The 288,358-nt window shown below is 43.4% G+C and overlaps 1 pseudogene across 1 annotated transcript; it reads left to right on the top strand.

Moving 5' to 3' along the window:
• Nucleotides 1–104,146: 104,146 nt before the first annotated feature.
• Nucleotides 104,147–277,999, top strand: LOC311129317 (inactive dipeptidyl peptidase 10-like; annotated as a pseudogene). Its single transcript has 8 exons — nucleotides 104,147–104,184; nucleotides 196,623–196,704; nucleotides 244,681–244,790; nucleotides 270,750–270,987; nucleotides 271,357–271,456; nucleotides 276,107–276,165; nucleotides 277,406–277,478; nucleotides 277,845–277,999. The product of its transcript is annotated as an inactive dipeptidyl peptidase 10-like (transcript).
• Nucleotides 278,000–288,358: the final 10,359 nt, after the last annotated feature.

Below are 288,358 nucleotides of genomic sequence, written 5' to 3'. Positions count from 1 at the left end.
CATACACTATTTGTCACGCCCTGGCTCGGGGGACTCTCATATGTTGAGCCAGGGTGTTAGTTTCTATGTTTTTGTTGTGGGTTCTAGGTTATTGTATTTCTTTGTTTGAGTGACTCCCAATCAGAGGTAACGAGTGTCAGCTGTTGGCTCGTTGTCTCTGATTGGGAGCCATATTTAACTATCTGTCTTTCACGTTGTGTTTGTGGTTTCTTGTTCATTTCGGTTGGTGTGAAACCGTAGACGTCACGTTTTCGTTTGTGTTTTTGATCGTGTGATCATTGATAGTAATAAAATATGTTCACCTTCAACGCTGCGCATTGGTCTCCCTCCTTAAGCGATCGTGACAGAAGAAACCACCAAGATGGGACCAAGCAGCGTGTGCAGGAGCCATCGCCGGGGAGATCCTTCACAGATCTCCTTCGCCTCCTGGACTGGGTCAAGCCGAGGGAGGAAGACAAGGGCTTGACATTATGGCAGAAGGGCGAGAAGCTGGCGAGGGATATGGAGACGTGGTCCACGGGTAGGGGAGACGCCCCGAAAATTTTTAGGGGGGGGCTCACGATGGCGGACCAGCAGGAGGCCGCGATGGAGCGGTCCAGTGGGTTGCCGGAGAAGGCCGCCGGGTTACGGGGGCCACTGGTAGAAGAAGGGATGGAAGGTGTGGAGGCACGGCGAGAGGTACTGGCGTGTGTTGCCAGTCCGGTCCGGCCCGTTCCAGATCCCGGTGTAGAGCCAGTGGTGTGTGTCCCCAGTACGGTCCGGTCTATTCCTGCTCCCCGCACCGAACCTGCGGTGCGCGTCGCCAGCCCAGTCCGGCCCATTCCTGCTCCCCGCATCAAGCCTGTGGTGCGTCTCGTCAGCCCGGCTCTGCCCGTTCCTGCTCTCCGCACCAGGTCTGTGGTGCGCGTCGCCAGCCCAGTCCGGCCCAGTCCTGCTCCCCGCATCAAGTCGGTGGTGCGTCTCGTCAGCCCGGCTCTGCCCGTTCCTGCTCTCCGCACCAGGTCTGTGGTGCGCGTCGCCAGCCCAGTCCGGCCCACTCCTGCTCCCAGCACCAAGTCTGTGGGGCGTTTCGTCAGCCCTGTCAGGCCCGTGCCTGTTCCCCACACCAAGCCAGTGGTGTGCGTCGTCGGTTCGGCACGGCACGTGCCTGTTCCACTGGAGCCGGATCCGCCGCCTAGGCGGAGTGCCCACCCGGTCCCTCCCCTGTTGTGTTTCGTTGGCGCGGTCGGAGTCCGCGCCTTTAGGGGGGGGTACTGTCACGCCCTGGCTCGGGGGACTCTCATATGTTGAGCCAGGGTGTTAGTTTCTATGTTTTTGTTGTGGGTTCTAGGTTATTGTATTTCTTTGTTTGAGTGACTCCCAATCAGAGGTAACGAGTGTCAGCTGTTGGCTCGTTGTCTCTGATTGGGAGCCATATTTAACTATCTGTCTTTCACGTTGTGTTTGTGGTTTCTTGTTCATTTCGGTTGGTGTGAAACCGTAGACGTCACGTTTTCGTTTGTGTTTTTGATCGTGTGATCATTGATAGTAATAAAATATGTTCACCTTCAACGCTGCGCATTGGTCTCCCTCCTTAAGCGATCGTGACACTATTGTTAACATTCATGTGGTCTATACAATGTACACTATGTTGGGTAATTGCAACCAACATCAGCACCAAGGTGGTGATTTCTATGTTAAATAGATGTTCCATTGAAATAGTTTTACAACTTACCTTCACTGCATTTAATGTGTCTGCATTTGAATTTGAACACCTCAGCTATGGCAACGATGGAGTCACACAGCCGGTCAGTCCCCTCAGCCTGGAGGAGAACAGAGATAGGACAGACAAACTATAACAGCAGTATTCATTACAATACACATCAATAACAGTATCAGTGGAAATAGCAGTGAAAAGGTGGCTTACTTACATCAGAAATCATAAGCTATTGGCTGAAACTGACTGAATAGTTAGATCAAGACGTGTGTATTTTCTGATGAAGATCTCCTTGGGGGAAAAAAACACTTACGGTGTGCTCCAAAAGTATTGGGACAGTGACACATGTTTTGTTGTATTCCAGCACTTTTGATTTGAAATAATACAATGTCGATGAGGTTAACGTGCAGACTGTCAGCTTTAATTTGAGGGTATTTCCATCCATATTGAGTGAACCGTTTAGAAATTACAGCACTTTTTTTTTACATAGTCCCCCCATTTTAGGGGACCAAATGTATTGGGACAAATTTACTTATGTGTATTAAAGTAGTAAAAAGTTACGTATTTGGTCCCATATTCATAGCACGCAATGACTACATCAAGCTTGTGACTCTACAAATTTGTTGGATGCATTTTCTGTTTGTTTTGGTTGTGTTTCAGATTATTTTGTACCCAATAGAAATTAATGGTAAATAATGTATTGTGTCATTTTGGAGTCACTTTTATTGTAAATAACAATAGAATATGTTTCTAAACACTTCTACATTAATGTGGATGCGAACATAGTTAGTTTACAACCTAAGATGATAGAAAGGTATGATTGGTGTCCAGATATCACTGTGGCTACATGAGTCACAGAGGGCAGTACAGACTTCCTTTTGTAAGTACTAATTGAGGACCCAGGTGAGGAGGGACACAACCTTGTTGGTCATCAGGCCCTCTGCAGCCAGTTCTTGCACCCTCATGAACACAGTGATGTGGTAGAGCTGGGAGAACCTGTCAAGGTGTTGTAATGTGTTGGGAAGCAATGCACCAGCCTCACTGCTCACTGTGGCCTTCAGCCTTGCCCATGGCATGCTGCAGCACTATCCACAGTTGCTTGGCCTGGTCTTCCGACAGGCCCTGCACCTTGACAAAGTAGTTTCGAATGAGGTTCATGTTGTGCGTGTTCTTGCTGCCCATGTGGTAGTGATCGTACATGAGGTCATTCGATGAGCACTCCAGGTTCATCAGCTTGTGGTGATCCTCCAGCAGCTCGGCTTGCTCTATCATTAACGGAGTGTCTGCCACCTCAAACACTGCACAGGGGACAGGATAAATATTAATAAACAAATACATTGTAACAGTACAGTGTCACATCAAATGCAATGCAAGCCAACAATAATAGTTCCCAATCAAGTGGCATGTAATGGTGCAGCTGAACATACCTGAAAAAATATTATTCAGGTTCGCCACGGATGAAGCAAGCTGACTCTGTTGCATCCCCAGCATATTTTACATCCTTCAGGCTCTCAATGGTGTTGATGCTTTGCCTCAAGTCATTGCTAAATTCTGCCAAGGAGTTCTGGATGTCCTTCACGTCCCCCAGGGCATTGTGGAGCTGACAGAGGCCTGAAAAGACCCTGTCTAACTGGGAGTGTATTGCAGCCTGTAAATGGTTTATATTAATTAAAGGGCAGTACAGATTTGCAGCCAACGTCAAAGCTAAACAAATTATTTTCTACCTTCAGGCGTGCTTCTACTAAAACTCCAGATCTAACTGGGTGATCAATAAATCATGGGATTTAGGTCAGTTACTAGGTCTTAGCAAATAAATTATTCCTGTTCTAAAGATCATGCTAGCTAGCTAGCTAGCTAGCTATAGCACCATATAGAATCAAGCTAGCTTCCAAAAACATATTACAATGAAGAAAGAAATGTAAACTTACCTGCCATAAGAGCTAACAGATGGGCTTCTTCCACATTTGTCCAAACAGAGCTACATTTAAATCATTTAGCAGACGCTCTTATCCAGAGCGACTTACAGGAGCAATTAGGGTTAAGTGCCTTGCTCATGGGCACAGACAAAAAATGTTCACCTAGTCGGCTCAGGGATTAGAACCAGCGACCTTTCGGTTACTGGCACAACGCTCTTAACCACTAAGCTACCTGCCGCGCATGTGTGTAGTATATAGCATTCTACAGTATACTACAATTTACTATAATTATATAGCAAGTACTGTAGTATTCTATAGTAAACTGTAGTATTATTTAATGTGGGATAGCCCGAAAATATTTTTGCTATCTCAAATTGTTCTGTCAATTCTCACATAGAAACTACAGCACACGATGTCACAGGAAGGCCAAAAAGATAATCAAGGACAACTACCACCCAAGCCACTGCTTGTTCATCCCGCTATCATCCAGAAGGCGAGGTCAATACAGGTGCATCAAAGCTGGGACCAAGAAACTGAAAAACAGCTTCTATCTCAAGGTCATCAGACTGTTAAACAGCCATCACTAGCACAGAAAGGCTGCTGCCTACATATAGACTTGAAAATCACTGGCCACTTAAATAAATGGAACACTAGTCACTTTCATAATGCCACTTTAATAACATTTACATATCTTGCATTACCCATCTCATATGTATATACAGTGTGGAGAACAATTATTTGATACACTGCCGATTTTGCAGGTTTCCCTACTTACAAAGCATGTAGAGGTCTGTAATTTTTATCATAGGTACACTTCAACTGTGAGAGACGGAATCTAAAACAAAAATCCAGAAAAACACATTGTATGATTTTTAAGTAATTCATTTGCATTTTATTGCATGACATAAGTATTTGATCACCTACCAACAAGTAAGAATTCCGGCTCTCACAGACCTGTTAGTTTTTCTTTAAGAAGCCCTCCTGTTCTCCACTCATTACCTGTATTAACTGCACCTGTTTGAACTCGTTACCTGTATAAAAGACACCTGTCCACACACTCAATCAAACAGACTCCAACCTCTCCACAATGGCCAACACCAAAGAGCTGTGTAAGGACATCAGGGATAAAATTGTAGACCTGCACAAGGCTGGGATGGGCTACAGGACAATAGGCAAGCAGCTTGGTGAGAAGGCAACAACTGTTGGCGCAATTATTAGAAAATGGAAGAAGTTCAAGATGACGGTCAATCACCCTCGGTCTGGGGCTCCATGCAAGATCTCACCTCGTGGGGCATCAATGATCATGAGGAAGGTGAGGGATCAGCCCAGAACTACAAGGCAGGACCTGGTCAATGACCTGAAGAGAGCTGGGACCACAGTCTCAAAGAAAACCATTAGTAACACACTACGCCGTCATGGATTAAAATCCTGCAGCGCACGCAAGGTCCCCCTGCTCAAGCCAGCGCATGTCCAGGCCCGTCTGAAGTTTGCCAATGACCATATGGATGATCCAGAGGAGGAATGGGAGAAGGTAATGTGGTCTGATGAGACAGAAACAGAGCTTTTTGGTCTAAACTCCACTCGCCGTGTTTGGAGGAAGAAGAAGGATGAGTACAACCCCAAGAACACCATCCCAACCGTGAAGCATGGAGGTGGAAACATCATTCTTTGGGGATGCTTTTCTGCAAAGGGGACAGGACGACTGCACCGTATTGAGGGGAGGATGGATGGGGCCATGTATCGCGAGATCTTGGCCAACAACCTCCTTCCCTCAGTAAGCATTGAAGATGGGTCGTGGCTGGGTCTTCCAGCATGACAACGACCCGAAACACACAGCCAGGCCAACTAAGGAGTGGCTCTGTAAGAAGCATCTCAAGGTCCTGGAGTGGCCTAGCCAGTCTCCAGACCTGAACCCAATAGAAAATCTTCGGAGGGAGCTGAAAGTCTGTATTGCCCAGCGACAGCCCCAAAACCTGAAGGATCTGGAGAAGGTCTGTATGGAGGAGTGGGCCAAAATCCCTATTGCAGTGTGTGCAAACCTGGTCAAGACCTACAGGAAACGTATGATGTCTGTAATTGCAAACAAAAGTTTCTGTACCAAATATTAAGTTCTGCTTTTCTGATGTATCAAATAATTATGTCATGCAATAAAATGCAAATTCATTACTTAAAAATCATACAATGTGATTTTCTGGATTTTTGTTTTAGATTCCGTCTCTCACAGTTGAAGTGTACCTATGAAAAAAAATTACAGACCTCTACATGCTTTGTAAGTAGGAAAACCTGCAAAATCGGCAATCTATCAAATACTTGTTCTCCCCACTGTACTGTATTCTATACTATCTATTGCATCTTAGCCTATGCCTCTATGACAATGAGTATTTAGTCAGCCACCAATTGTGCAAGTTCTCCCACTTAAAAAGATGAGAGAGGCCTGTAATTTTCATCATAGGTACACGTCAACTATTACAGACAAATTGAGAAAAAAAATCCAGAAAATCACATTGTTGGATTTTTAATGAATTTATTTGCAAATTATGGTGGAAAATAAGTATTTGGTCACCTACAAACAAGCAAGATTTCTGGCTCTCACAGACCTGTAACTTCTTCTTTAAGAGGCTCCTCTGTCCTCCACTCGTTACCTGTATTAATGGCACCTGTTTGAACTTGTTATCAGTATAAAAGACACCTGTCCACAACCTCAAACAGTCACACTCCAAACTCCACTATGGCCAAGACCAAAGAGCTGTCAAAGGACACTAGAAACACAATTGTAGACCTGCACCAGGCTGGGAAGACTGAATCTGCAATAGGTAAGCAGCTTGGTTTGAAAAAATCAACTGTGGGAGCAATTATTAGGAAATGGAAGACATACAAGACCACTGATAATCTCCCTCGATCTGGGGCTCCACGCAAGATCTCCCCCCGTGGGGTCAAAATGATCACAAGAACGGTGAGGAAAAATCCCAGAACCACACGGGGGGACCTAGTGAATGACCTGCAGAGAGCTGGGACCAAAGTAACAAAGCCTACCATCAGTAACACAGTACACCGCCAGGGACTCAAATCCTGCAGTGCAAGACGTGTCCCCCTGCTTAAGCCAGTACATGTCCAGGCCCTTCTGAAGTTTGCTAGAGTGCATTTGGATGATACAGAAGAGGATTGGGAGAATGTCATACGGTCAGATGAAACCAAAATATAACTTTTTGGTATAAACTCAACTCGTCGTGTTCGGAGGACAAAGAATGCTGAGTTGCATCCAAAGAACACCATACCTACTGTGAAGCCAGCCCGGCCCGGCCTGTTCCTGCCCCTCGCACCAAGCCAGTGGTGCGCGTCGCCAGCCCGGCCCGGCCTGTTCCTGTCTCTCGCACCAAACCAGTGGTGCGCGTCGCCAGCCCGGCCCGGCCTGTTCCTGTCCCTCGCACCAAGCCAGTGGTGCGCGTCGCCAGCCCGGCCCGGCCTGTTCCTGTCCCTCGCACCAAGCCAGTGGTGCGCTTCGCCAGCCCGGCCCGGCCTGTTCCTGCCCCTCGCACCAAGCCAGTGGTGCGAGTCGCCAGCCCGGCCCGGCCTGTTCCTGCTCCCCGCACCAGGCCAGTGGTGCGCGTCGCCAGTCCGGTACGGCCCGTTCCTGCTCCCCGCACCAAGTCAGTGGTGCGTGTCATCAGCCCGGTCCGGCCCGTTCCTGCTCCCTGCACCAAGCCAGTGGTGCGTGTGTCCAGCCCGGCCCGGCCTGTTCCTGCCCCTCGCACCAAGCCAGTGGTGCGCGTCGCCAGCCCGGCCCGGCCTGTTCCTGTCCCTCGCACCAAGCCAGTGATGCGCGTCGCCAGCCCGGCCCGGCCTGTTCCTGTCCCTCGCACCAAGTCAGTGGTGCGTGTCGTCAGCCCGGTCCGGCCCGTTCCTGCTCCCTGCAACAAGCCAGTGGTGCGTGTGTCCAGTCCGGCACGGCCCGTGCCTGTTCCGGTCAGCTGCTCCACTCCGGAGCCAGAGCAATCCGCTCCACCGGGGTCCGGTCCAACTCCGGTCAGCGGATCCACTCCGGAGCCAGAGCAATCCGCTCCACCGGGGCCCAGTCCAGCTCCGGTCAGCCGCTCCACTCCGGAGCCAGAGCAGTCCGCTCCACCGGTGCCTGATCCAGCTCCGGTCAGCGGTTCCACTCCGGAGCCAGAGCAGTTCGATCCACCGTCGTCGGGTCCAGCTCCAGTCAGCGGTTCCAGTCCAGACCCAGACGTCAGCCCCTCTCCAGGTTCGGGGTCTCCCACACCAGGGTCCAGACAGGGCTTGGTATGTCGTGGGAGGAAGGAGAGGGGAAGCAGCGCGCCGAGGTCCAGACCAGACCAGGGGCGCAACAGGGAGGTGGAGAGTAAGTGGTGGTCACGCCCGGAACCGGATCCGCCTCCGAGGCGGAATGCCCACCCGGCTCCTACCCTGTTATGTTTATGTGGCGCGGTCGGAGTCCGCACCTTTGGGGGGGGGGGGGGTACTGTCACGCCCTGACTCTGAGGACTTGTATTTGTTGAGTCAGGGTGTGTATTTTCTGTGTTGTGTTTGCTATGTCGATGTTCTATGTTTAAGATCTAGAATGTGTAGATCTATGTTGGCCTGTGTGGTTCCCAATCAGAGGCAGCTGTTGCTCGTTGTCTCTGATTGGGGACCATACTTAGGCAGCCTTTTGGCACCTGTTAGTTGTGGGATCTTGTTCCGTGTGAGGTATGTTATTTGTCTACCTTGGACTTCACGTTTCGTTTGTTGTTTTGTCGTGGTGTTTAAGTTTAAATAAACATGTATGCTTATCACGCTGCGCCTTGGTCCTTCTCGTTCGTAAACGATTGTGACAGAATGGGCCAAAATACCAGCAACAGTGTGTGAAAACCTTGTGAAGACTTACAGAAAACGTTTGACCTGTGTCATTGCCAACAAAGGGTATATAACAAAGTATTGAGAAACTTTTGTTATTGACCAAATACTTATTTTCCACCATAATTTGCAAATAAATTAATAAAAAATCCTACAATGTGATTTTCTGGAATTTTTTTTCTCATTTTGTCTGTCATAGTTGATTTGTACCTATGATGAAAATTACAGGCCTCTCATCTTTTTAAGTGGGAGAACTTGCACAATTGGTGGCTGACTAAATACTTTTTTCCCCCACTGTATTTATATATTCTTATTCCATTCCTTTACTTAGATTTGTGTGTATTAGGTATTTGTTGTGGAACTGTTAGATATTACTTGCTAGATATTGCTGCACTGTCGGAACTACAAGCACAAGCATTTCGCTACACTCGCAATAACATCTGCTAAAAATGTGTATGTGACCAATCAATTTGATTTGATTTGATGTGTGGAGAAACAGTGCAGAGAAACACCAGAAACGACCCGGTGTTATCTGAAGTGATTGACATCATCATCAAAAGTAGAGCCTCAGGCAATGCTCCAGAACTGAAACACCTTGCTAGAAGAACAGTCCAGTCTGGTTGCCTGCTGTGGGGAGGAGAGTAATCATTCCACAGTGGCCTCCATCATTCTTAAATGGAAGAAGTTTAGAACCACAAAGATACTTCCTAGAGCTGGCCGCCAGGCCAATCTGAGCAATCGGGGGAGAAGGGCCTTGGTCAGGGAGGTGACCAAGAACCCGATGATCACTCTGACAGAGCTCCAGAGTTCCTCTGTGGAGACGGGATAACCTTCCAGAAGGACAACCATCTCTGCAGCACTTGACCAATCAGGCCTTTATGGTAGAGTGGCCAGACGGAGCCACTCCTCAGGAAAAGGCACATGACAGCCCGCTTGGAGTTTGCCAAAAGGCACCTAAAGGACTCTCAGACCATGAGACACAAGATTCTCTGGTCTGATGAAACCAAGATTGAACTCTTTGGCCTGAATGCCAAGCGTCACGTCTGGAAGAAACCAGGCACCATCCCTACGGTGAAGCATGGTGGTGGCAACATCATGCTGTGGGGATGTTTTTCAGCGGCAGGGACTGGGAGACTAGTCAGGATCGAGGGAAAGATTAACAGAGAAAAGTACAGAGTGATCCTTGATTAAAACCTGCTCCAGAGTGCTCAGGACCTCAGACTGGGTCGAAGGTTCACCTTCCAACAGGACAATGACCCTAAGCACACAGCCAAGACAACACCGGTATTGTGTGTAGATGGGTGAGAAAAAAACAAACATTTAATACATTTTGAATTCAGGCTGTAACGCAACAAAAGTTTGAATATATCAAGGGGTATGAATACTTTCTGAAGGCACTGTACTGTAGAGTTAACAGCACTGACCGATTTAATCAGCTCTCTGGACATTACTCTTTCATGAAAGCCACATAATTCCGACTCACAAAGCTATCGTCTCATGTATGTTTGGGTGGTTCTAAATCATCCCAGGTACTGTATACACTTCTTCATACCCTGCAGGGTGCTGTACACTAAAGCTTCTCTCCTTCCTCCATCCTTCCCTCCATCTCTCTGAGCGTGGTTTTCTCTTTTATAAAGGTAGAAGAAAATCCCTAGGGTCTCCTTTCACCTTGGCCCCGTAACATCAACCATGTCCCTAACGACACTCTTTAGAGGCACATTCTTTCATTTATAATTAATGGACAACATATGAAAAGGAAAAAAAGGCCCTGGAGAACACGCTTGAGAGCATGAAATAGGAAAGAAGAAGGTAGACTGAGAGGAAGAGGTAAAGGAAAGGAAGAGAGTGAAAGTGCTAGCTTAGCCGTGTAGCACTGCATGCTACATGCTCAGGGGGCTGATTAGGTGTGCCCTGGCCTTAATAGGAACATGAGTGGTAATCACAGCTAGCGGCTAGAAGATCAACCTGCCTACTTCACCTTTCCTCTGCTATGTGTGGATTGTGAGGGTGGATGCTAAACTACTTTCCCTCCAGTTTCCAAGATGAAAAAACAGAAGTAGTCCACTAAGAAGAATAACCTCTCTCTGGTTGTGACATGGCAAGTGGAAATGCAATTAAACCATTATTTTTTAATGATTGGGCTTGCTTGGATCAGAACAATTGGGTGATACAGCTCCCGGATATAATTTAATCAAAATTCTCTGTTTGATTTACTTTCTGGGTTGCGTTTGCGAGGCCAAGGGAGTGTTATTTGCTGTGTGGAACAGAAATGTCCAGCAGACTTAATTTGATTACAATGATGAGGATGAAATTAGCCAATAACTTTGTGCGAGTGAAAGTTATGATTTCCTAATATTTTTTATAATTAAGGCATAAACCTACGTAAATCCAGCTAAGAGTTTAATTAAATAAAGCACCGTAAAGAGAATACATTCTTAACGTTGGTGATTACTATTTCCATATTACTGTTATTAATGCATAGTCTTATCATGGGAGAACACACATGACTTAAAGGGATGGGGTTTGGCTACAAAGTGGGCTTGGATAAAGTTTTTTTTTTGTATGAGGACGATATTTGTGGTAAAATTTTTCCATTATGGGAATATATCATTTTTCCATTACAATAAATAAATGAAAGCCAGCAGATTAACTTCCGACAGCGGAGCTCTGGGAACACCGACAAGTCTGGGATCCATCAAAGGAAGAAAACGACTTCCTCTTCTCCTCATCCATCTGAACAATTATATCCCAATATTCTAATTCCCTGTTCCACAGGTGTAGGAGAGAAAAAGTGCATTGGCAGTGGTCATTTTTAATGAAAGGATTGAAGATAACACTGTCTAGTGCAGAGGAAAAACTAAGCAGAGAGTGACAGATTTGAGTTCATGAAAGAGAGCTCCTGTCCTATGCTGTTGCGAAGAAACATCAGAAGAGCATAGAAATAGCAATCTTCCAACCAGGGATTGAAATGTTAAAAGTGAAAAGGAGCACTAGACAGGAAGGGGACTGTTAAACCACACAAACACAATATCTTTCTCTCTGGAGAGAGAGGAGGGAGAGAGGGAGGGAAAGTGATTACCAGTCTAGGAGTGATGTAGTGTAGCTGCCTCAGCTGTAGGTAGGCACAGGAGACGACACTATGGTAGAGTGGGCACTGGGAAATCAAGCTGATTGGTTGATTGATAACTGATTGATTGATTGACGAATTCATACATTAGGGGAAGGGAAACAAACGTCTTTGGTGCTTTAACGGTCCCAATGATGTTGAGCTAAGACAGATGCCAATTAACTCAAGAACCAAGAAGAGAAGGCATGACACTGTCTCTCTCGCCCTTCTATTCTTAGTCTTTTTCCATCTCTCTTATACCCTCTCATGATCATCCTCATTTCAACATTTCAGGAATTATTCATTCTTGCATAAATATTAAAGAAGATTGATGAGAGTGAATAACGTACAAATGAATACATATGGGTGAATGTGAACAGAAGAGAGCTAGGGCTATAGATAAGACAGACGTGGTCCTCTGTAGCTCAGCTGGTAGAGCACGGCGCTTGTAACGCCAAGGTAGTGGGTTCGATCCCCGGGACCACCCATACACAAAAATGTATGCACGCATGACTGTAAGTCGCTTTGGATAAAAGCGTCTGCTAAATGGCATATTATTATTATATTATTACAGATTAAAGAGAATGTTTGAGTGGATAAAGTCTGTATTGTGCTGTGCTGTCATCATCAGGCTGAAACATAATGATTACTGTCACCTGGAGTTGTTTACGGAATATGATAGAGAATTAGTTAACACTTAACATTAAGTTGCCCCTATTACTATTTAACTTCACAGTAATAACTATAGTAACAACATAGTAGTTACATAGGTGTTACTATGTTATTACATGGTAATGAGGTTATAGCGCTGTCAGTTATTACACAATTGGAACAAGGAATGTGTAATTACACATCCACTTGCTGAAGGCTATTCCACATGTGTAATTACTGATGCTATTACAAATGTTCTTGTTCCACTATGTAACTAATGTTTTGTAATTACACATTTTAAAGTCACCTGTGAATTACCATGTTAATAATGCTAAACAAAATCTGACCTTGTTACATGTAACTACAAGGTGCCACTACCATCGAATTCACATGTAATACCAGAGTTGATATATAGGCTAGGACCTGGTAACAGCAATTGTAACAAGGCACACCCTGTCATTAACTCCCGGTCATTAGTTTATTTCTATATTATGACCTGGCTCAAAGGCTATACCGAATAAAGTGTAATGTAAGAACAATATTGTTACATAGGATATACTTATACTTAGGTTAAATTAGTGAATAATGGGGAAATGCTAGCTAGCTAAGCTAGCTTTACCACCCTGTGTTAGGAAGTTTTACTAAAATAGCTATTGCTTTGAGTCTGAAATGGGGAATTGAATTTGAACGATTTGAATATGAATCTTTGTCAAAATGTTCTCCTGTCTCCTTATTTCTCCTGGTTAGCCTATTTTCTGTAAATGTTGTTACATTGTAACTACAAAGTAATACAAAATTACATTGGAAACTGCCCAGAGTTGGGTTGACGGATGCATCAGAAAGTCATATAAAATCAGATAAAGTATCAGTTCTCCATTTTACTAAAGGTAAGATACACAGGGGTCACAATGTGAAGAAAGACATACGCGTGCGCGCGCACACACACACACACACACACACACACACACTAGCCACTGACAGGAAGACACTTTGTGACATATATGCAAGGACAGTCTTTGGGATGAGAAGCCCAGTCTAAAGAATCCTGCACCGGGCTTCATTTCAGAGCCCATCCCCATCCGACACTCTACAGTTACCCGTGACATTTTGGATGCCGATCGATGGACATTGACCCCTCACTTTCCCACCTCAACCTTTACATGCTCAAAAGGCAGCACCTCCCTCTGTCGAAAACGTCTTTCAAGTTGGGGGAAGCAATCCTCCGAGCTCTTCAGAGAGCTCTGTGAAAACCAAACAGATGAGACACTCTTCACTTATTGATGCTGAGGTTCAGGAGCGAGGCGAGGGTGTTGCGCGGTGGGCAAACTCTGGCTCGCTCGCGATGAAAACACCAACACAGGTATAGAGTAGATGGCTTTTACAGCAATACCCAAACTAAAAGACACATTTCTTGTATTTTGCTCCAGGCACTACCCTCTGTAGTGCCTTGCGGTCGGAGGCCGAGCAGTTGCCATACCAGGCGGTGATGCAACCAGTCAGTCAATGGTGCAGCTGTATAACTTTTTGAGGATCTGAGGACCCATGCCAAATGTTTTCAGTCTCCTGAGGGGGAATAGGCTTTGTCGTGCCCTCTTCACGACTGTCTTGGTGTGTTTGGACCATGATAGTTCGTTGGTGATGTGGACACCAAGGAACTTGAAGCTCTCAACCTGTTCCACTACAGCCCTGTTGATGAGAATGGGGGCATGCTCAGTCCTCCTTTTTTTCCTGTAGTCCACAATCATCTTCTTTGTTTTGATCACGTTGAGGGAGAGGTTGTTATCCTGGCACCACACGGCCAGGTCTCTGACCTCCTCCCTATAGGCTGTCTCATCGTTGTCGGTGATCAGGCCAACTACTGTTGTGTCGTCGGCAAACTTAATGAAGGTGTTGGAGTCGTGCCTGGCCATGCAGCCATGGGTGAACAGGGAGTACAGGAGGGGACTGAGCACGCAGCCCTGAGGGGCCCCCGTGTTGAGGATCAGTGTGGCAGATGTGTTGTTACCTACCCTTTCCAATTAGGGGCGGCCCGTCAGGAAGTCTAGGATCCAGTTGTAGAGGGAGGTGTTTAGTCCCAGGATCCTTAGCATTGTGATGAGCTTTGAGGGCACTATGGTGTTGAACGCTGAGCTGTAGTCAATGAATAGCATTCTCATGTAGGTGTTCCTCTTGTCCAGGTGGGAAAGGGCAGTGTGGAGTGCAATAGAGATTGCATCATCTGTGGATCTGTTGGGGCGGTATGCAAATTGGAGTGGGTCTAGGGTTTCTGCGATAATGGTGTTGATCTGAGCCATGACCAGCCTTTCAAAGCACTTCATGGCTAAAGACGTGAGTGCTACGGGTCGATAGTCATTTAGGCAGGTTATCTTAGTGTCCTTGGGCACAGGGACTATGGTGGTCTGCTTGAAACATGTTGGTATTACAGACTCAGTCAGGGACATGTTGAAAATGTCAGTGAAAACACTTGCCAGTTGGTCAGCACATGCTCGGAGTACATGTCCTGGTAATCCGTCTGTAGCCCATGGCGATGGTCTTGTAGCCCATTCCAGCCTTGTGTAGGTCTACAATCTTGTCCCTGACATCATTGGAGAGCTCTTTGGTCTTGGACATGGTGGAGAGTTTGGAATCTGATTGATTGATTGCTTCTGTGGACAGGTGTCTTTTATACAGGTAACAAACTGAGATTAGGAGCACTCCCTTTAAGAGTGTGCTCCTAATCTCAGCTCGTTACCTGTATAAAAGACACCTGGGAGCCAGACATCTTTCTGATTGAGAGGGGGTCATATACTTATTTCCCTCATTAAAATGCAAATCAATTTATAACATTTTTGACATGCGTTTTTCTGGATTTTTTTTGTAGTTATTCTGTCTCTCACTGTTCAAATAAACCTACCGTTAAAATTATAGACTGATAGTTTATTTGTCAGTGGGCAAACGTACAAAATCAGCAGGGGATCAAATACTTTTTTCCCTCACTGTATGTACGGCAGGACCAAATCGGAGAGACAGGTAGGAGGAAGCCCATGTAATGCTTTGTAGGTTAGCAGTAAAACCTTTAAATCAGCCCTAGCATTAACAGGAAGCCAGAGGCTAGCACTGGAGTAATATGATCAAATTTGTTGGTTCTAGTCAAGGTTCTAGCAGCCGTGTTTAGCACTTACTAAAGTTTTATCTATTGTTTTATCCGGGTAGCCGGAGAGTAATGCATTGCAGTAGTCTAATCTAGAAGTGACAAAAGCATGGATTAGCTTTTCTGCATCTTTTTATGACAAAAGGTTTCAGATTTTTGCAATGTTACGAAGATGGAAAAAAGCTGTCCTTGAAATATTCTTGATATGTTCGTCAAAAGAGAGATCAGGGTCCAGAGTAATGCAGAGGTCCTTCACAGTTTTTCTTTAGACAACTGTACAACCATCAAGATTAATTGTCAGATTCAACAGAAGATCTCTTTGTTTCTTGGGACCTAGAACTAGCATCTCTGTTTTGTCCGAGTTTAAAAGTAAAACATTTGCCGCCATCCACTTCCGTATGTCTGAAACACATGCTTCCAGGGTAGGCAATTTTGGTGCTTCACCATGTTTCATCGAATGTAGAGCTGTGTGTCGTCCGCATAGTAATGAAAGTTAACATTGTGTTTCCGAATGACATCACCAACAGTTAAAATATATAGTGAAAACAATAGTGGTCCTAAAACGGAACCTTGAGGAACACCGAAACGTACAATTGATTTGTCAGAGGACAAATCATCCACAGAGACGACCTGATATCATTCCGACAGATAAGATTTAAACCAGGCAAGAACTTGTCTGTGTAGACCAATTAAGGTTTCCAATCTCTCCAAAAGAATGTGGTGATCGATGGTGTCAAAAGCAGCACTAAGGTCTAGGAGCATGAGGACAGATGCAGAGCCTTGGTCTGACGCCATTAAAAGGTTATTTACCACCTTCACGAGTGCGGTCTTAGTGCTATGATTGGGTCTAAAAGCAGACTGAAACATTTCATATACATTTTGTGTCTTCAGGAAGGCAGTGAGTTGCTGCACAACAGCTTTTTCAATTTTTTTTTAGAGGAATGGGAGATTCGATATACTGTAGGGCAAAAGTTTTTTACATTTTCTGGGTCAAGGTTTGGCTTTTTCAAGAGGGGCTTTATTACTGCCACTTTTAGTGAGTTTGGTAAACATCCAATGGATAGGGAGCCATTTATTATGTTCAACATAAGAGGACCAAGCACACGAAGTAGCTCTTTCAGTAGTTTAGTTGGAATAGGGTCCAGTATGCAGCTTGAAGGTTTAGAGGCCATGGCTATTTTCATGAATGTGTCAAGAGATATAGGATTAAAAGACTAGAGTGTCTCCATTGATCCTAGGTCCTGGCAGTTTTGTGCACACTCAGGACAGCTGAGCTTTGGAGAAATACGCAGATTCAAAGAGGAGTCCATCATTTGCTTTCTAATGATCATTATCTTTTTGTCGAAGAAGTTCATAAATCATCACTGCAGAAGGGAAAGGCATCCTCTCTTGGGGAATGCTGCTTTTTAGTTAGGTTTGCGACAGTGTCAAATAGAAATGTTGGATTGTTCTTATTCTCCTCAATTAGGTTGGAAAAATAGGATGATTGAGCAGCAATGAGGGCTCTTCGATATTGCACTGTACTTTCTTTCCAAGCTAGTAGGAAGACTGATTTTTGTACTCCGACGTCTTTGAGTAGGTGGAGGGAGTCTGGAAGGGCCTCTAGGAATCTTTGGGTTGTCCGAGAATTTATAGCACGTCTTTTGATGGTCCTTGGTTGGGGTTTGAGCAGATTATTTGTTGCGATTGCAAACGTAATAAGATGGTGGTCCGATAGTCCAGGGTTATGAGGAAAAACATTTAGATCCACAATATTTATTCCACATGACAAAACTAGATCCAGGGTATGACTGTGGCAATGAGTAGGTCCGGAGACATGTTGGACAAAACCCACTGAGTTGAGGACGGCTCCGAAAGCCTCTTGGAGTGGGTCTGTGGACTTTTCCATGTGAATATTAAAGTCACCAAAAATTACAAAAACTACAAGGTCTGATAGGAATTCAGGGAACTCAGTGAGGAACTCTCTATACGGCCCAGGAGGCCTGTAAACAGTAGCTATAAAAAGTGATTGAGTAGGCTGCAGATTTCATGACCAGAAGTTCAAAAGACAAAAAACACATTCATTTTTTGGGGGGTAAATTGACATTTGCTATCGTAAATGTTAGCAACACCTCCGCCTTTACGGGATGCGCGGGGGATATGGTCACTAGTGTAACCAGGAAGAGAGGCCTCATTTAACACAGTAATTTCATCAGGCTTCAGCCATGTTTCAGTCAGGCCAATCACATCAAGATTATGATCAGTGATTAGTTAATTGACCATAACTGCTTTGGAAGTGAGGAATCTAACATTAAGTAGCCCTATTTTGAGATGTGAGATATCACAATCTCTTTCAATAATGACAGGAATGGAGGAGGTCTTTATTCCAGTGAGATTGCTAAGGCGAACACCGCCATGTTTAGTTTTGCTCAACCTAGATCGAGGCACAGTCTCAATGGGGATAGCTGAGCTGACTACACTGACTGTGCTAGTGGCAGACTCCACTAAGCTGGCAGGCTGGCTAACAGCCTGCTGCCTGGCCTGCACCCTATCTCATTGTGGAGCTAGAGGAGTTAGTGCCCTGTCTGTGTTGGTAAATAAGATGAGAGCACCCCTCCAGCTAAGATGGAGTCTGTCACTCCTCAGCAGGCCAGGCTTGGTCCTGTTTGTTGGTGAGTCCCAGAAAGAGGGCTATTTATCTACAAATTCTATATTTTGGGAGGGGCAGAAAACTGTTTTCAACCATTGATTGAGTTGTGAGACTCTGCTGTAGAGCTCATCACTCGCCCTAACTGGGAGGGGGCCAGAGACAATTACTCGATGCCGACACATCTTTCTAGGTAATTTACACGCTGAAGCTATGTTGCTCTTGGTGACCTCTGACTGTTTCATCCTAACATCGTTGGTGCCGAAGTGGATAACAATATCCCTATACTCTCTACACTCGCCTGTAAGGGTTGGTGTGAGGTGTGACCCAGGTGCGGTGCAGGTTAGACAGTAGGCAGAGATGGTGAAACAAGGAACTTTACTGATGGTCCCGAAGCCAGGATACAAAATAACGGACTTTACACGAAAAAGAAAGTCGGAGCAAATAAGACAAAAAAAAAAAACAGGCAGACAGCCAAAAATACGAAATACTAACTATGACTGAAAGAATAAATAAACAGGGAGAACACTTCTCACGTGCCTGTCCATACATCCCGCGATCAGACACTGATTAGTCCTGCTTGGCATAGTGAAACTAGCAGAGTAAACTGAGCGTGGGAACACAGGAAAGTGAGGGCATAAATACACACGTATTTGTATTTGTATTTATTAAGGATTCCCATTACTCTTACTGGGGTCTTGCAACATTAAGGCAGTTATATACAATTTAAAATATTACATGACATTATATTTCATAACACTTTACCCAATACATTTAGTGTGTTCCCTCAGGCCACTACTCCACCATCACATATTTACAATACAACATCCATGTGTACGTGTGTGTAGAGTGAGTGTCTATATGTATGTGTATGTGCCTGTGTGTGTGTCTCTTCACAGTCACCGCTGTTCCACAAGGTGTATTTCTACCTGTTTATCTCATTCTACTGCTTGCATCAGTTACCTGATGTGGAATAGAGTTCCATGTAGTCATGGCTCTATGTAGTACTGTGCGCCTCTGGTGGCATGTCTTGTGGGGTATGCATGGGTGTCCGAGCTGTGTGCCAGTATTCCAAACAGACAGCTCGGTACATTCAGCTCGTCGACACCTATCACAAAAACAAGCAGTGATGAAGTCAAACTCTCTTCCACTCTGAGCCAGGAGAGACTGACATGCATGTCATCAATGTTAGCTCTCCGTGCACATTTAAGGGCCAGCCGTGCTGCCCTGTTCTGAGCCAACTGCAATTTTCCCAAGTCCCTCTTTGTGGCACCTGACCACACTACTGAACAGTAGTCTAGGTGCGAAAAAACTAGGGCCTGTAGGACCTGCCTTGTTGATTGTCTTGTTAAGAAGGCAGAGCAGTGCTTAATTCTGGACATACTTCTCCTCATCTTAGCTACTGTTGTATAAATATGCTTTGACCATGACAACCTACAATCCAGGGTTACTCCAAGCAGTTTAGTCACCTCAACTTGCTCAATTTCCACATTATTTATTACGAGATTTAGTGTTTAGTGAATGATTTGACCCAAATACAATGCTTTTAGTTTTGGAAATATTCAGGACTAACTTATTCCTTGCCACCCATTCCGAGACTAACTGCAACTCTTTGTTAAGTGTTGCAGTTATTTCAGTTGCTGTAGTAGCTGACGTGTATAGTGTTGAGTCATCCGCATACATAGACACATTGGCTTTACTCAAAGCCAGTGGCATGTCATTAGTAAAGATGGAAAAAAGCAAGGGGCCTAGACAGCTGCCCTGGGGAATTCCTGATTCTACCTGGAATATGTTTGAGAGGCTTCCATTAAAGAACACCCTCTGTGTTCTGTTAGACAAGTAGCTCTTTCTCCACATTATAGCAGCTTGTGTAAAGCCATAACACATACGTTTTTCCAGCAGCAGACTATGATCGATAATGTCAAAAGCTGCACTGAAGTCTAACAAAACAGCCCCCACAATCTTTTTATCGTCAATTTCTCTCAGCCAAACATCAGTCATTTGTGTAGGTGCTGTGCTTGTTGAATGTCCTTTTCTATAAGCATGCTGAAAGTTTGTTGTCAATTTGTTTACAGTAAAATAGCATTGTATCTGGTCAAACACAGTTTTTTCCAATAGTTTACTAAGGGTTGGTAACAGGCTAATTGGTCGGCTGTTTGAGCCAGTAAAGGGGGCTTTACTATTCTTAGGTAGCGGAATGACTTTTGCTTCCCTCCAAGCCTGGGGGCACACACATTCTAGTAGGCTTAAATTGAAAATATGCCAAATAAGATTGGCAATATTGTCCGCTATAATCCTCAGCAATTTTCCATCCAAGTTGTCAGACCCCGGTTGGCTTGTCATTGTTAATAGACAACAATAATTTGTTCACCTCTTCCACACTCACTTTACGGAATTCAAAATTACAATTCTTCATAATTTGGTCAGATATATTTGGATGTGTAGTGTCAGCAATTGTTGCTGTCATGCCTAAATTTGCTAATCTTGCCAATGAAAAAAGTATTAAAGTAGTTGGCAGTATCAGTGGGTTTTGTGATGAATGAGCCATCTGATTCAATGAATGGTGGAGCTGAGTTTGCCTTTTTTCCCAACATTTCATTTAAGGTGCTCCAAAGCTTTTTACTAGCATTCGTTATGTCATTTATCCTTGTTTCATAATGTTGTTCCTTCTTCCTTTTTATTCAGTTTAATCACATGATTTCTCAATTTGCAATACGTTTGCCAATTGGTTGTGCAGCCAGACTTATTTGCCATTCCTTTTGCCTCATCCCTCTCAACCATACAACTTTTCAATTCCTCATCAATCCACGGGGATTCAACAGTCATTTTCTTAATGGGTGCAGGCTTATTAGTAACTGGAATAGGCAATTTCATAAATGTGTCAAGTGCAGTGTCTGCTCCTCATTACACATCACGGACCAACATATATTCTTTAAATCAACAACATAGGAATCACCACAACACTTATTGTATGACCTCTTATACACAATATTAGGCCCAGCCTTTGGAACTTTGGTTTTCCTAGTGTGATGTCACGAGAGGCTGTGTCCTGGAGGGACGTTACATCCCCCTGAGGTGGCTGCAAACCCAGACAGCTATGGCTCCATCTGCTGGTATGGTCGGGAACTCCACCCCTCTATGGCCAATCTTCCCACGCAGCTGAAACAAATCAGGAGCTGATGAGCTGAAGGTTTGGGAAGGGAAGAGACACACTGAGGGAGTGTGTGGGGGGTGAAGAAACACAGTCTCCAACCTGGGCTCTCTGGAGGACAAGAGTGCTGCACGTCCACTTCCAGGAGGAATATAAGGATTTGGAGACACTTACCTTTGGGAAATACTCACCTGTGGATATATGCACCTGTGGAAATACGTGAGAGACATTTGGAAGGACTTTTTGCTGGGTTGGCCACTAGCTGCAACGTGGACTACAGTAAGGCTGGGGAAAAGTTATCTGAGCGAGGGAGAATTAAGATTTTGGATGTGGAAGAGACATCCCTGAACTGTTAACCCTTAAAGAGCCACAAGAGAACAGACTTTTGTTATATTTTCGTTAATTTCCCAAGACCTATAATAAAATCCTTGTTTTGTTTGAACCTTGTCTCCTTGCACTACTTGAGCAACCCCGCTGAAAGCTGTGTAGCCTCTCGTGACGTCACAGATGGTGGAGAATACGGGCACGCTCAAGCGTTAATAGTGCATGTCAGAGGAGGATACCGAAGGTTTGATCACCCAGTTTTCCAAGTTGGCCGTAGGCTCCCCGCCGACTGAAATGGAGGACATATTGAAAGCCCTTGTTGCTGGCCAGCACGCCCAGATGCAAGCAAACGTGGCTCTCTTGGAGGAGCAAAAGAAAGCCAACCTTCTGAAGGCAGAGGAATTGCAGTTGCAGAGACAGAGGGTTGTCCAAAATACCCGCCCAATAAAGGCAAGTGACTTTATATCTAAGATGGGAGCTACCGATGACATTGAGGCATACCTGCATGCATTTGAGGCCACGGCCACTAGGGAAGCCTGGCCCAAGCAACAGTGGGTTGGTCTGTTAGCCCCCTTTCTAACCGGGGAATCGCTGAATGCTGTCCGGGACCTGGGCCCTGACCAGGTTACTGACTATGATGCCCTGAAGTCTGAGATCCTCAGCAGATATGGACTCACAAAGTTTGGTATGGCCCAGCGCTTTCACAGCTGGACCTTCCAACCAGACCAACCTCCTCGGGCGCAGATGCATGAACTTGTCCGAATCGCAAGGAAATGGCTGGATCCGCAGAGGAATACAGCAGCGGCGGTGGTGGAGGCCGTTGTGGTGGATCGTTACCTACGCGCCCTGCCTTATGAGGCAAAACGGTTCATCAGTCAACAGGCCTTGACCACGGCTGATCTGACCGTGGAAGCTGTGGAAAAGTACCAGGCCACAGCGGAGATGCTGAATGCTTCCCGAAAAGACCCCAGGAGTGCGCCCCCACCACAAATGGGAAGAACCCGTCCAAAGGACCCCAAGGTCTCGAACCCAGCCACGTCAGGACTTATCCCGGCTCCAGGGGGAGCCAGAAACCAGGCGGTTCCAAGAAGAGTACACCAGGAGGGGGAAACTCGACAGTGTTACCGGTGTGGGGAGAGGGGACATATCTCCTGGCAGTGTGGGAAACCAGCCGATGAACCTATGCCCACTGCGGAGTCCTCCAGCTCAGCACCCACACACCGTTTTGCCTCGCTCTTGGGAGTCGTAGATGGCGGCCCAGATCGACCCCCCACCTGTCCGGTAACTGTGAATCACCATGATGTGGAGGCCTTACTAGATTCTGGTAGCCGGGCCACCCTGGTGCGTAAGGATTTGGTGGGCCCAACGTGTCTGACCCCGGGGAAAGTCCTCCCAGTTTCCTGTGTCCATGGAGACACCAGAGAATACCCCATTACTGAACTTACAATGACCAGCACACGGGGAACCATACACACGACGGCGGGGGTGGTTGATTCCCTCCCCGTCCCTGTCCTAATTGGACGAGACTGCCCAGCCTTTTACCCACTCTGGAGAGAGTCTCAGGAGAGGATAACCCGAGTACCTCGGAAACGGAGAGGCTCTGATAGGGATGGCAGGTGCCCAGACCGACACAGAGACTGGTCCGGATACGGGAGAAGAGAACGCAGCCCAGGAAAGTGCTCCGTTCTCCAGGGAAGAAGACGTCCCAGGCACCCAAGAGCTTCCCCCTCTCACAGGCCAGTATGGGCTGGCAAGCACCACGGCAATGCGGACGCCCTCTCCCGGCGTGATGCCTTCTTCGCTGCCTTTACCCCGACGAGGACGTCGGTCCCGAGGAGGGGGATGTGTGATGTCACGAGAGGCTGTGTCCTGGAGGGACGTTACATCCCCCTGAGGTGGCTGCAAACCCAGACAGCTATGGCTCCATCTGCTGGTATGGTCGGGAACTCCACCCCTCTATGGCCAATCTTCCCACGCAGCTGAAACAAATCAGGAGCTGATGAGCTGAAGGTTTGGGAAGGGAAGAGACACACTGAGGGAGTGTGTGGGGGGTGAAGAAACACAGTCTCCAACCTGGGCTCTCTGGAGGACAAGAGTGCTGCACGTCCACTTCCAGGAGGAATATAAGGATTTGGAGACACTTACCTTTGGGAAATACTCACCTGTGGATATATGCACCTGTGGAAATACGTGAGAGACATTTGGAAGGACTTTTTGCTGGGTTGGCCACTAGCTGCAACGTGGACTACAGTAAGGCTGGGGAAAAGTTATCTGAGCGAGGGAGAATTAAGATTTTGGATGTGGAAGAGACATCCCTGAACTGTTAACCCTTAAAGAGCCACAAGAGAACAGACTTTTGTTATATTTTCGTTAATTTCCCAAGACCTATAATAAAATCCTTGTTTTGTTTGAACCTTGTCTCCTTGCACTACTTGAGCAACCCCGCTGAAAGCTGTGTAGCCTCTCGTGACGTCACACTAGATATGGCTACTATTTTCTGATCACTACATCCAATGGATTTGGATACTGCTTTCAAACAAATGTCTGCAGCATTAGTAAAGATATGATCAATACATGTTGATGATTTAATTCCTGTACTGTTTGTAACCACCCTGGTAGGTTGACTGATAACCTGAACCAGGTTGCAGGCACTGGTTACAGTTTGAAGCTTTCTCTTGAGTGGGCAGCCTGATGAAAGCCAGTCAATATTTAAATCATCCAGAAAGTATACCTCTCTATTGATATCACATATATTATCAAGCATTTCACACATGTTATCCAGATACTGACTGTTAGCACTTGGTGGTCTATAGCAGCTTCCCATCAGAATTGGCTTTAGGTGAGGCAGATTAACCTGTAGCCATATTACTTCAACAGTATTTAACATGAGATCCTCTCTAATCTTCACAGGAATGTGGTTCTGAATATAAACATAAACACCTCCACCATTGGCATTTCTATATTTTCTGTAAATGTTATAACCTTGTATTGCTAACACTGTATCATCAAATGTATTATCTATGTGAGTTTCAGAGATAGTCAGAATATGAATGCCATCTGTTACTATCAAATTATTAATTTAATGATCCTTGTTTCTTAAGCTACGTATGTTAACTTGGGCTATTTTGAGCACTTTTCTTCTGGGATGCTTACATGTTTTTATTGCTTTACTGGGAAGCTTAGCAGCAGTAGATGTGCTCATGTTCCTTATATTAGTAAACGGTGAGCTGCACACAGTGGACTGCCTCCTCGGGTACACCGGCTCAGTGCTAACAGTATAAATCTGGTTCTTAGGCACATGATTACTGCACACAATAGCTGTGGGATTAGCAGTGGCATTCAGGGCAGTTAGAGGGGCATAAATTAGGTTATTTATATTATGACTACTGACGCCCCTGATGTAATGTACATTTGCTGAAGCATTTTGACAACTCTGCGTCACAATGGTAGGGATTAGCTGAGCTGGGCTTGGGTCATTGCTAAGTCATTGTCTCAACGCAGCCTTATAATACTGTGAAAGGATCCAGGAACCCAAATGATTTGGGTGGATCCCATCCTCCTTATAAAACATGTTTCGTTTCCAAAAGGTATCGAAATTGTCAACAAAAGTTACACCCATTGAGCTGCAATAATCACGTAGCCAGTTGTGAAGAGCAAGAATCCTGTTAAAGTGTTCAATGCCACGATTCAGAGAGGGCACAGGGCCAGATATGATGGGTTTTTTGTTAGTGTCTAGCAGTCAATCAGCGCTTTAAAATCCAGTTTCAACTGTTCAGAGCTGCCCTTCATAATGTCATTAAAACCCACATGGACTACGATAGAATCGATTTCCATGTCCTGACATAGTACTTTCGGGAGCAGCTTAGTAATGTAATTTACTCGAGCTCTGGGATAGGACATTGTTTTTGCACCAGGAACGGTCACATTTCTTACCATGGAGCTGCCCAAAATCAAGGCTGGCGAGAATGACGAGGAAATTCGCCCACTCCCACGCTTCACAGGATGCAGGCCTCCGACAGATGGAGAAGCCCCACTCGATCCAGAGCAGGGACGGAAGGTTGCCGACGTGGACTTCGAAATCGTAGTAGCAGGCACTACGGCCGCAGACACAGGCACCCCCAGCAATGAATGTACAGGAAGATCAGGCTCCAGTACGGCGAAACTATTGCTTGTTTGTATCCGCTCCAGGCCTCTCGTTGGGAGTGTAGACTGCTTTGCGGGAGGTCGCTGTCTCTGGCTTCCACGGCTCGTGACATGCGACCATCGTTCATTGCCTTTCTCCTCATGCTGTACTCCTTCGACGGCGCTATCAGATGGTGTAGCTACGGGCAACACCGGACAGTCGGATAACGACAAACGACAAGGCGGAGATGTATCCAACAAGCATGAACGCATTCCACTCTACGTTTTCCCCAGTTTCTTACGTAGGCTGGTGACCTGCATGATCAAGGAAGCCACCTCAAGCCTATAATCCTTGGCAAGTAAACAATTGCTGCATTGGAACTCTGAGTGATCCGGTTTGTCCCGAAACAAAGAGTAATAGATACAGCTCCTACAGCGCTGGAACCGTTCATTTAGTTCTCCAGACAAAAGAGGGTTCCATTGCAAAACTCATCAGGTACCAACTTTGTTAGCTTGATGGCTAGCAGCTTAGCGTCTATGTTAAGCAGTCTTCAACCTGTCTCTTGATGGCTAGCAGCTTAGACACAGGTGACACCAATAGGAAGATGATTAGTCCCGACTGTAAGTGAGGAGGTGCCTAAGGTTGTCGGAGGATGACACCTAGTGGGTCGCTCTGGAACTGCGACTCCCTCCTGTAACACTCGCCAGTTTTTGCCTTAGCCAGCAACATCTTCAGATTAGCCTTTAAGTCGGTAGCCCTGCCCCCTGGTAAACAGTGTATGATTGCTGGATGATTATTTTTAAGTCTAATATTGCGGGTAATGGAGTCGTAACGGGTGGAGGAGAGACCTGAGAAGGCTTGGCCTCTGACTCCGACTTGTTGCTTAATGAGGAGAACCGGTTGAAAGTTTCTGTCGGCTGAATGAGCAACACCGGTTGAGCATGCCGACAGCATTTCTTTCCAGAAGCCTTGAGAAAATTGTCCGGATGCGGGGACTGTGTGAGGGGATTTATACTACTATCTGTACTTACTGGTGGCATCCTTTCCTACACATCCTTTCCTACACTTACATTACCCTTGCCTAGCGATTGCATCTGAAGCTGGGCTTGCAGCACAGCTATCGTCACCATATGGCGATAGTTTTCCTGTATATTATGAGTACAGTGACTGCAATTAGATGGCATAGTGTTAATGTTACTACTTAGCTTCGGCTGGTGGAGGTCGTGTAGAACCATGTCCAGATAAAGCATCCGGGGAGAAAAAGTTGAATTTAAAAAGTTGAGCGAGGGAAAAAAGTATGTATAAAAATAACTAAGACGTTGGTAAAATGTGTTAAATGAATATTGATTAAACGGTTTTAAAAAAAGTAAAAACCGTCAAGTTTGGCAGGTAGCCAAGCAGCAAAAAACAGTGTAGCACGGAGACAAGTGGTGCGCTCAGAAAGCATTATCATTACACAGGTGCAACTTCTGCTGGGGACAATAAAAGGCCACTCTAAATTGTGCAGTTTTGTCACACAACACAATGCAACAGATGTCTCAAGTTTTAAGGGAGTGTGCAATTGGCATGCTGACTGCAGGAATGTCTCCCAGAGCTGATGCCAGAGAATTGAATGTTCATTTCTCTACCATAAGCTGCCTCCAATGTCTTTTTAGAGAATTTGGCAGTACGTCCAACCGGCCTGGCAAACGCAGACCACGTGTAACCACGCCAGCCCAAGACCTCTACATCCGGCTTCTTCACCTGCGGGATTGTCTGAGACCAGTCACCCGTACAGCTGATGAAACTGAGGAGAATTTCTGTCTGTAATAAAGCCATTTTGTGAGGGAAAACTAATTTTGATTGGCTGGGCCTGGCTCCCCAGTGGGTGAGCCTGGCTCCCAAGTGGGTGGGCCTCCCAGGTTGCGCCCCTACCCAGTCATGTGAAATCCATAGATTAGGGCCTAATGAATATATTTAAATTGACTGATTTCCTTACATGAACTGTAACTCAGTAAAATCTTTGAAATTATTGTATGTTGAGTTTATTATTTTGTTCATATATATATATATATATATATATATATATATATATATATATATATATATATATATATATATATACACACTACATTACCAAATGTACAGTACGTGGACACCTGCTCGCGAACATCTCATTCCAAAACCATGGGCTTTAATATGGAGCTGGTCCCCCCTTTGCTGCTATAACAGCCTCCACTTTTCTGGGAAGGCTATTCATTATATGTTGGAACATTGCTGCGTGGACTTGCTTCCATTCAGCCACAAGTGCATTAGTGAGGTCGGACACTGATGTTGGGCGATTAGGCCTGGCTTGCAGTCGGCGTTCCAATTCATCCCAAAGGTGTTTGATGGAGTTGAGGTCAGGGCTCTGTGCAAGCCAGTCAAGTTCTTCCACACCAATCTCGACAAACCATTTCTGTATATACAGTGGGGGAAAAAAGTATTTAGTCAGCCACCAATTGTGCAAGTTCTCCCACTTAAAAAGATGAGAGAGGCCTGTAATTTTCATCATAGGTACACGTCAACTATGACAGACAAATTGAGGAAAAAAATTCCAGAAAATCACATTGTAGGATTTTTAATTAATTTATTTGCAAATTATGGTTGCTGGCATTTTGGCCCATTCCTCCATGCAGATCTCCTCTAGAGCAGTGATGTTTTTGGGCTGTCGCTGGGCAACACGGACTTTCAACTCCCTCCAAATATTTTCTATGGGGTTGAGATCTGGAGACTGGCTAGGCCACTCCAGGACCTTGAAATGCTTCTTACGAAGCCACTCCTTCGTTGCCCAGGCGGTGTGTTTGGGATCATTGTCATGCTGAAAGACCCAGCCACGTTTCATCTTCAATGCCCTTGCTGATGGAAGGAGGTTTTCACTCAAAATCTCACGATACATGGCCCCATTCATTCTTTCCTTTACACAGATCAGTCGTCCTGGTGCCTTTGCAGAAAAACAGCCCCAAAGCATGATGTTTCCACCCCCATGCTTCACAGTAGGTATGGTGTTCTTTGGATGCAACTCAGCATTCTTTGTCCTCCAAACACGACGAGTTGAGTTTTTACCAAAAAGTTATATTTTGGTTTCATCTGACCATATGACATTCTCCCAATCGTCTGGCACTGCAGGATTTGAGTCCCTGGCGGCGTAGTGTGTTACTGATGGTAGGCTTTGTTACTTTGGTCCCAGCTCTCTGCAGGTCATTCACTAGGTCCCCCCGTGTGGTTCTGGGATTTTTGCTCACCGTTCTTGTGATCATTTTGACCCCACGGGGTGAGATCTTGCGTGGAGCCCCAGATCGAGGGAGATTATCAGTGGTCTTGTATGTCTTCCATTTCCTAATAATTGCTCCCGCAGTTGATTTCTTCAAACCAAGCTGCTTACCTATTGCAGATTCAGTCTTCCCAGCCTGGTGCAGGTCTACAATTTTGTTTCTGGTGTCCTTTGACAGCTCTTTGGTCTTGGCCATAGTGGAGTTTGGAGTGTGACTGTGTGAGGTTGTGGACAGGTGTCTTTTATACTGATAACAAGTTCAAACAGGTGCCATTAATACAGGTAACGAGTGGAGGACAGAGGAGCCTCTTAAAGAAGAAGTTACAGGTCTGTGAGAGCCAGAAATCTTGCTTGTTTGTAGGTGACCAAATACATATTTTCCACAATAATTTGCAAATAAATTCATTAAAAATCCTACAATGTGATTTTCTGGAAAAAAAATTCTCAATTTGTCTGTCATAGTTGACGTGTACCTATGATGAAAATTACAGGCCTCTCTCATCTTTTTAAGTGGGAGAACTTGCACAATTGGTGGCTGACTAAATACTTTTTTCCCCACTGTACTTGGGTACTTCCTGTTTGGTTCTGAAGTTCTGCATCACTTTCAATTAGGCTACTGCAGAAATATCGGTATGTGTGTGTTTGTTTGTTCTTGTGTGTGCATGTATGTATGTGTGAATGAGAGAGAGAGAGAGTGTGTGTTCCCACGGGGACCAGTACAAAAAAAGTATGAAAATGTATGCACTCACTACTGTAAGTCGCTCTGGATAAGAGCATCTGCTAAATGACTCAAATGCACACAAACAAAAGTGTTTGTAAATGTGTATGTGTGTGTGCCTGTGTGTTTGTATGGGTATGGGTGAAGGGGGATTACTGATGTTGAGGGGGCTCTGGTGGGAGGGGGATCTGCATTTGAAGTGTGATACCCTACAGCCTGTGTTTTTGGCTGTAGTGTACATACAGAGTTATGGGCTTGGAAATAAAAGACCCCAAGAATAGAGACTCAGATCTCAATGAAGTGGCACATATGAGAACCTGACTCTATCGTTTAGCCTACCTTTGCATTAATGCATTTGTCTTTGTGTCTGTGGGCTATTCCTATTCAAAATGTAACAAAGATAAATGATGTGTGTATGTGTTATAAAAGACGAGCCTGGGAAAATGAAAACAATTAGGGCATGGACTCCCTGGAGTTTAAACAGAGAAATGAAAGTGCATATCTCACCCAGGGCTATTGAATTGCGCATTTGCTTTCTGTCTTATTAATGACAATATTTTTCTGTGGATTTCCATGAAGGAAAGTTGCACATTTCAAAGTAAGGCCCATCGCATCTACTGCAGTGAAACACTTGGAACAATACCATGGATGCTGACACAACAGTTAACCCCCCCCCAAAAAAATCTTGAACACTTACATAATGAATGTCAGGTGCTTACAGTAACTGGGGGAAAAAACTGACAAGACCAGCAGTTTATACCCAAAGGTTTTTCTGATGGTAAGTTGGATGACCCCCAAAACCTCACTTGCCCTGGCCTATCTCAACACATTATTGACTTGACAATATTCATGTACATATAAATCATTGTAACTCAGAGGTTCTGCCACCACAGAGCCACATCCCATGTCTTTCCAGCATCAGTGACCCCCTATTGCCACTGCACTGATGATTGACTTAGTGTATAATCACGTGATTACCGGTTCACTGGGAATTCAGTTCCCACTTGGACCATACTGTTTGTTGAATTCATGTAATGCCTGTAAGTTGTTTTGGTTAGCAGTGTCTGCCGAATGACTTTTTGTATCACTATATATAACATGACACAAAACCTTATATCATTATAACATTATACTGTACATAATACTGAGGTCCATGCTACCTGGTAAGGCTAACCTTACAGGGCAAAATATTACCTTGAGACAGTCTTGTGATTTGAGTTTTTTGTGCAAATCTACTTTTATTAGCAGGGTTGGGGTCAATTCTATTTGAAGGCTGTCAATTCAGGAAGTAAACTCAAATTCCAATTCAATCATTGAAAAAATGACATATTTTTAATGACTTCTCAATAAGCTGATATTAAGCAATTAATAGCAATATTAAGCCAGTTGCGTATCTCATGTTTGACCATCAGTGTTCATCTTGGGAAAAATGGCAGTGTATACCAAGATCTCAAACAGAGAAAACTCTTGAGATATCTAGTGTCTGGTATGCAGTACAATGCTCTTTGAGTCTGGCACCATGAAGATGCACTCAGTCTAGGGAGTCGTAGATGGCCATTGTATCAGTATGTTTAGATGTCCCGGTGGGCATGTTGTTATATAAAGCAAATGTGGCGAAAAATAGAAGTGCTTAAAGTTGGCTAGAGAAGGACTGCATGGGTTGTTGTTGCAAGGAGAAAGGAGAAAAGTGTGCAATCTAAACTCTCAACTCCCATGATGCTTAACTCTGCCCTGGGAGACAAGGAGCTACTAGGTCAACAGTTTTTGTGTTGTTGACGTTGTTGTTGACACAAGAGTGAGCCTAGCAGAAGTGCTGTTCAAAGTAGACCCTCGTCAAAACAACACTCGTCTGCGTTTGCCAATAATGACGTTTGCCAATAATGCGTTTGCCAAGTGATCGACCTAAATGTGCATAGGGGTCCAGACAGATATCTAAAAGCTACACTATGGATTCATAATGATATATCTATGTTTGAATTACAGAAGCATTCTTACTCTTATTATGCCACTGGATCAATTTGTAAATCCTTGAGATTGGGTTCGACATTAGGTTACCTAACCTGTGCCGGATGTATGACCGTGCTATTATGTACAAGCCTCTTAAAAACCCAATTGGGATCATGACAAAAAAAATAAAAAATTGAAACAATACCTAGAATGAGACTCACACAAGCTCTTTTTTAATAAAGGAGGTCTTGGGCTCTTAGCCCTCAGTAGACTTTCAGGTCCTGCAGTTTCTCCCAATCTCTGACTCAGCATCATGATATAATGACACCATCTTGGTAGATATCCAGAGAGAACACGCAACACACATCTTGGTACATCACGACATGACATATGATGATTGCTCTTTAGAAAGACCCAGGTCAAAGCAATTGTTTCACGTTCAGTTGTCTTGAGAAGAAAAAAGCTTTTATTGTCAAAACAGGCAGGGGTGTTTCAAGCACAGTGTAATGCATTTCAGGGTAAAACACTGGCCCCATTTTTAAACAGTATTTTCTCTGGTTGCTATCCAGTATTTTGTTAGCTGTGCCTTTCGTTGTCAGCGCTACACGAGGGCAGCATAAGTAGTGAAACAGCTGGGGAGACCCAATCCAAGCCCTACTCTGAAAGGAGATGATTACGATTGCAGTTTCCCAGCAGCGTTTCTCTGTTTGTCTCAGCGGCGCGAATGGAGATCAGAATTCAGACAGGGAGAGCAGAGAGGGCAATTCGTGCAATTCAGACATATCGTGTGATTCATCAGAGCACAGGTGTCTAAAATGTTTTCTACATGGGTGGGTGATGGTAAAAACATGGAACCTAACAGATTTGCAAAAAAGTGGCCTCTGGGAGCTCTTCGTGTTCTGGATCATGCAATTGTGTCCTGGGGCCATATGTGTCAAGTGTTTAAGATTATGAGTACTGATTTAGGGTCCGTTTAGCCTTTTAGATGACAATTAATAAGATTACATGGACAGGGGTGACCTGATCCTAAACCTGCTATTTTGTGATAATTGATATGTACGGCTCTAGATAAACAGATCCATTGAGCGTCCCTGTTTTGTTCCCACACTCTTAGAAAAAAGGGTTCTTCGGCAACCCTTTTTGGTTCCAGGTAGAACCCTTTTGGGTTCCATGTAGAACCCTCTGTGGAATGGGTTCTACATGGAACCCAAAGGGGTTCTACCTGGAACCAAAAGGGTTCTACCTGCAACCAAAAAGGGTCTTCAAAGGGTTCTCCTATGGTGACAGTCGAAGAACCCTTTAAGGTTCTAGATAGTACCTTTTTTTCTAAGAGTGCATCTCATCATGTCATCTTCATCACAGTACCAATACCCCTGAAATTGGATACATACAGTATTTGCATCAAGTGCTTTCACAGTTTTACAGTTGGTCTTCTGAAACATCATCAATAGTAAGTATTTTCAGACTATTATCTCCTTTTTTAGAATGTCCGTGGGGATTCAATATTAACTCGCAGCTGCATTCAGGAATCTGCCCTCATATTTATTTAATCTCAGATTTGGATTAATTGTTTCTTTAATGCAATATGTGGTCAGTTTATTTGTTGTGCATGTGTGAACCTTCACTCAGGAAACTCGCTATGAAACATTCAGGAGAGAATGTTTACAACTGCAAAACTTGCCAGCTTCCACCACAGACCTCGGTATGAATACCACAAACCTGCTGACCTTACCAACTGAAATGATTTAAACATGCACAATTGCATGTCATAACAATTTTGTCCCATACTGGTCAATCCTCTGTAGCTCAGCTGGTAGAGCACGGCGTTTGTAACACCAAGGTAGTGGGTTCGATCCCCGGGACCACCCATACACAAAAATGTATGCACGCATGACTGTAAGTCGCTTTGGATAAAAGCGTCTGCTAAATGGCATATTATTATTATTATAAGCATGAGTGCCTTATGTGCTAGTTTGATTTGATCAAACTTGGCAGCTGTTACTTAAAATCCATGGAATAGTCAGGGGTGGGTTTCCCAAAGCTTTCGTAGCTAAAGTAGCATGTTATTTATCTTGCCGACCTAGAATCACGCCTCTTGTAGAAAATAAAAAGTGCTTTTACAAATGTTGTTTGCTCACACATAGAAGATTGACCGTCAAACAAAGGTTATATGTTTCTCTCTTGTGGCTCTGAGGCTGGGTTGTTAAGACAAATAACGTGCAATGTAACTACGAGGCAAACTCACCCCCAAGTAGTTGAGTCAAAAACATCCAGAGAGAGGAATTTAGAAAAATAACAATTCATACCAATAGTTGAATCAACAGATTAAAAAAGGAAAGTTGGACTACTTGGTAAGGGCACACTTCAACAGGGGTCATTTTGCTTGCATGGGATTGAGGCTTGTACGCTCTCAAGACTTGACAAGACTTTCAAGCACAAGTCTGAAGGTGAGATCAGAATAATACAACTTCAGATACGTCTTTCATTTGGACATTGAAGCTCTCTTGAAACTGTGTGAATGTGTCACTCCATTTCTAGTTATTTTAGAATGAATCTCTTTATTTTTTGTCTGTCTTCCTCTTCTCCTCATCCCCTTCACAAATCTTCCCGCTATAGATAGTCGAAAAGCTCTGAAAGCAGGAAAATTGAGATCATTATCATCACTTAAAAGGTAGCAAAAACCTAACAGGATATTGGACTCTTTGAAAATGAGGGATGGCAGAGAAAAAGCTTGATGAAAGATTAAAAAGTGGGCTTGTCAAGTTGAGAAATGGACCACTTTGATGTGGCTGCCTTAAAATATAACAAAGCTCTCTGTCTGTGAGGCAATAAAAATGGCCCTAACTGATAGAGATGCACAGGGCCATCTATGCTGCTATAGCTCTCTAGCTATGGAAGGCAGAGATTCAGCAGACAGCTTGGGAAGATACACTTGGCCCTAGGGACAGGATCAGTAATCTGGGGCAGTGGTTCCCAACCTGGGGTCCGCACCTCCCTTAGGGGGGCGCCAGAGGTCACAGGGGGGGCGCGTTATCTCATTTGCTTTGAGGTCAAACATGCATAAAATGTAACACTATAATATCAATCAAAAAAATTATAATAATGGCAGAGAAACGTAAAAGTGGTAATTCCCCTGAACATTTTTTGTGCATGGCAATGACCCGCGCTCAATCAGTTTCAGCTAGCAGCTTGTTTTTCCTGCAGTCAGAGCATCACTATTTTATGAATAAAACAACATGTCTAAGAAACGTAAAAGTGCTGATGACTCATCATCAAAAAAGAAAGTACGGCTATATCTCAAGAGTTATCTCAATGTGTCATTTGTGGCGAGAAGCTAGCTAATGACAGCATGAAGCCAAGCAAAATGCAACGGCACCAGGAAACAAAATACCAGAAGACTATTGGTGAAGGTCAGGATTTTGTTGAGAGGAAGAAGCAGTTGGCACTATAAAAAAGATCCACAGACATCAGAAAAGCATTTGAAAGAGCAGGCAGTGATTTACACAGAGCCACGGAGGCGTCAATTGAGTGTTCGCTATTAATTGCCAAGGCTAAAAAGCCAAACAATATTGGAAAGCAGCTAATCAAACCCGCCTGCCTGAAAATTGTAGAGAGGCTGTGTGGCCCACAGGTTGTGGATAAAGTGAGAACCGTCCCACTCTCTGACAACACTGTCAAAGACAGAATTTATCAAATGGCTGGAGATTGTCAAAACCAGCTGCACGGGAAGCTTAGGAATGTTGCCTTTGCCATTCAGTTGAATGAAACAACAACAGTGTCAGACGAATCCGTGCTCATCGTTTATGTGCAATATATTGACGATGATGACTTGAAACAAGACATTCTTATGTCTACCTATCTAGCCACAACAACAACAGGCCAAGATATTTTTATAGCTATGGACTCATATCTCTCGTCCAACAATATGCCCTACGAGAATATTGTTGCATGCTGCACTGATGGGGCTGCAGCGTTGATGGGCAAAAACAAGGGATTTAACAGCCGATTGAAGGAAAAATCCCTGGGGTGCGCAATTTTCCACTGCATGCTACATCGCCAAGCATTGGCCAGTAAAAAACTTTCGGAAGACATTAGTAACACCCTGGCAACTGTTGTTAAAGTTGTAAACTTCATTAAGGCTCGCCCTACTAACAAGAGACTGTTTGCCCAGCTATGTGAGGATGAAGCGCATCAAACACTGCTGTTACACACAGAGGTACGCTGGTTGTCATGTGGACAAGTGCTTGTGCGTTTTATGGAACTGCATGAAAGAATAAAGGAATTCTTGCAAGATCACAATCGACCACTGTGCGAACAGCTGACTGATGCGTTTTGGATCAGAACGGCATACCTAGTGGATACATTCACTCTCTACAATGAGACAAACGAGCGGATGCAGAGTCCTGAATCAAACGTCATGTAGCGCAAAGATGCTCTCAACGCTTTTGTGCGGAAACTGGAGTACAGAGTTGGAAAAATGTCAAAAGGGGAGCTACAACAATTTCCACTGCTGATGAAACAGTCTGGTGGCGCTGTGCCTGCCTCTTTACGCACTGAGTTTACCCGGCACATGCTTCGGGAGGAAATTAAATGCTGTTTTGCCGATGTTGACGAATACTTATCAAAGGAATCGTGGGTGATGGACCCTTACATTTGCAGTCTCGAGGATGTGGAATACCTCGGCTGTGAAGATGAGCTTGCTGACCTTCAAGCCGATTCTGTGTCAAATAAGTAGATACAAAAGGTTTTGGATAGTTAAAGGACACGCTGTTGCACTCAGACTGGCCAAACACGCAGCTACAAGGGTTATTCTACCATTCAGCACTATGTACCTGTCTGAGACGGCCTTCAGCGCGCCTGTTCCTCGCACCAGACCAGTGATGCCAGAGCAGTCCGCTCCACCGGTGCCCAGTCTAGCTCCGGTCAGCTGCTCCACTCCAGTGCCAGAGCAGTCCTCTCCACCGGTGCCCAGTCCAGCTCCGGTCAGCTGCTCCACTCCAGTGCCAGAGAAGTCCGCTCCACCGGTGCCCAGTCCAGCTCTGGTCAGCTGCTCCAGTCCAGAGCCACAGCAGTCCGCTCCACCGGGGTCCAGTTCATCTCCGGTCAGCGGCACTACTCCAGAACCAGAAGTCATCCCCTCTCCAGGGTCGGGGCCTCCCACACCAGGGTCCAGACAGGGCTTGGTGCATCGCGGGGGGATTGCTGGTCCAGGCCCAGACGTCAGCCCCTCTCCAGGGTCGGGGCCTCCCACACCAGGGTCCAGACAGGGCTTGGTGCATCGTGGGAGGACTGAGAGGGGAAGCATCGCGTTGAGGTCCAGACCGGACCAGGGGTGCAACGGGGAGGTAGTAAGGGAAAGGACGTCACGCCCGGAGCCGGAGCCGCCACCGAGGCTAGATGCCCACCAGGACCCTCCCCTGTTAAGTTAGGTTTTGCGGCCGGAGTCCGCACCTTTGGGGGGGTGGGGGGGTACTGTCACGCCCTGACCTTGAAAGCCTGTTTTCTTTAGTTGGTTTGGTCAGGGTGTGAATTTCATTGTGTATATCTATGTTGTGTATTTCTATGTTGGCCGGGTATGGTTCCCAATCAGAGGCAGCTGTCGATCGTTGTCTCTGATTGGGGATCATACTTAGGTAGCCATTTTGCCTACCTATGTTGTGGGATCTTGTCTCTTGTTTGGTTTGTTTGTGTGTAGCCATTGTGAGCTTCACGTTACGTTGCATTTGTTGTTTTGTCGTGTGTTAACTTAGTGAATAAACATGTATGCATTCCACGCTGCACCTTGGTCCGATCCTGTACTCAACGAACGTGACAGACTCGAGCTGCTGTCTGTGTGTGATGAGCTCCAAAATACCTAAATAAAATAAATGTCTGTTTTTGCACTTGAATTTTATTTCATTTTACCTTTATTTAACTAGGTAAGCCAGTTGAGAACAAGTTCTCATTTACAACTGCGACCTGGCCAAGACAAAGCAAAGCAGTGAGATAAAAAAAAAACAACAACACAGAGTTACATATGAAATAAACAAAACATACAGTCAATATCACAATAGAAAATCTATATAAAGTGTGTGTAAATGTAGTAAGTTATGGAGGTAAGGCAATAAATAGGCCATAGTGCAAAATAATTACAATTTAGTATTAACACTGGAGTGATAGATGTGCAGAAGATGATGTGCAAATAGAGATACTGGGGTGCATATGAGCAAAATAAATAACAATGTAAATAACAATATGGGGATGAGGTAGTTGGGTGGGCTAATTACAGATGGGCTGTGTACAGGTGCAGTGATCGGTAAGCTGCTCTGACAACTGATGCTTAAAGTTAGTTTGGGAGATAAGTGTCTCCAGCTTCTGAGATTTTTGCAGTTCGTTCCAGTCATTTGCAGCAGAGAACTGGAAGGAATGGCGGCCAAAGGAGGTGTTGGCTTTGGGGATGACCAGTGAGATATACCTTCTGGAACGCATACTATGGGTGGGTGTTCCTATGGTGACCAATGATCTAAGATAAGGCGGGGATTTGCCTAGAAGTGATTTATAGATGACATGGAGCCAGTGGGTTTGGCGACGAATATGTAGAGGGCCAGCCAACGAGAGCGTACAGGTCACAATGGTGGGTAGTATATGGGGCTTTGGTGACAAAACGGATGGCACTGCGATAGACTACATCCAATTTGCTGAGTAGAGTGTTGGAAGCTATTTTGTAAATGACATTGCCGAAGTCAAGGATCGGTAGGATAGTCAGTTTTACGAGGGCATATTTAGCAGCATGAGTGACGGAGGCTTTGTTGCGAAATAGGAAGCAGATTCTAGATTTAACTTTGGATTGGAGATGCTTAATGTGAGTCTGGAAGGAGAGTTTACGGTCTAACCAGACACCTAGGTATTTGTAGTTGTCCACATATTCTAAGTCAGACCCGCCGAGAGTAGTGATTCTAGTGGGGCGGGCGGGTGCAAGCAGTGTTCGATTGAAGAGCATGCATTTAGTTTTACTAGCGTTTAAGAGCAGTTGGAGGCCACGGAAGGAGTGTTGTATGGCATTGAAGCTTGTTTGGAGGTTTGTTAACACAGTGTCCAATGAAGGGCCAGATGTATACAAAATGGTGTCGTCTGCGTAGAGGTGGATCTGAGAGTCACCAGCAGCAAGAGCGACATCATTGATATACATAAATATGCAGCATACAATAGTAATTGGTTTAAATGTATGAAGAGGTAACTCCGTTGACCAATTTATTGAAAGCTAGCTAATGTTACAGTTTGACTAGCCTAGCCAGCTACTGTAAATGCCAATTTTCCTGCTCAGGTGGCTAGTGTTTCATTAGCTATCTCTCTGTCAGTGAATTACATTTTTTAATCATGTTTTGGCATGATTATATGTCTCATTTCAAGTAACTAGCTGCAGGCTTAAAGGAACATTTAATCATATACTTTACATAGAATCCAAATAAAAGAATGTAGATAGAAATATGTGTGTCAGGTATGCTAGAATGGAGGTTTAAAAAATACAGTTGCACACACATATACAGTGCATTCGGAAAGTATTCAGACCCATTTACTTTTTCCACATTTTGTTTACAGCCTTATTCTAAAATGGATTAAATTAAAACAAATCCTCATCAATCTACACGTAATACCCCATAATGACAAAACAAAAACAGGTTTATAGAATTTTTTGCGAATTTATTAAACATAAAAAACAGAAATACAACATTTACATAAGTATTCAGACCCTTTGCTATGAGACTCGAAATTTAGCTCAGGTGCTTCCTGTTTCCATTGATCATCCTTGAAAGGTTTCTACATCTTGATTGGAGTCCACCTGTGGTAAATTCAATTGATTGGAAATGATTTTCGCTAAACCCTAAACCTCAACTAAATCTTGTAATGAATAATGTGGAAATTGAGCAAATTGAGGAGACTAAACTGCTTCGAGTAACCCTGGATTGTAAACTGTCATGGTCAAAACATATTGATGCAAAAGTAGCTAAGATGGGGAGAGGTCTGTCCATAATAAAATACTGCTCTGCCTCCTTAACAGCGCTATCAACAAGGCAGGTCCTACAGGCCCTAGTTTTGTCACACCTGGACTACTGTCCAGTCATTACATTTACATTTTACATTTTAGTCATTTAGCAGACGCTCTTATCCAGAGCGACTTACAGGAGCAATTAGGGTTAAGTGCCTTGCTCAAGGGCACATTTACGTCATTTAGCAGACGCTCTTATCCAGAGCGACTTACAAATTGGTGCATTCACCCTATAGCCAGTGGGATAACCACTTTACAATTATTAAATTATTATTTTTTTGGGGGGGGGGGTAGAAGGATTACTTTATCCTATCCCAGGTGTTCCTTAAAGAGGTGGGGTTTCAAATGTCTCCGGAAGGTGGTGAGTGACTCCGCTGTCCTGGCGTCGTGAGGGAGCTTGTTCCACCATTGGGGTGCCAGAGCAGCGAACAGTTTTGACTGGGCTGAGCGGGAACTATGCTTCCGCATGTGGTCAGGTGCCACAAAGAGGGATTTTGGAAAATTACAATTGGCCCAGAACAGGGCATCACGACTGGTCCTTAAATGTACACGGCTCAAAGTAGAGGAGAGATTGACTTCATCACTACTTGTATTTGTGAGAAGTATTGACATGTTAAATGCACTGAGCTGTCTGTTTAAACTACTAGCACACAGCTCAGACACCCATGCATCCCCACAAGACATGCCACCAAATGTCTCTTCACAGTCCCCAGGTCCAGAACAGACTATGGGAGGCACACAGTACAACATAGAGCCATGACTACATGGAACTCTATTCCACATCAAGTAACTCATGCAAGCAGTAAAATCTGATTTAAAAAACAGATAAACACACACATGGAACAGCGGGGACTGTGAAGAGACACACACACAGGCACAGACACATGCATACACATGATAACCTACACACTATACCCACGTTTTGTGTTGTAGATATGTGTCACGGTTCAGACAGACGACCAGAGGACCACAATTGCGTCACACCAGAAAGTTTATTAAAACTTAAGGGAAAAGGGAAGTAGGGAGTGAATGAAGGCTCCAGGGGTAACAGGGATCCCGTCCAATGTGCTGGGTCTGTGCCCCCCCCAGTGGCAGCGATGCGTCCTATGAAGCCGGTGGTGGGTGGTCCAGAAGTCCTGGGGGGGGGAGACACAGACACAACAGGGCGGAATGAAACAAGGCAGCAGTACAGTTCAAGGGAAATCCAAAATACGTAGTAGCAAGGCAGAAGGCTGGTCAGAGTTACCGGGATTGAAGAGTAGTCAGGAGTCGTTATGGCAGAAGCAGGTCTGGATCTCCTGGGGCAGAAGAGTATCCAAAAATCAGGCAGGTCCGGGGTCACAAAACCAGGGTAAGCCAGAAGCGCGAGCAAACAGGTTCCGGGTGTGAGCTTTGCAGACGATCTGACACCGGAGAGCTGAAAGACAGGGCCTTAAATACTGGGAGAGGTAGTGGGTAATGCAGCGCAGCTGGCAGAGTAATTAGAGCAGAGCAGAGCAGGGACAGGTGGAGCTAGTTAGGCTGAGTAGAGAGAGTGGTGAGCAGAGTGGAAGAAAATTAAGGTGGTAACCCGGTGGAGTGAGAGGCTCATGACAGAACCCCCCCCCCAAGGGACGGCCCCAGAAGTCCCAAGAGCAACACCACGCCGGGCGGGAGGAGGGGAGCCGGAGGAGGGCTAGAACTCCTCCGAACGGTCCGAGTGAACGTCCTCATCCTCGGAGGAAGCCGGAGGACCGTGGTCGAGAGATGGGACAGGTCCCGAGACAGGATCAGGCACAGGACAGGAAGCCGAGCGGGCAGGACGGTTAGGGACCCCTCTGGGGCGGCCCCTACGGATTGCAGGTTGATCAGGATGCCGTTGGTGGAAAGCGGTGATGAGAGTCCTATCCACAATCCGACTAGCTGGCACCCAGGTCCTTTCCTCAGGTCCATAGCCCTCCCAGTCAATGAGGTACTGGAGACCCCTACCCCTCCGTCTGGACCGAAGCAGGCGGCGGACGGTGTAAACCAGACCACCATCGACGAGCCGTGGAGGAGGAGGACAAGGCGCAGCAGGGACCAGCGGACTCTCATGGATGGGCTTAATCTTAGACACATGGAAAGTGGGGTGCACCCTCAGGGAATTAGGCAGTTGGAGCCGGACAGCAGTTGGGCTAATCACTCTTATGATAGGGAATGGGCCAATGAACCGAGGTGCCAGCTTCTGCGACTCCACCCTGAGTGGCAGGTTCTTCGATGACAACCACACCCTTTGACCAACATGGTAGGTGGGAGCAGGAATTCTCCGACGGTTGGCCCCGGTAGTGTAGCTGGCAACGGATCTGAGGAGTGTGGCTCGGGCTTGTGACCAGGTGCGGCGACATCGACGGGCAAAAGCAAGTGCAGATGGGCAAGTAACCTCCTCTTCCTGGCTGGCAAATAGAGGAGGCTGGTATCCATAAACACATTGGAAAGGGGACATACCGATGGCGGAGCAGGTCAGAGAATTGTGTGCGTACTCCACCCATGTCAATTGCTGCGACCAGGAGTGGGGGTTGCGTGAAGTCATGCATCGCAGTGCCTTCTCGAGCTCCTGATTAGCCCGCTCTGACTGCCCATTGGATTGGGGATGGAATCCGGAAGTCAGACTGACTGTGGCTCCCAGCAGGTGACAGAACTCCTTCCAAAAAGCGGAGGAGAATTGTGGACCACGGTCAGAAACTACATCCTTTGGCAGTCCGTGGATCCGGAAGACGTGTTCCAGGACCACCTGGGCGGTCTCCTTGGCGGTTGGGAGCTTGGGGAGGGGAATGAAGTGTGCCATCTTGCTGAAACGGTCAACTATGGTGAGAATGACGGTCATGCCACTTGAAGGGGGCAGCCCCGTGACAAAGTCAAGGGCGATGTGAGACCAGGGACGTCTGGGCACAGGCAGGGGCTGCAGCAATCCGGCTGGGGGCTGGCAGGACGACTTGTGTTGGTTGCAGATGGGGCAGGCTTGGACGAATTCCCGTACATCCTTTCTCAGAGAGGGCCACCAGAACCTCTGGGCGAGCAGGTTGTAAGTGCGGGTGGAGCCAGGGTGACAAGCTAGGCGGGAGTCATGTCCCCACTGAACGACCTGGGACCTCAGGTCTTCGGGGACAAAAAGGCGGTCAGCTGGGCAAGTGCTGGGACCTGGCTGGTTACGGAGAGCCTCCAGCACCTGTTCCTCAACAGCCCAGGTCAGAGCTGCAACGATGCAGGGACTTGGCAGAATCGACACAGGGTCCTTGGAGGGGGTGTCATCCTTCTGGAATTGACGGGAGAGGGCGTCTGGCTTGGTGTTGCGTGATCCAGGCCGGTATGACAGAGTGAAATTAAACCTGGTGAAGAACAGGGCCCAGCGGGACTGCCTGGAGTTCAACCGTTTGGCCGTGCGGATGTACTCCAAGTTCTTATGATCGGTCCAAACGAGAAATGGAATGGTGGACCCCTCCAGCCAGTGACGCCACTCCTCCAAGGCAAGCTTCACAGCCAGCAGCTCACGGTTCCCTATGTCGTAATTGCACTCAGAGGGGGACAACCGACGTGAGAAAAAGGCACAGGGATGGAGCTTCCTATCCTCCGCAGCCCACTGAGAAATCACAGCACCAACTCCCACATCCGAGGCGTCCACCTCCACAATGAATTGCCGGTCCACATCAGGCATCTGGAGGATGGGAGCGGAGGTGAACCTCACCTTGAGGGTACTGAAGGCTTTGTCGGCTGCTGGGGTCCAGGTGAAGGGTTGCTTGGTGCTGGTTAGAGCAGTGAGAGGGGCAGCAACGGTACTGTAGTTCCGGATAAACTTTCTATAGAAGTTAGCAAACCCCAGAAACTGTTGCAGCTTCTTTCTGTTCTCCGGAACTGGCCATGAAGTGACTGCTGATACTTTGGCAGGATCCATTTGGATACTTCCCTCTGCCACTATGTACCCCAGGAAGGCCACTGTCTTGACGTGAAACTCACATTTCTCTGCCTTGGCGTAGAGGGAATTCTCCAGAAGGCGATGAAGGACTTGCTGGACATGGCGGGTGTGTTCAGACAGGTTTCTGGAGTAGATTAAGATGTCATCCAGGTAAACGAAGACAAACTTGTTTAACATGTCCCGCAGTACATCATTCACTAGAGCCTGGAACACAGCAGGAGCATTGGTGAGGCCAAAAGGCATAACCAGATACTCGTAGTGGCCTGTTGGTGTATTGAATGCGGTTTTCCATTCATCTCCCTCCCGGATCCGCACTAGGTGGTAAGCGTTTCTGAGATCCAACTTGGTAAAAACAGTGGCTCCCTGGAGCAACTCAAAAGCAGAGGTGAGCAGAGGCAGAGGGTAACGGTTTTTCACTGTGATGTCGTTGAGTCCCCTGTAGTCGATGCAGGGGCGAAGAGATCCGTCCTTCTTCCCCACAAAGAAGAAGCCAGCACCAGCAGGAGATGAAGATGAACGGATTAATCCTGCGGACAGAGAGCCATTGATGTAGTCCTCCATGGACTTTCTTTCAGGAGCAGACAACGAATAAAGACGACCCTTTGGAGGGGCTGTTCCAGGGAGGAGGTCGATGGCACAGTCGTACGGTCGGTGAGGGGGCAGAGATGTGGCTCTTGCTTTGTTAAACACCTCTCTGAGACCATGGTAGCATTCTGGGACATTGGAGAGGTCAGGAGCGGAGTTAGTAGGTACTGGCCGAGGGGGTAGTGCGGCAGCAAGCAGGCAGGTTCGGTGGCAGTCCTCTCCCCACTCCCTGATCACCCCGGTCACCCAGTCGAGCTGAGGGTTGTGCCGGCGGAGCCATGGGTAACCCAGGATGAGGGGTTGGCCTGGAGAGGGGAGCAGGTGAAACTGGATAGTTTCTTGATGGTTTCCGGACAGACCCATCGAGACCGGGGCCGTGACATGAGTGACCGATCCGAGTAAGTGTCCGTCCAGTGCCCGGGCAGGAATAGGAGGTGTCAAACGGAGGTTCTCCAGTCCCAGTTGGCGTGCCAGCTTGATGTCCATTATGTTGGCTTCGGCGCCAGAATCCACCAGAGCAGCCAGGGTGTGAGTTGAGTCAGAGAGGCGGAGGTGAACTTGCAGCAGGGGTTTGCGGTCGGAGGACTGGATGGTCATTGAACTCAACCGGACTCCCCCTATGCCCGGTGAGCTTCGGCCCTTTAAAGGGCAGGTTACCACACGATGTCCATCACCTCCACAATAGAGGCAGAGGTTTGAGGTGAAGCGGCGCTGGCGCTCTGCAGGAGTGAGAGAGGCTCGCCCAATCTCCATAGGCTCAGACTGATCAAGCTGACCTGGGTGAGTGGCAGTAGATGACAGGAGCCCAGTCGGATCTCTCCGAATGCCGGTAGTAGGTGGACCTTGGCGCCCCCTCTCACGACGACGGGTCTGTATCCTTCTGTCGATCCTGACAGTCAGTGCGATGGCTTCATCAAGAGTGGAAGGCAGTTCATGGGAGACCAACTCGTCCTTGATATAGTCAGCCAAACTATGGAAGAACGCGTCCACCAACGATGGTGTGTTCCAAGAACTTCGTCTAGCCAGGGTTCGGAAGTCGATGGAATGGTCTGCGACTGTACGTCTGCCTTGTCGAATACTGAACAGTTCACGAGACGCCTCTGCGGTTGGTGAATCCAGGTCAAACACCTTCAGCATCTCCTCAGCAAACAGGTCGAAGGTTGCACATGCGGGGGTTTGATGTTCGAACTCTGCTGTTCCCCAGAGTCGAGCTCGGCCCGTCAGGTGAGTGATGGCATACCCAACTTTAGCCCCCTCCGTGGCGAAGGTCCTTGGCTGCAAGGAGAACTGAAGTCGGCAGCTAGTCAGGAATGGCCGGACCTGGGTTGAATCGCCGTTGAACCGCTCGGGGTTTCCAATCTTGGGTTCCGGAGCAGCGGCTGCAATGACCGGGGCAGGTAACTCGGGGGCAGGGCTGGTGGGCAGACTGGCTGGGGTAAGGTTGGTGAGGAGTTGAATGATCATGGCGAGTTGTTGTTGCTGCTGCTGGAACTGCTGCTCATGCTCATCGGTTTCCATGTCGGGGAAAGTGTGCGCTGAGTCCATAATGGTCAGATCGTACTGTCACGGTTCAGACAGACGACCAGAGGACCACAATTGCGTCACACCAGAAAGTTTATTAAAACTTAAGGGAAAAGGGAAGTAGGGAGTGAATGAAGGCTCCAGGGGTAACAGGGATCCCGTCCAATGTGCTGGGTCTGTGCCCCCCCCAGTGGCAGCGATGCGTCCTATGAAGCCGGTGGTGGGTGGTCCAGAAGTCCTGGGGGGGGGAGACACAGACACAACAGGGCGGAATGAAACAAGGCAGCAGTACAGTTCAAGGGAAATCCAAAATACGTAGTAGCAAGGCAGAAGGCTGGTCAGAGTTACCGGGATTGAAGAGTAGTCAGGAGTCGTTATGGCAGAAGCAGGTCTGGATCTCCTGGGGCAGAAGAGTATCCAAAAATCAGGCAGGTCCGGGGTCACAAAACCAGGGTAAGCCAGAAGCGCGAGCAAACAGGTTCCGGGTGTGAGCTTTGCAGACGATCTGACACCGGAGAGCTGAAAGACAGGGCCTTAAATACTGGGAGAGGTAGTGGGTAATGCAGCGCAGCTGGCAGAGTAATTAGAGCAGAGCAGAGCAGGGACAGGTGGAGCTAGTTAGGCTGAGTAGAGAGAGTGGTGAGCAGAGTGGAAGAAAATTAAGGTGGTAACCCGGTGGAGTGAGAGGCTCATGACAATATGTGGTATTAGAGTAGTGGCCTGAGGGCACACACTTAATGTGTTGTGAAATTTGTTGTGAAATGTAATGTAATGTTGTTGTTTTTTATTGTATATAACTGCGTTAATTTTGCTGGACCCCAGGAAGAGTAGCTGCTGCCTTGGCAGCAGCTAATGGGGATCCATAATAAATACAAATACAGGAAGGGCAGGCTGAGCCTGGGGAATCCTTATACAGTACACTGGACCAACTTGTTCCGTAGGGCCATGAACCCTGGCAGAGTTTTTACTTGCCACGTGCCTAAGGGCCATCCTTAACGTTAAACCCCGGCTAGGTTACATTAATTTAACTAGGCCTACATATTTTTTCACACATGGCTGGATAACGTGTAGCTAGCTAGCTAAACGTGGCTGACTGAGCAGAGATAGCTAGCTAGTTAGCTAGCCTTAGCAATTCAAAAGACAGAGTTAGCTAGCTAGTGCTATTAAAGTAATATATTGATGGAAACTATTTGTAATGCAGACTCAAAGTGTTGTAATGGTAATGTGCTCACCCAATGCTGAAAGTTATGCTTAGATGACCACCCACTCTGACCAGTGGATAACCTCACATTTCAAATTTGAAGCCCACATACGAGTAGTTTTTATCATCCACTTGTGAGACATTCAGAGATTGAATTATAGTTGAATCAACATGTATTGTTTAATTCACTGAAAAACATTACTCATGGAGTCAACTTCTCAAAATGGTCTGACAACTTGATTCCATGAAAACAACAATTTCAGTTGAATTGACCATTTTTCAGTTGAATTGACTTTGGAACATTAGCTGAAACAACTAAAAGGCTAAATTACTTTTTACAGTACGTGTAAGTGTGTTTGCGTATGCTGGATGGGTGTGTAAAAGCAATGAGCTAAGATGCATCTTGAGTGTGTGTGTTTACATTAAGTTAATTTTCCTATGTGTGTATGCTTGGATGGGTATGTTTCAGTAGAATATGAAGGTGGTATTGTCGATGGAGATTGGAGTTTTGCTGCTTGTATCCTATCCGAAATGCAGGTTCATGTAGGCAGCATAAACCCAAGTGAAATACAGCCCAAGATAATACGCTTTGCCTTATGTCTCAACCCCATGGACTCAGGTAACCCTGTTCTACTGTACGCTATGGAACTGGTTCCCTTTAAATTAAAACCACTATCTGGGTTGCGGGGATAAGGCAAAGCAATGGTTGCGTCCCAAATGACACCCTATTCCCTATATAGTGCACTATGATCCTTAGTCAAAAGTAGCGCACTTAGGGTTGCAAAGCTACCGGTAAATTACCAAAGTTTCCGGAACATTCAGTAATTTTGGTAATTAACATTTACTCTATGGCAATCTATTGTAACTTTGGTAATTTATACTTGAATAACTAAATAAATATGTATTAATATATAGTATCAATTTATTTATATCTGTGTCCATATTGTCCATTAATTTCTAGTAAATATACCATACAGTTCAAGAGGCAATAGTCTAATTAATGAAAAAGCATCTAATCAATAATGGCATTATATTCAACTCTGCAACCAGTTTGGCACTGTGTGTAAAAAAATATAAAGGATATTTTATGCTGAAACCAAACCCTTATATTAAAGTCCAATGGTATTTACTAAGTTGATGGTTGATATTTAGGATCATGTTTTATAGCTTTGTCTTATATATTTGTGACCGACTGCCTCGATTCGGAGTAGCAAAATTTGAAATGTTATATATATTTTTTTTACATTGGATAAAAGTAGAGACTCAGAGCTAGAAAATGCTATATCATACACTGCAGTTGAGGAACAATGGGGAAGTAATTCTGCTTTGAAAGTTGATAAACCTGTAACCCCACTTTTGAGAAAATGGCCCTTGAATGTTTTGGTACACCTACTGGAGAGCTCTTCTTTATCTACATCTATTCAGCATCGTTCACACCCTCTTAAGCCTTAGCCCCACCCATCTCTTTAAGGATTCACATGTGAGGCCATGTGCTAAACAGAGTGAGTAAGGTAGTATAGTAAACAACCAAAGATTTCAAAACTAAAAGTGGTAAAAATAGTAGCCTACAATAAGGAAAAACTCAGCCCATCCATTATCTCAGCCAATCATGGCTAGCGGGAAGGTTCCTGTCTTTTTCCGTGGCTAAACCAACTAAACTCGTAATTTAACAATTGTATTCGTATTTACAGATGGCATACAAGTGTGTTATTAAGGCACATGAAAGTGCACTCTCCTGTGAAGTAGTGACTTGTGATATATGCCTAGATTCTTGAAACGTGTCACATTTTACATGTGATAAGGCCACACAGAGGGCCAAAGATAATTACAGACACCAGTGATAATCTGAAGTACCCGAAAAGGCCACTAGTTCTCTTATGATGAATTCCCCCCAAAACTTGAAAGTTACCAAAATTCTGGTAGTTTACTAGTAAACTTCAAAAGTTACCAGTAATATACCCTCCCTTTGCAATCCTACGTGGATTAAAAAGGTAACAAGGAGCCATTTGGGATGGAGACCATGTGTCAAGTTCTCCTTCCTGTCTCCTAACTCTGCCTCTTCGACCCTACTCTCCTCCCTATCTGACCAAGGACCTATGTTTTCAAAAACATGTGTCCTCATGGATAACCGTCCTAACCATCCTAAAGTAGAAAGACAAAGTAACTCAATACAAGCCATACATATCCATCAATTCACCAGTGATAGGTGAAAGTATGGGTGCACATTCAAACAAACTTTTCCCTCTGATAGAAATACTGTGCTGGCAGTATTTTCAACTCCACCTAAGCCATGTCGGATAGATGGATTTCAATATCATTAATCCTTTCATATCAGGGACTGATGCCCCTATTTACAAAATAACACTCCCAAAACTGATCCCAAAGTCTCAGTCACACCCAAAGCATTTGAGCTTGATTAATGCATTCATTAGCTGGAATGCATTGCTATGTAGAGTGGAGTAGTAATAGGGAGCTTTAGTGTAGTTAAGTTTAGTGTTTTCACCAACTGGCATTTCATAACACATAATCTGCTCTTACAGTATGTTATGTATCCCCATTCTACACACACACACACACACACACACACACACACACACACACAAGCACAAACACACTAATACAAACAAAAACACACAAACAGACGCGCGTGCGCGCACACACACACACACAACAGGACTGGCAACATGGGCTGCGTTTAGAAAGGCAGCCCAATTCTGATAGTTTTTCACTAATTGGTATCTGAAAAAGATCTGATGTGATTGATTCAAATACCAATTAGTGGAAAAAATATCAGAATTGGGCTGCCTGTCTAAACGCAGTCATGGAGACCTCTCAGCAACCAGTAATCGCTAAGGTATTACTTTAATCTGGATTACATCAAATCTGCATAATTGACACCTAGATAGCACTAATTAGAAAATCCAGCTTGATGTTAATCCATAGGGGCTGTGGTTTAACTGTGGATGTACTGTATTACAATGAAATTGGTAGGGTCAGCCTTTTGGGAACATTTAACTCAAGTTTAGTAAAATCCATTTAAAAGGGGTATGCCTATAGGACTGGGGCGCCGTGATAGTTACTTAAGAAACTCTTTTGGAAGATAGGCAGGGACTATGCTGTCCTGACTTTAAGGGGACGCTTGTTCCACCATTGGGGTGCCAGGACAGAGAAGAGCTTTGCCTGGGCTGAGCGGGAGCTGCCCTCCCGTAGGGGTGAGAGGGTCAAGAGACCAGAGGTGGCGGAATGGAGTGCTTGGGTTGGGATGTAGGGTTTGAGCATAACATGAAGGTAAGGAGGGGCAGTTCCCATTGTTGCTCCGTAGGCAAGCCCCAGGGTCTTGAAGATGATGCAAGCTTTAACTGGAAGCCAGTGGAGTGTGCGGAGCAGTGGGGTAACATGGGAGAACTTAGGAAGGTTGAACAGCAGGCAGGCTGCAGCATTCTAGATAAGTTGTAGGGGTTTGATTGTACAAGCGGGGAGCCCAGCCAACAGAGAGTTGTAATAGTCTAGAAGGGAGATGACAAGTGCCTGGATTCATGCCAAGGTTCTTTGCACACTGGGAGGGGTGCACTGTGGAGTTGTCAACCATGATGAAGAGGTCTTGGAGCGGGAAGGCCTTCTTCGGGAGGAAGAGCAGCTCTGTTTTGTCAAGGTTGAGCTTGAGTTGGTGGGTGGACATCCAAGCTGAGACATCAAGGTTCATGTGCAGAGCCTGAGACGACTAACCATGAGAGGGTGGAGAGGACGATCTGATGGTTCACAGTGTCGAAGGCAGCGGGTAGATCTAGGAGGATGAGAACAGAGGAGAGAGAGTCTGCTTTGGCAGAGCGGAGATCCTCTGTGACACAGAGGGGAGTGGTCTCAGTTGAGTGAGCCACCTTGAAGCCTGACTGGTTAGGGTCAAGAAGATCGTTCTGAGAGAGATGGAGAGAGTTGATCAGAGACACACGCTCAATGGTTTTGGAAAGAAAAGAAAGGGGGGATCAGTGGGCTCAGTAGGCTGAGTGAATGAGGAGCAGATGTCGCCAAACTTTTCTTCAAAGTGGTTGACAAAGTCTTCAGCAGAACAGGAGGAAGGAAGGGGAGTAGGTGGGGGATTAAGGAGGGAGGAGAAAGTGGAGAAGAGTTTCCCAGGGTTGGAGACAGAAGCTTGAAATTTAGAGTGTAGAGAGGAGGGAGTGGAAGGATGATAGGTCCTCCAGAAGTTTAGTTTTCCTCCATTTCTGCTCAGCTGCCCGCAACCCTGTTCTGTTAGCACGCAGTGAGTCACTCAGCATTGGAGCAGGAGGGGAAGGTCGCGCCAACCGGGAGGAAAGGGAACAGTGAGAGTCAAAGGATGCGGAAAGGGAGGAGAGTAGGGTCGAAGAGGAGACAGGAGGGAGAAGGATTTAGCAGAAGGGAGAGAGGATAGGATAGAAGAGGAGAGAGTAGTGGGAGAGATAGAGCTAAGATTGCGGCGGCACACATTCTTAGAAAAAAGGTGCTATCTAGAACCTTAAAGGGTTCTTCGGCTGTCCCCATAGGAGAACCCATTGAAAAACACTTTTTGGTTGCAAGTTGAACCCTTTTGGGTTCAATGTAGAACCCTTTCTACAGAGGGTTCTACATGGAATCCAAAAGGGTTCTACCTGGAAACAAAAGGCGTTCTACATGAAACCAAAAAGGTTCTCATATGGGGACAGCTGAAGAACCCTGTTGGGTACCTTTTTTCTAAGAGTGCATGACCATCTGGGTAGGGGCTGAGTGGGTAGGGTTGTAGGAGAGATGGAGAGAAAATGATACAAAGTAGTGATCAGAGACATGGAGGGGAGTTGCAGTGAGATTAGTAGGCAAACAGCCTCTAGTGAAGATGAGGTCAACCGTATTGCCTGCCTTGTGACTGGGAAAGAGTGAGGTCAAAGGAGGAAAGGAGTGGAAAGAGAGGTGGAAATAAATTAATTGAAGTCAGGTGTCGAGAGGTTAAAGTCGCCCAGTATGATGAGTGGTGAGCCATCATCGGGAAATTAGCTTATCAAGGTGTCAAGCTCATTGAGGAACATTTCAAGGGCACCTAGTGGGCGATAGATGACAACAATGTTAAGCTTGAGTGGACAAGTGACAGTGAATGTATGGAATTGAAATGAGGAGATAGACAGGTGAGAGAGCGTGAAAGAGAAAAATCACTTCAAAAATAGGCTACCTGCGATTGTTCGTTCACTCCAAAATAATTCCAGCATCCAACAGTGAACTGTGCATTCGTGCCATTTGATGAATGGAAAGAGACAACTGTTACAAAACACCAAAAAGTGTAATGACATTCGACGATTGTCATTGGGTCTACACTCTTGTAGCCTTAATTAATTGATGTGTCTTGCTGACAAAATGACATTTTTTGGGACACCTGAAAGTCGGGACACCTGAATAGGGGCTGAGATATGGGACTGTCCCGGGATGACAAGTGCAGCCACATAAAAAATAGAAGGTTTAAACCATGACACGTGGGGAAGTTCATTTAATTTGTAATAAACTTTTATTCAAATTCCATTTTAAACATATAGGAGAATGGATAAATTACCATTATTTAGAGACACCTGTCACGACTTCCGCCGAGGCTGCCTCCCCTCCTTGTTCGGGGCAGGCTTCGGCGTTCGTCGTCACCGGCTTACTAGCCACTGCCGCTCCATTATTCATCATTCCATTTGTCTTTTCTTGTCAATCACACACACCTGGTTCTTATCCCCTCATTAGACTGTGTATAAGTGTTCCCTCTGCCCCCCTTGTCCTTGTGGGTGATTGTGGTTTAATTGTGAGGGTAGTGTAGCTCGGTGGAGCTACTCGTACCTTGTTATTGTCGGGGTAGATATTTCCCCTGTGCCTGTTATTGTTGGAGCTACTGTTACCTTGTATTGCCAGGGTAGATTTTCCCCTGTGCCTGTTTCGTTTGTCGCTATCCAGTGCTATTTGTGTACGACAGAATAACCTCTGCATTCGGTGATTATCCTCCTGCACCTGACTCCTTACATTTACATTTACATTTTAGATTTTAGTCATTTAGCAGACGCTCTTATCCAGAGCGACTTACAGTTTGTGAGTGCATACATTTTCATACTGGCCCCCCGTGGGAAACGAACCTACAACTCTGGCGTTGCAAGCGCCATGCTCTACCAACAGAGCTACAGTGGACTTTATCTGAATGAATGGTGAATAAAGTTAATGAATATTTTCCAACGTCTTCATATCGCTCCAACAACATGAATCCTATAACAGTACTAAACTACGTTAGCTAGTTAGAATAAGGTATTTTCACAGTTTCTGAGTACATAACTACTGACTGTAACGTTACTATATTTTGTATCTTCCTATGCTGCTAGCTAGCTGTCTGCTAACTGGCCAAATGGATATCATCAGCTGTTAACGTTATCTAGCTAGTTAGCAAGCATAGCCAGCAGCAACAGAAATTATTGCCCCTTTCACACAGCGAACAGATTCTTACGTGGTTTGTTTTTCCCCTTGAAGCAATGATTTTAGTGTCTCGAAACGCCTTAACGCACATACTCCTTCGCCGCTCCGTACAGACGGAGAAACGCAGACGATATCACACTCATCTCACTCACTCACTCCTTCTATCACACTCATCACAACACCCACCTGGCCCCACCCATAATTCGCACTCTGATGTTCATTCATCTACACTACCATTCAAAGGTTTGGACACACCTACTCATTCAGGTGTTGTTCTTTATTTTTACTATTTTTACATTGTAGAATAATAGGGAAGACATCAAAACTATGAAATAACACATATGGAATGATGTAGTAAACGAAAAAGTGTTATACACTTTTCTTCAAATAGCCACCCTTTGCCTTGATGACAGCTTTGCACACTCTTGGCATTCTCACAACCAGCTTCAACTGGAATGCTTTTCCAACAGTCTTGAAGGAGTTCCCACATATGCTGAGCACTTGATGGCTGCTTTTCCTTCACTCTGCCGTCCGACTCATCCCAAACCATCTCAACTGGGTTGAGGTCGGGTGACTGTGGAGGCCAGGTCATCTGATGCAGCACTCCATCACTCTCCTTCTTGGTAAAATAACCCTTACACAGCCTGTAGGTGTGTTGGGTCATTGTCCTGTTGAAAAACAAATGATAGTCCCACTAAGCCCAAACCAGATGGGATGGCGTATCGCTGTAGAATGCTGTGGTAGCCATGCTGGTTAAGTGTGCCTTGAATTCTAAATAAATCACAGACAGTGTCACCAGCAAAGCACCCCCACACCATAACACCACCTCCTCTATGCTTCACTGTGGGAAATACTCATGCGGAGATCATCCGTTCACCCACACCGTGTCTCACAAAGCCACGGTGGTTGCAACCAAAAATCTCCAATTTGGACTCCAGACCAAAGGACACATTTCCACCGGTCTAATGTCCATTGCTCGTGATTCTTGGCCCATGCAAGTCTCTTCTTCTTATTGGTGTCCTTTAGTAGTGGTTTCTTTGCAGCAATTCGACCATGAAGGCCTGATTCACACAGTCCCCTCTGAACAGTTGATGTTGAGATGTGTCTGTTACTTGAACTATGTGAAGCATTTATTTGGGCTGCAATTTCTGAGGCTGGTAACTCTAATGAACTTATCCTCTGCATCACAGGTAACTCTAGGTCGTCCATTCCTGTGGTGGTCTTGCACTTGAAGAAACGTTCAAAGTTCTTGAAATGTTCCGTATTGACTGACCTTCATGTCTTAAAGTAATGATGGACTGTCATTTCTCTTTGCTTATTTGAGCTGTTCTTGCCATAATATGGACTTGGTCTTTTACCAAATAGGGCTATCTTCTGTATACCCCCCCTACCTTGTCACAACACAACTGATTCGCTCAAATGCATTAAGACGGAAAGAAATTCCACAAATTAACTTTTAAGAAGGCACACCTGTTAATTGAAATGCATTCCAGGTTACCTCATGAAGCTGGTTGAGAGAATGCCAAGAGTGCGCAAAGCTGTCATCAAGGCACAGGGTGGCTATTTGAAGAATCTAAAATATAAAATACATTTTGATTTATTTAACACTTCTTTGGTTACTACATGATTCCATATGTGTTATTTCATAGTTTGGATGTCTTCACTATTATTCTACAATGTAGAACATAGTAAAAATAAAATTAAACCCTGGAATGAGTAGGTGTGTCCAAACTTTTGACTGGTACTGTATATGAATCTACTCTTTTAGATATCATTCTAAGAAACACCTCTCATAAGTACGTATACTACAAATTGAATCTTTGCTAATGAGCTCAATGACAATTGTCCTTTTGCCTGCATAAGAGATGTTAAGCTACCTAAATCTCACCCAGGCATTACTACTGTTAGAAATTGCGTAATTCAAATCTGGTATTGGAATAAGAGAAAACATAATCAAGAGATATTCAATCCAAGCTAAATTTATTATATATAAAATGTATGTATGATAAGTATGATGGTTCGTATACGGGCTCACTGAAATACCACGCAGGGCAGACAGAGAACTGACTTCCTCATTACAAATTCTTCCGTAAATACCCTGACAGTTTTAGTTCCCGCTCTCTGCTGGGCCTATCAGGGTAGAGGTTGAGCGTGGTTTAGACTTTACCAACCTATCGCTGGCGCTCAGGCTGGTCCCAGCCCCTTGGCGCTCCACTGTTGCACACTGTTGCCAGGTATAAGTTGTTATCAGAACAACCTGTAGAGTCAGCACCCATAGACACCGTTCCACTGTACTCTATTTTTTTACTTCTGAGGTAAACCTGTGCAAACATGAAACATAAACAAAGGTATATGAGTTAAATAAATATCCAGTAAAATTAAATGTATATATATATTTTTTACTTCTTCCTGCCAAATATAAGAAGTGCAGTCTTTTTTCAGCTTAACACCAGTCATTATGAATTCACGTTGTAAACTTTTTCAAACTAACTTCTTCAAGCATTAACCAGACAGTCTGTATGTTTCTCAGTTCACCATGTAACAATTCACTGCCTCCCTCTTCACAAGTTCCGTGCCAGGAACACCAGCCTATTGACAGTTTCTGGCTTCAAAGTTGCCCTGTGGCATGTGACCACATTGCCCCCAGTGCTAAATGCTTTCTGAGGGCAAACTTGTGGCAGGTATGCATAAGTATTTATGTGTCAGACAACTCACTTGTGGGAAGTTGGATGCGTGAACTCACCACCACTCCAAAGGATCAGCCTCACTGTCTGCTGCCATCATCAGAGTGTAGCTGTCCAGCTCTTGCTCGATGAACTGTCTCTGGGTTATTAAGGCAGGTGCACTACTGGTTTTCTTAAAGAAGCTCCCAAGGCTCTTCTTGGACTTATTTGCTGATTGTGGAAAGGTAGCCATGGTGAGCAGCTCATCTGTTTCAGGGTCGGTGTATTTGTCATTCAGGTAATTGAGGACCCTCATCTTAATCTCTCGGGTCAGTTTGCTTCGCCCTCATTTGATTTCAGAACAAATCAAATGGAGGACCGGCTTCAGATAGGACACACTCACGTATGTCTCTCCTGACAGGGCATCTGTGAAATCCTGGATAGGTTTAAGTGCTGCAGTGATAGATTCAAAGACCTCAATGTCTTTCCATGAGGGTGCAAGGTGCCATGTATTTTTGTCTGCTGCCAGTACTTTTGTGATGGCCTTTCCCTGCTCCAGGACTATTTCCATCATCTGCAGTTGAGATCTCCACCTTGTCGGGATTCCGTGATGAGCTTGTGGAGGGGCAGACTCAGTTTATCCTGTGCACTTGCCAGGGCCTTCTGCTTCTTCCAACTATAGGAAATGTGCTGACCACTTTCTTGTACACTCCTGTGGCCCGGGAAACCTGAGGTTTGTTTTGGACAATCCTCTCTGAAAATAAAAAGGTGAAAAAGAATTACATATGAATCACAATTTTTCAATATAAATAACATTGCATCTGCTGTAATTACAACAATTTACAGCATGGACACTGGACATGATTACACATTTTATCCATCTATAGATTGACATACAACTGTTGTGATTAAGAGAGCTATGTTGCTTTAGAAAACGGGATAATTTATTGAGTAGGCTATTTATTATTGAAAGAGAGAGGATAGATTCATATATTGAACCATAGGCTAATGTATCAATTATAAATAAAAGCAATGTTATCCATGTAATGTTTGGATATTGCACACATTTACAAAATACAAATATTATAGATTTGCATAGCTGTATATATATTCGGCTTAACGTATAAGAAGGATCAGGCAGTGTAGTCAGCTATAACTTTAAACAGAGGAGATAAGGAATACAATAGTTATTCTGCATTTTAAGTTATGTTGTTTTTAAGTTATGTTATTTTTCTACCTAGCTCTATGTGTTTTGGACGTTGAAACTTACCAATAGCAATGTGTAGCCTGTGTCCGAAACACAATAGTCTTGTCCATTTGTTCAGCTCCAATTCTTTGACCAGGATGAAAGTGCCTTCCTCAGCCCAGCTGCAATTATTTCTCTGGTGTGGTCATCTTGGAAATAAGAGGTCTGAAGGCATTTGCTTTGCAGCTTTCAGTTGTTGTCAATGTAATGAATCGTGAGGCTAATGTATGGCTGTGTGGTCCGGCTTGACCATAAGTCGGCAGTGGTAGAGAAGAATGCAGCGTTATGGATTTCGTTGGCAACTCTGTCCCGACATTCTGTGTAGAGTTCTGGCAGACATGTTTTGCTGAAGTATTTATGGCTCGGGATCTCGTATCTTGGGTCTAGAGTTCGAATCAACTTTCTGAAACCGTCTTTCTCCACAGTTTGAATTTGTTCCATGTCTTTCGCTATTTGATACATAATTGCACTCGTTATCTCATTCCACTGCTTGCTCTTCTTGTCATAGGGAGTACCACTATCGAATGATGCCTTGAGTGATAGCTGAGTGCGGGTCTGTTCTGAAGATGTCATGGGACTTGTTCTGCTGCTCCGGGGGTTTGTTGCACGCATTCTGGTAGATTCTTTATATTCGCGCACATGCAGGGTTTTCAGGTGGTGAAAAAGATTGCTGGTGTTTCCACCTTTGGCTAGCACAATACGTTGACACAACTTACACAGTACTGTTTATTGGTCGAGGTCGGATATCTTAAAGCCAAACCAGTTCCAAACGACATAGGAGGCCCCCTTTTTTCTAACCAATTCTTCGTTGTCCTGCAAATCAACTTCAATAGTATTATTTTCCTTGTCTTCAGTCATCCTCAATGCTTGCTTACACTTTTGCTCTTGATTTTTGGACACTTTCGCTAACGAAAGGAGTTTACTTCACTAAATGTTTGCTTATTCTGCAGTTGCGCATGCTTGTTTGTTGACTTTGATTGGCAGGCAGATTGCGTGTGACGTCCATGCTTCTACTTTTTTCATTTGCTAAATGACATTTTTAACGAAACTAAAAACGCCTTATTTCATACATTTATTCATTTATCATGATATGCACAATATGGCAAAATCCATATCATGGCACAACGTCATACCGGTATTCACGTTCATACCGGTATACCGCCCACCCCTAGCCTGGGCTGAGGCTACACTGACTGATTGGCAGTCCTTCAGACATTTGAGAAATCAATGTCTATCTCTGGTTAAAAAAGCAATTTTCAACATACTTCTTGAATTGTGTATCTGAGAGTGGTGGTAATCCAGCTAATTTATAGAAAGTGATCGAATTGTTGAAACAAAACTCCACCCCCTCATTGCCACTGCAGGTTATGACATGCTCTTGTCCCATAATAGACAGAATATACATTCGTCATGCTTATAATGCTGCAATATATAAACCCGACCAAATTCACATAGAAATGTTAAGTTATAGATCTGTTATTCTCATCGAAAGCATGTCTAAGAAAGGATAGATCTGTTCTATGTGAGCTATTTCTATGCTTCCTGTTCTTACGTTTCTTTGTGTCTTTTACATTCAATTTTGTAGACCAGCTTCAAACAACTGAAAATACAATATTTTTGGTTACGGAAAATATATTTCACAGGGGTATGGATGGTACAATGATTCTCTACAATATACTTGCTTGTTTTGTCACAAACTGAAATTTTAGCAACCAGGAAATGGCGGAGCGATTTCTGCATAGTGCAACATTAATAAACATTTTGCCTCAGCTGGCCACCTTTTTGACCATTCCCTACCAGAGGCGATTTTAGCATGTCAATCTTGATGGGGCAAACTCCCATTATTTTTTTAGATGCATGCCAGCAAAGACCACTACAGAACACAACACTAAACAATACATTTATTGCAGTATAACGGAGACAAACGGTGCCCACAAACTGTTAGGGCAGGGGTGTCAAACTCATTTTAGCTCAGGGGCCACATGGAGGAAAATCTATTCCCAAGTGGGCCGGACCGGTAAAATCATGGTATATATAACTTAAAAACAACAACTTCAGATTGTTTTCTTTGTTTTAATACTATCAACATAAAACATAAAGCTGGAGCCTGAGGACAGTGTGTCCAAAATAGTACAAGCACAACATCACTATTAATCATAAAACACCTCAAGTTTATTTGAAAATTCTAAAGAAAAAGAACACACAAACACACAATGCCTCAGTGATTCACAGAACTGTTTCACAGATCACAGAACTATATCAGGGTGTCATTTCTCAGGCAGAAATGTAGATACAAATAATGAAATCCTGTTCCCCAAACAAGTGCAAGAACCACAGAGTCAAGAATAGGTTAAATATACAAATAAAATAAAATCAATTAAAAACAATAGCACATCAACATAAAAACATATAAACATAAAGCTGGAGCCTGAGGACAGTGTGTCCAAAAGCACAACATCACTATTAATCATAAAACACCTCAAGTTATTTGAAATTCTGAGGACAAACAACACACAAACACACAATGCCTCAGTGATTCACAGAAGTATATCACAGATCACAGGACTATATCAGGGTGTCTCATGCAGCACTTTAAGTGGGGTTGCATAGTTTATTTGACTCCTGATACCTGGCAACTTTTAGCTTTCACCAGCGCATCAATATCAGGCGTCACATCCTGAGTGGCAGCCAACTTCAGGATGTGATTCAAGTGCTTGTGCATGAGCCTTGAGCGCAGCTTTGTTTTATTTATGCTCATTACAGAGAACTTGCTCACAAAGATATGTGGTTCCAAACATGCACAACAGTTTTGCAGCGAGGGCTGTCAAGTTGGGGTAACCTGGCAAGAGATTCTGATAAAATGTGTCCAAGCCAGCTGCGGCAAATTTGCCCTTCAAATCCGAGGGATTCATGGTGAATGGCGGAAAAAAAACGTTGAAGTCTTTCTCCAGTTCACCAAAAATCTGAAAGCGTTGCTCAAACTCCCTTAACAGTCCCGTTATTTTATCTTTGAACCGCTTCATGTCTGCCACATGTTGGGTCGCGCACACATTTTTCAGACAGGGGAAGTGAGCTGCATCACCACCGGCGAGTTGCGTCTCCCACAATGACAGCTTCAACTTGAAAGAACGTATGCTGTCATAATACTGCGTGGCAACTTTGTTGCGCCCTTGCAGCTGTTTGTTCAAGTTATTCAGGTGCTCTGTAACATCCACCATAAATGCAAGGTCCTGCCTCCATTCTGCGGTATTAAATTCTAACACTGGTTTGCCCTTTTCTTCCATGAACTGTTCAATTTCTTCTCGTAAATCAAAGAAACGCCTCAGCACAGCACCTCGGCTTAACCATCTTACCTCAGTGTGGTATGGCAGGCCATAGATGTGGTCTTTCTCTCTGAGAAGGCTGTCAAACTGACGGTGATTCAGGCTTCTGGATCGGATGAAATTAACAGTTTGGATGACCACCTTCATGACGTTATCCATCTTTAATGACTTGCAACACAAAGCCTCCTGGTGCAAAATACAGTGAAAAGTCCCAAAATCACGTCCTCCATTTGCAGATTGCACTTTCTCTCTGAACTTTGTCACAACGCCTGCTTTTTTTCCCGATAATTGAGGGCGCACCATCTGTAGCCAGGCTGACAGCGCGGGACCAGTACACTCCGACCCTGTCCAGCGCGCCGACGAGTGCAGTGAAAATATCAGCTGCTGTCGTTGTATCTGTCATCGGCACCAACTCCACGAACTCCTCGGTGACGGTCAATGTGTCATCAACTCCGCGGATGAAAATGGCCAGTTGTGCAACATATGTAATGTCCGTGCTTTCATCAATTGCAACCGAAAACGCAATAAATGACTTTACTTTTTGCTTCAACTGGCTGTCCAAATCCACTGAAAGATCGGAAATCCTGTCTGCAACTGTGTTTCTTGTCAGGCTGATATTTGCAAAAGCCTGGTGCTTTTCAGGGCACACAATCTCTGCTGCCTTCATCATGCATGTTTTTACAAATTCACCCTCACTAAATGGTTTTGAAGCCACTGCGATTTCATTAGCAATGAGGTAGCTAGCTTTCACTGCAGCGTCACTGATGTCTCGGCTGTGAGTAAACACAGACTGCTGTTTCTTCAGACCCACCAACAGTTCATTCACCTTCTCTCTTCTCCGCTGTCCTTGAAAGTTGTCATATTTGTCGGCATGAAGACTCACATAGTGGCGACGAAGGTTATATTCTTTCAGCACTGCAACATGCTGTGAACACACCAAACATACAGCTTTCCCATTCAATTCCGTGAATAAATAGTAGGATGACAATTTTTCTTGGAACACTCTGCACTCTGCGTCCACTTTTCTCTTTTTTGACAGAGACATATTGGGGCAATGAGGGTGCCAAAGCACATAATGTTAAAAGTAGAAGCCGTAATAAATATCACGGGCAAAACAAAGTAGCTCATCCGGACTAGCTGCACTTGCTTGACCTATTTGCTCTGCCCCGGTATAAACAGTTTGCTTGCTTAACACAATTGCTATTGCGCCATCCAGTGGACACAATTGGAACAGCAGTTTCTTTTATTGAAAAATTGCAGCTCATTTTTATACTTTACAAAATCATTTCGCGGGCCGGATTAAACCCGTTTGCGGGCCTGATCCGGCCCGCGGGCCGGACGTTTGACACCCCTGTGTTAGGGCCTACATAAAGCTGTCCCAACAGCAGAGCTTTCTTTTCAGCACCATGGAGTGAATCCTTACCACCGCTACACCTGGCTATCAGCAGAGCCTTGTCTGGCAGCCTCATTTAATGCCTTTAAAAAAACATAGCTAATATGGCTGACTTGCTTAAACAAATGTGGTTTCTACTGACAATTAAGATGTACAAACTATGGCATAAGGGAACGATGAGTGGATAAGAGGCAATCCATAATTTCCATTAAGACATTAATGAGCGAGCTAAGATGGACGTAGTCAACATAACTATTTGTTCCGCACTTTTGAAATGTACAGAGTCAGAATTCAGAACATGGGTCGTTCTTACAGTATTCTCCCTGTACACCAAGTCAGAACCGTAGGATAAATAAAGGGGGCCCATGTTCTGGGACTTTTTGGACTTACCTTGTTGTCCTGTGCTCACTTGAACAGGAAGGTGGCGCGGCGGTCCTTCTTGTGGGCAAATGTTGTCATAAAACTTTGTCATCAAAGTCTGGCATTCTCTGGATTTATGGTTCTTTCAAGACAACTGCGAACTCTGAAAAAAACAAGATGTCCTCTGGTCTGATTAAACAAAAATATAACTGTTTGGCCATAATGACCATCGTCATGTTTGATGGAAAAAGGGGGTTGCTTGCAAGCCGAAGAACACCATCCCAACCGTGAAGCACAGGGGTGGCAGCATCATGCTGTGGGGGTGCTTTGCTGCAGGAGAGACTGGTGCACTTCACAAAATAGATGGCATCATGAGGAAGGGAAATTATGTGGATATATTGAAGCAACATCTCAAGACATCAGTCAGGAAGTTAAAGCTTGGTCGCAAATGGGTCTTCCAAATGGACAATGACCCCAAGCATACTTCCAAAGTTGTGGCAAAATGGCTTAAGGACAACAAAGTCAAGGTATTCGAGTGGCCATCACAAAACCCTGACCTCAATCCTATAGAAAATCTGTGGGCAGAACTGAAAAAGCGTGTGCGAGCAAGTGGAAGGCTACCCAAAACGTTTGACCCAAGTTAAACAATTTAAAGGCAATGCTACCAAATACTAATTGAGTGTATGTAAACTTCTGACCCACTGGGAATGTGATGAAAGAAATAGAAGCTGAAATAAATCATTCTCTCTACTATTATTCTGACATTTCACAATCTTAAAATAAAGTGGTGATCCTAACTGACCTAAGACAGGGAATATTTAGTAGGATTAAATGTCAGGAATTGTGAAAAACTGAGTTTAAATGTATTTGGCTAAGGTGTATGTAAACTTCCGACTTCAACTGTATGTTTAATTGTTACCCGATTAAATTAACCATGTAACAGTTTATCCTTGATAAGAATTTGTTTCTAACTGACTTGCCTAGTTAAATAAAGGTTGATTCTCATGATTCATGATTCTCTCATTGAGTTGGTTCCCACCTATACATATCTGGGCGTTTGGATTGATAAAGATAATTTAAACGTTTAAAAAACATACGGAAGAGCTAGTTAAAAAACTAAGATTTAAAGTGGGCTTATTATTTTAACCTCTTAAATGTAGTGGCCGGAGACTTTAATGCAGGGAAACTTAAATCCGTTTTACCTAATTTCTACCAGCATGTTACATGTGCCACAAGAGGAAAAAAACCTCTAGACCACCTTTACTCCACACACAGAGACGCGTACAAAGCTCTCCCTCGCCCTTCATTTGGCAAATCTGACCATAATTCTATCCTCCTGATTCCTGCTTACAAGCTAAAACTAAAGCAGGAAGTACCAGTGTCTCGCTCAATACGGAAGTGGTCAGATGACTCAGATGATGAGCTACAGGACTGTTTTGCTAGCACAGACTGAATATGTTCTGGGACTCATCCAGTGGCATTGAGGAGTATACCACATCATTCACCGGCTTAATCAATAAGTGCATCGATGACTTTGTCCCCACAGTGACCGTACGTACATACCCCAACCAGAAGCCATGAATTACAGGCAACATCCGAACTGAGCTAAAAGTAAGTACCAGTGCTAAGGACTATTCAACGCTGGTCTGACCAATCGGAATCCACGATTCAGGATTGTTTTGATCACGCGGACTGGGATATGTTCCGGGTAGCTTCTGAAAATAATTAAGACATATACACTGAAACAGTGACTGAGTTTATAAGGAAGTGTATAGGTGATGTTGTGCCCACTGTGACTATTAAAACCTACCCTAACCAGAAACCGTGGATAAACGGCAGCATTCGCGCAAATCTGAAAGCGCGAACCACCGCATTCAACAATGGCAAGGTGACTGGGAATATTGCAGAATACAAGGCAATTAAACTGGCAAAACATCAGTATAGAGACAAAGTGGAGTCGCAATTCAACAGCTCCGACACGAGACGTATGTGGCAGGGTCTACAGACAATAACGGACTACAAAACGAAAACCAGCCACGTCGCCGACACCGACGTCTCGCTTCCAGTCAAGCTAAACACCTTCTTCGCCCGCTTTGAGGATAACACAGTGCCACTGACAAGGCCCACTACCAAGGACTGTGGCCTCTCCTTCTCCATGGCCGACGTGATTAAGACATTTAATAACCCCCGCAAGGCTGCCGGCCCAGACGGCATCCCTAGCCGCGTCCTCAGAGCATGCGCAGACCAGCTGGCTGGTGTGTTCATGGACATATTCAATCTCTCCCTTTCCCAGTCTGCTGTTCCCACATGCTTCAAGAGGGCCACCATTGTTCCTGTACCCAAGAAAGCAAAGGTAACTGAACTAAATGACTATCGCACTGTAGCACTCACCTCTGTCATCATGAAGTGCTTTGAGAGACTATTCAAGGATCATATCACCTCTACCTTACCTGTCACCCAAGACCCACTTCAATTTGCTTACCGCCCCAATAGATCCACAGACGATGCAATTGCCATCACACTGCACACTGCCCTATCCCATATGGACAAGAGGAAAACCTATGTAAGAATGCTGTTCATTGACTATAGCTCAGCATTCAACACCATAGTACCCTCCATGCTCATCATTAAGCTTGAGGCCCTGGGTCTGAACCCCGCCCTGCGCAACTGGGTCCTGGACTTCCTGACGGGCCGCCCCCAGGTGGTGAAGGTAGGAAACAACATCTCCACTTCGCTGATCCTCAACACTGGGGCCCCACAAGGGTGCGTGCTCAGCCCCCTCCTGTACCCATAACTGCGTGGCCAAGCACGCCTCCAACTCAATCATCAAGTTTGCAGATGACACAACAGTAGTAGGCTTGATTACCAACAATGACGAGACCGCCTACAGGGAGGAGGTGAGGGCTCTGGGAGTGTGGTGCCAGGAAAATAACCTCTCACTCAACATCAACAAAACAAAGGAGATGATCGTGGACATTAGGAAACAGCAGAGGGTGCACCCCCCTATCCATATCGACGGGACCGCAGTGGAGAAGGTGGAAAGCTTCAAGTTCCTTGGCGTACACATCACCGACAAACTGAAATGGTCCACCCACGCAGACAGTGTGGTGAAGAAGGTGCAACAGAGCCTCTTCAACCTCAGGAGGCTGAGGAAATGTGTCTTATCACCTAAAACCCTCACAAACTTTTACAGATGCACAATTGAGAGCATCCTGTCGGGCTGTATCACCGCCTGGTACGGCAACTGCACCGCCTACAACCGCAGGGCTCTCCAGAGGGTGAGGCGGTCTACCGAACGCATTAGCGGGGGCAAACTACCCGCCCTCCAAGACACATACAACACCCGATGTCACAGGAAGGCCAAAAAGATAATCAAGTACAGGTGCATCAAAGCTGTGACCGAGAGAATGAAAAACAGCTTCTATCTCAAGGCCATCAGACTGTTAAATAGCCATCACTAGCACATTAGAGGCTGCTGCTGCCTATTGAAATCACTGGCCACTTTAAGAAATGGAACACAAGTCACTTTAATAATGATTACATATCTTGCACTACTCATCTCATATGTATATACTGCATTCTATTCTATAATATTCTTCTGTATCTTAGTCCATGCCGCTCTGTCATTGCTTGTCCATATATGTATATATTCTTAAATCCTATTCCTTACTTTTTTGTGTGTATTGGGTATATGTTGTGAAATTGTTAGATATTACTGCACTGTAGGAGCTAGAAGCACAAGCATTTTGCTACACCCGCTATAACATCTGCTAAACACATGTATGTGACAAATAAAATTTGATTTGATTTAGAGCTGCTGCTTTCAAGGAGCGGGACTCTAACCCGGACGCTTATAAGAAATCCTGCTATGCCCTCAGACGAACCATCAAACAGGCAAAACGTAAATACAGGACTAAGATTGAATCCTACTACACCGGCTCTGACGCTTGTCGGATGTGGCAGGGCTTGCAAACTATTACGGACTACAAAGGGAAGCCCAGCTGCGAGCTGCCAGGTAACATAAGCCTACCAGACGAGCTAAATGACTTCTATGCCCGCTTCGAGGCAAGCAACACTGTAGCATGCATGAGAGCACCTGCTGTTCCGGACGACTGTGTGATCACGCTCGCCGTAGCCGATGTGAGTAAGACCTTTACATAGGTCAACATTCACAAGGCCGCAGGGCCAGACGGATTACCAGGACGTGTACTCCGAGCATGCGTTGATCAACTGGCAAGTGTCTTCACTGACATTTTCAACCTTTCCCAGGCCGAGTCTGTAATACCTACATGTTTCAAGCAGACCACCATACTCCCTGTGCCCAAGAACACCAAGGTGACCTGCCTAAATGACTACCGACCCATAGCACTCACGTCTGTAGCCATTAAGTGCTTTGAAAGGCTACATACCAGACTAAATTGAATAAGAATACGGGGACTTTACATTTAAGAGGTTAAAAAAATAAGCCCACTTTAAATCTTAGTTTTTTAACTAGCTCTTCCATACGTTTTTTAAACGTTTAAATTATCTTTATCAATCCAAACGCCCAGATATTTATAGGTGGGAACCCACTCAATGAGAGAATCATGAATCATGAGAATCAACCTTTATTTAACTACATCTATCCAATATGTCTCTCTTTGGAGAAGTAATTTAACCCTATCTCCTCCCCTACGTGGCGCCTTCATGAATTCAATACCTATATAACGTAAGGCACTTAGTTCATGATTGTGGCTATTGAAATGCCTGGCAGCAGGTGATTTTTCATCATGGTTGCGAATGGAGCTCTTACGCTCACATATCCTTGTCTTAAGTTCAAGTTTGGTCTTACCCACATTATAAAAGGAACACTTAAGGAGATATACAATCTATTTCGTGTTACATGTTACTCTACCTCAAACCTTTATCCTCTCACCCGAATGGTGATAGATATGTCAATGTCTATTAACCATTTCCTTGATCGACCTTGAAATGGGAAGAGAGGGATTCCTTTGACGTGGTTACAATAATGCATTCCGCTCAGTTTGTCTTACTCTCGTAAGGCAATTGTCCAATAATTCTTCTTTATACCCTTCTTGAATCGTCCACAAATCTTTGGCATGTACACTACCAGTCAAAAGTTTTAGAACACCAACTCATTCAAGGGTTTTTCTTTATTTTTACTATTTTTTACATTATAGAATAATAGTGAAGACATCAAAACTATGAAATAACACATATGGAATCAAAAAGTGTTAAACAAATCAAAATATATTTGAGATTTGAGATTCTTCAAATAGCCACCCTTTGCCTTGATGACAGCTTTGCACACTCTTGGCAGGTGTTCTTAATGTTTTGTATACTCAGTGTATATTCATGGTATATTCTCTGTTATTGCTCGTAAAGGTCGTAGGATACTACAATTTGGAGAGCTAAAGATAGTTATGATTTTCCAGAGTACCATATTGCCTCTAGTGACTGAGTTTCTTAAAACAAGTATTTGCATTAGGGTTGCAAATCTACCGGTAGTTTACCCAAGTTATTTTCAGTCATTTTGGTAATTAACTGAAAATCTATGCCAATCTATTGTAACTTTGGTAATTTATACTTTAAATTTTTTTATTCATAGACACTGAGTATACAAAACATTAAGGACTCCTGCTCTTTTCATGACATAGACTGACCAGGTGAATCCAGGTGAAAGCTATGATCCCTTATTGATGTCACTTGTTAAATCCACTTCAATCAGCGTAGATGAAGGGGAGGACACAGGTTAAATAAGTATTTTTAAGACAATTGAGACATATTGTCCATGAGTTTACATATTGACATAGTAAAATAAATAAGTGTAAAAAAAATGTTAAGGATATTTTATGCTGAAACTCTCATATTAAACACCAATGGTATTCATTCACTAAGTTGATGGTTTATATTTAGGATAATGTTTTACAGCTTTGTCATTCTATTTTATTTTAAAATAATCTTATTTAATTATTTCATATATTTTACATGTGATAAGGCCAGAGATAATTACAGACCTGTGATAATATGAAGTACCCAAAAGCACCACTAGATGTCTTGTGATAGATTACATAAACTCCTTGAAGATACCAAAATTCTGATAGTTTAATGGTAAACCTAGAACAGTTTACTTCTGTTATAATCACAGCCATTTAAATGCACCCAGGGAATAGGCCTTCATGTCACAAAGGCAATCTCAGCCATACAATACTCTCCCTGGTCCCTTTAAGATTCCTACACGACACATAGAACACGTGTGCATACTTGCTTCAAATAGGATTGGCAGTAAAACACCATTAAGATATTGGGTGAGGCGGTGGATCCAGAGTGTTTATAAATCACATGTTGTACGATGAAGGGCCCATTATGCATTTGAAGAATCTATGTAATTTGCCAAGTGTAACGTAAAAAGTGGACACCTCTGGATATTTAGAGGAAGCTTAGCGGAGCGGTGATGTAGAAAATGGATTCTCTTCAGAGCTTTAATTGGAGAGCGAGAGAAAGGAAAGGAAAGGGGGATACCTGGTCAGTTGTACAACTGAATGAATTCAACTGAAATGTGTCTTCGGCATTTAACTCAACCCCTCTGAATCAGAGATGGAGGGGGAGAGAGGGATAAAGGGAGAGGAAGAGCGAGGGGGAGGGGGAGGAAAAAGAGAGAGAGAGAGGAAAGAGAGAGAGGAAAAGAGTGGAAAAGAGAGGGATAAAAGGAAAGAGAGAGCGGCTTGCTTCGTGGCTTGCCTTGATGATTGGTAATGTTTGTACTCAATACATTAGCACATTGTAAATCATTAATTGTGACAACAGGAAATAATCCATACTGCAATATCTATACAGGCATAAGCAATTAGCGATTTGTATGCATACTCACATACACAAGCACACTCCCAGAAACAACCCTCAAGTACAAACACACACAGTCACATGTGAATACTGTATGTAGGCAGATGCACACAAGCACACATACACACAAAACAAACACACAACTGAGTTTTGTGACAGTTTTTACTCTATTCCCATATGATTCCTGAAATGGGTTGAGTATTTTTACAAACACACTGACCTCGTGTGATGTCTAGGAACTCATCTGTATTGTGCAGCTCAAGCCTCATGTACAAAACCCTCTGCTCAAAATAGTATTTTATTGATCAAATTATGGCAATAGATTGTGGTCTAAATAATTGCATATTTATAGGATATGTCCTTCAATTTAAGATTTAGTCCTACTTATCAGAATCAACTCAAACTTTTTCTTCCGAAGCTCCTCTGTGATTGGGCCTAAAGGCGGTTTATACTTGGACTAAAGACATCGGTCAAAACTATATTTAATTTATACTCCAGTGAAATGTCTGTAGACCGTCGCTGCGATTGTCGGTTTCCTTGTCGGAGGGCAGAGGCAGATGGTTACCTGACTGAGACAGCAATTAGACACAAGTTCTAAAATTCTCCTAGAATGCTCTGCTTTTATTTAGTCACACTTACAACCGTAAGCAATTTTCTGTAATGGAGGAAGACAGGTTTAAATGTTAGATCTGCACTGGGCAAAAACTGGTTGAATCAACATTGTTTGCACATCATTTCAACAAAAACAATATATTTGATGATGTTGAATCAACGTGAAAAACTGATTGGATTTGCAAAAAGTCATCAACGTAAGGGCATTTCGTCTTTTTTTCACACAACTTTTAACCTAAATCCAATGACATGGTGAATTTTTTTGATTTCACATTAATTGAACTCAACCAAATGTAAATCAAAACTAGATGTTGAACTGACTTTTGTGCCCAGTGGGTAGCAACAGATTCGTCCCCGCCCACAAAGGGTAAAGAAAAATAAATCTCTCATTGAAATGCATTATAATATATTATAATGCAATATAATATTTTCAAATAACCATGTGTTCTATCTATAACGGAGTTGATGCCTGATCTGTGATGTGTAGAGCCAGGAAGTCTAATTTAAAAATAAATCACTTTTATCACTTATTTCAAGTTACGAAGCTGAGGTACTACAATTCTAATTCAATGCAATAACTGCATGCACGCGGGTGTCCTGTGCCACTGTAAAAACAGACAAGTTTGCTGGATCCGTATCTAGCGTAAGTGGGAACATTATCATCGTTTTTTGCTTTGCTTCTTCTCCACTGCAGTGTATTTCTGGTGGCTAGGACTGGAAATATATAATGCACATTAACTGGTTGGATAGCCAGCCAGTCATGAAACTGGCTGCTTAGCAAAGTTACTACTAGTAGCTATTTACGACGAGAAAAAACATAAAAAGAGGAACGTTCTTCAAGTGTCATGTATACCTTAGCTAGCTACAGTATATAACATGAGGCAAGGAAGAAGCAGTGTCACTCTTCATCAGCATAAATCCCAAAATATTGATGAGAAAACGACATCACCACTTTGTGCAATTCAAAGACCCGAGCCAGCTAGTTGTCGTCGTTGACCGATCAGGTTTGAAAAACCTAAACATGTGTTTTACGTTCTGGATGGACTGCACGTCCGAAAGTCAGTGATCAAGATGCTGCTAGTTGTTGACCATTTTGAACGTGACAGCTTTCAACCAACCCAAAGACAGCAAGCTAGCTAGTTAGATAACTATTTTCAAATTACTTACTTTTTGCCTTGTTTGTCGATCTGTAATGCTAGCTAGCTATGCAGTACCAACCTGCCTAGCTGCCCATCCAACCAGCTAGCAATGGGCAGCTAGCTAGCTAAATATTTATAGTACAAAAAATACATTCTTCAAGTTGAAGCTGTAGTAAAGGATCTATTATACAGCCAGTTAAGATGGCATGAATATATGTTTTAAGCCTAAAAATATAACATGTTAAGTGATTGGGGTTTTCAACGTTCTGAAGCTTTCTTTACCCTTCGTGGTCATTGCTAAGCTAAACAGTGGGCCTCACGTCATTGATGACACAAACCTGTCTTCCTCCATTAGCTCGCCATTACCTTGTAAATAATGATCTTGTTTTGAGTTATAATGAATAATAATCAATAAGACTGTGCTAAAGTTAAGATGTTGTCAGCTATGCTCTGGTCATTATTGATATTAAAATACAGCAGTTGTGCTATTTGGATCACCAGGCTGCTGATGTCATGCAGCCTGTCTTTTTTGTGTTTATACTTTTTCATAACGGCAACGATGTCAGACAACAATAGAACGTTCATGGTGTCACTGCGACAACTGTCTACAGACATGCACATAAAACCAACTGTAAACCAGCCTTAACACATCACATTCCTCTGCATCGGCCAATCAATCAGTGAGTTCTAAGATGCTGCAGATGGCAGTTGATATACTATCTATGGGGATGCGCTTCCCTTCATCCTTCAGAGTGTGATTATGCCTATCCCAATATTTTGTAATACAGCCATGCACTCCTGCCAAGATATATGTGACACTTTGTTGCTTAATCCATGGGAAAAAGAATGAACTGTGATCAGATTGATGCCTGTGTCAGTGGCCTAAGTGCTGCTCATTAATCATACTGTCAGTCTGCCTGCTGGGATGAGTGAGACTTCTGTCTATTTTATCTCTGTGGGGATAGAGGCATAGAAATATAATCTGTATAATGGACATCCCCATTCAAGTCAATGGACAGGCTTTGAACCGTTCTAGTCATTATATTTCTATGGATAGAGGAGTGATTGTCTATGCTCACCACCAGGGGGCACTCTGACATAACTGAGTCTGATCTTAGATGCTGTAATACAATAGAAGTTGCCCCGAATTTCTACTGATCTAGGATCAGCTCCTCTCCTCTCCTCTCCTCACCCCTCCCCTTGAATCCTAACCATAAACCATTATGGAGAAAAGCGCTAAACTGACCTTAGATCAGTGATTAGAATAGGATTGGTCTGGATCTCTTCCTAAAGTGGTAACCTTAATCCCATGAAGCACAGTAACACATTTTTGTTTCATGAATTTTTACGAAATATTTAGTTTGTAGCTGTGTTATCTAGTGGAAACCAGCTCTTTCACATAGGCTCCATGCATATCATATTAATCCTAGCATCTGATGGGAATACCAAATCAAGTGGATCAAATCAATGTTTAGTGAGGAAGGGAGATAAGGGAGAAAAGAGGGAGGGAGATAGAGAGGGAAAGAGCGAGGGAGGGAATCTTACAGGGAAGGTGTTGGGAGGGAGAAAAGTGGAGTGAATTGTAAGACACATGCCTCTAGTTTGCTAGTTTTCCTTAATTGTATATCCCTCGGGGGAAATTGGTCTTGTGCTGTGTGTAGTACTCTGTTTTTACCTTGGGCTATACATGACTGTGTTTTGCTGAACATGCCTGGGCCCGGTTTCCCAAAAGCATCTTAAGGCTAAGTGCATCGTTAGATCCTTGGAAAACACTCGTAATCTAACGCCTGCCTCAGACCGCTCGTAGAATAGCTAAGTGCGTCGTTAGATGCTTTTTTGCCCTTCTGCGTCACTTCATACACAGAAGATCTCCACTAAACATATAATCACATGGTTTCTCCATCTCTCTGTGACACAAATAACTTCAGAACAAAGTTGACTACAAATACAAAGTTGCCAATGTCTTTGCAATTGATACAAACAAGTGATGTATAAAAATATGCTTAAAATGAAAACCGAGATGACTGCATTAAAATGTAAACAGTAAGCTGTAGGACTATTTCAATCATATTGATACATTTAATGTTCAATCAATTGAGTTCTATTTTGCTACTTGTAGGCTACTGTCTGTAATTTGTGTAGCCTAACATGTGCACAATGTGCCAAATCTGTGATTTAGTGCATTTGTATTGGGTAAGCATTAGAATAAGCCACCTCAATATTTGCAGCCTTAGGTGGCAATATCTCTCTAGGAAATGATCCGTCGTCAGTATTGTGAAATAATTAGAAGATGGGTAGAAAACAAAACATTGAATATCCCTTTGAGCGTGGTGAAGTTATTAATTACACTTTGGATGGTGTATCAATACATCCAGTCACTACAAAGATATAGGCGTCCTTCCTAACGCATTTGAGCGTGGTGAAGTTATTAATTACACTTTGGATGGTGTATCAATACATCCAGTCACTACAAAGATATAGGCGTCCTTCCTAACTCAGTTGCCGGAGAGGAAGGAAACCGCTCAGGGATTTCACCATGAGGCCAATAGTGACTTTAAAACAGTTAGAGTTTAACCCATTACAGTCTAAGGGGGCGGGGTTCTTCTATGCTATGTGGAATTGTTTTAAGAAGGTCATACCAAGGATCATTTTGAGTTTTAAGACCCCTTCAGGTATCAATACATTTTTTATGATTTGATTAAACATTTTATTTGGCTTTACTGCTATTAGTCCATACAAACGCATTGAATAACATATTCACTACATGGAACAACAGAAAGTCCCCCCCAAAGGAAGTTTGTTCTGAAGTGACTGTCCTATATCTGAGAGATATAAGAAAGATCAGGAAACTTTGGTTATTTCTTTCCACATTTATTTAACCCCTAATTTTTGGCACTAAACAGGAGGTTGGTGGCACCTGATTTGGGGAGGACGGGCTCGTGGTAATGGCTGGAGTGGAAAAGTTGGAATGGTATCAAATACATCAAACACACGGTTTGATGCCATTCCATCTGCTCCGTTCCATACATTATTATAAGCCGTCCTCCCCTCAGCAGCCTCCACTGCTCCATATATGCTTCCATTCATTTTTTTCAACTGGTACCGGAGGACCTTCAGACGAGTCTGAGGCTTGTGGGCATCCTAGAGCAAAACAACTGACATATACTTATTCGTGAGAGTCTTTCCACAGAAGGGTCATATCAGTGTGTAGCCCAAACTGTTTGGACGCTTCATATGATTTTGTGAGAAGACCGATTTTCGGGATGTCTCATGGTGTGACATGGTGGATTGAGACACATCCAATATAAAAAACGGATATCTCTAACTTAAACTGACTGACAACATTGTAGTTACTCCACATTACTAACCTAATTGACAGAGTGAAAAGAAGGAAGCCTGTACAGAATAAAAATATTTCTAAACATGCATCCTGTTTGCAACAAGGCACTAAAGTAATACTGCAAAAATGTGGCAAAGCAATACAACCCATTACTGAGTACCACTCTCCATATTTTCATGCATAGTGGTGGCTACATCATGTTATGGGTATGCTTGTAATCATTAAGGACTGGGAAGTTTTTAAGGATAAAAAAGAAACGTAATGGAGGCAAAATTCTAGAGGAAAACCTGGTTTAGCCTGCTTTCCACCAGACACTGGGAGATGAATTCACCTTTCAGCAGGACAATAACCAAAAACACAATGCCAAATCTACACTGGAGTTTCTTACCAAGAAGACAGTAAATGTTCCTGAGTGGCCGAGTTACAGTTTTGATTTAAATCTGCTTGAAAATCTATGGCAAGACTTGAAAATGGTTGTCTAGCAATGATCAACAACCAATTTGACAGAGCTTAAAGAGTAAAAAAATAAATAATGGGCAAATATTGTACAATCCAGGTGTGCAAAACTATTTGAGACTCACAGCTGTAATCACTGTCAAATGTGATTCTAACATGTATTGACTCAGGGGTGTGAATACTTATGTAAATAACATATTTCTGTATTTAATTTTCAATACATTTACAAAATGTCTAAAAACATGTTTTCACTTTGTCATTATGGGGTATTTTATGTAGATGGGTGAGTGAAAAAAAATCAATATAAGCCATTTTGAATTAAGGCTGTAACACAACAAAATGTGGAATAAGCCAAGGGGTATGAATACTTTCTGAAGGCACTGTAAATGGCAAAAAAGACAGTAAAGTAATTAATCATAAGGAATAAGGTTTTGAAGTGTCTGTCCTATATCTAGGAGTTATAACAAAGGTCAGGAAATATTTTTGTTTTGTTGAACACATATTTAACGCCTTATTTTTGTTGGCAGAAAACGACCTCCATACTTCCATTAATTTGTATGGGTTACCTTCAGACTCGTGAGAGTCTCATCTTTCCGTATTAGTTAGTAGGCCAAACCGTTCGGACGCTACAGACATTTTCGTGATGTCTCCTGGCTGTTGCGCTGCCACTTTCCACCGCAGATGCGTAAGGGCGACATAGGTTAAACTGATGGATTTTGATGGGGATTTTGTTATTATGTTCATTAGATTGACACGTCAATAGACTCTTAATTAACAGATATTTATGTACAGTGCCTTCAGAAAGTATTCACGCACCTTGACGGAGATGGGCGACATCTTACGAGTTCCACCCTAACTTTGCTATTTAGTGACTTTTATCGTGTTTATCTGAACTTTTATTTGTACAGGAAGTTCATACTATTATCACATAAGACCGCCAAGCACTTCTGGACATCAGATTGACAGTTACTAACCTCGATTTCGACTTCAAATACGACTTCAACTCCGACTCAGCTGTTCCACTGTTCATACTGGACCCTATTCCTTTGTTCCATGGGCTACCAAAGTCCCGCAGGCTGGTGTGCTGCTTCAAGTGTGAAGAAAACCTTAAGCTTTTTCTCACCTGATATAGAATGCCTCCTGGTAGAACCTTTTATCTACCAAGAAAGTTCTCATCCATAATTATCACGGCTGTCTACATCCCTCAACAAGCCAACATCACTCTGGCACTCAACAAACTCTATGGGGCCATAAACAAACAAGAAAGCGCTTACCCTGAGGCAGCGTTTCTGGTGGGAGGAGACTTTAACGCAGGAAGACTTAAAACCGTCCTACCTTACTTCTACCAACACATCTCCTGTGCCACTAGGGCAGCTAAAACTCTAGACCACTTTTATTCTACCCACAGAAATGCATACAAGGCCCTCTCCGTCCTCCCTTTGGCAAATCTGACTGCAATCTCCGTCTTCCTGCTTACAAACAAAAGCTCAAACAGGAAGTACCAGTGAAGCGCTCAATATGGAAGGGGTCGGATGAAGCAGACGCAAGGTTACAAGACTGTTTTGCTAGTTCAGACTGGGATTCATCCGATAGCGTGGAGGAGTTTACCACAACAGTCACAACTCTGCATTGTTGGGAAGGGCTCATAAGCAAGCATTTCATTGTAAATTCTACACCAGTTGTATTAGGCGCATGTGACAAATACAATTTGATTGGATATTATTTTAAATTGATTATAGCTAGACAACCATTTTCAGGTCTTGCCATAGACTTTCAAAACTGTAACTTGGCCACTCAGGAACATTCACTGTCTTCTTGGTAAGCAACTCCAGTGTACAGTCGTGGTTTTGAGAATGACACAAGTATTGGTCTTCACGAAGTTCGCTGCTTCAGTGTTATGAGATATTTTTGTCAGATGTTACTATGGTATACTGAAGTATGATTACAAGCATTCCATAAGTGTCAAAGGCTTTTATTGACAATTTCATTAAGTTTATGCAAAGAGTCAATATTTGCAGTGTTGACCCTTCTTTTTAAAGACCTCTGCAATCTGCCCTGGCATGCTGTCAATTAACTTCTGGGCCACATCCTGACTGATGGCAGCCCATTCTTCCATAATCAATGCTTGGAGTTTGTCAGAATTTGTGGGTATTTGTTTGTCCACCCGCCTCTTGAGGATCGACCATAAGTTCTCAATGAGATTAAGGTCTGGGGAGTTTCCTGGCCATGGACCCAAAATGTTGATGTTTTGTTCCCCGACCCACTTAGTTATCACTTTTGCCTTATGGCAAGGTGCTCCATCATGCTGGAAAAGGCATTGGTCATCACCAAACTGTTATTGGGTGGTTGGGAGAAGTTGCTCTCGGAGGATATGTTGGTACCATTCTTTATTCATGGCTGTGTTCTTAGGCAGAATTGTGAGTGAGCCCACTCCCTTGGCTGAGAAGAGAAGCAACCCCACATGAATGGTCTCAGGATGCTTTACTATTGGCATGACACAGGACTGATGGTAGCGCTCACCTTGTCTTCTCTGGACAAGGTGTTTTCCGGATGCCCCAAATAATCGGAAAGGGGATTCATCCGAGAAAATGACTTTACCCCAGTCCTCAGCAGTCCAATCCCTGTACCTTTTGCAGAATATCAGTCTGTCCCTGATGTTTTTCCTGGAGAGAAGTGGCTTCTTTGCTGCCCCGCTGTGCGTGCAGATGCACTCACACATGCCTGCTGCCATTCCTGAGCAAGCTCCGCACTGGTGGTGCCCCGATCCCGTAGCTGAATCAACTTTAGGAGACGTCTTGGTGCTTGCTGGACTTTCTTGGGCGCCCTGACGCCTTCTTCATAACAATTGAACCTCTCTCCTTGAAGTTCTTGATGATCCGATAAATTGGTGATTTAGGTGCAATCTTACTAGCAGCAATATCCTTGCCTGTGAAGCCCTTTTTGTGCAAAGCAATGATGACGGCATGTGTTTCCTTGCAGGTAACCATGGTTAACTGAGGAAGAACAATGATTTCAAGCACCAACCTCCATTTAAAGCTTCCAGTCTGTTATTATAACTCAATCAGCATGACAGAGTGATCTCTAGCCTTGTCCTCGTCAACACTCTCACCTGTGTTAACGAGAGAATCACTGACATGATGGCAGCTGGTCCTTTTGTGGCAGGGCTGAAAAGCAGTGTAAATGTTTTTTGGGGATTAAGTTCATTTTCATGGCAAAGAGGGACTTGGCAATTCATTGCAATTCATCTGATCACTCTTCATGACATTCTGGAGTATATGCAAATTGCCATCATCAAAACTGAGGCAGCAGACTTTGTGAAAATTAGTATTTGTGTCATTCTCAAAACTTTTGACCACGACTGTGTATTTGGCCTTTTAGGTTATTGTCCTGCTGAAAAGTGTCTGGTGGAAAGCAGGATTTTGCCTGTGCTTAGCTCCATTCTGTTTCTTTTTTATCCTGAAAAAATCCCCTGTCCTTAACAATTACAAGCATACCATAACGTGATGCAGCCACCACTATGCTTGAAAAATTGGAGAGTGGTACTCAGTAATGTGTTGTATTGGATTTGCCCCAAACATAACATTTTGTATTCAGGACAAAACGTTAATTGCTTTGCCACACTTTTTGCAGTATTACTTTAGTGCCTTGTTGCAAACAGGATGCATGTTTTGGAATATTTGTATTCTGTACAGGCTTCCTTCTTTTCACTCTGTCATTTATGTTAGTATTGTGGAGTAACTACAATGTTGTTGATCCATCCTCAGTTTTCTCCTATCAGAGCCATTAAACTCTGCAACTGTTTTAAAATCCCCAATGGACTCATGGTGAAATTCCTGAGCAGTTTCCTTCCTCTCTGAGTTAGCAAGGACGCCTGTATTTTTGTAGTGATTGGGGTGTATTGATACACCATCCAAAGTGTAAATAATAACTTTACCGTGCTCAAAGGGATATTCAAAGTCTGCTTTTTTTATTTATCTAACAATAGGTGCCCTTCTTTGCGAGGCATTGGAAAAGCTCCCTGGTCTTTTTGGTTGAATCTGTGTTTGAAATTCAATGCTCGAATGAGAGACCTTACAGATAATTGTACGTGTGGGGTACAGAGATGAGGTAGTCATTCCACCATCATGTTAAACATTATTATTGCACACAAAGTGAGTCCATGCAACTTATTATGTGACTTGTTAAGTACATTCTTACTCCTGAACTTGTTAAGGCTTGACATTATGGGATATTGTGTCTAGGCCAGTGACAAAAAAACTCTACATTTAATCCATTTTAAATTCAGGCTGTAACACAACAACTTGTGGAAAAAGTCAAGGGGTATGAATACTTTCTGAAGGCAATGTAGTTGGTGCTGTATATTAAGTAATATACATGGGTTCTAACATGAAAATGTATTTGTTTGATTACAATTGTACAATTCATGCCCCCCCTGCCGGAAAGCTCTGAACGTAAGATCGTAATTTCTATGACTCACATGGTGGAGGAACATATTGCCTGTAGCCTATTGTACGTGGTAAGCTAGTGCGCATCAAGTGGCACTTCACTTTTTAGTATGGAAAACAGCTGTGAGGATTTTTCTACAATATTCACAACATACTGTATTGACACAATTACAATCTCTATAGAATACAAATCAAATTTAATCAATTACAGTGAGGGAAAAAAGTATTTGATCCCCTGCTGATTTTGTACGTTTGCCCACTGACAAAGAAATGATCAGTCTATAATTTTAATGGTAGGTTTATTTGAACAGTGAGAGACAGAATAACAACAAAAAAATCCAGAAAAACGCATGTAAAAAATGTTATAAATTGATTTGCATTTTAATGAGGGAAATAAGTATTTGACCCCTCTGCAAAACATGACTTAGTACTTGGAGGCAAAACCCTTGTTGGCAATCACAGAGGTCAGAAGTTTCTTGTAGTTGGCCACCAGGTTTGCACACATCTCATGAGGGATTTTGTCCCACTCCTCTTTGCAGATCTTCTCCAAATCATTAAGGTTTCGAGGCTGACATTTGGCAACTCGAACCTTAAGCTCCCTCCACAGATCTTCTATGGGATTAAGGTCTGGAGACTGGCTAGGCCACTCCAGGATCTTAATGTGCCTCTTCTTGAGCCACTCCTTTGTTGCCTTGGCCGTGTGTTTTGGGTCATTGTCATGCTGGAATATCCATCCACGACCCATTTTCAATGCCCTGGCTGAGGGAAGGAGGTTCTCACCCAAGATTTGACGGTACATGGCCCCGTCCATCGTCCCTTTGATGCAGTGAAGTTGTCCTGTCCCCTTAGCAGAAAAACAACCCCAAAGCATAATGTTTCCACCTCCATGTTTGATGGTGGGGATGGTGTTCTTGGGGTCATAGGCAGCATTCCTCCTCCTCCAAACACGGCGAGTTGAGTTGATGCCAAAGAGCTCCATTTTGGTCTCATCTGACCACAACACTTTCTCCCAGTTCTCCTCTGAATCATTCAGATGTTCATTGGCAAACTTCAGACGGGCATGTATATGTGCTTTCTTGAGCAGGTGGACCTTGTGGGCGCTGCAGGATTTCAGTCCTTCACGGCGTAGTGTGTTACCAATTGGTCTATGGTCCCAGCTGCCTTGAGATCATTGACAAGATCCTCCCGTGTAGTTCAGGGCTGATTCCTCACCGTTCTCATGATCATTGCAACTCCACGAGGTGAGATCTTGCATGGAGCTCCAGGCCGAGGGAGATTGACAGTTCTTTTGTGTTTCTTCCATTTGCGAATAATCGCACCAACTGTTGTCACCTTCTCACCAAGCTGCTTGGCGATGGCCTTGTAGCCCATTCCAGCCTTGTGTAGGTCTACAATCCATCACTGTACATGTGTAAAAACTCGGTCTCTGCTGGTGCTGTTTGAGATGCTTTAAAAGCCACTTTAATGGTAGGGATAGCATCCACTTTGAGAAGCAACTTCTTTCTGAAGCCCTCCTTCCATTGTTGATAGCCGTAGAAGTTTTCAGGGATGAAATGTGCCCTGCAGATTGACAAGTAGACACCCAATTCGCCCGCCTCATTCTCACAAATGCCTAGTCGCCTTAACACTTATCCATATCGACCTTTATCACTCCAGTATCCCTGCACCTTGTAAATATGGTCCTAGAACTGACTGACCCCGTTTATACAATGTTTACATACTTTCTTGTGTTCTTATTATTATTTCTTGTGCGTTTTTGTTCTACTTTATGTTATTTTTAGTATTACATTGTTATTGATTACTGCATTGTTGGGTTTAGAGCTTGCAAGAAAGGCATTTCACTGTATTTGTGCATGTGACATTAAAACTTGAAACTGATTGTTTTCAAAGTTAGAGCTGATTTGGAGAAAACCTCAAACCCAACTTTTAAACCAACATTACAATATTATAACAATTGATTTAAGAGTTTGTAATTTGGGAGCGTTTTACTATTAGTGCTCTAAGTTACTTATATATGCGTTTCTGGCGTTGAGAAAGAGGTGCTACACTGCCTTAAAGCAAAACATTTAATCTGAGAGCAGCGCTCCATTTCTTTTGATCCTATCAATATTGACACATGCTCCAACGACGCACTTAGCGACCGTTCTCTCTGCGTGGTGTTTTGGGAAATATATTTTAAAACACTCGTAAGCCTAGATTCCATCGCGATCGGGAAACCAGGCCCTGGGCAGTACTAGTTGTACACACTTAGGGGTGTGATTGAAAAATGTAACTGGGGAAATATAGAAATATAGAGTTATAATCTATATAATATAACAGCTATCCTTTCCACGTTAAGTTCATTTTCTAACTAAATAATTAAATAATACAGGATCATCATGGAATACATTGGAAATTGAGCTTTCATTTAATACATTTATGCTAATGATTTAGCCTTACATCCCAATGTAATGTCAACTTTAAATAAATCCTTCCCCTGGGGTTGGGTATTTACTACAAGCACCACGTCCAAAATTATTGGCACCCCTTTAAAGATTAGCAAAAAAGACTGTATAAAATAAATAATTAAAATACTGATCTATAATTGTATGCTCAACAAATTGGGAAAAAGTATGTTATTTTACGCTAACACAATTGCTAAGAGAAATAGATTTTCTTTAACAAGTAATATTATTTTTCTCAAAACTCTATTCAGTTTAGTCTTCCCTCAATGGAAAACCATTGTATTCAGTTTAGTCCTCCGCCCCTCCATACGGAAAGGGAGTAGATTCAACATTCACATGCTACTCCATAATGCAACACTACAGCAGATAGCTACAGCTAGCTGCTTTTGATATCCTCAAGTGTTTGCTGAGAACCGTACATACTTCACCTATTTTACCCCATGGGGGCGCGACAGAGGCCAGTTATCTTAATCCGTCCCCTCTATGAGGTGATTATTTACCTTCTCCTCAGGCGGGGTATTAGTCTGACCTCGTCTGTATACGCTTCCTGGCGTATTTGTTTTGGACTTGCATATGAGACCAGTCATCTGCCCACCATAATGAAATCCCTGGCTGTGGTACGCAAAGGCATATTTACCCAGGCTGATGCCCCATCTGGCTGCTTCATCCTAACCTTATCAAAATCAAATGGGAAAGAAAATATGTATTAAATATCAAAGGCAGGACTGGGTGAACTGCTCATATCTATGGAAATGTACACTGTATGTGTCTCTTGGTCAAGGATTTCTGCTACACGGATGTTTCTCTTCTCCGTCACGTTCACCTCAGACGAACTGTGAGGCAGGTATCAGGGCATCAGTGTGTGTTTCTTTGAGAATTCGCCTTGAAATTTTTATGAGTTGTCTGAAAAATGCGGATAATTTTTTAAAATGGATTTCAGAGGAGAACACGCAAGAGAGTTGAGCAAAGAATCTTCCACATATCTTTAGTAAGAGATATTCTCAGACTGATATTCTCAGCCTTGTCTAGCGTTTCTCAAACCTTTTCCCCCCCAGACCTTTTTTTGTTGTAGTCCTGTTCTAGCAGACCTGATTCAACAAGTCAAGGGCTTGAAGAATAGTTTAATCAAGTGTGGTAGCTCTGGAATAGATCAAATACAGGAACTGCTCCCCGTGGAGAAGTCAGACAAATGCTAGCCTACCTGTTATCTGTTCCTTGGGCCCACATTACTCAATCCCAAAATGGAGGGTAGGAAAATCATTCCAAGAGGTCAGTGAAATGTTGATTCCACCCACATCTTTATACATCATGTCATGTTCATTAGACCTATCTGAGCCATCAGATCGTAGAAGCAGCTACTTGTAGTTCATCACCATGTAATTGAAGGGACATTATCGCCAGTGGCATCACAAGGTGTTGCCACGATGAGGTGTCCACTAATAATCAAAATGATCTCATTACAGTGTCGTTATGTATCACATAGCCATTACGCTTGTTACCTGGTTATGATCGCTTGGTGAGTAATGCCAATTATATTACGACAAAGTCGCTCTGCTAGAATTGCAAATCTCTCCATGTGGCTAGATGATGATGGAATTAATGTTCTCTCAGGTGTTGTTTCGGACATACTAAGCCCAAACAATGTATTATGAGAAATAGGAGTTGGAGGAATAGTGCATTCGGCCAACCAGCCGCATTCTCTTGTGTTTCCTCCCTTTGAAACCGAGATTCTCAATTATTTTCAGTGCAGCGTTTAGACCTCAGAGGTGAAGAATGAATGGGCTTTGATGGTTAGCTTCTATACAGAGCCAAAGCATCAAAATTCCTCAGACAGTGAGATGAGAAAGAACTGTAGAAATACCCGTTTTCATACGTATCCAGCCATCCATTCGCCACGTGGTTTTGACAGCATTTAACAAACTTACTTGAGAGGAAAAAGTGCCATATGAAGTTATTTGTATCTATACTCATCACGTAGAATTTTGTAAGAGTCAAGAAAAAGCTATAGCTAGTCATTGAGCATACTTCAAATTGTGAATATAAAGTTTGTTAGATACAGTCTAACTTAACTGAATAGGAAAATTGTGAAACGGGACAGTTGATTACAGTCCTTGTGCTTGCTTGGCAGTATTTTATAAGATCTATATGGTTTAAAGGTCTCCCATTAAAATGATCAGAGGAGTGCAGTAGCGAGCATACTGTCTTCAACAAAATTGGTGAGCTCATAAAGTATAACAGCTAATATAACCAGTGCCCATAATATGTGATGACATTCAAATACTTAAAACTGTTACTACTTGTAATAACATTGACTTTGCATGTTATTACATGTTACTACATGTTATAACACGTACATGCTGTTTGATGGCTTATGCTATTTGTTATGTATGCTATTAATAATGTCATTGTCACTTTTCTGCAGAGGTTGCATGTTATTACATGTGATAACATGCAAGTAGTGTTTGGTTGCTTATGCTATTTGTTACGTATGCTCTTTAGATGGCCAGTGTCCCTTGTCTGCAGAGGTTGGATTTAGTAGGAAGCTAATTCAGTAATCAGTGTCCGGTGTCGAGATAAACAATGTGACATTTGTGTGGGCATGTGTGTGGGAGATACTATTTAAATCATCCTAATGTGCTTTGAATTGAGTCAGAACTACACTGATACATACAGACATATCCTCCTGCTAAATGCCAGCTAGCCTCGTTCAATCAATATCCCCACATTTACCAAACAAAACCTGCTCCATAGTGGGAGAGGTGAGGGTTGGAGTCTTGAGTTCATATTGCAATCAATACCTCTCACTCTCTAAACAGCCAGTCCATACATTACTTGTTTTCTCAAACAGATGAAGGTTTGCAGTGCACTCTCATTTCCAATGGGGATCTCAGGCGGGGTTTACAGTGCTATAATTTAACAATATAACAACTCCTGATGTGATTCATTGAGTGGCTGTAAACATTCATTAGAAGGCTATAAACGCATCTGCTCTGCTGCAGTGTGTGTGCATTCCTTGGCATATGTTTTTTTGTGTCTACCTAAGTCCACACACACACACACACACACACACACACACACACACACACACACACACACATAGAACATGTGTCTGTCTATCTACCTGTTTCACATCCTTATGCATGTGCGTGCTTGGGTTGCTCTCCCTCTGTTGCTAATAAAACATTCATAGACTGTGCCTCTCGCTGGCATGTTCTACTGGTGAGCAGTAGAGAGCCTTGCCCAGACAGAGCGGAGAGGGAATGAGGGAAGGAGAGAAGGAGACAGAAATGTGCAAGGCTGGGCTATTCAAGCCCCCAGCATTAAAAGCTCCTGCAGAAAGAATCCCCTTCTTTGAAGTGGAGATACACTATATATACAAAAGTATGTGGACACTCCTTCAAATTAGTGGATTTGGCTATTTCAGCCACACCCGTTGCTGACAGGTGTATAAAATCGAGCACACAGCCATGCAATCTCCATAGACAACATTGTCAGTAGAATGGTCTTACTGAATAGCTCAGTGACTTTCAACGTGGCACCGTCATAGCAATCTGTGTTTGGCGGATGCCAGGAGAACGCTACCTGCCCGAATGCATAGTGCCAACTGTAAAGTTTGGTGGAGGAGGAATAATGGTCTGGGGCTGTTTTTCATGGTTTGGAGTAGGCCACTTAGTTCCAGTGAAGGAAAATCTTAATGCCACAGAATACAATGACATTCTAGAGAATTCTGTGCTTCCAACTTTGTGGCAACAGTTTGGGGAAGGACCTTTCCTGTTTCAGCATGACAATGCCCCCGTGCATAAAACGATTTCCATACAGAAATGGTTTGTCGAGATCGGTGTGGAAGAACTTGACTGGCTTGCACAGAGCCCTGACCTCAACCCCATCGAACATCTTTGGGATGAATTAGAATGCTGACTGCGAGCCAGGCCTAATCGCCCAACATCAGTTTCCGACCTCACTAATGCTCTTGTGGCTGAATGGAAGCAAGTCCCCACAGCAATGTTCCAACATCTAATGGAAAGCCTTCCCAGAAGGGTGGGGGCTGTTATAGAACCAAAGGGGGACCAACTCCATGACGAGCAGATGTCCACATACTTTTGGTAATGTAGTGTATATTATTCATCTCATGTGTGAGAGGCAGAGAGAGAAAGTGCAGTCTCGATACTTCTCACTGTGTATCCTCCATTCCCTTGTGTTCCTAGTAAGTCAGGGTACCAAGGTCTTGTCTCCACGATGCTCTCCTCAAGGCCTCTCCTCCCCGACCTCCCTGTTTCCCCCTGTTTCTGAGCACACTGTGTACTAATTCGAATGGGGCTTGGGGTTACACTGTCTATTGTGGAAAGAAACAGAGTATTCTTATAGATCCTATTACCTTTACATTAAATACTTCAGGTTTTGGTACTAGGAGGATAGGTTTTTTGTGGGTACAGTATCCTTACCAATAATTTTAATTCACATATGCATGCACTATTTATTTTGCAAGCAAATATCAATGCATGTTTTGGTCTGTATGTGGAGAAGGTTGGGGAGGGGGTGCAATGAAATATTGAGTACCTCTGCTCCGAGGTTCTCTCTCTTTAGCTCATCTGAGGGATTCTCTTACCCACAAAAATCACAATCATATACAGTACATGGCTGTATCAAGAGCTAAGACAGAACAAGATCTAAAGTAAAGAGATTTAGCTTGTTATGGAACTTTATTATGCACTCTAGAAGGTTATAGCCTACTGTACAATTACAACTTACTATACATATTGTCAACTTTCTTTCCCTTATTTCTTTAATTTCCACATTTATCTACACGGACACCACTATTGAGTTCTTCCGAGAAACAGAAAGTAACGCTCTCTTCTCAGTACTTCCCAGAATTTGCCCTTGTCTTGCCTTGAAACCAAGTCTCCACTGAGAGGACCATTGAGCAATAAGGAGCAGTTGGTTTGAGCTCTCCTTAAAATGCATACTGGCACTATGTGAGGTCGAGCCCTGCTACAGTACAGGAAAAACTAGGCAAAATGCAATGAAAAGTGTGGAAGGGAGAACCCGGTTCGGCAAGAGCCATGAAATTGTGGGGGAACATCAAAGGCCAAATCAGAGGAGGAGCAACATTCGAATAGAGTACAAAGCCAAAGCCCAAATAACTCCCGGCTAAATGTTTAATGAGTGGTGAGACACGGCTAACAACAGTTGATGTATGGTATACCCACTCCTGTAGGATTACTATCATCTAGTGGTGTTTGTTTCTGGAAAGACAAGGCTCTGTCAAATTATTGTTCATCAAAAAGGGCCCAACATTTTTTAGGAGCAAGTTACCTACATATCCTATTTTATATGTTGCCAATTCCAATTTGGCTATATCAGGACGTGCGTTGTCCATCACCATGTTCATGGTCTGAGTAATTTTTCATGTGTGAAATATTAAATCATTCTCTCACAACCGTAAAGCAAGTGAAATACATTTTAGACAGCGGGGTAGTGAAGATAGTAAAACGAATGCGAGAGGAAACAATATAGAAAGTAGTGAATCTAAGGGTGGACTCGGGGAGCGAACCCATGTCTCTGGGGGCATTAATATGAATCCAGTTAAAGTGATGCTCCTAAGGTTTTGTATAATTTCTGCCAGTAGTTTTGAAAGTAGTGCTCACAAGCCAAAATGGGTCCCTGAAAATTGTGCACAATTATGTACTACATCATCCATTTCGTATGAATGTTACGAATTGCAAATAAAAATGTTTGTCCAATTCGTACAATATGTTATGAAATTGTAAGTGCTTAAGGTCCCGGACTGCATCTTTAATAAACATACCCATACGATTTTATGGTTTTATGTCTGTGCAGTCGGTGTCAAAAGCCACAGTTTTCCACTGATGACTCAATCGCTCCCCTCACGACTCATTACGCTCCGACTAGGCATCAAAGCAAATAAATTAATGATGAAACAAAAAGTAAACAAAATGGGAGTTTCATGTTTCTATGGGGAAGAGGAAAAAAAACATTAATTTCCCCCAGTCTCACGGGGCTGCGCTTGATGGAGGCTTTAGCATTTGTTATGCACCGATCTTCAAAAAGCGCTTTTGAACTCAGAGACTAGCTAAAATCTGTTTAGTTTGTCTCCTGGGCAGCTGCAGTTTACTGTGCTTACCAAAGAAAACAGAGGCATCCTGGCTTTCTTGGTCAATTATGCCCTCCAACTTATTCAAAACAGAGCAGAGTGTTTTCATATGGCTATTTACTGGGTGCCAAATTCTCTTAGTCTCCAATTAATTGTTTGGGTTGCCTGGGTGCAGCTGAGACTGGTGATATGGGTGTGAATCCCCGAATGAGTCTCTCTCATACCCAGTGGTGAGGAGCTAAGACCATGTCTACTGCTGCATGATCTAAAACAGCTCTGGGGATATAGAGCTTGGGCATGCTGGTATTGTTGTTAATGAAATCAATAAGGCTAGAGTATAATCTCACATACCTCTATAGGTGTAAACAAGTTACTCACTGAGGTGCATTCAAATCAGGTAAACAACACTTAGGTATGTTGACGAGCATACACCATTCATAAAATACAATAACTTGTGATATACAATTTAGTCAAGGACCATTCAATTGAGTCATGGATCATTCATGGACCACGATTTTACTCTGTTCAGAAAAAATGAATGGAAACTTTTGAAGGTACTGTTATGTTCCTCGGACTCTTGTCTTTGTCATGTTCTATTAACTTGATTAAATGTTTATGTATCTCCCCTTATTGTGGGCTCTTCTGCTTGTGGGCTCTTTTGTCAACTAACCTATAGTGCCCTTCAATCCTTGTCTAGGTCTAGTAAATAACCCCTTTATTCTATCAAACCATTGATGTCAGGGATGGATTCTGTTGCCTTTTCTCTTATACCTGTATGGTTGTGGTAAGATAAAAAGCTTTTACCTCTTACCTCGCATGTTAACGTTTTCATATGTGGGAGCATGCTTTAAAAGCCTTCCAAGGAATCAAGGACATGATGCTTTTGTAGGCGTCACAGTTACCAATGGCCTGAGCTCAGCATCAGAGGCCTCTAGAGATTAGTTTTTCCCAGAAATTCAGATGGAAACCTTTCTTTTGATGGTTTCCTGGAAACTGTGTGCCCTCAGATAGATGGGTGTTTGTGTCAAAGTCCTTAGCAGTTATGAATGTCTGTAAGGTTAATGGACCTCTGATTTGGGTTTGTGTTTATCACTCTCTTGTTCAAACTAAATGGGTGCTTGACACAGAGGGGCTGGTTGTAAGTTAATTGAGGCCATTTACTTTTCTAAATGGAGAGAGAGTTGTAGGTAAGGGCAAGTGAAAATGGCAAAGAATGACCTGTTTCAAACGTAGAGTGCACACATCCATTAACTTGCAGGTGATGGGTACAAAGAATAAACGAATAAAATAAAACTAGAAGCCTAATGAAGGCATTCGGGTCGAAGGGCTTCGATCATTGCATTCATCAGTGTGCAGGTATCTATCTTTATTTTATAGACAGTGTATTGAACCTGGGTTGTCCTTGCGTAACAAAACAGGCAAGGTTACTCATTACGTGAGCCTGGTTCTTTGAACCATCTCAGTTACAAAGCTGATCTAGTATACCTTGCGTAACTCATTTGAGAAATGCTACAGCTGAGCACACAAGACTTTCTATTTTTAATTGTTCGTGAGGTATTGTTGTTGTTGGTGGTGGTGGTGGTGGTTTCTTACTTTAGCCTGTGACTTATACCTCCCAAGAAGCACACCAATGTTCAAGGAGTGTGATTTCTCAGGCACACGGTTGGATTATGAATGCATTTAAGTTCTGGGAAATGTTTCTGGCAAATGATAGTCGATCCCAAACTAGAAACGAATTGTCTGCTGTATACTCCGACTAGGTGATGTGGCCCTATCTTTGAGCGGAGGCTCACACCGCTCCCGGGATGTGACCACATTAGCATAATCTGTCCAGTTGATTGTGTCAGGGGCTGGGCTACAGTGACATAAAGCACTGCTGCCTGATTGGCTTCTTGGGACTTGGCAGACCCAGGAAGGCAAGAAGCGATCAGCGGTGAGGATTAACATAACAGCAAACTAAATAAGGAAGAGGCAGACTGACACAAAGTTGAGGCCTGCTCTGGTCGCCTGTGTCTGTGGGGACGGCTCTGTCGCCATTCAGGGCAGAGTGAGTGACAGTGTGGTTAATGGAGAGGTCCGTCACTTCTTTGTCCCGCCCTCTTAGCCGATTGGCTCCCGAACTGGTGACTGGTTACCAGACTTAACCAAATTGGACGGTATTACGAGTTGTAATGGTGAGCAGATACGTGACGTGTTGATTCTGGGTTTGAAAGACAACTGAAACTGGTGCGGTCTAGACTAACTCCAAACAATGACTCACACAACACACAAGGAGCCAAGCAGCTGGGCTCAGCAGCTGTAAGGCACAACTTTTTTCATAAAGAATGCATTATGTACAATGATGCATATGACTTTCGAAAAACTTGGGTGCTCCCCAGATACTGTACGACAGTACTTTATGAGTAAAATAGTAATACCTCACCACAGCATGACTCGCAATAGCAAATGCTAATTCATGTGTTCAAAGATATGTTTCCCAACTGGCTTTGACGTATTGCAAGTCTTCATTCATCATAAAATGGACCTTACAAAGATATATTAAAAATGGCTGTGGGGGCGCGTGCAGTGGTGAAAAAAGTACCCAATTGTCATACTTGAGTAAAAGTAAAGATACCTTAATAGAAAATGACTCAAGTAAAAGTGAAAGTCACCCAGTAAAATACTACTTGAGTAAAAGTATTTGGTTTTAAATGTACATAAGAATCAAAAATAAAAGTAAAAGTGTAAATCATTTCAAATTCCTTATATAAAGCAAACCAGATGGTACCATTTTCTTGTTTTTTAAATTTACAGATAGCCAGGGGCACACTCCAACATTTAGACATAATTTACAAACGAAGCATGTGTGTTTAATGAGTCCACCAGATCAGAGGCAGTAGGAGTGACCAGGAATGTTCTGTTGATAAGTGCGTGAATTGGACCATTTTCCTGTGCTGCATTGCATTCAAAATATAACAAGTACTTTTGGGTGTCAGGGAAAATGTATGTAGTAAAAAGTACAATATTTTCATTAGGAATGTAGTGAAGTAAAAGTAAAAGTTGTCAAAAATATAAATAGTAAATTAAAGTACAGATACCCCAAAAAACAACTTAAATAGTACTTTAAAGTATTTTGACTTACGTACTTTACACCACTGGACGTGTGAGAAGAAAATAGAAACTCGGCTCCATCCCAAATCACATACAGCATGTTGAATAGAACCATAGCATTAACCTTCTTCACATTGTCAGAGAGAGGAGAGCGGATGAATATTCATGAACGGAGCTCAATCACGAAGTGATGATGCCGCAGAGGCCCCTGTGGATTGTGGGTACTAACAAGCTGGTTGTGGTGCCCATCTGTTCATGTGAGGCTGTGATAGATTAGTCAGATGCCACAGGTGCTCCGCCGAAAGCAGTAGGGCCCATTCGAGGTCAGCTGGCACCGTAGACAGTCTTATCATTTCATCTTGTATTTGCTGTTATTTTGGGGTTTTACTTAGAAAGGGCTTGAAGCTTATAGTGTAAGGCAAACATTGTATGACACTTTATATAAGATTTCCAAAGTAAAATTATTATACTCAGTGTATGAGTAGTATGGGACATGATTTTCTCTATTCCAGTGTGATTGTGAACTAACCTTTGGAAATGGTCACTGGGCAAACGTTTTACCAATATGTTTTTTCAGTAAAGACTTGGATTACTAGTGAGAAACTGACAGTACACGTGTAGGGCTACTCTCTAACAGTAACAACATAAGCAACAGTGGTCTTAATATAACTGCAGAGAAGTAATACAGGTTGAATTTTTTTGGGACTAAGACAAAAGTAAAGGGTATTTGTAATGAAAAGTACTTCATCTCTGTCAGGGAGAAACTTGGGCTGTTTCAATATTGTCTTTCTCCGGTACCTTGCAACCTCTCTCCTCACATCCTTTTCCAAAATCCATGGGAGGAGAAGGTCAGGGTGAGGGACCTTGGAATGTTCTTCTCCAATGTGTTTTGAGATGAAAGCAAGAGGATGCAAGGAATCGAAGAAAGACAAATTGAGAGACAGCCCTGGTGCAGTGGAGTGCAATATTCATAACCTTTTCTAACAAACATTACAGAGTTTGTCACTTAACCTCTAGAAGACATTAGCAAGTTCCTATGTCATCTAAAGTGTGATAGATGTGTCAAATATACTGGCAAATGGGCATATGAACATATTAGTCTTTCTGCTGCATATATGTGGCACAGTCAGGTGATTTAGTCCCCGTTGACATCTAATTTGTTGTGCTATACATTATTGTTTGAAAAAAGCTGCCTACAGCATGTCTCTACATGGATTTATGCAGCATGTGTGGCTGCAGCAGGATACTATTGCATTTTAGTTTAGTTACTTTTGAACAAATTAAGCTTTGGAATATAGTTAGCTACAAACTAGCAAACTTCAACAACATGCAAACTTTGGAAGCATGATTCTAACTCCGGAGACATAACCAGATTCAAAGGGAGGAAAAATACAATATGAACACATTATATCATTGGTTTACCAAAAAGATTAGGACCTTATGATGTCACAGGTTACTGATAGATCCCACCTGTTTCAACTATGGGACAAAGGAGTAAGCCCTGCTGGTCTGATGCAAATCAAAACAGGACACAGGGCCTTTAAACTGGGCAATCAGCAGTTGAAAATTAACAAAGCATTTCCCTGGCGCTGTTTTGGTAAAAAGCTGAGGGATGGGGCTGGAGAAATGTAACCACCCTCAAATTCATAGACAGAGCTTTGGATGCAAGGACTGATCATCCATGATATCAAAATTATAGTTTTAACCACGTTTTGAGGCTATTTAGTGTTTGTTTATATTTACAAACATTGGAGTAAAACAAGCTTATATTTTGCGTTCTGATGGGGTACGACAGTTGAACTAAGCACATGAGGCATTTATATGTTATATTCTTCAAGAATCAATGGGTACATATAATTAAATACATACAATTTATGTAACAACTGCAGATTTCCCCTTTAACTTTACTGGGTTAATCCACCAAGTGTTCACCCCAACATAAACACCCCTGCAGACACAATATAGGTCTACCAATGGGCATACTAACACAAAATGGCTTTTAGCTTATCTTCATTTGTTTGGCTCAATCAAAGTGTTTAACTAAATGAGGGTATTGAATGCATATATCAACACATTATTCAATTAATTATTTAGTACCAGTCAAAGGTTTGGACACACTTACTTTTACATCTGCATTGCTTGCTGTTTGGGGTTTTAGGCTGGGTTTCTGTATAGCACTTTGTGACATCTGCTGATGTAAAAAGGGATTTATAAATGCAATTTGATTGATTGATTGACTTACTCATTCAAGGGTTTTTCTTTATTTTTACTATTTTCTTAATTGAAGAACTATGAAATAACACATATGGAATCATGTACAGTGGGGAAAAAAAGTATTTAGTCAGCCACCAATTGTGCTGTAATTGTCAACTATGACAGACAAAATTTGAAAAAAAAATCTCCAGAAAATCACATTGTAGGATTTTTTATGAATTTATTTGCAAATTATGGTGGAAAATAAGTATTTGGTCAATAACAAAAGTTTCTCAATACTTTGTTATATACCCTTTGTTGGCAATGACACAGGTCAAACATTTTCTGTAAGTCTTCACAAGGTTTTCACACACTGTTGCTGGTATTTTGGCCCATTCCTCCATGCAGATCTCCTCTAGAGCAGTGATGTTTTGGGGCTGTCGCTGGGCAACACGGACTTTCAACTCCCTCCAAATATTTTCTTTGGGGTTGAGATCTGGAGACTGTCTAGGCCACTCCAGGACCTTGAAATGCTTCTTACGAAGCCACTCCTTCGTTGCCCGGACAGTGTGTTTGGGATCATTGTCATGCTGAAAGACCCAGCCACGTTTCATCTTCAATGCCCTTGCTGATGGAAGGAGGTTTTCACTCAAAATCTCACAATACATGGCCCCATTCATTCTTTCCTTTACATGGATCAGTTGTCCTGGTCCCTTTGCAGAAAAACAGCCCCAAAGCATGATGTTTCCACCCCCATTCTTCACAGTAGGTATGGTGTTCTTTGGATGCAACTCAGCATTCTTTGTCCTCCAAACACGACGAATTGAGTTTTTACCAAAAAGTTCTATTTTGGTTTCATCTGACCATATGACATTCTCCCAATCCTCTTCTGGATCATCCAAATGCACTCTAGCAAACTTCAGACGGGCCTGGACATGTACTGGCTTAAGCAGGGGGACACGTCTGGCACTGCAGGATTTGAGTCCCTGGCGGCGTAGTGTGTTACTGATGGTAGGCTTTGTACTTTGGTCCCAACTCTCTGCAGGTCATTCACTAGGTCCCCCCGTGTGGTTCTGGGATTTTTGCTCACCGTTCTTGTGATCATTTTGACCCCACGGGGTGAGATCTTGCGTGGAGCCCCAGATCGAGGGAGATTATCAGTGGTCTTGTATGTCTTCCATTTCCTAATAATTGCTCCCACAGTTGATTTCTTCAAACCAAGCTGCTTACCTATTGCATATTCAGTCTTCCCAGCCTGGTGCAGGTCTACAATTTTGTTTCTGGTGTCCTTTGACAGCTCTTTGGTCTTGGCCATAGTGGAGTTTGGAGTGTGACTGTTTGAGGTTGTGGACAGGTGTCTTTTATACTGATAACAAGTTCAAACAGGTGCCATTAATACAGGTAACGAGTGGAGGACAGAGGAGCCTCTTAAAGAAGAAGTTACAGGTCTGTGAGAGCCAGAAATCTTGCTTGTTTGTAGGTGACCAAATACTTATTTTCCACCATAATTTGCAAATAAATTCATAAAAAATCCTACAATGTGATTTTCTGGATTTTATTTTCTCAATTTGTCTGTCATAGTTGACGTGTACCTATGATGAAAATTACAGGCCTCTCTCATCTTTTTAAGTGGGAGAACTTGCACAATTGGTGGCTGACTAAATACTTTCTTTCCCCACTGTACTAACCCAAAAAGTGTTGAAGGAGTTCCCACATATGTTGAGCACTTGTTGGCTGCTTTTCCTTCACTCTGCGGTCCAACTCATCCCAAACCATCTCAATTGGGTTGAGGTCGGGTGATTGTGGAGGCCAGGTCATCTGATGCAGCACTCCATCACTCTCCTTCTTGGTAAAATAACCCTTACACAGCCTGGATGTGTGTTGGGTCATTGTCCTGTTGAAAAATAAATGATAGTCCCACTAAGCGCAAACCAGATGGGATGGCGTATCACTGCAGAATGCTGTGGTAGCCATGCTGGTTAAGTGTGCCTTGAATTCTAAGTAAATCATAGACAGTGTCACCAGAAAAGCACCCCCACATCATCACATCTCCTCCTCCATGCTTCACGGTGGGAACCACACATGCAGAGATCATCCGTTCACCTACTCTGCTTCTCGCAAAGACACGGCGGTTGGAACCAAAAATCTCAAATTTGGACTCATCAAACCAAAGGACAGATTTCCACCGGTATAATGTCCATTGCTCGTGTTTCTTGGCCCAAGTAAGTATCTTCTTCTTATTATTGGTGTCCTTTAGTAGTGGTTTCTTTGCAGCAATTCGACCATGAAGGCCTGATTCACACAGTCTCCTCTGAACAGTTGATGTTGAGATGTGTCTGTAACTTGAACTCTGTGAAGCATTTATTTGGGCTGCAATTTCTGAGGCTGATAACTCTAATGAACTTATCCTCTGCAGCAGAGGTAACTCTGGGTCTTCCATTCCTGTGGCGGTCCTCATGAGAGCCAGTTTCATCATAGCGCTTGATGGTTTTTGCGACTGCAAGTTCTTGAAATGTTCCGTACTGACTGACCTTCATGTCTTAAAGTAATGATGGGCTGTTGTTTCTCTTTGCTTATTTGAGCTGTTCTTGCCATAATATGGACTTTTACCAAATAGGGCTATCTTTTGTATACCAACCCTACCTTGTCACAACACAACTGATTGGCTCAAACGCATTAAGAAGGAAATAAATTCCACAAATTAACTTTTATGAAGGCACACCTGTTAATTGAAATGCATTCCAGGTGACTACCTCATGAAGCTGGTTGAGAGAATGCCAATAGTGATCAAAGCTGTCATCAAGGCAAAAGGTGGCTACTTTAAAGAATCTAAAATATAACATATATTTAGATTTGTTTAACACTTTTATGGTTCCTACATGATTCCATATGTGTTTTTTCATAGTTTTGATGTCTTCACTATTATTCTACAATGTAGAAAATAGTTTTAAAAAAGAGAAACCCTGGAATGAGTATGTGTGTCTTTGCGCATAGGAGGGAGCAAGTGATGTATGATGTAGTGTACTTTGATTAGATGATGAACAGGGCTGTTGAGCAGACTTAGCTTCTGTTCACATCACTGCAGACTCGTGAATGGGAAGAATCTTGAGAATGAAAATGCAGTAAATCCATAATTACAGGCTTGACAGACAACGCCTATGTCTCTCTCTTTTTCATAATAGGCCTGACTGCCTCATAGCCCTAACTCAGCTCCTCACAGGGTCCTGGCAGAGGTCTATGAGGCAGGTCAGGCCCTTTGATTTAGAGGTTAGAAATTCCAGAGACGTTTGCTCAGGAGTTGAGCGGGGATTGGCCAGGCTGTGTGGGTATAAAGAGGCCCATACGATGAGAGTTGGAGAGCAGAGGTGCACAGCCAACCAGAGGTCCCCCTTCAGACACAGAGATCAAAAAAGATCAACTCACCGCCATCATGAGTCATAGCCCAGAAAGGATGTCGTCTTACCGCCGCCACTTTGAGGACATCAGCAGCAGCTCTACCTCCTACCAGGTCAGGGTGTCCAGTTCTTCCCGCGCCCGACAAGATGCCCATACCCGATCCGCCAGCTTCTCCCGTGGTAGTTCAGGAGGTGGCACAGTGGCCCGAAGGACCATATCTTCCACACGAAGATCTGGCGAGGCTGGTGGGAAAATGTGTGCCGGTATGGAGGGCGCCAACAACCTAGATGCAGCCGCCGCCGAGAACCAAGCATTCCTCAGCAGACGCAGTGTTGAGCGACAGGAGATGGTCGTCCTTAACGACAAGCTGGCTGTTTACATCTACAAGGTTCACTCATTGGAGCAGCCGAACAAGCAGTTGTGCATGGAGATCGAAGGCCTCCAGAATCGCTTTGTGAAACTGTCTGGCCTGCGCATGCTGTACGAGCAGCAACTGAGGGAGCTGATGAAGATTGCAGAAAAGATGCGAGTCCAGCGGGACCTTTCAACGGAAACGGTAGAGGGCAGTGGAAACAGAAACGATGCATGTGGAATTTGAGCTACCTTCACCCATGAGGAACAGGCAGTGGAGGTGATGGAGAGGAATACGGTCCTCATCAGAACCGTGAAAACAGAGGACGACATGCTGGAGAGCGACATCCAGGAGAAGAGCTACACAATTGAAGGTGCAGCAGATGACACGGATGAGGAACAACTCTGAACGATCATGTGACCTTTGCTCAATCTTTAATTAAACCCTTCTGTCCCAAGAGCTTTGCACTGAGGACCCATGCCTGGCCTTTCACCTGGACATGAGACCATGAACTGCCCCTGTAACTATGTAAAGTGTGCCTTTGTGTGCCTTCTATTTGCTTAAGAAACAAATACAATTCTCAGTATTAAAAAGACAATGGGCCTTTGGCGTAGGGACTTCAATGCCAGAGTGTCTATGCATGTCAGTGTGTGTGCATGTGCTGATGGAGCTGTCTTCATAACCCTCTCTCTGATGAATAATTAGAGAGCATGGGGAGAGGAAACATTAGCATATGTTTAGAGTGGCAGATAAGATGATGAGCATGTGGCTAATAAAGGACTATGATCTCTGAGATGCAAAGAGGCATCTTTGGTTGATGTGTCAACACATAGGCGACTGTTTTTACTACACCTCAAACCAATGCCATACCTAATACCTAAATATACAAAGCAATGGCTGAGATGGAGCGTATTTAATGGGGTGCAAGTGCAACATGCTGAACATTAAAATAGAAATGTCTGTGATTATCTACACTAATCTGGACTGATGTTGGCCTTCAAACACTGACCTACAGTTATGGAGCAATGATGGTGCAGACTAACTGAAACTGACTTCAACTAAAGATTGGTATTGAGAGAGCAATTTAACCTAAAATAGTATTGAAACGTCTTAAAACGTACAATGATAAATACGTTCAATTGTTTGTCAAGAATATTTTTGAAAGACCGAAGGGTGGAAGGTTGTTGTCTCATTACAATTGTGTAAGACTTTGATTTGGTCTTGATGGGCCGCTAGTTAACAATTGACATGATTATACAATTTAACATCCGTTTTGAGAGAAAGAGTAAACAACAAAAGACTAATGTGTTTGTGCATGAATTGTGCCTAATGACTGCATGGTGTGTTGGGATCCAACCCAACCATCCTGTTGCCTATTTGGACTTAATGAAGCATTTTGAAAGGGCTTACCTCTGGTTTCTTTAGCTCCCTAATAAAGAGGTTACTGCTGGTTTGGGATCTATTGATGTGTTCTATAGTGATGCACTGCTAAGAGCACTTGGAATGGAATTGATTACTTGATGGAGCATGATACATATGGACACACAATATCATTATTCACGATTCAGCATATGGCTAAGTTTGTATAGGATGACATTCCAGCTGAAACCCAGTTGATTGTAAATCAGACTTCTAACCACATGCTTGCCCTCATTGGCAGAATAAACCGCCTCTCCCTGAGAAGTTCAGTGTTGTCAAACCAATGAGCACAAACAGAGTCAGGATTGATTAGACAATTGATCACTTTCAAGCAAAGACAACACAGCCAGTAGGTTAACTAAACGCTGTCTGTTTGGTACTGAGAGCTCCAAGATTCATGGCATTCCTGAACTATGTCAATATAGCAAAATAGGGTGCATTTAAATCCATAGTAAACAACAATAGAGCAGGGAAAAACAGATCATTTTGGGCAGTGAAGATGCCATACTAGTGTTAAACAAGCATATGTAGTATCATTTCACAATAATACCAAATACATAGACATATACAGTACAGTCCTGTATGTCAATATGTGGAATTAAGTACGTATTCAAATGTTTGGGATGAAACAACCGTAAACCTAATGCCAACCCCAAACCATTTCCACTGTTTTAAAACTGTATCTATACTGTAGCTATATCCTCTACTCCCATTGTGACCTGACAGTCAGTGTGAGCCATGGCTAGCTGACGATGTGCTTCGCGGTTCTACCGTTAAAGCATCTGAGGACATTGTTATCCGCCCCTCCTCCGCCCGATCATTTAGCCTGTCACAGAGACAGCCCCGTGGCTCAATGAAGATGAATTATGATCCTTCCAGCGACAGGGTGGCTGAAGTAATGGGATGAGTCGCATGGCAAGGCGACACATCACCCACCCCCACCCCCGTCACATTCACTATCACGTCAACACTGTCACTTCCCAAAGGTCCACCCTCACGTTCCACTATTCACAACAGCAAATGGCGAGGAGAAACAAGAGATGTAGTAAACACAGGTGGGAACACTAATCATTCTGGAAATGGCGAAGTCACGGATGGCCCTGGGAGTGTTCGTCTTCAGAAGGACCGAGCTCTTTACATACCATATGTTCCATGTTTACAAAAGTGGTCAATCATTTTGGCTAAGATGAAGGATGTATTTTATGTGTATTGTCACCCATTCATACTTGCGATGCAGAACACAAGTTCTTTCTGCCTATTTCCCTCGCAGAGCCTTGGAATAGTCTCTCTTTAAAAATTATTTTAGTTGTAATGTCCATTAGAGAAAATCTCTGTTCCCTCTCTCTAGTTTTATAGCTTTATCTCTACAGCAAAGAGGATTAACCAAAACAATCAGTCAAAGCCTTAGTTAATGTGTGTTATTTATGCTGCCTTCGTTGAGGAGGATGACAAAGTTCTCTTAATTTGTTCCCTTTTCACTTCTCGGTTTTCTCCTTGACGTTCACATAAAGACCTTCATGGCCCCTCTTTTGTTCGTATTGGGTAAATTCAGACTGGGGAGATGGCGAGTACTTGATCATATGCAATCTTAGTCATTGTCTTGAACAATGGCACTTTGTAAGTGGGCAAAGTCTCTCCACTGGAAGAGGTGACTTTTTAAAGAGTTGGGTTTGAATAATGAAGAATTTGAGAATCTTTAACTGAACACACCGGAGGCTCAGACATTGAATCAAAAAACACTGGGGCCATAATTGGGAACATTAGTAAAAAATTACGTTTTAGTTTAAGCATCAGCCAATTAAAATCGATGACGTACTGTGATTCGTCAATTAAACGTTTTGAGGTTATGCTGGTACGTTGTGGTATAGTGCGAAACAACCAAATGTTAGCCTTTAACCATCTGAATATTTTAAATACTGAACAAAAATATAAACGCAACATGTAAAGTGTTGGTCCCATGTTTCATGAGCTGAAATAAAAGATCCCAGAAACTTTCCATACACACAAAAAGCTTATTTCTCTCAAATTGTATATCCCTGTTAGTGAGCATTTCTCTTTTGCTAAGATAATCAATCCACCTGACAGATGTGGCATGTCAAGAAGCTGATTAAACAGCATGATCATTACACAAGTGCACCTTGTGCTGGGGATGATAAAAGGCCACTTTAAAATGTGCAATTTTGTCACACAACACAATCCCACCGATGTCTTAAGTTTTGAGGGAGCGTGCAATTGGCATGCTGACTGTAGGAATGTCCACCAGAGCTGTTGCAAGATAATTTAATGTTCATTTCTCTACCATAAGCCGCCTCCAACGTCGTTTTAGAGAATTTTGCAGTACGTCCAACCGGCCTCAAAACCACAGACCACATGTAACCACGCCAGCCCAGGACCTCCACATCCGGCTTCTTTACCTGCGGGATCGTCTGAGACCAGCCATCTGGACAGCTGATGAAACAGAGGAGTATTTATGTCTGTAATAAAGCCCTTTTGTGAGGGAAAACTCATTCTGATTGGCTGGGCCTGGCTCCCAAGTTGGCGTTCCTATGCCCTCCCAAGCCCACCCATGGCTGCGCCCCTGCCCAGTCATGTGAAATCCATAGATTAGGGCCTAATGAATTTATTTCAATTGACTGATTTCCTTATATGAACTGTAACTCAGTAAAATCGTTGAAATTGTTGCATGTTGTGTTTATATATTTGTTCAATATACAATATTCTGCCCATATTTCTATTTTTGAAGAACTTGTATTAACGGATGTTTTAGGTACAGTAGGCTATAGTCCTACATAGGCTACTGTAAAATACATTTTCGTTTTTCTTGGAATAGAAACACATTAAATTAATACATTTAATTAACCTAAAATACCAGACATAAATCGTTAGTAATAAAGGCCAGGATCACCTTATTTTCATCAAGAACATACATAATCTCTAACTGCAGCGGTCAAATTATGTAGTAAATGGAGTATATGTTCTCAAAGATGCCCTCTGTTGGTTCAAACGAGCATTAAAGGCAAGCACATATCGCACGCTATACCGAGGTATTACACAACTTTTAATTGAGGAACCACTGTAGTTGCACGTTATCAAAGACTACATGTAGCTGTTCCCATCACATAACCTGGTACATTTAGCCCTATGCTAATTTCAACAGGTTGCCATGATTACATCCGTTTCAAATTCCGTATCAGCAAATTAAAATAGTTGATATAGAAGGCAGTGTTGTAGTACTCAGTCCGGCCTCGAGACCATATTGAGTGTCTGTCTCGGTGTGGGATACATTTGTCTCGGTCTTGACTTTCTTTCCGAGACCAGCGGAGTAAAACAACTCATAATGATCAGCTTCCATTCAGTCAGTTCATAAAACCTCTAAGCCAGGCCAAATATATACACTCCTTTCTTGAAACATTAATACAGTATCTTAGTAGCATTTATATCTATTATAGACATGTTTGAGCAGTTGCGTACTTATTGGACCTAGTCCTTCAGTGTGTGACAGGTTCGTGATTCTGAAAGGACAGCAACCGTAATACCAGCGCACTCATGTAGGATAGTGCACTTTTTGTAAAACACAAAGGGCCAGTAGTGTAGTCTATACGCAGGTATAAACCATTTACCAACTATTTTTTTTCAGTGGGCATTGCGTATACTCACTTCTTAATCCCTACTGGTGCATATCAAGTAGTGTAGTGGAGGTATACGATTTATCAATGATGTAGTACAATAGAGAAATCATGCACAAAGTAGCCTACACAAGCACAAGGCATGTGAAATATATTCACATGCTCGCCGCTCACCTTGGTTTGGAATGGAGAAGATCACAGAAGAATGACATCGGTAGTCGGTAGGGTAGGAAAGACTTTTCAATTTATGATATCTACCAGTAAATGCTAATTAAGGCAACAATGGTTATGCAAACCAGGTATTGAAAAAGTTTAGTCTGAAGCGTTCGTTAGTAGGCTATTTGTAATGCGCAATTGTCATCATGCTATTATTGCATGTTTTGAACATTTTAAGCAAAAGGAAATGGCGAAGAGCAGGGGTAGAGAACTCAGAAACACTGATTTTGGAATGAATGATCACTTCCCCACGGAGATCAATGAAAGAAGAAAGAAACGGTATCCCATCATGAAAGAAATCGTTGCCTGAATGAACGAGCCTCCTTGGTGATGGATAAACTTTACATCAACGGGCAACTGTATCGGGACTCTAGAGTAACTCCCTGGCTATTTTAATCCAATGTTCAAATCTGAGTTTGTGTGTTGTAGTGTATCATGACAACTTCAACTATAACGAATACATGCTCTATTGATTTTCACTTGACAAGGGAAGGGTTGCATATAGCTCAGGTTAATGTATGTAGCCTTCCTAATAAAATACATGAGGTTTTTAACTTGGTCAACATAAATAATATTCATATTTTAGCTTTAGCATTTGGATGCATCTGTAAATAATGGGCAAATTAACATTCATGGATATAGTCTACTTAGCACTGTACATTCAGAATCATATACCTTTTAAGAGGAGGGATGACCTTAAAGTATGTCAAATAGAGGCACTATGGGCTCAAGTACACCTGCTTCACCAGGCACCCATATTGGTAGGATGTGTGTATAGACCTCCTAATTCTAAGGTGTCCTATCTGGATGACTTATGCACTAGGTTTGACCAGGCCACAGATAGTAACAGAGATGTATTTATCTTGGGTGATTTTAATATATATGAGAAGGATCATAATAATTCAAATATAACTAAATTAATGAGATAAGCCGAGAGCTGTGGTTTGAAACAAATGGTTAATGATACCACTAAGTTAGGTCACCATTTGGACACGTGCATTGATCTGATCTTCTGTAATATACCATTGCAATGCTTAAAAGCCAGATCAATGCTAGTGGGCTGGACAGACCATAATATTGTGACCATAACATTTTACACATTTACATTTTAGTAATTTAGCAGACGCTCTTATCCAGAGCGACTTACAGTTAGTGCATACATTATTTTTTATACCCCCCTTGGGTATAAACCATGAACACCAAGGTTCCAAAGAAACCCCCAAGGATTCTAGTCAAGAGAAATATTAAAACATTTAATCATGAGCTATTTCAAAATGATTTGGCTGCTGTACCCTGGGAGCTGATTTATCTAGATGATGATTTAAATCACGCTACAGAATGTTTTATTGATTTGCTCACTGAGGTAATGGACCATCATGCCTCAGTAAGAAAGAGTACAGTTGGGGCTCGTCCATCTCCATGGATTGATGATGAACTGGGTGAGGCATTTTCTCAAAGAAATATGGCAAAAGTCTTAGCAGCCAAATCTAAACTAGAAATTGATTAACAGAATTATAGAACATTACGCAATTATGCAGTTGAATTAAATCGTAAGAAAAAAATGTTATTTTATACAAATGCTTTTATTGATTGTCAATATTATTCAAAAAAGGTATGGAATACAGTTAAGGGCTTACTTGGTACATCTATCTCATCATGCCCATCTAGTGTGGAGGTTAACGGGAGAACAATAACAAAACCAGCTGATATTGCTAATCATTTTGCAGATTTTTTTTCAAAGAAAATTAATTTACTGAGCGATAATGTAAACACCCAATCTTCCAAACAAGCTATTGTCCAATGGATTGATGATCATATTATGAGCAAAAAAACCTGCACTTTTAGTCTACAAATAGTGTCAGTAGAGGAGGTGTTAAACCTATTGAAGTCATTACCCAATGGTAAATCTACAGGTTATGATCTTATGGACAATTTTTTACTTCATTATGCTGCTCCCCAGATTGCAGCTCCACTGAAATACATATTTAATTGGTCACTGGAAAAGGGGACATTTCCAAATGTATGGAAGCATGCTAAACTGTGTCCAATCCCGAAAGACAGCAAAGAACCCATTACTCCTACCAATAGTCGACCAATTAGTCTACTCCCTTCACTCAGTAAGATATTGGAGGGTGTTGTAAGTAGACAAATATGGGAGTATATGGAAAAGAATGATCTGATCACAGACAATCAGCATGCTTATCGCAAAAACAATTCCACTACCACATCATTGGTTGACATGACTGACCAGTGGCTCAATGCTATGGATAATGGCAGGTTTGTGGGTGTACTATTTTTAGATTTTAGTGCAGCATCTGATTTAGTGGATCATGATATAATTTGGACAAAATTATTGCATTATGGGTTTACGGAGGCAGCATTGAAATGGGTACAGTCATATCTAACTGACAGGAAACAGTCTACCTATATCAATGGGTCGTTTTCTTCCCCTCATGCTTTAAACTGTGGAATACCGCAGGGCAGCTGCCTTGGGCCACTTCTTTATTTAATATATACCAACAACCTTCCTTGTGCCTTATCTGAAACTCAAGCTACTATATTTGCAGATGATACTACAATTTATTTAGCTAGGCAATCGGTTCAACAGGTACAGCAAGCTCTACAGGTATATCTGGGAAATATCAGGGAGTTGGTTTGCCGGAACAAACTTGTTTTGAACACCAAGAAAACCAAGGTTATGTTGGTCTGTTCCACCAGGAAAAGGCCAACACAGCATGGGATACAATTAAGTATGGAGGGGAGTACAAATTGTCAGAAACCAAACTACTAGGGGTGCAGCTGGACAACTGCTTATCATGGTCGTCTCAAATAACTAATCTATGCATGATCAGAAGGAGAGCTAAATTTACATTTACATCATTTAGCAGACGCTCTTATCCAGAGCAACTTACATGAGCAATTAGGGTTAAGTGCCTTGCTCAAGGGCACATCGGCAGATTTTTCACCTAGTCGGCTCGGGGATTAGAACCAGCGACCTTTCGATTACTGGCACAACGCTCTTAGCCACTAAGCTACCTGCCGCCCCAGGGAAAGATTCTTAAGCAAACAACCCAAGCAGTAATCAGGAGTCAGGTGAACTACTGTCCTGTGGTCTGGGGAAATGCATCAGCAAGTGAAATTAGGAGGCTGCAGATTGCACAGAACAAATCAGCAAGGATTGTTTTAAGGTGGAGATATGGTTCTTCTGTTGTAGTCATGCACAATGCTCTTGGTTGGTCATCAATTAACAAGATATTGTTATTTGAAAAAAACATGCTTATTCTATTTCACCATGTACACCATTTAAAACGGCCTAATGAGGACTAAAATAGATCCTAATCAAATCAACGATGTACACTAAGGCATTGTTGGCAGAATAGATGGATGCAGTTCAATGCATGATTAATATAATTCACCAAAATATTTATTGGTAGTCCACAAATGATTGCTATCAGGTTGTAAATCACAGCTGGCCTGGTACATTGTTTGCTGCCTCCATTCGGGATGGACTGTTTCAGTTTCAATAACTCAATATTCTGGACAAAACTGACGAATGTAGCTAAGGCTGGAAATGTCAATAAAGTCAGTCATAACGTGGCTAAAAGGCTAGCATATTTATTTATGTAGCAAGCTAAAACACAGAGCCTAACATTAGCTAGATAGCTAGCTAGCTAGCTAGCTGCTAGGAGGATGTCATATCATGCCATTGGAGGAGTGGATGAGTGACTGTCTTTTTCCCCTTTTTTCGGTGGCAATACACAGCTAGAGATGCAGGTGTCATTTGGTTAGCTAGCAAGAACTTGAACGACTGTTATCCAGTTAGCATATCTCTTGCGTTCGCAAATTCAATCTGGCTATCTACTCCGATTTCATAGCACTCTTGTCTCTAAACAGCAAGCACGCTGCTATAAAAAACGCAGTTCCACTCACCAGATCATGATCATTTGAAACTTAACTTCTTGTTGAAAGTTATTCTTGAAAAGGGAGAAGCTAACAAATTAGCAACATAATCCTCTTTGATAACACCTGCTGCAGCCACTGCAAACTAGCAAACAACAAAAGCTAGCTAGCTAGACCGTGGGAAGACTACTGCTCGCTATTGCGCAGTGACCTGTTGACCTTCAAGAAGCCAGATGTTTCCATACGTTTTTGTAAAAACGGTCCCACCGATTGAGTAAAAATGTGATTGGTTGATTCCACTGTCACTCGAAAATGTTGCCCTAATACAGTTGAATGACAGATGCCTTTATCTAGCTTCTGATGGCCTAGCCAATGGCTGACTTAGCTAGCTAGATTTATCTCCCCGGAGACCAGCAAAGAAAAATCCTGATTGGATCTTTTTTTCGTTTCAGTGTTAACCCTTTCCTTTCCAACAAAAACTGAAGAGATTAAATCAGAACATCATTGAAGATAATAATATAATTATCATTATAATTATATTATTATAATCATTATTTTATAAATCCTTAGCCCTTCTCTGAAGGCATAGAAGGCCCATTGTTCCCCACTGTCTTTGGGTTAGTAATAATTTGTAGAGTAGCTCTTTTTTTCCTCATCATGCATTTATTCACTATTTTGAACGTCTAAAGAATCCATATGTTGTTCTGAAATATGAACGCAGAAATACTGGACATTTTGAACTCTTATTATGGTGGTGATTTGACAAAATTACAATCATGGTTTTGAATTGGACGCATTTTTCTGGTCTCGGTCTTGACTCTGTGTCGCCACCTCTCCGTTCTTGGTCTTGACTCGGACTCAATTTGCTCCGGTCTTGGTCTTGAATCATCTCACTTTAGTTGGTGTCAAACAACACTGGTAGTAGGATGTGATAGAACACTTTTCCATGAGAGCGTCCTTGAAAGCAGTCAAATGGTACCATCTGCTAACTAAAGTTACTAAAACACTCACCAGTTTTCAGCTGAATGATAAGCTCGCAGAGTTGCTCACAGTGTTCACATGGCTCCTGGTGAGTTTGAATCCCAGCTGCAATATCTTTTTTTTTTTGAAATGTAGAATTACATTTATTGTTTTAGTGTGTTGTGAAGAGAAGAAAGGTGCAGCCAAAACCTTGTAAATGAAGATTACGAATACATTTAATGAGGAGATTCTTGTTGGAGTCCCTGTTGCAGACCAACACATGGGCTACTGGCACTGCTACATAAATAGTCTTCGCTGCTATAGTATAGGTCAGAGGTATAAAACTCTTACCCAACGAGGTCTGGAGCCTGCTGGTTTTCTGTTCTACCTGATAATTAATTGCACCCACCTGGTGTCCCAGGTCTAAATCAGATTTAGAGGGGAATAATGAAAAAATGCAGTGGAGTTGAGTTTGAGGGGTAAAGGCTATATGACATAGACGTGTAGGCTTACACTTACATTTACAGCATTCTATATGCATGATTATAATCATCCACTTAGTGACATATGCATGGACCAGCAGTGAACAATGTTTTCCTTAACAATGTTTGCTTGAAGCGAAAGGGGCTTGAACCCACGGTTAATGAGCACTGTTGTTTGCAGTCAACCACTTCAACAGTGTGTGCCACCACAAAAGCAATGATGATTCTAATAATGATTACAATACATGACAGCTACAGTATTTGACAAGTCCATAAGGATCTTGAATATGATTTTTTTTTACAATGTACAATAGACTTAAATGTTGTATAGAGACCTCCTTTATCTTTTCTCTGTAAAAACACATTGATATTATTGAAATGGATAAGCAAAAATGTATTTAGTTAAACTTATTTTGGATTTAGTCATATACACGAAAATGAGCATTATGAATTGGTAACATTAATAAGTAACCTAGTCAAGGATGAAATTATCATGCAATATTGTCACTCTACACTTGAGACCAAGTGAAGGGGAAAAAAAGTAAACATTGACTTTGGAGGTTTAAATACAGTATATCCCTCTGGTGGCCAAGTTGACCTATTTTAAGAAATGCCATTGGTTTGTGGAGAAAAAGTTTAAAATCTTTCATAGTCTAATGCGGAAATTGTTACAGGAAATAATCAAGGCCACCTGGTGAGGTTAGCATAGGGCTAAATGTACCAGGTAATGTGATGGGAACAGCTAACATGTAGCCTTTGATCAAGTGCAACTGCGTAGTCATTTTTTAAAATATCTTTAAAACATACAGTATTTTAGTCCCTGAACTTGACCTGCATCACTAGCCTTGGACTTGTCGTCCAACCACAGTAATGGTAGTGGTTAATCACAATTCTTGTTTATCCACTAGCTTTACAACTCTAAGTTCTCACCTCCTCACAGAGACTGCCTGTTACTGTGTCTGATGTGTAATTACCTGATTTCCTGAAATCATTGGATTCTGTTAAAGGTCCAATGCAGATGTTTTTATTTCAATATCAAATCATTTCTGGGAAACAATTATGTACCTTACTGTGATTGTTTTCAATTAAAATTGTCAAAAAGAAACAAAAATAGCTTCTTAGCAAAGAGACATTTCTCAAGCAAGAATTTTGCTTGGACTGTCTGGGAGTGGTCTGAGTAGGGGAAATTACTGTAGCTTTTATTGGCAGAGAGGTTTGGAACTTTCTTATTGGTCTATTAACTAATTTACCGCCTGGAGATGTCACTAGGCAGGCCAAAACTCCATCCCAGCAAAACAGGAAGACATTTTAAACAGCTCTTACACTAAAAGGGCATTATCATCATTTTCATAGTATTATTCCAACCTCATAGTGGAAATATACTGTATATATACTGAACACAAATATAAACGCAACATGCAACAATTTCAATGATTTTACTGATTTACAGTTCATATAATGAAATCAGTCAATTGAAATAAATTCATTAGGCCCTAATCTATGGATTTCACATGACTGGGCAGGGGTGCAGCCATGGGTGGGCTTGGGAGGGCATAGGAACGCCAACTTGGGAGCTAGGCCCAGTTAATCAGAATGAGTTTTTCCCCACAAAAGGGCTTTATTACAGACAGAAATTCTCCTCAGTTTCATCAGCTGTCCAGGTGGCTGGTCTCAGACGATCCCACAGGTAAAGAAGCAAGATGTGGAGGTACTGGGCTGGCGTGGTTACACGTGGTCTGCGATTGTGAGGCCGGTTGGGTGTGTTGCCAAATTCTCTAAAATGACGTTGGAGGCGGCTTATGGTAGAGGAATTAACATTGAATTATCTGTCAACAGTTCTGGTGGACATTCCTGCAGTCAGCATGCCAATTGCACGCTCCCTCAAAACTTGAGACATCTGTGGCATTGTGTTGTGTGACAAAAATGCTATTTTAGAGTGGACCTTTATTGTCCCCAGCACAAGGTGCACCTGTGTAATGATCATGCTGTTTAATCAGGTTATTGATATGCCATACCTGTCAGGTGGATGGATTATCTTGGCAAAGGAGAACTACTCACTAACAGGGATGTAAACAAATGTGTACACAAAATTTGAGAGAAGTAAGCTTTTTGATCCCATTTCTGGGATATTTTATTTCAGCTCATGAAACATGGGACCAACACTTTACATGTTGAGGTTATATTTTTGTTCAGTGTATAAAAACAGGAAATTCATGTTTTTGAGTGCAGTGGGCCTTTAAGTCTTGAGGAGAATGAAAGCACTGTATCGTTATGTTGGCTCATCATGATTGTAGCTGGAGCTTATGTTCTCTCTCTCACAGAACAGCAGGAGTAAGATCACTTGATTGTGACTTAGCATGTGCAAGTATCTCTGCTTAATCTTTCTGGATATAGGAAAGTGTGTGAGGCCTGTTAAGGATAATAGGGCTGTACATAGCATCCTCTAACAGATAACAGATACTCTTAAGTATTCTTAAAGTCTGCATACATGGAGAATCATATCGAAACGGGCCCTAAGGCAGTAATTCAAAACCATTACCAAAATAAAGACAGATTAGTTACAGTAACTGACTGCTGTGTCGTTACAAGTGTATAATGGAATGGGGGAAAAAACAGGATTACAATAAGCAAGGAGGTTTAGTACGTTACACCCATAAGAATCAACATGGTATTTTGCAAATTGACATGCAGATTAGGGACTGAAGGCCAGAATGTTGAGAAAGACAATTTTGTGATAAACGCCACAGCAGAGTTGTGTATAGAATAATGTTGAATAATGTCTGTTGAAACAGACTGTTGGAATTCCTGTGTAGGGAAAAATGCAACCATCATAAGTCTTCAACGAGATCAGCATGTTTTCTACGAACTTAAAATGTCACATCTCTGCACTAATGTCCACAGCTCAAGGTTAAAATGGGCCGTTTTTTCCAACGTTGGCAACTTTGATGAATTGGTGTCTGAGACGGGGATATTTTCAAAGTCGAGTCTTGAATGTTGCTATGGTAATGAGTCTCGTCGCTTTGCTTTATACTACATCTGGAGCTGAAGCCTTCACCTGACATTTATTTTAGGGCCTGTGGCATACATGCACAGTAAACATTCTGTACAGTAAGAGAGGATTGTTTATTGTTCATACTCTAGCTAGACTAATGACCTCAAAACAGTTGACCAGAAAAGAAGTCAATGACCTGAAACGAAGGTCAAAATTGACCTGAAATGAAGGTTAAAAATGTAAACAATTGAAACACGCTCTCTAGCGTAACAATTGAAACACGCTCTCTAGCGGCACAGGGAGATGATAGAACGTTCCCTGGATTGATCATTTCTTGGAACCCATTCATATCAACTCTGAAGCAGTGTAAGAAGTCAAGTAGCAGTTCATTTCCTCCCCCAAATTGACAGAGTCATGCAGCTTGGGCTTGTCAGCAGAAGTAGTCAGAAGAACACATCAAGGCTACGTGAAGCCGGTCTGGGTGGCCACATTAAGCTTTAATGGTATCTGATACCTCTTATTTCCTCTTGGAGTTGGGGGATAATTTGATGGAAGTATGTTGTGGCTCAGCAGGGACCAGCAGGCTTCAGCGGGCTCCATCTTGCCACAGGGATAAACAGCTTTGTAGATGGGCCGTCACCTCAGCACCAAGCTCTGGTTCGAAGTTGTCCATAGGTTCAGACACAAATCGATGAAACACCCCATGAAATCATAAACAAATTGAATATCCATAACTTAAATTGTACACAGCTAATGGACATGAAATGAATAGCTTTCATGTTATTCACTTATTAATTTGTTTGTCCATGAACTAAGGTCTCTCAGAGTAAAAAAAAAATGTGAGGAAAACATTTGCTGTGTGGTGCTAAGAAAACCAGTAGTTCTACCACAACAACCAATCTATGAATTAACTGACAATAATTAATTAACTGAATTAAGAAGCAACATCCGCAATTATTCTCCGCTACAGTTCAATAGCATTCTGTTTCTGTGTCAGTCTTTGACAGACAGACGGACAGACAGGCAACTTGCTACTCTCTTGTCATTCGCTCTTAATTAAACGCTCTGTTGCCACAGAGATTAATTGGCCGATAACATGGCTGGTTTGTTCTTGAACTCGATTTTGCTCCGTTAGCCTCCCCAAATGAGTCTAGTGAACTTTTTTTGGCCATGAAAATATGGAAAAAAATTGAAACTCTAGTTGAATTAATTAGGCTACCCCTGTCTGAGTCAGGCGTTTTCTCTCTCTTATGTTCTGAACATTTTCAGAAATGCATCACCTGGAGATTGATCCGTGTCTCCACACCTAATGGAATCAACGCCTCTTTTCTTAATTGACTTGACAGATTATGTGAGGGTAAACAGATGGCTTTAGAAGTTCGCATTGTACATTATTCTGAACTAGCTACCCAACCAATATTGGTCTGAAGTCTTTTTTTAAATCATTGGTGTTTCGGTCTCTTGTTTACACATACAAGTAACTAAGGTGGTTTGGTAGCTGTAGGTGAGGTGTTTTGGTTTTAGGTCCCCAGAGCTACAGTAGCTTAGTGGGCTAGTGCAGTCTTGAAACACGCTGACAGGCTGTCTGCACACCGCGGCAGTCAGAGTCACTGTCAGAGCCAAACTGTGTGATTGTGCAACCTTTTAATTGCAGAGACTATAATTGAGGAACTGCAGTAGCCAAAAAACAGAGCACTTCACCATTAAATGACTCTGCTTCTAAAAAGCCATTAGTCCAGATTATATCTCAGATACACTGTACTGTATGCAATATTCTCCCAAAGGACACGTTCAAATAAGTTTCGCAAACATTTTTCCCTTGGAGCCATGAAATTATCACAAAGTGTCACGTCTACTCCCGCTCCCCCTCTCCAGCGCTCGAGGTCACCAGTTGACTATTCATTACGGAAACCTGCCACCATCGTTACGCGCACCTGCGCGGTATTATGAGATTCACCTGGACTCCATTACCTTCCTGATTACCTCCCCTATATCTGTCACTCCCTTTGGGTTATTCCCCAGGCGTTATTGATTCTGTTCCTGTGTTTCATGTCTGTACGCTACTCGTGTTTCTTGTTTTTTCCATATTATATTTATTATTATATTCACTCCCTGTACTTGCTTTTCAACTCCCAGCGTACACGTTACACAAAGTCTGCAAATTGAGCCACAAATCATGAGGGGAACAGTTTTCTTAAGGATGACTACTTAAGGATAACTACTTTTTTAGAAATTAGTATTCTTCAAATCTGCATTGGATGAGTTGGCCGTTGTGCCAGTTTATGGCAGTGTTATACCTGGTATAACACTCTTTTGGTCATCCTCTGACACATGCAAGAAGGAATGGCCGTAGGCTAAAAGATAGCATCCTATGTCAATAGGTGGACTGAAAGTGAATGGTCCATGTAACACCCAAAGCCATTTTGAATTGTTATTAAAGTAAAACTCCTTGGTGCATCTTTGCCCTTCCCCTCCTGTTGTGCAGGTTGGTTTTACCCTCCTTCTATAGCTTCCCACCATTTTAAACAAGACCAAGCTGCACCTCTATGATAAGGCCTTAGAACGTACAGTGAGTCAGTAGCGCATCAACCATGCACACAGCTACCGGTGCTAATACGATTTACATCCCTGCTTGGCTTATCTGCCACCTCTAGGTTCTTCAGTCATTGTCTTCGCAATGCTCATTACTGCTATTTCAAGAGGAAAAAGGCCAAGTCCTTTCAACTTTGTACTTTTTTTATTGAGTCAATACAGAGCCATGTCTGCATATCTATGGCTCTGGGTTAATCTAGATTTAAGAATTTAAGACCAGTATTTAGTCCTGGCTGGCACGATTACTTTCAGACATTGCTGTAGTTAGATTTCTGGATTTCATGAATTAAATTGAGAGGGGTTAGGGGGCTTGGGAAACTCAGCATGCATCGATTCACGTCTGAGCAGTCAGTGAGGTATAGCAGCCTGCTACAGCTGCATGTTGAGGTAAACATTAACAATTATCTGAATTTAGTTTTAACTCAAATAGATCAGTTTAACATTGTGCAAATCGTTTAGAAGCATTTAGTTCTGGAATGAAATAATGATAATGGATCACGTTTATGTACTCGCTTTTCACTAAGTCTCAAAATAATTAGCATTCAATTGAGGTAACTCTCTCCATCTATCATCAATGTATAGCATGCATCTGGATGGTGAGCGGCAGCCATGTTGTGACAGAATGACTCATCACAGCAGAGAAGCTAGGAGTGATTGGCCCAGTTTGGGGAAGATTGGATAGAGTAAGCTGGGAGTCATAGTAGACGTTAAATGAGGACTAATTATTTCCCCCAAACCTTTTTATGATTTATCACACTAATGTTACATAATTTACCTTAATTAATGATTGGATTTCATCCCCACTCACTTCATAAGCGTGCAAAGTTATTTTCTATAGACATAAATCAGGTTTAAAAGCAGATTCACTTGAAATAATGACTACACAATGAATACATTTATACAAAACATCACTTTTGGTCATTGGTTGCATGCATGCGATGTAGCCTAGTCACCGTCCCTGACTACGATGAATAATGCACTTACTTTAGGGGCACCAAAGTGTGTTTAATCTCTTTAAGTTCAGACACTAAGATTACAATCACAAACAGACCATGAATAGACTTTTAAGCAACCAAAAGACATCTCCTCCTGCAGTCCCCTTTCTGTTCAATATGTGGTGTGCTGGATAGCTACTGAAGCACAGCATTCGTCTCTGCTTTTATATGACGGAAATGTCAAGCGGTCCCGATTCAAACCAATTGATTTATTATCACTCAAATTCAGCCCCTGGGATATTTATTAGTATTCTGTATTCCGTCAATTCATCATCTACCTACATAGACATACAACTAAGTCCCCACAAAATATGGGCCCTGTACAGTTAGATACTGTATGCAATGTAGCAGTCTTTTGGGGGCCGACAAATTGAGTTTGAATTTACTGGGAAGCTTAAAGTATTAACATTCTTCAACAGATAATGCTGACCAACAGTAAGGAAATTGTAAAACTCCATTAAGTTAAATAAACTTGAGATGTCTTATAGAGATAAATTAGAGAAGTTGAAATAAGGATGCTGTAAAAGTCGAGTTTTGCACTGAATGTAATAACAGAATAACAGAATCAACATCAGGCAAAATACTGGCCTTTTGTACAGTGGGGAAAAAGTATTTAGTCAGCCACCAATTGTGCAAGTTCTCCCACTTAAAAAGATGAGAGAGGCCTGTAATTTTCATCATAGGTACACGTCAACTATGACAGACAAAATGAGATTTTTTTTCTCCAGAAAATCACATTGTAGGATTTTTTATGAATTTATTTGCAAATTATGGTGAAAAATAAGTATTTGGTCAATAACAAAAGTTTCTCAATACTTTGTTGTATACCCTTTGTTGGCAATGACACAGGTAAAACGTTTTCTGTAAGTCTTCATAAGGTTTTCACACACTGTTGCTGGTATTTTGGCCCATTCCTCCATGCAGATCTCCTCTAGAGCAGTGATGTTTTGGGGCTGTCGCTGGGCAACACAGACTTTCAACTCCCTCCAAAGATTTTCTATGGGGTTGAGATCTGGAGACTGGCTAGGCCACTCCAGGACATTGAAATGCTTCTTACGAAGCCATTCCTTTGTTGCCCGGGCGGTGTGTTTGGGATCATTGTCATGCTGAAAGACCCAGCCACGTTTCATCTTCAATGCCCTTGCTGATGGAAGGAGGTTTTCACTCAAAATCTCACGATACATGGCCCCATTCATTCTTTCCTTTACACGGATCAGTCGTCCTGGTCCCTTTGCAGAAAAACAGCCCCAAAGCATGATGTTTCCACCCTCATGCTTCACAGTAGGTATGGTGTTCTTTGGATGCAACTCAGCATTCTTTGTCCTCCAAACACGACGAGTTGAGTTTTTACCAAAAAGTTATATTTTGGTTTCATCTGACCATATGACATTCTCCCAATCCTCTTCTGGATCATCTAAATGCACTCTAGCAAACTTCAGACGGGCCTGGACATGTACTAGCTTAAGCAGGGGGACACATCTGGCACTGCAGGATTTGAGTCCCTGGCGGCGTAGTGTGTTACTGATGGTAGGCTTTGTTACTTTGGTCCCAGCTCTCTGCAGGTCATTCACTAGGTCCCCCCGTGTGGTTCTGGGATTTTTGCTCACCGTTCTTGTGATCACTTTGACCCCACGGAGGGAGATTATCAGTGGTCTTGTATGTCTTCCATTTCCTAATAATTGCTCCCACAGTTGATTTCTTCAAACCAAGCTGCTTACCTATTGCAGATTCAGTCTTCCCAGCCTGGTGCAGGTCTACAATTTTGTTTCTGGTGTCGTTTGACAGCTCTTTGGTCTTGGCTATAGTGGAGTTTGGAGTGTGACTGTTTGAGGTTGTGGACAGGTGTCTTTTATACTGATAACAAGTTCAAACAGGTGCCATTAATACAGGTAACGAGTGGAGGACAGAGGAGCCTCTTAAAGAAGAAGTTACAGGTCTGTGAGAGCCAGAAATCTTGCTTGTTTGTAGGTGACCAAATACTTATTTCCACCATAATTTGCAAATAAATTAATTAAAAATCCTACAATGTGATTTTCTGGAATTTTTTTTCTCAATTTGTCTGTCATAGTTGACGTGTACCTATGATGAAAATTACAGGCCTCTCTCATCTTTTTAAGTGGGAGAACTTGCACAATTGGTGGCTGACTAAATACTTTTTTCACCCACTGGTTATAAATTGATAATTAGGTTATGGAATGATGGTAGTTATGGAATCTTTAACGTATTCATAGCCTGTCATCCAAAGATCTCAAGGTGCTCCAAAGATCTCATGTTTAAATTGTTCATAGCCTCACATTAGCCTCACATGTCATCCTGGATGCCACTCCCTCCTTCGAGCCCCACACCAAGTCCATTGCCAAATAAACCTTCCTCCACCTCCACCACGCTCAAGGTTTCTGTTTTTTTGTCTTATTTCTTGTTTGTTTCAAATATATTTTGCATCTTCAAAGTGGTAGGTAGGTTGTGTAAATCAAATGAAACACCTTTGGCAGAGTCTTCTTGGGTATGACGCTACAAGCTTGGCACACCTGTATTTGGGGAGTTTCTCCAATTCTTCTCTGCAGATCCTCTCAAGCTCTGTCAGGTTGGATGGGGAGCGTCGTTGCACAGCTATTTTCAGGTCTCTCCAGAGATGTTAGATCGGGTTCAAGTCCGGGCTCTGGCTGGGCCACTCAAGGACTTTCAGAGACTTGTCCCAAAGCCACTCCTGCGTTGTCTTGGCTGTGTGCTTAGGGTCGTTGTCCTGTTGGAAGGTGAACCTTCGCCCCAGTCTGAGGTCCTGAGCGCTCTGAAGCAGGTTTTCATCAAGAATCTCTCTGTACTTTGCTCCGTTCATCTTTCCCTGACTAGTCTCCCAGTCCCTGCCGCTGAAAAACATCCCCACAGCATGATGCTACCACCATGCTTCACCGTAGGGATGGTGCCAGGTTTCCTCTAGACGTGACGCTTGGCATTCAGGCCAAAGAGTTCAATCTTGGTTTCATCAGACCAGAGAATCTTGTTTCTCATGGTCTGAGAGTCTTTTAGGTGCCTTTTGGCAAACTACAAGTGGGCTGTCATGTGCTTTTTACTGAGGAGTGGCTTCCATTTGGCCACTCTACCATAAAGGCCTGATTGGTGGAGTGCTGCAGAGATGGTTGTCCTTCTGGAAGGTTCTCCCATCTCCACAGAGGAACTATGTCAGAGTGACCATCAGGTTCTTGGTCTCATCCCTGTTCAAGGCCGTTCTCCCCCGATTGCTCAGTTTGGCCGGGCGGAAAGCTCTAGCAAGAGTCTTTGGGGTTCCAAACTGCTACCATTTAAGAATGATGGATGCCACTGTATTCTGTATTTGGGGACCTTCAATGCTGCAGACATCTTTTGCTTTGGTACCCTTCCCCAGATCTCTGCCTCGATACAATCCTGTCTCGGAGCTCTACGGACAATTCCTTTGGTTTTTGCTCTGACATGCACTGTCAACTGTGGGACCTTTAAATAGACAGGTGTGTGCCTTTCCAAATCATGTCCAATCTATTGAATTTACCACAGGTGGACTCCAATCAAGTTGTAGAAACATCTCAAGGATGATCAATGGAAACAGAATGCACCTGAGCTCAATTTATAATCACATAGCAAAGGGTCTGGATACTTATGTAAATAAGGTATATGTTTTTTATTTTTAATACATTTGCAAAAATGTCTAAAAACCTGTTTTCTCTTTGTCATAATGGGGTATTGTGTGTAAATTGATGAAGATTTGTATTTATTTAATCCATTTTAGAATAAGGTTGTAATGTAACAAAATGTGGAAAAAGTCAAGGGGTCTGAATACTTTCCGAATGCACTGAATACAAGGAGTGCCGGTACGGCAGGTAGCTTAGTGGTTAAGAGCGTTGTGCCAGTAACCGAAAGGTCGCTCGTTCTAATCCCCGAGCCGACTAGGTGAAAAATCTGTCGATGTGCCCTTGAGCAAGGCACTTAACCCTAATTGCTCCTGTAAGTCGCTCTGGATAAGAGCGTCTGCTAAAAAATGTAAATCTAAATCTACCAAGTCAATGTACAAGGTAGTTGAGGTAATATGCACATTTAGGTAGGGGTAACAGTGACTAGGCAATCAGGATATATCATAAACAGAGTAGCAGCAGAATATATGAAGAGTAAAAAAGTGTGAAAGTGTGTCTATGTGTGCGTGGTGTCAATATGTGTGTGTGTTGTGTGTGTGTTTTGTGTTTGTGAGTGTATGTAGTCGCATGTAGTCTATGTGTGTGTATGTGTAGGTTGGAGTGACGGTGTAGTATGTGTGAGTGTGTGGGTAGAGTCCAGTGAGTGTACAAAGAGACGGTGCAAAAGAGTCAGTGCAAATAGAACGGGGGGTTAATGCAAATAGTAAGGGTAACCATTTGATTAACTGTTCAGAAGTCTTATGGCTTGGGGGTAGAAGCTGTTCAGGATGCTTTTGGTCCCAGACATGGCGCTCTGGTACCACTTGCTGTGCAGTAGCACAGAGAACAGTCTATGCAGATAGAACAGACCATTTTTAGGGCTTTCCTCGGACACCGCCTGGTATAGAGGTCCTGGATGGCAGGGAGCTCGACTCCAATGATGTACTGGGCCGTACGCACTACCCTCTGTAGCGCCTTACAGTCGGATGCCAAGCAATTGCCATACCAAGCGGTGATGCAGTCAGTCAAGATGCTCTCAATGGTGCAGCTGTAGAACATTTTGAGGATCTGAGGGCCCATGCCAAATCTTTTTAGCCTCCTGAAGAGGAAGAGGTGTTGTTGTGTCCTCTTCACGACTGTGTTGGTGGGTTTGGACCATGATAGGTCCTTAGTGATGTGGACACCGAGGAACTTGAAGCTCTCGACTCGCTCCACGATAGTCCCGTCGATGGTAATGGGGGCGTGCTCTGCCCTCTGTTTCCTGTAGTGCACGATCAGATCATTTGTCTTGCTGACGTTGAGGGAGAGGTTATTGTACTGGCACCACACTGCCAGGTCTCTGACCTCCTCCCTATAGGCTGTTTCTTTGTCGTCGGTTATCAGGCCTACCACCATCGTGTCGTTGGCAAACTTAAAGGTAATGAACAGTTAAAAATCTTGTTTTTCATGAAATTGGATTATATTCGGATGAAACCAGGTCAAAGTATGATGACCAAAGTATGAAAAATGACATGCGTTTAAATTGATAAAGTTACTGGTCCCGTCCCCAATATCAAACACTTGGATTCAGCATGCAGGATTATTAAGGGGATAGGGTGACATCACCCTAACTGTCATTTTATATACCAATGGTAACGTGATATTCTTCCTCATAATTATTTTACCTAATTTAAGTACCGCCTTGTAGCCAACATCGGAGAAGGCGTGTTTGCAGAGGGGCGTGGTTTATACAGCTAGATAGCTACCATACTGCTGGCAAAATGTTACTATAGGGTGTGAGCAGATATAACTAAACGTTTATACTATTCGTCTATGGCAAAGATACTTATATGTTTCCCTTATCATCTCTGTCTGGTGTTAGCTAGTTACTGCCTAGCTAGTTCTTCAGCCAGCATGGAACAAAAGGGTGGGACGGTTGTTCAAAACTCTGATGCAGTTGTCATGACAACACATCCGTCAGTGCTGCTGTGAATCGCATCACAAGAGACATGCCTAACGGGAGACAATTTCAATGTTGTTTGAGTTGCTTTTTGTATTACCAAATTACCTTGAGATGATTTTACTGCAACACTGCTCACTGCATCCAAATTTCTTGACATAGCTTTTTCAAAGAGCTGTCAGTCAAGGTGAGCTCATGAATATATGCTCCCTGCCCACTCAGCCTGTCTTTTCAAACTTCCTGGTAGTTAGCCATGAGAGAAAAAGTACAGAAAAAATATTTACAGCATTTCTATCCCCCAAATATATTGTGGGTGATATTTTAGTCACTCTAAAGGCTATTTTACATGGGAATCAGAATGACTGTTTGGGACCTTTAATGATGGTGTTAGAGTCGGGAGTACAGGAGGGGACTAAGCACGCACCCCTGAGGATGTTGCCTACCCTCACCACCTGGGGGTGGCCCGTCAGGAAGTCCAGGATCCAGTTGCAGAGGGAGGTGTTGCACAGGGTCCTTAGTTTAGTGATGAGCTTGGAGGGAACTATGGTGTTGAACGCTGAGCTGTAGTCAATGAACAACATTCACATGTAGGTGTTCCTTTCGTCCAGGTGGGCAAGGGCAGTGTGGAGTGCAATACTAATTGCATCATCTGTAGATTTGTTGGGGCAGTATGCAAATTGGAGTGGGTCCCGGGTGTCTGGGATGATGGTGTTGATGTGAGCCATGACCAACCTTTCAAAAAATGTCCTGGCTACAGATGTGAGTGCTACAGGACGGTAGTAATTTAGACATGTTACCTTGGCGTTTTTGGGCACAGGGACTATGTCTGCTTGAAACATGTTGGTATTACAGACTGGGTCAGGGAGAGGTTGAAAATGTCAGTGAAGACACTTGCCAGCTGGTCAGCACATGCTCTGAGTAGGAGTCCTGGTTATCCGTCTGTGTAGCCCTTTCCTGCAGTCAAATGACCTAGTGGCCTCATGGGTGGAATGTTATTAATATTTTTCATAATTTCATAATTATTTAAAAACATTATTAAAAAATCCATCCGAAAATCCAGTGTTTCTATATCAAACGGTTTTGTTATATTTCAGTCTTCTGTGATGTATATAAAGTGTATTATTAGGATGCAAACTCAAAATAGAAAATATTTCAACTCTATATCTGACATGGTACAGGTGTCTTCTTTTTTAAGCCCATAACCAGTGTGTGAGGTGTATACTTTGGTTTCAAAATAGATTTGTTTAAGACTACCAAGAAACACTCTGTGTGACCCTGATTTAGCCCACTGCAGTAAAAGGTTAAAGGTCTTACTCACATCGGCTATGGAGAGCGCGATCACAGTCATTTGGAACAGGTGGTGCTCGTGCATGTTTTAGTGTTGCTAGCCTCGAAGCGAGCATAGAAGGCGTTTAGCTTGTCTGGTAGGCTTGCGTCACTGGGCAGCTCGCTGCAGGGTTTCCCTTTGTAGTCCGTGATAGTTTACAAGCCCTGCCACATCCAAAGTGCGTCAGAGCCGGTGTAGTAGGATTCAATCTTAGTCCTGTATTGACACTTTGCCTGTTTGATGATGCGTCGGAGGGCGTCCAGATTAGTAACCCGCTCCTTGAAAGCGGCAGCTCTAGCTCAGGTCAGTGCAGATGTTGCCTGTAATCCATGGCTTCTGGTTGGGATATGTACTTACTCTTGTTTGCTTATGGCCCTATACAGCTTGTTGAATGCGGTCTTAGTGCCAGCATCGGTTTGTCGTGGTAAGTAGACAGCAAAAAAATATATAGATGAAAACTCTCTTGGTAAATAGTATGGTCTATAGCTTATCATGAGTTATTCTAACTTAGGTGAGCAGAACCTTGAGACTTCCTTAATACTGTTAACAAAGAGACACACACCACCCCCCTTGAGTTTACCTGACGCTGCAGTTCTGTCCTGACGATGTATAGGCAAACCAGCTAGATGTTCAGCCACCCCTCTGAGAAACATAGAATATTACAGTTCTTCAGATCACGTTGATAGGATAGTCTCGAACGGAGCTTGTCCAGTGATTGTACACTCGCCAAAAGAACGGAGAGTAGAGGCGGTTTATCCACTCACCAACTCTTCCTTCTTCGAGTGTTGAGGATTTGGGCCTGGACCGGGATGAGCAGTATGTCATTCGCCTCCGACTCATTGAAGTAGAAATCCTCATCCAAATCGAGGTTAGTGATTGCTGTTCTGATGTCCAGAAACTCATTTTTGGTCATAAGAAAGTATGGCGGAAGCATTATGTACAAAAAAAGTTAAGATCAGGGATAAAAAACGGACAAAATAGCACAATTGGCCAGGAGACCATAAAACGGCTGCTATTCCCTCCAGCGGAATCTTAAAAAAAAAAAAAAAAAAAGCTGTCATTTGCAGCTATAAGGTGTTTTATTGCACTGAGATTCTGATGACTATAGATGAATGATGATGATTTAAACACAATTATGTTAACACTGTGTAAATGGCATTTGTTGTATCGTATTCATTTTCTTTTGTCATGTTTGTGGTTTAGTCTCTGCTGCTGTCTGAAACTGAATATCTGATCTGAGATCTATCTATCAAATAATTTTATCATAGTTCAATCTGATACAGTTTTTGACAAATACTACACTGTAAGAGGCAACCGGCTTTGTTTAATTGTTGTGAATTTTATCGATGCACACCTGTTTAATTTCCTAAACTAGCAAGCACATTCTGTTAAATACCCTTATTATGCAATCAATAGTATCTCCCGCCATGGACGTCAAAGGATAAAAGGCCTTGGACACCCCTGATAGGCCAGATTGGTCTGGTCAAGATGTTCCGACGTCTGATGGCGGGAGGAAAATAAAGAGGGAGCACTGTATTTAGTGTGTTGAATTTATGACGTTTCCCTCTATGTGAGGAGCCCTCCAACCCAGTGCTGACAAACACAGAGAGCAGGGCTTGGCATAATGTTTTCAGCGAAAAAGGGACCTATTTCCTTTTTATCGGGTACAGAAGACCAAGAGATGACACCCAAATGCGTGCGCACACACACACACACACACACACTCTCTCTCTCCTCGTACCCTTGCATTAAGGAGCAAGGGCAAACGGCTTAGTGGTGTAGACAATAGGATAAGGAGATTACATTTCTCCCCTCAAAGTGATTAAGATTTCACTTAAAAAATCATCTGTCTTTTTTCTTCAACTACTGCCCGAGTATTACTGATGTTTACCTAGCCTGTGATAGCCTGTCCTCTCTTTAACCTTCATGGTGATATGTAATGTCTGGGATGACAAAAAAACGTTGAATGACCAAACAGGTGAGTTGGGGTTTGTATGCAATTTTTCACACATGACAAATTATTTGAACAGAACCTACAGGGTCCGTGAGCGACCTTGAACAAAATCATCTGCAGGTGTCTATTGACAGAGCAGCTGCACCAATGTAAAGAACATACAGATGCATGCCTATTGTTTAACTTATCTCAGCATAAATACCAAACCTATGCTAAAACTATAATATCACACATCAACACCAGAATGGGGAAACAGACACCAAGCCAAACAACCACACATCCCGCCTTTCCTTCTGAAAAAGCAGACTAGGAAACAAACAACATTCCCGAGGTGCAATAAAGGGTTTGGTGTGGTTAATGAGGCTATGCAGAGCCGTAGAAACACAAACAACATGACGGCAAAACTATGTTGATTTTACACAGGAGGGAAACTCCTCTCTCAGGAGCTCTTTCTTCCCCCTGTGACTGATCCAGCATATTAATAACCCACTGCTATGAAGGACTAGAAGGGAGATGGAGGGAAGAGAGGGAAAGACGGGGGAGGTAGACTTGGGATAGCCTGGAGGATATGTATCTTTAAATTACATTCCCAATTAAAGGACTTGGAAGGCAAATAGCGCCATTTACAAGCAGATGGTTTCCTGGTTGCTTGGGGCTTAGTGTGCGAGATGGATTATTTATGATTCCTGCTCTGTCACTGGAAATCAAATCACACCACGTAATGGATGCCGGGACCTCAGAGGACCTGACATTTTATGTGCTGTACCCTAAAGTGGGTTTTTGTCTTTCAGTGGTCAGAGTATTTGTAATGGACCCAGTCACACAGGCCACATCATCTGTTGTGTGTCATATCTGCTCTCTCAAAATATGGAGACTATGTTGTTGAACTCATGGACTCCATAGCTTCATCAATGAATTTGAGAGTGGTTGTATTTCCCAGAAAATAACTATGTAGCTTCCTGTCCAGGGGCTATACTTGTACATCAAAGCTGCCTCACACTGCATAAATAGGAGATAGGCTCCTGCCCTATGGGCTGTTCTGGCTCTGACAAGGCTTACTCATTAAATAAAGCATTAGTGATCCAATTGTATTTGTATTTATTGTGCATCCTGGGGTCCAGCAAAATTAAGGCAGTTAAACTATTTTTAAAACAATATTGACGCCAGCAACTGTTTTGTCTTTGGAATTTAACTACTGGTGGATGGAGGTGCTGATGGTTCTTCATGTTTAAAGTGGGCTGTGGTGGTGTCACCCAGCCTTGAGCTACCGCAGGGTAGGATGGTGTTGAGAAGGAGGGGTTGGTATTGATCCATTAAAACAGCTGTCCTCATGTTTGCTGATTTGTGACAGGCGCTTGCAGAGAAAGGACTCAATAGGAGGTTCATTATCATCAAAGGTCAAATAGGCAGTGGTGGAAAAAGTACCCAATTGTTATATAAAGATACCTTAATAGAAAATGACTCAAGTAAATGTGAAAGTCACCCAGTAAAATACTACTTGAGAAAAAGTCTTAAAGTATTTGGTTTAAAATATACTTAAGTATCAAACGTAAATGTAATTGGTAAAATATACTTATTTATCAGAAGTAAAAGTAAAAATATAAATCATTTCAAATTCCTTATATTAAGCAAACACGACGGCACCATTTTCTTGTTTTTTAAATTTATGGATAGCCAGGGGCACACTCTAACTCTTGATAAGTGCATGAATTGGACCATTTTCATGTCCTGCTAAGCATTCAAAATGTAACAAGGATTTTTGGGTGTCAAGGAAAATGTTTGGAGTAAAAAGTACATGATTTTCTTTAGGAATGTAGTGAAGTAAAAGTATAAGTTGTCCAAAATATAAATAGTAAAGTAAAGTACAGATACCCCCAAAACTACTTAAGTAGCACTTTAAAGTATTTTTACTTAAGTATTTTACTCCACTGCAAATAGGGGTTGCTTACTGTATATTTGTCCTGATTGTCTGCATGTACAAGTAGGCAACCTGAACAAGTGTGAGGTCTCATTATGATGAGTTTCTAGTATTGAGAAGTGAAGATGCAAGAATTTACTTAGACATTCTGTGGAGATTTTGGATTACGAGCTCGTGGTTTCATCTAACAAACGGACATAGCCTTGCCCCATTGTCAGTTGAACTGCCCCATACACAAATCTCACATATTTTATACTCTTGGTTATCCTTCCTTTCACATACATCTGGCAACCATCATGGGCACTCCCTTTCTCTGTTGTTATTACCCTTTGCCCCAAGTCATTATATCCTGTCCATCAATCATACTATCATAAACATCACTAATCTCCTTTGACTTAAGGAATGTAGACTCCGTGGCACCAAGCCAATTATCTCGTAACTCTACCTCGGTCCTCACGATCCTATGACCTGACATCATAACAATAAACTATTTTTATTTTTTATTTTGTGGTAAGTAAGATCACTTAACCCCCAACAATTCATATAAAATCCAATATTTTCAATCAGTAGTACATATATATCTGACTAGATCCTAAACTATGCTAGATAACTGACCCATCATCTTACACATGCTACCAAGAAAACATTCATAAAAATAAATTGTGACCATCATGACATCATCCTCACAAATACAAAGATCCATAACCATTACTAAGTTACATAGATATTACAATATATTCAAATGAATATATCAAAATAAAATAAATTAAATCTTCTTCATCCATCTTCATACAGATGAACCCCAAGCTTGTCACTGGTCACTTGTAGCGCTATCTGATCTACCGAGGTCTTCTTTCCCAATCTTCAATCCTGTAAACCTTAAAATCCACTTTAAACATTTCCAACTTAACATTCCTTATTCCTCAATTAACATTATCAATGTACTCTAAACTGTAATAACCTATAGATTAATAATTTATCCTATCTGTCCTTGCATTTATATTGACTGATACATCTCTATTCATACTCCTAATACTTCCTATATGTCTCTAATATTTCCCATAGCTTTATTTAAATTCCCTATACCTACCTAATCTTAATGTCCAACATGTATCCCCCATATAACCACATACATTCCCTCTTTATCTACTATAATAGCATCCAATGCTATGTGATTATCACTTACATAATCTCAGACCCAATTGCTTAACAACCCATGATTGTTAAAATATACAATGTTAAACTCTGACTTTGTCCTCCTAATATACAGTGGGGGAAAAAAGTATTTAGTCAGCCACCAATTGTGCAAGTTCTCCCACTTAAAAAGATGAGAGAGGCCTGTAATTTTCATCATAGGTACACGTCAACTATGACAGACAAAATGAGAAAAAGAAATCCAGAAAATCACATTGTAGGATTTTTAATTAATTTATTTGCAAATTATGGTGGAAAATAAGTATTTGGTCAATTTCAAAAGTTTCTCAATACTTTGTTATATACCCTTTGTTGGCAATGACACAGGTCAAACGTTTTCTGTAAGTCTTCACAAAGTTTTCACACACTGTTGCTGGTATTTTGGCCCATTCCTCCATGCAGATCTCCTCTAGAGCAGTGATGTTTTGGGGCTGTTGCTGGGCAACACGGACTTTCAACTCCCTCCAAAGATTTTCTATGGGGTTGAGATCTGGAGACTGGCTAGGCCACTCCAGGACCTTGAAATGCTTCTTACGAAGCCACTCCTTCGTTGCCCGGGCGGTGTGTTTGGGATCATTGTCATGCTGAAAGACCCAGCCACGTTTCATCTTCAATGCCCTTGCTGATGGAAGGAGGTTTTCACTCAAAATCTCACGATACATGGCCCCATTCATTCTTTCCTTTACACGGATCAGTCGTCCTGGTCCCTTTGCAGAAAAACAGCCCCAAAGCATGATGTTTCCACCCCCATGCTTCACAGTAGGTATGGTGTTCTTTGGATGCAACTCAGCATTCTTTGTCCTCCAAACACGACGAGTTGAGTTTTTACCAAAAAGTTATATTTTGGTTTCATCTGACCATATGACATTCTCCCAATCCTCTTCTGGATCATCCAAATGCACTCTAGCAATCTTCAGACGGGCCTGGACATGTACTGGCTTAAGCAGGGTGACACGTCTTGCACTGCAGGATTTGAGTCCCTGGCGGCGTAGTGTGTTACTGATGGTAGGCTTTGTTACTTTGGTCCCAGCTCTCTGCAGGTCATTCACTAGGTCCCCTCGTGTGGTTCTGGGATTTTTGCTCACCGTTCTTGTGATCATTTTGACCCCAGGGGGTGAGATCTTGCGTGGAGCCCCAGATCGAGGGAGATTATCAGTGGTCTTGTATGTCTTCCATTTCCTAATAATTGCTCCCACAGTTGATTTCTTCAAACCAAGCTGCTTACCTATTGCAGATTCAGTCTTCCCAGCCTGGTGCAGGTCTACAATTTTGTTTCTGGTGTCCTTTGACAGCTCTTTGGTCTTGGCCATAGTGGAGTTTGGAGTGTGACTGTTTGAGGTTGTGGACAGGTGTCTTTTATATTGATAACAAGTTCAAACAGGTGCCATTAATACAGGTAACGAGTGGAGGACAGAGGAGCCTCTTAAAGAAGAAGTTACAGGTCTGTGAGAGCCAGAAATCTTGCTTGTTTGTAGGTGACCAAATACTTATTTTCCACCATCATTTGCAAATAAATTCATAAAAAATCCTACAATTTGATTTTCCTCAATTTGTCTGTCATAGTTGACGTGTACCTATGATGAAAATTACAGGCCTCTCTCATCCTTTTAAGTGGGAGAACTTGCACAATTGGTGGCTGACTAAATACTTTTTTCCCCCACTCTACCTAATATGACATACCCATTATAACACTTTATTATCACTCCCTCTTAAATCATTACATCCCTAAACTATTAATGCTTTAAAAATTCAACCAAAATCAGATCATATGAAAATATCATAACCCCATGACAATAAACAATTAAGTACTTGCCTATCAACATAGATATGTACCACTCTAAACATCCATATCAATATCACCCAATACTTCAAATGTATATAATGACTAATATGCTAATACGTTAACCCAATTAATCAATATATTCATGATTTCATTCACATTATTCACCTTAACTTCCATGTTTGAAACTGTATGATTCAACAATGTCTACTCAAAATAAATCATATAAGTGTATCCTAATACATCACCATAATGTATCACTGTTAAACATTTCTCAATTTAACAATCAATATCCTTCATTTTGAAAATAATTATACTAATACATACTAATGATTTACTTAAATAATTCATTCATTTTATAAATTATAACCAACCAAATTACTTAACTCAACCAAATTTTAAAATGACAATCCTTATTGATTCACTTTATCCTCATCAATGAAAATTAATACCCTCAACTTTATCACCCATTACAACTGTCAGAATATACACTTATATTAACATACATTATAAACATCCATAATTATATTATGACTTTCCTTATCCTGAAAATAAATACAGATCATTATCTCAATGCATTCTTAATACTATTAATTTAGCAGTGTATATACAGTGGGGAGAACAAGTATTTGATACACTGCCGATTTTGCAGGTTTTCCTGCTTACAAAGCATGTAGAGGTCTGTAATTTTTATCATAGGTACACTTCAACTGTGAGAGACGGAATCTAAAACAAAAATCCAGAAAATCACATTCTATGAATTTTAAGTAATGAATTTGCATTTTATTGCATGACATAAGTATTTGATCACCTACCAACCAGTAAGAATTCCGGCTCTCACAGACCTGTTAGTTTTTCTTTAAGAAACCCTCCTGTTCTCCACTCATTACCTGTATTAACTGCACTTCTTCAAACTCGTTACCTGTATAAAAGACACCTGTCCACACACTCAATCAAACAGACTCCAACCTCTCCACAATGGCCAAGACCAGAGAGCTGTGTAAGGACATCAGGGATACATTTGTAGACCTGCACAAGGCTGGGATGGGCTACAGGACAATAGGCAAGCAGCTTGATGAGAAGGCAACAACTGTTGGCGCAATTATTAGAAAATGGAAGAAGTTCAAGATGACGGTCAATCACCCTCGGTCTGGTGCTCCATGCAAGATCTCACCTCGTGGGGCATCAATGATCATGAGGAAGGTGAGGGATCAGCCCAGAACTACACGGCAGGACCTGGTCAATGACCTGAAGAGAACCTGGACCACAGTCTCAAAGAAAACCATTAGTAACACACTACGCCGTCATGGATTAAAATCCTGCAGCACACGCAAGGTCCCCCTGCTCAAGCCAGCGCATGTCCAGGCCCGTCTGAAGTTTGCCAATAACCATCTGGATGATCCATAGGAGGAATGGGAGAAGGTCATGTGGTCTGATGAGACAAAAATATAGCTTTTTGGTCTAAACTCCACTCGCCATGTTTGGAGGAAGAAGAAGGATGAGTACAACCCCAAGAACACCATCCCAACCGTGAAGCATGGAGTGGGAAACATCATTCTTTGGGGATGCTTTTCTGCAAAGGGGACAGGACGACTGCACCATATTGAGGGGAGGATGGATGGGGCCATGTATCGCGAGATCTTGGCCAACAACCTCCTTCCCTCAGTAAGAGCATTGAAGATGGGTCGTGGTTGGGTCTTCCAGCATAACAACGACCCGAAACACACAGCCAGAGCAACTAAGGAGTGGCTCCGTAAGAAGCATCTCAAGGTCCTGGAGTGGCCTAGCCAGTCTCCAGACCTAAACCCAATAGAAAATATTTGGAGGGAGCTGAAAGTCCGTATTGCCCATTGACAGCCCCGAAACCTGAAGGATCTGGAGAAGGACTGTATGGAGGAGTGGGCCAAAATCCCTGCTGCAGTGTGTGCAAACCTGGTCAAGACCTACAGGAAACGTATGATCTCTGTAATTGCAAACAAAGGTTTCTGTACCAAATATTAAGTTCTGCTTTTCTGATGTATCAAATACTTATGTCATGCAATAAAATGCAAATTAATTACTTAAAAAGCATACAATGTGATTTTCTGGATTTTTGTTTTAGATTCCGTCTCTCACAGTTGAAGTGTACCTATGATAAAAATGACAGACCTCTACATGCTATGTAAGTAGGAAAACCTGCAAAATCGGCAGTGTATCAAATACTTGTTCTCCCCACTGTACATATTACTTGAATTATTTGTTATTTTTCTTACTTGTTTATTTTTACTTATCTATTTTTTAATTAACACTTATTTTTATTAAAACTGCATTTTTGGTTAAGGGCTTGTAAGTAAGCATTTCACTGTAAGGTTTACAGCTGTTTTCTTCGCCGCATGTGACAAATACAATTTGATTTGATTTGAATTTGGATGGAGATTTCTACTTCAAGGAGTCGACAGGGTTGGATGTTCTGCTTACACCGGACCAGGCCCTAATTCCCCGGACACGAAACAGGAAGCGGTGGCAAGAAGGCGAGGCGGCCTCCTAAAGATTACGTCTGCGAACAAATAGACCGCCTTGGCCCTCTGTTCTGTTGGAGTCTTGGCTGAACAAGGACATGGATAACATATATCTCACGGGTTTCACTATGTGCGTCTAGACCGGACGGCAGCCTTGGGTAAGACTAAGGCGGGAGGGGTGTGTCTCTTTGTTATCAGCAGCTGGTGCGCAATCTCTAATGTTAAGGAAGTCTTGAGTTTTTGCTCACTTGAGTTAGAATACCTCATGATAAGCTCTATACTCCCTGCGTGGCTGCGCATGACTCCAACACCATCATTAAGTTTGCTGATAACACGACGATACGACAGCCTATAGGGGAGGAGGTCAGTGACTGAGGGCCGAGCACTCCCCCATCCACATCTACGGGACTGTAGTGTAGTGGGTCGAAAGCTTCAAGTTCCTCTGTGTCCACATCACTAAATAATTAAAATGGTCCACACACACCAACATAGTCGTGAAGGCACGACAACACATCTTCCCTCACAGGAGGCTGAAAAGATTTGGCATGGGCCCCTCAGATCCTCAAAAAGTTATACAGCTGCACCATTGAGAGCATCTTGACTGGCTGCATTACCGATTGGTATGGCAACTGCTTGGCATCCGACTGCAAGGCTCTACAGCGGGTAGTGCATTCGGCCCAGTACATCACTGGGGCCGAGCTCCCTGCCATCCAGGATGTCTATACAAGACGGTGTCAGAGGACCGTTAATAGTTAACCAAATAGCTACCAGGACTATCTGCATTGACCCCCTTTGAACTAACTCTTTTGACTCATCACATATACTGCTGCTACTGCTTATTACCTATCCTGTTGCCTAGTCACTCTACCCCTACCTATACTGTATGTACATACAGTGCCTTCAGAAAAATATTCACAATTGTTGACTTTTACCACATTTTGTTGGATTAAATTGAGATTTCTGGCCTACACATAATACCCCATAATGTGAAAGTGGAATTACGATTTTAGACATTTTTACAAATTAATTAAAAATTAAAAGCTCAAATGTCTTTACTCAATAAGTATTCAACCCCTTTGTTATGGATAAGCCTAAGTAAATTCAGGAGTAAAAATGTAATAATAATAACTTGCATGGACTCACTCTGTGTGGAATAATAATAATATGATAATATGCCATTTAGCAGACGCTTTTATCCAAAGCGACTTACAGTCATGTGTGCATACATTTTCACGTATGGGTGGTCCTGGGGATCGAACCCACTACCCTGGCGTTACAAGCGCCATGCTCTACCAATTGAGCTACAGAGGACCACAATAATAATAGTAGTGCTTAACATGATTTACGAATGACTACCACATCCCTGTACCCCACGCATACAATTATTTGTAAGATCCTTCAGTTGAGCAGTGCATTTCAAACACAGATTCAACCACAAAGACCAGGGAGGTTTTCCAAAGCCTCAAAAAGAAGGGCACCTATTGGTAGATGGGTACAAATTTAAAAAAGCAGACACGGAATATCCCTCTGAGCATGGTGAACTTATTAATTACACTTTGGATGGTGTATCAGTCACTGCAAATATACAGGCATCCTTCCTAACTCAGTTGCCAGCTGATGCCATACTTTAAAACAGATACAGAGTTTAATGGCTGTGATAGGAGAAAATAGGATGGATCAACAACATTGTAGTTACTCCACAATACTAACGTAATTGACAGAGTGGAAAGAATGATGCCTGTACAGAATAAAACTATTCCTAAACAGGCATCCTGTTTGCAACAAGGCACTAAAGTAATACTGCAAAACGTGGCAAAGCAATTCACTTTTTGCCCTGAATATAATGTGTTATGTTTGGGGCAAATCCAATATAACCCATTACTGATTACCACTCTCCATATTTTCAAGCATAGTGGTGGCTGCATTATGTTATGGGCATGCTTGTAATTGTTGTTGGACTGGGGAGTTTTTCAGGATAAAAAAAAAATTGAATGGAGCTCAGCACAGGCAAAATCCTAGAGTAAAACCTGGTTCAGTCTGCTTTCCACCAGACACTGGGAGATGACTTCACCTTTCAGGAGGAGAATAACCTAAAACACAAGGCTAAATCTACGCTGGAGTTGCTTACCAAGAAGACAGTGAATGTTCCTTAGTGGCCGAGTTACAGTTTTGACTTAAATCTACTTGAAATTCTATGGCAAGACCTGAAACTGCTTGTATAGCAATGATCAACAATCAATATGACAGAGCATGAAGAATTGTGAAAAAAATTATGGGCAAATGTTGCACAATCCAGTTGTAGAATGCTCTTAGAGACATACCCAGAAAGACTCACAGCTGTAATCACTGCCAAAGGTGCTTCTACAAAGTATTGACTCAGGGGTGTGAATACTTATGTAAATGAGATATTTCTGCATTTCATATTTCTTTTTTTATGCAAACTTTTCGAAAAACATGTTTTCACTTTTTCATTATGGGGTATTGTGTGTAGACGGGTGATAAGATATGCTTTTTAAACAATTTTGAATTCAGGCTGTAACAACAAAATGTGGAATGTCAAGGGGTATGAATACTTTCTGAAGGCACTGTATCTACCTCAATTACCTTGTACCCCTGCACAACGACTCAATTCTGGTACCCCTTGCATATCGCCATGTTATCGTTACTGATTGGGTATTTATTCCTTGCGTTATCTTTCTATTATTTATCTATTTTTCTCTCTGCATTATTGGAATGGGCCCATAAGTAAGTATTTCACTGTTAGTCTACACATGTTGTTTACGAAGAATGTGACAAATAAAATTTGATTTCATTTGACCAGACGAAAGTCTCTGTTCTAGTCAGATTTCATACATTATTAAAGGGGAATTTCACCGTTGGGGAATCTGGGCTTGTTTTCAGGTGGAAGACAGTTCAGGACCTTGCACGCTGAGTGATACACCCTATGACGGCTTCCGGTGTATTGCTTGGGGTGGGGGGAGTAGATATGGATGTCTTTGTTCGATAGAGTCATTGGATGTCTTTCAGCGATGTTCCTATCAGTGGATTCATTGCTAAATATACAAGCAGACAATTTCTTTATAATAATAATAATAATATGCCATTTAGCAGACTCTTTTATCCAAAGCGACTTTCAGTCATGCGTGCATCCCACTTGATCCCGGGGATCAAACCCACTACCCTGGCATTACAAGCGCCGTGCTCTACCAGCTGAGCTACAGAGGACCACCAGGATCTTTACAGTCTCTGAAAGTCTACAACTTGTGTTGGCCGGTGTTTCATGCTCTTGTCACACCCTGGCTCTGGGGACTCTTATATGTTGAGCCAGGGTGTTAGTTTCTATGTTTAGTGTTCTATGTACATGTTCTAGTTCATGTGTTTCTATGTTGGCCGGGGTGGTTCCCAATCAGAGGCAGCTGTGGCTTGTTGTCTCTGATTGGGTACCATACTTAGGCAGCCTGTTTTGCACTTGTGATTTGTGGGATCTTGTTCCAGAGAGGTTTGTGTTTTGTTAACCTTAGGACTTCACGTATCGTTTATTGTTTTGGTTCGTTGTGTGTACACTAATAAAAAGATGTACGCCTATCACGCTGCGCCTTGGTCCGGTTCTTACGACGATCGTGACAGAAGATCCCACCAAATAAGGACCAAGCAGCGTGTCCAGGAGCAAACACCGGAGGTAACGCTAGTGGATGTCCTCCTCGGTTGGGGGAAGATCACCGAGGAGGAGGCCGTCCGCTACCGGAGGGCGATGAGGGAGGATGCCCAGGCAGGAGAGGAGAAGCGGTGCCAACCGGGCCGTCGTCGGACAGGCGAGAGGCAACACCAATAAAAATGTTTGGGGGGGCACACGGCATGGACGACGGGGCTGCTGGAGGCAGCTACAGGGCGAGTTTGTGGACTAGGAGAGGAGGCGACCAGGTTACGGGGGCCATTGGTCAGGAGGGAGAAGGAGAGTGTGGAGGCACGGCGAGAGGAACTGAGTAGGCAGCAGAGGGAGCGGACGTTAATGAGGAAACCCAGTCCCGCTCCTCGCACCAAGCAAGTGGTGTGTGTCACCAGTCCGGTCCGGCCCGTTCTTGATTCCCGCACAAGGCCAGTGGTGTGTGTTCCCAGTACGGTCAGGCCCGTTCCTGCTCCCCGCACTAAGTTAGTGGTGCGTGTTCCCAGTACGGCCCAACCAGTTCCTGCTCCCCGCACTAAGTTTGTGGTGTGTGTTCCCAGTCCGGCCCGACCTGTTCCTGCTCCCCGCACTAAGTTAGTGGTACGTGTTCCCAGTCCGGCCCGACCCGTTCCTGCTCCCCGCACTAAGTTAGTGGTGCGTGTTCCCAGTACGGCCCAACCCGTTCCTGCTCCCCGCACTAAGTTAGTGGTGCGTGTTCCCAGTCCGGCCCAACCCGTTCCTGCTACCCGCACTAAGTTAGTGGTGCGTGTTCCCAGTACGGCCCAACCCGTTCCTGCTCCCCGCACTAAGTTAGTAGTGTGTGTTCCCAGTACGGCCCAACCCGTTCCTGCTCCCCGCACTAAGTTAGTGGTGCGCGTCGCCAGCCCGGCCCGGCCTGTTCCTGCCCCTTGCACCAAGCCTGTGGTGCGCGTTGCCATCCCGGCCCGGCCTGTTCCTGCCCCTCGCACCAAGCCTGTGGTGCGCATCGCCAGCCCGGCCCGGCCTGTTCCTGCCCCTTGCACCAAGCCTGTGGTGCGCGTCGCCAGCCCGGCCCGGCCTGTTCCTGCCCCTCGCACCAAGCCTATGGTGCGCGTCGCCAGCCCGGCCTGTTCCTGCCCCTCGCACCAAGCCTGTGGTGCGCGTCGCCAGCCCGGCCCGGCCTGTTCCTGCCCCTCGCACCAAGCCTGTGGTGCGCATTGCCAGCCCGGCCCGGCCTGTTCCTGCCTCTCGCACCAAGCCTGTGGTGCGCATCGCCAACCCGGCCCGGCCTGTTCCTGCCCCTCGCACCAAGCCTGTGGTGCGCGTCACCAGCCCGGCCCGGCCTGTTCCTGCCCCTCGCACCAAGCCAGTGGTGCGCGTCGCCAGCCCGGTCCGGCCTGTTCCTGCTCCCCGCACCAAGCCAGTGGTGCGCGTCGCCAGCCCGGTCCGGCCTGTTCCTGCTCCCCGCACCAAGCCAGTGGTGCGCGTCGCCAGCCCGGTCCGTCCTGTTCCTGCTCCCCACACCAAGCCAGTGGTGCGCGTCGTCAGCCCGGTCCGGCCTGTTCCTGCTCCCCGCACCAAGCCAGTGGTGCGCGTCGTCAGTCCGGCACAGCCCGTGCCTGTTCCACCGGTGCCTGGTCAGGCACCGGTCAGCTGCTCCACACCGGAGCCTAAGCAATCCGCTCCAACGATGTCCAGTCCAGCTCCAGCCAGCGGGGCCAGACCAGACCAGGGGCGCTACGGGGGGGGTAGCTAGAGAGTGGTGGTCACGCCCGGAGCCGGATCCGCCTGCGAGGCGGAATGCCCACCCGGCCCCTCCCCTGTTGGGTTTAGTTGGCGCGGTCGCAGTCCGCGCCTTTGGGGGGGGGGGTGGGGGGGTACTGTCACGCCCTGGCTCTGGGGATTCTTATATGTTGAGCCAGGGTGTTCGTTTCTATGTGTAGTGTTCCATGTTCATGTTCTAGTTAATGTGTTTCTATGTTGGCCGGGGTGGTTCCCAATCAGAGGCAGCTGTGGCTTGTTGTCTCTGATTGGGTACCATACTTAGGCAGCCTGTTTTGCACACCGGAGAGGTTTGTGTTTTTTTAACCTTAGGACTTCATGTATCGTTTATTGTTTTGGTTCATTGTGTGTACACTAATAAAAAGATGTACGCCTATCACGCTGCGCCTTGGTCCGGTTCTTACGACGATCATGACAGCTCTGGCCTCTGTCACTCCCAAGGCAGGCTTTTTTGAAAAGGAGGCGGACGCTAACAAAAATCCTTTGGGTAAAACTGAAAGAACTGACCAGACGCAATGGCTTTGGTTGCGATACGCCAATACAAATTTGAAGAAGAAGACGTAATGGCTTCAAGTGATTCCTCTCATCAACCCGAATTCAACGATGGAGCATCTATTAGATACATGGTGACATTCAACCATACATGTTTCAACCGGAATATAGCGAAGAGGATTCAAAACTAAGAGTTGGATTTAGCTAACATTAGAAACTCAGCTACAGCCGATGCCAGCACCAAGAGGGCAGATGACAAATATGTGCCTAGCTAAGTAAGTTATTTTTTCTAGGAGCCATCTATCTAGCTAGCTAGCTAACTTTAGTTGATCTAATGAAACTCATATTGTGTATTGCTGGCTAACATACTACTTGTCACGTCTCCTCTGGTTGCTCCCCTCCGGCGCTCTGATTCGCCGGTCTACTGAGCCACCGGTCTGAGCGCACCACCTCGGCAACACCGGAATGGAAACCCAACGCACCCTAATCACCTCCAATGCACCTGCACCTCATCATCTCACACCACCCCTATTTAGCCCTGGACTGTTCTAGATGATGTTGTGTGTGATTGTTTAGCTTTGTGTCATTTACTCTATCTTTGTTATTTCTCTTGCTCATTGTTAAGTAAACCTTGACCTTGTTAATTCCTGCGTCTGCATCCTGCCTCTTCGTATACTCAGTACGCGTAACACTACTGTTTTACAGTGGGGGGAAATTGAATAATGTTTATGTTTACTAACTTAGCTAGCTAGGTAGCTAGCTAACTAAGTTAGGTAGCTAAACAACTACCGGTAGCCATATCTATGACAAAAAATAGAACATGTTTTACAATCGTAGATCTTTTGTATCTCGATTGTAAAACCTCTTCTCATTTTAGTGGTAGATGTGGTTAGCAAGCTACAATGTTAAAACCAGCCACCCAAATTTAGGTTTAGCAACAAACGTTAGCACATGACTGGAGTTGGCTAGTTAGCCTGGTTTCTGCTAATTTATATGCCATGCCTCGCATTTATAACTTGTTAGCAAACATGTGTAACATCAGCAACTGTAAATAATTTTACTAGCTAGCTATGTAACATCATTGACGAGGGGTTGGCATTGGTTATGATTATGACCGTGGATGCATTTCAGTCTCTCAAAATTATATACATGATACAAGATAGGATTCCAAACAGATGTAAATAACAAGTATTGCATATCAAGCAAGCTAGCTAGCTAAGTATACTAGCAAACAGTGAGGAGAAACAGTAATACAATGATTTACTGTTGTAAATCTCTAAAACTGAAGCTGGTTTTACTATAAGAATATATGCCTAAGCATGCCTGATAGACATGCCTGTAGGTAGACACTGTCTGCCTACCTACCTAGGCTCATTTGTATGGTCTGGTCACTGTGCAAAAGTTGAGAGTTATGTCATATTCTTTCTATTAGGCTAGATATTGTTGTAAATGTAATATGTGCATTCTGAAAGTATTCAGACCCCTTCACATTTTCCACATTTTGTTACGTTACAGCCTTATTCTAAAATTGATGAAATTAAATATGTTGCTCATCAATCTACACACAATACCCCATAATAAGACGTTGCCGAAAGTGGTGTAGGGCTTCTTAACCACCAACTGTTCGGTCCTCTTGCAGAAGATTTGCTGGTACTACACGTCTCCTAGAAAGGCATGGTTGTGGTGTTAGCATTTTACACTTTTTGTGGAAGGGACGTAGGGCAACACGCCTTTGTTGGTAAAGCTATGAACCGAATGGGACCGGCTAGCGTATTGTTTAGGGACAATGAGGGGACATTGGGAGCTGCTTCTGAGAGGAAAGAGCAGTCAACAAAGTGAATGGGCTGGGGGGCTAAAGAAGGTGTGAAAAGTCTTAGGAAGGCAGTTCTTACACAGTATGAATTGTTATGTATGGCAGATTGAGGAGAAATGGCACCTCAATCGCTCTCACACACAACAATACATTTACAACCAAAATCCCCTTCCTCATCTCAAAGTACTGTCTGTAAACCTCCCCAGCCCAATGACCATGACAGATCATTCTTGTCAACAGTAGCCCTTTGCAGGGGAATTCTGTAGACTTTTCTTTGTATTGTGTTTTGAGAATCTGAAGAGAGAAGAATGAGGTGGTTGTGTAATTACTGTTGTAGTCTTGATTTTATACCTTTCAGTGTCCCTTGCTGGTTTCTGTCCCACAATCTTGTTGTGCTCCATAACCGCTAGATGTGTTCTCTCCCTCATGTTTGTGTACCCAAAATAACCCCGCTTTGGGTATTTTTCAGCAGGGCACTGTGGAATGACTCCAGATAACCTGAGTTTTACAAAAAGAAATTGTAAAAAGAAAAGAGGAGTAGTCTAAATTCATTACATGGTCTGGAAGGTACTCTGTGGTCCTCAGGCTACCTCTAACCACCTGTAACCCCATAACACATACACAAACCATACAAACACTAGCCAATTTATGTTGATCAAATCAAATCAAAATCAAATCAAATTTTATTGGTCACATGCGCCGAATACAACAGGTGCAGACATTACAGTGAAATGCTTACTTACAGTCCTTAACCAACAGTGCATTTATTTTTAACAAAAAAATTAAAAATAAAACAACAACAAAAAAAGTGTTGAGAAAAAAAAGAGCAGAAGTAAAATAAAGTGACAGTAGGGAGGCTATATATACAGGGGGGTACCGTTGCAGAGTCAATGTGCGGGGGCACCGGCTAGTTGAGGTAGTTGAGGTAATATGTACATGTGGGTAGAGTTAAAGTGACTATGCATAAATAATTAACAGAGTAGCAGCAGCGTAAAAAGGATGGGGTGGGGGGGCAGTGCAAATAGTCCGGGTAGCCATGATTAGCTGTTCAGGAGTCTTATGGCTTGGGGGTAGAAGCTGTTGAGAAGTCTTTTGGACCTAGACTTGGCATTCCGGTACCGCTTGCCGTGCGGTAGCAGAGAGAACAGTCTATGACTAGGGTGGCTGGAGTCTTTGACAATTTTGAGGGCCTTCCTCTGACACCGCCTGGTATAGAGGTCCTGGATGGCAGGAAGCTTGGCCCCAGTGATGTACTGGGCCGTACGCACTACCCTCTGTAGTGCCTTGCGGTCGGAGGCCAAGCAGTTGCCATACCAGGCGGTGATGCAACCAGTCAGGATGCTCTCGATGGTGCAGCTGTAGAATTTTTTGAGGATCTGAGGACCCATGCCAAATCTTTTCAGTCTCCTGAGGGGGAATAGACTTTGTCGTGCCCTCTTCACGACTGTCTTGGTGTGTTTGGACCATGATAGTTCGTTGGTGATGTGGACACCAAGGAACTTGAAGCTCTCAACCTGTTCCACTACAGCCCCGTCGATGAGAATGGGGGCGTGCTCAGTCCTCTTTTTTTTCCCTGTAGTCCACAATCACCTCCTTTGTCTTGGTCACGTTGAGGGAGAGGTTGTTGTCCTGGCACCACACGGCCAGGTCTCTGACCTCCTCCCTATAGGCTGTCTCATCGTTGTCGGTGATCAGGCCTACCACTGTTGTGTCGTCAGCAAACTTAATGATGGTGTTGGAGTCGTGCCTGGCCATGCAGTCATGGGTGAACAGAGAGTACAGGAGGGGACTGAGCACGCACCCCTGAGGGGCCCCTGTGTTGAGGATCAGTGTGGCAGATGTGTTGTTACCTACCCTTACCACCTGGGGGCGGCCCGTCAGGAAGTCCAGGATCCAGTTGCAGAGGGAGGTGTTTAGTCCCAGGATCCTTAGCTTAGTGATGAGCTTAGAGGGCACTATGGTGTTGAATGCTGAGCTGTAGTCAATGAATAGCATTCTCACGTAGGTGTTCCTCTTGTCCAGGTGGGAAAGGGCAGTGTGGAGTGCAATAGTGATTGCATCATCTGTGGATCTGTTGGGGCGGTATGCAAATTGGAGTGGGTCTAGGGTTTCTGGGATAATGCTGTTGATGTGAGCCATGACCAGCCTTTCAAAGCACTTCATGGCTACAGATGTCAGTGCTACGGGTCGGTAGTCATTTAGGCAGGTTATCTTAGAGTCCTTGGGCACGGGGACTATGGTGGTCTGCTTGAAACATGTTGGTATTACAGACTCTGTCAGGGACATGTTGAAAATGTCAGTGAAGACACTTGCCAGTTGGTCAGCACATGCTCGGAGTACACGTCCTGGTAATCCGTCTGGCCCTGCGGCCTTGTGAATGTTGACCTGCTTAAAAGTCTTACTCACATCGGCTACGGAGAGCGTGATCACATAGTCATCCGGAACAGCTGGTGCTCTCATGCATGCTTCAGTGTTGCTTGCCTCGAAGCGAGCATAGAAGTGGTTTAGCTCGTCTGGTAGGCTTGTGTCACTGGGCAGCTCGTGGCTGTGCTTCCCTTTATAGTCTGTAATAGTTTTCAAGCCCTGCCACATCCGACGAGCGTCAGAGCCAGTGTAGTACGATTCAATCTTAGTCCTGTATTGACTCTTTGCCTGTTTGATGGTTCGTCGGAGGTCATAGCGGGATTTCTTATAAGCGTCCGGGTTAGAGTCCCGTTCCTTGAAAGCGGCAGCTCTACCCTTTAGCTCAGTGCGGATGTTTCCTGTAATCCATGGCTTCTGGTTGGGGTATGTACGTACGGTCACTGTGGGGGCGACATCATCGATGCACTTATTGATGAAGCCAGTGACTGATGTGGTGTACTCCTCAATGCTGTCTGAAGAATCCCGGAACATGTTCCAGTCTGTGCTAGCAAAACAGTCCTGTAGCTTAGCATCTGCGTCATCTGACCACATCATGCTTACTGTGGATTTAGCTATTTTAGCCATCAGCTTGTAAATATTTTGGCCAATTTACCATCACCTTGTGCAGAGCTAAGGGTTGGAAGCGCATGTTGGTGTAATCAGATTCTGTACCACCTACAACAAAATACACAACAATTCACAATTTAACCACCCCACTAACTGTATTGATCTCTATTAGACTGGATAGCTAAGTATACCTAACTTGGACATGTCAATATTGTCAGCTTGCTGTTAGCTAACTAGTGTCACTAAATTGGCAACAAGATTGCTAGCCAGCTGAGACTGGCTGAGAACCAACTGACCAACCATAGGCGATTTATCCACATTCATCATTGCTACCAACACACAAACAGAGAGTGAGTTAACTATATCGACAATTCCATTTTTAGTAACAGAGTGTTTTCCAGACAAGGGTGGAATAGATGGCTACTAAATGTAGATACTCTTATTTGGTAACATTAGCTAGCTTACGTTAGCTAATGTCAGTCAAAAATAGAATGAACAAACAAACATGTTTACTCTGCTGAAGGTAGCTACCAGTCTAGCAGTGACTACCATTGCATAGGGGAAATTGATTGACTGTGTGTATACCAAAAGATAGGTAGCTATATGATTTAGCTGATGGTTTCAGAGTTCAATACAGGCCTGTAACATTAGCTAGCTAGCTAACTTACCCAGCAACTCCAGCAAGCTAGCTAACGTTAGGTTACCTTTAATTTATGGTATCTCATCACTTCTCAACTGTCGTCGAAATGGATTCCCCATCATTTCAGCCTGAAAATGTCTATGATAATCTTTGGTCACTGCATCATTCTTGATAGCCGCAAGCCACTGGCAGAATCAGGATGAATCTCTAGCACAGCCAGGCACAGAACACCACACGGGCATGATGACAAACATTAGTGAATAACAAACACATTCAAAACAATCTTGCCTAGAGAACTTCAGAGATTACTCTGTGTTGGTCATTCGATGTAAACAAGCCATTATTCAAGTTTGTGGGCATGCCCCCTCTACCTAGTGGGCGGTATAAGTATTTGCTATGAATGCCAGACTTTGTGGTTCACTATGAGCAGACGAATACACAGTTATTCGAAACTACTAGCTTGTGGTTTGGATAATTGTGATGTTTATGATAAAAACAATGTTGTTAAAATAGTAATGATTATATGCCGTGGCAGACAGGGTGAAATTCCCTTTTAATAGACCCAAGTGTATACTTCAGTCCTCAAAACAATATCCCACAATCGGAAATCAGAAACCTTGACCTGATGAATACGTTAAATGTAATTAAGCACTGGAAAATTTGAAGGACAGAGAAAAATACTTTTTTTTGTCAAACATACTCTAGGAATTTATGTAAATTGCCAATGCAAGACCAGATGTCTTTAGTTAATTAATAGACTTCCAGACATATCTTTCTGGCTGCTGAAGTAAAGACGTGTTGGCTTGATGGAGTTAGCTCTGGTATTTGTTCTGACACCTGCTTCACTCCCCCACAACAAACCTTACCATTGGACAACAAACCTTGCACTATCACCACGGAGAATGGCCATTTACATCATGGCATTGCCAACTGGTCTACTCAAGCAGCGTTTATGAAATGTCAAAATGGGCTGTGGTGACACAATGTGCACCAAGCATTAGATCCTTCCTTTTATTGGGAAGCAAAGGCAGTGGCGGTTGGTATACGAGTAGAAAGAGTTGAAGCTGAAGTGAAGTAGTCAACATCTGTGGATGTAATAAATTGTGGATTGATTCTTTTTCTTCAACACTGACAATTGTCAGACCATCTATAGTGGGATCCAAAATTATTGGATCCCTTGATAAAGATGAGCAAATAAGACTATAAAATAAATAATACAAATATTGAGCTACAGGTAACTGCCAAAATAAAGGAAACACCAACATAAAGTATCTAAACCACTTAAACTCTGACGCCCTCTGGTGGCATTCTCTAAATTATGCATAATATTATATACTACTAGAGGTGTGCCGAGTAGGCAGACAAAACGAGTATCGTAACGGATATGGGCAATTTTCTGGATCTGATTATGATCTGAGTATTTTTTGTAATTATCCGTGATAAAAAAAGAAGTACTACTTTTAGGGTGCCAGCACGCACGCATCTTTCTAATGTCAGTCAAGTGAGGTGCTACGTGGTCTAAATAACTCAACTGGCTAGGGATAGGGTAGGGATAAAAGATTAAACACCGATGGGCATTCTGAATGATAGTAAACTTGTCTGCCCGCTGCAATTTGAGGACACACAGACATTGGTCAGACCCCCCCCCCCCCACACACACACACACACACACACACACACACATACACACACCTGCACGGCTCCTAATCTGCAGCTTGTTTGGTCTATAAATGTGCAGGGAGATTGGTGTTTTGCCAACATCTACTTAGGCATATTAAAACATTTCATTTATTTCTGATCACGAGGATCATCCGATCCAATTATCAATTGTCAATTTACAGATATGATTACAAATACGGTTGGGAATAAGAGATTTGAAAGTCTAGGGTCTAAATTCAATCAGATCAAGCATTAACCAGCAATAGCAGATGTTTTGTCGGTGCTGGGGGTGGAACTGCATTGAAGCTATTAAATCGGTGAGCAGCTGATCTTGCAATCTTTCTGCATCCTTTGACTCTCTGTGTCCCCTATCCTCCCGGCCGGCTCGGTCCTCCCCTCCAGCTCCGTGGCTTGATGACTCATTGCGAGCTCACAGAACAGAGCTCCGGGCAGCGGAGCGGAAATGGAAGAAAACTAAACTCCCTGCCGACCTGGCATCTTTTCACTCCCTCCTCTCTACATTTTCTTCATCTGTTTCTGCTGCTAAAGCCACCTTCTACCACTCTAAATTCCAAGCATCTGCCTCTAACCCTAGGAAGCTCTTTGCCACATTTTCCTCCCTCCTGAATCCTCCCCCCCCCCCCCCCCTCCTCTCTCTCTGTGGATGACTTCGTCAACCACTTTGAAAAGAAGGTTGACGACATCCGATCCTCGTTTGTTAAGTCTAATGACACTGCTGGTCCTGCTCACACTGCCCTACCCTATGCTTTGACTTCTTTCTCCCCTCTCTCTCCAGATAAAATCCTGCGACTTGTGACTGCAGGCCGCCCAACAACCTGCCCGCTTGACCCCATCCCCTCCTCCCTTCTCCAGACCATCTCCGGTGACCTTCTCCCCTACCTCACCTCGCTGATCAACTCATCCTTGACCGCTGGCCATGTCCCTTCCGTCTTCAAGAGAGCGAGAGTTGCTCCCCTTCTCAAAAAACCAACACTCGACCCCACTGATGTCAACAACTACAGACCAGTATCCCTTCTTTCTTTTCTTTCCAAAACTATTGAGCGTGCCGTCTTTAGCCAACTCTCTTGCTATCTCTCTCAGAATGACCTTCTTGATCCAAACCAATCAGGTTTCAGGACTGGTCATTCAACTGAGACTGCTCTTCTCTGTGTCACGGAGACTCTCCGCACTGCTAAAGCTAACTCTCTCTCCTCTGCTCTTGTCCTTCTAGACCTGTCTGCTGCCTTTGATACTGTGAACCATCAGATCCTCCTCTCCACCCTCTCCGAGCTGGGCATTTCCGGCGCGGCTCACTCCTGGATTGCGTCCTACCTGACCGGTCGCTCCTACCAAGTGGCGTGGCGAGAAGCTGTCTCCGCACCACGTGCTCTCACCACTGGTGTCCCCCAGGGCTCAGTTCTAGGCCCTCTCCTTTTCTCCCTATACACCAAGTCACTTGGCTCTGTCATATCCTCACATGGCCTTTCATATCATTGCTACGCTGACGATACACAACTAATCTTCTCCTTTCCCCCTTCTGATAACCAGGTGGCGAATCGCATCTCTGCATGTCTGGCAGACATATCAGTATGGATGACGGATCACCACCTCAAGCTGAACCCTGGCAAGACGGAGCTGCTCTTCCTCCCGGGGAAGGACTGCCCGTTCCATGATCTCGCCATCACGGTTGACAACTCCGCTGTGTCCTCCTCCCAGAGTGCGAAGAGCCTAGGCGTGACCCTGGACAACACCCTGTCGTTCTCCGCCAACATCAAGGCGGTGACCCGATCCTGCAGGTTCATGCTCTACAACATTCGGAGAGTACGACCCTGCCTTACACAGGAAGCGGCACAGGTCCTAATCCAGGCCCTTGTCATCTCCCGTCTGGACTATTGCAACTCGCTGTTGGCTGGCCTCCCTGCCTGTGCCATTAAACCCCTACAACTCATCCAGAATGCCGCAGCCCGTCTGGTGTTCAACCTTCCCAAGTTCTCTCACGTCACCCCCCTCCTCCGCACACTCCACTGGCTTCCAGTTGAAGCTCGCATCCGCTACAAGACCATGGTGCTTGCCTATGGAGCAGTGAGGGGAACGGCACCTCTGTACCTTCAGGCTCTGATCAGTCCCTACACCCAAACGAGGGCATTGCGTTCATCCACCTCTGGCCTGCTGGCTCCCCTTCCTCTGCGGAAGCATAGTTCCCGCTCAGCCCAGGCAAAACTGTTCGCTGCTCTGGCACCCCAATGGTGGAACAAGCTCCCTCACGACGCCAGGACAGCGGAGTCACTCACCACCTTCCGGAGACATTTGAAACCCCACCTCTTTAAGGAATACCTGGGATAGGATAAAGTAATCCTTCTAACCCCCCCCCCCCCCCCCCCCCCAAATTGTAAAGTGGTTATCCCACTGGCTATAGGGTAAACGCACCAATTTGTGAGTCGCTCTGGCTAAGAGCGTCTGCTAAATGACGTTAATGTGCCCTTGAGCAAGGCACTTAACCCTAATTGCTCCTGTAAGTCGCTCTGGATAAGAGCGTCTGCTAAATGACTAAAATGTAAAATGTAAATGTAAATTATTGTCAGGAAGCCACACACGCCCCACTCGCATTAGAAGTTCAGAACGAGAAAGTGTAGGCTATATAGAAATAATTATGCTCAAAATGAAAAGTCATTAAACAAAATAATTAGGATTTATATCATTCAAATCGAGGTGTAGATTACATCTCACATTCCAGTGTTTGAACCTGTAAACAAGGCTACATAGGATTACTCTTAATGCGACTCCGTGCAGCCAATGGCAATGTCCGCAGTTCCACCTCCACAGCCAAAACAAACGCTATGCGGTGTCAGCTAAAGCAGATCTGATTGAATAGAGCCCGAGGATTGAAATAAAACCTGTCACCAATTACTGTTCCAAAAGCATACAAAAATAATAATAATAATAATTTTTGTCAGATCTTTATCCTAATGGTGGTGCTCTAAATATGTGTAAATTCCCATAGGAACAGAGCCATTTTAAAAGTGCATGGCTTGTGCAATGTGCCATGCCTTCATTTTGCAAGAATGACATACAGTACATATGAGGAGAAAGCTGAAGTCTCTACCTATCCATTGATGTAAATATATCCCATGTCTGATTCCCAGTTCCACTAGATAGCAGTAGGAGATCACATGACGTCTCTTGGACACTTGAAACCAGTTGTGTCTGGTTTGGGTAGTGAGTCACTGTGCCAAAATCTTAAAATGACTTCAGCAATCAGGGCTTGCAAGTTATGGATTATTATAATATATTTTTTTTAGACAGAGTGAGGAAATTTAAAACTTATTTTCCAATTCACTTTTCCTATTGTAAACGATGAACTAGATCAACGGAGCATGTGGAGGATGCATACAAGGTAATGTGGATGGTGAAGGAAATGCATTGCTTTACAATGACCATCAGGATGTTCCTTTTCCATTTATACTAAATGTTTGCACTTTTGGTGACTTGACCTATATTGCATACTCTATGAATATGACCATAGCGCATGTTTTATGGGCCTTGTGACATTGCCAAGAATAAGATTTGAGTTTGATTTCCAAAAAGACAAGGACTATAACTTTCAAATGATATGTCATCTTACCATAGCACTGCCTGGAGTTTGCTAAACGGCATTGGCACTTGGATTGGAAACGGTGCTATGGTCATACGACACGAAAATAGAGGCCTTTGGGCACGCACACCAGCGGTGGGTTTGACCTTTGAAAGAACAATGCATATGCAGAAAATACCTCATCCTTACTGTAAAATATGGTGGTGGATCTTTGATTTTATGGGCTATTTTCAGTGTTTTCCATTAGTACATGGAGTAGCTAGCCAAATAGAAAAAGTAGACAGCCAGGGTTCCAGGATGGGGGGTCCAGGGAGGCATAACCCCTGGGATTTTTTTTTTCTCAGAACAAACTCTATTTTGGTGGCCTCTGGTACATTCGAATGCCTTGATTCCATCTGAAATACACAGCAAAATTATTGAATACTTTAAAGGAAAACTGCACTCAGAAACTATCTTTTGGTATTTATTTTTAATGAGTCCACTGTTGATACAGTCCCACAATGTTTTGCATGTCAGCAGTCAAGTTTTCAAGATATTGGACTTTCAAGAAGCAACGTGTCACTTGCCACATCAACATGATGATGCAAATTTAATCATATAAGGGTAGATTCTTCCTTTAACAACTTTACAACCCATATTGATAAATGGAGTTGTGGTATTGAGTAGAAAGACATGACTTTAGAATTAAAATGACTGAAAATATATGAATTGAGTGTGTTGTTAGTTGTTTTCGATATCGTCTAGGCCTAGGCCTATATGATCAGGACTATTTTCTAAGTAAGAGAATCGTTTTTAACATTAAACCTGTCTTCTCTTGAGATTAAAGATATATTCTCTGGTACTTTTGTATACCTTTTAGCCAGTAGTTCTGAAAGGAGCCCCCAAGAGCCAAAAGTGGCCCCCGAAAATTGCGTACCACGTCACAAATGTGTAGATCAAATCAAACTTCAATTATATAGCACATTTCAGACATGGATGCAACGCAATGCGCTTCACAGGAAAAAAACATTAATATAAAACAATGAAAATATATTTTACTACACAACAAACATAAGAGGATAAAAAACAAAAGAATAACAATAAAAACTGAAAGGCTAAGAAAGCACCCCAAGGAAAAGCAAAAAAAAAGTGTGTTTTAAGATCTTTTAAATATACTGAACAAAAATATAAACACATGTAATGTGATGGTCCCATGTTTCATGAGCTGAAATAAAAGATCCCAGAAATTTTCCAAAGGCACAAAAAGATAATTTCTCTCACATTTTTTGCACAAATTTGTTTACATCCCCTGTTACTAAGCATTTCTCCTTTGCCAATATAATCCATCCACCTCACAGGTGTGGCATATCAAGATGCTGATTAAACAGCATGCTCATTACACAGGTGCACCTTGTGCTGGGGACAATAAAAGGCGACTCTAAAATGTGCAGTTTTGTCACACAACACAATGCCACAGATGTCTCAAGTTTTGAGGGAGCGTGTAATTGGAATGCTGACTGCAGGAATGTCCACCAGAGCTGTTTCCAGAAAATGGAATGTTAATTGCTCTACCATAAGCCGCCTCCAACGTTGTTTCAGAGAATTTGGCAGTACGTCCAACTGGCCTCACAAACGCAGACCACGTGTAACCACGCCAGCCCAGGACCTCCACATCCGGCTTCTTCACCTGCGGGATTGTCTGAGACCGGCCACCCGGACAGCTGATGAAACTGTGGGTTTGCACAACTGAAGAATTTCTGCACAAACTGTTAGAAACCGACTAATGCAAGCTTATCTGTGTGCTCGTTGTCTTCACCAGGGTCTTGACTTTTTTTTTGTGATCCAATTGACATTTTAGTCATTTAGCAGACGCTCTTATACAGAGCGACTTACAATTTGTGAGTGCATACATTTTTCATACTGGCCACCCGTGGTAATCGAACCCACAACCCTTGCGTTGCAAGCGCCATGCTCTACCAACTGAGCTACAGGAGGGCCAATGTTTGAGGGCCAATGACTTGACTGCAGTTCGCGTCATAACCAACTTGAGTGGACAAATTCTCAACTTCAATGGCCACTGGCATGCTGGAGAATTGTGCTCTTCACGGATTAATACCGGTTTCAACTGTATTGGCAGATGGCGTTGTGTGGGCAAGCGGTTTTCTGTTCAATGTTGTGAACAGAGTGCCCCATGGTGGTGGTGGGGTTATGGTATGGGCAGGCATAAGTACGGACAACAAACACAACTGCATTTTATCGATGGCAATTTAAATGCACAGAGATACGGTCACGAGATCCTGAGGCCCATTGTAGTGCCATTCATCCGTCACCATCACCTCATGTTTCAGCATAATAATGCACGGTCCCATGTCGCAAGGATCTGTACACAATTCCTGGAAGCTGAAAATGTGCCAGTTCTTTCATGGCCTGCATACTCACCAGACATGTCACCCACTGAGCATGTTTGGGATGCTCTAGATCGACGTGTACGACAGCGTGTTCCAGTTACCGCCAATATCCAGCAACTTCACACAGCCATTGAAGAGGAGTGGGACAACATTCCAAATGCCACAATCAACAGCCTGATCACCTCTATGCGAAGGAGATGTGTCGCTTTGCATGAGGCAAATGGTGGTCACACAAGATACGGACTGGTTTTCTGATCCACGCCCCTACCTTTTTTTTATGGCGTCTTTGACCAACAGATGCATATCTTTATTCCCAGTCATGCGAAATCCATAGATCAGGGCCTAAGAATTTATTGCAATTGACTGATTTCCTTATATGAACATTAAATCAGTAAAATCTTTGAAATTGTTGCATTTTGCTTTTATATTTTTGTTCAGTATATGTCCACAATTTTTGGCCCCCCTCAGGTTCTCTGGCAGGCTATTCCAGAAGCTGCGGGCATAGTAACTAAATACTGCCTCTCCATGCCTCTTCGTCCTGGGGTAGTTCAAAGGCCAGTGCCAGAGGACCTCAGGGACCTACTTGGTACACAACTCAAATTGAACCTGAATCTAAAATGACACCTAGGTTTTTTACCTGGTGCTTTATCTTTATTGCCCGAGAATTAAAATGTGTGACCAGATTCTCTGTCTTTGCTTTGGCTCCAACAATAAGTTCCTTGGTCTTGTCTTGATTTAGCTGGAGGAAGTCATAAACTATCCAAGTAATTAAATCACTCATACAGTCTAATAATTTATCTGTGGAGCTAAAATCCTCTGGTGACTCAGAAATGTAAAGTTATGGATCGTCTGATTTACAGTGAAAATCATAGATATGTGCATGATGTCATTGCTCTCTTTCTCACTCTACTGTGTGCATCTTGCTAGCGGTCACTCAAATGGCGAGGGGCTGAAGCTCATTGGCTGAAACTTAAATTGCTAGGGGGATGACCCACATTGACACATCAAGCCCAAAGTGGGAGGTTTAAAAAGTACTTACAGTGAGGGAAAATAGTATTTGATCCCCTACTGATTTTGTACGTTTGCCCACTGACAAATAAATGATCAGTTTATAATTTAAATGGTAGGTTTATTTGAACAGTGAGAGACAGAATAACAACAACAAAATCCAGAAAAACTGATGTCAAAAATGTTATAAATTGATTTGCATTTTAATGAGGGAAATAAGTATTTGACCCCTCTGCAAAACATGACTTAGTACTTGGTGGCAAAACCCTTGTTGGCAATCACAGAGGTCAGACGTTTCTTGTAGTTGGCCAGTCATTAAGGTTTTGAGGCTGACGTTTGGCAACTCGAACCTTCAGCTCCCTCCACATATTTTCTATGGGATTAAGGTCTGGAGACTGGCTAGGCCACTCCAGGACCTTAATGTGCTTCTTCTTGAGCCACTCCTTTGTTGCCATGGCCGTGTGTTTTGGGTCATTGTCATGCTGGAATACCCATCCACGACCCATTTTCAATGCCCTGGCTGAGGGAAGGAGGTTCTCACCCAAGATATGACGGTACATGGCCCCATCCATTGTCCCTTTGATGCGGTGAAGTTGTCCTGTCCCCTTAGCAGAAAAACACCACCAAAGCATAATGTTTCCACCTCCATGTTTGACGGTGGGGATGGTGTTCTTGGGGTCATAGGCAACATTCCTCCTCCAAACACGGCGAGTTGAGTTGATGCCAAAGAGCTCCATTTTGGTCTCATCTGACCAAAACACTTTCACCCAGTTCTCCTCTGAATCATTCAGATGTTCATTGGCAAACTTCAGACGTATATGTGCTTTCTTGAGCAGGGGGACCTTGCGGGCGCTGCAGGATTTCAGTCCACCAACTGTTGTCACCTTCTCACCAAGCTGCTTGGCGATGGTCTTGTAGGACATTCCAGCCTTATGTAGGTCTACAATCTTGTCCCTGACATCATTGGAGAGCTCTTTGGTCTTGGCCATGGTGGAGAGTTTGGAATTTGATTGATTGATTGCTTCTGTGGACAGGTGTCTTTTATACAGGTAACAAGCTGAGATTAGGAGCACTCCCTTTAAGAGTGGGCTCCTAATTTCAGCTCGTTACCTGTATAAAAGAACCCTGTGAGCCAGAAATCTTTCTGATTGAGATGGGAAATATACTTACTCCTCTCATTAAAATGCAAATCAATTTATAAAATTTTTGACCTACGTTTTTCTGGATTCTTTTGTTGTTATTCTGTCTCTCACTGTTCAAATAAACCTACCATTAAAATTATAGACTGATCATTTCTTTGTCAGTGGGCAAACGTACAAAATCAGCAGGGGATCAAATACATTTTTCCCTCACTCTATGGACTGCATACGATCTGTACAGTAATGTTGCACAAATGCAATATATTAATACCAATGAACTATAGGTTGATCCAAAACTACAAGTTAGCAGTGTGTCACAATAGTTACAGTTTAGTAGGCTACAGTTGATTCAGTATGCTACTGTACAATGTCACTTACTGCAAACCAACTATGAATCACAATGACAGTTTTATATATTCTTATAAAGTACTCATATAAAACAAGTGTTCTCTAAAATTCGAACTTAATAACATTCCGGTCCCCTCTCTTCTCGTGTACCCTCTTTCTCCTATTGATCATCAGTCAACCATCCATCACTATTTATGTTTATTTGCCTGTTATTGTGCTTTAATTTATTCTGAGGCGTCTCTGTTTTATAGCCCACCGGCCCAAGGTTGACGCCTTAGAGCTCATTGACATTATATGAGATTAGGGCTTTGGAAGGACTTAGACCTGTCAAAAGCATTAATGAAATCCTAGACTCCCCGGACTGTAAATTTGGCCAGGGATTAGATAAGAGTTATTGGCCGATGCTCCCGTCATATTTTCTCCTGTTAATGTTGAGGCCTAATCTCACTGAGCCAAGTTGTTACTGATACTCGTTAAGTGACTTGGTAGGTTCTTGTGCCTGATCGGAGTCTCTATTCTTCAGAAGGGGACGATCAGGGTCAAATAAAATACAATTTTATTTGTCACGTTTCGTAAACAACAGGTGTAGACTAACAGTGAAATGCTTACTTACGGGTCCTTTTCCAACAATGCAGAGTTAAATATGAAGATCATTTTTTCAATAAAAACATTTTAAATGTATAACGACACAGGATGAGACCCAGACGCAGACACAGGAGGCAGATGGTTCGAGTCTCTGATATGTATTAAAATACAAGTGGCAGGCAAGAGGCAGGTCGAGGACAGGCAGAAGTTCGTAAACCAGGTCTGAGTCCGAAAGGTACATGGCGGCAGGCAGGCTCGAGGGCAGGCTGAATGTTATGGCAGGCGGGCTCAGTGTCAGGGCAGGCAGAAAAGGTCGGAAACGTGAGGACTAGAAAACAGGGACTAGGAAAAAACAGGAGTACGGAACAACATTCTGGTAGGCTTGACGAGACAAGCACAAGACAGGTGAAACAGATCAGGGTGTGACAAAAAGTGACATGAAGAATAAATAAACAGTGAATAACGAAAAACAATAACATGGCTATATACAGGGAATAGCAGTACCGAGTCGATGTGCAGGGGTACAAGATAATTGAGATAGCTATGTACATATAGGTTGGGGTAAAGTGACTAGACAACAGAATAGATAATAGACAGTAGCAACAGCGTGTGTGTGTGTGTGGCTTCAGTATGCATGTGTGCGCATGTTATGTGTGTGTGTGTGTGTGTGTGTGTGGGTAGAATCCAGTGTGTGAGTCAATGCAAGAGAGTTAGTGCAAAAAAGGGTCAATGCAGGTCGTCTGGCTCAGTTCTAGGCCCTCTCCTTTTCTCCCTATACACCAAGTCACTTGGCTCTGTCATATCCTCACATGGCCTTTCCTATCATTGCTACGCTGACGATACACAACTAATCTTCCCCTTTCCCCCTTCTGATAACCAGGTGGCGAATCGCATCTCTGCATGTCTGGCAGACATATCAGTATGGATGACGGATCACCACCTTAAGCTGAACCCTGGCAAGACGGAGCTGCTCTTCCTCCCGGGGAAGGACTGCCCGTTCCATGATCTCGCCATCACGGTTGACAACTCCGCTGTGTCCTCCTCCCAGAGTGCGAAGAGCCTAGGCGTGACCCTTGACAACACCCTGTCGTTCTCCGCCAACATCAAGGCGGTGACCCGCTCCTGCAGGTTCATGCTCTACAACATTCGGAGAGTACGACCCTGCCTTACACAGGAAGCGGCACAGGTCCTAATCCAGGCACTTGTCATCTCCCGTCTGGACTACTGCAACTCGCTGTTGGCTGGCCTCCCTGCCTGTGCCATTAAACCCCTACAACTCATCCAGAATGCCGCAGCCCGTCTGGTGTTCAACCTTCCCAAGTTCTCTCACGTCACCCCCCTCCTCCGCACACTCCACTGGCTTCCAGTTGAAGCTCGCATCCGCTACAAGACCATGGTGCTTGCCTATGGAGCAGTGAGGGGAACGGCACCTCTGTACCTTCAGGCTCTGATCAGTCCGTACACCCAAACGAGGGCATTGCGTTCATCCACCTCTGGCCTGTTGGCTCCCCTTCCTCTGCGGAAGCATAGCTCCCGCTCAGCCCAGTCAAAACTGTTCGCTGCTCTGGCACCCCAATGGTGGAACAAGCTCCCTCACGACGCCAGGACAGCGGAGTCACTCACCACCTTCCGGAGACATTTGAAACCCCACCTCTTTAAGGAATACCTGGGATAGGATAAAGTAATCCTTCTAACCCCCCCCCCCAAATTGTAAAGTGGTTATCCCACTGGCTATAGGGTGAACGCACCAATTTGTGAGTCGCTCTGGCTAAGAGCGTCTGCTAAATGACGTTAATGTGCCCTTGAGCAAGGCACTTAACCCTAATTGCTCCTGTAAGTCGCTCTGGATAAGAGCGTCTGCTAAATGACTAAAATGTAATGTAATGTAATGTCTGGGTAGCCATTTGATAAGCAATTTAGCAGCCTTATGGCTTGGGGGTAGAAGCTGTTCAGGGTCCTGTTGGTTCCAGACTTGGTGCGCTGGTACCGCTTGCTGTGCGGTAGCAGAGAGAACAGTCCATGGCTTGGGTGGCTAGAGTCATTGACAATTCTTTGGACCTTCCTCTGTCACCGCCTGGTATACAGTGCATTCAGAAAGTATTCAGACCCCTTCCCTTTTTCCACTTTGTTATGTTACAGCTGTATTCTAAAATGGATGAAAATAATTTTTTCCCTTATCAATCTACACACAATACCGCATAATGACAAAGCTAAAACAGATTTGTAGAAATGTAAAAAAAATTAGACTCGAAATTGAGCTCCGGTGCATCCTGTTTCCATTGATCTTCCTTAAGATGTTTCTACAACTTGATTGGAGTCCACCTTGATTGGACATGATTTGGAAAGGCACACACCTGTCTATATAAGGTTCCACAGTTGTCAGTTCATGTCAGATCAAAAACCAAGCCATGATGTCGAAGGAATTGTCCGTAGAGCTCAGAGGCAGGATTGTGTCGAGGCACAGATCTGGGAAAGGGTACCAAAAAATGTCTGCAGCATTGAAGGTCCCCAAGAACACAGTGGCCTCCATCATTCTTAAATGGAAGAAGTTTGGAACTACCAAGATTCCTAGAGCTGGCTGCCCGGCCAAGCTGAGCAATAGGGGGAGAACGGCCTTGGTCAGGGTGGTGACCAAGAACCCGATGGTCACTCTGACAGAGCTCCAGAGTTCCTCTGTTGAGATGGGAGAATCTTCCAGAAGGACAAACATCTGCAGCACTCCACCAATCAGGCCTTTATGGCAGAGTGGTCATACAGAAGCCACTCCTCAGTAAAAGGCACATGACAGCCCACTTTGAGTTTGCCAAAAGACACCTAAAGAACTCTCAGACCATGAGAAACAAGATTCTCTGGTCTGATGAAACCGAGATTGAACACTTTGGCCTGAATGCCAAGCGTCACGTCTGGAAGGAACCTGGCACCATCCCTACGGTGAAGCATGGTGTTGGCAGCATCATGCTTTGGGGATGTTTGTCAGCGGCAGGGACCAGGAGACTAGTCAGGATCGAGGGAAAGATGAACGGAGCAAAGTACAGAGATCCTTGATGAAAACCTGCTCCAGAGCGCTCAGGACCTCAGACTGAGGCGAAGGTTCACCTTCCAACAGGACAACGACCCTAAGCACACAGCCAAGAGAACGCAGGAGTGGCTTTGGGACAAGTCTCTGAATGTCCTTGAGTGTGCACCGACGCTCCCCATCCAACCTCACAGAGCTTGAGAGGATCTGCAGAGAAGAATGGGAGGAACTTCCCAAATACAGGTGTGCCAAGCTTGGGGCGTACCCCACCCTCTATAGCGCCTTGCGGTTATTGTACCAAGCGGTGATGCAGCCGGTCAAAATGTTCTCAGTGGTGCAGCTGTAGAACTTTTTTAGGATCAGAGGGCCCATGCAAAATCTTTTCAGCCTCCTGATTGTTGAAGAAGCATTGATGTGCCCTCTTCACAACTGTGTGGGCACACCCATTCCCTCCCATATTTCTGGCAATGAAATAAAATGTGTTCCACTGTCTCCATCTCCTCCTGACAATGATCACACCTCCCAGTTGGATGTTTCCCCACCAGTTTCAATGTACTATTGAGCCTTCTATGTCCTAGTTTTAGCCTTGTGATTATACTTTTCTCCCTTCTCTCTCAGCCTGAGGACCTCCCTGCCCCCACCTTTTCCTGAATCTTATACAGATGTTTTCCCTTTCCCTCCCTTTTCCACAACTCTTGTCATTTGTTTTTAACCAGTGTTTTTATCAACCCCTTGGCTTCTGCTTTACTGATTGACAATTCTATCTCAACATTAGGATGTTTAAAAGCCTGCTTGGCGCTAACATCCACCCTCTCATTCCCCTCTACTCCCACATGAAATGTTACTTGTTACGGGCTTTGGTTTTTCCATTTATATTTTGAGGTTGGACATTAGCGCATTGGGCGCACTGATTGGTGTTACCTCGTTTTTCAGTATGTGTTACACCTGTGCTGGCTTGTCATCTCGTTAGTCAGAAGGAGTTTAACGTGTGCTGGCACAGGTGATATTTAAGAGTGGCTGGCCCAATGATCCAGTTGCCATGAGAAATGTTGGAAAAGCTGCAACTCTTTGTAACGCTGCTTCTTTAAGTTGATAAACAAAGCCTTTCTGTCTTGTTTCTCCCTGGGATTGGTTTGCTCCACTTATTTGTTACTCCATATTATAAGTTGGTGAGGGTTTTTATTTTGGTTTGCATTGTCTGGGGAAAATGTTGTGCACTTTTTCTTGTTGCTAGTCAACATTCAGTGTACACCCCCATGAGTGTCTTTGAGAACCCCTCCTAGAACCCCACCTATTTCATTTTGGTCGTTTGTTAGTTACTCTTTGTTAGTTCCCCTTCTGTTTGCGTGACAATTTTGGGTTTCTTGTTGGTGAATGTAACACTGTAAGTGAATAGTGACCGTATCTCTTTTCACGTGTTTCCGTTAATTTCAGGCAACGTTTAAGGCCTCCAAGTTTAGGGTTTCTCCGGATCTCAACTTTGTTCTTCTGGGTTATGATGTTAGAGGTCAGTGATTCTTAATGTACTGAGGATTGTCAAAAGCCTGGTCCCAGGTCGGTTGTGATGTATAGCCAACATTTGTTGATATTGTACTCGGGGGTTGGAACCAAAATTATTTTCCAATACTTTAGTTCTGAACATAATATTTTTGTTCCGTTCGACTTTTCCGACCAGCAAAATAAAGTTCTGAACCGGTTCAATCCCCCCAAAAGTACTGGTTTATATGGTTCCTTTCTGTTCCTTTTCTAACCTGTGTAATCAGCAGTTTTGTAAATGATTAACTCAATAAATTACTTAACCAATCAGTGCTGATAGAGCAGGCAAGCTAGTTTACATGCGTGATGGACAGACAAGTGTAGCCTATGGCGCGAGATGTGACTGAAATTTTGCAGGTGGGGAGAGGGCCCAAGGGTTGAGGAGTCTTGAAGCGCTGGGCATCTTGTTATGGCATGCGCTATCTTAAGTAAGTCCACAGAATTATACCTAGGAGGAGCGGCTTCTATGGCACAACTTTGTCCTTTGAGCTAACTAGTTAACAAACTTCAGCTAGCTAGCCAACAAGCTTGTGTGCAGAGTGTCATCAGAATTAAAAACACGTCTTACCTTTTTGTAGTTAATAAATCCATCGTGAAACATGACTAGGCCTATAGTATCCTAAACTAGCATTGAAAAAGTTAATCATTTTTCTCTAGTTAAAAATCTCTCTCCCCATCTTCTGAAACACGCTTGTAATGTCAGTACAGTAGCTTATGCATCGGAGGGGGGAGGGGCAGGTAGCCTAAACACGCACCCATCGGCAAAAGCTTGCAAGCAGACACTGGAACATGTTTGAGTGAGGGCTTTGCATAGGCCTCGTAGTTGCGTATTTTTGTAAAAAAATTAATACGTTGTCTGGAACGTAAAGTAACGTTATTAACCAGTTTCCATGCTTTTAAATAACGTTTCAGATCCGGAACAGTATGGATCGCTTTCGTTCCCGGGTCTGTTTCTTGACAAATGTTATTTTCTGGTTTTTGGTTCTGTTTTGTGAACTGGTTCCAACACCTGATTATACTTGAAAACCTGATCAAATTCATGATAACATAATTAGTTGAGGTACAGTATAACACAAGTTCCCTACATGAATGTGAGAATGAATGATTTTGGGCCGGTCTCCTGTGTTTCTGTAATGCATTCTCAATTTCTCCCTGAGATACACAACAAATGCACAGAGAATGAGAGCGAGGACAGCGAGTTCTAGAAGAGACCTTAATGTATTTAATATTTTATTAGGATCCCCATTAGCTGCTGCCAAGGCAGCCACGACTCTTTGTAGGGTCCAAACAGGAACAAAACAACACATCCCAACAAAACAATAGTCTACATCCATCAAACTCAACTCTGGACAACAAAGCCATTATTTAATTGTTCCCGTCTAATCAGAGACTGATTTAGACCTGGGACACCAGGTGTGTGCAATTAATTATCAGGTAAAACAGAACCAGCAGGCTCCCGACCTCGTAGGGCAGCATTTCCCAAACTCGGTCCTTGGATTTTGCCTTAACACTACACAGCTGATTCAAATTATCATAGCTTGATGATTAGTTGATTATTTGAATCAGTTGTGTAGCGCTAGGGCAAAAACCAAAACATGCAACCCTTGGGGTCCTGAGGACCGAGTTTGGGAAACCCTGTCGTAGGGTAAGAGTTGAATACCCCTGGTCTACATTATAAATAATACAATACATCACAAGGCATTGTGCACTATACAAATGTACAATATACAATATTACTGTGTGTGTCTCGTCACGGTCTACATTGTGCCATGAGGTGTTTTATGTTTTTTATTTTGCTGCTAGCTTGAGTTACCTGACATGGAAGGGAGTTCCATGTAGTCATGGCTTTATGTCAGGGTTCTTCAATTCCGGTCCTGGAGGGCCGAAACACCTCTGTTTTTCATCCTCTCCTTCTAATCAGGGGCTAATTCAGACCTGGGACACCAGGTGAGTGCAATTAACTACCAGGTATAAATAAATAACAGAAGTGTTTCGGCCCTCCAGGACCGGAATTGAAGAACCCTGGTTTATGTAGTACTGTGCGTTTCTCAGCCTCTGTTCTGACCTTGGGATCTGTGAAGAGACCCTTGGTGACATGTCTTGTGAGGTATGTATGGGTGTCTGAGCTGTGTTAGCTGTTTAAGCAGACAGTTCAGTGCTTTCAACACGTCAATACTTCTCACAGATAAGTAGAGATGCAGTCAATCTCTCCTCTACTTTGAGCCAAGAGAGATTCACATGCATGTTCTTGATATTAGCCCTCTGTGTACATTTAAGGGCCAGCCATGCTGCTCTGTTCTGGGCCAACTGTAATTTGCCTATGTCATTCTTTGCAGCACTTGGCCATATAACTGGGCAGTAGCCCAGGTGTGATAAGGCTAGTGCCTATAGGACTTGTTTGGTTGATTGTGACGTCAAGAAATTAGAGCAGCGATTTATCACTGACAGACCTCTCCCCATCTTGGCAACTGTTGCATCAATAAGTGTAGCCTACATAAGAATATAATAATGACAGCCAAGTGTCTTCCTACATTGACTGTCAATTCAAGCTGAAATAGTGCCATCTGTAGGATGATAACGATTGCAAAGTATTTCTACGGTACACTTTGGATCATCCTCGAGTGAAATAACACAAGACAAAGCAGATTACAAAAATGCATATAAAACAGCCTACATTTAGGTGTACAGGGCCATGTAGTATAGCCTATGTAATATGATTATTAGGCAGTAGCAGTGTTTGTGTACAAGGCTGAAATTACATTCCTTATTAATTTTCAAGCTGTTCACTGTAGGCTGTCCCTTTTCAACACACCAACCCAATGTAAATCTACATTTCAAAGGGAGAAGAACTCAAGTGAGATTTGAATCCTTGCCACAATCTGCGACAATTACATGGACTAGGCACTTTACCAAGAGAGCAATTTGACCAGGCAGTCAAATACACGTGATAGCCTAGTTGGCTATCCATGAACAAGAGTTAGAACACTTCTACGATTTTAATTGGCTGCAGAAGTTGTGCCAGCATGTCATCACTGCTTCCTGGTGAGGTTAGCAAAGGGCTGTGCCATGTTATCTGATTTAGCTTTCCAGTCACATGCAAGGAAATCGACAATTTGAATTGGCTGATAAATCAAATTGTACTTGTCAGATGCTTCATAAAGAACAAGTGTAGACTAACAGTGAAATGCCTTCCCAACAATGCAAAAATAAAAATTGAAAGAATTATAGAAATATAATAACACAAGGAATAAATACACAATAAGTAATGATAACTTGGCTATATACACTGGTTACCAGTACTGAGTCGATGTGCGTAGAAGGTAATGAAGGTAGATACTATATATATACAAAAGTATGTGGACACATCTTCAAATTTGTGGATACGGCTATTTCAGCCACACCCGTTGCTGACAGGTGTATAAAATCGAGCACACCACCATGCAATCTCCATAGACAAACATTGACAGTAGAATGGCCTTACTGAAGAGCTCAGTGACTTTCAACGTGACACCGTCATAGGATGTCACCTTTCCAAGAAGTCAGTTCATCAAATTTCTGCCCTGCTAGAGCTGCCCTGGTCAACTGTAAGTGCTGTTATTGTGAAGTGGAAACGTCTAGGAGCAACAAAGGCTCAGCTGCGAAGTGGTAGGCCACACAAGCATACAGAATGGGACCGCCTAGTTCTGAAGTGCGTAGCGCGTAAAAATCGTCTGTCCTCGGTTGCAACAATCCCTACTGACTTCCAAACTGCCTCCGGAAGCAATGTCAGCACAAGAACTGTTCATCAGGAGCTTCATGAAATGGGTTTCCATGGCCGAGCAGCAGCACACAAGTCTAAGATCACCATGCGCAATGCCAAGCGGTGGCTGGTGTGGTGTAAAGCTCGGCGCCATTGTACTCTGGAGCAGTGGAAACGTGTTCTCTGGAGTGATTAATCATGCTTCACCATCTGGCAGTCCAATGGAAAAAATCTGGGTTTGGCAGATGCCAGGAGAACGATACCGGCCCCAATGCATATTGCCAACTGTAATGTTTGGTGGAGGAGGAATAATGGTCTGGGCTGTTTTTCATGGTTCAGGCTAGGCCGCTTAGTTCCAGTGAAGGGAAATCTTAATGCTACAGCGTACAATGACATTCTAGACATTCTGTGCTTCCAACTTTGTGGTAAAAGTTTGGAGAAGACCCTTTCCTGTTCCAGCATGACAATGCCCCGTGCACAAAGCGAGGTCCATACAAAAATGGTTTGTCGAGATCGGTGTGGAAGAACTTAGCTGGCCTGCACAGAGCCCTGACCTCGACCATATTGAACACCTTTTGGGATGAATTGGAACGCCGACTGCGAGCCAGGCCTAATCGCCCAACATCAGTGCCTGACCTTGTGGCTGAATGGAACCAATGCAATGTTCCAACATTTAGTGGAAAGCCATCCAAAAAGAGTGGAGGCTGTTATAGCAGCAAAGGAGGGACCAACTGCATATTAATGCTCATGATTTTGGAATGAGATGTTCGATGAGCAGGTGCCCACATACTTTTGGTCATGTAGTGTATATATACAGTGCATTCGGAAAGTATTCAGACCAGTTGACTTTTTCCACATTTTGTTACGTTACAGCCTTATTATGAAATTGATTGAAATTAGTTTCCCCTCATCCATATACACACTACCCCATAATGACAAGCAAAAACAGGGTTTTAGAATTATTTGCAAATGTATAAAAAATTCAAAACTGATATCAAATTTACATAAGTATTCAGATCCTTTACTCAGTACTTTGTTGAAGCACCTTTGGCAGTGATTACAGCCTTGAGTCTACTTGGGTATGACCCTACAAGCGTGGCACACCTGTATTTGGGATGTTTATATCAAGCTCTGTCAGGTTGGATGGGGAGCGTCTCTGCACAGCTATTTTCAAGTCTCTCCAGAGATGTTCGATCAGGTTCAAGTCTGGGCTCTGGCTGGGCCAATCAAGGACATTCAGAGACTTGTCCCGAAGCCACTCCTGCGTTGTCTTGGCTCTGTGCTTAGGGTCGTTGTCCTGTTGGAAGGTGAACCTTCGCCCCAGTCTGAGGTTCTAAATGCTCTGGAGCAGGTTTTCATTAAGGATCACTCTGTACTTTACTACGTTCATCTTTCCCTCGATCCTGATTAGACTCCCAATCCCTGCCGCTGAAAAACATCCCCACAGCATGATGATGCCACCACCATGCTTCACTGTAGGGATGGTGTAAGGTTTCCTCCAAACGTGATGCTTGGCATTCAGGCCAAAGAGTTCAATTTTGGTTTCATCAGACCACAGAATCTTGTTTCTCATGGTCTGAGAGTCCTTTCGGTGCCTTTTGACAAACTCCAAGTGGGCTGTGATGTGCCTTTTTACTGATGAGTGGCTTCCGTCAGGCCACTCTACCATAAAGACCTGATTGGTGGAGAGCTGCAGAGATGGTTGTCATTCTGGAAGGTTCTCCCATCTCCACAGAGGAATGCTAGCGCTCTGTCAGAGTGACCATCAGGTTCTTGGTCACCTCCCTGACCAAGGCCCTTCTCCCCCGATTGCTCAGTTTGGCCGGGTGGCCAGCTGTGTTGGCGGTTCCAAACTTCTTCCATTTAAGAATGATGGAGGCCACTGTGGTCTTGGGGACCTTCAATGCTGCAGAAATGTTTTGGTACCCTTCCACAGATCTGTGCCTCGACACAATCCTGCCTCGGAGCTCTACGGACAATTGCTTCAACCTCATGGCTTACTTTTTAACCTTATATAGACAGGAGTGTGCCTTTCCAAATCATGTCAAATCAACTGAATTTACCACAGGTGGACTCCATTAAAGTTGTAGAAACATCTCAAGGATGATCAATGGAAACAGGATGCACCTGAGCTCAATTTTGAATCTCATAGCAAAGGGTCTGAATACTTGTGTTAGTGTATTTCTGTTTTTTACTTTTAGTAAATTAGTAAACGTTTACTAAAATGTAGTAAAGTTTAATTTTGTCATCATGGGGTATTGTTTGTAGATTGAGAAAAATAAATAATTTAGTCAATTTTAGAATAAAGCTATAACGTAACAAAATGTGGAAAAAGTGAAGGGGTCTGAATTCTTTCAGAATGCACTGTATATATTTTTCTTTAAACATACACTAGCAGTTAAAAGTTTGGACCCCTACTCATTCAAGGGTTTTTATTTTTACTATTTTTTACATTGTAGAACAATACTGAAGACATTAAAACTGAAATAACACATATGTAATCATGTAGTAAACAAAAAAAGTGTTAAACAAATCAAAATATATTTTGTATATGAGATTATTCAAATAGCCACCCTTGATGACAGCTTTGCACACTCTTGGCATTCTCTCAACCAGCTTCACCTGGAATGCTTTTCCAACAGTCTTGAAGGAGTTCCCACATATGCTGATCACTTGTTGGCTGCTTTTCTTTCACTCTGTGGTCCGACTCATCCCAAACAATCTCAATTGGGTGGAGGTCGGGGGATTGTGGAGGCCAGGTCATCTGATGCAGCACTCCATCACTCTCCTTCTTGGTTAAATAGCCCTTACACAGCCTGGATGTGTGTTGGGTCATTGTCCTGTTGAAAAACAAATGATAGTCCCACTAAGCCCATACCAGATGGGATGGCGCTGCAGAATGCTGTGGTAGCCATGCTGGTTAAGTGTGCCTTGAATTCTAAATACCATATCACCTCCTCCATGCTTTACGGTGGGAAATACACATGCAGAGATCATCCGTTCACCCACACCGCGTCTCACAAAGACACGGTGGTTGGAACCAAAAATCTAAAATTTTGACTCCAATTAGACACCGGTCTAATGTCCATTGCTTGTGTTTCTTGGACCAAGCAGGTTTCTTCTTATTATTGGTGTCATTTAGGAGTGGTTTCTTTACAGCAATTCGACAATGAAGGCCTGATTCACACAGTCCCCTCTGAACAGTTAATCTTTAGATGTCTGTTTCTTGAACTCTGTGACGCATTTATTTGGGCTGCATTTTGAGGCTGGTAACTCAAATGAACTTATCCTCTGCAGCAGTGGTAACTCTGGGTCTTCCATTCCTGTGGCAGTCCTCATGAGAGCCAGTTTCAACATAGTACTTGATGGTTTTTGCGACTGCACTTGATAACTTTCAAAGTTCTTGACATTTTCCGTATTGACTGACCTTCATGTCTTATAGTAATGATGGATGTCATTTCTCTTTGCTTCTTTGAGCTGTTCTTGCCATAATATGGACTTGGTCTTTTGCCAAATAGGGCTATCTTCTGACAACCCCCCCCCCGCCTTGTCACAACACAACTGATTGGCTCAAACACATTAAGAAGGAAAGAAATTCCACAAATTAACTTTTAAGAAGGCACACTTGATAATTGAAATGCATTCCAGGTGACTACCTCATGAAGCTGGTTGAGAGAATACCAAGAGTGTGCAAAGCTGTCATCAAGGCAAGGGGTGGCTGTTTGAAGAATCTGAAATATACAATATATTTTGATTTGTTTAACACTTTTTTGGGTTACTACATGATTCCATATGTGTTATTTTATAGTTTTGATGTCTTCACTATTATTCTACAATGTAGAAAATAGTAAAAATAAAGAACCCTTGAATGAGTAGGTGTTTGAAAACATTTGACCGGTAGTGTACACCAAAACCAACTTTCACATGTTAAGGCTATCCTAACTTCAAATTCTTAAACTTTTATGAACCATAACAAAACATTTGCATAAATTAGCATAGAATATCCCACCAACAGTAACTCTTGAACCATTCAAGCTAGAGACAGAAAATCAACTTTCAAATGTTCAGGCTATCCTATCCACAAAAATAATTGTAAAGAGCCCCAAAACATTTATTTGGAAATTACTATCTAGTTTTGTTTCAATTTAAACATTTTCTGATTCACTCGTTCAAATTGAATACGCCTAATATAAAATAGGTTTACATTTTTCAATATCTATTTTTTCTACCCTGTAAAATTGAGATTTTGATATTGTTTTTCAAATTTTATGATCTACCTTTTTTTGATGAAAGTTAAAATATTAATGTGGCTGGGGAAATGGGGTGGTTTCTATAAAAGTCTGTGGTTCAAGTGGACGCTACCTCTTCAGTGCGGGGGAGATTTGCATTGCCTATACTATACACTGTAAAGTGGTAGGCTAAATTAATGTGGCCCTCTTGGAGGCGAAGTCACACACGGTATCCCTGACGCAATGCTATATACACTACCATTCTAATGGCCTTATGCATTTTCAGGACTCCGATGACACTATTGGTAGCTTACGATCACTGACTGCGAAGAGACATGGAGTTGCGTATCAGTCCTTGTCAGGCTTCCCTTCACTATATATACTGAACAAAATATAAATGCAACAGGCAACCATTTCAAAGATTTTACTGAGTTACAGTTCATATAAGGAAATCAGTCATTTGAAATAAATTGATTAGGCCCTAATCTTAAAGGTAGAGGTGTGGATCAGAAAACCAGTCAGTATCTGGTGTGACCACCATTTGCCTCATAGAGCGCGACACATCTCCTTCGCATAGAGTTATTCAGGCTGCTGATTGTGGAATGTTGTCCCACTCCTCTTCAATGGCTGTGCGAAGTTGCTGGATATTGGCGGGAACTGGAACACGCTGTCGTAAATGTTGATCTAGAGCATCCCGAACATGCTCATTGGGTGACATGTCTGGTGAGTATGCAGGCCATGGAAGAACTGGGCCATTTTCAACTTCCAGGAATTGTGTACAGATCCTTGTGACACTCTAAGCTACTATAGTTGGCTCTGCAAGGTGTTCACCTATTGGCTATGCAGCAGAACGTTGTAGCAAATTTGGAAGGCAGACTGACTCTTCTCAGTAAGTGACAGTGCAGTGCCAAAATTGTTTTTTGGTTATGCTCATACAGCACTATGCCATTAGAAGAGTGTATTCCTATAGTCTGAAGTTGCAGGGAGAAACTTGGTGTGTGTGCAGTGACGCATGTTAGGCTATACGTGCTGTGTGGACTATTAAAAATACTTGTTAGAATGTTATATTACTGTACAGGCTCTAAAGTACATTTAGTACATCAAAGTACATCTATCACAAACTGTAAGCCCTTCAATCAAACATGTTTTGAGCACTGAAATTTGGTGAGGCACATATTCTGAGTATGTTACTTGATGTTGTTCACAACAGCCATCAGAGGACAACAAAGAAGGCATGTGCCCATAACAGCTGGTGCTTTTTCTAAGTATTTGGTCACCTACAAAAGTTTCTCAATACTTTGTTATATACCCTTTGTTGGCAATGACACAGGTCAAACGTTTTCTGTGAGTCTTCACAAGGTTTTCACACACTGTTGCTGGAATTTTGGCCCATTCCTCCATGCAGATCTCCTCTAGAGCAGTGATGTTTTGGGGCTGTCGCTGGGCAACATGGACTTTCAACTCCCTCCAAATGTTTTCTATGGGGTTGAGATCTGGAGACTGGCTAGGCCACTCCAGGACCTTGAAATGCTTCTTACGAAGCCACTCCTTCGTTGCCCGGGCGGTGTGTTTGGGATCATTGTCATGCTGAAAGACCCAGCCACGTTTTATCTTCAATGCCCTTGCTGATGGAAGGAGGTTTTCACTCAAAATCTCACGATACATGGCCCCATTCATTCTTTCCTTTACACGGATCAGTCGTCCTGGTCCCTTTGCAGAAAAGCATTCCCAAAGCATGATGTTTCCACCCCCATGCTTCACAGTAGGTATGGTGTTCTTTGGATGCAACTCAGTATTCTTTGTCCTACAAACACAACGAGTTGAGTTTTTACCAAAAAGTTATATTTTGGTTTAATCTGACCATATGACATTCTCCCAATCCTCTTCTGGATCATCCAAATGCACTCTAGCAAACTTCAGATGGGCCTGGACATGTACTGGCTTAAGCAGGGGGACACGTCTGGCACTGCAGGATTTGAGTCCCTTGCGGCGTAGTGTGTTACTGTTGGTAGGCTTTGTTACTTTGGTCCCAGCTCTCTGCAGGTCATTCACTAGGTCCCCCCGTGCGGTTCTGGTATTTTTGCTCACCGTTCTTGTGATCATTTTGACCCCACAGGGTGAGATCTTGCGTGGAGCCCCAGATCGAGGGAGATTATCAGTGGTCTTGTATGTCTTCCATTTCCTAATAATTGCTCCCACAGTTGATTTCTTCAAACCAAGCTGCTTACCTATTGCAGATTCAGTCTTCCCAGCCTGGTGCAGGTCTACAATTTTGTTTCTGGTGTCCTTTGACAGCTCTTTGGTCTTGGCCATAGTGGAGTTTGGAGTGTGACTGTTTGAGGTTGTGGACAGGTGTCTTTTATAGTGATAACAAGTTCAAACAGGTGCCATTAATACAGGTAATGAGTGGAGGACAGAGGAGCCTCTTAAAGAAGAAGTTACAGGTCTGTGAGAGCCAGAAATCTTGCTTGTTTGTAGGTGACCAAATACTTATTTTCCACCATAATTTGCAAATAAATTCATTTAAAATCCTTCAATATGATTTTCTGGATTTTTTTTCCTCAATTTGTCTGTCATAGTTGACGTGTACCTATGATGAAAATTACAGGCCTCTCATCTTTTTAAGTGGGAGAACCTGCACAATTGGTGGCTGACTAAATACTTTTTTCCCCCACTATATGGTGAGACTTGTCTGTGACAAGTGAAGCATGTTTGAGATGGATTCTAATTATTTGGAGTCAGATTGATTTAATTGAGATCTTGTTCTTTTCCTTTTTGCATGAATTGAGGGAGTTGAAAGGAGACACTTAAGAGAATTTTCAGAACTCATACATTGATCAATGTGAGACCAATCCATAATTATTTCTCAGGAACAAATTTCTCTGGTGTTGAATAGTACTCAGCTGTGATTAGGAGACATAAAGGTGATAGAGATCTCATTCTTGATTTTCCTTTCCTATGGGAATCAACTTTAGTGTTGCAACCATGAACATTTACATGCCTCCTGCCTTATCAGTGCCATAATGAGACCATTGATATGCACCTCTGCATACGTTATCTTTAAACACATTGGTAACAGCCGTTCAGCTTCAAAGGCCCATTCCTTCATTTGAAAACAACAAAACCGCACCCCTACCATTTGGTTTTATATAAAGCTAATGGAAGGGAATTTGAGAAATGCAATCGCTCAAATTCTAAAGAATGGGTGTTTCATTAGTTGAAATTATACAAAAAGGCTGTAAAAATCAGTGGGCCTTTAAGACAGGCTTGGGGACCGCTGCTACACAGTCAGGTGTGGTGATTACCCCATAGTCACACAGAGCAGAGTCTAACAAGAGCTCAAGCTCTCTGTGTTCTCATGCCTTCCCGCGGTGCATGGTGGCTTACCCCAAAAATGCAATATTCCAAAACAAACATAAGTCTTTCTTTCTTAGCCTCAGTGGTGGGTATACATTTACATTTTAGTCATTTAGCAGACACTCTTATCCAGAGCAACTTACAGTTAGTGAGAGCATACATTCTTTTTTTATTACTGCCCCCCCGTGGGATTCGAACCCACAACCCTGGCATTGCAAACGCCATGCTCTACCAACTGAGCTACATCCCTGCCGGCCGGCCGTTCCCTTACCTACCCTGGACAACGCTGGGCCAATTGCGCGCCGCCCCATGGGTCTCCCGGTCGCCTACGACAGAGCCTGGATTCGAACCAGGATCTCTAGTGGCACTGCTAGCACTGCGATGCAGTGCCTTAGACCACTGCTCCACTACGCAGATATACGGTGTATACCCAATTTTTTATATGGGATTGCGTATACTACTTAATCCCCACAATGCGATCGGCATCCCACCCACGTCCCTCCGGATCCCTAGGGCCCCGAGAGGCCAGGACCCTTCCATCGAAAACAGCACACAGTGCCACCCACAAAAAATAAGCAGATTAACCACCAAAATCATTTCCAATGCTGTCACCTCTATATAAAACTATTTAAAAATATATCTATTCAAATATCTTGCATATCTTTTTTTCCATCATTATCAATTAATATGCGTAATAATGTTGGCAGTTCATGCTTAGGATTTTAACATATAACCCGGATTGCCATTGTATTACATTTAATTTAGTCCATCCTCAGCCCCCCCCCCACAATAGATACGGGACAAACACACACGCACATCCTCACATACTCCAACACACTCAACCCCCTTCCTCCACAATCAACCATAAAATCAGATGCTCAACGGTTGTTACATCCCAGAGCCCAACTCAAGAAAGGACCTGATTTACGAGTGCACATACAGTTACAGCTGATTGAGGAAAGCATGCAAGATTGAGCAGAACTTGACAACCATGTGAGATTTGATTAATCTACTTAATCTATGTCAAGTCCTAGGTGAAGGAGATCAGATCCACCCTCTTCAGCTGAGACACAAATACTCTGGTCCCCCGTTGTAACCATTTTTCCCAAGCATCTCCGTGCAGTCAGACCTTTGATTATTTTGTGCCACCTGGGCCACAATGATAAACCCCCTCTCTGATTGTCCGAGTGTGACCCCCTCCCCATGGGTTACTGCAGCCAGTGTTGCCAGCACTGCCACTACCTGGGTGGGGGTACCCCACTGGAATCCCCACCGGCTAGGTACAAGGTCGTCAAGGTTCTCATTAGCAGCTTTGAGAATTTCCTTGTATATAATGCTCTCCCATCAGGGGGCTCTGGCATTGTAGGACCAACCCTGCCAGGCAGGCTCAGAATCTTGAGGGGGCGGTGCTGCTCAAGTAGGTCTCTGACCGCATTTATTTCTCTGTTTAGGCTGCCTACTCATAGCAGGTCAATAAAACAGATGGTAACTTCTCTTTGGTGTATGGGTCGCTCAGGTGGGTGTCCAGGATATAGGGTTGGGGATCTTTCCATCATGATAGGACAATAAAAAATTAGATTAGATGTATACTATATTTAAAAATGTATATCCCTCATCTACACAAAATTGAAAGCTCTCTCTCACTACCCCTGCTCATAGACACCCGTCGGCTCTGGGATATGCAACAATTTCCCCTCTCACTCACTTAACGCTGCACCCTTCAAAACACAAAAATGCACACCACATGGTTGACTGTGGAGGAAATGGGCTGACCGCGCAAACGCACCTGCATCCCACACCTGCCGCAAGGGGGAAAGGATGCAAGGGAGAACACCGGACCAACCACAACAACCGCCCGCCAAAACAACAATTGCCCGCCAAAAAAGCCATGTTCTAATTAGTTGTATTTGAAGATGTATTATTCTGCTCGTTATCTTTTCTTGTTATATCGTTTCATCCTTTTTTAAAATACTATACTTACTATAAATGTTCTTTAATATTACAATCCCTATCATTGCTAGTATTTGGTGTTCCATTATTCGACTCCTCCTTTACATCTTTTAGAATAGCCATGGAGTAGTCTTTGTGTCTCTGAACATTTGGTTGTCAATATATAGTTTATCGACCACAAGTGCAACACGTTTCCCTTTTAATCTACACTGCTCAAAAAAATAAAGGGAACACTAAAATAACACATCCTAGATCTGAATGAATGAAATAATCTTATTAAATACTTTTTTCTTTACATAGTTGAATGTGCTGACAACAAAATCACACACAAATTATCAATGGAAATCAAATGTATCAACCCATGGAGGTCTGGATTTGGAGTCACCCTAAAAAATTTAGTGGAAAACCACACTACAGGCTGATCCAACTTTGATGTAATGTCCTTAAAACAAGTCAAAATGAGGCTCAGTAGTGTGTGTGGCCTCCACATGCCTGTGTGACCTCTCTACAACGCCTGGGCATGCTCCTGATGAGGTGGCGGATGGTCTCCTGAGGGATCTCCTCCCAGACCTGGACTAAAGCATCCGCCAACTCCTGGACAGTCTGTGGTGCAACGTGGCGTTGGTGGATGGAGCGAGACATGATGTCCCAGATGTGCTCAATTGGATTCAGGTCTGGGGAACGGGCGGGCCAGAACTGCTGACACACTCCAGCCACATGAGGTCTAGCATTGTCTTGCATTAGGAGGAACCCAGGGCCAACCGCACCAGCATATGGTCTCACAAGGGGTCTGAGGATCTCATCTCGGTACCTAATGGCAGTCAGGCTACCTCTGGCAAGCACATGGAGGAATGCCACCCAAAGAAATGCCACCCCACACCATGACTGACCCACCACCAAACCGGTCATGCTGGAGGATGTTGCAGACAGCAGAACGTTCTCCACGGCGTCTCCAGACTCTGTCACGTCTGTCACATGTGCTCAGTGTGAACCTGCTTTCATCTGTGAAGAGCACAGGGCGCCAGTGGCGAATTTGCCAATCTTGGTGTTCTCTGGCAAATGCCAAACGTCCTGCACGGTGTTGGGCTGTAAGCACAACCCCCACCTGTGGACGTCGGGCCCTCATACCACCCTCATGGAGTCTGTTTCTGACAGTTTGAGCAGACACATGCACATTTGTGGCCTGCTGGAGGTCATTTTGTAGGGCTCTGGCAGTGCTCCTCCTGCTCCTCCTTGCACAAAGGCGGAGGTATCAGTCCTGCTGCTGGGTTGTTGCCCTCCTATGGCCTCCTCCACGTCTCTTGATTTACTGGCCTGTCTCCTGGCAGCACCTCGATGCTCTGGACATTACGCTGACAGACACAGCAAACCTTCTTGCCACAGCTCGCATTGATGTGCCATCCTGGATGAGCTGCACTACCTGAGCCACTTGTGTGGGTTGTAGACTCCGTCTCATGCTACCACTAGAGTGAAAGCACCGCCAGCATTCAAAAGTGACCAAAACATCAGCCAGGAAGCATAGGAACTGAGAAGTGGTCTGTGGTCACCACCTGCAAAACCAGTCCTTTATTGGGGATGTCTTGCTAATTGCCTATAATTTTCACCTGTTGTCTATTCCATTTGCACAACAGCATGTGAAATGTATTGTCAATGAGTGTTGCTTCCTAAGTGGACAGTTTGATTGACTTGGAGTTACATTGTGTTGTTTAAGTGTTCCCTTAATTTTTTTGAGCAGTGTATTTTCCTTGAAGATTGGATACAGAACTGCGCCTTTCTGCAATCTCCCTCGGAAACTGATCATTCATGCCTATTTTCGTGCCAGCAAGTCTTTACCTTTTAACCATTGCTTTATCCTTAAAAAATGCAAATTTGGCAACGATTGGGCGATCATATTTCTGTCCTCTTTGTCCGAAACGGTGTACACGTTCGAGTTGGAATTTATCGACAGCCTCGAGTGGGATTTGAAGCGCTGTATGCAGGAAATCCTTCATAATATACTCGGTTATTTCTCCCTCCTTTTCCTGAATACCTCTAAGTACTAGATTTCCTCTCATCGATCTAGTTTGGATGTCTAGTAAGGCTTCTCTCAGAAGGTTGTTCTCCTTTTTAAGTTCCCTAACGTCCGTTTCCAGTTTAGTGACTGTCACTTTTATTTTTTTGGTTTCTTTCTCCATTATCGCAACTTTTTCGTCACTCATTTCAAGACTCTCTTTCAACTCTTTTACGTCCTTACTGACCAATTCTAGTATGCCCAAATTGTCATTTATCGACTTCAACCGGTCGCTTTCCACACTTACCAGACCCAGTGGTGAAAAGCATATATCATCTGTATCAGTCGACGAGTCACGTTTTCTCTTGGTGATTGGTTCTCCTCGTTTATCTTCCGCCATGTTTGGGTGTTGCGTGTTGTTGTAATATTTGTCGATATATTTCTCTAGCCTTATTATTTGTTTTGTGTTATTATCCAGATTGAATTTTATTTACTGCGACTATATGAAATGCTAATATTTAGTCTAACTTACTGATTTTGTCTTGAGGTGGTTTGTACCGCTTTCTATTCAATACGCCATTTCTATTCAACGCACGCCATGATTATTTGCATTAATCCAGTGGCCATTTGTTTTGCAAACTCCATTTATTTATTTTTATTTCACCTTTTATTTAACCAGGTAAGCCAGTTGATAACAAGTTCTCATTTACAACTGCGACCTGGCCAAGATAAAGCAAAGCAGTGCTATTAAAAACAACAACACAGAGTTACATATGGGGTAAACAAAACATAAAGTCAAAAATACAACAGAAAATATATATACAGTGTGTGCGAATGTAGTAAGTTATGGAGGTAAGGCAATAAATAGGCCATAGTGCAAAATAGTTACAATTTCGTATATTAACACTGGAATGATAGATGTGCAAAAGATGATGTGCAAATAGAGATACTGGGGTGCAAATTAGCAAAATAAATAACAATATGGGGATGAGGTAGTTGGGTGGGCTAATTTCAGAAAGGCTGTGTACAGGTGCAGTGATCGGTAAGCTGCTCTGACAACTGACGCTTAAAGTTAGTGAGGGAGATAAGAGTCTCCAGCTTCAGAGATTTTTGCAGTTCGTTCCAGTCATTGGCAGCAGAGAACTGGAAGGAATGGCGGCCAAAGGAGGTGTTGGCTTTGGGGACGACCAGTGAGATATACCTGCTGGAGCACAGACTACGGGTGGGTGTTGCTATGGTGACCAGTGAGCTAAGATAAGACGGGGATTTGCCTATCAGTGATTTATAGATAACCTGGAGCCAGTGGGTTTGTCAACGAATATGTAGTGAGGGCCAGCCAACAAGAGCGTACAGGTCACAATGGTGGATAGTATATGGGGCTTTGGTGACAAAACGGATGGCACTGTGATAGACTACATCCAATTTGCTGAGTAGAGTGTTGGAGGCTATTTTGTAAATGACATCGCCGAAGTCAAGGATCGGTAGGATAGTCAGTTTTACGAGGGCATGTTTGGCAGCATGAGTGAAGGAGGCTTTGTTGCGAAATAGGAAGCCGATTCTCGATCTAACTTTTGATTGGAGATGCTTAATGTGAGTCTGGAAGGAGAGTTTACAGTCTAACCAGACACCTAGGTATTTGTAGTTGTCCACATACTCTAGGTCAGACCCGCCGAGAGTAGTGATTCTAGTCGGGTGGGCGGGTGCAAGCAGCGTTCGGTTGAAGAGCATGCATTTAGTTTTACTAGTGTTTAAGAGCAGTTGGAGGCTACGGAAGGAGTGTTGTATGGCATTGAAGCTTGTTTGGAGGTTTGTTAACAGTGTCCAATGAAGGGCCAGATGTATACAAAATGGTGTCGTCCGCATAGAGGTGGATCGAGCGTCACCAGCAGCAAGAGCGACATCATTGATATACACAGAGAATAGAGTTTGCCCAAGAATTGAACCCTGTGGCACCCCCATAGAGACGGCCAGAGGTCCAGACAACAGGCCCTCCGATTTGACACATTGAACTCTATCTGAGAAGTAGTTGGTGAACCAGGCGAGGCATTCATTAGAGAAACCAAGGCTATTTAGTCTGCCAATAAGAATGTGGTGGTTGACAGAGTCTAAAGCCTTGGCCAGGTCGATGAAGACGGCTGCTCAGTACTGTCTTTTATCGATCGCATTTATAATATCGTTTAGGACCTTGAGCGTGGCTGAGGTGCACCCATGACCAGCTCGGAAACCGGATTGCATAACAGAGAAGGAACGGTGGGATTCGAAATGGCCGGTGATCTGTTTGTTAACTTGGCTTTCAAATACTTTCGAAAGGCAGGGCAGGATGGATATAGGTCTATAACAGTTTGGATCTAGAGTGTCACCCCCTTTGAAGAGGAGGATGACCGCGGCAGCTTTCCAATCTCTGGGGATCTCAGACGTTACGAAAGAGAGGTTGAACAGGCTAGTAATAGGGGCTGCGACAATTTCGGCGGCTAATTTTAGAAAGAAAGGGTCCAGATTGTCTAGCCCAGCTGATTTGTAGGGGTCCAGATTTTTCAGCTCTTTCAGAACATCAGCTGTGAATTTGTGTGAAGGAAAACGGGGCATGGGCAAGTTGCAGCGGAGGGTGCAGAGCTGGTGGCCGGGGTAGTGGTAGCCAGGTGGAAAGCATGGCTAGCCGTAGCAAAATGCTTGTTGAAATTCTCAATTATTGTAGATTTATCGGTGGTGACAGTGTTTCCTAGCCTCAGTGTAGTGGGCAGTTGGGAGGAGGTGCTCTTATTTTCCATGGACTTTACAGTGTCCCAAAACTTTTTGGAGTTAGTGCTACAGGATGCAAATTTCTGTTTGAAAAGGGTAGCCTTTGCTTTCCTAACTGATAGTGTATATTGGTTCCTGACTTCCCTAAAAAGTTGCATATCGCGGGGGCTGTTCGATGCTAATGCAGTACGCCACAGGATGTTTTTTTGTGCTTGTCAAGGGCAGTCAAGTCTGAGGAGAACCAGGGGCTATATCTGTTCTTAGTTCTTAGGCAATAAGGCAGTGATCGCTGAGATCCTGGTTGAAGACAGCGGAGGTGTATTTAGAGGGTAAATTTGTCAGGATGATATCTATGAGGGTGCCCATGTTTACAGATTTAAGGTTGTACCTGGTAGGTTCGTTGATAATTTGTGTGAGATTGAGGGCATTTAGTTTAGATTGTAGGTTGGCCGGGGTGTTAAGCATATCCCAGTTTAGGTCACCAAGCAGTACGAACTCTGAGGATAGATGGAGGGCAATCAGTTCACATATGGTGTCCAGGGCACAGCTCGGGGCTGAGGGGGGTCTGTAGCAAGCGGCAACAGTGAGAGACTTATTTCTGGAAAGGTGGATTTTTAGAAGTAGAAACTCAAACTGTTTGGGCACAGACCTGGATAGTACGATAGAGCTCTGCAGGCTATCTCTACAGTAGATTGCAACCCCACCCCCTTTGGCAGTTCTATCGAGACAGAAAATGTTGTAGTTGGGGATGGACATTTCTGAATTTTTGGTGGCCTTCCTAAGCCAGGATTCAGACACTGCTAGAACATCAGGGTTGGCGGAGTGTGCTAACGCAGTGAATAACTCAAACTTAGGGAGGAGGCTTCGGATGTTAACGTGCAAGAAACCAAGGCTTTTACGATTACAGAAGTCAAACAATTATAATGCCTGGGGAGTAGGAGTGATACTGGGGGCTACAGGGCCTGGGTTAACCTCTACATCAGCAGAGGAACAGAGGAGGAGTAGAATAAGGATATGGCTAAAGACTTTAAGTACTGGTCTTCTAGTGCGTTGGGTACAGAGAAAAAAAGGGGCAGGTTTCCGGGCGTTGTAGAATAGATTCAGTGCATTATGTACAGAAAAGGATATGGAAGGATATGAGTACAGTGGAGGTAAACCTAAGCGTTGGGTAATGATGAAAGAGATCGCATCACTGGAGGCACCGATTGAGTCGGTCTCCGCGTGTATGGGGGGTGGGACAAAGGAGCTATCTAAGGCAGGTTTAGCTGGGCTGGGGGATCTACAGTGAAATAGTACAATAAGAAATAACCGAAACAGCAATAAGCAAGGCATATTGACATGGGAGAGAGGCATAAAGCAATCACTGGTGTAATTCGAGAGAGCTAAGACAACAGCTGGTAATGGCGATAAAGTTTTGGCTGAGGCTAAACATAAACAGTATGAGGTACCGTAAAAAGGAACAGTCCAGCAGGCATCAGCTGTATAGCTGAGTTATCATAAGATCCGGCGAACAGCAATAGGATAGTTCGGAGGTAGTTCGGGGGCTGCTATAGCACTAGCGAGCAAGAGGCCACGGCTAGCGTGTGCTAGCGGGCCAGGCCTAGCAGATGGATCTTCGTGGTCGACGTCGTAACGGGAAGCCTGTTGTCTGATGTGGTTACGATTTCGTCGGCAGTCCAGTCGTGTTGGATCGGCGGGGCTCCGTGTCAACACTAGGAGGTCACGTCCGGTTGACAGAGAGGTAGATGGCCGGGAGATGGGCCTGGCTCAAGGCTAACTCAGGGCTGATTAGCCAACCACAAACGTCCATTTGGTTGCAGCTAGCTAGTAGCGATGAATCCGGTGATAAAGGTTCAGTGATTCCGGTAGAAAAAACGATATGTTCAGGGTCGATAACGCGCTGTGCAGACAGTGCAGACTGGCCGAATAATAGTCCAGGCTAGAGCTGGCTGGCTTGTAGGTAGTGCAGGCCACGGCCACGGACAATGGTGAAGACCGCTAACAGTGGCTAATAGCAAGTAGCTAGTTAGCTGGCTAGCGATGATCCGTTGTTAAGGTCCAGTGATTCAGTGGTTCCGGCAGAAAATCCGATATGCTCTGGCTCGATAGCGCACTGTGCAGACTGGCCGACAATTGTCCAGGCTAGAGCTGGCTGGTAGGTAGTGCAGGCCACGGCCACGGACAATGGTGAAGACCGCTAACGGTGGCTAATAGCAAGTAGCTAGTTAGCTGGCTAGCTGGCTAGTTTCAGCCAGAGGTTCTGGATAAAAATGTATGAAGAAACAACAGAATCCGTTCCACATTGGGTGAGGCGGGTTGCAGGAAAGTATATTTAGTTAAAGGATGGAAAGTGAGATTGAGAAATATATACGGAAAAGACAAAAAAACAAAAAACTGGCTATTTACATAAAAACACGACCGCACTGCTATGCCATCTTGGATCTCATGTGCGCTACAGAAACACAGCTAAGCAAACAACAGTGCCAGGTGCCTGCACAGTTGAATTAAAGGGTAACTACACTCAACAATCAAAATGTATTCGATTTTCTCCAGACCTCAGAAGTGGTCTCCTGATGTGGTTTAAGCATTGTGGACTTAGAACATCCAATTTGGTTGTTTTTCTATTAAAGTGTGACTTTTACAGCGAAACCTGAACATTTCTGACTCAGTTTACTACCTCATTTATCTATTTCAATAGTAGGCCTGCTATTAGCCTAGGTTCACAGTACAGCTTGGGTTGGCCTGACTGTGAAAGACTAATATGGGATTTTTCATTTTAGGTAATTCAGAGTGTATGTCACTGTCATATAATTTTTCGCACAGGGTGCCTGTCCATTTGGGATTTTATTTTGCAATATTAGAGTATACCCATTGCTCCAGGTACCACTACACCACTTCTTAGCCTAGCCACTCACTCCTGTTTTTCACCATCATTTAACATTGTATTTGCACAGAGGGCTGGAGGGTGTGTTTGTGTGCTTTGAGACAGGGTGTGAGGAGGCTCAGGTGTTGAGGGTTAGTGGTAGCAGCTTGGATGCTCACGATTCTGACTGTTTCAACTTTCCTTCTTGGATTTTTTTCTCCTCCTAAAGCAAAGACCATGGGAAGAGAGTGGTTGTATGACTGATCCACTCAAGCAGATAATATTCTAACAAATAGACATGGAGGCACAGACCTACATAGAAATCAAGGGAATGTTCAATGTTAAGACTTCTTTCAAGAGAGTGGTCACCAAACTTGGTTCAGGAGAGCTATACAAGTTTTATTTCCAGCCCAGACATAACATTTTGCTGAAATGTGTGAGACCTTCTAAATTTTAAGAGTTGTTAAAGGGATACTTCGGAATTTTGCCAATTGATCTACTTCCCCAGAGTCAGATGAATGTGGATACCATTTTTATGTCTCTCCGTTCAGTTTGAAGGAAGTTCCAAACACACACAAATTAAGACACCAACAATTACAAAGTACATTATCCAATTTTAAGATGACAGCAATACGGCAATTACCATAAATGTAGAATTCAAATGTAAAATGTCAGTTCTCTAATGTATTACAATAATAATATCTGAGTCTGTCAGTGAGGCTTTATAATTTAACTATAAAAGCTCCAGCGGCTTTAAACACTTACATACCGACGCTTGGTCCTGATCTTCTAACACAACACTGATTTCCAAATTCACTTACTATAATTACATACATGCCGTTCATAGATTGACTTAGCTTTTAAGTTTGGCTAGACAGGTGTATGAATGAGGGCTGTCAATATTGTTATTGAAGGATGTTTAGCCTCAAGCTGCAGCATATCTCTTCCCTTGGCATCAATAATTGCAGTATGGTTGATTTAAATAAAATGTTATATTCCTCCTGAGTACATCTAATGAAACGTTTAACTGACAGCTGTTGTGCTATAGTCATTAATTAATCTATTTATTAATATTCAGTGTTCATACTCATTTTGACAGATGGAATTTCATGACTTTTACATGACATCTCCTTGACTCTGAACCGAATTTCCATGATCAACAATTGGCGGCGTCTATGTACGTATCTCTGCTCTTTGTTCCCATGCTCCATCTCCTGTCATTGAGCAAGGCACTTAACCCCCCACAAAGTAGAATACCGTTAGGCAACTGTATAAAACACATGTGGTCAACACTCAGTCTGGAGAGCTGCTGGGTGTGCAGGCTTTTGAGCAAGTCCTGCTCAAACGCATCAGAGCCAGTTGATCAAGGTCCGGTTGAGCAGCTCATTTCTAAAATGTGGTTTGTTAGAGGGGAATAAAAGCCTGCACACCAGGCCAACGTCTCTCCTGGAGGATGGTTGACCACCCTTGATGTAAAAAATTGCAACATTACAACCAAATACGTTTCATGCCTTTTGAAATAATTCGCTCATTCAATATATCAAATGGCTATGGTAGGTTACAAATCTTTTTATTCAGCTGAAGCAACACATTTTCAGGAAATTTACCTTTTCTAGTTTAGTCATATTTATCTTAGCTACCTTAGAAGTGTTTACTTTGCAGGCTGACTAGCATCTATTGAGTTGCAATGTCCCATACATTGGATGCCCAAATCAACTGGAAGTATCTACAAAACAAGTTCTGAAGCCACACAATCCAAAAGTAAGGCTACATCTAATATTTTTTCCTACAATTAATGTTCACGATTTACACATTATTTTGATTCACATAATTCAGTTCACCGTGATTGAACCAAATCCAAAAATATACAATGGCGAAGTGAATTATTTGTCCCCCAAACATTTTTTGTTTAAATGAATCGTATGAATCAATTTTTAGGGCCTTCCTCTGACACCGCCTGGTATAGAGGTCCTGGATGGCAGGAAGCTTGGCCCAAGTGATGTACTGGGTCGTACGCACTACCTTCTGTAGTGCCTTGCGGTCGGAGGCCGAGCAGTTGCCATACAAGGCAGTGATGCAACCAGTCAGGATGCTCTCGATGGTGCAGCTGTAGAACTTTTTGAGGATCTGAGGACCCATGCCAAATCTTTTCAGTCTCCTGAGGGAGCATAGGCTTTGTCATACCCTCTTCACAACTGTCTTGGTGTGTTTGGACCATGATAGTTTGTTGGTGATGTGGACACCAAAGAACTTGAAGCTCTCAACCTGCTCCACTACATCCCCGTCCATGAGAATGGGGACGTGCTCGGTCCTCTTCTTTTTTCTGTAGTCCACAATCATCTCCTTTGTCTTCATCACGTTGAGGGAGAGGTTGTTATCTGGCACCACACGGGTCTCTGACCTCCTCCCTATAGGCTGTCTCATCGCTGTCAGTGATCAGGCCTACCACTGTTGTGTCGCCGGCAAACTTAATGATGGTGTTGGAGTCGTGCCTGGCCATGCAGTTATGGGTGAACAGGGAGTACAGGAGGGTACTGAGCATGCACCCCTGAGGGGCCCCCATGTTGAGGATCAGCGTGGCAGATATGTTGTTACTTACCCTTACCACCTGGTGGTGGCCCGTCAGGAAGTCCAGGATCCAGTTTCAGAGGGAGGTGTTTAGTCCCAGGGTCCTTAGCTTAGTGATGAGCTTCAAGGGCACTATGGTGTTGAACGCTGAGCTGTAGTCAATGAATAGCATTCTAACGTAGGTGTTCCTTTTGTCCAGGTGTGAAAGGGAAGTGTGGAGAGCAATAAAGATAGCATAATCTGTGGATCTGTTGGAGCGGTATGCAAATTGGAGTGGGTCTAGGGTTTCTGGGATAATGGTGTTGATGTGAGTCATGACCAGCCATTCAAAGCACTTCATGGCTACAGACGTGAGTGCTATGGGTCGGTAGTCATTTAGGCAGGTTACCTTAGTGTTCTTGGGCACAGGAACTATGGTGGTCTTGGTTGGTATTACAGACTCAGTCAGGGACAAGATGAAAATGTCAGTGAAGACACTTGCCAGTTGGTCAGCGCATGCTCAGAGTACGCGTCCTGGTAATCCGTCTGGCCTTGCGGTCTTGTGAATGTTGACCTGTTTAAAGGTCTTACTCACATCAGCCACGGAGAGCGTGATCACACAGTCATCCGGAACAGCTGATGCTCTCATGCATGCTTCAGTGTTGCTTGCTTCAAAGCGAGCGTAGAAGTAATTTAGCTCATCTGGTAGGCTCGTGTCACTGTACAGCTCGCGGCTGTGCTTCCCTTTGTAGTCTGTAATAGTTTGCAAGCCCTGCCACATCCGACGAGCGTCGGAGCCGGTGTAGTACTATTCAATCTTAGTCCTGTATTGAAGCTTTGCCTGTTTGATTGTTTGTCGGAGGGCATAGCGTGATTTCTTATAAGCGTCTGGGTTAGAGTCCCTCTCCTTGTAAGCGGCATCTCTACTCTTTTAGCTCAGTGCAGATGTTGCCTGCAATCCATGGCTTCTGGTTGGGGTATGTACCTACGGTCACAAACGTCTTTTTGCCTAGTGTTCCCAGAATGCTGTGCTCTATAAGAGCTATAATAAACATCCCACTTTCCAGTGCTCAATGATGTGTGTAAATGGCTAGAAAAACATAATTTGGCCCAAATTCAAGTTAGATTAAAATGGCAATATGAACTCCTACAGCATGGAGAATAGCTTGCTGTTGGATGTTTGGAGTAATTGCTCACAACGATTTAGAGCTCCATCATTCTCCGTGGATCGATATGAACTCACGATGAGCTTTAGTCTGTCAGACGCTATTGGCTCTTTGAAAATACATTTCCACAAGGCACAAGCCGGGGCCTGCCCGCTCGATTCCTAAAAACAATTTTGAGCTGATTTTAAAACGGAGGATAATAATTGTTTTATTACATCACTCCTGGCACATACAGTTGAAGTCGGAAGTTTACATACATTTTTCAAACGCTCCACAAATTTCTTGTTAACAAACTATTGTTTTGGCAAGTCAGTTAGGACATCTACTTTGTGCATGACACAAGTAATTTTTCCAACAATAGTTTACAGACAGATTATTTCACTGTATCACAATTCCAGTGGGTCAGAAGTTTACATACACTAAGTTGACTGTGCCTTTAAACTGCTTGGAAAATTTCAGAAAATGATGTCATGGCTTTAGAAGATTCTGATAGATTAATTGACATAATTTGAGTAAATTGTAAGTGTACCTGTGGATGTATTTCAAGGCCTACCTTCAAACTCAGTGCCTCTTTGCTTGACATCATGGGAAAATCAAAAGAAATCAGCCAATACCTCAGAAAATAATTGTAGACCTCCACAAGTCTGGTTCATCCTTGGGAGCAATTTCCAAACGCCTGAAGTTACCACGTTCATCTGTACAAACAATAGTATGCAAGTATAAACACCATGGGACCACGCAGCTGTCATACCGCTCAGGAAGGTGACGCATTCTGTCTCCTAGAGATTAACGTACTTAGGTGCGAAAAGTGCAAATCAATCCCAGAACAACAGCAAAGGACCTTGTGAAGATGCTGGAGGAAAAAGGTACAAAAGTATCTATATCAACAGTAAAACGAGTCCTATATCGACATAACCTGAAAGGCCGCTCAGCAAGGAAGAAGCCACTGCTCCAAAACCACCATAAAAAAGCCAGACTACGGTTTGCAATTGCACATGGTGACAAAGATCGTACTTTTTGGAGAAATGTCCTCTGGTCTGATGGAAACAATAATAGAACTGTTTGGCCATAATGACCATTGTTATGTTTGGAGGAAAAAGGGGTTGGCTTGCAAGCTGAAGAACACCATCCCAACCGTGAAGCACGGGAGTGGCAGCATCATGCTGTGGGGGTGCTTTGCTGCAGGAGGGACCCGGTGCACTTCACAAAATAGATGGCATCATGAGGAAGAAAAATTATGTGGATATCTTGAAGCAACATCTCAAGACATCAGTCAGAAAGTTAAAGCTTGGTCGCAAATGGGTCTTCCAAATAGACAATGACGCCAAGCATACTTCCAAAGTTGTGGCAAAATGGCTTAAGGACAACAAAGTCAAGCTATTGGAGTGGCCATCACAAATCCCTGACCTCAATCCTATAGAAAATGTGTGGGCAGAACTGAAAAAGACTGTGCGAGCAAGGAGGCCAACAAACCTGACTCAGTTACACCAGCTTTGTCAAGAGGAATGGGCCAAAATTCACCCAACTTATTGTGGGAAGCTTGTGGAAGGCTACCCAAAACGTTTGACCCAAGTTAAACAATTTAAAGGCAATGCTACCAAATACTAATTGAGTGTATGTAAACTTCTGACCCACTGGGAATGTGTTGATATGAATAAAAGCTGAAATAAATCATCTACTATTATTCTGACATTTCACATTCTTAAAATAAAGTGGTGTTCCTAACTGACCTAAAACTGTCACGGTTTTGGCCGAGGCTGCTCCTCCTCCTGGTTTGGGCAGGCTTCGGCGGTCGTCGTCCCCGGAGTACTAGCTGCCACCGATCTATGTTTCATGTTCGTTTGGTTTGGTCTTGATGTTGTACACCTGTGTCTTGTTAGTCCTCGTTAGTGTCCTATTTAGTTCTCGTTGTGTATGTTTGTCTTTGTGTGTGATTGCTCTTCTGTTTTGTGTTGGAGCTACGTACTTCCCTGCAGTGTCTTGGAGAGGTTTTTCGCACATGTTAGTGCGCCGTTTGTTTGACGCCTGTGTGCGCCTTTATTTCGCCTTCGGGCTTATTGTGCTTATTTTCTACGTGAATATTGCACTAAAGTCTTTTGGACTGAGATTCTACGTCCTGCGCTTGATTCATGCACCACACCCACCTTCAGCACCCCTTGACAAAAACAGGGAATTTGTACTAGGATTAAATGTCAGGAATTGTGAAAAACTGAGTTTAAATGTATTTCTTAATGATCTAGAGGCAAAGTGTGTGAAAAATATGTGCACACAGCTAAATAAAACCGCAAAGACAGCTTCCATACTCTCCCTCCTTGGCATATGATGGTTTTAATGCCAGTGCAGTATTTTATACAGCTTTTCATTACAGCATAATGTGAAAACATGTATTGTCTCATGTCCATGGGATTCAGTTTATGGGAAACTATCTGAAAACACAGGTTATTTTTCAGTTTTTAATGTCATGTCTTTTAGGGAGCATCTAAAACAAGAAGCTACTAAAACAACAAGCAGTCACAAACCTTTCTTTTAAAAATGCCAAGAGAGTTCGGGTAGAAATGACCAGTCATTGTTTCTACTACAACAAAACCATGACCTACTCCAAAAGATTTAGAGCCTAAAGATAGTACATGACAAAAGTCAGAGATATTTGTGTCTTGTGTGACCTTGTTATTTGCTGTTTGGGCTATCTTTAGAACATCTTTGCTCTAGAGTCGAATCTGAATGCAGTGTCTTTATTTACACTGTCATGACGTTTTCTAAATGTGGAATGACCCAAAGTGAGGTTAAAGACACCTAGGTTCTCTCACCATCAAATGTTATACATACCAATCAAAGTGAAATGGTCACAAATAAATGTCCACTCTCCTTGAAATTTCATTAAATACCTTTTTAAAAACCATGAGTTTTGTCAAAGAAACTCCTTAATCTCCATAGCCATGCAAAACAGGCTCAATGTTGAGAATAAAATAGTAGTATTTGAAGGCATAATCTATAATATTTCTTGCTGTTTAATGTTTTTTTTTTCAGTTTAGATTTTTGAAGAATGTAACGCATGAACACTTAATACAACTGAATCTAGCCCATCATAACCCCATATCTAAGGTTATTCCATTGTTTGTTTTTGTTGTCATTATAGTCTTTGTAAACAAGCAACACATAGCTTTGAAATATGTTTATGTCATGTTGACCTCATGGACTTTCAGTCCTTGCATTCATAACTCTCTCTATGAATGTGAGATTGCTTATATTATCCCAGCCTAATCCCCTGTACGGGTAAGTGGCAGGGTCAGGCTGTTGAAATCACAGATTGTGCCTTTAAAGCCTACATCAAGCCTCTGTGGCAGCATTGTAATCATGGTTGAGATGGGTTATCCAAGCTGCAAAGATAAGGGACTAAATGTAGAGACAGGCTGCTCACACTCGCTGAAGACTCATTATCATTGCAGAATAGAAAAGGGCATTTGTTAACTGCTGTCAGAAATGCACTACAGACTTTCAAAAGATCACTAGGTGCAGCATCTTTGGTTGCATTCGCAGAGAAAGGGACAAACTGCTAATTTCACAACCTGTCAACATATTCTGGGACAAGATCTAAAACCAAGTTATCCAGTGCAAGGTGTACAGGCAGTGAATGTTTATGTGGGAATAGATAGATACTACAGAATATAAAGTAGAGAGGAGTTCTGTATTGTTTATTTTCTTCTGTGTCTCGTGCTTTGGAGAATGTTGTATAACCGACATACTCTAACACCCTAAAACAAATGTACTGTGCATGGTCTAATTCCAACTTTCTATTCATAACTTTGAAGATAAACAACAAGGATTATGCAGTTCTTTACCCATACAGGACAGAATAGAGGTATGAACACATTGTGGTCGCGATAGCCGAGACTATAGCGTACATAAAGTGAACATTGGACTTCAAAAATGTCGGATTGACAAAGTTTTTAGGTGCGATGTTTTATTTATTTATTTATATATATATATATAGGGGATAGAAACATCACAGCTCTGCAGATTTTGCTGCGACGAGACAATCATTACATAATTTGGTTTGGTACTGTCCATATGTAGCTTGTTTTTGGTCGCAGGTTCAGGAATGGCTGAAGAATTGCAACATTTACCTGGAGCTAACTCTGCAAATAGCACTGCTGGGTGATTTGAAAAGTCATAGTCAATCAATCAATAATATAATACTTTTATCAACAAATAACAAATCTTTAATTTACAATATGTAGAAACTATGAGAATAGAAATGTTCAGAACTTTTGTGAAACATCACAGCACAGTTGAAAAATATATGGCAAATAGAAATCAAAAATGGATATTGTGTTCAGAGATAGATGGGAGGGGTTGAGTGGAGCTGAAGGGTGGGACTAAAAACAAGATAACTACTGTAAAATATACTGTGTCCGTAAAATGTACATGCACAGTGCATTTGGAAAGTATTAAGACCCCTTCACTTTTTTCACATTTTGTTAAGTTACAGCCTTGTTAAAAAAATAATAATAATCCTCATCAATCTACACACATTACCCCATAATGACAAAGCAAAAATAGGTTTTTAGACATTTCTGCTAAAACAAATTACAGATCACATTTACATAGGTATTCAGACCCTTTACTCAGTACTTTGATGAAGCAACTTTGGCAGCGATTACAGCCTAGAGTCTTCTTGGGTATGATGCTGTCGGGGAAATTCTTACACAGGGACACTTTAAGTCAATCTTAAATTAATAATTGTTTATTGTCAGCGCGCTGGAGAGGTTCCAACAAACTTAATGCACCATAGTGAACGTCTGTCAGAAGCTCTAACGGGGCAGTCCTGTTAGTTCCCTTTTATACTGACAAGTCATATTTGCATAATTAATTAATCATTCAAGTTTGCTTCATTCATGTGACTGACCAATACTGGGTCATGCATGTGACAGACCAATACCTCACAAGGCTTCTTCTCTCTAAGCTGAGACCTTGAAACTGAGAAATCCCTTTCTCTAAACAAGCTTCTGGGCATACTGACGAATTGCACACCTTGATAGTGAGGAATCGTTCAATCAGGCACTTGCATGAACACAGAAATTGGTTTATAGAAAAGCACAAACAGAGAACATAGAAATTGGTAAATAGAAAAGCACCAACATAAAATTAACCATCACATTGCTACAAGCTTGGCACACCTGTATTTGGGGAGTTTCTCCCATTCTTCTCTGCAGATCCTCTCAAGCTCTGTCAGGTTGGATGCGGAGCGTTGTTGCACAGCTATTTTCAGGTCTCTCCAGAGATGTTAGATCGGGTTCAAGTCCGGATTCTGGCTGGGCCACTCAAGGATATTGAGAGACTTGTCCCGAAGCCACTCTTGTGTTGTCTTGGCTGTGTGCTTAGGGTCATTGTCCGGTTGGAAGGTGAACCTTTGCCCCAGTCTGAGGTCCTGAGCGCTCTAGAGCAGGTTTTCATCAAGTATTTCTGTACTTTCCTACGTTCCTCCGTCTCCCAGTCCATGCTGCTGAAAAACATCCCCACAGCATGATGCTGCCACCACCATGCTTCACCATAGGGATGGTGCCAGGATTCCTCCAGACATGAAGCTTGTCATTCATGCCAAAGAGTTCAATCTTGGTTTCCTCAGACCAGAAAATCTTGTCTCTCATGGTCTGAAAGTCTTTAGGTGCCTTTTGGGAAACTCCAAGCGGGCTGTCGTGGGCCTTTTTACTGAGGAGTGGCTTGCTTCTGGCCACTCTACTATAAAGACCTGATTGCTGGAGTGCTGCAGAGATGGTTGCCCTTCTGGAAGGTTCTCCCATCTCCACAGAGGAACTCTGGAGCTCTGTCAGAGTGACCATCGGCCTCTTGGTCACTTCCCTGACCAAGGCCCTTCTCCCCCGATTGCTCAGCTTAGCCGGGCGGCCAGCTCTAGGAAGAGTCTTGGTGATTCCAAACTTCTTTCATGTAAGAATAATGGAGGCCACTGTTCTTGGGGACCTTCAATGCTGCAGAAATTTTTCGGTACCCTTCCCCAGAGCTGTGCCTCGATACAATCCTGTCTCGGAGCTCTACGGACATTTCCTTCAACCTCATGGCTTGGTTTTTGCTCTGACATGCACTGTCAACTGTGGGACCTTATATAGACAGGTGTGTGCCTTTCCAAATCATGTCCAATCAGTTGAATTTACCATGGTTGGACTCCATTAAAGTTGTAGAATCATCTCAAGGATGATCAATGGAAACAGGATGCACCAGAGCTAATTTTCGAGTCTCATAGCAAAGGGTCTGACTGCTTATGTAAATTAGGTATTTCTGTTTTTTAATTTTTAAGACGTTTTGAAGAAAATTCTAAAAAACTGTTTTCGCTTTCTCATGATTGGGTATTGCAGTTGAAGTCGGAAGTTTACATACACTTAGGTTGGAGTCACTAAAACTCGTTTTTCAACCACTCCACAAATGTATTTTAAACAAACTATCGTTTTGGCAAGTCGGTTAGGACATACACTAAGTTGACTGTGCCTTTAAACAGCTTGGAAAATTCCAGAAAATGATGTCATGGCTTTAGAAGCTTCTGATAGGCTAATTGACATCATTTGAGTCAATTGGAGGTGTACCTGTGGATGTATTTCAAGGCCTACCTTCAAACTCAGTGCTTCTTTGCTTGACATCATGGGAAAATCAAAAGAAATCAGCCAAGACCTCAGAAAAAAATTTGTAGACCTCCACAAGTCTGATTCATCCTTGGGAGCAATTTCCAAACACCTGAATGTACCATGTTCATCTGTACAAACAATAGTACGCAAGTATATATACCATGGAACCACACAGCCGTCATATCGCTCAGGAAGGAGACGCGTTCTGTCTCCTAGAGATGAACGTACTTTGGTGCAAAAAGTGCAAATCAATCCCAGAACAACAGCAAAGGACCTTGTGAAGATGCTGGAGGAAACGGGTACAAAAGTATCTATATCCAAAGTAAAACGAGTCATATATCGACATAACCTGAAAGGCCGCTCAGCAAGGAAGAAGCCACTGCTCCAAAACCGCCATAAAAAAGCCAGACTACGGTTTGCAACTGCACATGGGGACAAAGATTGTACATTTAGGAGAAATGTCCTCTGGTCTGATGAAACAAACATAAAACTGTTTGGCCATAATGACCATTGTTATTTTTGTCGGAAAAATGGGGTTGCTTGCAAGCCGAAGGACACCATCCCAACCGTGAAGCACTTTGCTGCAGGAGGACCTCAATCCTAGAGTACATTTGTGGGCAGAACTGAAAAAGCCTACAAACCTGACTCAGTTACACCAGCTCTGTCAGGAGGAATGGGCCAAAATCACCCAATTTATTGTGGGAAGCTTGTGGAAGGCTACCAGAAACGTTTGACCCAAGTTAAAAATTTTAAAGGCAATGCTACCAAATACTAATTGAGTGTATGTAAACTTCTGACCGAATGGGAATGTGATGAAAGAAATAAAAGCTGAAATAAACCATTCTCTCTACTATTATTCTGACATTTCACATTCTTAAAGTAAAGTGGTAATCCTAACTGACCTAAAACAGGGAATTTTTACTTGGATTAAATGGCAGGAATTGTGAAAAACTGAGTTGAAATGTATTTGGCTAAGGTGTATGTTAACTTCTGACATCAACTGTATGTGTAGATTGACGAGGGGAAAAACTTACTTAATCCATTTTAGAATAAGGCTGTAACGTAACAGAATGTGGAAAAGGGGAAGGGGTCTGAATACTTCCCGAATGCACTATATAGAGAAGCGGTCAAATTTCCCTTTTAAAGCGTGGTTCAGATTGAATTAGATATGTGGTTCATACTTTATTCATGGCTAGCTCAGAGCTTTCCAAATGTTGTTTATACAGTGCCTTTGGAACGTATTCAGACCCCTTGACTTTTAAAACATTTTGTTAGGTTACAGCCTTATTCCAAAATGGATTTTTTTAAAAACATCCTCAGCAATCTACACACAATACCCCATAATGAGAAAGCGAAAACAGGTTTTTGTCTCTCACTGTTCAAATAACCCTACCATTAAAATTATAGACTGATCATTTCTTTGTCAGTGGGCAAACGTACAAAATCAGCAGGGGATCAAATACTTTTTTCCCTCACTGTACGTCTGATGAGGCTGACAGGGCTTTCAGTAACATGAAGGTCCTGTTCACCTCAGCCCCGGTACTGGCCCATCCCGATCCATCACTACCGTTCGTAGTAGAGGTGGATGCGTCCATGGTAGGGATAGGCGCTGTCTCAACGTTTGGGCAAGCCACCCAAGCTCCGCCCCTGTGCCTTCTTCTCCAAGAAGCTCAGTCCGGCGGAGCAGAACTACGACGTTGGTGATTGGGAGTTGTTGGCTGTTGTCCGAACCCTGACCGTGTGGAGGCACTGGCTCAAGGGGGCGAAACACCCTTTCCTCGTCTGGACGGACCACCGTAACCTGGAGTACATCTGGGCAGCGAGGAGGCTGAACCCTCGCCAGGCCCTGGACATAGAGCGGGCATTATGCACAGAGCCATCTCCACCTCAGTGTCCAGCTGGGCTGCAGTACGTGCCTGCTCTTGTCCGTGACCGTCTGATCTATTGGGCACACACGTCCCCCTCCTCTGGTCACCCAGGTATCGGTCGTACAGTGCGCTGCCTGACCGGAAAGTACTGGTGGCCTACTTTGGCTAAGGACATGAGGGTGTATGTCTCCTCCTGCTCGGTGTGCGCCCAGAGTAAGGCACCTAGGCACCTCCCAGCGGGTAAGTTACAGCCCTTACCAGTTCCACAATGGCCATGGTCCCACTTGAGTATTGACTTCCTTGCTGATCTTCCCCTCTCTCAAGGTAACACCACCATCCTGGTTGTTGTGGACCGATTTTCCAATGCCTGCTGCCTCCTTCCTCTGCACGGTCTCCCCACGGCCCTGCAGACTACGGAGGCCCTGTTTACACACGTCTTCCTGCACTACGGGGTGCCAGAGGACATAGTGTCTGACCGGGGTCCCCAGTTCACCGCCAAAGTATGGAAGGCGTTCATGGAACATCTGGGGGTCTCGGTCAGCCTGACCTCTTGTTTTCACCCCGAGTCTAATGGGCAGGTGGAACGTGTGAATCAGGATGTGGGTAGGTTCCTGCGGTCCTACTGCCAGGACCGGCCGGGGGAGTGGTCTGTATTCTTGCCATGGGCCGAATATGCCCAGAACTCTCTCCGCCACTCCTCCACTAACCTAATGCAATTTCAATGTGTTTTAGGTTATCAGCCAGTTCTGCCACCATGGCATCAGAGGCAGACCGAGGCTCCTGCGGTGGATGACTGGTTTTGGCGCGTGGTCGAGACGTGGAACGCTGCTCACGTCCACCTCCAACGCGCTGTGCGTCACCAGAAGGCCAACGCTGACTGCCATCGCAGTGAGGCCCTGGTCTTTGTACCGGGTGATCGGGTCTGGCTCTCGACCCTGAATCTGCCCCTCCGCCTGCCCTGCCGGAAGCTGAGCACCGGTTTGTGGGGCCGTTCAAAGTCCTGAGGAGAATAAATGAGGTTACCTATAGATTACTACTCCCTCCAGATTACCTTATTAACACCTCATTCCATGTGTCTCCACTCAGGCCGGTGGTGGCTGGTACGTTCCAGGAGTCTGAGGTGCGGGAGGTTCCTCCGCCCCCTATGGACATCGAGGGGGCCCCGGCGTACTCCGTCCGTTCCATCCTGGATTCGAGGCGTCAGGTGGGGGGACTTCAGTACCTCGTGGATTGGGAGGGGTACGGTCCGGAGGAGCAGTGCTGGGTCCCAGTGAGGGATATCCTACATCCCTCACTGTTGCGGGATTTCCACCATCGCCATCCGGCTCGCCCTGCTCCGCGTCCTCCTGGCCGTCCCCGAGGCCGGTGTCGGTGTGCTGCTGGAGCTGCACATTAAGGGTTGGGGTACTGTCACGACTTCCTCCGAAGCTGCCTCCTCTCGTTGTTCGGGCAGGCTTCGGCGGTCGTCGTCACCAGCCTTCTAGCCACTGCCAGTCCTCATCTCATCATTCCATTTGTTTTGTCTTGTTTATTACACACACCTGGTTCATATCCCCTCATCAGTACCTCTATAAGTGTTAACTCTGCCCCCTTGTCTTTGTGTGTGATTGTTTATTGTGGAGGATAGTGAAGCTCTGTGGAGCTCCTTGTATTTTTGTATCGCTGGGATATTTTCCCGTGTGCCTTGTATTTTCCAGTGCGCCTGTTTTGCACACAGGAGTGTTTTTTTACGCATTACTGCGTAACTCTGTATTTGTGGAATAAAGCCTGTTATTCTGTGATTTACCATCCTGTGCCTGACTCCTTCAACATCACCTCATCACACATGCATGGCTCACCTACCATTGTGACGTGTAAATGTCTCCCTTGTGTGTATGTATTGTTCATTGTCAATTTGTGAGGTTAGTAAATCATTCAGGCAAAGTTTGAATGTGAATGTTTTACTGCTACGTCTATAGACTTGAAAAACAATACACACGTTTTGCAATAATAACAGTAAGATGTGAATATCTATTGGATTGCTTATTGAGTCGAAGATGGAAATAAATACATTTTCCATACCCATGCATACTCATCCAGATGAAACGTCTTTCCATCTGTGAAAACGGACATTTTGAACATGAAAAGTGTTACTCATGCTTCCGGGCAAAGTATTCATCAGGTCAAATATAAATTAAAGTATTCCTTCACAAAGCTCATATACACCTCTTCGTCGCACTGTAAACTTTCACATTTATCACACCCAACCCACCCTTACCACACACCAATTCAAACATCTTACCCCTCCCTCCCTTCTCGTCCTTCACGCGAACATATCAAAGCTGTTAAGAGGCTTTGTTACTCTGAGAGGCCTATCCTCACATCTCCCTAACACATTCTCCCATAGCCATTCTAGCCAACTGTTGACAATCTTACCAACAAATCATTGCTAAATGTCACCTATCACAGTGTCAGAGTAGACAGCCATCTGAGTGTGAGTGAATGACCAGTGACGATGCAGTATCTTTTTCTGTGAAAATTCTCTCGGGTGACTCAAACAGGAGAGCCCAAATTAAGACTGAAGGCTGGGTGACTGGTACAAGTGGCCAAGCAGACTCCATTTCCATGGGCAATTGAGCTCTGGTTAAGGCAAGTGGATCGCCTCCACTGTATTTATCACTAGGCTCCAGGGTGAGCATAATGTACGATATTTATGCAAATGCACTCACTGATTGCCCATACAGCACCACTCAGCCATTCTCTCTTCACATAATGACAACCAAAAGCTCTGTCAATGGATATAGATTGAGTTTTAATGGCGTTGTAGTTCTGCAATAATTGCCTGTCCAGCTTTCCATTTAGGTCATAGTTGAACTATGTAAAAGAAAACACTATTAGATATTTTGTTATGATGTATTCGACCTACAGACCTCCAAGAACTTCAAGATCTACCAGAATTTCAAGAATCACCTGACTTTCATACCATTCATTTCTCTGTTTGTGGAGGGTTTCCCTAACAGAAATTGGGGAGTATATTAGAAATTGGTATTAAGAATAATTGGTAAAACATAATAATTTGTAATATAGTCAATGTTTATATGGATATATTGGATTAGAAATGAACTCAACTCAACTAAACTGCAATGTTTTGTCTTCTAGTGAGGTAAATACAGATGGTGTCGTGATGCATAGCAGGGATAATTTGGCCTAGAATGGTGTGAACCTAAATAAAAGAAACAAACTCTGACCTGGCTGAAGATGAGTATCAGAGGCATTGAAGACGTTCCTGTAAAGTACCACTTCTACCTGCAACCGGTGTACAACAGCCAATTAAAGCTATCAATGGATTTTCTCTCATGTTTTTATATCGAGGGAGTGTGACTGGAGTCCACCATTGAGTGAGAATGGAGAAAGATCTGTTCAAATGCAACATTTCTCATGGTGTTGGTATATTGGTTTGCAAAATGGACAAGACACAATGAGGTTGTAGGGATGGTGGTGACTCGGATGAGACATTGAAGTTGTGACATTGTCATGGGCAATTCATTTTGACCTATGAAGCTGTATGAAGAACATAATGAAGAGACGCCAGAAGATTTAATTGCCGGAGAAAAAAGGGGTTGCTTAGCTGAGTTGATAATACATTTGGATTTGTCCACATTTGCTAATTTGGGTAGGAGGTATATACACTGCTAAGTTAATAGTATTAAGAATGCATTGAGATAATGATCTATATTTATTCTCAGAATGAGGAAGGTCATAATATAATTATGGATATTTATACTGTATGTTAATATAAGTGCACATTCTGAAAGTTGCAATGGGTGCTAAAAGTTGAGGGTTTTAATTTTGAGTGATAGGACCAATGTGAATCACTAAGAATTGTCATTCTAAATTTGGTTGAGATAAGTAATTTGGTTTAGGTTATAATTTATAAGATGACTGAGTGATTTAAGTAAATCCTAAGTATAACTATTTTTAGCATGAAGGGTATTGCTTGTACATTTGAGATCTGTCTTATGTAGATATTATGGTTAAAACAACAATACATTATGGTAATGTCTTAACATACACTTATATGATTTATTTCAAGTATACATTTTAGAATCTTAATGTTTGGAACATGTAAGTTAATGTGAGGATTGTGACTGAAATCATGAATATGTTGATTTTTAAGTTACCATATTCACATATTAGTCACTATATACATTTGAAGTATGGGTTGGTATTGATATGGATGTTTAGAGTGGTAAATATCTCTGGTGCTAGGCAATAACTTAATTGGTTCCTATCATGGGGTTTTGGTATTTGATACATAATGTTTATGCTATTTTCATCTGATCTGACCTTTGGTTGAAATCCTCAAGCCTAAGTAGTCCAAGGATGTACTGATTTAACAGGGACTGAAACCAGAGTGTTATCCTGTGTATCTCTCCTCAGGCATATTATCAGAACAGTCAGGGTTGAACAGAGTTGAATATTGTACCTATTAACAGTCATGGGTTTTCAAGCTATTGGTTCTGAAATGTCACTTATTGGACAATATGCAATTGATAATCGCAAAGCATTGGATGTGATTACAGTAGATAAAGGGGGAATGTATGAGATTATAGGGGGAGATGCATGTTGTACATGCTTGCCATCAGAATAGGAAGGTCTTGGGAATTTAACTAAAGCTATGGGAAATATTAGAGACATACAATAAGGTATTAAGAGTACGAATAGAGATGCAAAGATTGTGGGGGGATATGGTAATGAACGCTGTTGAAGTCTTTTCAAGGTTTTTTTGTGGTAATTCAATTGGAACATGGATGGCAAGCATTCTAGGTCCACTACATTTTACATTTTAGTCATTTAGCAGACGCTCTACTAGTGGCCATAGTAATTATTGTAGCCATAGTTATGGTGTGTTGTTTTCCCATTTTTCGGGGATTGATTTTGAGATCTGTACAAAATTATTACTAACATGCCAGTGATTGCAGCTAGAGATTTATCAGTCAATATTAACGCAAGGAGGGAAAGTACAAATTCTTCATCTATATCATCTTATTCCAGTGTAGAGTCCATTGATAATGTTGATTGAGGAATGGGGAATTATTAAGTTGGAGCTGTATAATGTTGAATATAAGGTTTACAGCAGGGTTCTTCAATTCCGGTCCTGGAGGGCCGAAACACCTCTGTTTTTCATCCTCTCCTTCTAATCAGGGGCTAATTCAGACCTGGGACACCAGGTGAGTGCAATTAACTACCAGGTAGAAATAAAAAACAGAAGTGTTTCGGCCCTCCAGGACCGGAATTGAAGAACCCTGGTTTACAGGATTGAGAATGTGGAAACAAGACTACCTCAGTCGATCAGATAGCGCCCCAAGTGACCAGAGAAAAGCTTGGGGTTCCTCTGAATGAACATGGATGAAGAAGACTGACGTTATTTTTATTGAGATATATTCATCGGACTATATTATAATCTCAATGTAACTTAGAAACTGTCATGTATCATTGTATTTGTGTGGATGATGTCATGATGTTAAGAATGTATTTCTATGTATGTTTTTCTTAGTAGCATGTCTAAGAGGATGGGTATATTTGAAAATGATGTACACAAGGGTGTCATTTAAACAATAGGGATGGCCTATGTAGGATTTATTCCTGATATATCAGTAAGGTTTTGACTACATAGATTTTTAGCATAAATATATATTAGTTAATCATGTATCTATCTTTTACTCAGACTGACTACATATAGGTTAGAGAGGTTTGATGGTGCATGAGCTAAGTGACTGAGAAGTTATACCTTTGTTGATTAAATATATTGAGAATCTGGTTGGATTCAGGTATAGAAGGTAGATGGGGATGAATTCTCAGTTATCTAGCATAGTTTAGACTCTAATCATATAACTATACTACTGATTGGAGAACATTTTATTTTGTATGAAGTGTTATGTGAATTGTTGGGGTTAAGTAATGTTATATCTGAGGAATGTTACTTACCACAAAAAAAGTAAAATAAATAAGGATTGTTATGATGTATTTTCATGGTGTTGTGGGAACAAGGTTACATTTATTAGATAGGTGACTCTTGGTGCCGCAGGGTCTGAATACCAAGGATTCCAGTATGTCGAGGAATCTTAGAATGATTGATAGATAGAATATACTGACTTGGGTACAGGGTGATACCATCAAAGAAGTGAGTGCCAACTGATGGTAGTACCCTGTAGCTCAGTTGGTAGAGCATGGCGCTTGCAACGCCAGGGTTGTGGGTTTGTTTCCCATGGGGGGCCAGTATGAAAATGTATGCACTCACTAACTGTAAATCGCTCTGGATGAGAGCGTCTGCTAAATTACTAAAATGTAAATTATGGTTACCAGATGTTGTGGAAGCAATACGTAACAGGGACTATAAGAAGAGAGATATTTTCTTTGTCTAGTAGTGTTCGGATGACAAGAGGCAAAGCATGTGCCGTTTGTTAGACGAACCCCGGTACCGTGTCTATTAAATACTTTGTATTAACTCCCCATATAATTGTTTAAGTAAATTCTTGCAACCTGAATTACTTGACACCAGAGAAACTCATCATAACATATTTAGATGATGTGCAAAGAAATTATAATGCTAAATAAATTATGCTTTATCTTTAATCACCACCAGAAATGTCAGATTATGAATGTACTGATGATAACACATTCTCTGATATGGATTTTTCCTTATGTGTACCGGCACTCTTTCCTGGCATCCTACTTGATATACAACCAGCATACAAAGTATGTATCACCTGTCAAGCTGTCAGTAGACTAATAATAAACAGAAGGCAATTATTCCATAATGGGTGTTTGTATACGGGAGACTGTATAACGATGTTGGGTTTTGAACCAGGAAGGTACGGGAGCTGAACCCACCAGAAGTGTCGGACTCTGTCCTGCAGTTTGCTTCCTGGGGCATCCGGGATCAACAGCTGGTTTACGGTATGCACACTGTGTACTCAATCACGTTGAGTTGATGTCCTTTACTTATTTAGGCAGTGGATTTATGACTCTTTCCTATTTTTACCAATGACCTGCCACTGGCATTAAACAAAGCTGATGATTCAACCATATAAGCATCAGCAACTACAGCTAATGAAGTCACTGAAATACTTAACAAAGAGTTACAGTCTGTTTTGGAATGAGTGGCCAGTAATAAACTCCACAAAGTAAGTCCTGCAGGCTCTAGTTTTCTCTTATCTTCATTATTGTCCAGTAATTTGGTCAAGTGCTGCAAAGAAAGACCTGGTTAAGTTGCAGCTGGACCAGAACAGAGCCACCGCACAGCTTGCTCTTCATTGTAATCAGAGGGCTAATATTAATACTATGCATGCCGGTCTCTCTTGGCTAAGAGTGGAGGAAAAACTGACTGCGTCACTTGTTTTTATAAGAAACAATGTGTTGGAAATTCCTAGTTATTTGCATAGTCAATTAACACACAGCACTGACACACACACTTACCAAACCAGACATGCCACAAGGGGTCTTTTCACAGTCCCCAGGTCCAGCACAAATTCAAGGAAACATACAGTATTATACAGAGCCTTGAGTGCATGGAACATCCTTCCATCTTATATAGCGCAAGTGAACAAAAAAACCTGGTTTAAAAAAACTAAGAAAGCAACACCTCACGGCACGACTCCTCTCCCTTGTGACCTACTTGTTGTGTATATGTACTGACATGTATGTGTAACTGATAGATACACACACACACACTACATGTTCATGTTTTTAAATGTATGTAAATTAAGTATTTTGTCTATAATGTACTTTTCCTTATGTGTCGGACCCCAGTAAGACTAGCTGTCGCCATTGGCGTCAGCTAATGGGGATCCTAATCAATAAATAAATAAATAAGTAGTTATTTTTTTATTTTTTTATTTATTTAACCTTTATTTAACCAAGTAATCCAGTTGAGAACAAGTTCTCATTTACAACTGCGACCTGGCCAAGATAAAGCAAAGCAAACAACTACAACACAGAGTTACATATGGAATAAAAAAAACGTACAGTCAATAACACAATAGAAAATAGAAAATCTATATACAGTGTGTGCAAATATAGTATGTTATGGAGGTAAGGTAATACATAGGCCATAGTGCAAAATAATTACAATTTTGTATTAACACTGGAGTGATAGATGTGCAGAAGATGATGTGCAAATAGAGATATTGGGGTGCAAATTAGCAAAATAAATAACAATGTAAATAAGAATATGGGGATGAGGTAGTTGGGTGGGCTAATTACAGATGGGCTGTGTACAGGTACAGTGATCGGTAAACTGCTCTGAAAACTGATGCTTAAAGTTAATGAGGGAGATACAGTGGGGAAAAAAGTATTTAGTCAGACACCAATTGTGCAAGTTCTCCCACTTAAAAAGATGAGAGTGGCCTGTAATTTTCATCATAGGTACACGTCAACTATGACAGAGAAAATTAGAAAAAAAATCCAGAAAATCAAATTGTTGGATTTTCAATGAAATTATTTGCAAATTATGGTGGAAAATAAGTATTTGGTCAATAACAAAAGTTTCTCAATACTTTGTTATATACGCTTTGTTGGCAATGACACAGGTCAAACGTTTTCTGTAAGTCTTCACAAGGTTTTCACACACTGTTGCTGGTATTTTGGCCCATTCCTCCATGCAGATCTCCTCTAGAGCAGTGATGTTTTGGGGCTGTCGCTGGGCAACACAGACTTTCAACTCCCTCCAAAGATTTTCTATGGGGTTGAGATCTGGAGACTGGCTAGGCCACTCCAGGACCTTTGAAATGCTTCTTACGAAGCCACTCCTTCGTTGCCCGGGCGGTGTGTTTGGGATCATTGTCATGCTGAAAGACCCAGCCACGTTTCATCTTCAATGCCCTTGCTGATGGAAGGAGGTTTTCACTCAAAATCTCATGATACATGGCCCCATTCATTCTTTCCTTTACACGGATCAGTCGTCCTGGTCCCTTTGCAGAAAAATGTTTCCACCCCCATGCTTCACAGTAGGTATGGTGTTCTTTGGATGCAACTCAGCATTCTTTGTCCTCCAAACACGACGATTTGAGTTTTTACCAAAAAGTTATATTTTGGTTTCATCTGACCATATGACATTCTCCCAATCCTCTTCTGGATCATCCAAATGCACTCTAGCAAACTTCAGACGGGCCTGGACATGTACTGGCTTAAGCAGGGGGACACATCTGGCACTGCAGGATTTGAGTCCCTTGCGGCGTAGTGTGTTACTGACGGTAGGCTTTGTTACTTTGGTCCCAGCTCTCTGCAGGTCATTCACTAGGTCCCACCGTGTGGTTCTGGGATTTTGCTCACCGTTCTTGTGATCATTTTGACCCCACGGGGTGAGATCTTGCGTGGAGCCCCAGATCGAGGGAGATTATCAGTGGTCTTGTATGTCTTCCATTTCCTAATAATTGCTCCCACAGTTGATTTCTTCAAACCAAGCTGCTTACCTATTGCAGATTCAGTCTTCCCAGCTGTTTGAGGTTGTGGACAGGTGTCTTTAATACTGATAACAAGTTCAAACAGGTGCCATTAATACAGGTAACGAGTGGAGGACAGAGGAGCCGTTACAGGTCTGTGAGAGCCAGAAATCTTGCTTGTTTGTAGGTGACCAAATACTTATTTTCCACCATAATTTGCAAATAAATTCATAAAAAATCCTACAATGTGATTTTCTGGATTTTTTTCCCTCAGTTTGTCTGTCATAGTTGACGTGTACCTATGATGAAAATTACAGGCCTCTCTCATCTTTTTAAGTGGGAGAACTTGAAAAATTGGTGGCTGACTAAATACTTTTTTCCCCCACTGTAAGTGTCTCCAGCTTCAGAGATTTTTGTAGTTCGTTCCAGTCATTTGCAGCAGAGAACTGGAAGGAATGGCGGCCAAAGGAGGTGTTGGCTTTGGGGATGACCAGTGAGATATACCTGCTGGAGCGCATACTAAGGCTGGGTGTTGCTATGGTGAGCAATGAGATAAGATAATGCAGGGATTTGCTTAGAAGTGATTTATAGATTAACTGGAGCCAGTGGGTTTGGCGATGAATATGTAGTGAGGGCCAGCCCACGACAGCGTACAGGTCACAATGGTGGGTAGTATATGGGGCTTTGGTGACAAAACGGATGGCACTATGATAGACTACATCCAATTTGCTGAGTTGGTGATTGAAGCTATTTTGTAAATGACATCGCCGAAGTCAAGAATCGGTAGGATAGTCAATTTTACGAGGGCATGTTTAGCAGCATGAGTGAAGGAGGCTTTGTTGCGAAACAGGAAGCCGATCCTAGATTTAACTTTGGATTGGAGATGCTTAATGTGAGTCTGGAAGGAGAGTTTACGGTCTAACCAGACACCTAGGTATTTGTAGTTGTCCACATATTCTAAGTCAGACCCGCCGAGAGTAGTGATTCTAGTCGGGCGGGCGGGTGCAAGCAGCGTTCGATTGAAGAGCATGCATTTAGTTTTACTACCGTTTAAGAGCAGTTGGAGGCCACGGAAGGAGTGTTGTATGGCATTGAGGCTCGTTTGGAGGTTTGTTAACACAGTGTCCAATGAAGGGCCAGATGTATACAACATGGTGTCGTCTGCGTAGAGGTGGATCTGAGAGTCACCAGCAGCAAGAACGACATAATTGATATAAACAGAGAATAGAGTCGGCCCGAGAATTGAACCCTGTGGCACCCCCATAGAGACTGCCAGAGGTCCAGACAACAGGCCCTCCGATTTGAACTCTATCTGAAAAGTAGTTGGTGAACCAGGCGAGGCAGTCAGTTGAGAAACCATGGCTATTTAGTCTACCAATAAGAATGTGGTGATTGACAGAGTCAAAAGCCTTGGCCAGGTCGATGAACACGGCTGCACAGTACTGTCTTTTACCAATTGCGGTTATTATATCGTTTAGGACCTTGAGCGTGGCTGAGGTGCACCCGTGACCAGCTCGGAAACCAGATTGCATAGCGGAGAAGGTAGGGTGGGATTCGAAGTGGTCGCTGTTTGTTAACTTGGAAAGGCAGGGTAGGATGGATATAGGTCTGTAACAGTTTGGATCTAGAGTGTCACCCCCTTTGAAGAGGGTGATGACCGCGGCAGCTTTTCAATCTCTGGGGATCTCAGATGATACGAAAGAGAGGTTGAACAGGCTAGTAATAAGGGTTGCAACAATTTCGGCTGCTAATTTTAGAAAGAAAGGGTCCAGATTGTCTAGCCCAGCTGATTTGTAGGGGTCCAGATTTTGCAGCTCTTTCAGGACATCAGCTATCTGAATTTGGGTGAAGGAGAAGTGGGGGGGGGGGCATGGGTAAGTTGCAGCGGAAGGTGCAGAGCTGGTGGCCGGGGTAGGGGTAGCCAGGTGAAAAGCATGGCCAGCCGTAGCAAAATGCTTCTTGAAATTCTCGATTATTCTAGATTTATCGGTGGTGACAGTGTTTCCTAGCCTCAGTGCAGTGGGTAGCTGGGAGGAGTTGCTTTTATTCTCCATGGACTTTACACTGTCCCAAAACTTTTTGGAGTTAGTGCTACAGGATGCAAATTTCTGTTTGAAAAAGCAAGCCTTTGCTTTCCTAACTGATTGTGTATATTCATTCCTGACTTCCCTGAAAAGTTTCATTTCGCGGGGGCTGTTCGATGCTAATGCAGTACGCCACAGGATGTTTTTGTGCTGGTCAAGGGCAGTCAAGTCTGGGGTGAACCAGGGGCTAAATCTATTCTTAGTTTTGAATTTTTTGAATGGGGCATGCTTATTTAAGATGGAGAGGAAAGCACTTTTGAAGAACATCCAGGCATCCTCTACTGATGGAATGAGGTCAATATCCATCCAGGATACCTGGGCCAGGTCAATTAGAAAGGCCTGCTCGCTGAAGTGTTTTAGGGAGCATTTGACAGGGTCCGTTTGACCGCGGACCCATTACGAACGCAGGCAATGAGGCAGTGATCGCTGAGATCCTGGTTGAAGACAGCGGAGGTGTATTTAGAGGGTAAATTAGTCAGGATGATATCTATGAGGATGCCCATGTTTACGGATTTATGGTTGTACCTGGTAGGTTCCTTGATAATTTGTGTGAGATTGAGGGCATCTAGTTTAGATTGTAGGACGGCCGGGGTGTTAAGCATATCCCAGTTTAGGTCACCAAGCAGTACAATCTCTGAGGATAGATGGGGGACAAGCAATTCACATATGGTGTCCAGGGCACAACTGGGGGCTGAGGGGGGTCTGTAGCAAGCGGCAACAGTGAGAGACTTATTTCTGGAAAGGCAGATTTTTAGAAGTAGAAGCTCAAACTGTTTGGGCACAGACCTGGATAGTATGATAGAGCTCTGCAGGCTATCTCTACAGTAGATTGGAACTCCGCCCCCTTTGGCAGTTCTATCTAGATGGAATATGTTGTAGTTCGGGATGGACATTTCTGCATTTTTGGTGGCCTTCCTAAGCCAGGATTCAGACACTGCTAGAACATCAGGGTTGGCGGAGTGTGCTAACTCAGTGAATAACTCAAACTTGGGAAGGAGGCTTCTGATGTTAACATGCAAGAAACCGTGTTACAGAAGTCAACAAATGATAGTGCCTGGGTAGTAGGAGTGATACTGGGGGCTACAGGGCCTGGGTTAACCTCTACATCACCAGAGGAACAGAGGAGGAATATAATAAGTATACGGCTAAAGGCTTTAAGAACTGGTCTTCTAGTGTGTTGGGCACAGAGAATAAACGGGGCAGAATTCCGGGCGTTGTAGAATAGATTCAGGGCATTATGTACAGACAAGGATATGGAAGGATATGAGTACAGTGGAGGTACACCCAAGCATTGGGTAACGATGAAAGAGATAGCATCACTGGAGGTACCGATTGAGCCGGTCTCCGCATGTATGGGGGGTGGGACAAAGAAGCTATCTGAGGCAGGTTGAGCGGGACTGGGGGCTTTACAGTGAAATAGTACAATAACAACTAACCCAAACAGCAATAGGCTAGGCATATTGACATGGGAGAGAGGCAAAACGCAATCACAGGTGTTATTCGAGAGGGCTAAGACAACATCTGGTAATGGCGACGAAGGTTTGGGCTGAGGCTAAATAGGATGGGGTACCGTGTAATGGAACAGTCCAGCGGGCATCAGATGTGTAGCTTAGTGATCATAAGGTCCAGTGAACAGCAATATGTACGTCTGGGAGCAGTTTGTAAGCTGCTACAGCACAGGCGAGCAGGCTGCACGGCTGTTGATTGTGTGTGCTAGCGGGCCGGTGCTAGCAGATGGATCTTCGTGGGCGTCGCAACGGGAAGCCTGTTGAAACCACATCAGACGATTACGTCGGCAGACCAGTCGTGATGGATCGGCGGGGCTCCATGTCGACACTAGGAGATCCCGTCCGGTTGACAGAGAGGTGGATAGCCGGGAGATGGGCCTGGTTCGAGGCTAGCTCAAGGCTAACTGGTGCTAGCTTTGGGACAAGTGGTGATTAGCCAACAACAACATCCATTTGGTTGCAGCTAGCTAGTTGTGATGATCCTGTGTTAAGGTCCAGTGATTCAGTGATTCCGGCAGAAAATGCGAAATGCTCTGGGTCGATAGCACGCTGTGCAGACTGGCCGATAATTGTCCAGGCTAGAGCTGGCTGATAGGTAGTGCAGGCCACGGACAGTGGTGAAGACCGCTAACGGTGGCTAATAGCAATAGCTAATAGCAAGTAGCTAGTTAGCTGGCTAGCTGGCTAGTTTCAGCCGTGGGTTCTTGATAAAAGTTATGAAGAAATAATAGAATCCGTTCCACATTGGGTGAGGCGGGATGCAGGAAAGTATATTTAGTTAAGGATGGAAAGTGAGATTGAGAAATATATACGAAAAAAGACAAAAAATCAGGCTATTTACACGAGGACACAACATAATACATGATCGCATTGCTATAGCCCAGTGTTTTATATATATATAAATATTATCAGTTTCTCTGGTTTTACTATTTATTGGTATGTGTTTCGGTAAAAATAACATTTTTGTTTTATTCTATAAACTACTGACAACATTTCTCCCAAATTCCAAATAAAAAATATTGTAATTTAGAGGATTTATTTGCAGAAAATGACAACTGGTCAAAATAACAAAAAAAAAAATGCAGTGTTGTCAGACCTCGAATAATGCAAAAAAAATAAGTTCAAGTTCATTTTTAAACAACACCGTTTTTTCAGAAATCAATATTTGGTGGAATAACCCAGATTTTCAATCACAGCTTTCATGCGTCTTGGCATGCTCTCCACCAGTCTTTCACATTGATGTTGGGTGACTTTATGCCACTCCTGGCGCAAAACTTCAAGCAGCTCGGCTTTGTTTGATGGCTTATGACCATTCATCTTCCTCTTGATCACATTCCAGAAGTTTTCAATGGGGTTCAGGTCTGGAGATTGGGCTGGCCATGACAGGGTCTTGATCTGGTGGTCCTCCATCCACACCTTGATTGACCTGGCTGTGTGGCATGGTGCATTGTCCTGCTGGAAAAACCAATCCTCTGAGTTGGGGAACAATGTCAGAGCAAAAGGAAGCAAGTTTTCTTCCAGGACAACCTTGTACGTGGCTTGATTCATGCGTCCTTCACAAAGACAAATCTGCCCGATTCCAGCCTTGCTGAAGCAACCCCAGATCATCACCGATCCTCCACCAAATTTCACAGTGGGTGCGAGACACTGTGGCTTGTAGGCCTCTCCAGGTCTCTGTCTAACCATTAGATGGCCAGGTGTTGGGCAAAGCTGAAAATTGGACTCATCAGAGAAGATTAACTTACTCCAGTCCTCTACGGTCCAATCCTTATGGTATTTTGCAAACCTCAGCCTGGCTCTTCTTTGCTTCTCATTGATGAAGGGCTTTTTTCTAGCTTTGCACAACTTCAGCTCTGCCCCAAGGAGCCTGTTTAGAACCGTCCTCGCGGTGCACTTCACCCCAGCTGCCGTTTGCCATTCTTTTTGTAGGTCACTTGATGTCATCCTACGGTTGTTGAGTGACATTCGAATGAGTTGGCGGTCAAAATGGGCAGTAGAGAGTCGTTTTTTCGCCCTCTGCCGGTCTGTAGCTTTGTTGTCCCAATGTCTGCTGATTGACCTTGTTCTTATGAACCGCCGTCTTTGAAATTTTAAGGATGGAAGCAACCTGACGCTCACTGTATCCCTCTGCCAGTAAAGCCAGAATTGAACCCTTCTTTTCCTCACACAAAACTTTCCTTTTCAACTCTTTTGGCATGGTCAATAGTTATTTTTTGATTAATATTACTTTTGAGGTACTATTAGCACCGTTTTTGCCACACAGCTGGTCCTAGTGCAAGAGGATAGTGATGACCACAGTTTTAATGTCTTCACTATTATTCTACAATGTAAAAATAAAGAAGAACTCTTGAATGAGTAGGTGTGTCCAAACGTTTAACTGGTACTGTATATACAGACCCCTTCCCATTCAACATTTTGTTATATTACAGCCTTATTCTTAAATGGATGAAAATAAATGTTTTTCCTCATAAAGAGTCTAAGACCATGAGAAACAAGATTATCTGGTCTGATGAAACCAAGATTGAACTCTTTGGCCTGGATGCCAAGCGTCACGTCTGGAGGAAACCTGGCACCATCCCTATGGTGAAGCATGGTGGTGGCAGCATCATGCTGTGGGGATGTTTTTCAGCGGCAGGGACTGGGAGACTAGTTTGGATTGAGGGAAAGATGAATGGCGCAAAGTACAGAGAGATCCTTTATGAAAACATGCTCCAATGGGGCAAAGTGGATAGGGGTTTGTCCACAAATTAGTTGGGTATTTGTAGTTTCTGCAGTGGGACTCCATACAATGCCCACAACAACACAACCAAGCGTACAAACTTCTAGAGCAAAAAGCTAGCTCATCACTCCAGGACACTGCTGAAAAACAGCAAATCAAGGGTACCTATAGGCCTACCACTGGCCAACAGTGGAGGCTGGTGACTTAAAAAATTGAAGAGGCTGGGAGACCCACGTTATAGGCACGGAACGCACGGAGACGACAAAGTGTGTTAAATAAATTGTCAAAGACTAATTATTTTACCTAAAGCATTTAATAAAGACATTTATAGTACAATATTATGGGGAATGGGAATGAGACAGCTACTTACAGTGTTGGAAAGGGATCACAGCAGTGAATGAATGAGCGTATGAGGCATGAGTTGAGGTGTTCAGAGGCTTGATCAGTGCAGGACAGGATTTGACTGGGAAGACACAAAACAATAACACAACACACTACACAGTTAGACAAAAGAGCTAAGAATGCGTTAAGCCAAGCAAGGAGTAAAATCATTGATGTGTAATAATGTGATTGTGTTTGTGTATGTGATTGACTCTACATATATTAATGAGAGAAAATTGATAGAGGTACTCACAGTGCTTGGAGGGGAAACATTCAATGTGCCGGTGGATGAGCGGGCACATGAGACGTGGCTTCAGTTCATGTCAGAGGGAAGTTGACAATGGTAGTGGAGTAGTCATCACCTCTTACTCAGGGAACAGGAGGGGACTTAGCTGTAAATACAAATAGATACATTCCATTACAGCTGAGCCATCGTAGGTTTGGACAACGAGTTTCTCTATGTTAAACTCAGAAGTTAAACTGCGCATCTCGCCCACTTGACAAAGTAGCCCAAGAAACATTCCTGAATAAAGCCCTGATCATACACATACCTGACGATAACTGACAACTGCAAGCAGACTGGTGGCACCATAGGTCCCAGAGCGGTGGGGAAATTTTTACCCCCTGGCGCCTGGAGTTTTTCCTTATATGTTAACCTAACTAGGAAAACTCTGGACCCTATAAAGTATGACAGTGATTCATCAGTTGTAAAAAGGTTTGATATGGGCTATGATGGGACCAGTTTTTCCTAATCAGGTCAGATGGTTTAAAAAAACTCCTGAAAATAACTGCTGGCCCTGGGGGGATGAAAACCCTGTCAAACTGCAACTACCTTATATTTGTTCATATAAATTATATTTAGACTAGATTAGGAGGGGGATTTCCTCTACCCAGACACATAGACAACAACTGATAGACAATAGAACTCACAGGGCTGAGCTTGCTTTATGCATGTTTGCATCATGCAAGCCTATGCAACTGTCGGCCTTATAACAAATCTGTCATCACTATTATGTTGCTTGATTAATTCCAGTTAATAATTTTGGATTAAAAAGGTATAGGCAGCCTAGCCAGCCCAATTTTGAATTTAAACTACATTTGATCACATTCACATTTTCTCCTGACACACAAGTGGACTCTAAATACATTACCCTGACCAGATGGAGAGGGCGCATAGGCTGTATGCAGCTGCTCTTATTAGTAGCCTACAGTTGATCAAACTGAAGAATAGTCTCATTTTCATCCCATACAGCATGTCAGATTTCTAATGTTTAGGTGTAGCCTAGGCTGCTGCAACATTAATGTCATGAGTTTTTGCTTGTGTCTGTCTGGAGTGATTATATGTTATCATCTTTGCTAAATAAATATCAGTGGAAAGTTGAAAGCCTACTTGAGCACACGCAAAAAAATTTGCTGCGTCAAACTCTCTTTCTAATGCAACTTTTAATGGATGATGCGATGGAAGCTATCAAATCATTCAGAATTGTTTTCGACATCCCAGAAAAGACAGTTGAAAGTTCGATATGATCAGCAAGTAAAGCATCTAACGTGCAATTACCTCTGCAAGCTTCTTGTAGTTGCCCTTGTTGGCGGAACTTTCCCTCTCGTCGTGTCCTCTAAAAGCAAATTCTTGCATGCCCAAAAACGCAGTGGTGTTGATAAGCCGCTTGAGAACATCCCTGTTTCTTCTTACTTTCTCATTGTGTTGCGCAGATTGAATATGCAGACCTTCGTCATAATCGATGCAGCTTTTTCCCAGAAGGTTGAATCAGATGTGGGCATTTATATGCTCCCTGCTTTTGTTTTACCGTTTAGCCGAACGATCAATGTTCTTCAGGTCACTGTACCCACCTGTTATGATGAGTTTCTCGGGTCTCAAGTAATTCATGATGCAAGAAGATATTTAACACTTAGATGGAGAGTTCATTTAAATATTTAATAGGTACCATGGTTCGCATAACAAAAGGACCGTGCTTTGCCTCTTGCCATTCCAACTAACTGAACAAAGAAAACCTCTCAGTTTATATACCTCTTGTGACACGTTTCTTGAACAACATCTGTTAACCATCATTTGGCACTTCCTTCGTTGATGGTATTACGCTGTACCCCAAGTCAGTATATCATGTCCATCAATCATTCTAAGATAAACCACCAGTAAGCTCCTTTGACATAATGGAATCCTTGTTATTCAGACTGTGTGGCGCCTAGAATCACTTATCTACTAACTTTAACCTGTTTCACACAACACTATGAAATTACAACATAACACCACCTTTCGACCAAGGCTCAGACTTTCCAAAAAGCAGGCAAGGCCAGCAATACAGGCAGCTTGATGAAGGGCTCCCTGTTAACCAGCTATACTTTTGATTCCAGTTGGTATTGAACGCCCTCACTTTTTCATCCTTCTTCATGAAACTGATGTCAGGCAGAGGTTGACCCTCACTTTTAATTTGCACCTTTTCCGTGTACCCTAGAGAATGGTTCTTCAACAAAAAGTCCACAACATTTTCGCAGCGTTGGCCATTCTACCATTCTGGCAGAGAAAACTGCACACTCGAGCTGGTAGCTAGCTGGACACAAAAATAAAGTTCTAAAACCAAGAAAACTATTTATAATATACCTCCTCCATCTCCTGTAATTTGAAAAAAACTAATTTGAATTGAATAATATTCCAAAAATTCTGAACTATCACTCAATCTCTATCCAACAATGTCACCAAGCTTCTCAACACATAGAACCACCATAATGCTCTGTGGCACAATCCCAATACAACACACTAGGTTCATTCTCTGATCCTAATTCTCTGATTGGATGGACATGTCAGTTCATACTGCAAAAGCTTTGATTGGTTGGAGGATGTCCTCTGGAAGTGGTCATAATGACCATGTTGTCACGATCGTCTGAAGGATTGGACCAATGCGCAGCGTTGCGAGTGAACATGATGACTTTATTAATCCAAGCAACCACGAAAAAACAACAAAAGACGATACGTGAAGTTCTATACTGAAATACGACAAACAGCAACAAAGAAACAATAACCCACAACACAAAGGAGAAAACATACAGAATATATATGGCTCCCAATCAGAGATAACGAGCCGACAGCTGACACTCGTTACCTCCGATTGGGAGTCATCGACCAATCACCACATGACACAAACAAAATGAAACTCACCCATCCCCAACACCACCAAATGAAATACACCCAAACACATGAAAATGAACAACCCTGGCTCAATATAAACGTCCATAGAGCCAGAGTGTCACAGTACCCCCCCCTAAAGGTGCGAACTCCGGGCGCACCAACATCAGGACTAGGGGAGGGTCTGGGTGGGCGTCTGTCCATGGTGGCGGCTCTGGCCCCGGTCGTGATCCCCACCCCACCACAGTCACAACCTGCTTCGGTAGCCTCCTCCTAATGACCACCCTCCACCTAACCCCACCTGGACTAAGGGGCAACCCCGGACTAAGGGGCAGCATCGGCCTAAGGGGCAGCACCGGGATAAGGGGCAGCACCGGGATAAGGGGCAGCACCGGACTACGGGGCAGTACCGGACTAAAGGGCAGTACAGGACTAAGGGGCAGCACCGGGCTAAGGGGCAGTACCGGGCTAAGGGGCAGTACCTGACTAGATGGCGGATCCTGGCTGGCTGGCTCTGGCGGATCCTGGCGGGACGGCTCTGGCGGATCCTGGCGAGACGGCTCTGGCGGATCCTGGCGGGACGGCTCTGGCGGATCCAGGCTGGACGGCTCTGGCGGATCCTGGCGGGACGGCTCTGGCGGATCCTGGCTGGACGGCTCTGGCGGATCCTGGCTGGACGGCTCTGGCGGATCCTGGCTGGACGGCTCTGGCGGATCCTGGCTGGACGGCTCTGGCGGATCCTGGCTGGACGGCTCTGGCGGATCCTGGCTGGACGGCTCTGGCAGATCCTGGCTGGACGGCTCTGGCGGATCCTGGCTGGACGGCTCTGGCGGATCCTGGCTAGACGGCTCTGGTGGATCCTGGCTAGACGGTTCTGGCGGATCCTGGCTGGACGGCTCTGGCGGATCCTGGCTGGACGGCTCTGGCGGATCCTGGCTGGCTGACGGATCTGGCGGATCCTGGCGGGCTGACGGATCTGGCTGCTCATGGCTGGCTGACGGATCTGGCTGCTCATGGCTGGCTGACGGATCTGGCTGCTCATGGCTGGCTGACGGATCTGGCTGCTCATGGCTGGCTGACGGATCTGGCTGCTCATGGCTGGCTGACGGATCTGGCTGCTCATGGCTGGCTGACGGATCTGGCTGCTCATGGCCGGCTGACGGGTCTGGCTGCTCATGGCCGGCTGACGGGTCTGGCTGCTCATGGCTGGCTGACGGATCTGGCTGCTCATGGCTGGCTGACGGATCTGGCTGCTCATGGCTGGCTGACGGGTCTGGCTGCTCATGGCTGGCTGACGGATCTGGCTGCTCATGGCTGGCTGACGGATCTGGCTGCTCATGGCTGGCTGACGGATCTGGCTGCTCATGGCTGGCTGACGGATCTGGCTGCTCATGGCTGGCTGACGGGTCTGGCTGCTCATGGCTGGCTGACGGATCTGGCTGCTCATGGCTGGCTGACGGATCTGGCTGCTCATGGCTGGCTGACGGATCTGGCTGCTCATGGCTGGCTGACGGATCTGGCTGCTCATGGCTGGCTGACGGATCTGGCTGCTCATGGCTGGCTGACGGATCTGGCTGCTCATGGCTGGCTGACGGGTCTGGCTGCTCATGGCTGGCTGACGGGTCTGGCTGCTCATGGCTGGTTGACAGATCTGGCTGCTCATGGCTGGCTGATGGTGCTGGCTGGGAGGCTGGCGGTGGAGGCGGACCCCAGCCTCGGATTGCAGTCATCACCTCCAGCAGGGCGGCTCCCATCTGCAGGAGCTGCTCTTTCTGGTTCCGAACCTGAGCTTCCAGTCTGATATGGGCTGCGTCGGCTCCTGCTGATTCCATAGCAGGTGTATGATTCTGTCTGGCGGAAGGCTCTAGCGGCTCCTGTCTGGCGGAAGGCACTAGCGGCTCCGATCTGGCGGACGGCTCTGAAGGCTCATGGCAGACGGGCGGCTTTGCAGGCTCAGTACAGACGGGCGGCTTATGCAGCGCTTGACAGACGGGCAGTTCAAACGCCATAGGGCCGACAGGCAGTTCAGGCGCCGTTGGGCAGACGGCCAGTTCAGGCGCCGTTGGGCAGACGGCAGACTCTGGCCGACTGGTGACGCACCCCGTAGGATTCGTGCGTGGAGCAGGAACAGGCCGGGCTGGGCTGGCGACGCGCACCTTATCCCTGGTGCGAGTGGCCGGAACAGGCCGGGCCGGGCTGGCGACGCACATCGTGGACCTGGTGCGTGGAGTAGGAACAGACCGGTCCGTACCGGGAACACCCACCACTGGCCTTAACTGGGGATCAAGAACGGACCGGACCAGACTGGGAACACACTTCAGTCTCTCATGCCGTGCCACAACAACTTCCCTCCCTCTACTCGCCAATGGCTCCCGTAATCCGATAGCCTTCTCTCCAGCTCTACCTGTGGCAGCCTCCTGCTGCCCAGGCGCCCAAGCCATGTGCCCCCCCCCAAAACATTTTTGGGGAGTAACCACGGGCTTCCAGCCTCGACTCCGCGCTTCCTCTTCATACCACCTCCTCTCGGCTGCAGCTGCCTCCAGCTCTTCACGAGGGCGGTGATATTCCTCCTCATACCACCTCCTCTCGGCTGCAGCTGCCTCCAGCTCTTCACGAGGGCAGTGATATTCCTCCGGTTGTGCCCAAGGACCCTTTCCAGCCCGAATCTCCTCCCATGTCCAAAAATCCTTAGGAGGCGTCCATAAATCCTGCGTAGGTAGGTCCTGTTGCCGCTTGTTACGCCGCTTGGTCCTCTTTTGGTGGGTTATTCTGTCACGATCGTCTGAAGGATTGGACCAATGCGCAGCGTTGCGAGTGAACATGATGACTTTATTAATCCAAGCAACCACGAAAAAACAACAAAAGACGATACGTGAAGTTCTATACTGAAATACGACAAACAGCAACAAAGAAACAATAACCCACAACACAAAGGAGAAAACATACAGAATATATATGGCTCCCAATCAGAGATAACGAGCCGACAGCTGACACTCGTTACCTCCGATTGGGAGTCATCGACCAATCACCACATGACACAAACAAAATGAAACTCACCCATCCCCAACACCACCAAATGAAATACACCCAAACACATGAAAATGAACAACCCTGGCTCAATATAAACGTCCATAGAGCCAGAGTGTCACACATGTATGTCTATGGAAGGGGTTGAGGCCTACGAGCCTCCTAGGTTTTGTATTGAAGTCAATGTAGCCAGAGGAGGACGGAAGCTAGCTGTCCTCCGGCTACATCATGGTGCTACCACAGACAGTGCTGTTGAAGTTACTGTAGTCCTTCATTGCAAAACAGTGTATTTTAATCAATTATTTGGTGACATATGAATATATTTAGTATCGTTTTATCTAAAAAGGATAACTTTTTTAATGTTTCACTAATTTAATTTTTATGAACTTTCACCTAGGAGGATGGTCCTCCCCTTCCTCCTCTGAGGAGCCTCCACTGCTGGCCAATCAGATGGCTCAGATCACCGTGTTTTCACAGATTCCTCTGGCCATAGACTTTAGAAAGAAGCCTCAAACACACAGGAACGTTGGTACTATGAGATTTCAAAATGTTTAAAACCATGACTAGAGAGAGACTAAACAAATACAGCAAAGAGCTGCGGTTTTTATGAGTAAGTTCATGTTTAAGTAGTTATTCAGCACTGTCAACACTTTAAGCCATAAAATGTGTGTTCTCCCTACTTCCACTCACGCTACAACCAGCACTGCAGCTGCAATGAAGGAGTATAGCAAAGTGTTCCGATAAGCTTGCGTTGTTCCAGTAAGATTGTATTTTTTAATATTGAGGAATATTTAACTTTCTCCGGTCATAGGAATAACAACATGAATTGGTGCATGAGGCAGAAATAATGCAGTGCGACTTGAGTTTCGCAATCAGGTGGAAGACTGTGTCCCCTTTTTATTTGTGGATGGCGGGAGGGACGATGAGTCGGGTGAGAGGCAGCCTCACCGCTGCTCCCTCCTTCCCCTCAGACTGACCATCAGATGCAGGCCACCAGTCCAGTAAAAAAAAGTTCATTATTATGCTCACTCAGCTGTGCCTCAGAAGTGATACAACAAAGTATCTATTACCAGTGTGATCAAATACCTTCATGTTTTAAAATATAATTTCAAAATGGTCTGAGAAGAACAACATTGGCAGGGCAATTCAAGCATAGCCAATATGCAGTGATAATGTATTGGGCCTATAGCCTACTGCACAAACCTTATTGCTACAGAACTGTTTTAATTGGTTAATGTTGCATAGGCTTACGTATTTTAAGTCATGTTAAAAAAAACATCTGAGCGGTAGATCTCGGCTTGCATTTTGACTAAGAAAGTCATCTTGATGTGGATATACTCGGAATACATATCCCAAAGGAAATAAATGATCTCACTTCAATACATTTTAATAGAAAGTTAGCAAAAATAGATAAGATCTTACTACCATGGAAAGGAAAATACCTGTCAATTTGTTGAAAAATCACCCTGATTAACTCTTTAGTATTATCCCAGTTTACCTATTTGCTTATGGTCTTGCCTACGCCTAGCAAACAGTTTTTTAAATTATATGAGAAAAAAATATTCAATTTTATTTGGAACGGCAAGCCAGACAAAATTAAAAGAGCATATTTATATAATGAATATGAATTCGGAGGACAGAAATTATTAAATATTAAAGCATTAGACCTATCACTAAAATCTTCAGTCATCCAAAAGTTATACTTAAATCCGAACTGGTTCTCAAGCAAATTAGTAAGATTGTCTCACCCACTGTTCAAGAAAGGCCTTTTTCCCTTTATTCAGATTACAACCTCTCACTTTCAGTTATTTGAAAAGGAAATAATCTCCCAAATGTCACTATTTCTAAAACAAGCCATAGAAAGTTGGTTGCAATTTCAATTTAATCCTCCAGAAACGACAGAACAAATAATGCAACAAATATTGTGGTTAAATTCAAATATACTAATTGACAAAAAACCTTTATTTTTTGACAGAATGTTTAAAAAAGGTATAATCTTCGTAAATGATATCATCGGTAGGACTGGTGGAGTTATGTCGCACATGCAGCTAACAAAAACATATGGAAATGTCTGCTCTACCCAAAATTACAACCAAATAATTGCAGCCTTACCGCAAAAGTGGAAGAGGAAAGTTGAAGGGGGAGAAAGTAAGGAACTTGTCTGCCGGCCTTGCATTAAAGAACATAATTGGTTAAGGAAAACTGTGATAAATAAAAAAGTATATCAGTTTCACTTAAGGACCAAAGGATTGACAGCCGTCCCATATAGATTGCAAAATAGTTGGGAAGAGATCTTTGACGTACCGATCCCATGGCATAGTGTTTATGAACTGACAAGCAAAACGACACCGGATTCAAAAATTAGAATCTTTCAATTTAAATTATTATATAAAATTCTTGCTACCAATAGAATGTTATTTATATGGGGGACACAATCTTCCCAGCTCTGCAGATTTTGCTGTGAAGAGATAGAATCATTAGATCATTTGTTTTGGTTCTGTCCATTTGTAGCTTGTTTTTGGACACAGGTCCAGGAATGGCTAAAGGATTGCAATATTTACCTGGAACTAACCTTGCAGATAGCATTACTGGGTGATCTGAAAAGTCATAGTCAATCAATCAATAATATAATAATACTTTTAGCAAAAATGTTTATTTTTAATTCACAATCTGTAGAATCAATGAGAATAGAAAGGTTGAGAACTTTTGTAAAACATCACAGTACGGTTGAAATATATATGGCAAATAGAAATCCTATATGGATGGTGTTAAGAGATAGATGGGAGGTATTGAATAGAGTTGAAGGATGGGACTAATAACAAATAACAACAAATAATAACAAAGATAGCTAATAATGTAAGCATACTGTGTCCATAATAAGTATATAGGTTGTATGTTGGGAGCTTTTGGGAAAGAGCACAGTTAGAAAGATATGGCATTTAGAAGCAAACCGGATGGACATCATGAAAATGATCGGAGAGGTTGAGAGTAGAAGAAGTTCAGGAGCAAAATATATATATATATATATATATATATATATATATATATATATATATATATATATATATATATATATAGATATAGAATTATTGTAAAATTAACTCTGTCCATAAGGTGTAGATAGTAAGTATAGACCGGAAGTAGAGGCCTGGGCGTTGTTGTTCACTAATTTACTCCAAGTAGGGAAAGGATGGTGGGGTTGAAAAGTAATAAAGGGGAATATATATATAAAAAATAAAAAAAAACATGGGGGATTGGAAGTGATGCAGACAATTACATTGATAGAAGATACAATCTATCTGCAATATTAAGCTTCGTTGTGTTTTCGCTGGTGACCAGCCTTCGCTGTGTGTTTGCTGGTGACTATCCTTCGCTGTGTTTTGGACACTGGTGACCAGCATAAACTAAAGCAAAACCAGCATCAAGTCACATTATGCTGACATGCAAAGTTATGTTTAATTCCTATTGGAATCCTGTCACACTTTATTTGGATAGTCCATCTGTAGATGCTCTACAGATGGTCATACTATCACCAAGCTACCTGTTGATAAGCAACTGCTTGCTAAGGTTATTGTTAGGGTTAGGTTTAGAGTTGGGATTAGGGATAGGGTAAGGGTTAAGTTTAGGTTAGGATAATGGTTAAGTAAAACATTTTTTTTTACAAAATTGACTGTTGGACATAAAAAACTGTAAAAACACCAGGAAATCAGCTGCAAGTGATTACAATTTTGGAAATCTGTTCCCAAGTATTTCCACGCATAATAGAGACACATGATCGTATACAAATGTAAGCAAGGTTTGAAAAGATTATAATTTAGTCAAATATACTGTCTCTGTTTCGGCTTCTTGTGGTCAATTTGCAGTCTGCTAATTATTTGTAATTATGTTCCGACCATCCGCTCAACAAAAAATTGGCCCGCAGCTGAATCTAGTTGATGATCCCTACTTTAGAGCATCTACAGATGGACTATCCAAATAAAGTGTTACCTGGAGTGGATTCCCACAATTTACATTCAGAATGGCTGACAGGGTTAGAAAGATGAATAAATGAGACTACCTAAACCATCTAAACTGTAACAACCATTTCAGTAACAGATGCAATAAGTCCAACTATCAGATTGGATTAGTTTAGAAAAATGTGTTTTTTATCTTTGTGTAGCATACGATAAATTAATTGAATAATTAATCAACCAATGTACATGCAAAAACACAGATATTAAAACAATTCTAAAAATCGAACTGCAATAGAGCATGCTGCGAACTATAATGATGGGCATGGTTTTGCAGACTAGCAAAATTGTAATTATTTGGGGTCAACCTCACAACCTCTCGGTTGTCAGTGAATTGAATTTCCTGCTACGCCACTGGATCTGTGGGTATGATAAAAACTGTTAACCCTCCTGTTATGTTGTGGGTCAATTTGACCCGTTTCCACTTTTGCGTTGTCTAAAATACTAGTTAACCACTCTTTTTCGCCATGAAATTACATGACTTTTCCTCATTTAGGGTCATGAACCTAACTGCAAAATGTGGACACACTGATGTGTTGTGGAATGTCTGTGTACATTTTGTATACAAACATGATGTTGTGGGTCATTTTGACCCGGAGGCTTTCATGTGTATATATATTTGCACAGGTGCAAAACAAAAAAGTGTCTTTGATGTATTTTGTTTTGACTGGTCCTGGTTGCACTTTTAGAATTGTGTTTGGGTTAAAAAGGGCTTTCCCAAGCTTCTCCTCAGTGTGAGAGCAGCAGGTCCCTGACACAGACACTCAAAAATGAGCTCCAAAAGATTTTCAATCAATGAAGTCTTATCACAAATTCTGGACTGTGACAGTTAAAAAGAAGAAGAGGTTTCAGAGACAGAGGATATTTCAGAGATAGAGGACAATGCTGTTGATGATCCAGATTTTGTCTTCATTGAAGAGGATTCAGAGGAGGAGTCTGCCGTACCATCCCCTACATCAGATGAGAGACAGAGCATGCAACAAGCATCATCAAGAGAAGAGAAGACATGGAAGTCTAAAGATGGTCATATTGAATGGTCACCGTCACCACAACGAGGTCAAGGTAGACTCTCAGCTTCCAATGTAATAAAAATGGTTCCAGGACCTACACGATTTGCTGTCACTCGAGTCCATGACATACAATCAGCTTTTGAGCTCTTTTTACCCCAAGCAATAGAGAAGATTGTTCTGGACATGACCAACTTGGAGGGGAGCCGTGTGTTTCAAGAGAACTGGAAGCCACTGGATCGGATTGACTTGCATGCATACATTGGATTGCTCATATTAGCTGGAGTCTACCGGTCAAACGGAGAAGCAACGGCCAGCCTGTGGAATGAAGAGAATGGAAGGCCAATATTTCGGGCAACAATGTCTCTACAAGAATTCCATATAATTTCTCGGGTGATTCGCTTTGATAACCGTGATACCAGACCGGGTCGACGTGAAAGAGACAAACTAGCTGCAATCAGAGATGTATGGGATAAATGGGTGGAAATTCTACCGTTACTGTACAATCCCAGTCCTCATGTTACAGTTGATGAACGCCTTGTTCCATTCAGAGGACGTTGTCCCTTCAGACAGTATATGCCAAACAAGCCTGCAAAATATGGCATCAAAATATGGGCAGCATGTGATGCCACATCAAGCTATGCATGGAATATGCAAGTTTACACTGGGAAGCCACCCGGCGGAGTGCCTGAGAAAAACCAGGGGATGCGGGTGGTGCTGGACATGAGTGAAGGGCTGCAAGGTCATAACATCACGTGTGACAACTTCTTCACATCCTACCGCCTTGGTGTTGAACTACAGAAGAGAAAGCTGACCATGGTTGGAACAATCAGAAAAAACAAACCTGAACTTCCCAGTGAGCTTCTGAAAATGCAGGGCAGAACTGTGCATTCCTCTAAATTTGCTTTCTCTGAAAATGCAACTGTTGTTTCATACTGCCCAAAGAAGAACAAGAATGTTCTTGTAATGAGCACAATGCACAAAGATGCATCGCTGAGTGCAAGAGAGGACATCAAGCCACAAATAATACTGGACTACAATTCCACCAAAGGAGGAGTTGACAATTTGGATAAAGTCACAGCAACATATAGTTGTCAGCGCATGACTGCCCGCTGGCCTTTGGTGATTTTCTACAACATTGTGGATGTGTCTGCTTACAATGCCTATGTCCTGTGGACTGAAATCAACCAGCAATGGAATGGTGGCAAATTGTACCGACGCCGGCTTTTCCTAGAGGAGCTCGGCAAAGCTCTCATCACTCCCAAGATCCAGAGGAGAGTCCGGCCTCCTCGGTCGACAGCAGCTGCATCTGCCGTCCAGAAAATTCAAGCTGGACCATCAACACATGCCTCCAATCAACCAGAAATGGATCCAGTGGATACAGGCAGTGGCAAGAAACTGAAAAGATGCCAGCTCTGCCCCCCTCGACAAGACAGTAAAACAAGCACCACTTGTGTAGAATGCAATAAATACATCTGCAGAAAGCACACACACACATTGTGTTCAACATGTAGAGAGAAAGACTGAAGGGATAATATGGACCAATAGGGGGGGAAAAAACCTACTTGGGGAAACTGAAAAATCTTGTTTGTGAGAAAGGAAATATGTTTAACAAATAGTTCTTAAATATTGTTTAAAAAAAATAAAAAGTATTGTATTTCTTCTTTCTGAAATGTCTGATAAGACAAAATAAAGTTGTTTCTGTTTTTACTTAATTCTTTGACTGTCTTGAGTGTGTTTAAACTGTGCGGGTCAATTTGACCCGTAACATAATGGATGTCATTTTTTTCCAGCAAAGCACAAGGGTTAAAAGATTAGAACCAATAAACATTCTGTCATTCGTCCCTATGGGGGAACCTTTTTGGGTGCCACGTAGAACCCATACATTTTTTAGAACCCTTTTCATTTTGTCCATGTAGGGCAGTGGTTCCCAACCAGGGGTATTAGGAACCCTGGGGGTACATGGCCTATCAATTGGGGATACTTGAGAAGACTCATGAGACCATAGGCTTACTGATAAAATGCACATGAGGTGGTACTTCAGGGGTACTCCGGGCAGAGCAGAATTCAGTTGGTGGTACAGTAAACGAAAAAGGTTGGGAACCACTGCTGTAGGGGAACCCTTTTGGGTTCTACGTAGAGCCCTGTCATGAAGAACACTTTTGATACAAGGTTTTGTCTTTTGTCCCTGTAGGGGAACCCTTTTGAGTTACATTTAGAGCCCTCTCATGAAGAACCCTCTGGTTCCAGTTAGAATCAATAACAGGTTCTACAGTTATACTTATAGGATACTTCAGATGTGCTTATGGCACACACTGTTAAAAATGACCTGTAACTAGCATATTTGGGGGCATGGTCTAAAATATGTATTTGTGCCAACTGTTAGTGGAAGTGTTGTACCAGTTTAAGTGGTTTTATTATTATGTTGAAAGTTGAGCACCTCAGTTGTCCACTCCAAGTTCTACAATCTCTGTAAGAGCTTGTGAAAATCAAGAGCTGTACTGTAAAGAGTTACTGTGCATTTTCCAGTAACAATGGCAGTTGGTCACTGGGCAGTTGGTCATTGGGAATTTTCAATAGCTTAGTGTCAGTTTGCTGCAAGTACCTATTGTAGAATTCACAGTAACTTACTGTGGCTGATCACTGTCACGCTCACTGACCTGATGGTGTGGAAGGAAGGTCAGTTTGCTGCCAACCAAGAGGTTGATCCAGGTGAGGCTAGGTCCCAAGTGTGCTCACCACAAATAATGCTTAGTAGTTGTCACCTAATGTTATAAGCTTTCTTGTAATCAGATACATAATCAGATAAGTAAAGTGAACGTACAGTGAGCTACTGGCAGCTAATTCACAGCAACTTCCAGGCAACTAAATTCCATTAAGTTACTGTGAAATGCACAGTAACCTCTTGAAGCCTGGATCCAGAGTGGCTTTTCCCAACAGAAGGCACCCCACTGCTTGTGTTGTGAGAGAAAAAATATAGTTTGAACAAAAACATAGGGGTTTGGTCCAGCCATAGCCGCTGGGCTGGCCTTTGGGAATGGTGTGTCTGCGCTAAATCCCGCCCACTCGAACAACCTTCATTGTGCCTCCCTCTGGGAGCCAGTGGAGTGAGAGGAAGCGTCTCTAGCTGCTACTACTGCCACCAGACTCAAACACAGAAGATACAGCCAACACACACTGACAAGTGACAAAGCAACAAATAAATGGCCAACGTTCTCCTGTTCAGGTCAGTGTTGACATTGTTACCTTTATAATCAAGTTAGCCTGCTAGGTACTTGCTATCTAATGTTAGCTGATAACCTTTGTGTGTTCGACAATGTAGCTATAGGCAAACATTAGCTAGCAAGCTTGTGTCTTGTATTTTGATTGTTTTGTACTTACTAATTGATTGTTTTGTACTTACTAAGGAGTCTACTCTAACTATACTGAACAAAAATATAAACTCAACATGCGACAATTTAAAAGATTTGACTAAGTTACAGTTCATAGAAGGAAATCAGTCAATTGAAATAAATTCATTAGGCCCTGGGCAGGGGCACAGCCATAGGTGGGCCTGGGAGGGCGTAGGCCCACCCACTTGGGAGCCAGGTCCACCCACTGGGGAGCCAGACCCAGCCAATCAGAATGTGTTTTTCCCCACAAAAGGGCTTTATTACAGACATAAATACTCCTCAGTACCCCTTTCTGGGATCATTTCAGCTCATTAAAAATATTTTTGTTCAGTATAGCTACAGATGTTGGATCTTAATTTGACCCATTTCGTTGCAGGAGGAAAATAATCCTGCAGCAGGAGGATTTTAATATCTGAAGAAATATTTAGAATCGCCTCCAGGTGGCAGCTGGAAGTGGTTTTTGTATACAATGTACATCATATCTACATTGTACCTTATGTAGGCTAATTACAGGCTACAGCGTGTCATGTGATTTCTTATGTGGATTATAATAAATCAACATATTTGTAGGGGGTATATGTTTTTTTCGTTAGCGAAAATCAGTTTATTTTAGATCAAGTGAATTATTATATGTTGAAGGCAAGCAACATAGGCAGAATAACTTATTGGTTTTCTCAGTGGTTACAGCCACTGACCCCGTCACACATACAGTATGCTTTACAGGTTGTGGTTGTGTAAAACAACACTGAAAGAGAAATAAGAAATGCTGTATGATTTTTTGGGGGGGATCCGGGATTTAACAGTGCAGCTCTTTTAATTTCTCATGCTCTTACAAAGATTGCAGAACTGACTGTGTTAAAAGATGTGCTCAACCTTTGACAACATAACCATCAACCACATCAACTGGTACAATTCTTCCACTGACGGTTGGCACAAATACACATATATTAGATCATGTCACCAAAATATGCTAATGAGCCCAACCAAACATTGCCCGCCTACTTTCAGATCGCAGTGATGATTGTACATTTATATTCAAAATATTGGGTGGGAAAATGTACCATTATACTAGATTATCCGCACATGTACCCAAAAGGAACTGACCAGTACCATGTTTTATGTGTACCTCTGAAGGTATCTTATCTGTACCTTTTGACCTTTTTGTACCCCTGGGAACACTGTACCCCAACCATAGCCTACCCTAATTCTGAGAGTGTGTGGATATACAGTATGTTCTTGGTAATAAAGATGTATCTGGTGGCACGGCTGAAACATTAATGCACTTCCGCCAAAAGTTCAAATCCCCAAAGCAGTTATGCATGCTGAGCATTTTTGCGTTGGTGTTGTCAGATAATGGCTTGATTCCGGTCAATTTTATGCAAATGCAGAAATGTATTCTTGCCATTAAATCAGTGGCTAATCGTTCTCATGCCCACAGACTTGGTGATGTAGCAGGAAATTCAGGTCATTACCAACCAAGAGGTTGTTATGTTGTTCACCAGTGTCCAAAATACAGTGAAGGCTGGTCACCAGGGAAAACACAATGAAGGCTGGTCACCAGCCTATGCTGGTCTATGTTGTTTCTCACACAGTGAGGCAACTACCAGTATGTGGTAAGTAAGCCTTGGACAAGTAAGCCTTGTCTGAGCTAGAATGTTTGAGATACAGTAAACTCCAAAAGTATTGGGACAGTGACAAATGTTTTGTTGTTTTTGCTCTGTACTCCAGCACTTTGTATTTGTAATGATACAATGGCTATGAGGGTAAATTGCACACTGTCAGCTTTAAATATAGGTTATTTTCATCCATATCGGTTTAACCATTTAGAAATTACAGCACTTTTTGTATATACAGTGGGGGAAAAAAGTATTTAGTCAGCAACCAATTGTGCAAGTTCTCCCACTTAAAAAGATGAGAGAGGCCTGTAATTTTCATCATAGGTACACGTCAACTATGACAGACAAATTGAGAAAAAAAATCCAGAAAATCACATTGTAGGATATTTAATGAATTTATTTGCAAATTATGGTGGAAAATAAGTATTTGGTCACCTACAAACAAGCAAGATTTCTGGCTCTCACAGACCTGTAACTTCTTCTTTAAGAGGCTCCTCTGTCCTCCACTCGTTACCTGTATTAATGGCACCTGTTTGAACTTGTTATCAGTATAAAAGACACCTGTCCACAACCTCAAACAGTCACACTCCAAACTCCACTATGACCAAGACCAAAGAGCTGTCAAAGGACACCAGAAACAAAATTGTAGACCTGCACCAGGCTGGGAAGACTGAATCTGCAATAGTTAAGCAGCTTGGTTTGAAGAAATCAACTGTGGGAGCAATTATTAGGAAATGGAAGACATACAAGACCACTGATAATCTCCCTCGATCTGGGGCTCCACGCAAGATCTCACCCCGTGGGGTCAAAATAATCACAAGAACGGTGAGTAAAAATCCCAGAACCATACAGGGGGACCTAGTGAATGACCTGCTGAGAGCTGGGACCAAAGTAATAAAGCCTACCATCAGTAACACACTACGCCGCCAGGGACTCAAATCCTGCAGTGCCAGATGTGTCCCCCTGCTTAAGCCAGTACATGTCCAGGCCCGTCTGAAGTTTGCTAGAGTGCATTTGGATGATCCAGAAGAGGATTGGGAGAATGTCATATGGTCAGACGAAACCAAAATATAACTTTTTGGTAAAAACTCAACTCGTCGTGTTTGGAGGACAAATAATGCTGAGTTGCATCCAAAGAACACCCTACCCACTGTGAAGCATGGGGGTGGAAACATCATGCTTTGGGGCTGTTTTTCTGTAAAGGGACCAGGACGACTGATCCGTGTAAAGGAAAGAATGAATGGGGCCATGTATCGTGAGATTTTGAGTGAAAACCTCCTTCCATCAGCAAGGGCATTGAAGATGAAACGTGGCTGGGTCTTTCAGCATGACAATGATCCCAAACACACCGCCCGGGCAACGAAGGAGTGGCTTCGTAAGAAGCATTTCAAGGTCCTGGAGTGGCCTAGCCAGTCTCCAGATCTCAACCCCATAGAAAATCTTTGGAGGGAGTTGAAAGTCCGTGTTGCCCAGCGACAGCCTCAAAACATCACTGCTCTAGAGGAGATCTGCATGGAGGAATGGGCCAAAATACCAGCAACAGTGTGTGAAACCCTTGTGAAGACTTATAGAAAACGTTTGACCTGTGTCATTGCCAACAAAGGGTATATAACAAAGTATTGAGAAACTTTTGTTACTGACTAAATACTTATTTTCCACCATAATTTGCAAATAAATTCATTAAAAATCCTACAATGTGATTTTCTGGATTTTTTTCTTCTCATTTTGTCTGTCATAGTTGACGTGTACCTATGATGAAAATTACAGGCCTCTCTCATATTTTTAAGTGAGAGAACTTGCACAATTGGTGGCTGACTAAATACTTTTTTCCCCCACTGTACAGTCATGGTCAAACGTTTTGAGAATGACAGAAGTATTGGTCTTCACAAAGTTTGCTGCTTCAGTGTTTTTAGATATTTTTGTCAGATGTTACTATGTTATACTGAAGTATAATTACAAGCATTCCATAAGTGTCAAAGGCTTTTATTGAACATTTACATTAAGTTTATGCAATGAGTCAATATTTGCAGTGTTGACCCTTCTTTTTCAAGACCTCTGCAATCCGCCCTGGCAAGCTGTCAATTAACTTCTGGGCCACATCCTGACTGATGGCAGCCCATTCTTGCATAATCAATGCTTGGAGTTTGTCAGAATTTGTGGGTTTTTGTTTGTCCACCCGCCTCTTGAGGATTGACCACAAGTTCTCAATGGGATTAAGGTCTGGGGAGTTTCCTGGCCATGGACCCAAAATGTGGATGTTTTGTTCCCCGAGCCAATTAGTTATCACTTTTGCCCTATGGCAAGTTGCTCCATCATGCTGGAAAAGGCATTGTTCCTCACCAAACTGTTCTTGGATGTGTTGGTACCATTCTTTATTCATGGCTGTGTTCTTAGGCAAAATTGTGAGTGAGCCCATTCCCTTGGCTGAGAAGCAACCCCACACATGAATGGTCTCAGGATGCTTTACTGTTGGCATGACACACGACTGACGGTAGCGCTCACCTTGTCTTCTCCGGACAAGCTTTTTTTCCGGATACCCCAAACAATCGGAAAGGGGATTCATCAGAGAAAATGACTTTACCCCAGTCCTCAGCAGTCCAATCCCTGTACCTTTTGCAGAATATCAGTCTGTCCCTGATGTTTTTCCTGGAGAGAAGTGGCTTCCTCGCTGCCCTTCTTGACACCAGGCCATCCTCCAAAAGTCTTTGCCTCACTGTAACGAGAGAATCACTGACATGATGTCAGCTGGTCCTTTTGTGGCAGGGCTGAAATGCAGTGGAAATGTTTTTTGGGGATTAAGTTCATTTTCATGGCAAAGAGGGACTTTGCAATTAATTGCAATTCATCTGATCACTCTTCATAACATTCTGGAGTATATGCAAATTGCCATCATAAAAATTGAGGCAGCAGACTTTGTGTCATTCTCAAAACTTTTGACCACGACTGTAGCCCCCCCATTTTAGAGGACCAAAAGTATTGGGACAAATTCACTTGTGTATTAAAGTTTGTTTTGTTGTGATTTACATTATTTTGTGCCCAATAGAATTACTTAACAATAGAATTCCTTAACATAATAACGTTTTACTACTTTAATACACATAAGGGAATGTGTCCCAATACTTTTGGTCCCCAAAAATGGTTCACTCGATATGGATGAAAATGACTTAAAATTAAAGTTGACAGTCTGCACTTTAACCTCATAGTCATTGTATCATTCCAAAGTGATGGAGTACAGAACCAAAACATTTCACTGTCCCAATACTTTTGGAGCTCACTGATTCTGTAGTGTGAAGCAGCTTGATGACACTACTCTGACAGGGCTTTACCCCCAATCCATCTCCTTAATGCTGAGTGCCAAGCAGAGAGGCATCAGGTCCTATTTTTTTTTGTCGTTGAGGATCAAACCCCCAACCTTCCGATCTCAGGGTGGACACTAACTACAAGGCCACTGAGTTGGTTTAAAGCCATATGAAGGTATGGGATATCACATACTGTCCTCTTACGCAGTGTTAAAGCCAAAATAGCCATTAGTGCTTGAATAAATTAGTTTGACCTTCCCTCGTATTGTGAGTAAAAACAATGTTAAGGAAGTTGAAAAACATACAAAGGAAAGCAGTTTGAAGTCTATTGCAAAAAGTGAAATCAACATTGCTTGATTCTAAGTCAAGAGTTCATAAAATACAATGGGGCCTTACTTGTGAACAAAATAAACAATTTAATTTTAAACAGTTTCTCCGGCTCAAAATGTGGATCTGCCAATTAAAATCGTAGATTTACATGCATGTGAAAGAATGCTAAATTGTAGCTGGTCCCATCAGATAAAAAGGCACACGTTAGCCCTATGCTAACCTCACCAGGTGGCAGTGATTACATCCTGGAACACGATACTTTGACGTTGTTCATGGAAGCGACCTTAACATACCTCAGTCCAACAGCACGTTCTGATCATCAAAGCAAATTGCTCTCTGTGTAAAGTGCATAGTCCATGTAATTGTTGCAGATTGTGACAATTGTTTGAACCCCCTGAAATGTAGATTGACATGTATTTTGTTAGTGTGTTGAAAAGGGACATAATCTTGATTTTTAAGCTGTAGGATAATAACTAATTTAATAAGAAGCTACCTCTTTCAGCCTAGCATACAAACACACTGCTGTTGCCTGATAATCACATTGCAAAGCTATATTACATGGACGTGTACACCTAAATGTAGGCCTACAACATTTTCTATGCATTTTTATAATCATCTGCAGTATGATGGCAGTATTGCAGTTCATTTAAAGAAGTTTATTGCGAGTCCAGAGGACTTGAATCGACAGTCTTAATGGGGGAAGACACTGGGCTGTATCAGTATCAGATTGTGAATTACTTCTATTTTAGAAGTCAATTAACTCTCTGATTAGCCTTTTCTGTAGGCTACTATAGGAATTCCAATCAACTTAGCTATAGCCTACATTCATTCACAGATAGTGTCCTCCTTATGCTTTAACCTGCTAATGCATATGGGACTTTGTATGGTACACCTCAATTCATGATGAACCACAATAACGACCTTGGTCGAATACCATATGTAGCCTCAGCTTCCAGGCCGGTGAGGTGAGAGCCTGGTGGAGCCTACCCATAGTGATTACGCCCTCTCCTGGCGAGGAGACATTAGTGTAGGCTATATTCTTATGTAGGATACACAATGTACATGTAGGCCTACAATGTTTTATAGGCTATGCATTATTATAATCATCCCCTTCGTCACATGCGTTTTGAATCAAGCATCAAGGACTGGCAGTGAGCATGATGGTTAAAGTGCACTATCAATTTCCAGTGTGTGCCAACTAGAAGCAATGGTAAGGGTGGCAGGTAGCCTAGCAGTTAGAGAGGCGAGCCAGCAACTGGAGAGTTGCCATTTCGAAATCTCAGGTCTGACTGGAAAGATCTGTCAGGAAGTGAACTGGCAACCGGAGGGTTGCTGGTATCAAATCCTAGATGCAACTGCCTGCTGTTGTGCCCTTGAGCAAGGCACTTAATAACCTCTTAGATGTAAGGACCCCTTTTTAGGGGACCTGTGTTGTTCTGGTACCAGTTCCGACCGACATAGTTGCTTATAAATTGATCTGTGGACACCGTAGATGGAAATGGCGAGTATTGAGCAATAGCCCTGGTTCCCACGGGCACAGTAGTATTTCTTTCTGAGCCTGTGTGATGTAGGATGTGAAATCTGAACCACTTGAAGCCTACATCACAGCCACCAACAAAGCATATGCCTGCAATCGTTACATCGTAGCGCAGCAGGAGAGATTGGTTTCAACACAGTCGCACATTCAGAGATAGATTTATAGCCATTAATCTAAAATAATTCTTAGATTTTTAAAGAAAGACATTGTCATAGACGGACAAGATTAATATGAGATGAAAGGCAAGTTCATAACGAGTTCAGGAAGCCAAGCTAGAGCTCTGTGAAACGTTCACAGCGATGGGGGCAGGTGTTTTGATCAAGAGACACCTTTAGAAAATATTCAAATTTTCTCTAACACTAAACATACAAATGTATTTTAGTTAAAAGGAAGGTGAAATCTTAGTTAGTCTTATAATTTGATTATGCTATATTTAGAAAGCATATAAGTAAATTCAATTCTTATTCATACCGTTTTGTTGAATAGGAAATACATAATAAAATATTTCATATTTTCATATTTGTACTGTGTACTTGAGCTTGTGTCCTCAAACGTGACTACACCTCAGCAATGTACAGTGGGGAGAACAAGTATTTGATACACTGCCGATTTTGCAGGTTTTCCTACTTACAAAGCATGTAGAGGTCTGTAATTTTTATCATAGGTACACTTCAACTGTGAGAGATGGAATCAAATTCAGATAATCACATCTCATTACCTGTATTACCTGCACCTGTTTGAACTCGTTACCTGTATAAAAGACACCTGTCCACACACTCAATCAAACAGACTCCAACCTCTCCACAATGGCCAAGACCAGAGAGCTGTGTAAGGACATCAGGGATAAAATTATAGACCTGTACAAGGATGAGATGGGCTACAGGACAATAGGCAAGCAGCTTGGTGAGAAGGCAACAACTGTAGGCGAAATTATTAGAAAATGGAAGAAGTTCAAGATGACGGTCAATCACCCTCGGTTTGGGGCTCCATGCAAGATCTCACCTCGTGGGGCATCAATGATCATGAGGAAGGTGAGGGATCAGCCCAGAACTACAAGGCAGGACCTGGTCAATGACCTGAAGAGAGCTGGGACCACAGTCTCAAAGAAAACCATGAGTAACACACTACGCCGTCATGGATTAAAATCCTGCAGTGCACGCAAGGTCCCCCTGCTCAAGCCAGCGCATGTCCAGGCCCGTCTGAAGTTTGCCAGTGACCATCTGGATGATCCAGAGGAGGAATGGGAGAAGGTCATGTGGTTTGATGAGACAAAAATAGAGCTTTTTGGTCTAAACTCCACTCGCCGTGTTTGGAGGAAGAAGAAGGATGAGTACAACCCCAAGAATACCATCCCAACCGTGAAGCATGGAGGTGGAAACATCATTCTTTGGGGATGCTTTTCTGCAAAGGGGACAGGACGACTGCACCGTATTGAGGGGAGGATGGATGGGGCCATGTATCGTGAGATCTTGGCCAACAACAACCTTCCCTCAGTAAGAGCATTGAAGATGGGTCGTGGCTGGGTCTTCCAGCCAGGGCAACTAAGGAGTGGCTCCGTAAGAAGCATCTCAAGGTCCTGGAATGGCCTAGCCAGTCTCCAGACCTGAACCCAATAGAACATTTTGGAGGAAGCTGAAAGTCCGTATTGCCCAGCGACAGCCCCGAAACCTGAAGGATCTGGAGAAGGTCTGTATGGAGGAGTGGGCCAAAATCCCTGCTGCAGTGTGTGCAAACTTGGTCAAGACCTACAGGAAACGTATAATCTCTATAATTGCAAACAAAGGTTTCTGTACCAAATATTAAGTTCTGCTTTTCTGATGTATCAAATACTTATGCCATGCAATAAAATGCAAATTAATTTCTTAAAAATCATACAATGTGATTTTCCGTCTCTCACAGTTGAAGTGTACCTATGATAAAAAATACAGACCTGTACATGCTTTGTAAGTAGGAAAACCTGCAAAATCGGCAGTGTATCAAGTACTTGTTCTCCCCACTGTATAACTATTTGCACTATAAAGGTGAGATTTTAACCTTTCTTTGAGTATGCAGCATTGCTAGTTATTGTTTATGGCCCTCATGATGAATAATTAATGGGGATTACATAGATTACATTTTCGATTACATTTAGTTACATTTTTAACCTCCCACAACAACAGATCCCCGGGCGTGGGACACATTCTTTTAAAGCCATTTTGGGCGGTGCTATGTCACAGTGGGCAGTGGGTTTCAAAGTTCAAGGACTGTCCGATGTGTGTCCACGTTCAACCGAGAACCCTCCGCCTGAGACCTCTTTCATAACTACTTCACCAACATCACTATGGTGGGTTTATACTTTATAGATTATAGTTGCAGTTTCATATTAGTACATCATTTTGCTTTATTTGAAGTAACGTTAGCTAGCTACCAAGTGACTGGACCAGTTTTCCCAAAAGTGAACGATCTATATTATCAAGTTTTACTTGCTAGCCAACCAACATCAATGCCGCTTTCAAGCCAATCTGCTAAACTTACCTGAAATGAAATATATGAAACTGATCGTGACTAGATTTAATCTAATTTCACTGCGATCGGTTAGTCAACATACAATAATACCTTATTTGTATTTAGATTAACAAGATCAGAACTGAGCCTACCATTTCACCCCCCCCTTTTCAGTGACTGTGATGTGATATATTAAAAATCAAAGCTAACCAATATTTCAGGTCAGTATGATCAATGATCATGCCTAAATATATTTATATACATAATACACTATGTATACACAAAAGTATGTGGACACCCCTTCAAATTAGTACATTTGGCTATTTCAGCCACACCCGTTGCTGACAGGTGTATAAAATTGAGCACACAGCCATGCAATCTCCATAGACAAACATTGGCAGTAGAATGGCCTTACTGAAGAGCTCAGTAACTTTCAATGTGGCACCGTCATAGGATGCCACCTTTCCAACAAGTCAGTTCGTACATTTCTGCCCTGCTACAGCTGACCCGGTCACCTGTAAGTGCTGTCACTGTGAAGTGGAAACGTCTAGGAGCAACAACGGCACAGCCGCGAAGTTGTAGGCCACACGACCTCACAGAACGGGACCACCGAGTGCTGAAGCGCGTAGCACGTAAAAATCGTCTGTCCTCGGTTGCAACACTCACTACAAAGTTCCAAACTGCCTCTGGAAACAATGTCAACACAATAAGTGTTCGTTGGGAGCTTCATGAAATGGGTTTCCATGGCTGAGCAGACACACAACAAACCTGAGATCACCATGCACAATGCCAAGCGTCGGCTGGAGTGGTGTAAAGCTCGCCGCCATTGGACTCTGGAGCAGTGGAAATGCGTTCTCTGGATTGATGAATCAAAATACGCTTCACCATCTGGCAGTCCGACGGACTAATCTGGGTTTGGTGGATGCCAGGAGAACGCTACCTGCCCAATGCGATGGGCCAACTGTAAGGTTTGGTGAGGAGGAATAATGGTCTTGGGCTCTTTTTCATGGTTCAGGCTAGGCCCCTTAGTTTCAGTGAAGGGAAATCTTAATGCTACAGCATACAATGACATTCTAGACGACTCTGTGCTTCCAACCTTGTGGCAACAGTTTGAGGAAGGCCCTTTTCTGTTTCAGCATGACAATGCCCCCATGCACAAAGCAAGGTCCATACAGAAATGGTTTGTTGAGATCGGTCTGGAAGACCTTGATTGGCCTGCACAGAGCCCTGACCTCAACCCCATCGAACACCTTTGAGATGAATTGGAACGCGGACTGCGAGCCAGGCCTAATCGCCCAACATCAGTGCCGACCTCACTAATGCTCGAGACTGAATGGAAGCAAGTCCCTGCAGCAATGTTCCAACATCTAGTGGAAAGCCTTCCCAAAAGAGTGGAGGCTGTTATAGCAGCAAAGGGGAGACCAACTTCATATTAATGCCCATTATTTTGGAATGAGATGTTTGACGAGCAGGTGTCCACATACTTTTGGTCATGTAGTGTATGTGTGTGAGTTCTACTCACACATATGCATACACCCACACCACCAACACTACTGTCCCATATATAGAGACATTAAACACTGGACACTTAAAGTTTCTTTAAGAATACACTGTATTCTTCACATAGCTCATTCTAATATATCTACTACTGTACATTGCATTATTTTTTTTACACTGCTTATAGGGGAGAGTGGGGTAAGTTGAGCCATTTTTTACATTCAGCATCACTCCGTCAAGGGAAATATAGTATTATTTCTAACAAAGCTAAGAACATGTATTCCAGGATGTTGTGTATCCCTGGAAATAATCCGTTTTCATGTAATCATTACTGTTTTGAAAACATAGCTTGTCCAAAAAAAGCATCTGGTAAGTTGGGCCACCTACACATTTTAGTACTGAATGAAATAAAGCCACTATCTTTTTTCAAACCTTGTTTATCTTTATTTCCCAAACACAATTAAACACAATCACTTTTTTTTGTCTTTTAAGCATATTTGAACACAGGCTTAACACCTAACAAACACTTTTTTTCTTTTTCTACACTTTTAATATAAGCCATGCCCTGTTGTTACATCATATCCCAGCGATTACGCCTTAAATCTATGCCCAAATCTATAGCACCCCCCCACTGACTGAAATGGTGTGAAAAGAGTGTGTGTGTCCCGGGCGCTCCCAGTGTGGCAGCCCCCCGCACCTCTCCAAAACCTGTATATGTATGTATGTGTGTGTGTCTTTTGGAGGAGTGGGGTTAAAAGCAGAAATCAAATTTCAATTGGACCTTGTGTGCAATTGACCAATTAAGTGATCTTTAGGTTTTGATTGGCCAATGCATGTTAAAGTTAGTTTTACCCCTCCTCTTATCTCTTTCAGTACTCCATATTCCTGAACAACATTTGGTACCTCAGCTGAGAACTCCATTCCCTAAATGGTCACCAGATAGCGCCACGATCAGTTTGCTAGTTTTCTTGCAAAAAGGTGGTTTAATTTATTAGTATTATCCAATAGGCACTTTTTGAAATGACCTCCAAGAAATTCCACAAAGTTGTCAACAGTGACACTTGAATCACTGAGAATGATGAATTTTGACCACTTCCTTCCGTTTGAATATTCAAGAAAGGTGTTGATTTAGTTAAACAATATTTTCTTTGATATCTTTTACAGCAAACAATGAAGGAAAGCTAACTAATTACATGGTGTCTAGCAGGCTAATATTTAATATTTGTTGAACAAGAAACATAATTATTAACTGAAACCTAACCAATCTCTTGTGTCTCAGCAACTGTAGCTAGGTAGCTACACAAGTTTTTAGCTTGCAAGCTAACGTTATATCCCGACAACATTGACGCTCAATATATTTTTGATCTCAGCCAGATACAATTTCAATAAAGGCTATCTGCTTCGTTAGTTGACGTTGTAACATTAGCCAGGCTCCCGGTAGGCTGGACAATAGAATGAGTCAAAATTCACCCAAGGCTGAAAAACGGCAATAGGACGTTGGCTAAGCTGGAACACTAGCGCGAGCCCATAGCAAATTAATTGAATCGAACGTTCGCAGAGCCTATTTTGACTGGAATGATGCTTAGAATTCGATTTTGCCAAAATGGCACAATTTTTTAAAATCCCTTTTCATATTACCACTACAATCTGTTCTTAGGACACATTTTTTTTTTAGAAAGTAAACATCCTCACCTCGATGGTGTCAACTGTGCTTATGTCTGCGTAATGAGGAAGTAGGGAAAAAATGAAAACTTCTGACTATTTCTGGTCTAGAGAACGATGACAACCGAGCTCATTGCCCAGACTTACATAATTACAAAGAGGAGATTCTCATGATTAAAATGGTGCCCGACTTGAAAAAATAAAATATACACATTGCGAGATATTTTGCAAAATATAAATACAGTTGAAGTCAGAAGTTTACATACACTTAGGATGGAGTCATTAAGACTCTGTTTTCAATCACTCCACACATATCTTGTCAACAAACTATAGTTTTGGTAAGTCAGTTAGGACATCTACTTTGTGCATGACACAAGTAATTTTTGCAACAATTGTTTACAGACAGATTATTTCACTTATAATTCACTGTATCACAATTCCAGTGGGTCAGAAGTTTACATACACTAAGTTGACTGTGCCATTAAACAGCTTTGGAAATTCCAGAAAATGATGTCATGGCTTTAGAAGCTTCTGATAGGCTAATTGACATCATTTGAGTCAATTGGAGGTGTACCTGTGGATGTATTTCAAGGCCTACCTTCAAACTCAGTAAATCTTTGCTTGACATCATGGGAAAATCAAAAGAAATCAGCCAAGACCTCAGAAAAAATATTGTAGACTTCCACAAGTCTGGTTCATCCTTGGAAGCAATTTCCAAATGCCTGAAGGTACCACGTTCATATGTACAAACAATAGTACGCAAGTATAAACACCATGGGACCACGCAGCCGTCATACCGCTCACGAAGGAGACGCGTTCTGTCTCCTAGAGATGAACGTACTTTGGTGCAAAAAGTGCAAATCAATCCCAGAACAACAGCAAAGGACCTTGTGAAGATGCTGGAGGAAACGGGTACAAAGGTATCTATATCCACAGTAAAACGAGTCCTATATCGACATAACCTGAAGGGCCGCTCAGCAAAGAAGAAGCCACTGCTCCAAAACTGCCATAAAAAAGCCAGACTACAGTTTACAACTGCACATGGGGACAAAGATTGTACTTTTTGGAGAAATGCCCTCTTGTCTGATGAAACAAAAACAGAACTGTTTGGCCATAATGACCATCGTTATGTTTGGAGGAAAAAGGGAATGGCTTGCAAGCCGAAAAACACCATCCCAACCGTGAAGCACGGGGGTGGCAGCATCATGCTGTGGGGGTGCTTTGCTGCAGGAGGGACTGGTGCACTTCACAAAATAGATGGCATCATGAGGAAGGAAAATGATGTGGATATATTGAAGCAACATCTCAAGACATCAGTCAGGAAGTTAAAGCTTGGTCGCAAATGGGTCTTCCAAATGGACAATGACCCCAAGCATACTTCCAAAGTTGTGGCAAAACTGCTTAAGGACAACAAAGTCAAGGTATTGGGTGGCCATGATAAATCCCTGACCTCAATCCTATAGAAAATGTGTGGGCAGAACGGAAAAAGCGTGTGTGAGCAAGGAGGCCTACAAACCTGACTTAGCTACACCTGCTCTGTCAGGTGGAATGGACAAAAATTCACCCAACTTATTGTGGGAAGCTTGTGGAAGGCTACCCAAAACGTTTGACCCAAGTTAAACAATTTAAATGCAATGCTACCAAATACTAATTGAGTGTATGTAAGCTTCTGACCCACTGGGAATGTGATGAAAGAAATAAAAGCTGTAATAAATAATTCTCTCTACTATTATTCTGACATTTCACATTCTTAAAATAAAGTGGTGATCCTAACTGACCTAAGACAGGGAATGTTTACTAGGATTAAATGTCAGGAATTGTGGAAAACTGAGTTTAAATGTATTTGGGTAAGGTGAATGTAAACTTCCGACTTCAACTGTATGTTGTGAAATTGTTAGATATTACTTGTTAGATATTACTGCACTGTCGGAGCTAGAAGCACAAGCATTTTGCTACACCCGCTATAACATCTGCTAAACATGTGTATGTGACAAATAACATTTGATTTGATTTGATTTTACAATAAAAAAGGGTGGGGGGACTAGGTGGAGGTTGAGATCTCCTGGAGAATTACCCTCCTGAAGCTCATCAACTATCAAGTATCACATTTTTTTCCACAGACCCAGCTAACACACCTAATTAAACTAATTGCATCAGTCGCCCATCTCTATGATCATCAAGGTCATCAACCACCCGAGTCACTGCCTTTCACCGCGCTATCATCCAGAAGGCGAGGTCAGTACAGGTGCATCAAAGCTGGGACCGAGAGACTGAAAAACAAATTCAATCTCAAGGCCATCAGACTGTTAAATAGCCATCACTAGCACATTAGAGGCTGCTGCCTATAGACATAGACTAGAAATCACTGGCCACTTTAAGAAATGGAACACTAGTCACTTTAATAATGTTTACATATCTTGCATTACTCATCTCATATGTATATACTGTATTCTGTACTATTCTACCGTATCTTAGTCCATGCCGCTCTGTCATTGCTCGTCCATATATGTATATATTCTTAATTCCATTCCTTACTTAGATTTGTGTGTATTGGGTATACAGTGCCTTGCAAAAGTATTCAGCCCCCTTGAAGTTTTTCCTATTTTGTTGCATTACAACCTGTAATTTAAATGGATTTTAATTTGGATTTCATGTAATGGACATACACAAAATAGCCGAAATTGGTGAAGTGAAATGAAAAAAATAACTTGTTTCAATGAATTCTAAAAAATGTATAACGGAAAAGTGGTGCGTGCATACAGTGGGGAAAAAAAGTATTTAGTCAGCCATCAATTGTGCAAGTTCTCCCACTTAAAAAGATGAGATAGGCCTGTAATTTTCAACTATGACGTCAACTATGACAGACAAAATGAGAAAAAAAAATCCTGAAAATCACATTGTAGGATTTTTAATGAATTTATTTGCAAATTATGGTGGAAAATAAGTATTTGGTCAATAACAAAAGTTTCTCAATACTTTGTTATATACCCTTTGTTGGCAATGACACAGGTCAAACGTTTTCTGTAAGTCTTCACAAGGTTTTCACACACTGTTGCTGGTATTTTGGCCCATTCCTCCATGCAGATCTCCTCTAGAGCAGTGATGTTTTGGGGCTGTCGCTGGGCAACACAGACTTTCAACTCCCTCCAAAGATTTTCTATGGGGTTGAGATCTGGAGACTGGCTAGGCCATTCCAGGACCTTGAAATGCTTCTTACGAAGCCACTCCTTCGTTGCCCGGGCGGTGTGTTTGGGATCATTGTCATGCTGAAAGACCCATCCACGTTTCATCTTCAATGCCCTTGCTGATGGAAGGAGGTTTTCACTCAAAATCTCACGATACATGGCCCCATTCATTCTTTCCTTTACACGGATCAGTCGTCCTGGTCCCTTTGCAGAAAAACAGCCCCAAAGCATGATGTTTCCACCCCCATGCTTCACAGTAGGTATGGTGTTCTTTGGATGCAACTCAGCATTCTTTGTCCTCCAAACACGACGAGTTGAGTTTTTACCAACAAGTTATATTTTGGTTTCATCGGACCATATGACATTCTCCCAATCCTCTTCTGGATCATCCAAATGCACTCTAGCAAACTTCAGATGGGCCTGGACATGTACTGGCTTAAGCAGGGGGACACATCTTGCACTGCAGGATTTGAGTCCCTGGCGGCGTAGTGTGTTACTGATGGTAGGCTTTGTTACTTTGGTCCCAGCTCTCTGCAGTTCATTCACTAGGTCCCCCTGTGTGGTTCTGGGATTTTTGCTCACCGTTCTTGTGATAATTTTGACCCCACGGGGTGAGATCTTGCGTGGAGCCCCAGATCGAGGGAGATTATCAGTGGTCTTGTATGTCTTCCATTTCCTAATAATTGCTCCCACAGTTGATTTCTTCAAACCAAGCTGCTTACCTATTGCAGATTCAGTCTTCCCAGCCTGAAGCAGGTCTACAATTTTGTTTCTGGTGTCCTTTGACAGCTCTTTGGTCTTGGCCATAGTGGAGTTTGGAGTGTGACTGTTTGAGGTTGTGGACAGGTGTCTTTTATACTGATAACAAGTTCAAACAGGTGCCATTAATACAGGTAACGAGTGGAGGACAGAGGAGCCTCTTAAAGAAGAAGTTACAGGTCTGTGAGAGCCAGAAATCTTGCTTGTTTGTAGGTGACCAAATACTTATTTTCCACCATAACTTGCAAATAAATTCATTAAAGATCCTACAATGTGACTTTCTGGAAAAAAAACATCTCAATTTGTCTGTCATAGTTGACGTGTACCTATGATGAAAATTACAGGCCTCTCTCATCTTTTTAAGTGGGAGAACTTGCACAATTGGTGGCTGACTAAATACTTTTTTCCCCCACTGTATGTATTCACCCCCTTTGCTATGAAGCCCCTAAATAAGATCTGGTGCAACCAATTACCTTCAGAAGTCACAATATTAGTTAAATAAAGTCCACCTGTGTGCAATCTAAGTGTCACATGATCTGTCTCATGATCTCAGTATATATACACCTGTTCTGAAAGGCCCCAGAGTCTGCAACCACACTAAGCAAGGGGCACCACCAAGCAAGCGGCACCATGAAGACCAAGGAGCTCTCCAAACAGATCAGGGACAAAGTTGTGGAGAAGTACAGCTCAGGGTTGGGTTATAAAAAAATATATGAAACTTTCAACATCCCACGGATCACCATTAAATCCAAGAATATGGCACCACAACAAACCTGCCAGGAGAGGGCCACCCACCAAAACTCACGGACCAGGCAAGGAGTGCATTATTCAGACAGGGAACAAAGAGACCAAAGATAACCCTGAAGGAGCTGCAAAGCTCCACAACGGAGATTGTAGTATCTGTCCATAGGACCACTTTAAGCTGTACACTCCACAGAGCTGGGCTTTACGGAAGAGTGGCCAGAAAAAAGCCATTGCTTAAAGAAAAAAATAAGCAAACATGTTTGGTGTTCGCCAAAAGGCATGTGGAAGACTCCCCAAACCTATGGAAGAAGGTACTCTCGTCAGATGAGACTAAAATTGAGCTTTTTGGCCATCAATGAAAATGCTATGTCTGGCGCAAACCCAACACCTCTCATCACCACGAGAACACCATCCCCACAATGAAGCATGGTGGTGGCAGCATCATGCTGTGGGGATGTTTTTCATCGGCAAGGACTGGGAAACTGGTCAGAATTGAAGGAATGATGGATGGCGCTAAATACAGGGAAGTTCTTGAGGGAAACCTGTTTCAGTGTTGCAGAGATTTGAGACTGGGACAGAGGTTCACCTTCCAGCAGGGCAATGAGCCTAAGCATACTGCTAAAGCAACACTCAAGTGGTTTAAGGGGAAACATTTAAATGTCTTGGAATGGCCTAGACAAGGTCCTGACCTCAATCCAATTGAGAATCTGTGGTATGACTTAAATATTGTTGTTCACCAGCTGAGCCCATCCAACTTGAAGTAGCTGGATCAGTTTTGCCTTGAAGAATGGGCATAAATCTCAGTGGCTAGATGTGCCAAGCTTATAGAGACATACCCCAAGAGACTTGCAGCTGTAATTGCTGCAAAAGGTGGCTCTAGAAAGTATTGACTTTGGGGGGGTGAATAGTTATGAACGCTCAAGTTTTCAGTTTTTTGTCTTATTTGTTGTTTGTTTCACAAAAAAAAATATTTTGCATCTTCAAATTGGTAGGCATGTTGTGTAAATCAAATGATACAAACCCCCAGAAAATCAATTTTAATCCCAGGTTGTAAGGCAAGAAATTAGGAAAAATGCCAAGGGGGGTGAATACTTTCGCAAGCCACTGCATGTTGTGAAAATGTTAGATATTACTTGTTAGATATTACTGCACTGTCGGATCTAGAAGCACAAGCATTTCGCTACACCCGCAATAACATCTGCTAAACACATGTATGTGACCAATAAAATGAGATTTTATTTTATTTGACAAGAAAAAGGGTGGGGGGACTAGGTGGAGGTTGAGATCTCCTGGAGAACATAAATAGTGTAACAATTACTTTGTTTGCAAACTGTAGCAACACTGAAACCTCTTCAAAACCAAGCAATGCTCTCATATCTAACCCAGGTTTTCTTGGGGGGCAAATAATAATTATATTTTAATCTTCATTGTTGAACATAAAAGATTGTAAAGGCATATGTGATCGTTTCCCAATGTAATCAAGGTTCAAATTTATAATTTGTGTTGTGCTTGCGGTCCATTTGCAGTGTAGAATTTATTTATAATTATGAAATGGGTTTTTTGGATCCTGGATGCTGATTGGATGAGCAGTGTTCCTAGCTGTACTGAATTGGCCGTCACAGGCACACTATCCGTGCTAACAGTTCCATCTGAATTATCAGTACGCCTTCTGATATAACGTCTTTTCATATAGTATTTGTTAATGTCTTCTATCTCCTGAGCTGTATGGGAGCGAGAGAAAAAGGAGATTCCTGGTAGTATTTCCATCACTGGTGGGTGCCAGAAGGTCTGCGTGCCAAGATAGCTTGGGGGCCACTGGTGCTAATCTTAGAAGGAGTACGTGATGGAATAGCCTGTCTAGGGTGCCACACAATACCATGTAGGGGGATCCTATTGTAGGAGATTAGTGACACTCAATAATGATTGACAACTGTTGGATGGAAGTAGCTCGGAAAGCATTATATAAACTGAGAGGTTTTCTATGTAAGTCATTCGGATGACAATAGGATACGCCCGTATCGCTTGTCATACAAATCCAGTACTGTAACTATTAAATAACTTTGAATCAACTCTCCATCTAAGTGTTGAACTATTCTCTTACATCCTGAAGTACGCGATACTAGAGAAAGTGTTCATATCAGATTGGCGTCTAAATGACAGGATGCAGTTTACAGCCGAACTAACAGGTAAGCAGACTTTCATTTTTTGATGAGGTTAAATTCTACTTATCTGTGGGAAAGCTGAGCTGTAACGAACATTTAAAATTCAATATTTTTTTGAGGGGAACAGATGAGTGGTATTCCAGTACGGAAATAGATGTAAGGAGAAATATCAAATTAGACGAGGACATGGTGCTATGATTCTAAATAGGGTTTGTTCAGAGTAATGACTAAAAACAACAGAGGAGAAGGAGAGTTGGTTTAACAAGATTGGATGGAGGGTCTTTTAATGGGTACGACATTATAAAGATAGGTTTGAGTCCTATAATGTGAATAAAACATTATAAACTTGTTCAGCGGTTCGAGTTCTCAATTTGACGAGATTATAAAGTGTGATAATATAGGTTTGAGTCCTATGGTATGAAAAATCAAAACGGTCAAAACGGTCAGGAGAGAGAGAGAACGGTCAGGAGAGAGAGAGAACAATAACTCATACTGCATAAAGAATCAGAACAGATACAATTAAGCATGTTGAATCATGGCACCAATGACAAAATAGGCAAAACAATGTTTGATAAAGATCAAGTTGGGGTTCGACCTTCCCAAGTTCTCTCATGTCACCCCACTCCTCCGCACACTCCACTGGCTTCCAGTTGAGGCTCGCATCTACTACAAGACCATGGTGCTTGCCTACGGAGCTGTGAGGGGAACGGCACCTCCTTACCTTCAGGCTCTGATCAGACCCTACACCCAAACGAGGGCACTACGTTCATCCACCTCTGGCCTGCTAGCTCCCCTACCTCTATGGAAGCACAGTTCCCGCTCAGCCCAGTCAAAGCTATTTGCTGCTCTGGCACCCCAATGGTGGAACAAGCTCCCCCACAATGCCAGGACAGCGGAGTCACTGACCACCTTCCGGAGACACTTGAAACCCTACCTCTTTAATCCCATAGAAAATCTGTGGAGGGAGCTGAAGGTTCGAGTTGCCAAACGTCAGCCTCGAAACCTTAATGACTTGGAGAAGATCTGCAAAGAGGATGCAGGACCACAGTGGTCCAGTGGACTTAACAGCCCAACCTAACAGACAGCTTACCTCCCCTCGAGTTTCAGTTAAGCCACAAGATCGTACTCTCCCTAAGGCCCTATCTCTGCAGCTAGTGTCAAAGCTCAAGGCCAACTGGTCCACTCACCGCCTGTCCCTGCTCAAGGTCAGCCAGTGCTTTCTCATCCGGCCCCTGCTTAAGGTCAGCCAGTATACTTACCATCGGGTCCCAGTAGTAGTCGGTCCAGGTTACTCGCAGCAACTTCCATACCCTGCTCCAGAGCCAGAGTACCCAGTTTACCTGCAGCAAGTTCCACAGCTAGCCTCCCAGGCTTACCCACAGCAAGTTTCACATCCAGCTCCAACAGGGTATCAGCAGCCACCCCCCTCCTGGGGTCCAGCTCAGTAGATGCGTCCAGCCTTCAATGCAAGTCACCCAAGGTACGTTCTGCTACTGAAACCCTCAAGAAGTTAATTATTCATTGTGTCTTTTGCAACAGCAGCGAACACTTCATCACCAGGTGCCTAAAGATCAAGGGAGAATACAAGAACAAAAGAGTGGATAAAAGATGACCAATGTTGCTGGAGGTGTGGCCGTGCCCACTTGCCTAAAGAGTGTACCCTGAAGAAGCCATGTTACGATTGTGGTGGGATACATGTACAGGTGCTTCATCGGGTGGCCCAGCAAGAACCCTCTGCTTTCACAATCAGAGTGTACCGCGCCCATTCCAACCAGGTTGGTTGGGCTCTCCTGAAGGTGGTTCCAGTGCTTTTGAGAAATGTCTTCCCTACTCTGGCAGGCATTCTAAATGCAAGTTGTGGGTGATGTAAAAGTTCTGGATATCTTCCTTTAAGTTGGATCTAACAGAGATTGGATATCACATTGCAAACCACCATAAAGTGACACATTAAGAAATATTCAAATAAGGCTTTACACCCTTATAACTCAAAGGAAGTAAACTGAAAGAGAAATGTACTCTGCTGGAGTTCATTGTTAATTCAAACAATACACAAAGTGTAAAATGGCACGGGAGTAAATTAAAAGAGACACTGAAAATAGTAAAATGGCAATTGGAGTTACACTGCCATTAGAAAGTTTTCATACCCCTTGATTTGCTCCACATTTTGTTACAGCCTGAATAAAAAATGGATTAAATTGTTTTTTGTCACCCATCTACACATAATACCCGATAATGACAAAGTGAAAATATTTTAGAAATGTTTGCTAATTTATTGAAAATGAAATACAGAAATGTAATTTACATAAGTATTCACACCCCTGATTCAATACTTTGTAGAAGCACCTTTGGCAGCGATTACAGCTGAGCTTTCCACACCTGGATTGTGCAACATTTGCCCATTATTCTGTTCAAAATTCTTCAAGCTCGATCAAATTGTGGTTGTTGATCATTGCTAGACAACCATTTTCAGGTCTTGCCATAGATGTTCAAGTAGATTTAAGTCTAAACTGTAACTTGGCAACTCAGGAACATTCACTGTCTTCTTGGTAGGCAACTCCTGTGCAGATTTGGCCTTGTGTTTTAGGTTATTGTCCTGCTGAAAGGTGAATGCATCTCCCAGTATCTGGTAGAAAGCAGACTGAACTAGGTTTTCCTCTAGGGTTTTGCCTGTGCTTAGCTCCATTCGGTTTCTTTTTCATCCAGAAAAAGTCCATAACAATTACAAGCATACCCATAACATGATGCAGCCACCATTATGCTTGAAAATATGGAGAGTGGTATTGTGTTGTATTCAGTAATGTGTTGCATTGGATTTGCCCCAAACATAACACTTTGTATTTAGAACAAAAAGTGAATTGCGTTGCCACACTTTTTGCAGTATTACATTAGTGCCTTGTTGCAAACAGGATGCATGTTTTGGAATATTTGTATTCTTTACAGGCTTCCTTCGTTTCACTCTGTCAATTAGGTTAGCATTGTGGAGTAACTAAAATGTTGTTGATCCATCCTCAGGTTTCTCCTATCACTACCATTAAACTATGTAACTGTTTTAAAGTCACCATTGGCCTCATGGTTAAATCCCTGAGCGGTTTCTTTCCTCTCCGGCAACTGAGTTAGGACGGACGCCTGTATCTTTGTAGTGACTGGGTTATTGATACACCATCCCAAGTGTAATTAATAACTTCACCATGCTCAAAGGGATAATCAATGTCTCTTTATTATTTTTTTACCCATCTACCAATAAGGTGCCCTTTTTTGCGAGGCATTGGAAAACCTCCCTGGTCTTTGTGGTTGAATCTGTTTGTAATTCACTGCTCGACTTTGGGACCTTACAGATAATTATATGTGTGGGGTACAGAGATGAGGTAGTCTCAAAAAATAAAATAAAATAATTATAATGTTAAACACTATTATTGCACACAGAGTCCATGCAAATTATTGTTAAGCACATTTTTACTCCTGAACTTATTTAGGCTTGCTATAATTCAATACTTATTGACTCAAGATATTTCAGCTTTTCATTTTTAATGAATTTGTAAACATTTCGAAAAATATGATTCCACTGACATTATGGGGTATTGTGCGTAGGCCAGTGACAAAACAATTGATTTAATCCATTTTAAATTCAGGCTGTAACACAACAAAATGTGGAAAAAAGTCAACGGGTGTGACTACTTTCTGAAGGCACTGTATATTTAAGTAACTCTGCGAGTTGGATATTTACTCCAGTTGGGTGTAGTTTTAACTCAACACCATGACCAGAGTAGTTTTAACACAAAATGGTGGGACATACAAAGCTATGAAAAAGTATTTGCCCCCTTTCTAATTGTCTCTACTTTTGCATATTTGTGATATTGAATGTTATCAGATCTTCAACCAATACCAAATATTAGATAAAGGGAACATAAGTGGACAAATAACACAACAATTACATATTTATTTAATTTATTTCATAAACAAAGTCATGCAACACCCAATTCCCCTGTGTGAAAAAGTAATTGCCCCCTTACACTCAATAACTGGTTGTGCCACCTTTAGCTGCAATGACTCCAACCAAATGCTTCCTGTAGTTGTTGATCAGTCTCTCACATCGCTGTGGAGGAATTTTGGCCCACTCTTCCATGCAGAACTGCTTTAACTCACTCCAAAACTTCCAATTTGTTGCTTTTTAGCAATTTTCATGTAGACTTGATTGTGTGTTTTGGATCATTGTCTTGCTGCATGACCCAGCTGCGCTTCAGCTTCAGCTCACAGACGGATGGTCTGACATTCTCCTGTAGAATTCTCTGATACAGAGCAGAACTCATGGTTCATGGTTCCTTCTATTAAGGAACCACCAATTTGTAAGTCGCTCTGGATAAGAGCGTCTGCTAAATGACGTAAATGTAAATGTAAATAGATGGAACCATGAATTCTGCTCTGTATCAGAGAATTTGTTTATGAAATAAATATGTAATTGTTGTGTTATTTGTTCACTTATGTTCCCTTTATCTAATATTAGGTTTTGGTTGGAGATCTAATAACATTCAGTATCACAAATATGCAGAAGTTGAGAAAATTAGAAAAGGGGCAAATACTTTTTCATAGCACTGTATAAACCACAAAATAGTGTTCAATTTGTCTACAGAAGAGTTGAATTAACTCTTGCGATTTGACTGTGTAGACAAGGAAAGTATTTAACCGTTTGCTAGCATATTTATCTACTTTCTGCAGTATTTATACCTGGCCCCATGTAATCAGTTATCTAGAAAGTCCTGCAGCGGTGTGTGTGTTTTTCACCCAGACGACTCCACACACTTGTCTTAATAAACCACAAGGGTGTTTTAGTGATAATGATGAGGAGCATTGATCTTATTACAAATCAGGAACCTAAACGAAATGTAGGTGCGCGTAGTAGATTTGAAATCCGCCTATTGGTGAACCATCTGTCTTTCTCCTCAGGTGTATGTCTTTGAAAACAACATTTACTACCAGACAGATGTCAAAAGAAGCTCTTGGAGACTGACGTCCTCGGGACAAGAAGGAGTGGTCTTCAATGGCATCACTGATTGGTTATATAATAAATAAATAAATTGGTCATTTAGCAGACGCTCTTATCCAGAGCGATTTACAGGAGCAATTAGGGTTAAGTGCCTTGCTCAAGGGCACATCGACAGATTTTTCACCTAGTATATGAAGGTAAGACTGCCACTGTTCTGGTCATTCTGGTCAACAATGGTTAAGAATGTCCATAAATGACAATATATGCACAATCCACTACTCTGAAATGGCTTCCTTTGTTTTTGTCCGGTGTCTTGTCTTTTGTAACCACGGATAGTAAAAGGAATTCATGGGTGTCAAGCATAGAACAGGATTCATACACACACAATTGACACAAAGATTGTATTTTTACAGCAGATTTAGTTTTATGTTAGTTAATTATGGGAACTACATTGTTATTACAGTTGATAACTTAAAATCAATTACAATGACTACCCACCTTACACTAATGACTCAAATGACCTTGGAATTCAAACTATACCATTTGTACATGTTGTTTAGCTCTATGATGATTGTCTATCCTAAAGGGTTATTGTTACATTGAGCTAGATTATTCCCCAAAATGTCCCTAAATGAGCTATTTTTACACGTTCTATTGTGTTGGCCCATGGAGAGTGAAAAGGCTGATAATTATGTCGTCTCCCACATTATTTCTGCCTGCCTGTCCCTCCTACTGCATAATGGTTCCGCCTCTCCCATTCATTCTACTCAACACACTTTGTACATGCAGCCAGAATTTAGCAGTACACATGCACATAATTATTTCTGGAGGAAATAATAAAGTGGAAAGAGAAAAGGAGCTAAAAAAGGCAGATCATTCAAAATATAAAAGAGCGTCCTTGCATTTCTTTCAAATTCAAAATACCTGTCTGTCACGATTCTCTAAAGCAGAACCCAGAAGCAGACCAGAACAAGGTGAGTAGAACGAAGGTGAGTATTTATTTACAGCTTCAAATGTGGAAGCAGAATAATCCAGGAGACGGAGCGGGCAGCGGAGGTGAGTTGGTGGGAGTAAATAGGCAGATCCAATGATGTCACAGAAGCCACCGACGACCAGGCAGGGGTGGGGTGGATGTTCCGGGAGAATGACTGTAGACAGAGTAAACGAAGGTAAGTACACGACAAGCAAAAAGTACAAAACTAACTCTAGTAACTTTGAGGCTGATACGCTGACATAACATACTGTTCAAAGATCCGGTGTAGCCAACCAGACCTTATTTCTGACGGCATAAGCGGGGGCTGGAATACGGCGACGATTCGCCTGGAGCTGATACCGGTCAGAAACTCTAAGCAGGGCCTTTCTGGCCCGATGCCAGGTCCGGTGAATGTGGGCCTGGACAGAGGGAACCGAGAGATCCTTCTCCTGAGAAGGAAACAAGGGAGGTTGGTAGCCGTACAGGCACTGGAAGGGGGACATCCCAGTGGCAGAAGTAGGGAGAGTATTATGGGCATACTCGACCCATGGCAACTGAGAGACCCAAGAGTTGGGGTTGGAGGAGACAAGGCAGCACAGCGTGGACTCCATCTTCTGGTTGGCTCTCTCCGCCTGACCATTAGATTCGGGGTGAAATCCAGATGTGAGACTGACTGTAGCTCCAATGGCCAAACAGAAGGATTTCCAGACAGCAGAGGTAAACTGAGGACCACGGTCGGAAACTATGTCACTGGGCAACCCGTGGATCCTGAAAACCTCCCTAACAAGGATCTCGGACATCTCAGAGGCAGAGGAAAGCTTGAAGATGGGCACAAAGTGGGCGAACTTGCTGAATCTGTCCACAATAGTCTGAATGACCGTGTTCCCATCAGAAGACGGCAACCCAGTGACAAAGTCCAGGGCCAGATGCGACCATGGTTGCCGGGGAATAGGTAGAGGGTGAAGAAGTCCAGAGCTGGGCCGATTGGTACTCTTATTCTGCGCACAAACTGGACAGGCAGCAACAAACTTCCGGGTATCTTCTCCCATGGCAGGCCACCAAAATCGTCTGCGTAGTAACGCCATAGTCCGAGCCACGCCAGGGTGACAAGCCATCTTGCTGGCATGGGACCATTGAAGGACAGCAGAACGGACAGACTCTGGCACAAACAACCGACCGGGTGGACCGTTACCAGGACCAGGCTGCGTCCGAAGGGCCGCCATAACCTCCTCCTCAATCCTCCACGTATCTGCTCCCACGACAAAGTTCTGGGGAAGAATCGTCTCAGTCTTGGCCCCACTCTCCTCCGTCTTGGAGAACATCCGGGACAAGGCGTCCGCCTTGCCATTCTTTGAACCAGGTCGGAACGTCAAGGAAAAATTCAAGCGTCCAAAAAACAGGGAGTTGAGACGTCTAGCCAATTGCACGTAAACAAGATTCTTGTTGTCAGTCCAGACAATAAACGGTTGCTCCGCCCCCTCCAACCAGTGGCGCCACTCCTCCAAGGCAAGTTTCACAGCGAGAAGCTCCCAGTTACCCACATCGTAGTTTCTCTCCGCAGGCGAAAGACGACGAGAGTAGAAGGTGCAGGGATTGAGTTTACCGTCAGTGGAGCTTCGCTGGGACAGGATGGCGCCAACCCCCACATCAGACGCGTCCACTTCTACGACAAACTGACGGGAAGTGTCAGGTTGAGAGAGAATCGGGGCGTTGGTGAATCGGCTCTTCAAGTCCAGGAATGCTCGGTCTGCCTCACGATTCCAACAGAAGGTTCTGGTGCTAGAAGTCAGGGCAGTTAATGGAGCGGCCACACAGCTGTAATCACGGATGAATCTAAGATAGTAGATCTCCCCTGGAGATGATGTACCCGAGGAAGGATGTAGTGTGGGCGTAAAAATCACACTTCTCTGCCTTCACAAACAGGCGGTTCTCCAACAATCGCTGCAGAACCTGCTTGACATGCTGGACATGGCTGGAAAGCTCCTTAGAGAAGATGAGAATGTCATCCAGGTAAACGAACACAAAAAGACCGATCATATCTCTCAGAACGTCATTCACTTTAAGGGGAACGTCATTCACCATACTCTGGAACACTGCTGGAGCATTGGTCAGTCCAAACGGCATCACTTGATACTCGAAGGCAGATCTGTCCCATAGGTGTATTGAACCCAGTCAACCACTCGTCCCCCTCTCTGATCCGGACCAGATGATACGCATTGCGTAAATCAAGCTTAGTGAACACAGTAGCACCCTGTAAGGAGTCGAAAGCAGAGCTCATCAAGGGCAGGGGATACTTGTTCTTGACAGTAATATCATTCAAACCCCGATAATCAATACAAGGTCGAAGAGAGCCATCCTTCTTACTCACGAAAAAGAATCCGGCTCCCAGGGGTGATGCCCATACCCACAAGAGAGGCAGGCTAATATCGAGGGAGTCGATGAAAAAGCAAATTAATTGCCTTCTCCCTGCTTTTTTCTCGGAATAAGAGTGGGCGTACTGTATTTTGCCTCTGATATGCCATTCTACTGCATCTATTCTTGTAGTTTTCTCATCTCCTCTGTGATCTAATACGAAGCAACCAACCATCATTATAACAGTGCCATCCAGAGACCCGATTATGCCAGAAAAAGGTCATGGTAGAGCACGGCTATAATGGGTTTGGTGGAATCAGTGCAGTGAAAGCCAACGTTTGACTCCTGTCATCTTTAAGTTGGGATCTGTGGTATGGGACACATCTAGCCCTGTTAGACTAATGAGCTGTATGTTTTAAAGGGGAGGACTGAGCTCAGCTCAGAGAAAATAATAGCCTAGTTACGATGGGCCTCGAGGGCTGCTGCTCAACACAGCCCTTCCCACTGGGCACACCATGTCATTTCAACATGGAAATGTGTTTAATATTTGGTTGAGACGTTTTTCAATGACATGTCAACCTTTATTCACCCACTCAAAAAGACAGTCAACAGGTATCTTTTAATTTCAGTACTATCGAGTTTGAAACCATACTAGACTATTAATCAACTACATTTAAATATTGTAGTGAGGTTGAGAACACATTGTGATCTGATTTGACCAAAACACATGATGAATTCAACAAACCATTCCATGAAGTGTGTTGATTAGATGTTTAAATGTAGTTGCCATTTTGTGATGTAAGCTTCTTTACATTAAAGGATAAGAGCCTGAGCTAAGAATAGGAAAACAAACTGTATCAACAAAGACCTTTCTGATGTTGCACACTCTTGAAAAGCACCCTGATACTGTATGTAGAATACAATTCTACTCTGGGTGCAAAATGTACAGTGCCTTGCAAAAGTATTCATCCCCCTTGGCGTTTTTCCTATTTTGTTGCATTACAACCTGCAATTTAAATGGATTTTTCTTTGGATTTCATGTAATGGACATACACAAAATATTCCAAATTTGTGAAGTGAAAAAATTAAAAAAATAACTTGTTTCAAAGAATTCTGAAAAATAAATAACAGATTATTAGTGCGTGCATATGTATTCACCCCCTTTGCTACGAAGCCCCTAAATAAGATCTGGTGCAACCAATTACCTTCAGAAGTCACAATATTAGTTAAATAAAGTCCACCTGTGTGCAATCTCAGTGTCACATGATCTGTCACATGATCTCAGTATATATACACCTGTTCTGAAAGGCCCCAGAGTCTGCAACACCACTAAGCAAGGGGCACCACCAAGCAAGCGGCACCATGAAGACCAAGGAGCTCTCCAAACAGATCAGGGACAAATTTGTGGAGAAGTACAGATCAGGGTTGGGTTATAAAAAAATATCTGAAACTTTGAACATGCCACAGGGCACCATTAAATTCATTATTAAAAAATTGAAAGAATATGGCACCACAACAAACCTGCCAAGAGAGGGCCGCCCACCAAAACTCACGGACCAGGCAAGGAGGGCATTAATCAGAGAGGCAACAAAGAGCGGAGATTGGAGTATCTGTCCATAGGACCACTTTAAGCCGTACACTCCACAGAGCTGGGCTTTAACGAAGAGTGGCCAGAAAAAAAGCCATTGCTTCAAGAAAAACTAAGCAAACACGTTTGGTGTTCACAAAAAGGCATGGGAGACTCCCCAAACCTATGGAAGAAGGTACTTTGGTCAGATGAGAATAAAATTGAGCTTTTTGGCCATCAAGGAAAATGCTAACACCTCTCATCACCCCGAGAACACCATCCCCACAGTGAAGCATGGTGGTGGCAGCATCATGCTGTGGGGATGTTTCTCATCGGCAGGGACTGGGAAACTGGTCAGAATTGAAGGAATGATGGATGGCGCTAAATACAGGGAAATTCTTGAGGGAAATCTGTTTCAGTCTTTCAGAGATTTGAGACTGGGACGCAGGTTCACCTTCCAGCCGGACAATGACCCTAAGCATGCTACTAAAGCAACACTCAAGTGGTATAAGGGGAAACATTTAAATGTCTTGGAATGGCCTAGTCAAGGCCCAGACCTCAATCCAATTGAGAATCTGTGGTATGACTTAAAGATTGATGTACACCAGTGGAACCCATCCAACTTGAAGGAGCTGGAGCAGGTTTGTGTTGAAGAATGGACAAAAATCCCAGTGGCTAGATGTGCCAAGCTTATAGAGACATACCCCAAGATACTTGCAGCTGTAATTGCTGCAAAAGGTGGCTCTACAAAGTATTGACTTTGGGGGAGTGAATAGTTATGCACGCTCAAGTTTTCTGTTTTTTTGTCTTATTTCTTGTTTGTTTCATAAGAAAACATATTTTGCATCTTCAAAGTGGTAGGCATGTTTTATAAATCAAATGATACAACCCCCCACCAAAATCCATTTTAATTCCAGGTTGTAATGCAACAAAATAGGAAAAATGCCAAGCGGGGTGAATACTTTCACAAGCCACTGTAATTTAAGCCATAATTGCAAACCAAACTATTCCAATAGATATGGTCTTACTTGGCAAAACTATATATTGTCTATTATAGGGCAGACACAGCCTTGCTGATGAGGTCCTCTGGATATTTTTTATTTTTTTGCATTTGCAGATATTTGAGATACTTGCGATGTTGAAGTCTTTGGAGGCAAATGGAAAAATGAAGTTGTCAGTTTGAGTATGGGGAATGACATCACAGACAAGGTATCCATTGTCTCTTATTTATTTGACAAATACATATTTGTCCAGGAGGAAGCAACCAAATCACATTTTATTCTTGATGTATGGTTGGGTGTTTTTGGCAGTACGTTTCACTTGGCTTGATTCAGATAGTCGCCTCATCACTTGTACCAATGGATTTTGTGGGCTTTGATGGCACATTTAACTGACTGCAAATGGTTCTAATACTCAAAGCAATTAAGGTAATTGAGTGAGCAGTTGTGAAATGCAACATAATCTGCCAAGTGACACTGTAAATGTATCACCATAGATACTCTTGCTCATCTCAACAAAGTGCATTAGCAGCTGTTTGGCATAATCAAGGTAATGCCTCCTTCTTTCATCATTTGAATATAGCAAAATGAACATGGCTACACTGAGGGACATAAAGTGGTGATATACATTTTTGGAAACAGCAGCCTTCAATACTATGGGTCCTGTGTACAGCAAAAACGTCCTGTACTCAGTTGCCTACCTTCAGTCAAGTTCTGCCAGTGACCGAGGTTTTCGGGCCAATTATTTTGGCAATAAGCCTCGAAAGGAGGTCAGAGCCTCTGACAACTTGGTTTTCTGAAAGGAAGACAGTCTGCATGTTATAGGGCCTCGTGTAGCCCTTTCCTGCAGTCAATGACCAAAAGTGCCATCTTTGGCCTCATGGGTGGAATGTTATGAAAAATATTAATTATTTAAAAAATCCAAAGTAAATCCAGTATTTTTATGTCAAACTGTTTTATCAGTCTTCTGTGATTTCAACTCTAAATCTGACATGGTACAGGTGCCTTCTTTTATTAAGCCCATAACCATGTGTGTGAGGTGTATACTTTTGTTTCAAAGTAGATTTGCTTAAGACTACCAAGAATCACTGTGTGGCCCTGATTTAGCCCACTGCAGTAAAAGGTTAAGGAAAATCAACATCCTCCTCATGACACCCAAGCACACCATATGCATATAATCAAATGGAAACCCTGAAATACAAGAAACTCCAGTGTCTATCAATGGAGATGTAGCTACTTGATGGCTGTTCTGATGAGTTATTGTATTCTTGCCTAGCAACACATACAGTAAAGAAAAAAGTATTTGATCCCCTGCTGATTTTGTACGTTTGCCCACTGACAAAGAAATGATCAGTCTATCATTTTAATGGTAGGTTTATTTGAACAATGAGAGACAGAATAACAACAAAATAATCCAGAAAAACGCATGTCAAAAATGTTATAAATTGATTTGCATTTTAATGAGGGAAATAAGTATTTGACCCCTCTGCAAAACATGACTTATTACTTGGTGGCAAAACTCTTGTTGGCAATCACAGAGGTCAGACGTTTCTTGTAGTTGGCCACCAGGTTTGCACACATCTCAGGAGGGATTTTGTCTCAGATCTTCTCCAAGTCATTAAGGTTTCGAGGCTGACGTTTGGCAACTCGAACCTTCAGCTCCCTCCACAGATTTTCTATGGGATTAAGGTCTGGAGACTGGCTAGGCCACTCCAGGACCTTAATGTGCTTCTTCTTGAGTCACTCCTTTGTTGCCTTGGCCGTGTGTTTTGGGTCATTGTCATGCTGGAATACCCATCCACGACCCATTTTCAATGCCCTGGCTGAGGTTCTCACCCAAGATTTGACGGTACATGGCCCCGTCCATCGTCCCTTTGATGCGGTGAAGTTGTCCTGTCCCCTTAGCAGAAAAACACCCCCAAAGCATAATGTTTCCACCTCCATGTTTGACGGTGGGGATGGTGTTCTTGGGGTCATAGGCAGCATTCCTCCTCCTCCAAACACGGCGAGTTGAGTTGATGCCAAAGAGCTCCATTTTGGTCTCATCTGACCACAACACTTTCACCCAGTTCTCCTCTGAATCATTCAGATGTTCATTGGCAAACATCAGACGGGCACTGCAGGGGGACCTTGCGTGCGCTGCAGGATTTCAGTCCTTCACGGCGTAGTGTGTTACCAATTGTTTTCTTGGTGACTATGGTCCCAGCTACCTTGAGATCATTGACAAGATCCTCCCGTGCATTTCTGGGCTGATTCCTCACCGTTCTCATGATCATTGCAACTCCATGAGGTGAGATCTTGCATGGAGCCCCAGGCCGAGGGAGATTGACAGTTATTTTGTGTTTCTTCCATTTGCAAATAATCGCACCAACTGTTGTCACCTCTCACCAAGCTGCTTGGCGATGGTCTTGTAGCCCATTCCAGCCTTGTGTAGGTCTACAATCTTGTCCTTGACATCCTTGGAGAGCTCTTTGGTCTTGGCCATGGTGGAGAGTTTGGAATCTGATTGATTGATTGCTTCTGTGGACAGGTGTCTTTTATACAGGTAACAAGCTGAGATTAGGAGCACTCCCTTTAAGAGTGTGCTCCTAATCTCAGCTCGTTACCTGTATAAAAGACACCTGGGAGCCAGAAATCTTTCTGATTGAGAGGGGGTCAAATACTTATTTCCCTAATTAAAATGCAAATCAATTTATAATATTTTTGACATGCATTTTTCTGGATTTTTTTGTTGTTATTCTGTCTCTCACTGTTCAAATATACCTACCATTAAAATTATAGACTGATCATTTCTTTGTCAGTGGGCAAACATAAAAAATCAGCAGGGGATCAAATACTTTTTTCCCTCACTGTATGTACCAATGTTTAACCTTTTCAATGTAAAAACACACATCAATCCCCTCTCTCTGGGACTTCATAGTCCCATATCAATACCATGGCATGATGAAAATAGTTTCAACATCTTTAGGTACTAAGATATACTAATCTTCTTATAAATCATAACCAAAATCAAAGTAATTATTCCAACTAAATTTAGAATGACAATGCTTAGTGATTCACATTGGTTGTATCACTCAAAGTTAAAAACCCTCAACTTAGCACACATTACCACTGTCAGAATGAACACTTATATTAACATACAGTATAACTATCCCCAATTCTAGTATTACCTTCCTCATCATGAGAATAACTACAAATCATTATCTCAATGCATTCTTAATCCAAATTACTATACATTTAGCAGTGTATAGGCCTCCTACATCAACCTCGTACCCAAATTACCAAATGTAGATAAATCCAAATCAATTATGGACACAGCTGACCAACACCTTCCTTTCCCGGCACTCAATCTTCTGGCATTTCTTCATTATGTTCTTCAGACAGCTTCATAGTTCAACTTGAATGGCCTATGACAATGTCCCAATTTCAATGTCACTGTCACGATCGTCTTGGTAAGGAGTAGACCAAAGCGCAGCGCGTTGAGCGAACATGACTTTATTAAATAAAGCGTAACACGAAAACCACAAAACAAATGACGATACGTGAAGTCCACAGTGACAACGACTGTACAGGAACATGGAACAAAAACCCACAAACACAAGGTGAAAACACACAGTTTAAATATGGCTCCCAATCAGAGCTAACGAGCCAACAGCTGACACTCGTTACCTCTGATTGGGAGTCACTCAATACAAACAAGGAAACACAACCACATGACAACCCAACCAAACAGAACACAACGAAACGAACACACCCTGGCTCAACATACAAAGTCCCGGAGCCAGAGCGTGACAGTACCCCCCCCCTAAAGGCGCGGACTGCGACCGCGCCTCAAAAACCCCAAACAGGGGAGGGCTGGGTGGGCATTACTCCTCGGAGGCGGCTCCGGCTCCGGGCTTGACCACCACCCTTCTTCAATCCCCCCGTAGCGCCCCCGGTCCGATCTGACCCAGCTGGTAGGATCTGGACTGACGACGCGCACCCCTTGTTTGGCGCGTGAGGCAGGAACGGACCGGACCTGACAGACGATACGCACCCTAGGCTTGATGCGTGGAGCCGGAACGGGCCTCACCAGGCTGACGACTCGCATCCCTGGCTTGGTGCGAGTAGTAGGAATGGGCTGGATCAGGCTGACGGCTCGCACCCTTGGCTTGGTGCGAGTAGCAGGGACGAGCTGAACCAGGCTGACGACTCGCACCCTTGGCTTGGTGCGAGTAGCAGGAACGGGCTGGACCAGGCCGACGACTCGTACCCCTGGCTTGGTGCGAGTAGCAGGAACGGGCTGGACCAGGCTGACGACTCGCACCCTTGGCTTGGTGCGAGTAGCAGGAACGGGCTGGACCAGGCTGACGACTCGCACCCTTGGCTTGGTGCGAGTAGCAGGAACAGGTCGGGCTGGGCTGGCGACGCACACCGTAGGTTTTGTGCGTGGAGCAGGAACAGGCCGGGCTGGGCTGGCGACGCACACCGTAGGTTTTGTGCGTGGAGCAGGAACAGGCCGGGCTGGGCTGGCGACGCACACCGTAGGTTTTGTGCGTGGAGCAGGAACAGGCCGGGCTGGGCTGGCGACGCACACCGTAGGCTTTGTGCGTTGAGCAGGAACAGGCCGGGCTGGGCTGGCGACGCACACCGTAGGCTCTGTGCGTGGAGCAGGAACAGGCCGGGCTGGGCTGGCGACGCACACCGTAGGCTTTGTGCGTGGAGTAGGAACAGGCCGGACAGGGCTGGCGACGCACACCGTAGGCTTTGTGCGTGGAGCAGGAACAGGCCGGGCTGGGCTGGCGACGCACACCGTAGGCTTTGTGCGTGGAGCAGGAACAGGCCGGACAGGGCTGGCGACGCACACCGTAGGCTTTGTGCGTGGAGCAGGAACAGGCCGGGCTGGGCTGGCGACGCACACCGTAGGCTTTGTGCGTGGAGCAGGAACAGGTCGGGCTGGGCTGGCGACGCACACCGTAGGTTTTGTGCGTGGAGCAGGAACAGGCCGGGCTGGGCTGGCGACGCACACCGTAGGCTTTGTGCGTGGAGCAGGAACAGGCCGGACAGGGCTGGCGACGCACACCGTAGGCTTTGTGCGTGGAGCAGGAACAGGCCGGGCTGGGCTGGCGACGCACACCGTAGGCTTTGTGCGTGGAGCAGGAACAGGTCGGGCTGGGCTGGCGACGCACACCGTAGGTTTTGTGCGTGGAGCAGGAACAGGCCGGGCTGGGCTGGCGACGCACACCGTAGGTTTTGTGCGTGGAGCAGGAACAGGCCGGGCTGGGCTGGCGACGCACACCGTAGGCTTTGTGCGTTGAGCAGGAACAGGCCGGGCTGGGCTGGCGACGCACACCGTAGGTTTTGTGCGTGGAGCAGGAACAGGCCGGGCTTGGCTGGCGACGCACACCGTAGGTTTTGTGCGTGGAGCAGGAACAGGCCGGGCTGGGCTGGCGACGCACACCGTAGGCTCTGTGCATGGAGCAGGAACAGGCCGGGCTGGGCTGGCGACGTACACCGTAGGCTTTGTGCGTGGAGCAGGAACAGGCCGGGCTGGGCTGGCGACGCACACCGTAGACCTGGTACGTGGAGCAGGAACAGGCCGGGCAGGGCTGTCGACGCACACCGTAGGCTTTGTGCGTGGAGCAGGAACAGGCCGGGCTCGGCTGGCGACGCACACCGTAGACCTGGTACGTGGAGCAGGAACAGGCCGGGCAGGGCTGTCGACGCACACCGTAGGCTTTGTGCGTGGAGCAGGAACAGGCCGGGCTCGGCTGGCGACGCACACCGTGGACTTGGTGCGTGGAGTAGGAACAGGCCGGTCCATACTGGGAACACACACCACTGGCCTTAACCGGGGATCAGGAACGGGCCGGACCGGACTGGTAACACACCTCAGTCTCTCACGCCGTGCCTCAACTACTTCCCTCCCTCTACTCGCCAATGGCTCCCGTAATCCGGTAGCCTTCTCTCCACGTCTCCCTGTGGCAGCCTCCTGCTGCCCAGCCGCCCAAGCCATGTGCCCCCCCCCAAAAAAACTTTTTGGGGTTGCCTCTCGTCCTTCCGACGATGGCCCTGCTGACGCCGTTGCTCCTCTCTCAGTCGCCTCTCCACTGTTTTACTCCATGGCCGGCGATCCATCCCATCCAGGATCTCCTCCCAAGTCCAAGACCCTTTACCGTCCAAAATCTCCTCCCATGTCCAGACCCTTGGCTCCTGGACATGCTGCTTGGTCCTGGTATGGTGGGTTTTTCTGTCACGATCGTCTTGGTAAGGAGTAGACCAAAGCGCAGCGCGTTGAGCGAACATGACTTTATTAAATAAAGCGTAACACGAAAACCACAAAACAAATGACGATACGTGAAGTCCACAGTGACAACGACTGTACAGGAACATGGAACAAAAACCCACAAACACAAGGTGAAAACACACAGTTTAAATATGGCTCCCAATCATAGCTAACGAGCCAACAGCTGACACTCGTTACCTCTGATTGGGAGTCATTTAATACAAACAAGGAAACACAACCACATGACAACCCAACTAAACAGAACACAACGAAACGAACACACCCTGGCTCAACATACAAAGTCCCGGAGCCAGAGCGTGACAGTCACACCTGAGCCACCATCTCTACCCCCCATTCTGCCTTGTCCATTTGCCAACCAGTATAGCAACAACATGAGAAATGTTGTATTTGAACAGATCTCTCTCCATTCTCACTCCTCATGGAATCCTGTCCCACTCCTGAGAGAAAAGCATGAGATAAAAGACAGTTGATAGCTTCAATTGGATGTTGTACACCGGTTGCAGGTAGAAGTGATGCTGGACAGGACCGTGTTCAACGCCTTTGTTGCTCATCTTCAGCCGGTTAAGAGGGGTTTTGAGGTTCACACCATTCTAGACCGAATTATCCCTGCAATGCATCACGACACCATTTGTAGTTACCTTTAGATAGGACAGAAAATAACAGTTTAGTTGAGTTCATTTCTAATCCAAGAAATCCATATAAGCAATGACTATATGACAAATTGTTATGTTTGACCAATTATTCTTAATACCAATTTGTAATTGTCATAAGTACTGATGTGGAGGTGGTGGAGGAGTCAGGCGCAGGACACAGAGGTACGTCCAACAAAGCTTTAATAGTCCAAGAAGACAAAATTCCAACAAAAGGAACACGACCTCGACAAAACGACGAGGCGAGGGAAAATTACGCAACAATGCGTAAAACACTAAACACCAAAACAAAACAGAAAACAAAAGGTAGCTCCGACACGAACGACAGTAAAACAACAACACACAATCCTACTAAGCAAAAAGACGGAACTTATAGGACAGGTGATCAATACACAATTGGACACAGGTGTGACAGACAGACAAAAGCAATCACACACAGAAACATAGATCGGTGGCAGCTAGTACTCCGGGGACGGCGACCGCCGATGCCTGCTCGTACCAGGAGGGGGAGCAGCCTCGGCAGAATCCGTGACAGTACCCCCCCCTTGACGCGCGGCTCCAGCCGTGCGCCGACCCCGGCCTCGGGGACGGCCAGGAGGACGCGGACCCGGGCGCGTGGGATGCCCACGGTGGAAATCAGTCAGGAGGGATGGATCGAGGATGTCCCTCCTGGGCACCCAGCACCGTTCCTCCGGACCGTACCCCTCCCACTCCACGAGATACTGGAGACCACTCATCCGGCGCCTCGAGTCCAAGATGGTCCGGACTCTGTACGCCGGGGCCCCCTCGATGTCCAAAGGGGGCGGAGGGGTCTCTCCTATCTCATTATCTTGGAGTGGACCAGCTACCACCGGCCTGAGAAGAGACACATGGAACGAGGGGTTAATATTTTTGTACTCTATAGGCAGTTGTAACCTGTAACACACCTCGTTCAATCTTCTCAGGACTTTAAAGGGCCCCACAAACCGCCGACCCAGCTTCCGGCAGGGCAGGCAGAGGGGCGGGTTTCGAGTCGAGAGCCAGACTCGATCTCCCGGTGCGTACACCGGGCCCTCACTGCGGTGGCGATCGGCGCTCGCCTTCTGTTGACGGATGGCACGCTGCAGATGGACATGGGCAGCGTCCCACGTCTCCTCCGAGCGCCGAATCCACTCGTCCACCGCAGGAGCCTCGATCTGGCTCTCGTGCCATGGCGCCAGGACCGGCTGATAACCTAAGACACACTGGAAAGGTGTTAAATTGGTGGAGGAGTGGCGGAGAGAGTTCTGAGCTATCTCTGCCCATGGGAGGAACCTCGACCACTCCTCCGGCCGGTCCCGGCAATAGGACCTCAAAAACCTACCCACATCCTGGTTTACACGTTCCACCTGCCCATTGCTCTCTGGGTGGTACCCCGAGGTAAGGCTCACCGAGACCCCCAACCGTTCCATAAACGCCCCCCAAACTCTGGAGGTGAACTGGGGACCTCGGTCAGACACTATATCCTCGGGGACCCCATAGTGCCGGAACACATGGGTGAACAGGGCCTCAGCGGTTTGTAGGGCAGAAGGGAGACCCGGCATAGGAAGGAGACGACAGGCCTTAGAAAACCGATCCACAACGACCAAAATGGTGGTATTCCCCTGGGAGGGGGGTAGATCGGTAACGAAATCTACCGAGAGGTGGGACCATGGTCGTTGTGGAACGGGCAGGGGATGTAGCTTACCCCTGGGCAAATGTCTAGGCGCCTTACACTGGGCACACACCGAGCAGGAGGAGACATAAACCCTCACATCCCTAGCTAACGTTGGCCACCAGTATTTCATGCTAAGACAGTGCACGGTCCGGCCAATACCTGGATGTCCAGAGGAGGGTGATGTATGAGCCCAATAAATAAGTCGATCACGAACCTCGAGCGGAACGTACGTCCGCCCCACAGGACACTCGGGGGGAGTAGGGTCGGTACGCAGTGCCCGCTCGATTTCCGCATCGACCTCCCAAACCACCGGAGCCACCAAACAAGACTCCGGCAATATGGAAGTAGGCTCGTTAGACCTCTCCTCTGTGTCATACCGCCGGGACAGGGCGTCTGCCTTAGCATTCTGGGACCCTGGGATGTATGTGATCTTGAAAACAAATCGGGTTAGGAACATGTTCCACCTAGCCTGACGAGGGTTCAATCTCCTAGCTGCCCGGATGTACTCCAGGTTACGGTGATCTGTCAGAATGAGGAAAGGGTGTTGAGCCCCCTCAAGCCAATGCCTCCACACCTTTAGAGCTTGAACAACGGCTAACAGCTCCCTGTCCCCAACGTCATAGTTGCGCTCCGCCGAGCTGAGCTTCTTAGAGTAGAAGGCACAGGGGCGGAGTTTAGGTGGCGCGCCGGACCGTTGTGACAGGACTGCCCCAATACCGGTCTCAGACGCGTCCACCTCTACTTGGAAGGGTAAAGAGGGATCCGGGTGCGCCAGCACGGGAGCCGAGGTGAACAGGTTCTTAAGTTTAACAAATGCCCTGTCCGCCTCAGCCGACCACTGTAAACGAACCGGACCCCCCTTTAGTAGAGATGTAATGGGAGCTGCAACCTGTCCAAAACCCCGAATAAACCTCCGGTAGTAATTAGCAAAACCCAAGAACCGCTGCACCTCTTTTACAGTAGTTGGAGTTTGCCAATTACGCACGGCCGATACCCGGTCTACCTCTATCTCCACACCAGACACGGACAACCGATAACCCAAAAAGGAGACGGACTCCTGGAAGAACAGGCATTTCTCTGCCTTGACATACAAGTCATGCTCCAACAGTCTTCTCAACACTCGGCGCACCTGGGCTACATGCTCGGCTCGTGTAGCAGAGTACACTAGGATGTCGTCGATGTAAACTACTACACCCTGCCTATGCATGTCCCGGAAAATCTCGTCAACAAAGGATTGGAAGACTGAAAGAGCATTCATTAACCCGTATGGCATGACGAGATACTCGTAATGACCCGAGGTTGTGCTAAATGCTGTCTTCCATTCATCCCCCTCCCTAATGCGCACCAGATTATACGCGCTCCTGAGATCTAACTTTGTGAAGAAGCGCGCGCCGCGTAATGACTCCGTCATCGTCGCAATCAGTGGAAGTGGGTAGCTGTATTTAACTGTAATCTGATTGAGACTACGGTAGTCAATACACGGACGCAATCCCCCATCCTTCTTCTTCACAAAGAAGAAACTCGAGGAGACCGGGGAAGTAGAAGGCCGTATGTATCCCTGTGCCAAGGACTCGGCTATGTACGTCTCCATAGCCGCTGTCTCCTCTTGAGACAGGGGATACACATGACTCCGTGGCAGAGCCGCTCCTGTTTGGAGATTTATCGCACAGTCCCCCTGTCTATGAGGAGGTAGCCGCGCTGCCCTCGATTTACTAAACGCAAGTGCTAAATCCTCATACTCAGGGGGAATGCGCAGTGCGGGCACTTGGTTCGGACTCTCTACCGAGGTCGCCCCTAAGGAAACACCTAGACATCTCCCTACACACTGGGCAGACCACTCCATAAGAGCCCTCTGTTGCCACGCTATGGTAGGATCATGGGTGCTTAACCAGGGAAGTCCCAACACCACGGGGTACGCAGGAGAGTCAATCAGATAAAACTGAATGATCTCCTCGTGACCCCCCTGCGTTGTCATCGTCAGTGGTGCTGTGACCTCCCTGATCAGACCCGACCCCAACGGCCGGCTGTCTAAGGTGTGGACAGGAAACGGAGGTTCTACCGGCCGAAGGGGAATCCCTAACCTACCACAAAATGCCCGATCAATAAAGTTCCCAGCTGCGCCTGAATCTACTAGCGCCTTATGCTGGGAATGAGGTGCCACCTGTGGAAATCTCACAGGAATATTCATGTGACCAACAGAAAGCTCTGGGTAAGTGGGGCGCCTGCTCACCTGAAATGACTCTCCAGTGCGCGGCCTGTTGTCACCTCTCCCAAGAGACCCTCCCCAGCACCTGGCCGCGGTGTGCCCTCCACGACCGCAGGTGGTGCAGGGGATGGCTCCCCTCGGGTTCCCTCTCCTCCTCTCTCTAGCGCCAGCACCCCCGATTTCCATAGGAATAGGCTCGGAGGTGCTGGAGGGCGAAATGGACGACCCCCACTCGGGACGTCCGCGGGTGGCCAGCAGGGTGTCTAGACGGATGGAAATGTCCACCAACTGGTCAAATGACAAGTTGGTGTCCCTGCAGGCCAGCTCACGACGAACGTCCTCTCGTAGGCTACACCTGTAGTGGTCGATGAGGGCCCTCTCATTCCACCCCGCATCCGCTGCTAGTGTCCGGAACTCCAGTGCGAACTCCTGGGCGCTCCTCTTCTCCTGTCGGAGGTGGAACAGACGCTCTCCCGCCGCTTTACCCTCCGGTGGATGATCAAAGACAGTCCTGAAGCGGCGGGAGAACTCCGCGTAGGTGATGGTTGCGGCGTCTATTCCCCTCCATTCGGCGTTGGCCCATTCCAACGCCTTGCCGGATAGACAGGAGATGAGGGCGGAGACGCTCTCATATCCCGAGGGCGCCGGGTGTACAGTAGCCAGGTACAGTTCCACCTGTAGCAGAAATCCCTGACACCCGGCTGCAGAACCGTCATATGCCCCCGGGAGCGAGAGCCGAATACCACTGGGTTCCGGTGCTGAGAGAGGAGGACTGGCCGTTGGTGACGAGATGTTGTAAGAGTGCGTCGGTGTCTCTCGAGTCACCAACTGGCGCAGCTTGTTGGCTACCTCGTCCAAGGTGGCCCCAAGGTGCCGGATCATAGCGTCTTGGTGATTGATCCGGTCCTCGAGTGATACGGGTGCCGCCGCTGTTCCTGCTGACTCCATCAGGGTGTGTTGTTCTGTCATAAGTACTGATGTGGAGGTGGTGGAGGAGTCAGGCGCAGGACACAGAGGTACGTCCAACAAAGCTTTAATAGTCCAAGAAGACAAAATTCCAACAAAAGGAACACGACCTCGACAAAACGACGAGGCGAGGGAAAATTACGCAACAATGCGTAAAACACTAAACACCAAAACAAAACAGAAAACAAAAGGTAGCTCCGACACGAACGACAGTAAAACAACAACACACAATCCTACTAAGCAAAAAGACGGAACTTATAGGACAGGTGATCAATACACAATTGGACACAGGTGTGACAGACAGACAAAAGCAATCACACACAGAAACATAGATCGGTGGCAGCTAGTACTCCGGGGACGGCGACCGCCGATGCCTGCTCGTACCAGGAGGGGGAGCAGCCTCGGCAGAATCCGTGACAGTAATATACTCCCCTTATCACCCTATCAACTACACCGCAGAGTCACAGCATCGGAAAGTTAGACCTCAATTTCTGTTCGGGAAATCCTCCACAGACAGAGAAATGGATGGTGTGGAAGTCAGGTGATTCTTGAAATTCTGGAAGATCTTGAAGTTCTTGGATGTTCTTGGAGGTCTGTCCCTCCGCCGAGGGAATCAGCCAGAGCACGTAGCTCATCAGTAGCATTCCCATTGCCATCGTCTCCCATCACCTGATTCTGGCCAGCTGCAGCATCATCAGCTTCCTCATCTCTAGGTCGTCGGTTTCCTTGTGTACTCTGGTGCAGGGGTTTAGATGATACCAGGTCGAGCTCCCCTTTATCTATACAGCCGTTGGTGTAGCCTGGCTGACGATGTATGGTCCCTTTAGCTCTGGACCTTCCGTCACTAGGGTCTCGGGCTCAGGCAGAGTCTTTCTCCATTTATCAACCTTGTTCTGTGGAGAGTATCCTTCTGGCAGCGTACCAATAGGGAAGCTGAGAGTCACTGCTGCAAAGACACACAGACACAAAATAAAATAATGCTCCGTAGTGGCGGTGCCATCTTCCTCCTCTGGGGTTGGAACACTCCTACAGTGGGACACATGGATGCAGGTATCTCTCTCTGCTACTTTCCCCGCCATCGAGGTAGCCAGCAACACCTAGTACTGACCTCTCCACCTAGGGTCTGTCTAACTCTTACTTCTGTAATCCTTTACCGCCAGTCTCCAGGGCGCAGACAACACTCAGATTCTCCTGCTAGGTTGGGAAGAGAAGCCTTCACCAGTGGGAAGAAAGTCTTAAGAACATTGTTAGGTGAGACACCGTATGCTATTGTCTTCTCATCAGTCAGGAGAAGCCTTGAGATTAGTAAGTGCACATTCTTGCAGCTTGTTGCAGTCCACTAGTTTAAAACAGACCCACTTTGTACTTTGTCCCTGGCCACTAATACATTTGCACATAACATATTCCATCTAACACATAACACATTAATTACTACTGCTCTTATTCTTAATACAATTTGCATATTTACCAAAAGCCCCAGGAAAACAGTTATTCTCTCTTTGGACACCACTCACAACGTGATTCATGCGTTCAAAAAACAAAACAACCACATTGCCTGTTAAACCAAAATAATAAATGAAATTAGAATGACAACATCTTAACCTAATTGTATCCCATAAGGTAATTCAAGACTAGTAAAATGACAAATGTCCCTCATTCAGGGCTAGTGCTCTCTCTCTGTCCTTGTCATGCTCCGAATCACAAATATGTCTATGAACTCTAAACTTCTTCAGAATTATAAGTATTACCAATTATCCTCAACTCGTATAATAAATAAAATCTTAAATTCATCATGTCTCTCAGTTTTCCAGTGTGGGTGATCAAATCACACTAGAAAGTAGGACAGAGGTCAGAGATCATTCACATCCTTTAAAGAAGTGTTTCATTCTATAGTGGACTAATCATGAAGAACAGTCAAAACATTTCATACATTTCGTAACCCAAGTGTACAGTAAGATTTCATTACATTTCAAAATAAATCACGTGTTTACTTAAAACTCACTCAGAAAATAAAACTTCTGAAAATTCCATGTGTGTGCCCCTTTAAGATATATCATTTCTAACCCGTGAAACCCCCCTAAAATTAAAATAAAACCCCTATACAACTAACATTTCGTAATAGGGGGGGATTACCCTTTCCGGTAATCTAATCATCTCAACCTGTTGCATTGATTTATAAAAAATATAAAACTGTTGATTAACAAATCTAGAACCTTCACAAAGTTGGTACTGTCCCCTCAGCGTAATAGTCAAAACTAACTACAATTCACTTTAGCATATTTTATTAACAGAACCCTACATTTTACACCATGTAGTGATCATTGAAATGCGTCGCGACACAAAATCTAACTATTCGTAAACATCATTCGTGCCCTCGCCCATATATACCACAAATATCAATGTTACTGTCACGTACGTTAAGGAACGGGACAGTACCCCCCCCCTAAAGGTGCGGACTCCGGCCGCACAAACCTGACTGAATAGGGGAGGGTCCGGGTGGGCTTCCAGCCTCAGTGGCGGCTCCGGCTCCGGAGTGGAGCCGCTGACCGGAGCTGGATAAGGCATCGGTGGAGCGGACAGCTCTGGCTCCGGCGTGGAGCCGCTGACCGGAGCTGGATCAGGCACCGGTGGAGCGGACTGCTCTGGCTCTGGAGTGGAGCCGTTGACCGGTGCCGGATCAGGCACCGGTGGAACGGGCACGGGCCGTGCCGGACTGGCGACGCGCACCACCGGCTTGGTGCGAGGAGCAGGAACAGGCCGGGCCGGACTGGCGACGCGCACCACTGGCTTGGTGCGAGGAGCAGGGACAGGCCGGGCCGGACTGGCGACGCGCACCACTGGCTTGGTGCGAGGAGCAGGAACAGGCCGGGCCGGACTGGGGACGCTCACCCAGTCTCCTGAGGGGGAATAGGCTTTGTCGTGCCCTCTTCACGACTGTCTTGGTGTGTTTGGACCATGATAGTTCGTTGGTGATGTGGACACCAAGGAACTTGAAGCTCTCAACCTGTTTCACTACAGCCCCGTCAATGAGAATGGGGGCATGCTCAGTCCTCTTTTTTTTCCTGTAGTCCACAATCATCTCCTTTGTCTTGGTCATGTTAAGGGAGAGGTTGTTATCCTGGCACCACACGGCCAGGTCTCTGACCTCCTCCCTATAGGCTGTCTCATCGTTGTCGGTGATCAGGCCTACCACTGTTGTGTCGTCGGCAAACTTAATGATGGTGTTGGATTTGTGCCTGGCCATGCAGTCATTGGTGAACAGGGAGTACAGGAGGGGACTGAGCACGCACCCCTGAGGGGCCCCCTTGTTGAGGATCAGCGTGGCTGATTTGTTGTTACATACCCTTACCACCTGGGTATACCCATAACATGATGCAGCCACCACTACGTTTTGCCACAATTTTTGCACTATTACTTTAGTGCCTTGTTGCAAACATGATGCATCTTTTGGAATATTTGTATTCTGTACAGGCTTCCTTCTTTTCACTCTGTCAATTAGGTTAGTATTGTGAAGTAACTACAATGTTGTTGATCCATCCTACTTTTTCTCCTATCACAGCCTTTAATCTTTGTAACTGTTTTAAAGTCACCATTGGCCTCATGAAAAACATATTTCCACTTTGATATTATGGGATATTGTGTGTTGGCCAGTGACAAAACATCTCAGTTTAATCCATTTTAAATTCAGGCTGTAACACAACAAAATGTTGAAAAGTCAAGGGGTGTGAATACTTTTTGAAGGCACTGTACGTGATCTACAATGCCGCACCATTCAACTACAAATGCTCAACACTGACGATACAGTACAACAGTAAATACACAATTGGACCAATTAAAGCATTGTAAATCAGTTTCAATGAACACCAGTGTACACAAGGGCCTCAAGCAGTGGAGTGTTAGGGCTGCGTCCCAAATGACCCCCTATTCCCAATGTGGTGCACTACGTTTGACCAGAGCCCTATGGGCCCTGGTGAAAATAGTGCACTAAATAAGGAATAGGCTGCCATTTGGGACACAGACAAGGATACTGCAATAGATAAATGATCAACGTCTTCCTTCTCTGCAGGCACAATGCATGAGTGATGTTGATTAATTCACTCATTAAAGTTGCATCATTATATCCTCCGTGGGCCCACAACAAATGTATATCGCTGAATCAGTTTCTTAGCAATTTGATCCTCATGTGGAGCTTGTACAGTCTTTAAATGCATCCTAAAGCAGATGTGTGCATTGGGTGAGTGGGAAGTGTTTGGAAAATGTGTATGAACATAGATATGGTAATGTGATTAATTAAAGGATCATATTCTACCATGTGATTTGATTATTCTGCTCATTTCAGTGAAATGGGTTTCAATTTCAACCATAGATGTGTCTTAAGAATATCAGAACATTATAGCATACCATATAAATGCAAATACATTTAATACCATTATATGCAATTAGGAGTTTATGCAGATATGTAAACATAATGCTTTCTCATGACGGTTTTAAGAGAGATAGTTTTTTGGTGTGTCTGGTTAATCCAATTATTTGTTTATTTATTGTTCCTTCACTGTAAATAGAGAATGACACGTTGGAGAAGAACACAGCACCAAGTGATGCGCTGATATATAGGAATATACCACAGAGAGACATCAGAACCTTACAAATCAACAACCTCGGTATGACAATCCCTTCTTTATCATGATCATTCTATCATCTTGATAATCATCTTTGGGCAAGGGTTAAAGCAAAAAAACTGAAACTTAAGTCGATCTCAGATCGATTGTCTGAGGCCAAGTTTACCTCCCCTTTAATGTAAGAAGGTCATGACCATCATTCTTTTAGGAGAAGAGGATAATTTTGTACATGTATTGTACATGTTTGACCAATTCCATTCCCCTTGCATAGGGTGTCCGGGGAGGAGGGAGTAGCTCAGTTCTGGTGACTAATTAAAAGGACATTCTACTCCAAAATTAATTAAACTAAAATGATCCTCCACAATCTAAAATATAATGTCCACCTCCAGAAATTGGCTCAATAACATATTGGTAAAAATTATGTTTAAATAATTGTATCATATTGGACCATGCATATAGCCTATGCTATATTCCCCAATTGGAATTTACATTGTTGGACATAAAAACACCAGGAAATCGTCTCCAAGTGATTTTAATTTAAGAAATCTGTTCCCAAGTATTCTCACGCATAATAGAGAGACAAGCTGTTGAGAAGCTTTTTGGACCTAGACTTGGCGCTCCGGTACCGCTTGCCGTGCGGTAGCAAAGAGAACAGTCTATGACTAGGGTGGCTGGAGTCTTTGACAATTTTGAAATTAGGTTTGAAATTATTATGTTTTAGTCAAACATTATATCTGTATGGGCTTCTTGCGGTCAATTTGCAGTCTACAAATTATTTGTAATTATGTTCCAGCCCCCCGACCATCCGCTCAAGAAAAAATCGTCCCGCAGCTGAATTTAGTTGATGATCCCATGTCTATATTATGTGCTATTAGCAATAATCATTATTACCTGTAGCCCAACTGATGCAGCATAGTGGCTATAAAAGTTACATAGGCTGAAGCATGAGGTTTGTCCTTCTACATTTACCCCATTGGACACAACATCCTGATTGTTATTATTAATACTTATTTTACTATAAATATGAATATATAAATAATTATTGAGTATTATTAACTCGAATTTTTTTTATTTTGTTTCTATTACAAAGTATGTCATTGCCCCTTTAAAAGCTCTGTTGCGCAGCTGTGCCTAAACCATGCTTAAAACTTGGGTTGTAAAACTACATTTGTAAAATGATGCCACGCGCAATTGAAGTAGAGAAATAAACATGGTAGCAATGTAAAACTGGGATTCCCCCTCTTTTTTAACAAAAGACCAAAACTGCTTTCAAAAGTCTTTTCCTGCGATTGCATTAAGAATTGTTTTGCATTGACAGCTTGTCAGAATATGTTTCCTTCCTATTGTTCTCGCAACTTTAATGCGCTTCGAGAGGAATATTTATCACCCGATTTGTCCAACTTATCACCTCTAAAATGTAAATAAAACACTATAAAGAGTTTATGTAATGTCTCATTACATACCGATTTTAAGGTTTGTGACGAATTTGAATAGGGTTTTTAGGGCGGCGCTAAATTTATCTTCACAATTAAACTGTTGGTGTCACGGTTTTTGAGAGTCATGATCATGAAAAATTAACAATTGATTGAATTAACTATTGATGAACTCACGAGTAATTAACATTACACTCACCATTGATCATTTCTTGTTTTTAATCTGTGAGAGAAGCGCTACACCTTGTGGAAAGAGGCTGTACGGCACAGAATGAGTTGAATAATGAATGCCGTACGTTACGTCGTGACATGTCACACTTTAACGTACAGCGTCAGCGGGGTCTGTTTTTTCAACTTTTTTCTCCAATACTATTGGTCTATTACCATGTCAATCAACGCTGAATCAACTTAGTTCACACTCCGGATTTTGATGCCAACACTGTCGCTACAGTCCCATTAGTTTTCATTGCAGCCTCATTTGAATGCCGCGGTTGCCCACATACGTACAGAACGGAGTTAGCTACCGTTACATGGCAGAAATAGTAGTACTGGAAAGTTACATCCCAGAGATTTTTTATTGCGGATCTACTCTGATCTCAAAAACGAACTCTCCAGAATCCATATGACGGAAGTCAGTAGCAGTAACGGATAACTTTAACCCCGGTCTTTGGGCATCGTCATCATCATCATCATCATCATCATCATCATCATTGCCATCATCCCCATCATCACTGTCATTTTAATCATAGTTATAATTGTTATCGTCTTCATCATGAATTATCATCATTATCCCTCATGGGGTTCATTCACATGGAATAAAAGCACAGTTACAGGTAACATATGTTAGCTACGTGCTACAGGCATGGTTTTTAGCTGTAGAGTGTGAGACATGGCGCTTGCAGTGCCAGAGTACATAATAAACAGATACCAGGGATAAACACAATTAATAGAACAGGTGCACAGCTGTGTGAGGTGATTGTGAATCAGCTCTGGAATGAGAAGCCTGCCAATCTACTGATCCAATTAAATGGGAAGGGTCACCATATGGGTTCTTCGCTCCGGTCCGTGTGTGCAATTAGACACAATGTGCTACATTTTGTTAAGGCTTCTGAATGGAGACTGCACCTCAATTTCTAACTCGGTTTTATAGGCTTGCCTTTTGTCCATGTTTTTCCACCCTTTTTTCCTCTTTTATGTCTTGATTTGTAGGTATGCTGCCATACATGTAATTCTGTCTGCAATGTAATCAGTTGCTAGGTAATTTGTTGTGCTATGTGATATGTAATTTGTCAAATCATAATTTCATCAGAACAGGTTAACATATAAAATTCTCTCAAGATTCTCATTGTAGAAATAAACATGATATGTTAAGATTCTGAATTTGGCAAGCTGATTGGTACTCATTATAATCAATGTGTATTTTTATTGCCTGCATAATGTGGAATGCTGAGGTGTAAGGGAATTTTGAATTTATTTTATAGCACTCCGTCTGGAGCTGATCTTGCCAATAGATTTTGATGAGACCACTGCGCATCCACTTCTGCTGATCCTGTACGTGTCCTTCCCCTTCACCAATACTGCTGCATCCTTATCTTGAGTGTACTGTATGTCGTTTCCTAAACCTTTATCTTTATAAATCCTTAGCTTCAGATTGAATATTGTATGAGAGCAATAGTGGAACCAAAGTTTTGCATCAACATTTCTCCTGAGATGATTGAGGGATCAAGATAAAGACTATTGTTGTTTCTTATATCTCTTCAGGGATTTAGAAAATAAGTGTTTGTGTAGTGTGTTTATCCAAATAGTGATTTCCTAAAAGCTCGTATTACTTTATCTGAGATATGGAATGAATGGTGTCTTCAAGTACTGTTGGAAAATAGGAAATCAGACATTCCGACACTGGAAAGATGCTCCACTTACAAGTTGGAAACTTTGCCCAGAATATGATACCTGGATTTATGATGTGAGACGTTTCATCACTGACCTTTCACATTTTCAACCACAGGATGATAAAATGAAGCCATTTACAACCTTAATAATGTGAATAATGTAGCTTGTTTGACCATATTGTCAATGTCAGCAATCTAGCTAACTCATTATTAGTGACATTAGCTAGGTTAGTTAGCTAGCTGATATGTCAGTGGTTGAATCGTTCAAAAACACTTGAACAGACTAATGTTGTATTTACGACTTCACCAACTAGGAAATACGAGATTCCAAGGATCCTTTGAACACATAGAGAAGTCACTCATATTAAAGCTTGTTGGTAAATTCAGTTTGACCAACTTTGATGGCGTTCAACAGTGACAGTGCCCCTGGTGGCCATGCAGTGAGTGACCAGTTTGTTCTGGACTGGGACTCAGTTCTGGTCAGCTCAGATAACGTCATCGTGGCTCATCTGGATGGCAGGGGGAGTAGGTTCCTGGGCCAGAGGGTTCTACATGAAGTCCACCAGCGTTTGGGAACTGTGGAGGTGCAGGACCAGATCACAGCAGTAGAGTATGTGCTGGAGCATGATCTGAAAGCTTTCGCATGGGACTTAGTAGATACCCTAGAAAACAATTGATTCGGGGGGAGCTGTTTCAATTGCATTTCAGAGATGTTTGACTTATACCATCCTGTATTTTATTAGGTACCTGACCAAGCTGCCATATGTAGATAAAAACAAGATGGCAGTTTAAGGAAAGTATGAACAATGTATGCATTCACTAACTGTAAGTCGCTCTGGATAAGAGCGTCTGCTAAATGACTCAAATGTAAATGTAAATGTAAAGAAGTGTAATTTATTATATTTGAAGATATACACTTTGCTATAACCCTTCAAATCGTGTTGTCTTTAGTAATCTTACTTACATAGGTTTCTACCAATATCCAAAATTGCATGTCCAATATGTTTTTGTGTTTTCCCCAGGCTTATGGGGACTTCCTGAGCTCTCTTCTTCTCCTCTCCTCTGGTTCCATGTTCAAGTGTGGGGTTGCGGACGCTCCCGTGACAGACTGGAGACTCCACAGTAATTTACCAGTCTAAGATAAATCCTTTCAGTGGCCATTCATTTAATACAAATTGACAGGTCCTGCTGAATAGGGCTGAGGAGTTATGCTGATGCCCATTTACTTAATACATCGGGGTCTGTCAAATACGGCAGGCAGATGTGGCACTCATCCATTGACTTGGAATGTCGGGCCCCATCCAATAAGGCTGATGGATGCTGTTGACTATACCATTCAAGTGAATGGTTAGGCCAGCATGCACTATTACTCTATATACAGTACAAGTCAAAAGTTTGGATACACCTACTCATTCAAGGGTTTTACATTGTAGAATAGTAGTGAAGATATCAAAACTATGAAATAACACATATGGAATCATGTAGTAACCAAAAAAAGTGTTGAACAAATCAAAATATATTTTAGATTTTAGACTCTTCAAAGTAGCCAACTCTTTCCTTGATGACAGCTTTGCACACTCTTGCCATTCTCTCAACCAGCTTCATGAGGAATGCTTTTCCAACAGTCTTGAAGGAGTTCCCACATATGCTGAGCACTTGTTGGCTGCTTTTCCTTCACTCTGCGGTCTAACACAACCCAAACCATCTTAATTGGGTTGAGGTCGGGTGATTGTGTGTCACGCCCTGACCTGGAGAGACTGTTATTCTCTAGGTAGTTTGGTCAGAGTGTGAAAGTCTAGGTTTTGTATTTCTATGTTTGGCCGGGTGTGGTTCCCAATCAGAGGCAGCTGTCGCTCGTTGTCTCTGATTGGGGATCATACTTAGGCAGCCAGTTTTCCTGCCTGGGTTGTGGGATCTTTTTTGTTCTCCTGAGTGGCGCAGTGGTCTAAGGCACTGCATCGCAGTGCTAACTGTGCCACTAGAGATCCTGGTTCGAATCCAGGCTCTGTCGCAGCCGGCCGCGACCGGGAGACTCATGGGCGGCGCACAATTGGCCCAGCGTCGTCCAGAGTAGGGGAGGGAATGGCCGGCAGGGATGTAGCTCAGTTGATAGAGCATGGCGTTTGCAACGCCAGGGTTGTGGGTTCGATTCCCATGGGGGGCCAGTATAAAAAAATATGTATTCACTAACTGTAAGTCGCTCTGGATAAGAGCGTCTGCTAAATGACTTAAATGTAAATGTTTGTGTTTCGGTGTGTTTGGACTTGTTTGTGTATAGCCTTCCGACGTCACGTTTCATTGCCTTTTGTTGTTTGTCAGTGTTTATTGTTTTAATAAACATGTATGCATTCCACGCTGCGCCTTGGTCTAATCCGTCTCTCAGCGAACGTGACAGAAGATCCCACCAAAAACGGACCAAGCAGCGTGCCCAGGAGCAGCAGACACCCTGGACACAGGTGGGGAAGAGTTTTTGGACATGGGAGGAGATTTTGGCAGGTAAAGGACCCTGGGCGAAGGAGGAGGCCCAGGCAGGAGAGGAACACAGAAGGCGCCGGCTGAGGAGGAAGCCCGAGAGACAGCCCCAATAACATTTGGGGGGGGGGGGGGCTAAAAGGGTGGTCGGGGATCGATAGAGAAGAGCCCCGAACACTGCACTCGTGGGGGCTCAAGGAGGAGTCCTCACTGGAGGAGGACTGTGCACGGAGAGTAAAGGACTAGTACAGTCGTAGACCACCAGCGCCGGTTCCCAGTCCGGTACGCCCCGTGCCTGCTCCCTGCACCAAACCAGTGGTGCGTGTATCCAGTCCGGTATGGCCCGTATCTTCTCCTCGCACCAAACCAGTGGTGCGTGTTCCCAGTCCAGTACGGCCCATACCTGCTCCTCGCACCAAACCAGTGGTGCGTGTCGCCAGCCCGATACGCCCCATACCTGCTCCCCGCACCAAGCCAGTGGTGCGTGTTCCCAGTCCGGCCCGGCCCGTTCCTGCTCCTCGCACCAGACCTGTGGTAAGTGTCTCCAGTCCGGCCCGGCCCGTTCCTGCTCCTCACACCAGACCAGTGGTGCGTGTCCCCAGTCCGGCCCAGCCCGTTCCTGCTCCTCGCATCAGACCTGTGGTGCGTGTCGCCAGTCCGACCCATTCCTGCACCTCGCACCAAGCCAGTGTTGCGTGTTCCCAGTCCGGTACGGCCCGTGCCTGCTCCTCGCACCAGACGAGGGGTGCGTGTTCCCAGCCCGGCCCATTCCTGCTCCTCGCACCAGACCAGTGGTGCGTGTTCCCAGTCCGGCCCAGCTCCGGTTAGCGGATCCACTCCGGAGCCAGAGCAGTCCGCTCCACTGGGGTCCAGTTCTGCTCTGGTCAGCGGCTCCACTCCGGAGCCAGAGCAGTCCGCTCCAATGGTGCCCAGTCCAGCTCCGGTCAGCGGCTCCACTCCGGAGCCAGAGCAGTCCGCTCCACCGGTGCCTAGTCCAGCTCCGGTCAGCGGCTCCACTCTGGAGCCAGAGCAGCGCTCCACCGGTGCTGAGTCCAGCTCTGGTCTGCGGCTCCACTCCAGGCCCAGACGTCAGCCCCTCTCCAGGGTCGGGGTCTCCCACACCAGGGTCCAGACAGGGCTTGGTGCATCGCGGGAGGGTTGCCGATCCAGACCCAGACGTCAGCCCCTCTCCAGGTTCGGGGTCTCCCATACCAGGGTCCAGACAGGGCTTGGTGCATCGTGGGAGGAAGGAGAGGGGAAGCATCGCGCCGAGGTCCAGACCAGACCAGGGGCACAACGGGGAGGCAGAGAGGGAGAGGTCGTCACGCTCGGAGCCGGATCCGCCTCCGAGGCGGAATGCCCACCCGGACCCTACCCTAATGAGGCAGGTTGGTGCGGCCGGAGTACGCAGCTTGCCCTGACCTGGAGAGACTGTTATTCTCTAGGTAGTTTGGTCAGGGTGTGAAAGTCTAGGTTTTGTATTTCTATGTTTGGCCAGGTGTGGTTCCCAATCAGAGGCAGCTGTCGCTCGTTGTCTCTGATTGGGGTTCATACTTAGGCAGCCAGTTTTCCTGCCTGGGTTGTGGGATCTTGTTTGTGTTTCGGTGTGTTGGGGCTTGTTTGTGTATAGCCTTCCGACGTCACGTTTTGTTGCTTTTTGTTGTTTGTCAGTGTTTATTGTTTTAATAAACGTATGCATTCCACGCTGCGCCTTGGTCTAATCCGTCTCTCAACGAACGTGACATTGTGGAGGCCAGGTGATCTGATGCAGCACTACATAATTCTCCTTCTTGGTCAAATAGCCCTTACAGAGCCTGGAGGTGTGTTTTGGGTCATTGTCCTATTGAAAAACAAATGATAGACCCACTAAGCGCAAACCAGATGGGATGGCGTATCGCTGTGGTAGCAATGCTGGTTAAGTGTGCCTTGAATTCCAAATAAATCACAGACAGTGTCAACAGCAAAGCACCCCCACACCATTACACCTCCTCCTCCATGCTTCACCGGGGGAACCACACTTGCCGAGATCATCCATTCACCTACTCTGTCTCACAAAAACACGGCGCTTGGAACCAAAAATCGCAAATTTGGATTTATCAGACCAAAGGACAGATTTCCACCAGTCTAATGTCCATTGCTCGTGTTTCTTGGCCAAGCAAATCTCTTCTTCTTATTGGTGTCCTTTATTATTGGTATCTTTGCAGCAATTCGACCATGAAGGCCTGATTCACGCAGTCTCCTCTGAACAGGTAATGTTGAGATGTGTCTGTTACTTGAACTCTGTGAAGCATTTATTTGGGCTGCAATCTGAGGTGCAGTTAATTGCTGATTTCTGAGGCTGGTAACTCTAATGAACTTATCCTCTGCAGCAGAGGTAACTCTGGAACTTCCTTTCCTATGGCGGTCCTCATGAGAGAAAGTTTCATCATAGCGCTTGATCGTTTTTGCGACTGCACTTGAAGAAACTTTCAAAGTTCTTGACATTTTCCGGATTGACTGACCTTTATGTCTTAAAGTAATGATGGACTGTCGTTTCCCTTTGCTTATTTGAGCTGTTCTTGCCATAACATGGACTTGGTATTTTACCAAATAGGGCTATCTTCTGTATACCACTCCTACCTTGTCACAACACAACTGATTGGCTCAAACGCATTAAGAAGGAAAGAAATTCCACAAATTAACTTTTAACGAGGGACACCTGTTAATTGAAATGCATTCCAGGTGACTACCTCATGAAGCTGGTTGAGAGAATGCCAAGAGTGTGCACAGATGTCATCAAGGCAAAGGGTGGCTACTTTGAAGAATCTCAAATATAAAATATATTTTGATTTGTTTAACAAATTTTTTGGTTACTACATGATTCCATATATGTTATTTCATACATTTGATGTCTTCACTATTATTCTACAGTGTAGAAAATACTAACAACAAAGAAAAACCCTGGAATGAGTAGGTGTGTTCAAACTTTTGACTGGTACTGTATATCAGGCAGGCACTGTGTCCTCCATATGGGAGGAAATGCAGTGTTTCCTCCCACTTTAGAGCTACATTTGAATATCTTCATCAAAACATAGTGGCATAAAGCTCATTTGATAGTACAGGGAATGCAGAGGTAATCAGAAGGAAAAATATACCTGTTTTCTGTCTATTCAATTACTGGATTTTTTTCGCACTTTTCATTTCACCTGCATTTATTTATATTTCATTGATGTTATCAATCTCCTATTTCCTACCTGTCATTTTTCAAAGACTTAAGATGTTCACACACTTAAGTATGATGTTTTGTGTATTTTTCTAAAGGTTCGGTCTTCACTGAGCGATACTTTGGATTCCCAGTAAAGGATGAGCATATATATCAAGTACAATGCCTTGCAAAAGTATTCATACCCCTTTTGTTGCATTAGAACCTTTAATTTAAATTGATTTTTATTTGTATGTAATGGACATAGACAAAATAGTCCAAATTGGTGAAGTGAAATGAAAAACTTGTTTAAAAAAATTCAAAATAATTAATACCGGTATAGTGGTGCGTGCATATGTATTCACCCCCTTTGCTATGAAGCCCCTAATAAGATCTAGTGCAACCAATTACCTTCAGAAGTCACATAATTAGTTAAATAAAGTCCACCTGTGTGCATTCTAAGTGTCACATGATCTCAGTATATTACACATGTTCTGAAAGGCCCCAGAGTCTGCAACACCACTAACCAAGGTGCACCACCAAGCAAGCGGCACCATGGGGGGGAATATTTATGTACGCTTAAGTTTTCAGTTTTTTTGTTTTATTTCTTGTTTGTTTCACACAAAAAAAATATTTTGCATCTTCAAAGTGGTAGGCATGTTGTGTAAATCAAATTATACAAACCCCCCAAAAATCGATTTTAATTCCAGGTTGTAAGGCAACAAAATAGGAAAAGTGCCTAGGGGGATGAATACTTTCGCAAGCCACTGTACGATTGATTTTCCATGGTCTTTATGAAGAATATTGAGAGGCGGTCAAGGTGGAAGCATTTAGAAAATTCTACATTTAATCTTGGCATAGCAATTGATCCAATAAACACCCATTACAGTGCAATAGCCTCATATCTGTTGATTTTTCTGTCATGGCAAGACCCTTGTTAAAGTACAGCAATATGTGCTTGAATGCATTTATCTGTGAAATCTTTGAGAATACTACACTGAAATGTTCCATACACACAAAAAGCTTATTTCTCTCAAAGTTTGTGCACATATTTTTTTACATCCCTGTTAGTGAGCATTTCTCCTTAGCCAAGATATACCGTCCACCTGACAGGTGTGACATATCAAGAAACCTTGTGCTGGGGACAATAAAAGGCCACTCTAAAATGTGCAGTTTTGTCACACAACACATTGCCACAGATGTCTCAAGTTTTGAGGGAGTGTGCAATTGGCATGCTGACTGCAGGAATGTCCACCAGAGCTGTTGCCATATAATTTATGACCTACAGATGCATATGAACTGTAACTCAGTAAAATCTTTTGAATTCTTGCATGTTGCATTTATTTCTGTTCAATATAGTTGTATTTATGTTTTCAGTATCTCTCAGTTATATACAATTATCATGGTGTCTCTAACAGCTCTCCAGTCTGCTGACTAACATCACAGGCACAAGTCATCTGAAGTTTCTCATCATCCATGGAACAGCAGATGGTGAGTTCAAGTTCTTCTAGTAGCTATTCTGGGCAGTGGTTGCACACTATTGTTGGACTTCAATGTGGAGCTCTTTGTAAGATTAATAATAAAGATGGCAGACAAGCAGTCATCTAATGAGTGTTTTATCTGTCAGACAGTTTGTAGGTCAAACAATGGGCTTAGTAGTGTGTTCAGTTGAACTGATTGTTAGCATTAAGTGGTGAATCAAAGATAAATGAGTACGGTATGAATGGCAGACACTAACAAAATAGAACTGAGCACACGTTACAATTCCATTGTGCAAAATTGCCTACAATAGTAATTTTGGATGAAATTGCCTGTCGTGCAAGAACATCAACGATTCACTTATTATTTATCTTTCAGCCACCGTTCATTTTCAGCATTCCGCATAGCTTGTGAAACTGCTGTCAATATCAAATGTTAACTACACTCTGCAGGTGACCAGTTACGTTCTCTGTTCCTATGCCAAGTGTGATTTTGTGTCCCTGATTAAGGAGGCCTTAGTGATACATTTATAATTTAAACTGGCCTCCTCCCTCTGCCTTGAATCATTTATTATTTCAAGTTTGAAAATAGTTACCTGCTGCCCCGAGGAAAATCTGTCTGATATATAAAAAAGCCCCCACCTTTGAAAAGTAACTTGGTGAGGGAGAATTCAAGAAAGTAATAGTGGAGTGATAATGGGAAGAGGTCAAATAAAGTAGTTCTGCGAGTGTGATGTGACATTGATAATAGTGCTAGTCATTGAAGTCTTCTCATCTAAGTCATAATAATAGTTGATGTAAAGCTAGGGTGTTAGGGGACAACATTAAACGTTGGTTCTGGTGTTATACTTTGTGTTCATGAGAAGCTTCTCATGAATAAAGAACACTTAATTTCATGAGGATAGGACTTACCATTGCTGAGATATCTTATTTTCGAGTTATCGGAAAAGGTCGAAAAGGTCGCGGACAGGTCAATGTTAATCCCTAGTCAATAATTCTTAAATTCAACGCGTTTTGTACAATACCTCAAGTTAGGGTGGTCGTATTGTTATAACATTTTCAGGGTTGATGTAAAACACAGAGCCGATTAAAATAAAATACAAAAGTATGACATTAAAATGCTATATTATGCAAATTTGGCACCTAATATGCAAATCAGGCAGTAATTAGGAATACATAATTACAGTAATTTAAGCCCAATCATTAATAAATCTTCATGCTTTATGCAAAACTGAGAGTTTGTAACAATTTGAAACAATGTATGAAATTAGAATACAACTTTTTATACAACTTTGTGCAAATGAGATACTTCATACACACACTCAATCACACACCCCCACCAACACACACAGCCTAACACAGATGCACACTTCTCCCTAAATCTGAACTGTAACACAGAAGGCTACTAATATAATAACATATCTTACTTCCAAAGTAGGCTTACACTTCAGTTGGGTTACATTGTAATGTTATTTTTGGTGTTGATGAGTTACTCTGGTGATGCCTAGGCACAGAAGAGACGGTGTGAGCCTCCTGCTAGCCAGCTGCACAGAAAGATAGATGGGAACAATACAAAACAATACACACAAATCAAAAAAATCTCAAGAAAGGAATTAAAGGGATTAGATTAAATTTGTTCGGATTTGTTCGGATCCCTTTGTATGGGAGGTATGTTGTCTTTACTGTTTAAGAGTGTGAAAGAAAAATGTGTATTTATTTTTCCATTTGAAGAATAGTTATTTTCAGACTGCTGTAATCTACTGTGAATGTTATACCTATATAACTATTTCATAATATATGCCATTTAGCAGGCACATTATCCAAAGCAATTTACAGTAGATCATGCATACATTTTCGTATGGGTGGCCCCAGTAGGACTTGAACCCACAATCCTGATGTTGAAAGCGCCATGCTTTACCTTTTTCAGCCATTCATTTCCTGTTTTTGAGTGGTAAAAAAATCCACTTGTCACTTAAATCTCACTGGATTGATTGCTTTCCTTTTACTCCTGCGACTCTTTCTTTCACACTTGTGCCTGTCGTTTGTTCCCATTAATGTTACGACCACGGAAAGTTCTGTCAAACACACCCCAGTTATGGCTGAAATGGCCTCAATGGAATACATTGTCTTTACGTTGTATCTATAAGAGCACTAAAGCTTCGTCAGGGATTTTAACACGTCGACACATCACAAGAAAAATAACTTTATTTTGATTGATGTTCATTTTTTGTGGAATTGAAGAAAGTAATAATTTGCTACAGTTGAAATGTTAACATGCACTACATGACTAAAAGTATGTGGACACCTGCTCGTCGAACATCTCATTTCAAAATCATGGGCATTAATGTGGACTTGCTTCCATTCAGCCACAAGAGCATTAGTGAGGTCGGGCACTGATGTTGGGCGATTAGGCCTGGCTCGCAGTCTGCGTTCCAATTCATCCCAAAGGTGTTTGATGGGGTTGAGGTCAGGGTTCCAATTTGTAAGTCGCTCTGGATAAGAGCGTCTGCTAAATGATGTAAATGTAAATGTTCTGTGCAGGCCAGTCAAGTTCTTCCACACCAATCTCAACAAACCATTTCTGTATGGACCTCGCTTTGTGCACGGGGGCATTGTCATGCTGAAACAGGAACGTTCCTTCCCCCAAATTGTTAGCGCAAAGTTGGAAGCACAGAATTGTCTCGAATGTCATTGTATGCTGTAGCATTAAGATTTCCCTTCACTGGAACTAAGGGGCCTTGCCCGAACCATGAAGAACAGCCCCGGAACATTATTCCTCCTCCACCAAACTTTACAGTTGGCACTATGCATTGGGGCAGGTAGCATTCTCCTGGCATCTGCCAAACCCAGATTCGTCCGTCGGACTGCCAGATGGTGAAGTGTGATTAATCACTCCAGAGAATGCATTTCCACTGCTCCAGAGTCCATTGGCAGTGAGCTTTACACCACTCCTGCCGACGCTTGGCATTGCGCATGGTTTTCTTAGGCTTGTGTGCGGCTGCTCGGCTATGGAAACCCATTTCATGAAGCTCCCGACAAACAGTTATTGTGCTGACGTTGCTTCCAGAGGCAGTTTGGAACTCGGTAGTGATTGTTGAAACTGACGACAGACAATTTTTAGGCGCTTCAGCACTTGGCGGTCCCGTTCTGTGAGCTTGTGTGGCCTACCACTTCGCGGCTGAGCCGTTGTGGCTCCTAGACGTTTCCACTTCACAATAACAGCACTTACAGTTGACCGGGGCAGCTCTAGCAGGGCAGACATTTTACGAACTGACTTGTTGGAAAGGTGGCATCCTATGACAAAAGATGACCTAGACTTGGAAGAGTTCCAATGTTGTGTTGGAAAGTCATAGCCAGTTAGCCAACATAGCATCCCTCTGTTTGAGCATGGTGTTTCAGTAGGCTAAACTAGCTAGCTGCATTTGCTAGCTAAGTAAGACAATCTCTCGCTCTCTCTATTTCTCTCTTGCTTCACCTTCATTTTGGAAGAAATTTGTTCAAAACCTGCATGTTCCCGGACATTTCTGTGGGGAATGGCCCTAACCCTCACCCTCCGATCCAACAGGTCCCAGACGTGCTCAATGGGATTGAGATCCGGGCTCTTCGCTGGCCATGGCAGAACACTGACATTCCTGTCTTACAGGAAATCACGCACAGAACGAGCAGTATGGCTGGTGGCATTGTCATGCTGGAGGGTCATGTCAGGATGAGCCTGCAGGAAGGGTACCACATGAGGGAGGAGGATATCTTCCCTGTAACGCACAGCGTTGAGATTGCCTGCAATGACCACAAGCTCATTCCGATGATGCTGTGACACACCGCCCCCAGACCATGACGGAACCTCCACCTCCAAATCGATCCCGCTCCAGAGTACAGGCCTCATTCCTTCTACGATAAAGGCAAATCCGACCATCATCCTTGGTGAGACAAAACCGTGACTCGTCAGTGAAGAGCACTTTTTGCCAGTCCTGTCTGGTCCAGCGATGGTTTGTTTGTGCACATAGGCGACGTTGTTGCCGGTGATGTCTGGTGAGGACCTGGCTTATAACAGGCCTACAAGCCCTCAGTCCAGCCTCTCTCAGCCTATTGCGGACAGTCTGAGCACTGATGGAGGGATTGTGCGTTCCTGGTGTAACTCGGGCAGTTGTTGTTGCCATCCTGTATCTGTCCCGCAGGTGTGATGTTCGGATGTACCAATCCTGTGCAGGTGTTGTTACACGTGGTTGCCTACCGTCTGTAAGCTGTTAGTGTCTTAACGACCGTTCCACAGGTGCATGTTCATGAATTGTTTATGGTTAATTGAACAAGCATGGGAAACAGTGTTTAAACCCTTTACAATGAAGATCTGTGAAGTTATTTTGATTTTTACAAATGATCTTTGAAAGACAGCGTCCTGAAAAAGGGATGTTTCTTTTTTTGCTGAGTTTAGAAGTACACGTAAAGGTCATAACTAGTGTTCAAATGTCAATTTATTTACAGTTACTTAGCAGTGCCACTTGCTTGACCCCCATGTCCCTTATACAGTACAAGTTGTAAATATATTTTGGTTGAATAGTATGGGAAGAATTGTAAAGATATATGGCTTTCAAAAAATGTAAATATAGGATCAGGGTAGACAGTAGGGCCAGGATTTATAGAGCAGTACACTATATAGCCAACAATTCGCCCGTTAAAGGCTATTTCCCCGGCGTTTGCAGAAATCACATTCATTGTAAACTTTAGGGATTCAATCCGTACCGGGGTCAAATATTAAGGTAATTTCCGATCAAGCCGACATATTTAGCATTTACCGTAAAAGTAATCTCCGCGAATGCGGGCACATTGGCTTTAAATTTCAATCGAACTATAACGCGACACTTCCGCCATACTTCAGTGATATGGATTGAATCCAGCCGTAAATCCCAGCCTTAATTTATGAATCCTATACAACACACAAAACTTATAGTCAACATGTATATCCCTGAATGAATTGTGTACAATTCTATTCTTATTATGGTGCAGCTTTACTGATTGTTGATCATGTATATTAATGCCTGCATCAAATGAATTACACACAAACGGTCCCATTCACAATACAGTCAATGCCTTTAGTGGATAGTATTTGTATATTTGTCAAAATGTTGTACAATAGAATAAATCTATTATATCTGGAATCTGGCTACCTTGCTTACCAATGTGTTTGTTGCTAAGAAACTATACAGTAGAGAAACACCATTCTTGGGGAAAACATCAGGTAATCAACTGAAAAGTGCTTCAAACTACCATGAAGTGCCACAACATTCCACAAAATACGTCAGACACCACAAAGCACTGACAATCATCTGCTGATATAAAAAGGGCTTTATAAATAAAATGTGATTGATTGATTGATGTGCTGATGAATGTAATATACTCTGAGATGCTGTTGGATGGTGTTCTTCAATGAGATATCAACATCTGTTTATGCCAGAAGTGACACCACAGGTCCCAGAGTAGTGTGAAGAAAAAATCAAATCTGGTGTCCGTAGTTTTTCCTGATCTGGTAACCTAACCAGGTAATACTTCGGACCTTTTACGGTATGATGTGATTAGTCTGTTGTAAAAAGGTTTAATATGGGCTATGACTGGAGTAGAGTTTTTCTAATCAGGTCATATGTTTTTTTTTAAGTCCTGGAAAAACTCCTGGCCTTGGAAAGGATGAAAACCCTGTCAAACTGCAGCAACATTGTACTTATATTTTTAAGAAGGACTAGGGGGTTTCCTATACACAGACACAGAGAAAGCAACAGGATTGGACAATAAAACTCACAGGGCTGAGCTTTCTTTTTGCAGGTTTCTATCATGTAGTCCTGCCCTATGCAACTGTAGGCCTAATAAAACATGTATTCACAGTCTATGTCAGCTATTGTGTTTATTGATAAATTGGATTGAAAAAGTATAGGTAGTCTCGTCAGCCCAAGATTGAATATAAACCAAATTTGATCCCATTCACATTTTCTCACAAACAAATGGGCTATAAATACACAACGTTACCGCTTCGTTTACCCTGGCCAGAGGGACAGGGCACATAGTAGGCTAGACTAAGCAACTGTTGTTGTTAATAGCCTACAGTTGATCAGACTGAACATTTTTCTCGTTTCCATGCAATACAGAATGATCACTACTGTACTGTTTAGGTGTATAGGCTGCTACATTTACAGTATGTAAGAGTTTTTGCGTGTGTCTGTCGGGAGTGTTGTGTTATCGCTCTTGCTAAACAAATACTAGAGGAAAGTGGAGAGCGTGCCTTGAGCTTTTTGCTAAAGAACAGCACTTTTACCCTCTTTTTAACGCTTTGTGTCCATATATTTTATTCAACTAAATCAAAAGTGCCGGTTTTGACACCTTAATACTGCCATAAATTAGAGGAGGATAATCTATCTCTGGCATTCTAGTGTGGTGAAAGGAATGCCTTTGTTTCAGAGACTTTTTGCCGCCCAAAAACTTCAACATCCAACAATGAACATTGGGACAATATATTTCAACATCCAAACGTTGGGAATGATGAGAAATGGAATATGGAAAATGCATGTCTATTTTGTGATGTCATAAAAAATTGCATAAAGGCGTTATAAAAAAAACATTGTGACTTGAAGAGCTTTTACACTGTGTATATCAGGTTTACATCCTTTACCTTGTGTAGAAAATATCAAGGAGGAAGACAATGCTTTCATGAAGATAGGAATGTGATTTTAGCTTTCTAACAAAATCATAGTGATGATAATACTTTTGCCTCGTAACTAGCCCCACTCGAGGGAGCTCAGAGAGCGTGTCAGTGTGACGGAAACGCCCCCCTTTACCAGATTGCACTATAAGATTGAGATAAGAATTATTAGATCAGACTAGATGTACCTCAAGCTGCATATTGGTCCCGACCTGAAAATCAACACGAGGTGAAGACGACAAAGTTGCCTCCACTAACAATCAATGTTACGGCTGAGTAGCTGTTCTAAGTATTGTATCAAAGAAGGTGAGTTTAAGGTGGACCATCCTGTTACTCTCTTCAAGCCATCGTCTACTACACTGCTCTCATCACCCCACAGGGGATCATCGACACGGCTGATTAGCCATCCTCAGAAGACCACTTCCAGAACAAGTGAAAGTAAACAGACAACTAAAAGAAGGACATTGTGACCTCTTGCGGATCTGAGCCTTACATCTAAAAGGCCATTCGATAGAGAAGGCCCAATCGACCCCTTCCCACGAAGGCCTGGGTCCAACAGAGATACACGATGAAGACCTCCAACACGTAAATACATGCATTGCTTTTCTTCCCAAATGGGCGGCAGTTCGGGGCGTATCCAAGTGTTTTCACTCTCTCTCTCCATTTAACTCGCCATCATTTGCAACAAGTGTCATAATGTTTAGTCCGCTAGGGATCCGTTTTCATTGTATTAAGTTGCTAATCCCTACCTATACCGTGTACGTGTTTGTATCTTGTGTTATAATTTTTTATTAGTTAGTAAATAAATAATTAAATAAATTTGTGTGGTATGGAATGATCAGTAAGACCCGGGTTCGTGCAGACTTAAAGAGCCTACGACTTTCAGAATGAGACTGATATGAGCTAAATTATTAATAAATGACTGTTAAATGATAAGAGATACCTAGATATCTTTAGAATTAATTTGGGAAATGGTAACTCCGTGGTGCCCAAAATTCCTAATGAGTTAATTGTTACATGATGAACTTAATCTAGTAACAATTAAACATAGTAGGTAATTATTCTATAAATTATAGTCATCACAATAATGAAAGGCACATCACGACATATTGGAGCCCCCGTGCGAGGAGCCTAAGATAGAACTAGGCCTTACTGTTGAATTATATAGGAATGTTGTAGCAATATACAGTGGGGAGAACAAGTATTTGATACACTGCCGATTTCGCAGGTTTTCCTAATTACAAAGCATGTAGAGGTCTGTAATATTTATCATAGGTACACTTCAACTGTGAGAGACTGAATCTAAAACAAAAATCCAGAAAATCACATTGTATGATTTTTAAGTAATTAATTTGCATTTTATTGCATGACATAAGTATTTGATACATCAGAAAAGCAGAACTTAATATTTGGTACAGAAACCTTTGTTTGCAATTACAGAGAACATACGTTTCCTGTAGGTCTTGACCAGGTTTGCACACACTGCAGCAGGGATTTTGGGCCTCTCCCCTATACAGACCTTCTCCAGATCCTTCAGGTTTCGGGGCTGTCGCTGGGCAATATGGACTTTCAGCTCCCTCCAAAGATTTACTATTGGGTTCAGGTCTGGAGACTGGCTAGGCCACTCCAGGACCTTGAGATGCTTCTTACGGAGCCACTCCTTAGTTGCCCTGGCTGTGTGTTTTGGGTCGTTGTCATGCTGGAAGACCCAGCCACGACCCATCTTCAATGCTCTTACTGAGGGAAGGAGGTTGTTGGCCAAGATCTCGCGATACATAGCCCCATCCATCCTCCCCTCAATACGGTGCAGTCGTCCTGTCCCCTTTTCAGAAAAGCATCCCCAAAGAATGATGTTTCCACCTCCATGCTTCACGGTTGGGATGGTGTTCTTGGGGTTGTACTCATCCTTCTCCTTCCTCCAAACACGGCGAGTGGAGTTTAGACCAAAAAGCTCTATTTTTGTCTCATCAGACCACATGACCTTCTCCCATTCCTCCTCTGGATCATCCAGATGGTCATTGGCAAACTTCAGACGGGCCTGGACATGCGCTGGCTTGAGCAGGAGGACCTTGCGTGCGCTGCAGGATTTTAATCCATGACGGAGTAGTGTGTTACTAATGGTTTTCTTTGAGACTGTGGTCCCAGCTCTCTTCAGGTCATTGACCAGGTCCTGCCGTGTAGTTCTGGGCTGATCCCTCACCTTCCTCATGATCATTGATGCCCCACGAGGTGAGATATTGCATGGAGCCCCAGACAGAGGGTGATTGACCGTCATCTTGAACTTCTTCCATTTTTTAATAAAGCGCCAACAGTTGTTGCCTTCTCACCAAGCTGCTTGCCTATTGTCCTGTAGCCCATCCCAGCCTTGTGCAGGTCTACAATTTTATCCCTGATGTCCTTACACAGCTCTCTGGTCTTGGCCATTGTGGAGAGGTTGTAGTCTGTTTGATTGAGTGTGTGGACAGGTGTTTTTTGTACAGATAACGAGTTCAAACAGGTGCAGTTAATACAGGTAATGAGTGGAGAACAGGAGGGCTTCTTAAAGAAAAACTAACAGGTCTGTGAGAGCTGGAATTCTTACTGGTTGGTAGGTGATCAAATACTTATGTCATGCAATAAAGTGCAAATTAATTACTTAAAAATCATACAATGTGATTTTCTGGATATTTGTTTTAGATTCCGTCTCTCACAGTTGAAGTGTACCTATGATAAAAATTACAGACCTCTACATACTTTGTAAGTAGGAAAACCTGCAAAATCGGCAGTGTATCAAATACTTGTTCTCCCCACTGTACGTTGTACACCAATAGCGCTGTAGGCAGGATTGTTGTTGAGAGTGGCGTGTGTGTGGTCCCTTTTCATCCAGATACTAGTAGGGAGAGATTGACTCCGTTGTTGTATATCTGACGAAAAGTCAGCGTGTAGGGGATTACTGAATGCTGCGAGCCAGGACGTATGGGCCGGCCGATTTAGCGATTCTGAGGAATATACTTGTTGCCCATAACGTGGTACTATTTCTGTCTCTCGCGTTTCAGAAGTGAGTAGACTTGGTCAGTATTCATTTCTTGAGCTAGGACATATGGGCCAGTCAATTAAAGGAATTTGAGAAGATATAGTTGTTGGCCGAAGCAAAGTATTATCTCTCTTTCTATCGTGCTTCAGTAGCGTGAGGAAGACCAACGGCAAAAAAATTATTTTCTGTTCCCGCTTGTTCCGGTAAAACATTGCTAGCAAAATAATTGATGAAAGAGTTAACGTGAAACGTCATTAATAAACCCCTTCCCTTGTTAAAGGGGACCCTGTGTGTGCGTGGAAATTAGATTCCCTGTACAAGTAGGGTAGCTTTGCACTAGATGCTAAGTTAACAAAGGGAGAGCAGCCATTTTTATTTATCCCTTTGTTCCAACGGAAGTTCCGCCCCTCGGGACTCCCGTTTGATTTCAGCTTTCTGCGATCAGCGACCTCAGGTGGTGAAGAATCGCAAGTAATTATATTTGAAACAATTAATGTAAGGGCACACTCTTAACCCACTGTTACAACGGGTTACACTGTATGATATCAATCCAATTTCAACTGGTTGGATATCATTGTCTCATTCGATTTAACCGGGAAGGTGAATCGGCAAACAAACCTTTTTCAGGGTTGGTCATTTGGATAAGGTCCAAATGTATTTGTTGAAACCAATGAGACATTTTAAACTTTCTCCACAATAACTTTCTCCTAGATACAGCAATGCTTTTCAGGTTAATTAAAGTTTAATTCCCAGATAGCCTATACAGGTATGATTGATCATTATCATTGATTAATCAATTCAATTTGCTTTTGCAAAGCTCATTGGGCCAACTCTAACAGTACTGGTCCAGTATTGACGGAAGTCCCACCTTCACGGGAATCCCATGTGGTTCCAGCCCTTAGGAAAAAGTACCCTGGTGGTGAATGTATACTCACATTTGAACTACTGGTTACACTTAGGATATCCAGCAAATCTCAAATTATTTGATATCATTGTCTCATTCAATTTAATAAGTTAAATTGCCGAACATAGCTTTTCAGGTTGATCATTTGGTTCAACAAAGGAGACAATTTAAACTTTTCCATATTAACCTAGATACAACAATGCTATCAGGTTAATTAAAGTTTAATTCCTAGATTGCCTATACAGGTATGATTAATCAATATCATTGATTAATCAATTATAATTGCTTTTGCAA

This window comes from Coregonus lavaretus (assembly GCF_964263955.1).
Source record: "Coregonus lavaretus genome assembly, chromosome: 5".
In the NCBI taxonomy this organism is placed as follows: domain Eukaryota; kingdom Metazoa; phylum Chordata; class Actinopteri; order Salmoniformes; family Salmonidae; genus Coregonus; species Coregonus lavaretus.
Note: the sequence above shows the minus strand (reverse complement) of the source record. Positions and strands in the feature narration are given on the sequence as shown.